The sequence below is a fragment of the Nesoenas mayeri genome (genome assembly GCF_963082525.1).
Source record: "Nesoenas mayeri genome assembly, chromosome: 1".
Lineage (NCBI taxonomy): Eukaryota > Metazoa > Chordata > Aves > Columbiformes > Columbidae > Nesoenas > Nesoenas mayeri.
The window spans coordinates 183,955,539-184,239,411 of record NC_137541.1 but is presented as its reverse complement, the minus strand read 5'-3'; the positions used below and the strand labels follow the sequence as shown (position 1 = coordinate 184,239,411).

The following is a 283,873-nucleotide window of genomic DNA, read 5'->3' as shown; positions in this document are numbered from 1 at the left end:
GTGGCCCTGCTTGGGCAGGGGGGTTGGACCAGATGACCTTTGGAGGTCCCTTCCAGCCTCAACCATTCTGTGATTCTTCCTTGAGGTGACCAGAGGGTTGTGCTGCCATTCAGAGGGACCACAACAACCTGGAGAAATGGGCTGACAGGGACATCATAGAGTTCAATGAGGAAAAGTGCAAAGTCCTGCACCTGGTAGGAACAACCCGAGGCACCAGTACATGCTGGGGGCCAACCAGCTGGAAAGCAGCTTGGCAGGAAAGATCCTGGTGGGCACCAGGTTAAACATGACTTAGCAACATGCCCTTACAGAAAAGAAAGTGAATGGGATCATGGGCTGCATTGGACAAAATGTGGACAGCAGGTTGAGGAAGGTGATCTGCATCTTTGGAGATTTCAAAAGCTGTCGGGACATGGTTCTGGGCAACAGGCTCTAGGTGGCCCTGCTTGGGCAGGGGGGTTGGACCAGATGACCTTTGGAGGTCCCTTCCAGCCTCAACCGCTCTGTGATTCTTCCTTGAGGTGATGTTGCTATACCAGTTGACACATACTATAACATTTCTGTAATCAAGTTTGTCAGCTCTTCAAACTTGAAATGATTATATATCTATCTATCTATCTATCTATATATATATATATTTATGTTTATATATGTATAAAAGGAGGAGGACATCATTTTAATATCTTTCAACAATGCCTTCATCAATGGTTCTTTTCCATGAAAGACTACTGAGATGAAAGTGCTTCTTGTGGAATTATATTTCTTATGTTCCTGGGGGAAGGAGGACATATTTAAAGAAATTCTTATCACTTCATCTAACTGCATGCAACAAACAACTTTTTTTGAAGTTTGCTGTGTTTAAGAATTTTAACAGTAAAAGCTGCTACCTCAAGCTTAATGTAGGCTTGTTTTAAAGTACAGAGAAGGCTATTTTCTTCAAAGCTGGTGTTTGAAATGGAAAACATTTTGGTAAATATAGGATATTCAAAACAGCTGCTAAATTCACCAAAGAATAAGAAAAGAGCCTGCTTTTATAGCTCAAGGTTGTTAATTTCTCATCTTAAACAGAGTAAGATGCATTTGTAATACTATGCAACGTAACTACACCTCTTATGATAAAAATCAGAAAACTTCTTGCTTTGTAACTGATGACACAGGGAAACTGTATAAAATAAGGGAGAAAGGGAGGTGTGAATAAAATATTATTACCGTCTGCTTATCAAAATGGAAAGTGAGCACTGTTTTCACCTGAGAAAAGGTTCTGCAGCTATAGCTCATAAGAGAAGCATGGGTAGAGGTAAGATGTGCCACAGAAACAGAATGTGAATTAACTTGTGTCCCATGTCATTTCAACATCGGGCAACAAACCCAGATGTTTCCCCAGATGTGTTCCCAGTCCCAGCTTTGCCCAGGGAACTGAGATGCAATACCTGTTTCTAAAAGTTGCACTAGAATGTAATTTTCAGTTAAGGTTTAGCAATATACTTACTAGTAGCAAATTCATTTTAGTAAGAGTGAATCATGCCTCCCAGTGAAATGGTTCAGGTATTTCCACTAATTGTTTGTACCCAAATGTTTTCTTAATCTTTGAATGTTATGATTTAGGCACCCTATATCTTTGAGTGCAAAACTTTGTATTGACTAATCCTGTGTGTTTACTGAGCCCATTTGAGATTATACCATGGCAGCAAGATACAAAGTCTGAACTAGACTTCATATGCACATCCACAAATCAATAGAACTAACACGGCATGTAACAGAGGTTACATATAGATCAGTTGTGCTGTTATTTTTATAATACTAGAAAACGTTTATGGTGCTTCAGGGGTAGATGAAGTCAGGTAGTACCATTTCAAGGAGCTTAAAATCCTAATTAGATACTATGAAGTTAGAAACACCTGTCAAGGATTGCCTGAAGAGGTCCCCTTCCATAAAAGAATCATGCCAGGAATGCAGTAACATACATGCTCTGCAAAGAGAAACTTTGTGATGCGCATTGGGTGCCTTAAATCCCAGCGAGAGCAGTTCTGCTCCTGGGCCGACAAAGAGCGTTCAGAGATGGCAGGACTTGCTATTCAGGTGCAGAAGTTCATGAGAATACACACTTGTTGGAGTATTCAGGCTGTTTTTTTTTTTCGGGGGGGATGCACTACTGTGCATACGGCTGTGTACAAAACAAAACAAAGAATAGAAGCAACCGGGTCCTAGTCATTTACGTGAATTTCTTGACCTTCCCTGAGTGAATTCTTAGATTATTTTTGCAGTATTCACTCATCTTCTTTGTCAGTTTGTGTTGGTGTTGCTTTGTACTCTGACAACTGATGAAGCTCATGGCTGAGATAACATCTCACAAAGGCCCACAAGCAAATCAGCAAAACACAGATTCTTATGTGTCCCTCAGAATCCAGGCTTTGAGGCCCAAGGATCCCTCAAGATACCTCATGTGTTAAGAGCCAATGTTGCTTTTGGAGAGCGGGTTAATGATTACCTCTTGCTGTAGTGAAGGCCCTGGTTGCATAAATATGTCCAGAAGTAATGCTGCAAAGGTATATGCAGGAAGCCTGCAACAGAAATTTGGAATAGATCTAAGTGCCTTTTCACTGTTCTTTCCCTTGCCTACTTCCACAATAAAATACTTTTCAGGTTATCAACACCTTGGACCTGGATTTCTAGAGAAAAGCTCAAAGGGTTAGGAAGGGCTCTCAGATGTACAGTGGCAGACCTTTGATTTTCTTGAGTGCTTCATGTAAACTCTCTGTTGGGACAGATCTTGGTGGCTTGAACATTGAAATTTTGTGTGTTGAGTATTTGCAAGAACAAAGAGTTGTTAGGACCTTCCTGAACTGCCTTGTATGAGAGGCCTTTTTTCCCTTTTTTTTCCCCCATCCAGATATTTTAGCTTTTCCTAGCCCCTTTTCCAGCCCTGTGTTGGACCTAAGGAAGCCCACCTGATGTGGCCACCAAGATGAGTCAGCAGAAGAGCTCTTTATCTCCCTACGTGGTCCAAACGTCTGACACTTCCAGGGAAGAGGAATAGCAGCTTAGACATTGGAATTTCCTTTGCTGCAGTCAAGAGAGGTGAGCTGGGGATTAGATAAGATTGAAAGAACATTCTTGTGGGGAGTCATCTGCTAAAACGCCAGAAATTCAGTGTGAAGAGAAGAGCATAAATAAAACTAAGGTCACTTTTCCCTAATTCCAGAACATGTCAAGAAAAGAATTTATACCTTTGTGTATATGTATTCAGGCTGCACTGTGCCGGCAATCTAACTCAAGATAATACAGGGAGAGCAAAAATAGAAGCCAAGTCACATCCATGAAAAACTCTGGCACGTTTAGCAGACAAGACAGTTCCTAGCTTCAAGAAACATGAAGACTTGAGTCATATTTTTTGCATGCACTCACTATATTGGCAAGCAGTACATGTGAAAATCCCCATTGTTGGGAAATCTAAATTCCCTTTTGCCTTAAAATATCTGTGCTCAGTATAAGATGGCTTATGACCTTTTCATAAGAGAAAAAAAGCATTATACTGAATAATGATTGTGGTAGTTCAGTGAGGGTTTTGTCTGGAAAAAGCGTAGCTCTAGGCCAAAGTAAACTCTGGCAAAATTGAGATAAGCTGGTGGAAGCGGCTTTTTTTCATCTAAGTTGGTAGCGTGCTCCAGACAAAGCCATCTTTTCCTGTATGTAGGATGGAAATAGTGCTTCCCACTTTGGGGGGATGTCAGGAGAACAAATCCGGGGAGTGTGAGGCAGCCGGGGCCATGTTCAGACAGCTTGTACCTGTCACAACTCCATCTCTCCATTGTCTGAGGAATCGAGTCTGAGCAGTGTGAATCACTCATGACTAATTTGAGTGTAGTAGTTATAACTCCTAAATTAAGCTCCCTGAGTAGGGGGTGTGAACACACCTTCAGATGTTACAGTAAAGGGAGAGACATCTAATTATCTTAAGAGTCTGTATTTTGCCAAAAATTTCTTTAGGAGAGGACTGGGCTGCTTATAGCCCATTTTCTTGCTTCTCATCTAATTCATCATCTTGTTTTAATCTGCTCTAAAGGCCCATTTTCCCACTAGTATTAAAAAAAGTGATACGCCAGCCATTTATTTGTTGCACGCTGACAATTCCCAAATTCTTGGAAACTTTGTCCATACATAAAAAGCAATGGTTAACATAACCCTATCAGCTAAACCCCTGATGGGAGACACATGTCATGCAGCAAGAGTTCTGCTGTTGCAGCTTGAATAATTGCCTCAAACGGAGTGAGCAGTAGTGACAGATGGGCTTTTTTTCCAGTATAACTCCATGTATTGCTGAAGTTTTTCTTTGCAGAGCCATGCTGGTCAGCATAAGGAAGCAAACTGAACTGCCTGGAGGCTTCTCAGTGGCATCGGCACACTGAAAGTTGGGGCTCCAGGGAGAGGAGCCAGAGCTGGACTAAATGGTGAGGGCAAATCCAAAATCCCCTGCATGTTCTGCATTTGCTGCTGCTGCTGTCCTGGTGGGGTGGCAAGAGTCAGTGACAGTCACTGGTGGGAAAGCACACCTCTCTGGCAGGGCTCTGGCAGAGCTCTACCTTAAAGATTTTGTCCCAGGTCACACAGAATGCCTGAATCAGGTGAACCACTTTTATCGGTGAGGAGAGGGAAGGGCTGGTATTTCCAGCTAACATAGCCACGCAAGCGGGAAGGAGCTTCTGGGCTAGTGAGTGTTAAAGTGTCAAAAACGTTTCTTGTAGCCGCATCACTGCTCGCTGCATTCAGGAGAGTTTTACTGAAATAGCTCCGTCCTCGCTAGACGTGCTTTGCAGGATGGCACCAGTACTGCTATTCCAGTACTGATAAAGCCATCCTGTCGTGCAGACAGCCTTAATGCTGCTGCTATTCACTGTCCTCTGTAGAAGGGCAATCATAATATTTCTGTTCCCTCACCCTTTATCTTCATCGTGAGAGCCAGAGATGTCAGATCCATCCTGGGGAAGCGGCTGGGTCCCTCAGGTTTGCCTGTCAATTCGGCTCTGCATCCGTCGCTCCACAATGAGCCTCCCACTGAGGGCGGCTGTGGGGGAAGGTAGACTGTGACCTTGTGTAGCAAGGAACGGCTTAGCCATACTTTTTTTTTAGTACCTTATTGTTGCTTTCAGGATTGCTCTGTAAGAAAGTAAGTTCCCTTTTAGGGCCATCTCTATTTCTGCCCTTTGTTTCTCTTCCTTCCTTATTTTCCTGTCTCTGAATGTAGTGACGCGCATGATTTATACCAGTGCAAATCCTATTGCGTTGACGTAGAAGAATCTGCAGCTGCTGGTGTTACCCTGACTGGTGAATTGCTCAATGGCTTGGACTCCTCCTAGAGCCTGGAGTCATTTTGCACTAGAGTAAGTAACTCTGCAGCGGCTGCTGCCCTGTTCCTCTCTCGGTCTCCATGATCTTGTTGTCATGTGGAGTCGTGCTCGCTTGCAGCCAGGCTCCACTTCTTTGTGTGCTCCAGAAAATATATCTAACATAGTTTTCTAGTTAGTTCAATGCCCTTCTTAGCCACACTGCTTTCATTTGGTCCTGGTTTCCTTATCCTCTGAGGACAGGAATAAGCATACGCCCTTATTTCTCAGCAAAATTACTTTGATCGTATACAAAGATGCTACTGGAGCAATAACTGAGCAGAGCTGTAAGGAGGATGGCACTTAGAGAAGAACAGGCAGGAGGAGTCAAAGCTGGCCTGCAGGAAGGCTGAAAACAACCCTGATTCAGGCGCAGCTGGTTTCCCTGCCAGTCAGCCCCCTGCCCACTCTGGGCTTCCCTTCCCTGTGCTGTACACACATTCCCAGTCGCGTCAGGTTAGGACACAGACAGCTTGCTCTGGAAATGTGGTTACACAAATCCAGGCATGCCATGGCTGCATTGCAAAACATGTATTCTGATCCCATGAAGAGCACTTTTAGATAACAGAGTAAATCAGTAATCAATAAAAATTCTATACACATTTTCTGTTCAGTATGTCTCATCAAGGCCTTTTCTTGTTGTTTTAATCAGGAGAACTTTAGCAAGGCTTTTTATTTTTGGTCTGTATGGGTTTGGAAAAGGTGCCTTCTTTCAGCAGCCTTTGTCTGCTTTCTCCCAATCTGTTGCCAAAACCCGTATTCCAGCAATATACAAAGTCCTGAAAGCAGTGCCCTGCACAGCACAATGTTTAGGCATTAAAAATTAACTTGAAAATGGCCTCATTGCAAACCAGTATTAATTGCACAATGAACCTGGAGGGTGCCATGGGGCAATGGTTGGTTGATGCCAGCCAGAGTCAGTAGTAAACAAGTGACAGCAGGACTGCCTTTTCCCCTTTCCCAAGTCAGAAAACTTGGGAAAGGCACCTGAAGTGTCAGGGGGTGCTGTTCCCCAGACTAGGGGTAACGTGTATTTGTCGAGTTGCTCTTAGCCTGATGTGTTGAAGGGGCCGCAAAAGTTAAAACACTCTCATTGGCTTATTCACATTGATGGCAGCATGTAAATCATGCCTTCTACCAGGATGTCAAGGGGACAGGATCTGGAATATACTTGTGCACTTATTATACCTTTTGCTCAGAGCATTGGTGGTTCTTGCTTAGGACATGATGCCTGAAGGTGGCTGAGGGCATCTCAAATTGCTCTGACTCTCCTTTTAACTACCAGCAGCCACCCCATGTTCTTTTAAATGCTATGAAGATGACATCTTTTTAAAAAATGTCCATATTGGGTGAAGCTGAAAATCTGCTCAGCCCAGCGTGCAGACTCCCAACACCACGTCCAATAGGAGCCATAAATGCAGCAGCCAAAAGTGCATTTGTAGGGAAGACCACAGCAGACAGCAGGCGTGTGATGGTGCTTTCCTGAATACCCTGTAATTACCCAGCCCTTGTGTAGTGCAAATCACGAAGCACTTCTCAGCACAAGACCTGAGATGTGAAGTGACAACCTCACCCAGGGAAGGAGCCTGTTGTTAATGGATTGTCCTGGAGGTGAGTGGTTTGAAACTCTGCAGGCTGAGGAGGAGCCTGGTTACCCCATGTTCTGGCCAAAAACTCCAAGTGCAGAGCCAAGCATAAATAAATAAATCGTGCGGGCAACACAGAAGAGGCATCACCACAGCGTTTCCACCTCAAAGCAGTAGTGGTCAGCTGTGACCCATGCAGCTTTCCAGAAAACATCGTTCACTCTGTGGTCCATTCCCAAGGGAGTATTTGGAAAAAGGTATTTAACAGGAGCAGAGAGAATAACTGTTTTGATCCCCATTCCTGGAAAACAGGCAAAGGCATAGAGCTCTCGTGCAGCAATTTCAGAGTCTTTGGAAAGACTCAAGAAATATTCATGTAACTGACTGAGAAGTCCACATTGGCACCAAGAAGGGTGTCCATCCTCATCCTCTTCCTCATGCTGGCAGTAGGCTTCATAAACTGTCATGAGCAATTCAGACCAGAAACACATTCAGCTGCAAAACACCAAGGAAAAAGTATGTTCAGCAGTTATGTTGGTTCTGAGGGAAGAAAAAGTGCCTTTTTTTTTTTTATTCTAGGCAGAGCCTAAAGCCCAGTGTGCACACCGCTCTTTTGTTGTTGAAGAAAAGACTACAGGATTTGGGAGAAGGGTAGAGTTTTCCTCTGAAACACAGAGGTGGAATTCATGGTGGCATGCATGTGTACTTTGGCATGATAACATATTTCCCCCTTTTTTATGAATATAAGTTTTTTGTTGTAGTATCTGCTTCCATGCTCGGTGAGGAGAGAGGCATCTGGGTTATAGTGTACTAGAAGAATGAAAGTGAAACAACTTTTGTGTTTGGATGGGGCCTGAGTGTCTGTCAGGAGCAGCAGTACAATCTGGGAACTGTTTTGTAGAGCTGCATGTTTCAGACTCATTCTACGCTGCAAATCTGTGGCACAAATAGCTTTTTTGATTTTTGGTAATTCCTTTTCTAATGCTTTTTGATGGAGCAAGGTCCTACAATTGAAGGCATTTTGCTTTTCAATCTATTGAGAAAGTAAAACATTCCTAATTCCTGTTCTGAGAAGCATCATTGTATGGCCACATCTTTCATGTCAAAAAGGAGCACGGGCAAGAGCAGATTTGCAGAGCGACTGTGGTAGGACACGTAATGCATCCATCTGTCTTGTAAGCCACATAAAACCATGTCTCCTTCATTGACAAGTACCTGATTTTTTCAATGTCTAAGTGAAAACAAACCAAAAACCATGCGAAAAAGAGCGACTTAAATGCAGATGCATTTGCATCCTTTTCGAGACATTCATTAGTTATAGCTATAAGCTTGTTAAAACTTGGAACCGAAACTTATTATCTTTTTTTTTTTCCCCCAGTGCAGTCTGAACATGGGCCGTGCAGGGCCAGGGAGGATTCAGCTCCATGGAGCGCCTTCTTTCCTGCAGCTGGGAAGGAGCTCATCTTGGTAATGAGTTTCTGGACCCAACATAGAGAAGGGTCCCCAGAGAACTGCCTGTACAATGGCGCTAAGCCTTCCTCCTGCGGTGCAGGCAGAGGCCAGCCTGGGAGTCAGCTGGAAGTCCGAGCCCTCCTGCCAGCTTCACAAGGGGATGACGAGGGACACCAGCAAGCAGGGACTTGCTCCTTCTCCAGCACTTGGCTACTATGTGAGGCTGCAGCGGTCAAATTGCTCCTGAGGGGCCACAGCAATATGCCCCACCACTCATAAAGGCATTATTCTAAATAATGTTTAATAGTCATAAATAGTATTGCATATAAATCTACGGTACCATTTGGATACATTGCTGTTGAAATCTGATTTCTAATGCCTTTAGTCATGTTAATGAAGAAGAAAAAACTATTTTTTGTAATTGCAGAAAACAAATAGCAATTCTGTCTGCTTTCAGACCCGTGAAAATAGCTACTAGCAACACTATTTGCATTTGCAAGAAGCATTCCTGTTTTTTTCCAGTATATTCTAATTATTTTTTCTAATCATGGTAACCCCTTCGTAAATATCCTACAGTGTGCTAGCATCATTTTAATCAGCAGGCTTTGGTGGAAGATGAAATATCCAAATTAAGTGGTAAATCTGAGTATCAAGTGTTCTGGGGAATAGGCTGGTTCGGGACAGGGTGACCTTCACAACCACTTTTTGAGATGAGCCCCATAAAAACATTTTTAAAAACCTCTGCAAATGAAATGAGCTCATGTAGCAGTTCACCGGAGAGGACAGACTCACATGAGATGAAACACAACTTAGTGGATGTTAATTCGCACCTATAAACTACTGTGCACAAAAGCAGCTGGGATTGAATTCCCTGTTCCTTTTTGGCCGTAAAATACAAGACAACAAATTTGCAGCAATAATGGCTTAATCACCCTTTGAGAAAGGCTCTCAGCAGTAACTGAGCAGGGGCAGGGAGAGAAGACCCAGGATTTCAGTTTAGCAGCAGCACCAAGAAGTCTGGCTACAGATGCCCAGAAAGGTGCTACTGATTCTGCTCTTGTCCCCACCAATATTATGGTAGTGCAAGAGCACGGCAGACCACACTTGTGCTTCAGCAACAAAATGGCATGTAATCAGTGAGTAATCTTGCTAAAACCTTGGTCTACTATTATTATTATTGTGCTTGCTTTCCGAGAAACCTGTTTTAAGCTTGCCAACCTCTCCGATGTGCATGCCCAGCAAACACACTCGATGTTAATCTTACGTAATGCATTCCTGGTAGTGCTTTGAGTCTTCACACCCGATTTTGCTTGGAAAAGAGCGGGACACTTGAGAGGGTCGAGTTGCAGCCTGCCCCAACCCTTTGCACAGTTCAGAGGAGTTGCGGTGCTGGGGTTCTTACCTCTGACATGTAGGTTGGCTCACCAGCTTCTCCTCCCTCCTGAAATCTGGCTCATCCTGGGCAGCAATCAGTCCTTTCCATTTTTCCTTGTTGAATTCCCTGTAACAGCTTCAGAGCTTAGATGCAAACACCTTTGTTCGAAATGCAAAATGACAGCAGCAGATGCCTTTGTAGACAACAAAAGGCTTGAAGAAGGGCAGAGTAAATAAACAGCAAAAATTAAATATATAATATTGTCACACAGAAAGGAGCTTTCTCTTCAGAACGAAGCAATTAACATGTACGGGCTCATTCTATCAGGCTGGGAGGAAGCAGGAGGCACGTTATTTAAACGAATTGCCATGTAGCCCATGATTATCATTAGGATTCATTCAAACCCAGGCATTCAGTAAAGCTTCTGCTCTGCGGCTGGCTCTGGGCTGTCTCTCTATCAGTACCTATTGTTTCATAATCTCACCATACTCAACTCCTTTTTTATCCCAACCAAGTCTGCCTTGTTTAATACCCACCCCAGTGACTAAGCCGAAGCGCGTTAACAATGCGTGGTTTCATTCGGCTCTTTTTCTCCTGTTAACTGAAAGAGAGATGTCTTCTCCCCTAATTGCAGAGGATCTCTTCAGCTTTGCGATTTCTGTATTGAAAGCTTGTTTAGGGGAAGGCGCAGGGTATACATCAATCTGAGAACTCACTGACAGAGCAGATAATTGCTCTCTCCCTCCAAACATGGCAGAGCCCTCCAAAGCAGCTCTGCATGGGCAAGTTTCCGCACGACAGACGGGAACCTCGCACAAGGCTCCGCAGCCACAGGCTCTCTTCCTCCGTCCCAGCCAGATGGTTTCCCCCTGCCAACAGCAGCCCTGCTCAGATGGGCTCTTTGGAACCAGATCTGGCCATTCCTGGCCACACTCTGCCCAAGCAGCCCCCACGTGGGATCTGCAGTCCAGGGGGACAGACAGGGACACACTGCCGAGGGCACAGTTGGCCCTTGCACGGGCACCACCATTGCATGATACCCAGATGGAGGAAGTCACTGTGGGGTGATTCCCCCTCTTCCTTGCAAGAAGATGGGGCTTGTCACAAATATTTCCAGGTTTTTAGTTTTTTTTCCTCCCTCTGCTGGGATTCAGAACAAAACTGACATCTTCTTGTTGTTTTGGGAGCATTGACCTGACTGATGGGGAATCTGCCTTCCCAAATGTGAAGGGCAACAGCCTGGTCATCTCCAAGCAGCCCCAAACCTTGCATGGCCACCCTGCCTGTGGCACCTCAGTGATGCTCCCTGCGTTCGCAGCATCCTGTGGCAGGTGAGTTGCAGCACCAGGAATCCCATCCTTGCCCAAGCCCCAGCATGTTCAAATCTTCCTCAGCACCTTCCCTCACCCTTTCTTCCCTTCCATGAATTTCTGTGCAGGCCAGCATGGGCTGACAACATCCAGCAGACAGGCCACTCCACCCCAGTGCATGAACACACAGACTCACCATTGCTCACCTGTCTCCTTTGCCAGGAACATGCTGCAAAACCATCCACCCCTCCTGCAGAAAGCAGGGCCCATCATGATAGAATGATAGAATCATAGAATAGTTTGGGTTGGAAGAGACCTCCTAAGCTCGTCTAGTCCAGTCCCCATCTTCCACATCTTCATCTCTGTGTCTCTCCTAGTGAAACCTCAAAATGGCATTTTCAGGAGGAAATTTGGAGCAACCATCGGGGTGGATTAAACCGACTGGAGCTGGGTCATGTTCTGCCTTTCTGCACGTTGTGCTTCAAAGATGCACTTTTCACAGGTCAAAACCTCTCCACCCACAACTGAAAGGACAGCACAGCACTAGGTATATCAAATACAAAATGTAACATAAACAAATACATATTTCATATATAATGTGTCTACATAAACAAAAATTACACAGATTAGATAAATCTGTATGTACATGTAGAGCATTTATATATGAAACATATTGATACTACATTGTAACAAACACAAATGCTTCTATACTATGTTTATATACTATGTATATTTATGTTTCTAAAGATACATTATAGCTATGCAATGTACTTAAGTCACTGCTTTTAGCTCAAATAAGAGTTTTTTAGAGTAACCTTTTCCCACATGTCCAAGAAGAGAAGCTTGTGCCCAGAGGTGGATGCTTGTGGTTCCCATATCACTGATGGGGATGGGTCTCAGAGGAGCTTTGACGTGGCAAGTGGGGAGACCTTTAGCAATTGCAGGCCCAGGGTTTTGCTTTAGATCACATCTTTAGATCACATCCTTTATGTGAGGGGAGAAGGTGCTTCCTCAGCTCAGCCCATTTGCTGGTGCCTGAAGCTGTCCCTCTGCAGATTAGGGTAACCTTGTGGTAGCTCAGATCTGACCAAGACAGGAGGGAGGGCCATGTCCAGGGGGACAAGGAGCTGTGCTCAGCACAATGAACCATCACCCAAAGCAGGCGTCTCTGCCCCAGGCCCTCCAGGGTGGGCTTGTCTGGGCTCTTGTCACTGGGCTCTTGCTGCTTCTGCTTTCCAAACATGAGGTGCCTTGATGCTGTGGCCCTAAGTCTGAACCATCTCCAAGCTTCAGCAGGAGCTTGGTCAGGATTTTGAGGTTCAAAACTCTGGGTTTAGTCTCAGGAGCCGTGGCCTGAGCTAACCACAACCACTAAATCTTTCTCCAGAGTAAGACTTTGGTGTGGTGTACCTCAAAAGGCACCTTCTACAGCAAAACAGCCGCTGGGTGCTATGGGACCCCAAAGGGACCTGGGATCATGTGCCATGTGTCATCTGCCCAGATACGCTCACCTGTGTTAAGTCAGCAAAAATGCTGAGTTGTGAGAATCAAAAATAAACCCGGGTACCTAAGAAGGCATTTTATCTTCAGTTTGAGTCACAAGAGGCAGCCAGCTGTGCTAACCTGTCCTAAGGCTCCTAGGGTTAATACAGGCAGATGAACTCCTAAATAGAGAATGAGAGAGGAAAATATAAGAACCAAAATACCAATGTTTTGCAATTTCTCTTTTCTGAAGCAAGCAGACATGCTAACAATGATATCTTAAGTCTGTACTCCATTCAGAAGGGAAAAGCCACAATCAAATACTAACAAAAGTGTCTTATCTTCACTGAATGTTGATTTGCCCACTCCTCATTTTTTCATCTTTATGCCTTGCTGGTTTTTAAGTTCATATTTTCTGACATTTCTATGTATAACTCAATTTCATAGCAGTTAATTCCCCAGGACATACAAATTGCCGAAGGGAAGCCCAAGAAATAAGTTCAGGGCATTCCTGAAGATGGACATTGCATGGCTAATGATTAACGATAATATGTATAATAAGGATAGTGATGGCTATGTTAAGAGTAACATGGCAAACAATAGTGTAAATATTCTTCACTTGGTCTTTTTGCTTTTTGTCTTGATACTTATTTTGCTTCTTGGAATGTCAATATTGAGAAGGAATTAACCAACACTGTAAATTACAAATCCATCAGTGCAAAAATATTGTGTTCCTGCAATTAGGATGTAAAAAAAGATACTAATAACTTACTACTTAGTTATTTTAAAAATATTTAAAGTTGCAAATAGGCATTAAATCAAATACTTCAGTGCTAATTGATTAATGCTAGCTTATCCAGGCTTGAAGAAAATTTTCTTCATCAGATGAAACCAGCACTAAGATGCAGCACAGCCAAAGCAGGGCCTGACTGTGGTTTCTGTGGCACAACTGATGCCACTGGAGTCCAGCTTTCAGCTTCCCAACTTACTTGCACAATCCTAGCTCCTGTAAGGGTTGAACCTGCCACTCCGTGCCCCAACGTTTTGCTTGGGGCTGGCTGGCTCTTGGTGTGAGATCCACAGCCCCACACGCTGCGGCGATGCTCCTGGTGCCTGCATAGACCCATTGGAGCTCACCTGGCCCGGCGTCTTGAGACCTGGCATGACGCAGCACACCAGCTCAGGGCATCCATGTTTCCCCTTCAGAACTGGGCTCTCCCCGTTGCCTCCCTTTGCAGTGGCCGCAGCAGTGCCTTTTGGGGACAGGCATGTGGCACCTCATAGCCAACACAGAATCATAGAATCATTTTAGTTGGAAGAGACCCTCAAGATCATCGAGTACAAGCATTAACCTAACCTAAACCATGTCTCTGAGCACCTCATCTAAACATCTTTTAAACACCTCCAGGGATGGTGACTCAAACACTTCCCTGGGCAGCCTGTTCCAATGCCTGACAACCCTTTCTGTAGAGAAGTTTTTCCTAATAGCCAATCTAAACCTCCCCTGGTACAACTTGAGGCCATTTCCTCTCATCCTATCACTTGTTACTTGGGAGAAGAGACCAACCCCCTCCATGCTCCAACCTCCTTTCAGGTAGTTGTAGACAGCGATCAGGTCTCCCCTCAGCCTCCTTTTCTCCAGGCTGAACAGCCCCAGCTCCCCCAGCTGCTCCTCATAAGACATGACACATCCTGGGTCACCAAGCTGGCCCAAAATTGGCTGTCCCAGAGGGGTCAGCCCTTGTCCTCAGCATTCTGGAGAGGACAGATGGCACCATAAATCCTTGGGGTGGAGAAACCCAGCTCTGGGCTCCAGGGTGCAATGTCCTATTACATCCAAGTAACTGTGAGTGGGAAGTGACTGGGGGGAGCAGGCACGAGAACAAGCAGGACAGCGTGGGGAGGTAGTTGCCACCCCACCATGAAACAGGTGTTTATAAGCATGAGCCAGGCAAGAGTTGCTCCAGGCTCCCTGTGACAGCAGAAGCTATGGAGACCCTCCTCCAGCTTAAACCAGACTCACCTCTTCAGTGCAAGCCTAATGGGGATATAAGGGGTTAAATCCCTGTGCCTTGCTCAGACAGAGTGTTATTTTTTTACAGCTCTGCTCTCTCCTCCTCCTTTCTACACCACAGCCTTAAGATCACACAGTTTTCTTTCATTTCAACTTGGGTTTATTCAAAAGAAATACAATTACTCTCTAGCCAATTTAAACAATTGTCAAATAACCTGCTGTGACCAGGCAGAAAGGAAAAATGTGGGGAAAAAATACCCTGCCCTCCTCTGCCAAGTCGCCTTCCAAAGAAGATTCTGCTCCTCCAGCTGATAACAGGTGTCAGGTTGCCTCAGGATCCCGTAGAGATTTTATAAGATGATCCATCAAGGAAACGCATTACACAACTCTGAGCTCATAGATTTATCTGGGCAGCTGCCACACACACGCATGCAGACATACAGCCCAGGCCACAGGCGGGATGGCTTTGCTGGAGACCTGGGGTGGCTTTCATGGTCCTCACCCCGCCTGCAGACCTGCACAGCTGGAGCCTCTGCCCAGACAGAGCTCCTGGCCCTCACAGAGATAAAACCCTGGGCGTCACTTCAGAAGAGGAGGTGGTGCTTTTTAGGGTAGCATCTGAGGAAAGCTGTTAATCCACAGCAGCTTGGAAGTTCTGGAGAAACCCGGAGACATTCTCAGCATATAAGAGATAGCATATAGTTCTCAGATTTTCTTCTTTTGAGGAGCAGGTATAAAGCTCAAAATGTGATAAAACCATGTTATTTTTGTATAACTTCATTTTTTGCCACCCGGAAGAGGCACAAAAATGCAACAACTTTTCACCCACGTTTTCCCCCAGGCACACTGATGTTTCCTGTGCAGCAGAAACAACCCTTGTGCTTCAGTGTCTTCCTTGTAAGCCCACCTAAAATCCAACATCGTCAGCAGTTTACCGTGTCCATCGCCAGGAGACACTCAGTGCACTGAAAGTCACGCTGTTGTGAAATCACTTTGGCACATAATTCAACAAGTGTTGCTGCTTACTTAACCTTTTCATCCTGCATTGCGCCAAAAGCCATGAATGCTTTTAAGACGGTGACTCGCATCCCTCAGCAATTTCCAAGGACACCGTCTTCTCTTTAAAATAATGAATACGTGATTCATGGCCAATAATTTCACCATTTATATGTGCTTCTTTGCTGGGCTGAGGATATTTTAAAAGTCTTTGGCCCCAGAGTATGTGCATTTGTGCTAAGAGGATGAAGGTGATGGGCACAGCCTGTACCACCCACGTGCGTTGCTCAGGCAGGCTGGTGTGTGGAGGCTAAAGGAGGCAATTTACCTTTAATCTTCCTACTTTCTCCCCAGTTAAAATCAATACCAAAAGCAGAGGGGATGCGCTTGTGATTTGGCTTAAATCTGCCTCTGATCTGGGTAAGCTGAGTCAAGATCAGGCATTTTTATGACATGGCGTGTGGTTTCTTATGCATAAATCTATCATTTCAAGGACAAGTTGGTGAAAGGAAGGTGAGGGAAAACAACATCAGATACCATCAGAGTGGTCAAAAAAACCCCTATGCCAGCCAAACTCACCATGAAGAAATCCAAATGCAACAAAACCAGCCACCAGTACCCTGAACCTGTTAAATCTAAAGATAAAAGATGATGCTTGGAAAGCAAATTTGGTTCTTTGTTCTCCCCTATGTTGTATCCCTGCTGCTCAAAAAGAGATTTGTAGGACCAGGACATGAGTTTTGCTGAATGTCATAATCAAAATACAGTAGGTGAGAATGGTGAGCATGTGGGAACTGCCAAGGTGACAAAGAAGGGGCCTGGTGCCACCAAGTGCAGGGCTGATCATGGAGCAGAGCAGACACTCTGCCTTTGGAGCAAATGTATAGTTAAAACTCATGGGGCAGTGTTTGAAAAGGGGTTGACATGACGTTACCCATTATTTTGACGAGTATGTAGAAGAGGAAAGGTGGCAACCAGCCTAGGTCTGATTTGTGGCCCCTCCCTCTCTAGCAGTAAGCATCTGCTGTGGGTCCTCTCCCAATTTTTGACTTCCCACAGGTGGCTTAAAAAGCCAATTCCTTGAGCTGTGACAGGGTTGGCACCTTGGGAAGTCACCGCTGTAACAGTCTGGTTCAGACATACACTTGTGACAGTTATCCAGGTTGCTGCTGATGTTTCCTATGCCCATCACCATGGCATCACTGTGACTGGTCTTTGCAGAGGTCTTCTGCCAATCTGCCGGTAATGAAACCTGGGCAGCAATTAAGGAGAGGTGATGAAAGGCATCTGCCCTCTAATTCATTGTTTCGCTTCTTGGCATCCTCTTGGGGAATGAACTGAAATGTAGACACTAAATAAATACTCACTATGAGGGATTCATTGCTGATTTTATGCTATAAGGAACTTTGAAAAATTACAGCTCCAAATAACATGTGTATATTGGTCAAATATATCTAAGACGTGAAGTTTTAACAGCTGCATTCATCCTCCTGAATTGCATTTCTACTAGATTTACAAAACGCATTCATATTTCATTCTCTCCCTACCAATATGGGTTTCTAATGATCTGCACAGAAATCTTATAATTTCTGCCTTAACTGTTAATTGTAACAATTAAATGTAAAGGGAAGGCGTAGACTGAGTGGCCTTCTTCCCTCCTCATAATCCACAAGGATTTCCCCTCCAGCTTCAGGACTCCAATGTATATTCCCAGTGCTTGATATTACTCAAAAATGTAACTGTAAATTTTAGCAAATCACCACGAGTACCTTTGTTCGGGACAAACCCTCAAACCTACCAGCTATCAAATAAGATATTTGCATCCAACTGCATCTCAGCCTTCCAAGCCTCTGTGGTAAGCAGAGATGTTTATTCTGGCACTTTCCCCACAGCAACCTACGAGGTTTCAGATATAGCAGCCATCAGTCAATGCAGGTTGAGCATATTTGGAGCAGAGAGACCCCCTGCAACTGCTGTCATGGCTGTAAGATTCAATTAAAAAGCACAGTTATCTTTTGTAGCCTGCAGCACTGTTATCTCTTCAAATACAAGGAAGCCCTATTCCTTTTACATTGATGGCAATGCCAGGGATTCACCAAGCACGCTCTATACAATATTTTTTTAAAAAATAAAATCTGTAGCACTGACATAATTATCTGAACTCTCACTTAATACCTGGCATGACAGGAACGAGCCGGTGCTGATTTTCTGCCCGGGAAGGAATTCCCCGCAGCCAGGAGGGTGGTTTTCGATTTCTTTTCCACTTGGTCTCTCTCTTGTTTTAGTCCCAACTTGCCGAGTGCTGACAAGGATGCGGTGCTGTGCAGAGTGGAGGGGGACAGCAGCCCAGCATTTCACAAAGCGAGCAGCACTCCTGACCAGGGATAAGAGGGAGCAGAGGGTGAGGGTCTTGCCCAGGGGCTCTCTGAAGGGGACCCATCCAGGAGTCCCTCCAAATGGTGGCCCCTGTCGCTACCGTTTTTCAAAGTTGACCAAGAAGTCTCACAGGGTTTTGGGGTTAACCACTGTTGTTTTTCCTCCCTGCTTGGTTTTACCTTGGCAGCAGAGGAACACCGAGTTACATGGCTGCAGGTTTGCTGGAGGACTTCTGGGAGGCCCTGGTGGTGTCTTGCTTAGTAGCTGGCTGTGGGCAGGAAAAATAGCCTGGCAAAATAAAATTTAAAAAATTAAAAAAAAAAACCAAAACCAAAAACAAACACAGACAAACAAACAAACAAAAAAAACAACAAAAAACCCAACCAACCAACCAAAAAACAGAAAACAAAACAATAAAACCCACCTCTTTCCCTTTTTCTCTTTTCCCCCTGGATCAGTTCTCTGACCTGGCTCACCACCAATCTGCCAACCGCCTGTACTGGTTTGTGGTGGGGACCCTCAGGGAAGCAGAACCAGCCCTTGCGGCTGGGCTGGTTGGGGAGATGCTCCCAAAAGGCAGCACCTCCCTCCCCACCTAAATAAATTGGGATAAAATACCAATTTCATCTAAATTTTAGTAGCCACACCAGGCTGGCTGACACCCAGTTCAACTCAGCCAGATTTTACATTGACTGTGTTGAATCATCATAAAACTATCTGTAACCAAATGCTTACAAAAAGCTCCCTCCTCTCTCAATTACTCCACACTCACATTTTTTATCTGCGTTATATTGTCATCATCATGCCTTAGCTTAGATAGAGCGTTGCCAACACTCATGCTGTTTGAGGTTGCACTTTAAATCCACTGCAGCTTGACAAGCAGTGAAGTATGAATTATAGCACTCATTAGTTTTCTTTTGTCCTTCTTTCCCCTCTTTTCTTTCCCTCTTTGTCCTCCTCTCCTCTCCTCTCCTCTCCTCTCCTCTCCTCTCCTCTCCTCTCCTCTCCTCTCCTCTCCTCTCCTCTCCTCTCCTCTCCTCTCCTCTCCTCTCCTCTCCTCTCTATCTTTTTTCCTTTCTTTTCTTTTTTCTTTCTTTTTTTCCCTTTCTTTTCCCTTGCCTTTCCCTCTTTTCTTTTGCATTGCCTTGCCTTGCCCTTCTGTCCTTTTTCTTGCCTTGCCCCTTGCCTTGCCCTTTTCCTTGCACTGATGAAGAAAAGCTGAGAAATCCCTGAAGACAAAGTAAAACTCAGGTCTGGCTTAGCTCCACACCTGGTGCTGGACACCAGCAGTTGGTGAGTCCACCAGCAGGTGGTTTGGTTGTCCCTGCCCTGGGATGAAAATCCATCAGTGCACGCCAGGTTCACGAACAGCAGCCAGCTGCAGTTGTGCTTCTGGGATGCAGCTGGACACCTCACGCCAAGCTTGGAGGTGATGGATCCTGATCGCCTCCGGCAGGGCCCCAACAAGTCCAGCGCAAAGCGTGGCATTGCTCCATCCTTGCCACTGAGCCGTGAGGCCTCGGTCACCTTGGCCAAATCCCATGGGGATGCACCTAGGTGCCCTTGTGCCAGCCAGTCCACGAGAGCAGGGCAAGGAGCTGAAGACACTTGCATTTCAGCAAGCTCACTCACAGCTGGTGAGATGCCATTGTAGCAAGTGGCTGTCGTCACCCGCTCTGCTGCTTGCAATAATAAAAAGAGACAATTTAGAGCTGTACAGCTCCAACTGGGAGCGTTTCCCAGCTCCTGGCTCCACATGTGCTTCTCAGCCATGCCCCGGCTTTGCACTGTGTCATGCAGAGCCTGAAGTGCCTCAACCTGTGTGACATTAAGGGCTCCTGTCTGCAGCTCTGCAGCCTCCTCACTGCTCCGTGTTTCCCCCCATGTTGCTGTGTTCTCTCTAGGCCCTAGGCAGTGGTTTTCCATTGTCAACTCATGTTGTTCTTGTCTTATTCTTATGGCCCTGTACCTGCAATCCTGTTACGACAGGCTCCTGTGAGAAGTGACGGTCATCAGCATGGAAATCCCCTTCCTTTCCCTCCTCTCTTTCTCCAGAAGCAGCTATTACCTCTGGAGTCAATGCACATCACCAGCTCCAGACCTCATGAATAAATCTTTTCACGGGTCCAAGTGTCTCAACATCCTCCACACAACATCCTGAGAGAGGCTGTGAGCAGCTGAGCACCAGCCAGCAGGAGAGCACCTGCAGAAAATGGTGCCCATCTTCCCATGGGACATGGTGTCACCAGCCCCTGACACTCCTGCGTTGGGATCACGCAGGGGTGAGCTTCAAGTGTGATGCAGAGCTGAGCAACCAGCATGCGAGGTCCCTGTGATAGCTGGTGGCCTGTGGGAAGAGGTCCATCCAGGCACAGCCTTGCTGGAGCACCCTCGCTGAACAAAGTCCAGGTCCATCAGAAAGGCAGAGAGCTGTGAGCAAAGACACTGTCTGTGTAGTTGATTCTTCCTTCATCCTACATTATCTTCCAATACTTGAAGTGGCATCAAAGATGAAAACGAATTCCTGTTTTTAACCAAAACAACTCACAAGGCTTCCTGTTTTGATTAACAGCTCCAGTCCAAAGGGAGGATGCCGGAATATAGAAAACAAGGCCACATTTTCCTGCCTCCTTCTTCTGTGACACCATTTCAGTGGTATTTTGCTGGGACAAGCGATGTCTAATGGGTTCCTGGTGCACGTATCATTAGAAAGCTGTTCAAATGGATGGATGCAGGATACCCGCTTTAAAAAGTGACAGTGTAAAAATAGCATTCCCTCACTTGACATACCTGATCAAGTAGAGCAGATCTCTACCTGTGTCCAGAAAACAGCCATTTACTTTCATGACCAAAGCCAACCCCCCTCTCTTTAAGCATGCACCCATATGCTTAGCCTTACACGTGTGTGGTGTCTGGTTTATTCAGTCAAAATAGCAACGCACATTGTTATTTTCAGGATTTGAGAAGCTATTGCCATGGGGACTGATGATCCAAATAGATCCTGAGATCAGATCACAGGAGGTTTTAAAATAAAATTGTGATTTCTGCCAATAATCATGTGAAACTGGCTTCATTGTGTAAGTATAGGGACTTGCCGTTTTGATGATTTCTTACAAACTGAAGAAGTTACTGAAACAAGAATATGATATGTTTTTCGTAAGAGCTTGGTATCAAATGTATAATTATTTGCAGGCTTTAAATATGTAGAACATTTCCTCAAATGAGCAGGAGATGGTGGCAAGAGCCAGCTGTACTTGGTACCAGGAGCATAAATACACATGAATTTTCTTCCATCAAGGCACACAAAGGGAAGTGTCCCTTGTTCCAAATTCACATAGCACCGTATCTGGGACTTTCTGATCTCTACGGCAAAACAAACTATTATATGCACATGTATAAACTTATACTGGAGTGGAAACTAAAACTTATTTCGCAGAACAGAAGTTATTAGAACCTGCCTCTACTTCTGCGTAATCTCTGCAGCAAACCGGTCTCAGGCTGTGCTATCAGCTCTTGCAAAGGAAGCAATGTCAGGGCAGGTTAATACTTGGATATGAGAGCACAAAAGAAAATCCGCCTTTCTAAGGATGCTGTAATCAGAGCTGCATTAACCAGGGATGGAGACAGCCTGCTCTGGGTGGGTGCGGGGAGGTGCTGGTTGCACAACATGTACACAGCGTGGAAATGCACATTGTATTGCTGGGACCGAGAGGAGTGGCGGGGACCAGAAGCCCCACCCAGATCCACCTCAGTAAATCTTTGCTGTGTCTGTCATAATTATTTGCATTAAATTTTCTTATACAAAAAGTTCTTAATCAGAGTTGGTGAAATCAGATCAAATCCAAGTGAAGGCTCCCGATAACCTTTAACAACGTGAGCATCAAATACTTTGGTGTCACTGCAATTCCACTTCGAGATAACTTCTGCTCAACTAATGCCTATATTCTGCAGTGCACGTGTAAATTCTGCAGCTCTCAGTGACTGTGTTTGGGAGAAAAATGTATTGCTAACACATGCCAAAATCTGAAATGGGGCATCGTGCTCTGTGATAGTAACATGCTGGCTATTCACATCCGTGGTAGCTAAATACATCTGGCTAATGTGGATTAAACCACCATTTCCCCATCCCTGCATGGATGTTAACACATGTCAGTTAATGTGTATCACTCAGTTCCTGTTCAAAAGGGCAGCGTCACAGCACCGTGGTGTTTAGGAAGCTGGCAGTACATTGGGCTTGGCATTATGACTTGGAGATGATGACGGTCACTCCAACCACAGAGCTCCAAACCTGCAGTTTGGTTACTTCAGAAGTGATCCTCCAGCACCACCACATTGGAGGCTACAAGAGAAAAGCCATCTTCTTCCCTTGTGTTGCTGGAGTACAAAGAGTTGTCTGATGTGCATCAAAACTCTCATTGCTTGGGGCTGTCAACACAAGGGAGTTTGTGAGCTCAAGCCTGACTCAGCAAACTACCAGTGCTCCAGAGATATTTTAATAAATGAGGCTGTCCTGTCTGGATTGCTTTTGGGAGGCCAACCAGAGCCCATCAGGTCTCCCCTGGTCCCGTTGTAGCCCTGAGCTGGGTATGTAGGCTGGTTTGCAGGACCTCCAAAGGAGCTTCAATACCTCTGGGCTGGATGGGCCATGGATGCACATCCTGTCAGCCAGCAGGAGTGGGCTGTGACAGCAGAGCTGCACACCTGCTGCCGAATCTCACCAACATCAGGCCTGGCCGACACACCCAGCTCTGCATTATCCATCTCGTGCAAACACTGTGACCACACCAAAATGCGCAGTACCATCACCCCGCTGCAAGTGATGCTGATGAGGTCTGACCACAGAGGACTGACCTACACTCACGTGCAGTCTTCAAGAAGAGGCCAGAGGCTTCATAGCAGGCGGATCCTCCTCATGCTAGAGCTTGCAGGCTGAAATATGTACTGTGGTTGATGACAGTTGTCCCCAGGGGCCCAATGGCCACCTCCCCATAGATGGAGAGCAGCAGCTTTCAGCTGGGCTCATGACTCTTGCAAGATGAAGTACAGGGGACTTTGAGTGTCTGACTCTGAGTCCCAGGGCTCCAAAGACAGGCTTTCCCTCGCCTGCTGTGATGCTCTCCACCTTGCTGCAGTCCCCACAGCTTGCACAAAGGCTTTGAGGACTCCTTTTGCTTAGAGGATGCATCAAGACAGGGTTCCCCCAGCAGTGTCATCACAGCCTGGCACTGCTGTGGCTGATGGGCCAGGACGGACACCTGGGAAGCCATGCACAGTCATACAGCTGGCACCAGGCTACCTGCATCTTGGCCCCAGGGTCCTAACTTATGGGCTTGCACCACTAAGGATATCACCCAGGAGGACTGATTCTCCCCTTTGTCATGACATGGAAGTAAACCTCTCCTGCTCCAGAGGGTGAGGAATGTGGTACCCCAGACCCTGTGACTGGCAAGGTTAAAGGAGATCTTTATTAGCCTTGTAGTTTCCTGAATAGGATGACATTATTTATCTGGTTGCAGACCACTTCTGCAGTTATCTCCCTCCCAGACATGCTTCCTTCTCATTGTCTTTGTGCTACCACATTCTGTGCATCCATAATGAAGAGAAGAAAAAAGCCTCCCAATTATGCCAATTAAATTATCCACTTTGAAATATAAATTAAGAGAGCCATCCTCCAGACAGGCACTCCCAGGTCCTCAGGGACCTTTCTGGTAAGCTGCATTCCTTTGCTGTCTCCTTCAGGCACAGCATAGTCTGTGTCAGGGGTTTCCTGGCCCTTTTTGGCTCTGGACCTGGGCTTCAACTGCTGCATCTCCAGGCTGCCTGTGGTGAAGGCTCTGGGACATGGAGCAGATCGCCTGAAGCTGTTCCCACCAGGAAAACCAGCAAGCCCATCAGGTTTTGCTGTTCATAGCACAGCCCAGCCCAGCCCAACCTCCTGAGCACTTACATCCCAAGGCAAAAGCCCAGAAGGCTGGTGAACCCATGGCTATGCAAACAGTATCTCAGCAGCTTTGCTTGGATCAAAGCTCTGGGCAGGATGATATTCTTGTTCCTGATCACCATCTGCCTTATATTTGGGAAAGCTGTCCAGGCCATGGTGTAAGTCTCTGCGACCCCTCTGGTTCTGTGGCAGCCTGGAGCTCAGACATCAGCAGAAAGCGATGTCTTCAGCTCCAGGTGGGTTCCCAGGCCCCGAGCACATCCCCCTCCTACCGAGGCTTGGGCTGCCTGGGCCCAGGGCCAGCTCTGACAGTGCAGCTGGCTGGCCTTGAATCAAAGAGCTGTTTGAGAACACGCTGTGAGGAGCCTCGGTGGGAACTCGCTCTCCTTATCTCAGGAACTGCTTTTAAGCAGGGCTTTTGCCCTTTAGTCTCTGCCTGAGCTACACTGCAGCTACGCCTGTACCTGGCCATATAACTCACCAGTCTGGACCCTGGTGTGACCCGGGACCCACCTCATCACTATGGTCTTGTCTGGTGATTGTGCTTTTGGCTGACCTCAGCTACCATCACCCAGCCAAGCTCTTCTTGCTTGGGTACTGTGGCAACAGGCCCTTGACCATGAAGCCCCTCCCCATGCCCACCTTGCTGTCACTCTCAACCCCAGCTCACCCTCTTGTGTGGTGCTGCCCAACAGCAGGAAACAGCAGAAGATGAGGAACTGGTGTGTACTTACAAAGGGGTTTCTTGTGAGAATAGTGGAGGAAGAAAGTGATGCTCTGTCCCAGGAGAAGCTTCCCCTAATTCTTCTCCCATTCAAAGTGTGGACAAAAATGCTGAGATAGCAACTTGGCTCATATTGAACACAGAGGACCTATGAATAACCAGAGGTTTTACAGTTCCTCCTTCACTAACAACATCCCCCAGATTCTGGAAACGCTAGCAGACCAGCCAGCTGCTCCCTCAGTGCTTCTGTTCCTGGTCTGCAGATAACGAGGCATTTATAAATCCCAACCCTGGGCTGTTCACTGGTTGTTCCAAGGCCAGCCTCACACCAGCTCCTTCACCAGCACTTCGTGTTGCCCCCAGAAGCGACTTCTCCCAGCAGCAAGGGCAGCTCTCTGGGACTGATCCTGGCACAGACGTACTGAGGAGGGTCCTCATTTCCCTGAGCACCTCACCAGCCCACACACCTCCTGGCAACCCAGTGGAGCCGTTTTTGCAAAGTGCCATTGGCTGTGCTGCCTATGGGTAGCAGGATATGGTGCACCACTGCAGAGAGGTATTTAAGACTGCCAGGTCCATTGAGACACTGTTGAAGGACTGAGAAAAGACATCAGAGAGCCAAATGTGATGACATACATACCCCCACTGTAGCCAGGACAGGGTTTCCTTGTGTGGACTATCCTAGCCTGTCACTGGAGTTTTCTGCCAAAAGAGCAGCTGTTTTCACCCCACACTGAAGTCTGACGCATGGCAAGCTGCCTCCAGGGTGGGTGACTGGAGAACCCAGACCCTGGCGTGAAAGGGGCCAAGCAGTAACAGGACAGCCTGGTGACACTCATAACCTACTGCTTTGAAACTGGAAGACCACACTGTAGCCTGAGAGTATTCAGGTGCCAAGTTCATAGTGATGTGGTTCACTGAGTACTCACTTTCTGCTGTAAATCTCAGGACTATTGTGGGTCTGATCAGAAGCCTGTCTTATTCAGCATTGCATGTCCAAAAGTCACCAGTAAATGGATGTTTTAAGAAAAGTATAAGAACAGGAAAAGAAGTGATGCTTTCCCCAGCACTTTCCCAACTTCCAACCATTTTCATGTTAGGAGTTTCCTGACCTGGGTATGTGGATCTTTGTACACAGAAACTTTCCATGGGCTTCTCTTTGATGGACCTAGATCATGTCTCCTTGAGTGCGTGTTACCTCTTAGCATTCACAGTATTTGATGTCAGCCTTTGACAAAGCTGGAGTCTTTACCAGGATTTACTTCACATTCATTACTAAGCCTTCGTTACCATGAGGTAAGAACATAATTCTTTTCCTATGAAGACCAATTTTTACTTCAGTGATAGGAGAGAACTGCAAATGTACATTAATAACTCACCAAAATGATACATGTATCTTAAGGGAAAATGGATGGCGAGGGCATTGTTTGTAGGGGACTTTGCCTCAGTTTACTTCATGCATTACTCATCCCTTTTTGTCAGAGAGCAACATCCGATGAGACGCTGGTTGCTGGAGAGCTATCCGTACAGTGGGAACAGCTGGAGACGATCGGAGCAGGGACCCCGGCTGTGCATATGTCTGAGCCTGTGCCAGTTATACTGCTTCTAACAGACACAAGAAAGCAAGGTGTGAAAGTTAATGCCTGCTGGAAGTTACAGAGCACACAAACAGTGGAAAATTTTGTAGGAAAAAGCTTTCTCTTGGTCTACCATGTCAACGGTAATACATAGTTAAAGCTGCCATGCAACCCAAGCCAGAGATGCCTAGGCATCCCATTTTGAGATGGGCAAGGAAGACACGAGACCCACAAGTGGTTTAGGATAACTTTATGGCTTAAGTGACAATCTTTGTACCTTTCTATAATGACAAGTTGCATGATTTTACAGCATGTTCTTGACAGATGGTTTGTAGCCAAGTCAGCAGCAGTGGTTTAAGATGATACCACCTCAACACCTGCCCCATTCCTCTGCTGGGGAGGCATCCACACCTCCTCCACCCCTCAGGTCTTGGCTTCAGCTGCTTGTGGCTGTGAACAGAGAGGCTGAGGAGCTGACACGTTTTATTTGCCTCTCCTGCCTCGCCTTCTAACATCTGCTAGCAGGGTGGGACTGACAGCAGGTAGCATCTTGAAGCACTGCATGTAAATCTCCGCAATCCTTCTTAGAGAGACTGCCAGCAAGAACATGGCTCAGGTTCTTTATATTTCTTTTACATACTGGTTTTCTTGCAGCTGTATTGACTGGTGGATATAGACAAAATCACTGACTGCAGAAGAACAAATGACTGCCTACCACAGGGTGAGTGGCCTCTGACTCTGGAGCTGCAGGTGGTTCCTGAGCTGACCACCTGTACTTCCTAAAATATGGCAATATCACCTGCTGGGTTCATTTTGTCTTGCTGAAGCCAACAGGTCATCCCAAAACCAAGCACGGCTCAATACTGTTCAGAAATGGGACACCTGAAGAGTTGTTATTGCCCCACATTTTGAAGTATGAAAGATCTCTCCCCCACATAGCTCCTTAAGCTATGAAGTTTATGTTGTTGTGGCACTGAAGGCACCCACAGACCTCGCTGGCTCTAACCAGACTGTTTTCCTCCCATTCTCTCTTCCCATCAGCCAGGAGCCCTATTTCAGCCCAGCCAGTACATGAGCCTGCACATCTGGGCCAGGGGTGCGGTGGAGCTGGAGACCAGCACTGCTGCAGCCTCGCTGGGGCAGGGGGCTGAAATGGAGAGCGGAGAGGCTGTGTGGGGTCAGTAAATTCCACTAATGGGTTCATGGCCCCAACATATATCTTGCAGGTCTTGACGTGATGTGAAGCTCATATAGTGAGGAAGAATGACCACAGTGAAACACATTGTTCATTCCGCTTTCAAAGCAGTGAAGTACTCATTCCTTATATTTCAGTATCGTCTGTTAATTAAAGTGCCAAAAAGTAGTATTTGCTTAACTACACTGAAATGTTTTCTCTCTGAGTACATGCAAGTTTAATTATGCAGTCAAGAGCTCCACCAAGAAACTTCCATGTTGCTCTATCTAAGAGGTGTTCAATTCCTGAGTGTCTACTAAGACTACAGAAATGCACTAATAGATACTCTGAAAGGCTTTTATATGGATAGAAAGAAATGGGAAAGAAAAGACATCACCACGATGGTATCTATAAATACTATCTAGTAGAATGGGTATAGATTTATGGATTGGTAAATTGAGTTTTCCCCGTATGGAGGCAATCCATTTTTTATTTGCAAGTTTTCCTTTTACCACACAGATTACAAGCTGAACAAACCTCTTTTGTTTGTGGTAATGGTGAGGAACTCCTCCAGAGGACAACTGCAACACCCCTGCCTGCAGGGATCACATCAGCATTGCTCTGATGTCCTAGCAGGCCAGAGTAAGCCACAGCTGGCAGCTACAGCCACCTTCCCTGGCAGGTAAAGCAAAGTTCTCAGCTACTGAATCTGCTTTAGCAGCTCCCTTGAAGACAGCTGGATGCAATCCTCCTTCAAAAATGCAAGTGCCAGAGCCTAGAAGCCATCTCTGACGTTAATGATCTTGACAAACGCTGGTCACATCAGTCTGCCATTTGGGCTTTGCCTGCTCCTGGCTCCTTCTTCTCTTCCACTGCTAGTAATAATGGTGCAGCACACCCAGACAAAGCCGTTGAGAAAAGACACAGAGGAAAGTGCATTGGGAGCCGAAAATACTTGGATACAACAGGGATGCAAATGCTACATTGATCCCTCAGATAACAACATTTGGCAAACAGCTGAACGACAGTGAAGAAGAACATTAGTCTTCCAGATTTTTATTCATCTCCACCAGGCTGCAAGCCTTGTTTTGCCAGAACTGTGAGTTACAAGTTACAGTCATTTGAACAACATAAAGAGGGGCTAGGGGAAGGCAATTAAAAAGCTGAGCTATCAATTAAAGGAAGTGACTCTGAAAGAGGTGTATGGAAAGCTTATATATAGCTATAAGGGCCTATTGCAGAACCTGATGCAGTATAAGGTGTGTTAGATATTAACATTATATGTTTTCATTATTTTGGGGCTTTGGTTTTCTTGGATACTTGTCCTCCAAAGAAATAATACTCTGCTTTATGGAAGGTGTTAGATCACTGCTTACCACTGCCTACAGTTACTTCACCCCCACACATCCTCTTTCTAGCCTGCAAATGCCAGGTGTGACTTTGCGGTGCTGTGTTTGACCCAACTTGCTGTGCCCATCTGACTCTCCATCTCGACCTGCACTAATGACCCAGGCGGGGGGATTGCTGTAGTTTTGACAATTTGGGTGCAACTTGTTAGTCTGGCAGAGACTATTTGCGCTCCACGTTGCAGCAGGCACACCGTCCCGGGGACGCACAGGGCTGCCACGCGCACGTGTGGCACGAAGGGCACGTTCGCAAAGTGCAGGATTTTCTTCCCAGGTAGGGCTCCCTTGTGTGGCATGGGAGCTGAAGGAGACTTGGGGCTTCCCAAAACATCTGGATTTGCTGGGTGCTTGTCGTGCAGCATATGCCAGGCACCATACAGGGATGTCAGCGCTGAGGGAGGTGCGGAGCGGCCCGCCGTGCACCCTTGGCTGGCAGAGCCACCCGAGGCCGGCTCTGCGGGTGAGCCACGCCAGCGAGGTCACCGCACAGCGCACTGCGGGGACAAACCAGCAGCTAACAAGGGCTCGGGGAGCTTCCTGGAGACCGGGGTGCCCTGTACCCACCGCAGCCCCATCAGGGTTGATCCGGACGGGGCATGTAAGGCCCTGGCGCCCCTCAGAAGCATGAGGCCGCACCGCTGCCAGGGCCTCCCGGCCGCCCTGGGCGTTTCCCGGAGCCCAAGAGGATTGAGCATCGAGCGGGAACTCCGCGGCGGAGCCGTGAGCCCGGCGGCGGCCCCGCCCGCCCAGCAGGGCGCGCTCCCGCCCGCTCCACGTGCGAGGCCACCGCCCCCCAGGACTACACCCCCCAGAATGCAGTGCGGCACCGGCGCCCCCGCCCCGTAGGGCTCCCTGCGCCGGTCACGCGGGGCGGGCGGGGCGAGGCGGCGGCGCCGCGATTGGCGGGGCCCGCCCGCCACGTCACGTGGGCTCGCGGCCGCTCTCCCCGTCACTCAGCAACGGCGCGCGCGCTCGGCCCCCCCTCTTCGCTCTTCTCCCCCCTCCCTCCCCGCCTCGCGCTCGTCACGGAGCGTCCCGCGTCCCCCCGCCCCCCTCTCCTCCCCCCGCGCCCGCCCCTCGCGCGAGCCGCCGGGAGCCGCCGCCGGAGCCGCCTCACAGGAGCCGCGAGCCGCCGCCGCCGGGAGCCGCCGCCGCCATGGCCGAGAACGCCGCCGCCGCCGCCGCGGGCCTGGAGAACCACCGCATCAAGAGCTTCAAGAACAAGGGCCGCGACGTGGAGGTAGGTGCGGGGTCCCCGGCCGGGCCCGGCCCCCGCCTCCGGCGGGCGAGAGGAGGGGCCGGGGCCTGGCCGCGCTCGTGTCGCCGCCGGCGGGCGGCGGGAAGGAGGCGGAGAGCCGTCGCCCGGGGCGGGCGGGCGGCGGCGGGGAAAACGCCCGCGGGGGATTTTTCTCCTCCGTCATGCGGGCGCGGCCGGCGGGGGGCGAAGGAGGCGGCGGCGGGGGGAAGGGTTGGCGCGGCCGGGCCAAGCGCAACCCCGGCGGGCGGGCCTCGCCGCGCCCCCTTCGCCGCCTCCTCGGCTTGCCGGGCTTCGGGAGAGCCCGCTGGGCCCCCGCGCCGACGGCGGTGCCCGGGCAGGGCCGGTAGGCGGGGGGATGCATCCCGCCCCCCCCCCGCGTCCCCTCCTCCCGCAGCGCTCCTCGCTCCCGGCCCAGCTGCCTCCCGTCCTGCCTCCTCCCCGGGCCCCCTCCCCCGTGCGCGGCGGGATCGGGGCTCGGGTGGGGTGGACAATGGTGTCGGCTGCCTTTTGTGCCAGCCCCTCGGGGCGGTGGTAACCCTTCCGCCGGGGCGAGGGGCTGCCCTGCCCGTCCTCCCGTGCCCCGCTGTGCCGCTGCCGCACACGGAGGCCTGTGCTGGTGGTAGGGGCCGCTCCCACACTCTGATCCGCCTTTTTACCGGGTACCGTGCTGGCCCATTTTGCTTCCTGTATTGCCTTAAATCAACCTTTTTTTTTTTTCTTTCTTTCTTTTTTTTTTTTTTTTTTTTTTTTCCTTAATACTTGTAGGCACAAAAGTAATCGTCTGCTGGGCGTCTCCAGCTAAATCGGGAAGGAGTGTGGTGCTTATTAAGGCTAATGGGGTATTAGTTTACTCTTCCCGAATTTGAGAGACCCTGGGTGGTTGAAAGCTTATTCTCTGGAGGTATTCCGAAGGTCTTCTGAATCTATGTGACATTACCGGGGACATCTTCAGTTCTAGTCACAACTGAAAAGGGAGGCAATCCCAGATCTTGTTTTTAAGTTTCTGTAATAGGAAAGGAGCGGGGAGGGAGTTGTTCTGGAATCAGACTAGTATTGAAATCGGATTAGGATGCGCTAGGGTGAAAACCTAGATAATGTGTCAGGTTACTTTGACTTCACCTGAGGGCATTTTCAATGCCTCTGTTGATTTTATCACTTAATTTTGTGGTCAGCAGGGCTTGATTTTTGGTCCTTTGAAAGCACATTTTATATCTTAGCAGAATCCACACCTCTGCTGCTATTGTCTGGGTGGAGACAATTTTATGCAGGTCAGGCTGAGCAGCAGCAGTGTCTTTAAGATGACATTCAGGGTGTAAACTTATCTTTATCTTATTTTTTGTTTAACTTGGTGACAGTGAATCTTTTTCACAGAAAATATTGTGTGTAAAGGGTATGGTAACTTCAACACTTCTGGCTAACCTTAGGAAATGTTAGAAAGTAACTAAAAATTGCCCATCCTTCTGTTTAGCATTCGCTTTTCAGGGGAAGGAGGAGGCGTGAGGGGTTTCTTTTTCCCCTTCTCATCCAGTGAGACTCTTCCTACTACTCCTCATTCATTTTGTCCTTGTCTCATCTCCCTGTCTTGATTACTGACTTTGCTGCTGCTTTCTCAGTCACTGGCCTGAATCCATCAAACCTCTAAACAGGGAAAGGTTAGGTATGTTTGTGCCTAGTGTGAACTGATCTACCATCCATACTTGCTTATATTATAGCATGCCCGAGATTAGGGGAATTAAATATCTTCCTCTACGGCGGGAAGAAGGGAATTGACTGCCTGAGCTTTACTGAAATTAGCTATACCAGACCAGCTAAGGTAGTTTAGCTCCTGAAGGGGATTAATTATTTTGGAATTGGGTATTTGCTGTTAGGGAGCAGTATATCCTCTAGGGTTATCTTCCAGTGTGCTGACTGGCTTCTTTTTGTGGCTGAGCCTGAGATTGTTTAGTAGATAGCTCCAACAATGTTAATGTGGTTAAAGGTTTCATCCATGCTTTTGAAAAGGGTTAAAATCTAAGAAGCATCTTTCTTTTAGGGGCAACAAACAGATGAAACACAGAAGTATGTACAAGTTGTATACACATAGCGATAGGCTAAAATGAAATTTAGATTCATTTAAAGGACTGTACAAGATTAGAAATGTGTCAGCGTCTTTCAAAATAGCCTAATTTGTGTTAAATGTCTGAAATTTTCTACCAGACCTCCTTTTTGCCTCTTTTCTGATCTGGTACTTATTTAAATAAGTTTGTGTTAGAAGTACCCTTCCAGGTAAGCTTTAACTTAACTCTCTAGAAGTAAAACAATATAAGTTCAGTTTATAGTGGAGAATGAAGGAGCACAGCAGTGTTGTATAATTGACATTACTTACTGTGCTTCTGTTGAAATACTGGTACACAGGCTGACCTGCTGATTGGACAAATTGTCTGTATTTAGTGAAAGTTACCGGTTCTCCACAAAATGTTTATTTTCTAAATCAAATATTCTACATAATTCCCAATGGTCAGCAATTAAATACAATTGTTTTGGTGCCTGTGCTACAGTAAGGAGTTTTTAATAGAGATTCTTCCTCCAGTTTTCTGTATTTAACTTTGGAAACCAGGAGGCATCAGTGCTATCATTGACATTGATCTACACATTTTGTCAAATTCCACCAAAGATAAAATAAATGGTTAGGATGATGGAGTAATAAATCATGGTCTAAGATATTCCTAAGATATGCTCTCAAGTTCAGTTTGAGAACAGTGGCATTTGAGTCACCTTCTGCCTGGAGACAGTCACTACCTTTAAACTCATCAGGTTTGAATACATTCTTTAGTAATCTTCCTTTGGCTTCTTATAAATACTGATGAGTTATTACTGATCCCCTCTGGGTACAGACTCTTCTGGCAGACCAAAATACTTACTTCTTTAATTTGTAGTTAACTCAGATTTTATTACTAGGTTTCTTATACCATGTAATTGTCTTTGCTTTTTGTTAATGCAGTTTTAAGGGAAAGAAAAGATAACTATTTTTGTTTTATGTTGAGACAGGTCTCAGTACCCCATGCAACTTCTCACTATGCTCCTTTTCTGATAGCAAAGAAAAGGATCTGTTGAGCAGAAGTCAAAGCTTCTGAATCCTTGACCTGCACATTTCATAGTTTCAGGTCTGGGTGGAAGTTTCTTACCTTTGTGTTGGCTTCCTCTGTTAGGGAGATAGGTTGTGTATATAGAACTGGAATTCTGATCTTGAGGTTGTTAATAATTCCAAAAAGTATTTAGCCCCCAAAAGGGATAATAGGAAAATCAAATGCCAGAAATGAAGCATTACTCAGGTAATACGAGTTTGTGTTCTTGTTTTTATTAGTGAGACTCTTCTATTTTTATAGGTACTGACATGTGATTAGCAGCAGACAGAGCTAACCTGAACCTGCAGAGCTGAATGAAAAGGAGCCAAGACACTAGTGGCTTCATTTGGACAAACGACTGCCAGAACAGTTTCTCTGCACAACCTTCTCAATTTTATATTCTCCAGAGATGTGAAAGGGCTTTTTAAATTGTCTCATATATGAAGAGAAGGTGTTCCTGTGTTGATCATAGGCATGTAGTCTTAAGTCTCAGTGGGTTTCTTCTAAGTGTATGGCACTGATTATTCCAATACAATTGAGTCTTTATAGGACAAGACTGAAAAGTTGCAGTCACTTAATTTGTGATAATCCTTGTAACTGCTGTATTTTTTTGTTTATGTTGACATCTAAGCTAGACTAGCTTTTAAAAAAGAAAGCCTAGTTTGAGCCTTCTGATTTTTCTGTTTACAGTTCTTCAGCTTCATTCTTTGCCTAGTAATATCCTTCTTAGACTTTTTTACTCGAACTTATTGGACTAGAAGTGTTACTTATTCTTTATTACAATAGCAGGCACCCATATGTTGGATCATTGTTCTGATGTTTAAGGTGACAAATCAAACAATCCAGCCCATTTCTTTTTGTCGGGATTAGTCAGCATCCCTGACTAAAACTGAGGAAAAATTCTTGATGAATGGAGATGTTATAATTTGTAGGGCTGTCTGCATGACTTACTGTTATTTTTGCATGTAATGCAGTGAGGCTATACGGTCATGTAATTAGCAAAATGCATACTGGTTCAATAATAAAGCTCCATGTGCACTCATTTAAAAAACAAAACAACAACAAAAAGCTAAACATCCTCCTCTCCCAACAAACACCACACACACAAAAAAACCCAAACACTACCACCACCAAAAAAAACCCCACAACCAAATACCAAACAAAGCCAAAACCCAAACCAACCAAACAAAAGGACAAAAGACCCAAACCAACAGGAACTAGTGAGGATTTAGTACATTATAGCCTAAATATCTTTCTGTAAAAGCACTTGAATGATGGGGATTAAAATTTCATTTTTGTATATTTGTCACATCCCTAATCATAAGTCAAGAATGCAAGTCCTTGAACTTACGTTGTTTAGGCCATAGGATTAACCTCCTGAAAATTTTTGAAGACTATTCACCAAAAGGAGATATAGCTATTCTGTCATCTTTCATCTACTCCTACTCTGTTTGATTTTAAGCTTCAGAAGTCCTGGCCACTCATGTCTTTTCCCCAGTTAGAGTTTTTTGGGGGCAACTGGATCAGCTTTTGCTCTGTATCACCTTTGGGTCCAGGGACTTTGAAGGATTCATTTACATTCTGTATCTTTATTCTGACCCCAGATGAGGCAGAAGAAGAAACTGCGCATAGCCCAGATCTCAATCATCAGCTCTGGCAGCTTCAGTGTATTTACCGTTGCTGCTTTGCTAACAGTGTGGATCTAGTTCTTGAGGATGCTTGAATTTATTCACGTTTTTCTGTCATGCTGCCATGGTTTTTTTTGCTAGCAGAAGAGTGTCATTCTGGGGAGGCCAAATCTGTAGTTTGTGGGCATCTGAGAAAGGTATAGGTTGTCTTAAAGCCATGTTCTGGTCAAAGGCTTATTGTAGTGGAGGTACCATAGCTGGGCAATGTTAAGAATGAGCAGATGTGATGCTACCGGCTCATTGCCTGATACTGACTGGTTTTTTTGCTGTACTCTCCTCAAACACTACGTGAAGCAAATAAGGCTTGTAGCAATCCCAGAAAGCCTTTTACTCCCAGATACTCTACAACAACTCGGTTTCTTTCAGGAGCAAATTTTTACAAATTGATCAGCTTTCTGCCTTTCACTTTGTTGGTACAGGAACTGATACTGGCAAAAGGAAGAGATGGGAGGGAATAGGGCTGGGACAGCTGATTTAGGTTGGTTTGAGATACTGTAGACCTGCTGTCTTAATAATCTCATGGACTCAGTGAATCTCAATAGTTTAAGTGAAAACACAGCTGTCAGGTAGCTTCCTGTTGAGAATTGGATTTAATAGAAGATCCAGCACTTTCACACAGAGTTTCTAAGCTCTGACTCCTGCAGCTTCTTATTGCACTCTCAGGCCAATATACTTTTGGGAGAATACAGGTGTGTGTTTGTACCTTGGAAAAAATAACATGGGTAAGAAGTAAGAGGTAGATGTGTGAAGCCTCCTTGGTTGCTATTGCTACAGAATTCTCCAAACTTTAGTTAATCTGCAAGTAGGTAGTACAATGCCGTTAAATGTTTTGGGCTCTTGGCAGAAAGCAAGCAACATTTAGCTCCACTTAAATATGCTGTCTTGTATTTTCCTTGCGAGGTCAAAAATCAATTGAATGTGTTGCATTTTAAAATGTTTAAAGACACAGATACCTTAGGAAGCCATAGTTTATTTCAGAAAACAATTTGGAGATGGCATCTCATGATGAACATAATCTTCATAAGCTGATTGGGATCGCTGCTTGCTGTATTGAGGCCCAATTATTGCTATTTGTTGTTGTGATATACCAAGCCCTAGCTAATCTTCCTGTAATTACAGAATCTGTTTTTCTTCATTCTTGTGTATTTGTAACGCCATAGCAGTTGCACTGATATCTCTAAAGCTGCTTCTATTAAGGGATTGATTTCTAACTTGTAAACTGTCAAAGTCTGGTCAAAGTTGGTAGCAGCATAACTGGCATACTAGTTTTGACAGCTCTTTAGCTATTTTCACATAAATCCTTTTAGGTTTTCATAATATTTCACAATTCCAGCACAAATCCAAGCAGCACATTTTGTCCTCTAAAACTGTGTTATCTGACAAGGCAGCGATTAGGAGGATGTACCAGCTACAAGTGAGTGATCAAATCTGTATTTATTGTGGGGTTGGAAGTGAAATTAGGCATCTAATTTATAAGGTTAGGCCAGAAGGAACAACAAACTGATTGAAGCTGATGGGGCATGTCATCAAGTAGTTAAGACAAATTTCCAAATGAACTGACATGAAATGAAAAAGAAATCTAAACCTCTATGTTTTCTAAGAATAGGATCTATCAGTTCCTTCCAAAATACCCAGCATTGTGGAACTCTGATACTGAATTTGTATTCCCGATTAATTCTGTAACAGTAGAATCTGTGGGCTTTGCTTCCCATTTCACAAAATTTGACATGGGTAGTCAAAAGAGCTAGTTTCTTCCAAGAAGTTAGTCCTGTGTCAGAGCTGGCGGTGCCTTGGAGTTAAGTAGTTTCAAAGCTTTTAGTATTTCCTTAATTTTCTGCTCCCTTGGCTTCCTCAGCCAAGCCCTTCATGTCTGGGGAAGACCAGCGCTGGCTCATAGAGGTCAGTGTGAAGGGGAGGAGGTACGCCTTGTCTTGTGATATTTAACTGTTGGATTATTATCTCTTCACAGTCAGGTTGACACCATTAAATCTATGGGGGAAGCTCCACATTGTTTCTTCTGGGTCAGCTGACACTCATCTCCTTTCTCAGGTCAAACAAATGTTACAGTGAGTTTTAAGCTTTATTTTGTGTGTATGTTTAATAAATACAGCAATTACAAAATAGGAACATATACTGTAAAAATAGCAGCAGAACAGGAGACAAAATTAATATCTTCCCCATTCAAAGACCTATTACTAAATTACTCTGTTCCCTATATTCTGTCATGTCTAACCAGCTAAGGATCTCTTCTTTTGTGTTTTTAACTTTGGTTATTTTCAGATACAGTAAGATGGACTTTGGAGGTAGTGATGGAATAGGTGATTTGCAAAATCGACTTGGAGAAATGGCTTCCTCATTTGTTAGCCCTGATAGAGATATTCAGGGTGTTTCAAAAAGGGGGACCCAATTTCAAAATGATGTAAGTAAAAAATCAGGTCTGTCTTTTTGAAACACCCTGTATTTTAGTGAGTGCTTGAGCATCATTGCAAACCTGCTGGTGTGGAACATAGTTAAAGCATGTTTGCAGGAGAAGAAGGTGGTCAGACAGGGTGCCCGAGCGAGTTCTGGCCAGGTTTTCAGAGATGCAGTAAGGGATTCCTGGCCAGGTGCAGTGTGAGATTTCAGGTTTGCAGTTCTCAGGATGCCCTGACCCTTTTGTTTTCCTAGTCAACTACAGCGCAAGTCAGAAAGTTGATGGAATTATGCAGAGAGACATTGTAGCTCTCACCCAGGTAAGCTAAGGTCACCCTAAGCAGCAGATATTGTCTTTGCGTGAAGCTTTTTGGCATCGGGGTTTCTTGCTGCTTTCCCTGCACACAACTGTTAGATGCAACGTCAGTGGTAGTGATTTCTCTGCACCAAAAACCTGACTTGCATCCAGATATAGAAGGCTTTCCACATCAAGAGAGAATCTTGAAATGAGAGAGCCCTGCTAGGAGTCAGCAGGATCCTGTTAACCACTGTTTGTCAGGCATGCAAGGAGAACGTAGGCTGGTAATGGGTAGTCTTCATAACACTGAATAAACAACAGCGAAGAACAACCTTCCAGACAAGAAGAGATGTTTAAGGAGCTCTGACATAGACAACCAAGATGATGGTGCTTTCGAGCATCAGGAGTCACCAGTTCAGAATCTGGCAGTACCCTCTCCTCATGCCCATTGCCAGTAGGGATATGGCCCACTATACCTCTGTGGGACCTGTGTTTTGGTGGGCTCTATAGCTGTGATGTTTGAAGGAGTTTTGTACTGGTTCTTGTTCATCAAAACCAGACTGCTTCTGGTGGTCTAAGTGACTTCTTAAGGCTAGCTGATACCCTTTCTATGGAAGGATGTATAAATTGGAATTTTTAGAAACTGAAGGTATCCTGAAGGAGAAAAAGTATGATACCCCAAATGTTCAAACAGCAGAAACATGGAATCGGGGCTTATATCATGTTAAAAAGTGAGGTAGAAGCACCTAGCTTTCAGGATACTAAAATTATTAAATCAGAATGGTTGCTGACAGGGTTCATAAGAGACTGTGGAATGTTATTGGAGTGTATTTTCTAATTCCTAATGCTCCATCTTCTTCCTGGGTTGTCAGCTGGGTTTGTTGTTTTATCCTGCATCTTGAGCAGAATCATCTCTTCATAGATTTAATTAGACAGCTAGAACATGTTTAATCTTTTTTTGCCTTTTGATTTTTATCTTTCAAACAATAGATTAAAAAAATCTGATTTCATTTGAGCCATGTAATATTATAAAAAAAAAAAACCACCTTGCTGTGGTTGAATTTAGACTAGCTCTGTAGGGACTTGATTTGTTGTTTTTTTCATGGCACCCTATGAATATATGCAAATTGCAATTATTGTTTCCTATTTTATAGATGGAATAATAGGACTTTTTTCTCTCTTCACAGGGAGGTGCTTATAAATACATCATAGAATCATAGAATAGTTGTCAGGTACTTTGATATTACAGTTGAAGACTTCACGTATCTGGAAAGGGAGTGTCTGTTCAAACATAGATTGCACAAGAAGGTATCTGGCTAGTATTTAGTCTAGAAGGTTTTATTTTTTTTTTTTTTTTTTTTTTTCTTCCTAGGGGAAACTAGTATAAATATTTGGCAAGCTTAAGAGTGTCTGGTCTTCTGTGGCATTTGCCCCAGAAGTCTGTGAGACCTTTTTGACCAAACACTTGATTTTGTAATTAGATTCTTGAAAGTGGTTATCTACTATTTTTATAAAAGTTTTTACATTTAAAAGAATTTATTTAAATCTTTATGCTGATCTAAAAATCAAAATTTTCATCTGATGTTTTCAGCTAGTTACCATGAATAATCATTTTAATTTTGCTCTGCTACTTTCTGGTTTTGTGTCCTGCACACAAGAAAAGACAGTATTTTTGCTATGAAGTATGGCATTAGAAGTCTGTGGTGCATTTGTTTTCTGCCAACATCTGTTAGAACAATCTGTACCTATACCTCTGAATTGGGGTATTCTAGACTATAAAAGAGGAAAGGGACTCCTGCTCTTTTGCAATGGCAATCAGCTGTTCTGCTTGAGTAGACAGGTTGGTGTACTTTCCTCCCTCGCTAAGGGAATGGGAGGGATGCTTGCTTAGAAATTCTAGAAGACAGAGGTGGTGTCATGTCTTAGAGAGACCTAGGAGTCAGGTGCTTTGCTTGTTTTCTCTCAAGGACAGGATAAACTTCTATTTCCAGGAGATTCTAAAGCATCTGCTACACTGTGCAATATGGGAAAATAACAAATATCTTTTTAGTGTTCACATAACTTAATAGAAATTTGTGTACTGGCAAAAGCAGATTCCTGTGACAAAACTGTAACAAGTTTCAAATACTTGTACCTATTTAGACTGTGTCAAGCCTTAATCTTCTAAGTTTTAAAAAAAGTGTGAATAGGAATTGTTTGACTGTCTAGGTTATCCACTGTTCTTGGTGCTTATTGGGCACATCACAGTGCCCAGATAGGCAGAGCTGGCATGATTGTAAAATTAAGTATGCTCTTCTGTTTTCAAAAAGTACAGGGGGAAAAAAAACAAAACAAAAGCACAACCAACCAAACAAAAACCAAACAAATAACTTGATAGAATTATCCTTCAGACCAGTAGTTTCTTTTGGGCTGTTGCATAAATGACCAAACTCCACAGTGAAGTTCTTCATGGTGGGCTCTTGTCAAAGTGGAGATAGCAGTGGCTGCATTGCCACAGCTCTTTGGAAGACTACATGGACAGGTTCCTTGCCCTGCTAGGACCACAGGACAAACCAAATATTTTGAATTAGTTGGTGATCCTTGCTGCCTGCCTGCTGGTCTGTGCAGACCAACTGTTGTGCAGTGATGAGTTAGCTTGGTGTGTTGTGGGATTACCTGGAGACTTCAGTTTGACTTCAGGTGAAGGCCATATAGCTGCATTGTGGTCTTTGGTCTGATGTCAGTAAAGGTGTGATTAATAGTGTTAAGATCTACATCTGAATGGAAATGCTGTACAACTTTTGACTAGGTATAATGTCCTTGATTCACACAAGAGCAGTAACTGGAAATCTACTAGATTGTATCATTCTTCCCCCAGCTGAGTTTTGATATTGAATAGAGATACCAGCTCTTCTTTTATTCTATATTAAAACAGCAGATAACACGTTGATTATATCCTGGACTGCTTTGTATCCTTCAGTATTGGTGCAATTTTTGTTGAATGCAGCCAACTAAATTGCTTCAGGTCCAGTCTCCTGAGGATTGTTTGATATGTCTGTACTTGTAAACTGGGTAATTGGTATACGGAAATTAAAACGTGTGCTCACATCTCACTTCTTAACTGGTAGTAGCTCAGTATGCAGGTTAAACAAATGCATAGAGGATATCAGGACCTAGAAGAATATGCTTACAAAAGAACTGGTATGAAATAAACTTAGCAATTGCTTTTCTGCCAATATATTTTGGGGCAATAGAAGTAGATAATGTGGATGGGCAGCTTTGTTTGCTTCCATAGGGCTTTCAGGTGAGTCAGCACCATCAGCAACAATAATTGGAGGCTTGTGGCTTTCCATATTGACACGCATGTCCAACTTTCGTGAGTCATTACCCATCACCAAGTAAAGGAATCACAGTGGATATCTCACGCATCCAGTTTGCTGAGACTAGCCAGGTTCACATAGATACTTGAGTTATCTTGCCACAGATTGGCTAGCAAAAAGCAGCTGGTATTCATTTTAGGGGCCCCAAACTGGGGATTAAAAAAAAAAAAAGCAAAAGCACAGCAGTTTGAGCTGCAAAAGAACTAGATATCCTTCAGTGGCCTTTCCTAACCCTGAGGAGCACAAGTCCCAGACAGATTACAGCATAAAATACAATAGCATAAATACTGCACTCTGCTCCTAATGTACCATTGCTGCATTAAAAATTACAAGCCAGAAGGAAACTTTATAGTATTAAGGTTCTGCAGCACACAGAGAATCTGAACTGAGTCCAGAATTACTTTCTCCAGAATTATAGAATGTTTCCATAAAAGAAGAGCAAACACCATTCAGGTCAACCAGTAATCAAATGAAATAAGACTCTTGGAGTCTCAGATCAGGGTACAGGCACATTCTAAGTGTATTTGGCTGCTTTGGTGGATCTACGATTCTGTGATCTGTTGCTTGTACTCTGGAATCCATGCCCCCTGCCTGCATTTCTAACTGTGTCAGCATAATTTAATATGGAGCTATGATAACAAAGCCAGAGGTGAAGTTGTTCTAACTTCGTAGTCTATATGACTGAAAAAAAAAATCACTGTTTTTCTTAGAAAGACAATTTGGAGCCTTATGGGAGTACTTGGTAATTAGGTAAATCTCAAACTTAGGTGTGGGGAAGGTCTGCCTAGAACATACACTAGAGGCAAAAAAAGGTTGAGTAATAATCCATGATGCTTGTGATGGAAGGAATAAACCTAGAAGGAAGGGTTAATTTTGGCTAAACATTTGGTTTAGTTTGGCATGGATGTCAAATCTTTTTGCACATTCAAAAGAAATAGAGGGGATCAACATGCACAGCATTGTTGATTTTAATTCTTTCAGTTGTGATTAAGTAGTTGCATTCAGACCATCATGATGCTGCCCCAGAATTTTGATTTAGTAATCCCAGAATTTTTCCTTCATGTATTGTGATTTGCTTGCAATTCTTAGACTAAGCTATACGCACTTTGAAAGTCTGAACAGGTAGAACATCAGTGTCATCTTCTATCAGTGTCCATTTGTCTCTTTATTTTTGGCTGAAGCCAGCTGTGCCAGAACAAGTAGAACAGTGTCATTGTTCTGAGCCTCAGCTTTATATATATTAACAAATTGTGTTCCTGTGCAAATATGGAATATTTAATTTCTACTGTTAACCGAAAATAGGCAGCTGACAACCTTAATCATCTCAACTATTGTATACAAAAAAGCACCTGAGGGGTTTTTTTTCTGCCCAAAACCAGCCCAGCTCCTGAGGCTTCTGCATTTTCATGTGCATTGCAGTATTCCATGCTCATTAAAAGGTGTCAGAGAAGGAATAAGGAAAAAAAGCTAGTAAGGCAATTTCTAGGGAAGAACAGTGTTTACTTTATCAATGCAAACACCTTCTCCTTTCATTGTATTGCACCCACACCTACATTGTATTTAAACTATACTCTAGAGCAGGGGTGTCACACTCATTTTCACTGGGGGCCACCTCAGCATCGCTGTTGCCTTCAAAGAGCCAAATGTCCTAAAATTACATTCGACTTTACATTTGGCCCTTTGAAGGCAGCCATGAGGCTGAGGTGGCCTCTGGTGAAAATGAGTGTGACACCCCTGCTCTAGCGTATGCTCATATGCAAGAGGGAAGTTATTAGTTAAATCCAATCCAGTTGTTGGAACTGGGCCAAATTTTTTCTTTCAGTTAGGCAGGTGGAAGGAGTCTGGAATTGACTTGCAAATGCCAAGCTCTTTGGGTACTGTATATGTTTAATCAAGCTACTTTGCTACCCCAGCTACGTATTCAGGGCAGCTCTTTCCTGTAAGCACATATCTTTGTTTCTATGAGTCCGGTTCCTGTAATGTTAAGAGGCAAGAGCAGAAATAAAGAATTTAAATGACCAGTTATCTTTTAAAGAAGTTTGTAGATACAGAGAAGTTAGAATCAGTCGGTGAATTTGTTATCTTTTCCACTTAATAGCTTGTTGTTGTTTAACACCAGTGGGCAACTAAGCACCACACAGCCACTCGCTTGTCCCCCTGCCATCCCCCACCATGGGATGGGGGGGAGAATCAGAAGAGTAAAAGCAAGAAAACTTGGGGGTTGAGATAATGACAGTTTAAAAGGTGAAGCAAAAGCTGTGCACACAAGAAAAGCAAAACAAGGAATTCATTCACCACTTCCCATGGGCAGGCAAGTCTTCAGCCATCTCCAAGAAGGCTGGGCTCCATCATGCATAACATTTACTTAGGAAGACAAACACCATCACTGCAAATGTCCCCCCCTTCCTCCTTCTTACCTCAGCTTTATATACTGAACATGGCATCATATGGTATGGAATGTTCCTTTGGTCAGTTGGGTCAGCTGTCCCAGCTATGTCCCTTCCCAACTTCTTGTGCACCCTCAGACAACTTGCTGGTAGGGTGGTGTGGGCAGCAAAAAAGGCCTTGACTTTGTGTCAGCATGGCTCAGCCAATCATTAAAACATCCCTGTATTATTGACACTGTTTCCAGTATAAATCCAAAACACTGCACTGTACTAGCTACTAGGAAGAAAATCAGCTCTGTCCCAGGCAAAACCAGCACAGGAGCTGAACTTTAAAAAGCAACTAAATGCACATCTTACCACAGTTCCTGGAAACGTGTCTTGTGTATCCACAGAATAGCCAAAACTGACCTTGTTGTGTGGTGTTTGTCTTGTCAAGATGAGCCTGGCTTTCCCACTTTGTGAACTGGCTGGAGACCAGTGTGTGCTGGTTGGCCTGCAGGAGAGCAGGGGCAGCCAACGAGCTGCTTGCAGGGCAGCTGTCAGGCCAGCTGTCCTGGCAATATTGGTGTGCTGGCTGGCATAAAAACATCTGTTTCTTGCCTCTCCATCTCTGGTGTTATCTGGACTTGCTCCTATTGCAGTGGAAGGGGTGTAAATGTGTTAATTAAAAGATGACACTTCAAGTATCCCACTTAATGAGATGGCTAGTCAGGGTGAGCACCACACTGAGCTCCAGATCTCATTGTTACAATGGTAGGTAGACTTTTTAGTCGTTAGATTATGGTTATACTTTAATCTTCCATCTGATACAGTTGGTGTAGCTAAAAATGGTTAAAATGTTTAAAACTATTGCAGCATTTGATTTTTTTTTCTGTGCAGAGAATGTACATTATTAAACACCTTGTACATGACACTTCGTTTTTAATTTCATTTAGAAAATCTTTATCCCAGCATAATAAAGGGAATGTAATGACTTGAGCTTCTCACTAGTTGTATCATTCACACATATAAATAGTTTTGGTTTTCTGATTTGTACTGTAACTGGGGATGAAGTAATCTTATTGAGTATCCAGAATTTCTTGTCTCTGAAAGTGATAGACTTAAGGGACTTTAAAGTGCTTATAATCAATTAAGATTGATTTTTAGATATTGAGTAGAAATTTCAAATTAACAGAAACCCTAAGACTAGTTCAGTTATTTCATTGTGAATGAGATCTAACCTGCATAAAGTAGTACCAGTATTTTAAATTGTTCTTTCATAAATAGGATTGTTTTGACTGCTTTGTCTCAGATAGGAGTTTGTCCTTTGGAATTAGCCTGAATTTTGTTCTTGTAGTCTTGTATAGCCGTGGTGGGGTTTGTTGGCTTCCTCTGATTTTGTTGTTGTTGTGTCTCCCTCAGGAAAAACTCTTTGCATTATGTATTGGCTACAGAGGGTTTTGAAAAATGTTATCTTGTTCTGGTGTATGTTAGACAGGTACAGCTGATTGATTTTTGGGATGCCTTGATTTTTTTTTTTTTTTTTTTCTTTTTAATTTCATTTTTTTTTAGTTTACAGAAGCTATATGAGTTGCCTTTCTGGCAGTTACATGTCTTACGCAGTTAAATGGTTTTTATGTTAAACAAAGGGTCAAGAAGCCAGAGAAGCTTGCTAGACTTTATTCTCTCCTTAGAATCTTAATGCTGTTCAAAAATTCCAAGTAATCTTTTTGTTCATTTGCCAGGAAGGTGTGCATGGGCTGTCTTAAGACATAAAGTGGTAGTGTTACAGCAGTGATGCTTGCTCTTTAACATGTAGTGAGCATCTCCTACACCTTTGTACAGGGTTTCTCAAACAATACTTGTGAAGTATGACATAGTTGAACCAGAGGGTCCCAAATGTTTAATTACATCAAAACAATTCTTTAATGTGCTGACAGTAAGGCTTACTGTTGATATCAGGAGTTTTATGTACAGTTTTTTGTTCTGTCATAAACCAAAGCATTTCTTCTCCACAGATGCCTTGAAATTGAGCTTTGAGTTTCTTGTCAGCTTCTTCTTGGGAGAGAGATACCAGCTGATAGCAGCTGAAACACTGGTCTGATGAGAAAAGCTGTATTCTGTGTCACTTCTGCTCACTGAGAGTGTCAAAGGCAGTTTTACAGGGCATTCTTTGAAACCTTATTTTGGACATTCACTTGAGGCTTGCTTTGTTTTCAAGGTCAAGTGTCTTTTTTGTCAGCTTAGCATTTTTGTGGTTTGTATCACCATGAAAGAAGGTTCCTTGCAGCCCTTGACATAACAGCCCTAATGTGTGTAGTGATTCTTTTTTTTTTTTTTTTTTTTTTAAATGGGCATATTAAATTAATTTCAGTTTTGATACTTTGAGGGAACCTAAGGATCCTTTTTCTTTCAGCTGGAAGGTGTTGTGGAGAGATATTGGCATGTAATGCTTTGTATCTGGCTTTGGAATAGTATTCAGAATTTCAAGGTAGAAGTGAGAACACTGATCTATCTAACAGGATCTGATAGATTTATTTTTTTTATTATTATTATTATTATTTGGTTTATTTTATTTATAACAACATGCAGAGGAACTTGACATTAGAAATACTGCTGAATACTTCTGACTTGTAATAAAACTTAAGGTACTTGGTGAATTACTGTGGTTATGTCAACCTGTCAAACACACTGGTAAGTATTCTTCACAGATGGGGAACTGGGGAGAAGAAATCTCTTGTTACAAAAGCTTTATGAACTTAAGTCTGACTTGAGTCATGTGTAACAATTGAGATGTAATGTTGTAGCACAACCTGGTAAGTGTTGTATTTTCTTGTTTCTCAATAGTACATGCTGACTGATAGTTATTCATTTTTACTTTCTGCACCTTGTGTGTGGTGCATTAGTACACTTGTGTTTAGGTGTGGCCTCACAGTTCAGATTTTGCAAGAATAAACTGTCATAATTTTCTGTGAATTGTAGGGTTTTCTTTATGCCAAGTTTTCCCTCTCTGAGATTTGGAGTCTGATTTTCTTAATTCAGTGAAACAGTTCAGATTTGTCTTGGGGAGGTAGTTTTGAGATGTGCTATTTCGGTGTGGTGTGAAGTTACTTGTTTGAGTATGTTAAGCTGAGAAGTGACCGTAGTCAGATGCTGTGCATGTCAAACACTCTATTAGATCCATCGGTAACATCTTGTTAGGCTTCAACTAGTGTAGCATATATAGACTTTGGCAGATGGTTGTCCTCCCAGCCTGAAAGCTGATAATGAATCTGTGGGGTTAAGTTGCAGAATAATTTTGTCTCTTCTCTCTGTTTCAGCTGACCTGTGTTAGCTGGGGAAAATGTTTAACCTTTCTACTACTGTATAAATCTCTTGTAAGCAAGCCTGTCAGTTCCCTGCATGCTGGGGCTTGCAGGTAGTATAAAAGTGTGGTATTCTGCTTACAGTGGTAATGCTTCCTTAAAGGGAGGCTTGCAGTGGTATTTAAGACTGCTTCCTTTATATACTGTTGGATTACAGTATGTTAACTTTTTCAAAGGCTGTAGGAAGGTCCTGATAACCTGTTGTATTTCTAAAATGCTTCATCAGAAACACAAGCTTTAAATAGCTACCTTTTAAGAAATGCCAAATCGGGACAAAAAATGACCTGGATCGCTTTAAGTCTGACTTTGGGGGAATAAAATTCGGGATTTGCCAAACCTCCCTGCCTGTCCCCACCCCCTGTCCCCGCAACAGATTAGATTAGAAATTGTGCCTATCAGTCTGCGGGTTTTAAAATAAAGCTTACAAAACCCCAGCAGGAGAGTCCAATATGTAGCATGGTGCTATACGTATACCTTGATTTTGTGCAATGTAATGAAGTTGAAGCATGTTTTTGATCTTAAGAGTGTGGTCTCTCTAGGCAAAGAGAACCAAATTGCAGAATTGCAGCAGTTTATTGTAGAGCAGTTCATCACTAGTGTAGCAGCTCTTGTGGTAAAGAGAAGATCATGATGGGTAACAGCCTGAATAAATCCCAGTTAAGTAGCAGGTGTAAAACTGAGAAATCAGGCCATTGTCAAGTGCATACATGTTTTGCATGTACAGTCTATAATTGCAACAATTTATATGTAGGAAGTGGATTCTGTGGTCTTAAATATATTGGTGTGCAGTGGTCATCTCATATCAGGGACATGGAAGTGGAATACGAGTATCATCAAGTTAGAAATGATGTCAGCATACATCTAGCTGAGGGCCCTGGTCATGATCCCACCATGGCAACCAAGTTTAACTGCCAGAATGTACCATAGGCTCTTTGAGAACTTCAATACCTATCCTTGTAGGAAGACTTCCAGTAGTCCTAACACTGTACTACTGATTCTTGGATGATCCTGGTGACCCCAACATGCTGACTTTTTAAAGATGTCATGCTGGCAGGAAGCTCTGCAAGACTGGGAGACCTTAATTCAGTGGAGGCCAGACGAAACTAAGCACTTCTGTGAAGCTGAGGCTAAGTGATATCCCCAGTTATCAACCTGCTTGCTCTGTGAATAGAGAAGCAGCTCTGGACTTAATGGTGACTGCTGCCTATTCTGTCTTTTAAAGGAGGAAGGAAGAAAAGCAGATGAACCAGATCTGCTTTGAAAGAGAAGCTACATATAAAAAGGGAAATACAGAAGAACAACTGAAAGGATAAAGCCTAGGTAGTATGGAGATTGCCTTAAGATGGGTATTAAAGCTCAGAAAATGTATGCCACTAGTCAGCAAAACATCCACGTATTTGATAACCTTTTTGAAGAATCTTTCTAAAGAGTGGTAGCTTTGTAAATGAGGAAAAGATGAGAGATTCTTGCACATTAAATGTAAAACCATTATGAAGTAGTCAAATATTTTGAAGAACAGTTTGATAAAAGCGAAAAACTAGTAAAAAAATATTGAGACAGAATTGCAATAGGGTAGGATCAGTGGGGCTGAAATAATGGAAGTATGAAACAAAGATAAAACCCTAACTGAGAAGCTGAGTGAATTATTTGCCTTTAGAAAGAAGCTTACAGTCTTCCCAGAAGAGCCTTTATGGATGGATGACTCTGAGAAACTGTCTTTAGTCGAAGCATTGTTAAAGGAGGTTTTAGAGTAAATTGATGAAATGAATAGTAATGCCTTGACTGGGATTGCGTTGTATTGGTCTTTTTGTAAACGAAAAATACTAAGCTGTTGAACACAACATATAATCTTTCTTAAATCTGCCTTGCTTCCAGAAGAATGGTAGTTGGCAAATGTTATGCTTGTCCCCTAAAAAGCTTCAGGTTTGGTCTGATTTTTTTGCTCAATAGAAAATACTCTAGAATATTATTCCATAGATAAATGAAAAAATTAATTGTAACCAGGAGCAAACTTAAGTAAATTGTGTCTTGCATCCATTAAATCACTGAGATTTCAAATCTGGCACATACAGTACTCGATTTTGGGGAGAAAATGCTAATAGACACTCAAGTTAACTAATTTCTCATGTATTTGGGTACCCCTTAACATTTAAGGTAAGTAGGAATAATATATTAGATTTTAGAGTGGAGTTGGGGGGGTTGTTTGTAGTGGGAAGTTCCATAAAGGACTTTTGGTGTCTAGCATGTTTGGAATGATCGAGAAAATGAGCTTTTATAGCAGAAATCTAAGACAGCTTTGCCTAACAACATTTTTCCATTGACATGGGAGTTATCATGGGGAAGAAGTGTTGAAAAACATTTTTAGGGTGTTTAGTGCCCTTAAATTTGATCCAGTTTTTAAGATAATTCAAATATGAAATTCTAATATAATGAGAAACTTGAATGACTGGTCTTGCTAGTTGCATGCAATGACTTCAGGTTCTTCAGTTTGTCCATTCCCCACCTACCCAATGTCCTCCCAATTCCCCAGCAGTCCAGTCCTGTCATACTGAGTGTTTACAGCAGGCTCAGATGTTCACAAGAATCAAATGGTTTTGCAAAATAACGAGGGGGAAGAAAAACATAGTTCTGTTAGATACTGTAGTGTGAGTGTCCTCTTACTGCAATGAGGACTTGTTTTATCTAAAGTAGTGTAGTTGATGCTTGTAGATGTTAAAATTAGAATTGTGTCTGTGTTTACTTGAGTGAGTTGGTTAATCAAGCAGTGGACAGGAAAACAAGCCTTACACCTTCCATGCTCTCAAATCAACTTAAGGTCATAAAATGAATACTGCTATGCAAACTGGTTGAGAACAGTGAAGTTAAAGTAGTGATCTGAGCACTGAAACTGCATCCTGTGTAGATTCATGGTGTGAAGTTTGCTCATTTTATTTACCTGTGTTTGAGCTTTAGCATGTTTGGTGTTTCTTTAGATGGCTGATGGGGAGTGCTGGTGTGTTCTGTGTACTGCTGGTCTTCACTAAGACTTTGTAGTTTAGGGAAGTTACTTGCCCAAATTCAAAAGGAACGTGATAGCAGCAGTGAAGGTCAGTAGCAAGGATAGGACACAGAACATATTTTGAAGGCTAATTTTAGTTAGCGTGGGTGATCTTTGTCGGCTGCCAGCAGTCATCCAGTCCTGATTTTCTCTCTATTGCGTTCTGATTGGTACATGTCTTTTCCATTGATTGTGAAATTAATGCAGGGAGATTGCCTTTACTAGGCTAAAATTGTTCTTTCTCAGGCTTGTGATCTCTTTCAGCTAAGAAGCACTGTAGGGGATGTATCTTGAGTTCCCAGTATCTTTAAGGAGCTGAGATGTTTATGGGCTGGTTTTCCTTTACAGTGTTCAGGCTATAGAACTTAAGTAGACTCAGTGTCACTGTACTTCATTTTCTTTTACCACAAGCCTTATCTGTCTTGTTTGCATTGAACTCAGTCATCTTCTGTCACTCATGGTTGACTTTGGCCAGATAACTGGCATAGGTTACGTGTTTAGGTTGTGAAAGTGATCGTATGTGAATATGAAACTGTCTAACCTATATTTGCTGCTTTTTTTGATGTGCACATGTAAGTACTTGAAGAGTCATTCCAGTGAGACTCCATGAGGAAGTCAATGTTTTCTGCCTTTGTGATACTTATTGTAGTTCATGACAAAGCTTTCTGTAAGATGTAGTCTTTAAAAATAAAATAAAATTAAAAAAAAAAAAAAAAAAAGAAAAGAAACCCAAAAAACCAACTCATGCATCTTGCTAAGAAAGGTTGAATTATAAATTATACACACTGGTTTCAGTATCTTTTTGATGAATAACTGCACTTTTGACCTAGAAACAATTGACTCTAAACCAAAACACTTCTTACTTTACATGCAAATATTTTCTATTTTTTATTTACAGACTATGAGAAGACACAGAAATGAAGTTACAATTGAGTTGCGGAAGGTGAGTCTGCTTTTGTTTGTCAACTGTGTTACTTTACTAATAGTGCTCTGATGTCCTAGGTAAATATTTTGCCATAAGCTTTGCTTCATGGCCCCAAACTTAGATAAAAAAATTTGTAGATTGCTAACTGCAGATTCTAATGTTAGTTTTACTCTCCAAGTCCTTAAGCTCAGTACAGCGGAACAGTACTGCTGTACTCCAGTGTATCACTTGCAAATAATCCATATTCAGCTTCTGTACCAGTTCCCATATCATTACAGTGAAGGTGTCATCAGTTTAAATGTTTAAAGTCTCCAAATGGTTAAAGGGAGAGCTTTAGGATTTAGAAAGCGTGTATGTTCATTTATTTTTTTTTTTTGGACATTACTGCTTCTGTGCTATAGAGGGGAGTTAATTTTAGGCTCAGATTTTGATTGTATTGGGTAAATGCCAATATAGCTGGGAAGAACATGATTGAGAGGTGATCTAGTTCAGTGCTCTGCCTAAACACAAGATGTGTTACACCCTCATCTTTCATAACACTGCCAACAGCCTTTCTAAGCACCTTGAAGGATTGATTGCTGCTGGAGGACGTTTTCACAAGCTAAACCACTCTTGGGATATGTGTATAAAGAGAAAGGGTGAACTTTTATCTGCTTTTGGGTACCTTCAATATATTTGAGGACTGATACTGGCCCCTTTAGCTTTATCCTGTTGAGACAAATTCAATTCTTGGCCCTTTCCTTCAACATTCTGTTTCCTAGATTTGACTTGTTGCTGCTCCTCAGATCCAAATTGCCTGTATCTTTCTGGAAGTGCAGATGTATGCAGGCCACAGCTGAGGTTTAAATGGGACAGTGAAAAACAATTTTTCACACAGTATTCTTATTTATATTGAGTATGTTGTTGACTTGCACTCAGTCTGTGATTTGTTACATTCTTTGGACACTTCTTCCTACAGTACTGCAAAGCAAAGATAGTTGTTTATGTTCTCTATTTGCATAGTTAAATAAATGCAGAAGTTTTAAACATGATTGCTTCTTGTCTTTTGAGTTGTCTCTGCTATTCCCAGACTTTCTTAACCTGAATTCCCATTCTGTTCCCCAGAATGCTTTAAGACTTCCCCACCTTGGTATCACCCATGTTTTCTAATAGTTTCATGAATGACTTGATGAAAGTGTGTGCTTTCAGTATTCTAGTTGTAGGACAATCTCCTTTGGGTCTCCCATGTGATGCATATCTCCAGTTTGCCAGTTGAACCAGTGACAGTCTGGGGCATACTTGGAGGTGCACACCCACCCAATTTCATCTAAATTTTCTTTTCAGTACTTGCAAACTGAGAGAGAAAATTAAAACCTTGCTAAAATCAAGGTGAAGTGTTTCTGAATGGAAGTTATTTTGATAAAAATTAGCCTGACTTGTTTTTGAGAAATTGTGTCTGCACTTATCCCTTGATTGTGTAGGAGCTATCAAAAATGTTGTGCTAGTATGTTCTTGGGATCCTTCAGTTCTTCTTGAAGAGACTTTTTTTTTCCCCCAGGTCTTATAGAAAACCTTCTGTATCTCATTACAATAACTATCTGTAAGATTTATCCTGAGACTATAAGAGTTAGTTGAGGAAACCTAATTGGACCCAGATGACTGGAAAAAAAAATCATAATAACATGAACATGGTGTGTCATCTAAAAATTGTTTAATGCCTTCATATTTTCCTAAGCAAAGAATCTAGCTGAAGATGTCTGAATGTGTTGTGTAGCTTAAGCTGGCTATGGCCTTACCAGTACTGGCAGATGACCAAGGTGTGGAGAAAGTGACTTTTACATACAGTGGCAGGTGCCAAGTGAAAAAGGAAATTAGCCAGTTTTTTATTAAAATGAGATTCAGGTAATTTTGGTTTCGAAGTTTATGTTGACATTATAACGGCCTTCTCTGTTCAGAACTAGTGTGTTGACTCAGTGTAAACTCGCTATGTAACTGAAATTTGCACTGGGAAGAATCATTCATAACACTTGGGCGGCCAATGCCTGCTAGCAAAGCAGTGCTGTAAAAGATGGCTTAGCTAATGCAGCATATCCACATACATCTCATTAAATTGAGACTGTATGCAAGCATTCCAGTGCAGACTTTGGAGAGAGCTTTGCAGTACAAAGTGAGAATTTTAATTTTAATTTAATTCTTATAATTGTTTTTTGTAACGGGTCACAGTTTCAAGGTCATTTTATTACAGAAGCATGGTGGGGAGCAAGTCATACACTTAAGGAAATGGATTGTTCTGTGTGCAAGGAGTCTTGTATGTGCCAGTAATACATGAGTGAAAATGAGGAAGAGGAAGCCTGTGAGCTGCTAGTGACTTTTCACTGAAAACTGCATGTGCGAAGATCAGTTACACATTTAGAGAAGCCTAAGCACTGGATGTATGTCAGACTGTAAATCAAGAGTGAACAGCAGCTGCAGAACATTTAAACGCAGGAAGTTGCATTCTTCTGGAGTGGTTGCTGAACATCTTTCACTGCAGGGAGCAGAAGAAATCTGCTTTACTAAGAGATTCAGCATGTGTCCGAATTGTTGGTTTGCAGCAGTTGAACTGGTGCTTGTGGGCAACTGGTTTGCTGTGGGAACTCTGTGGCAGATATGAGGCTGTTGCTTCTGGTAAAGAATTGGGACTGAAATCTAAAGGGATGTATTTTATTAAGCTCCAACAGTGGAAAGGATAAGCTGTAATATCATTGCTTCAGTCTTCATCTTCGTGGCTAACACTGCTACCCTAGCAAGAGTATACCAAACACGGGAAATGTTTGTGTTGGTGTGACTTTAGTAATCCACCAGTGCCTCTTCAAAACAAAGAGTCATCTTCCCTTTATTCCAGCTATCCAGATGCTGTGTGTGCACCTGGCTTTTGAAGAAACAGGAAAATTGAGCATATTCTTTATCTGTTCTGGTGAAACACTATATAGTAATGGGTTTGTCTTTTGAATATACCGTAATATAAATATTAAATGAATGGATCTGATAAAGTTGCTTACATATTTGTTTTGCAAGATGGAATAAATAAAAAACCTCACAGCTTTGAACAGTAGTAAACAACTTCTGCATGGATTAGTGTGAGGTGTTTATTCTTTTGAGATTACAGACATCAAGGTGCACTTGAAACACATTCTGTGTTTCAAAATGTATTATCTCTGTTCACTATCTTCACACCACACTGCAGCTCTTCTTCAGAAAGAAGCCTTACTTTTTTTCCTTTTTTTTTTTTTTTTTTCCTTTTCCCACTTTTCTTACTTTTTGATTAGGAATTGAGCTAACAAAGCTATCTATGACATAAAAGGATAGCAGTTATCTGGCAGAATCCTGGCTGAGGCAAGGCTTGGCACTGCGAGCCAGTCAGATGATGCTCCTGGTGGTCAGGTGCCCTTTTCTGATTCCATGTTGGCCTTGCTGAACACGTGTTTTACGCATTTTGGGAACAGACTTACTAAACTTCTGGAAAGATCGTCTCTGGCTATATTGTTAGTGCAGCAATGGGCCAAAGCACATTTCTCTTGCCAGACAGACAAGATAACGATGTCAGTTCTGGTCATGCAGGCTGTCTCAGGATTTAAAATGTAAGTTTCTTGGTATAGTGTCTTTGCAAAGTCTGATTTAGAATGTTTAACACTTAATTTTAGCATTACAGAAACCAAAAGGCTGATCTGTTAGCAACAGGGACTCTGGAATTAATTGGCTAACCTAGCTGATTAGTCTCACACTAAAGGTGAGTGGGGTGGGTGAGTAATGGTTAGGATTCAGTTTAAGGTTCCATACCTGACAAAGCCTGTAAGTCCATTGCTGTGAGAGCGCCTTTCATTCTTGGGCACTTGGCCTTTGGTGAGGAGGAAGCTTGAGCTGGGCAGCTTGTATGCTCTAAGAAAGGTGATCAATGCTATGGTCATTTAGTCAGATGCCACCCTTCAGAGGAGGCCTTAACACTCCTCAGCAGAAACAGGGGATCCTGTCCTCCTTTAAGGCCTGCTAACTAACTGGAATGCTAAAAACTTCCAGGATCTCTCACAAGGTTTATTTTTTACTTTCTTGGCAAACTCCACTGCCTCTGAGAGCTCATAGACATGAGCTCATGAAAGCTCTAATTGCCAATTAAGTTAGATGCAAGGCAAAGCAATTATTTGCTAAACAAGTGGTGGATTAAGGAGCAGTGGGCATATGTCTTTTTTACCTGTTTCTCTGGCATACTGTACTTGTTGTCCCTACTCTGATCTTTCTTAAATAAGATGGCTTATATCCACAATAGCACCTAAATAAAGTAGTGAGCCTTAAGGAAAGGAGTCTGTCTTTATCTTGCTGGGAGACCTAGGGTGGGAAAAATATTTTTCTGATTCCCAGGAAGTCTGAAAATGCAAAAAAAAAAAAAAAAAGTTAAAGAAGTCCACATTTTCATGTTCAAGACAGTAAAACCTGCTTTGTTTACGTGTTTTTTCCAGTTGAATGTGAAAGTGTAACCTTTCATTCACTGTAAAGTACGTTTTGTAGGTCTAAGTCCACCAAGTTCGAAGAAACAGCTATAATCACAGGGAGACTGAAGCACTATTAGTATTTTCTTCTGGAGGATTCTCTATCCAGTGTAAGTAGCACAAATTCTTAGGAAAGAGCTTGCGTCTACTCTGCCTTAACTGATTCCTCAAATTGAAAAAAAAGACCCTAGGAGGAAAATTATGTCCTCAATGTGTTCTTCTGGAGACTTGGTGGAAAAGGGCTATGAAGAAATTCCTTGGAGGATTGCTTGAATCCATTTTAGTAAGAGCTTGCTTTGGTTAACTTAACCAGCCTCAGCCTTTGCAATCTCTGCTTGGGGCCACATGCTGGTGTACGTGTACATGTCTACTTATTTTTAGTCAACCTGCTCATCTTCCAAGATGTGCACTGGCCCAACAGGAACATTGTGACTGCTGTCTGTTGTCACAAAAATGAGTTAGCAGAGCTCAAATGTAGAGAACTAGCCCTCGTCTTCCAACTGCATATCTGTAGCTGTGCTTTTTTATCTGAAGAACAGTCTTGGAATCACTTTGATTTGATTGCCTTTGGATGCAAGGGACATAGTTCACTGAGCATGTAGGATGTAATTTTGATATCCATGGATTGTAGGATCATCAGATTGACCTGTTCAGCCTTTTTACAGTTCGGGTTTATTTTTTTTAAATCTCCATAGGTGCTAATCAGTTCTAAGACAGTGAGTAGAGCCAACTAATAGTCCTTTCCCAACCATTAAAGAAATGGAATCTTCCCCAAGGTTCATATCCAAAAGCTGTTACTAAATTTACTCAGACTAGATAGGCCACCTGTGAAAACTTTGATTTGGAGGGTATTCAGTAGAGGTTTTCAGAGCATCCCTTTACCACGATGAGGTTGGAGTGGTAGGCATTTTCTTTTTCTTCATGACAGACTGTGGCAGGTGCTCTCGCTCCCCAAAACCAAAATTGGACATTACATGTAAGTGAAACCTAGAAGTTCAGCTCAATCTGTCGAAACCATGGTAGCTTAAAAGGGACATCTGGACAACCTGAATCTACCTCCATCACTGGCCTGATCCTTTAGTCTTTCCTAGGATGTAAGAGCAGATGAAAGAACTGCTGCTTTTCACCTGTGAATAAAGCTAATGCTGGATGGCACTTCAGTTCCTAATGTTGAGATGTTCTTTAAGTTCTACTCTTTGTCCTCAGAGGACTCAAACATAAATATCGTAACTTCATATCAAAAGAACTTCATCCTACTGGTTGCTGAGTTCCTAAGCCTCTCCCTGATCTGAAGCAGCATTTAATAATGGTGTTTGCTACCTGAAGGCAAAGATTTTGTGTATTTCTTTTCTCTTGTGATCTTGAATCTTCCCAACAGAGTTGAGACTCTTCACAGAGTTATCCCATGTGGCAAATGCTGAAAACCATGTATAAATTTATGCTTAACACCTTTGACCACTCCATTAGCATATCCTATTGGTCATGTGCTATAGTACTAAAGTGGAATGTTGCGCAGAGCTGATGAACATCCTTGTTGCTCACAAGGATTCTTCTTCTGTTAATCACGTTGTCTTTGAAACTTGTTTGCATTGATAGGAACTTTTTAAAATCCTGTGGCCATCTTCCAAGAAGGTAAGCAAGAAGTACCAGGATCTGCAGGGTTTGCATATTTACTGTTCAAGTAGCCTGACCTTCCCACTGTCAGTGAAGCAAACAATGGGTATCTGTCATCAAAAACTCTCAGCAGATCGTCATACTCATGGTATCATTCCTGTTGTTTCTAACCATTCAGCATTTTTGCCTGGCAAATGTGTCCACATACCTTTCGTTCATACTGAAACCTCTGTAGACAGTGTTCGTAGGATCTCTACCAGAATGTGGACGTGCTTATAACCAGCTGTTTGTGAACTTTCAGACTTGGTTGTACATATCATGCATGGTTCAAGCAGTGGTTGAGGATCTTCACTTTTGAAGGACAGCTTCTCAGTTTTGTTGGTGACAAGGTCTTAGCCTTCATCAGGGATTCCAGTCTGAGACCTCTCTCTTGGAAAGGGCTCTCTCACCATGCTTTGAACAGGATGGCTGTATCCAAGTGTGCTCATTTGGTTTCATTTTCACCACAGGAGCCTGCAGAAGAGGCCGGTGCTGTGATTTAGGCAAAAACTTTTTAGTTTGTCACAGTATGGTCATGCTAAGCTGCAAATCATATTCTGTTACCTCATGCAGGGGGGTGGGATTTGTCTGTCAAGTTACTGCATACAGTGGTTTAGCTGTCCAGGAATTGGATGCTTCTCCAAACAAACAGAACTGTTTCAAATAGCCTTAGGGCCACTTCTTAGGACCGGAAGGTTCTGTGAACATTTTGACTTTATAAGAAATGCTAATAAGGATAGCTTTTACCTAGTAAGAAAGTTTTAGTGCTTTTGAATTAGCGCTAGCTTCTCTGCTTCAGGCTGTTGTAAAAGCTCCTTTAGGTGTGTTTCTGACAGTTGTTTTTCAGCCCAACCATCTGCAAACAGTGAGTAGCTACAGGAACATTCTTGCTTGCTCATACTTTCCGGGGCTAAGGTCATTTTTTGTGGCACCACATGACTGACAACCTGAAAACGTTGTCTGCATTCACAGAAATTCTAGCATCAACTTGTGGTCAATTATGTCCTGTGAAGTTCAGCTGTATCTCCTAAGGAGGGTAAAATATCTTGGTATTAGAATACACTTGCTTACTCATATTTGTTTTGGTCAACATTAACATTAGGAAGCATCCTCCTAGGCATGCTCATGTTGCTAAAGGAATTGGATGGTTGTGTATACAGGTATAAAGGCTCTCTAAGGAGCTATTAACTTGCTTGCTGGAACAAGTGAGAACTGGGCTCTTGGTTGGCTCAGTTATGGTGTCTATTATGGCCATTGTTAACAACCAGCTACAATTAGAAGGCTTTTCAGTGTTGCTGTCTTATGGTGCTGAGATTTCTAATTAGTCTGATGCAGTTTTTCTCTTGCCAATGGGCCATGTCTCACAGTGGAATTTAAACCTAGATTATATATGTTTGGTGGCCAGACTTTGAAAGGTTGTTCCTTTGTTATGATCTTCACCGATCGGTGGCCTCCCAGTGGGATGGCTCTGTTCCTGATAGCGGCAGAACAGTTAGGTGGATCTCTGCTTTATTTTACCTCTCAGCATGCTGCTGCCATTAGGAAGGAGAACAGTCCTTCAGTATCTGTTCACCTGGGGATTCAAGGGACTCTCCTCCAGGGAAGTTGAATTTTTGTGAGGAATACTGCTTGGAGATACCCACTGCCTCAGTGTAGGTATGGACAGTTCCTTGAAGTAGAGAGGCAAGTTACTGTTTTCCTGCTGTTCTTCTGTAAATATGTGTTCATTTACAACTTGCCCTCCTTTCTTCTTTGTCCAAGTTCCTGAGAGATTTCTACCAAAAAAAGTGTTCATCACCAATTCTGTAGCCCCAAGCAGAGACAATTTGTACATGCCCCTCTAAATACTACTCAAGGGAATTATTTCAGCTAACAGTACTTGAGTGATTAACCATGAAGTGTGTATCAGATAATGGTTACAGGCAGGTAGTCTTTCTGAAGATCTTTGGGTGAAGTGGCATGAAATAATCCAGTGCTTTGTCCACTGGTATGCTCCAGACTTTCTGCCTCGTGTTTGTGGAAGGTGATTTTCTAGCTATTTGGCTGCAGAAGGCCATGCGGCTCATTCCTGTCATTCTGAGAGGATGCTGTTCGGTCACCTATAGTGGGACTCTTGCTTTGTTCCAGCTATATTCCAGCCACTGCCATCCTGGTATTTTGGGATGTTTGAGAGAGGATCTCAAGATATACCTTCATTCTTGCTCTCTGGAGTAACTGGATATAATAGCCCTTATGTTACACTCTAGTGGAGGCACAACCCTGACAAACCCTTATCACTCAGAATGATGTGATTGTGTATCTTGAAGAGAGGGATACACATTCAGTACCACAGTTGTTGCAGTCTGACTTTGCTTTTTGAATCCAAAAACTTGGAGATCTTTCAAGCTAGAAAATGCATGATATGGTTTCAACTGTTAATGGTTAATGTCTTTTGGGGATGAAAAGTATTGAGGGTGGAACATGCACGATAGATGCAGCCCACATCTATGTGAATATCTAATATTCTTATCCATTTTAATAATGTGATCTTCATTCCAAATGGATGCCATCTATTTAATTTCAACAAAACTGAGAAGGCTTTGGCCTTGTTTAAGTTTCCACATATGACAGCAGTGGAGTAATATCCCTTTAAATGGCTTTTGCTTATCCTCTGCATTTTGGACACACTTCAGTCAAAGCTCCCCAAAGTGCATCCATTCTGTGCAAACATAGGTTCTTTTGTGGGGAGCAACACAGAATGGTAGTGTACCAGTTTCTCTCACAGAATGGTTGGGATTGGAAGGGACCTCTGGAGATCATCTCGTCCAACCCACCAGCTAAAGCAGGTTCACCAAAGCAGGTTGCACAGGAATGTGTCCAGGTGGGTTTGAATGTCTCCAGAGAAGGAGACTCCACAACCTTTCTGAGCAGCCTGTTCTAGTGCTCTGACACCCTCGAAGTAAAGAAGTTTCTCTACATGTTTAGATGGAACCTCCTGTGCTTCAGCCTGTGGCCGTTTCCCCTCATCCTATTGTTGGGCACCACTGAAAGGAGTCTGGTCCCATCCTCTTGACACCCACTCTTGAGATATTTATAAACATCGACGAGATCCCTTCTCGGCCTTTTCCAGGCTGAACAGACCCAGCTCTCTGTCTTTCTTCATGATCTCATAGCCTGCCACTGGACTCCCTCCAGTAATTCCTTGTCCTTCTTGAACTGGGGAGCCCAGAACTGGACACAGTACTCCAGATGTGGCCTTACCAGGGCAGAGTAGAGGGGGAGGAGAACCTTGCTCAACCTGCTGGTCACACTTTTCCTAGTGCACCCCAGGATACTGTTGGCCTTCTTGGCCACAAGGGTACATTACTGACTCATGGTTGACCTGCTGTCCACCAATGTGCCCAGGTTCTTCTCTGCAGCACTGCTTTCCAGGAGGTCGACCCCTAATCTGTACTGGTACCTGGGGTTATTCCTCCCCAGGTGCAGGACCCTACGCTTGCCCTTGTTAAACTTCATTAGATTCTGCTCTGCCCAGTCCTCCAGCCTGTCCAGGTCTCGCTGAATGGCAGCACAGCCTTCTGGTGTGTCAGCCCTTCCTCCCAGTTTGGTATCATCAGCAAACTTGCTGAGGGTGCGCTCAGTCTCTTCATCCAGGTCATTGATGAACAGGTTGAACAGGACTGGACCCCGTACTGACCCCTGCGGAGCCCCACTAACTACAGGCCTCCAATCAGACTCTGCACCATTGATCACAACCCTCTGAGCTCTGCCATCCAGCCAGTTCATGTTCCATGTCATTGTGCACTTGTCCAACCCACACTTTCTAAGCTTACCTATGAGTATGTTGTGGGTGACATAATTCTCCCCAAATAAGGGGACAGTTCTGTAAGGTCAGAGGATTCGGTGGTGAGGGAATCTGCTAATACAATGATGTGAAACACCTAAATGGGAGAATCTGCTGTTTGGGCACATAAAAAGCTTTTTCTTTTTTTAATTACACAATAAATGTGAAAATATCAAATGAGATGTGACATTTCCTAACTAGAATTTTCTTTTCAGTAAATTCAATTAAAATAGTTTAGTAATAGTATGTTCTTAGTTAGTCAATAGTTTAGTTAATAGTAAGTTCTTGAGCAATCAATTTCATCATCTTTTGAATCGAAGAATCTGCAAGAGGCCAGCATCTAAAAGACTTTTCTACAAAAATTTAAAAGTAAAGATCACCTGTCCTAATTGCAAGATCTTGCAAAACACATAGTTGAGTGCTGCTGATACTGAAAAAATTGTTTGAGAAACAAATATCACCAACTGAATCTGTGAATAACAATTCTTACAAGAACCATATTTTTCAAAAACTCTGCAAATCTCTTTCCCTGACTTTTATGAGCATGAGATGTATAAAATTCAACCAAATACCTCAGGCAGAGCAGAGCAGAACTGGGAAAAACCTGCCTTGTACCACGGTAGTTTACTGATATTGACTTGGAAGGGTCAAGTTTCTTTGTCATTGATCTAATATGGATCATTTGACTTGGTCCAGCATACAGCTGGTGATGGTTCTGCACTAAGACCACAATTCCTTCAGGCTGCACCTTTTCAGTAGCCAGGGAACATCTGTGGGACCTGCCATCCTCCTAAATAAATATGTAAATTCCTGTATGTTCATGCATGTATTGACTTGCTCATGCCCATGAACTGTGGTGATACCTCTAGGTGGGAAGAGGAGGACAGTTGACTCAAGACAGGGCCTTCCTCTAGCTTCAGTCCCTTGTCCCGAGACTGGCTTGTTTTACCCTGGCAGCACAGCTGATCCTGGGGGAGCCATTCATCCGAGGTGGGCAGGAGGCCCTTCCTCCCTGAGGAGATGCGTGTAGTAGCCCTGCGCTGGAGAAAGCTGATCTGAGCATAGGCCTCTGGAAATTTGGTCCAGTCCTTGTAGTTGCCAAAGTATAGGCTACCGTTTAGATGAACAGTAGGAAAAGGAATTGTACTTGAGCAAAGCCAGATAGATTTGGTTTGAATGAAGTTTCCTCATTAGGGATGTTCCTTTTCCCGAGGTTCCCCACAGCAGAGACTCAGGCACGGATTCCAGAAAGTCTTCTAAAACAAATAATTTATTCACAAGGTACAGCGTAGAGCAGCTCGAGCTGGGGGGCCTCCTGAAGAGGGACCCTCAGCAGAACAAAAACTTGGATGATTATAGCCCTGCAATCCAAGCCTCCCCCACTGCCCGATGTGGCACTCCAGGCCAATTGCAAAATTAGAGTCTGGGGTCTCCCTGTTCTTCATTTTCATCAGGTGGGCTGTCAGTCAAAGGCCTGACCTGTACCTGCAGCTGAAGAAAAAGTTCTGGGCAAACTGAAACATTCTTCTGGTTTATCTTCTGTGTTAGACACAGTTCTGTTCCTTTACTTATCTCCAGGGATGCAGCTCCCCTCATCTTCTAGCCTGAAGACTCTGAGGCCTTTTTTATTTAATGAAGCAGAAAGTTTCAAAGGTTCACAGCTTGCAGAAATTACACAAAGCAAATTTTACCTATGCTAAGAGAATTCTATATAAGCACTTTCTAAACAAGTTCCACAAGAAGCAGTATACCAAATAATTCATTAAGCCAAGGCAGTCTATTCCCTAGCACTTCTTTGCTTAAAATGGCAGTGCCATGTACTGAGTGTGGAAAATCAAATATATTCTAGGACTTTATAGTGAAAGCATCCCCCAGTGTGTACCTGTCTGATGCAGTTTGTCTGCGCAACACTGTTTAACTGCCTGCTCATTTCCATCTTCCTTCTCTCCAAAACCACTTGACAACAAAATATGTTGTCCGTATGGACGTGCTCTGAGTATGCTGCCATTATTAATATATTGCTTGAGAGCCTTTCAAACTGAGGCTGGAAAAGTTGTTTTAAATTATTTTTAAAACGTCTACTTTTAAAATGTCTGAAAAATAAGCAGGTCCTAGAAGTTTTGGATGTCATGTTGCTCTTTTTTTCTAAAATAAAATATATATTTATATATTACAAGCAAGGCATGGTATAGTATGGTCTCTATAATCAGTACTGTTTGGTTGTCAGATAATTGTTTGAGACTGAAAAGCCTGGTTTTCCTTGTTAGTATATTTGTTTTAGGTGTTACAGCTATTTTTTACACATTTTTCAATGTTTTTCTTCATTAGAGATTAAAATCTGAATGTGCTTATTAAAAACAAAAACAAAACCACAAAAAGGTATTTAGCTATATATGTGCTGCATCATAATCTTAAATTGCCTGTTCGATCCTTGATTGTACCTCTAGACATATCAAGCAAAAGATAAAGTCTAAAATTTAGAAAACTTTGCTTCATGCGTTTGGAATAATAGCTTTAGTACATTTTAAATTTGTGAAAACACGCATCTGGTTACAGTTACAATTGATGATTTGATTACTTTTTAAATTAGGGCTTTAAGTGTTCAAATATTCTAATTAAGCAAGGTAGAAATGTTAAATGGGTACTCTACCACTGAGAAGGTAATTTTTTTCTTCAGTAGTTCCTTAAAGGAGCTAAGGCTAGAGGATGCTTTATTTTGAGTTAGAAATCAGGCTAACAGTGTAAATGGGAAATATTTATTACAAATGTCAATGTACATGGATTGTGCTACTTTACACACAAGATGAAAATACATGTAACCAGGGAACTTTGAAGTAGGTTTAGCTGAAAACTAATCTGACACTGGAAAATAATTTCTGTTATGTGTGGCTAAATGTTAATGTCTTGCAGATCTATGTGTATGGTAAATGTCTGTTACAAAATTGATCCCCAAACTATAAGTTTTAATTGATTCAAATGTCATGGGTTGTCATAGTTCTGTGATTAACAAGCTTATAGATTCTTACAGCTGAAATACTACAAATTCTATTTGCAGTTACAAATGTATTTTTAAAAATAGCAGCCTTGTCTTAACTTTTATTTTGAAAGGGGCCATTATATCATCACCCTGTAGTAATAAGCATTGTGTCTTTTTTGTCATTCTGTTACAGAACAAAAGAGACGAACATCTTTTGAAAAAAAGAAATGTTCCCCAAGAAGAAAGTTTAGAAGATTCTGATGTTGATGCTGACTTCAAAGCAGTAAGCTCCTTATTTTTAAAACTTTGATAGTGTCTCAAAACATTGTAAAGTAGAATTACGAACTGATACTCTGTTAAAATCAGTTTGGTTGTATTAAATGTTTAAAAATAATATAATTTAGCAACAAAATTACTAAAACTTTTTTTTTTCTTTTCAAGCAAAATGTAACGCTAGAAGCTATATTGCAGGTATGTTATGTTTAGCTATTTTTTTTTAATTAGAAGTGTGTATTTTGTGCATTTTTAGGTTTTATTTATTTTTTATTTATTTATTTATTTTTAGAACGCCACAAGTGACAACCCAGTGATCCAACTGAGTGCTGTCCAGGCTGCAAGGTAAAAATAAAGAATGGCACAGAGATATATTTCCCACACGTTTTTCATTATGAAAGTTACTTATTTACTTCTATGTTTAATTTCACAGAAAACTCCTATCCAGCGACAGAAATCCACCTATTGATGACTTAATAAAATCAGGAATTTTACCTATTCTGGTAAAATGCCTAGAAAGGGATGATAAGTAAGTATACTTTGAAAAATGTTTATCCTTACTGAAAATCTGCATCCAAAAAAACCCCCTCGTTATTTCAAATGAAACTGAGGATTCATAGCACCATATAATCTGACCCAGTTGACCACATTTCATGATGATAAACCATAAATTCTCCAGGAGTATTTATTCTGCCACAGAAATGTCAATGTAGTTTTTAGAGCTTGCATGAGCATATCCAGCTACTGGAGAAAACCCTACTAAATTTCTCATTGGTTTTGAATATTTTTAATAAACCTGTCTCAGACTTACTGCATGTATTTGTGTGAAGGCAGAGAATGTGGCTGGTTGTGAACAGGGCACTACTCTTTTCCAGAGCACACTTGTCATCTTTTTCATTAAGGTTATTAGCTTAAGTTTCTAGCTGCTTGCGTTCTCAATGCAAGGTGGGTTTCCTGCTGGCTCTGTGCTGCTCCCTCCTGTGATGGTACAACACAGCGAACATGCTCTCTCTCATGATTCTGTGCTTGAAAACAAGCTTCAGTAGAGGAGGTAGAGAACACGGAGCATGTACTTGTAAGAATTCAATGACATGTAAGAAAAATGCCGTATTCTACAATCTGTGAGCCCCTTATTCAGATAGATGGGAACTAACACATTTGAGGTAAATGTTTTAGCTTGTCTTTGGTATCAGGCAACCATACATATGTTTACAGCATTTCCATTTTCAAGGTGATTTCTGCAGCCACGAGGGCTATGAACTTAAGAATGCAAATTGGCATATTGAGTATAATTTGGTGGTTGCAAAACATCAAGCATGAGTAGCTTTTTTTTTTAGGTTGTTTAACAAAACAGTTGCCTAGAAGGCAGCTGGCAATAATGTTCAAATCAGGATAGGATTTAAAAATGGGTCATGAATGCCGGTTTGCTCTAGAAGTAGATGGTTCAGTGCTGTGAAGAATTATTTTAATTTGAATTTTCAGTCTAGTTTTTGGATGGTTTATGTATGTTAAATAAGCCTTTCAGAATTGAACCGAACTGAACATTTTCTGAAGCAATCCTTTTAATTGTGATTGCTATATAATATTTAGCAGAGGTAAATTCTGCAAAGACTTTGTATAGCAGATTGTTAAAGCTGCTGTTTATGTTATAAGGGAAAGCTTATAGCAAGAGGGAGAAAAGAAGGACCGACCTAGAACTAGAATTTTAATGCATTTGATCCTGGAATCTACAGGTTTATAGATAGCTGCTGACAGGTGCTATTTGTTTTTACAAATCCTTATTTACACATCTTGGGCCCTCCTATCTGTTTCTTATCCAATTTCATCCCCAATAAAACCTTACAATGCTTTGGAAGATAACGTACAAAAAAAAGCTTAAAGGAAGCAGATGTTATGGCTATATCCAAAACATAATTGATAGAGATCCAAAAAAGCATGCAAATGAAAAATAGTCACCTAACAGTAAATATTCTTTGCTCCTCCCAGAGGCTGACACCTTACTGTTATGCTAACCACCATAAGCTGTAAACTCTTTTATAGCTTCTAGAACTCTTAAGCTTGATCATGAGCTTGAGACCAGTTTTCATGCAAACTGTTTTACTAAACTGCTGTTGGCACAGGCAACACATGACAGGCATCTTGGAAGAGATGTTCCCCCAGCTTTCGTAATATTTGTGACTAATTTTATCTGCATTTAATAAGTCAGTTTTAATACAGGTATCATGCTGCCTTTTGATACTGATGCTTGATCTTTTCCCCTGTCTGAGATGGAGCAGAAAAATGTCTTTATCCCAGTATACCAGCTTACACTTGATATGGGATGTCATGTCAGAAGGGCCAAGTTTTTGTTAGTTATGGTCAGACATGGTTAATTTATTGAGAAGTCCTAATGGCAGCCAGAGAGCTGCACTTTCTTCACTAAATATGGATGGCATTTGGATCAGCTGAATGTGGAGAGGTCTGTGATACCCATTAGAGAGGCATAATTAAATTTTATGATGAGGAGTGCTAGAAATCTTTCATACAGGAGATAATTAGTTGACTAGAGCAGTGGTCAGCTTCACTGGTGGGTGTGTGCTTCAACAAGTATTACTGTTTTTATTTTTTTAGCTACTAATAGGAAGTCAGAATGATGGATGGTTTACAAAAGGTCATAGAATCTGGTATCTTTTCTTTTTTTCCCCTGACAGCTTTTTCCTCTGAAATGTCTAGGCTTAGTGGTTTTTTTAAAAAACTGCTTAAATGTAGAGCGTCTCAGAGTGGATACAGCTATTAATACTGAAATGAACCATAAAATAATCAGCAGATCATGTTTCAACTTATTACTGTATAATTATTTCATTACAGTCCTTCATTACAATTTGAAGCTGCATGGGCATTGACTAACATAGCATCAGGCACTTCTGCACAGACTCAAGCTGTTGTACAGTCTAGTAAGTATTACAATTTGGTTTTGGGGGGGTGGTTGATATTGTGGGTAAAAGCGAAGAAGGGATATTTGGATAACGAATGTTATCCAAACTATTAAAATAAGAAATGCATGGCTCTTGTATTTTTCAAAAAGTTTCTACATTGTTTTTAAACATTAATCTGTTTGTCACTAACAATTAATATTAAGGCTCCCAGACCTGATTTTCCTATAAAGAAGATAGAGAATGACAGATGATAGGAGTATGACAAAAAATGTTAGTCCTTTCTAATTCTTATTTCTGGAGTGTTGTACCGTTAATTTCCCTATGGCTAAAACTTATGTTAGGAAGTAATTCTTTTCTACCTCAAAAGTATGTTCATCAGTGTTGTTGAAGTTGTTAATAGGCTGCTCATTTAAATACAGATTTAAGAAAATTACCATTCTTTCCTTGACCATATGATTAATATCTCCTGTGCACACCATGTTTGTTGTGCTGCCTTTGTTTCTTGCATAACCAGCCAGTGAGATTTCCATTGTGAAAAGAGATAGGAAATAAACAGTAAAGTTAATTGAAGATAAATTATTCAAAATACTTTTTCAGGATTTTATATATAGATTTTTTTGTATCAGCACGCTTATCTTAAAACTATCACCTTTATGCTGAATACAACAGGAGACTATCTCTAAGCAAATATGTAATAAATTGTTTTGGCTTATTCATATTCACTATTTTTATATGGGAAAATGGTGACTTAGTTCTTTGATTTATTTTTTAAGTGTATGAACCTACCTTTCAAATAAAAATGCTGTTTTGTATGTTTTAATAGCTAATGAATTATGTCACTAATTGTTAGATTCTGTATATTTCAAATACTGGAGCAATAGAATAAGAATGCTAATACAAATGATCTTTGAATAAAAATCCAAAACCTTTAAAAAAAAATTGACATCTTGAATTTGTTTAAAAAAATCCTGATGTGATTTGGGCAACTCTGTTTTTAGATTGTTTTTCTGTTGTCTAAATAACTTTGAAAATCTATTTCTGAGTTTTTTCATGCCTCCCAGCTTGTTCATTAGTTAGTCATTATCTTCCTTTTTCAAGTTCCATAGTGTTATCATATTTGAATGAATGAATCTAATGAAAAGGATTCAAAGAGAAAATCTAGAAAAAAATCTTATAGGGAAAATTAAAAATTAGGATGAAAATATGTATAGCACAGCCAAAAGTGTTGCTGTTACCTGAAGAATTACTAGAAGTTCAGGCTGGGGTATCTCTCTCCCAAAAATCTGTTTAGCTCATGCTTGAAAAAAAAGAAAATATGATAAAATGACTTTAGAGAGGCAAAAAGCATTTTCCAAGTTTTACTCCAAAAGACAAAATGAAAGGAGTTTAGTCTAAAAGTGTCTCTGTTTTGGCTGGAAGATGAGTAAGGGAAAGCAGCCTCTCAGCGCTACTCCCTTCAGATAAGGGATGGTTTGAGGAAACAAAGCAATGGGCCCTTGCAGCTGTAGGAGAGGCTGGTGTGGCCTAAATACAAAAGAAGAAAATAAAAAAATACAAAAGATTGCCTCCTGCAATCAAGAGGGACAGATGGCCATTGGAAGGCCCAGCGAAAGAGGCGAAGTACTATACACACAGAATAGATGTTGGCAGGAGCCAGTGTGGAGCAGAAGTAATTCATTTTTTGAGACAAGGAGATAACCTGCACCTCGTGCTTTCTCCAACCGTCCTTCTGCCTGAGTGCTGATATGAAATAATTTCATTTGTACTTTTGAAAGCATACCAGGATTGCAATCTCATATAAACTACATACTTGACTCTCCTGTCTGAAATATGTTGAATACAGTGAAGTGTAATCTCAGTAATCGCTGAGAAGCAAGCTGGAATATTCCACTTGAGCCAATAGAAGTGGGATGATTGTTACAAGAACAGTGAGAGTGTTCTTAAGCAACGGTGTGTTGCCGTCACTCTCAACTTGTCAGTTGTAGGCAATTGCTGAATTACTCATCTAGGGTGGGGAAGGAATTTTAGGTTGTCTTTATTCTTCATTGCTCTCTATTTTCCAGGAAAATACATGAAGGATTTTTGGCTCATTATCACATGTTAAATTATCAACAGAACGTTGATTCACAGTTGCTCACAAATTGTCTTGCAATTTTTTTAAATTTCTAAAGCTATTTCTGAAGCTATTTTTATGAGAAAAACTACTCTTTCCTTCAACATTGTATAAATTGATCTATTTTACTTTGCTTAGAAAGGCTATAGCACGAGTATGATCATATATAGATTTAAAAAATTGCTGCAAGAATTACTGTCTTTCAGACAGTTGTCTGAAGGAAAGTAGTGCATGGGAATAGTAGAGGGATGGTTTCGTAGCTCTATTAAATGTATTGAATTTAGCAGAGACTGAGATCTAAAATCAGTACCACTTCCTTAATTTGGTATGTTGCCTGCGTTGTATAAGAGCAAATTAAAACGTGTCTTAGGAGTGGCAGATGGATCTAAATCTTCACTGCATGTGGAAACTAACTATAGCCACCTCTTGGAAAGGAGGCTGTTTTCTTAAAGTCAAGATTTGAAGCACGTTTGCATGAGTAGGCATGTCATTCTGTTAGGTATGTAGCATGGTCCTGGATAACTGGAAAATGTGAATTTCCAGGACACAAAACCCAGCACCTACATGCTTGAGGCTCTTGCATATCACTTTGAGGAATATGGGGAAACGTTTTTAATGTGGGGAGCATTGTTGTTTGAGTTTCTTGTTCTCAAATCTGTATTTCCCCTCTCTGGATAAATATAGAAATGTTTAACTGAGGGGTTTTTTATGCTCTTCATAATAGAAGCATGTATTAGGTATGGTAGAGAAAGTGTTTTGTATTAATCAATTGAAAGTATTGTGCATATACCATATTCTGGTAAAAACAAATCCAATTTTTGCATTCTGCAGATGCAGTACCCCTCTTCTTGAGACTACTTCATTCACCACACCAGAATGTTTGTGAGCAAGCTGTCTGGGCTCTCGGAAATATTATAGGTAACTCTTTTTGTTATAATGATCTGAATTCAGGGAGCGTTTCATTTTAGAATTTGACTTTTTGAACATTGGCATTATCATATGAGACTATGTTTCCTCTAAATTCTGTGGCTTAATATGATTTTTCATGTGGCTAGAATTATATATGTACGTCCTATTTTTTCTGAAGAAATAGTATCACTTCCTACACAAAATATTAACAGGATAAATTTTGTGTTTCATAAAATATACATACATATCTGCGCGTATGTATATTTAATTGAACACGACCTTTTAGTAGTAGATTATTGGTGAGGAAACATAGAATTTCAGTATCCCAACCTGCCATTGCATACATTTCAAGATTTTCCATTTTTAATGTAATTTCTTTTACAACAATTTTCATTTCTGTAGGTGATGGTCCTCAGTGTAGAGATTATGTCATATCACTGGGAGTTGTCAAACCTCTTCTGTCCTTCATCAATCCCTCCATTCCCATCACCTTCCTTCGGAACGTCACATGGGTCATTGTAAATCTCTGCAGGAATAAGGACCCCCCACCGCCTATGGAGACAGTTCAGGAGGTAAATAAAGAATTATGAGACAGATAATTTTTTATACTGTGGGCTAGAGGCCAAATGTTTTACATTGTCACACTATGAATTTATGCATGTTTTTTTGCCAGTATCTTGTGCCACTAACCAGTTGTTAAATGAAGTAATTTGACCAATTTGATACTTCTTACCAAGGTTGTAATGAAGGTATTTGTAACATCTGAAACTGAGTAAGACTGAAAAGCCATATATTTAAATGGACAAAACAAAACATTAATGCACTAGAAAGTGTTAACATACTCAACATTCCATTTTTTTTTCCAAAAAAGGCTAAGAACGTGATATAGAAGTATTCAAATATTGTTTTCAGTAAGAGAAAATGTAAGTAAGCTAGTGAATATAGTTTGTTTTGACTAGCTGTGAACATGCAATGTCAAGTCCTCAAGAAGAGAAGCATCTGAAAATCCTTTTACGCTGGTGAACAGAGCAAATGCAGTTTATAGAGTAGGCACAGCTAGTAAAGAGGTGCTATTTGACTAGAACTGTAGTTGTATGTTAAGTTCTTAATTTTAAGATAAATTGCAAAATGTAGATAGTTTTTGAAGCCATGTGAAGTATAATATTGTTTGCAACTAAACTTCAATGAAATTTTAAAAATGAAGCGAAGAATGGGGAAACTTCTACAAGTAATAATTACCAAATAAAAAGCCCTGTTCTAAGTAGTCTTCTCATAGCTCAGTTTTGTATTTTCTCCATACATGAATACAAAACCAAAATTCTACTTTAATCCAAGAGGGTTTCATATATTGATATTAAGCTAATGATTTTTATTATATTGTGTGGTAACAAAGCTTTCAAAATAACAAGGGGGATGTCTTATCCTAGTTGTTTGCTTGTTTTCCCTCAAAATATAGTCTGCTTTATGTATCTTTGAAGTACAGTACTGGCTTTTATTTTTACTAATTTTAAATATAATAGATACATTTTTATGTATACTTTGAGGGAATGACCAGCTGCTGGGAAGTGTGTGAACGCAGTGTGCTAAAGCATTCTCAAGCTAAGTTTTGTGGCTGCTGTACATGGAGTCATGATTGTACGGCCAATTTTATTCTACTGTAGTGACTGATTAACTTCTTTTCAGATTTTGCCAGCATTGTGTGTTCTCATTTACCACACAGATATAAACGTAAGTAATTTCTCAAGTTTTAGATATTTAGATTCTTTGTTTTCTCTGAAGAGAAAATACTTCAAGATTGTATTTAAGTGGCAACCTTAGTTTTGTGTGTCATTTCATGTATAATTAACTAGTAAATGCACAATTAAATACGAAGACTAATATAATTGTAGTCATTCAGAGCATGAAAAAGAAAGTGAAAACACCATTCCTGAAATATCTTTTAGAAAAGTTTTTTAAATCACATTTAAAAGCCACATTTTAAAAAAGTTCTCTTGTGGAATTGAGCACTTCACCATCAGCTTCACTTTAATTCTGCCCCACTTTATAGTTTTGCATAGATGACATATAATGCATGTGTAGAAAAAAAATATAATTCTACATATCAGTCCAATGAAAATTGTGATCATATGGGTAAATCTGAGTTTCATAACCTGTTGGGTGCTTGACTTTGCAACCTGTTTAATGAAGGAAATCACATACAAAAAGGTACTTAAACAGGAATAAATTATTGTTTTGTGGCACCTTTGACAACTTTTATTCATGTTTTTAATACTAAACTTTCAATACTTCTCACATTTCTGATCCATGGGCTTACATATGTTTTCTGAGTGAAGCCCTAGAGGAGTGGACTTACCTCCTGAAGCCTTATACTGGGACTTCAGGAGCAAAGATCCATGTAACCGAGGGATACTGAGCCGCTCTCCTCCCATCAGGACTTTGATGTCTTTACTCTTGCTCCCTGTAGTGATTCTCCAATTTAGGGAAGCAGGAATTGAACCCTTCTAGTGAGTGTGGGGATAGAGCAGAAGATTGTTGGAACTGTCTTTTGTTATTTCCACACTGTTGTAGTGGTGTTTCTGCTGCTTTTTTAATGGTGAAGTGGGCTTGGCTCCACAAAATATTTGCAAACAGTTTAATTTGGGATTTTGCCAGGGCTTTCCCAGTATAATATGAGTGGGAGACAGCACATGGTGACTTTCCAATTCGTAATTTGGACAAACTCGAATGGAAATTCATAGCAAACCCAAACATACTTCTAGCCTATAGGCTTTTTTTATTTCACGACAAATTTGCCATCTCTCACAAGCAATGACTGTGTGAGAGCTTTGTGAGGTAGATACAAGACTATGTGATGCCAGGTTTTGACTGATCTCAATTAGGGTGCCCATCTTTTTGATCTTGAGGGTCAGGTGCTAGTTTCGAGGTACCAGTCTGGTCCCAGCCCCTCCGTACTGGAGCAGCAAGCCTGTCTTTGGAGATGAGTCAGTGATGGAGGTAGGTCAGCCAGCAGTCTTGTGAGTGCTTCTGGCAGCTGCTGCTCTCGTCAACAGCGGGGCTGTGGGGCAGCAAGCTGGTGAGGTACCATTTCTCACTGCTTCTGCTGCGATACCATCTCCACTGCAGCACCTTCTGCTGTCCCTGTGGCAATGGCAGGTGAGGGCAGCAGCACGCTGGGCCAGGAGAGCCTTGAGTCTGTGCTGGCTGGTCCCTGGAGCTGGATGGAAGCAGCCTGTGAATCAGGACTTCGGTCCTTCATATGGTCCAGTGCTGTAGTATTTAGCTGTCTTAATAGCGAGAAATTTTAAATGGGTATCTTTGTTAGAAATAGAGTAGATACAGATAATTCAACAGATGATGTCCTCAGTGGCGTCCAGATGTCTCTCCCTGCAGTCCCTAATACCAACTCTAAGGGATGGAATATCCCTCTTTCTGCTGGCTTTGTTTCTGCTTCGGATACTACCTTTCAATGACTGTAACTTTCGTACCTTTCTGGTTTTGAGGGCTCTCAAATAATCCTTATTAAGTCATCAGTAGCTTTGTCTTCCTTTTCTTTAAGACACTAAGATGCATGATAGTAATTTCTCTGTGAATTTTCTCTTTGCTCGAACAGTTGCCACATTACAATAGTTGCTAGTCCTTTAGTTGGTTTGGTATAATAATTCATTTCCTTTGCTGTGGATTTCATTCTTAATATGAAGGCAAAAAACAACAGACATCCAGAACAGTTTGCAGTTTCTCTTGAGAACTGCATTATGGATCAAAAACTCTAAGGTGTAAGATACATGGATTGGAGACTGAGGGGACTCAGGTGTTCTGTAACCAAAAGACGGCACAACTGACAAATTGTAGCAGTGCTAGGAGGCTGGGTTGGTATTTTCTTTGGAACCTTACCAGCATAACTACTTAGCTGAGCTCATTGTCTATCTTTGAGATGCAAATCAAACCCAACAGTTTACCTTTGTGAGATGATGTATGCTGTCATTCTGTGCACCAAAATGTGGTATTTATTTAAAAAAAATGAGAGAAGGCATATATAAATTATTATTCTGGAACAAATGGCCCCAGTTTTCATAGTTGTATGTAATAATCTATCATTTTACTAATTAGGTCTCATCATAATGTTTGAGTTTTCCCTGTAACTAAATTGCATGCTCTTTTTTTTTACCCCAGACTTGTGGAATGTTTATCAATAATTTAAGACTCCATTGTATGGATTTTACTGCTCAGTGTGTAAACCACATTCTTTCCAATTTGTAGATTCTTGTGGACACTGTTTGGGCTTTGTCCTACTTGACAGACGGTGGAAATGAACAGATACAAATGGTGATTGATTCAGGAGTTGTACCTTTTCTAGTTCCCCTTCTGAGTCATCAGGAGGTTAAAGTTCAAGTAAGTCTGGTTCAGTTGCTATTGAACGGTTCTTCGTAAGCTGTTTTCTAAAAAATGTGCCTTAGAGTGTTTATTAGTGGAGTACTGATGTGGGTGTTCGTAGCTACATTTGTTGCAGGTAAAACTGAACAAAAGGTGTTACCTACACTGAGGAAAAAGCCATTATTAAAATGAAAGAAAAACTCTAACAAAACAGTTCTAATGTAGTTTTAAGTGAAGGTTAGACATTAACTTCCATTGTGTGATTATCGGGGTTGCCTTCCTTTTGTAGTCCAAAAATATTTAATGACAACAGATTTTACATTTTCCACAATTGAAGTTGTATGCACTCTTTTCTGTGGCTGCATACATGGTTGTGCATATTCTGTCTGAATAGCTCATGAAAATCAATTAATATTTTGGGACCTTTTGAATGTTAAAATATTTGCAGATGCTGAGTCCTTTTAGTGAAGTAAATTTCTAATTAGCTACAAAAGGTAGGATAACTGCACTTCATTGATTAATTTCAAAGACAAAGGGAAACTAAAAGTTAGTGTGTACTTGATTTTTCTAAACCAACCATTGCAATTGGGAGCATTTTTACTGATCTGTGCATTTGCCGTGCTTGTTTAGTCTGTGCTTTGTATGGGACTGGGCTGTCTTGAAATTTGTCAGACCAGTTAACTTGATGAAAAGGAGTCTTTCCATTATTCTGTCTCTTGTTAAAGCATTTACTAACCAATACATAGAGATACAGAGTCTGTTTCTGAAAGTCAACTGAGAATAAATAAGTAGTCATGGATTTTCTAATTCTGTAGTGGAGAGCTGAATGGAGAAGTAAGGAACCTTGGCAGACATAGTCAAAGCCTAGAAACAGATAATGTAATTGTAGCTCAGATCAGATACATGATTAATTAACTCCTCTATTGTTTTAATATTATTTTAATTCTTAATCTTTATGCTTTTTGAGGTGAGCTGCAGTGTGTCTGTTCAGTAAAATCCTGTACTGTGTGTTTCTGTTTTAATGAAACAGTACCCATTTTTAGGAAGGAGCTCAGAGGATAAAGTGCTAAAGTGTATTTTGCAAAGTGTTTTTATAAAGAAAAATCTTAAAATGATCTTTGTTTTAACATAAGTAACAGCAATGTCTTTAACATGCAATTTTTTTTCCTTCCCACTTTGGATATTCAGACAGCAGCACTGAGAGCAGTAGGCAACATAGTAACTGGTACTGATGAGCAGACACAAGTTGTTCTCAATTGTGATGTTTTGTCTTATTTCCCAAATCTCCTGACGCATCCAAAAGAGAAGATAAACAAGGTAAGAGCTCCTTTTGAATGCCAAGACTGGAATTATTTTTTTATAAGGGGACTCTTAGATGCTTTGAGTTTTGTTTGAGGTGCATGTTGTGAGGGGCAAATACAAGTAAAAGCCAAATACACATCCCTAAAAAAATGGAACTCACTATATTTTTTTCCTGAAGTACTTCATAATTGGCTGCTTGCCACATCTGGTTGTTTTTTACTTAAGATCAGAGCCTTTTTAAGATGTTCTGTATTGCCTTGCCAAGTATATCCCCCTTTGTAACCAGGAATTTATAGCTGCCATCAGATAGATGTTAGCTGTGCCAATGAACTCCTTGAAGGAGATAACAGCTGAGTAAAGTCTCAAGACTCAGAGTCCTGTCTGATCCTTGAGTGAGCTTTGGGAGCTCCACTTCATGTTTCAGGAAGAAAATGGGAGCTGGAGCTGTTTTTCCTTGTTTCAGCACAGAAAGATACTCCTGAGTGGCTAAGTCAAATATTGCAGGATAAGTCCTTTTTTATATGAGGTTTTAGCAGTTTTCCTGTTTTCTTTGCAAAACTGATCTCAAGTTTAAAATATGGCTGTGACTCCAGCAATGCAAAGCAGATCTAAGGTTTAAGTCTGTATTGATCCCAGTGTATGGAGACACTTCTTGTGCAAGTAATAATCTGGCCCTGTTAATTAATCATATTGATATTACATTGATCCCCTGTGCATTTGGCTTTCACAGTGCAATAAAAGTTTGTGCACTAGAAGTGCTATTGGGGAGGAAACCTGGAGGCTCTGTTTGGTGGTTGGTCATGATATGATTTTAGGTTGAGGTTGTTTGGTTTGGTTGGGGTTTTGATTTGTATCTGTTGACTGTTTTTAAGAGTGTTTTGCTTTTTGGATTTTTTTTTTTTCCCAATTGTAGGAAGCAGTTTGGTTCCTTTCCAATATCACAGCAGGAAACCAGCAACAAGTTCAGGCTGTAATAGATGCTGGGCTAATCCCTATGATCATACACCAGCTGGCTAAGGTCAGTCAAACTATCAGCTATGCAAGTTGTCATCCTCTTTTTATAAATCTGACATGAGGAGTCTGTGATTTTTAATAATAAGCTTGACAGATGTTTCCATGCTGATTTTAATGAGCTATTAATTTTATTTTTCAGGGGGACTTTGGAACACAAAAGGAAGCTGCTTGGGCAATTAGCAATTTGACAATAAGTGGGAGAAAAGATCAGGTATGTGTATTGGGATTTCAGCTGGCACTAAAACGTTGCACATGCAGCCATTTTTAAGAAGCACAACATTGAAAGCACGTTTTTTCATTATTTAGGTTGAATACCTTGTACAGCAAAATGTTATCCCACCATTCTGCAATCTCCTCTCAGTAAAGGATTCTCAAGTGGTACAGGTGGTGCTGGATGGTCTGAAAAACATCCTGATAATGGCTGGAGATGAGGCTAGCACAATAGCTGAAATTATAGAAGAGTGTGGAGGTAAGTGCTTATTTGGCTTTCATAAAAATTAATTTGGGGGATATTATTCTGTCTTCCTTTTGCTGCTTTTGATATTTACTACAGCATTTTTTTTACCATGGGCTATTTTAATAAGCAACTGAGACTTCTGTAATGAGACAAATGACTTTTTTTTTCTGTTTTGCTTGGTTTAGAGATGGTCATGTTAGAGCCCATCATTGAATGAGCTTTCTGTAGCTTAGGGATTTTTTTAGCTTGAAGTGAGAATTGTATTTCTTTTCATTTGATTACTGAGTGTACTTTGTTCTGTAGTAAAACACACAATTCTTGCTTTAATTCATTGCCTTGGAAGCCGTTGTTAGGATCATAATTTCATTACAGGCCAAAGTGGGATGAGGAGTCTTTTGGATATTGCAATCCAAGTTTTAACACATGCTAATTAATGCATTATAGTAAGATAGCAGTAAAAGGATGTTGAAGAACATACTACACTGGAAGTTTTTCCCTTGTATTATTCCATATCCAGTTTGAAAATGGGACTAGTGTTTTAAGCTGCTTTTGGTGTGAGGCTTTGTCGCTTTGTTGTTTTAAACTCGTATGCAGCACACAAATGTAGCCACTTCCTTTTGGTGATATACATAAAGCACAGTGGCTGAAACAAAAGCTATGTAGCAGACAGAGGTCTTTAAAAACTTAAATACAGAGAGTTTTATCTAAAAAGGGAGACAATTCCATTATCCTTTCTTCATAAAAAGGGATATTATATGACATGCAAAGGTTTACAAGCTACTTCTCTTTCCTCTTAGAGACAAAGATAGCTACTAATACATAATATATGCAAACTGAGCTACATCTTTTCTAGTATGTTTCAGTAGTGATGTTTCATTATTTTTCCTAGTTTTTCCAAAGTAGTCAATAAGTCCAGTTTAAACTTACAAAACTCTTCTCCATTTTCTTTTATTCAGGATTAGAGAAAATCGAAGCCTTGCAACAGCATGAGAATGAAGACATTTATAAGCTAGCATTTGAAATCATAGATCAGTATTTCTCTGGTGATGATGTAAGTATGCTAAATATTGCAGAGTATATGTGCTGTGCTGTTAGCTTAGTAAGTACTTCGTCATTGTTCCTCAGTTCCAATCATCATGAATATAGGTTACCTGGAAATTCGGTTTTCCTGCTCCTTTCTCAGTACAGCTTCCCTTAATTGAAAGCCTTGGAAGAGTTTCTCAATACCCAGAATTTTATTTAGCAACGTGAAGATAACTACTCTGGTTTTGACTAATAAATGGATTGACAGTGGCCTAATTTTGTCACACTGACACGTAAATTGACATGTAATTACTTGCGATTAGCATCTAAACAGTTCTCTGGCTCTCCTTTTTACTTTCTCATACATCAGACTTTGGGGGGAGGAGGGCTGGATCCTCACTTTCAGATAGATTGCTCTATTTCAGCTCTCTAATTGCTCCATCTGGATTCTGCATTGAAAAGAGTCATCAAAACTGTAACTGATTGATCTAGACCATCTGACATTTTCTTGCACCCTGATTAGGTATTTTGACCCTCTGGGTTCTAGCTCTTTCTGCTACTGGCTGCTTGTGAGAGTGCCTCAGAGGCACTTCAAGAAATTTGAAGACAAATGATAATTATATTTTCTAGGCCACCCAGGGTGTCTGTAGTTCTGCAGCTGAGCAGGATTATGTTTTCAGTTCTTCTCTTAAATTGAACTCAGCAGATTCCAGCTCTGACTTTAAGACTTTCAGTTCACGCGTTCGTCATGTGACTGTGAAGTTAAAGTCACCAGAAGTTAAGATATGTAAAGTTCCCTGTGCTTGTAATGATTCTGTGAGCAGTGTCAAATAGTCTCCGTAATGGCTCTGAGGCTTCCATAGCCAACTGAAGAGCACAGCTTAGTTGGTGCAGGGGGGAAAATCACCCTTTTGAGGTTAGTACTGCCTTCTGTGCATTTACTTTTTACATACACTAATGCAATTTATTCTTTGCCTGATATTCTGAATTTACCCCCTTTACTCAAGAGCAAAACTTTACTTCAGGTTATTGTTTATACTGCTGTATATGCTATTTATACTGTCCAAATGCAAGGTCCTGCATCTGAGTTGGGGCAACCCCAGTATAAGTACAGGCTGGGCGCTGAAAGGATTGAGAGCAGCCCTGTGAGAAGGATTTGGGGGTGCTAGGGGATGAAAAATTGGACATGAGCCAGCAATGTGTGCTCACAGCCCAGAAGGCAAATCTTATCTTGGGGAGCATCAAAAGCAGCGTGGCCAGCAGGTTGAGGGAGGTGATTCTGCCCCTCTGCTCTGCTTTGGTGAGACCCCACCTGGAGTCCTGTGTCCAGCTCAGCAGCCTCAGCACAGGAAAGACATGGACCTGTTGGAGAGGGGCCAGAGGAGGGACATGAAAATGATCAGAGGGCTGGAACAGCTCTGCTGTGAGGACAGGCTGAGAGAGCTGGGGTTGTTCAGCCTGGAGAAAAGAAGGCTCCAAGTAGACCTTATTGCAGCCTTTCAGTACTTAAAAGGGGCCTGTAACAAAGATGGGGACAGACTTTTTAGCAGGGCAGGGGTCATGACTTTAAACTGAAGAAGGGGAGATTCAGGCTGGACATGAGGAAAAAGTTTTTTACAAAGGGTGGTGAAACACTGTCCCAGGTTGCCCAGAGAGGTGGTAGATGCTCCATCCCTGGAGACATCCCAGGCCAGGCTGGACGGGGCTCTGAGCAACCTGATCTAGTTGAAGATGTCCCTGCTCATTGCAGGGGGTTGGACTAGATGAGCTTTGAATGTCCCTTCCAACCCAAAATGATTCTATGGTTCAGTTACCATGTTTTCTGGGGGGTTCTGAAACGTGACATTGTAGAAGTTATATGATGGGGAGATAAGAGTTAAAACAAAACTAGATGAATTTTCAGGCAGTAAATATAAGTAGGAAAATAACCCACGTTGTCTGAGAACTGGTGCAAAACCAAACACCCAGAAAAAAAAAATTGTCCTAAGAAGACAAGTGACTGGTTCCATTAGCCTGCTTGGCAGTGTTGAGATTGACTGCTCAGGAATATTCCTGCCTCCTGTCAGTTCAGGATCTTCTGTATTCTCACAAGGTGTTGCTGGCCACTAGATATCCCTTCACTGTTAATCCCATCTGCTCCTGTGCTGAGCCCTATCAAGTACACAGGCCTGTGCTTTAAGGACCAGCACTAATGCCTTCTTGGCTTTAGGTTACTGTGTTAAAAGCATGGGAATTTAGGTAGTGTTGCAGAAGGCTAATTTATCAACTCACAAACATTTCGCAAAGCATTCTGAAACCAGATTTGATCTTCATTTGGGCATGACGTGCCCCCACTCTTCCTCCTGAGGATTCTCGCTGTTACCAAAAGCCTTAATCTCTCCTTCCAATTTAGGTATTGTCACCTTTTGGGTGAGTCAGTTCTGACGTCCACACTGCTCCAAGGCTGGGTCTCGGAGAGCTGTTCGGACCCCAGGCACAAGGGCTCTTACCTGCTTCAGAATGACACAGGGTTTGAAACGAGGCATTTAGATCCAGCAGCCTGGTTTGCGGAGGTGGCGTGTTCAGGGAATAGGCGCAGCTGGTGGTTTGGAGGAGGATGAGGAGGGTTTGAATTTGTGCGTGTTGCTGCTACTGACTGTGTTATTTGCTGCTCCTAGAGGCAGTAAATACCCGAATTCTAACAGCTCTGGAGAAGCTGGGTGAAGATGGATACTGATGTCTTTCATTCTATATCTATAGAGTAATGAAGTACCTTTGGTTTAAAAAAAATTCAGATTGTGCTCATGAGAGCTATGTAAAACTGCTCTGAAATGACTAATTCTAAATCCTTCAGATTCTGGTAGGAGATACTGAGTACTCTTTTAAGCTTTATATAATTATTTCTATCAGCTGCCAATAAAAATTATTTTCACGTTGAAAAAGTGGGAGAAAGTACAAAACTAATTTTGGAATTCACAACTAGTGATTAGCCAACTCCAGAAGTACTAAAAATTGGCACCGAAATATTAAATCATACAGCTAAAATAGCAACTGCCTTGACCAAGCAGCAACCCAGTCTCTAACCATTTCAGTTTTCTTTTTCCCTGATGGTATTAGAGCAGAGTTGATGTGTTCTTCCTTTTAAATGTGTTTGAGGAATTGAACTGGGAAAACTGCAATTGCAATAACATTTTAAAAAAGAAGAAAAGACGAGCATTTGTGAATCTCTTCTACGTGTACTGAACCATGCAGGGAATTGGCCTCTCATGTATTTTTGTTGTTGTATTTTATAGATCGATGAAGATCCCAGTCTCATTCCTGAAGCCACTCAAGGAGGTACTTACAACTTCGACCCAACAGCCAACCTTCAAACGAAAGAATTTAATTTTTAAGTTCAGAAAAGTGCAGCTTCTCTGTCCCACACCAGTATGAAGCACCACCAGATGGCTACCAAGTGAAGAAACAAAAGGCTCCAAGACACACATGCCTCTTCGTTTTGATGCTTCTAAAGCAAGCCATGTATCGGTCACTTTGCAGTTGCCAAACGTCACTATCACATGGACTGTAAATGCATATGCATGATCTCTTAAACTGTTTCAGAATTCTTTTTAACAGTCCCAACTACCTTTTTTTGCCTTTTTCCTGGTGCCACATGCTGACAACCGCAATCTGCAGTTTTGTTAAGAATATTCCATAGTGGTGGCACATTGGCTTTCCACGGAAAAGTAGCTTCTTTGGAAAATGGTGCGCTGTGGATCAAGACACTTTGGTATGATGCGTACGTTTTGGAAGACTTTACAGGGGCCCAGTTTGCTCTGAGCCTCCATCATCGTCCTCCACAAACATATTTTCATATACTTTATGTGGAAGAATAGATTCAAACATACAAGCCAAATGAAATTCATTGGTGAAACTGAAATAAAAGTAACTTTAAAAAAACCACTTGGCAATTGATTAAACACTTAAGTTTAAAACAAACAGAAAAACTACTTCAGCTATCAGTAATTGATGTGTGTTCATTAACTGCCTCAGAAACCAGGGTTGGAGAATGAACTATAGATTTGGACTGGTAAAGCTTTTGCCATTATACCTAATTTTTGAGAACAGCGAGCCCTATTTGACCACTCACTTCAGCCTGTGTGTTCCTGCTGTTTTGAAGTAATCAAATGCTGTGCATGGTATTTTACCTGAGCTACAACCTGTTATGGACTTGAACTTCTGTTTAAGCTGAAAGCAAGAGTCCCAGACCGTAGAAAAAAAAAATGTCCAAAAAATGTATTAGTTAAAAAGAATCTTGCTTTCAACTTTCAGTAGTCAATATATTTTGTTTTAAATTGATAATTGGATATGGTTGATTTATATTGGGTTTAAACTGTGGAGCTTTCATGTTTACTGTAATTTAGTCTTAAACTATTTTTTACTTAGTAACCAGTGCTTATGATGATGTGGTTGGCAACAAACCAGCAACTACTTAGAAGCGTCATAAAAGCTTCATTCTTGGAGTATTGGAAGAGTAAGTCAGAAATTAGTCTCAAATCTTATTCACACGATTCTAAAAGATATGAACTGGTTGATGTGTGAGGCCGTATGGAAGCTGCCGTTATTCAGCATAAACCTGATGTGCAGCGCACATTAAATAACTTTACATAAAATATGTGAGGTCATTGCTTTTGGAAAATCGTCTGACCCAGTAATTTTCAAAGGGATTTTGGTCTTGCTGGGGTGAAGGTCGATACTTTTGGAATTCTGTAAGCTATCACACAAACTGGTTTTGTTGCTGTTGTTTACTGGGTGTAATTTCCCAATGCATTGATGTGAAGGGATAGAAAAATCTAAACTAATTTAGTTATTGGATGTGGGTTGTATTTACTGTGATGAAGATAAGGACAGATGCCATCAGAGCTTTGTGGATCAGCTGTTTTTCCACTGATGAACAACGCATAGCAGGTGTGCATTCATTAAATATATATCTGCCAAGGTGGAGCCACTTTAAAGAGTGAGTTGTCTTGTATCGCAACTGGATACAAGCGTATGTTTAAACTGCAAGATTTTTACTTGCTAGATAATCTGTTTTAATATAGTGGTTTGGCCTCTGATTATTTATAGGTTTTATAAATTTTAGAATCAATTTCTCTTTAAGGTGGCTCAGATTTTTCAACTCTAGTGCACATAAAATTGAGTTGAAGTTCATTGTGCCTTTTTTCTTTTCCCAAAAGTTGAGTTGAAGCTTCATATGGTAACTGCATCCTATTCACACACTATAGTCTAAAATCTTGAAACTGTGTGGTGTTCGCTAAAAAAAACTAAACAATAAAGCGTCAAAGTTAGGTAAGGTCACAAAGTTTTTGTGAAATTAGAGTTCCAGCAGATGTTATTGTGAACAAATATTTGCCCCCTTCTAATTCAATTTAGTCTCCCTATATGCCATATAGACTGACGGAAACCCTGGTCAGCCTGCACTCACTGTTATCCCAGAGATTCCATACAAATTGATACTGAAACAACGTTTTTCCACTACTGTGAAGATTTGATCCTTTTCTTGCACTCAATGCATTACGTTAAAAGTGAACATGGGAGAACTGGGTAAGGCAGGACAACGCATTTGCTCAGTTCTTCGTGTTGTGACCTTATCAGCTTTTGATTGGGATTGCACCATTTCATAGTTAATAAAGGAAACAAAGTATATTGCTGCACTTTTACGTTTTCAGAACAGTGTTTAAAATTGCATTGTTTTTATTATTTTTTTAAACTATCAGTTAAAATAGACTAAAACGTTCTTTCAAAGAGGCATCTAAATGTGTTCCTAATTTTGTATATGGGCTTAGGTTTTGTAACCAATAAAAAGCTGCTATCAAATACTATAAAAAAATTCAAGAACTTATTTTGAAGATTATGAAACTGCTTGGTCTTCACAGACTGACTTTGGGGTTTTTTGTCTTTGACAAGGTATTAGCAGAACTCCCCATCAAAGTTGGAAGTATGTTACAAGAATGAATAAAGTAAGCTAATGCAGTCATCTCTGAAACCTTGGATACTGTGCTGGTACGGAGTTTTCGGCTTTTTGAGGAGAAGTTTCCCAAACATGTTCTCTTGAACTGCTGGAGAGGTACCTGCGGCTCCGCCGCTCTGGGTTTGCCGTCCCTGCTCCCTGTCACCTGGGGGAGCCACCTGGGGAAGCCTCTTCTCTCTGTGGGTGGGTTGATGATGGAGATGAGCTTCCCACGCCTTAGTTTAATCTTTGCAGATGCTCTTCCATGGGGGATATAAAGGATAACGATCTCCAAATAACCCAACAGCTATTTCCAAAAGCAGTTTAATCTCTGGTTCCTTCAGCTTTTAGTTGACAAAACTCTTGAATCTTGTGGGGTTTTTGCAAGCTGTTAATTATCCAGCAGGTCCTACCTCTATGACTTGAAAGACACTACACTGGAATAAAGAACTCATTAGTTTAGGAGACATCTTAATTAGAAATAATAAAACCTAGAGAATATCTTAATGTCCTGATGCTTCTAAAAATATAAACACTTTCATTTTGTTTGGATGATCTGCTGAACAGTGAAATGACTAAGAAGATCCACTAACAGGCATATTTAAAAAAATAAAATCTCAGTAGACTGAATGATAGTTCAGGCCCATTTTGTTATTTTAGTCTGATCTATAATGTCCTCTGGATTCTGAGTGTGTTTCGAACTAACCTTTTCTACCAAGGCAGCCTAGTTACGTTGTGTTCCTTCTGTTTCATTGCGTAAAAAAGACTCCCTTTTGTGGCATAATTATGCTTCTATTCAGACATATGTAGGACAACAAATTATGCCAAGCCATTAGAAAGTACTTTTCAGAAAGAAAAGGAAGAAAATAGTAGAAAATGATGGGCTCCAATAGCAAAACCTTGGGAGATTTTGCTGCAGGGGTTTGTCACCATCCCTCTGTGGCAGCATCAGCAGAGTGAGCTGGAACCTTCTCAGATCTGCTTCAGGGTGCTCAGGAAAATTGCCTCATGGTAGGACATGGAGTTATGAACTAGAGCAGCTTCACACTTCCCTGATTCTAGTGTGTGTGTGTGTGTCTGACGTGTGCTGCAGAGATCTCCAGCTGCCGCTGCAGCACCACAAGCGGCTTCCTTGTCAAATACATTGGTGAGAAACCTTTCTTCAGCAGCACACAGGCTTATGAAGGAGTGTAGGGGTTGTTTTCTCTCCCAACCTTAGTTTTAAAAAAAAGTGTGTTAGGGACATTCCAGCCTTGTGCATCACACCTCAAAAGATTAAAACCATAATTCTTGTGTTTTTAAATGAAGGCTGGAGTCTTTACTGCTCTCTGCCTTCACCCATCAGCAGTAAAATAGGGTGAACGTCACCACACAACCTCAGTGGAAACATTTTGTGAAGCATTTAGATGGCCCGTGGGCAGGCTCTTCCCTGGACACAGTGCGGGAACTGCAGGAGGAGTTTTCAGATTGCTCAGTGTAGAGCCTAGGGACGCCTGAAGATGGGGAGGATGGATTAACTATCCTCTTTAAATGGAGTCCTGCAGGAGATGGTGGTGGTTGGATCTTCCTCATGTGCTGAAATGGAACATAAGGGAGGGAGCTGTTGTGCTTTAACCCCAGCTGGCAACTAAGCCCCACGCAGCCGCTCGCTCACTCCTCCACCTGCAATGCAATGGGGAAGAGAATTGGAAGGGTAAACGTGAGAAAACTCGTGGGTTCAGTTTAGTAGATAAAGACAGTTTAACAAGTAAAGCAAAAGCTGTGCACACAAGCAAAGCGAAACAAGGGATTCATTCACTGCTTCCCATGGGCCCACAGGTATTCAGCAATCTCCGGGAAAGCCTAATGGTTGCTTAGGAAGACAAACGCCATCACTCCAAACGTCCCCTGCCTTGCTCCTTCTTCCCCCAGCTTTATATACCGAGCATGACATCATATGGTATGGAATGTCCCACAGCTGTCCCAGCTGTGTCCCCTCCGAACTTCTTGTGCGCCCTCAGCCCACTCCCTGCTGGGTTGGTGTGAGGAGCAGAAGAGGCCTTGACTCTGTAAACATGGCTCAGCAGTAACTAAAACATCCCTGTGTTATCAACACTGTTCTCAGCACAAATCCAAAACAGAGCCCCATACTGGCTACTGTGAAGAAAATTAACTGTATCCCAGCCAAAACCAGCACAGGAGTTCATGTCTTCATCCTAATTATTCGCAAGCTGATCAGCTTTAGTTACTTCTCTCCTTTTTTTCTTTTGAACCCTGCCTCACGAAGCTAGATGATCCCCCATACAAATTCTCCGTACATTAAAATAGAGGATGAAATTAAAATACTTTGCCAGTGGCTTCAGCAAGTTCAGTTCCAGGTTTGTGCAAGGAGACACTTAAGGAAGCTGCACCTCCTGCTCTGGGATTAGACCCATCACTGTTCCTTTCTGTTTGATGTAGTTCACAGCTGTTTCCCCCTGCATTTCATACTTCTACATCCTGGTGGGGCTCCCTCAATTCTAGATTCTGCCTGCATTTTATAATATTGGAAATAAAGGATAAGATCTTCCTGTTTTGCCGTGCTGACCCTAGTTTACAGGAGAAGTGACTGCAGCAAAGTCTGTCCCTGGAATTACAAAGGAGGGTCTCTTGACATCATTTCTTTGGGAATGGTTTGTGCAGTCTTGGGTTTTGCTCTTTAGAGCATGGCAGCACATAAGAAAACTCAAGGAATGGAATGTGTGGAGGAGTCGTCTTGGGAATTGTCAAATTCTCCTGTTGAAATCAAAGACATCCAAACTCTTCCAAAAATGCATATAGCTTCCTCAAAAACATAGTCTTCCAGCCTTTGCATACCTTGATACCTGTCATTTTTCACATCACTGAGCTGTTGCCTTTACTGGTTTAGAACAAATATTAAAAATAAATTTTTTCCCAAAAAAATGAGAGTTTAAAAAACTACCTTTTTCTGCATGTTTGGAAGTGGGGAAATAAATTGAAAGGTTCAACTGCTGCTAAAACACATTCTGATGCCTGCATCTTGCATGGAAAAATTTCCGTCCAAAGGGCTCATTTGTGAACACTTACAAGGAGCTGGATGTGCAGACACTGAGTCGGACACCTAGTGATAATACTCACTTCCAGCTCTGCCTGTAATCTCAGTGTTTCAGGGCCCCATGCTGAAATGTTTAAGCCTTTGCTGAGAAAAAGGCACAGTCCAAGGGGAGTATTTAGCAAGGCAGCATCTTGTGTTTGTGCTGAGCTTTGCACAGCTATGGATAGCCTGGGATGTGATTTTAGGGGAGCTCAACCAGAGGTCTGAGCATGAAGTTTTAAAAATTGATGGGAAAGGAAGAAATCATCGCTTGCAGTGGTCACGGTTTTCTCTGTATTGAGTATTTTAGTCAATGTCTGAGCTCTTGGAATACTCCAGGAGTTTTACTGCCATAAGCAGTTGCCTATTAGCCTAGATTAAATAGAAGAAAGATTTGGCCCTTAAAGATGGGAGAGAAAATTTGAAAACATGACTCCTACAGGTTTAGAAATAGAAATCTATTAAACTTTTGTGATTCTTCTTGACATAACTTGGGGACTACTTCTCATGCTTCCAGCTGCAGGAATACTGCTACAAAGATTCCTCGGAACCCTTGAGTTCCTCAGTGTTTTGCTCTTACCCCAACCCCAATTATCTACTCAAAGAGAAATGCTGCAAGCATTAAAGTGTTAATGCTGAGGACTTGAGGGATCTTTTCTTCTCCTCTCTCACTTGGAAACTGTCAAAAGAAGAGGTTGCTAAACTGCATCAATGTTCCTTCCAAGCTAAGTTTGTGTGAGAGCTAAAAGTGGTGGCAGAGAGGCAAAAGCTGGGCAGGTTTCAGTGCCAGCTGCAGGCTCCATGCCCAGGGTTGGACATCCCAAGTCAGGCTTTTCCCCTCTGTTACACCTGAGAAGCTCAGTGTGTGTGTACCTTGCTCCTGGCTTACTTGGTGTGTAGTTGCTCGGAGCTGCGAAGCGGACGGCTGCATGGAGGCAGGATGGCTGCTTATCCCTGGGAACCAAACAACAGACTCCAGGCAGTTTGGTGTTTGAGGTTTTTGGTGCTGGTTTGCATCTTGGACAAGGTGACTACTGACCCTTTTGCAACATCAAACGTAGATGCATCACTGCATTAGGAGCTTAAGTTACGTCACCAGGCTTATGTCACCTCCTCCGCGTGACCCGGCTCCTCGGTTTCTGCTAAAAAACAGGGAATAAACTATTTTGCCTTTGCTGGGAGTAAAGGTGGCCACTTGGCAGCAATGGACTGTATATCGAAATCAAGCTTCCCTTTTTGTAATCTGTTGCCTGCTAATTAGCAGGTATTGGATCAGGGCATCTCATCCCCAGGGTGTCTTGGAAAGCATGGTCCCCATGCAGCAGCCTGGGCAGATTGGGGAAAACTCGCTCCTCCAAGGTACTTTATTTGAGTACATTTGGGGTTGTTTCTCATGCTCCCAGCAGGAGGAAGGTGAAGAAATCATTTTGGGAAGCTTCATCCAGTTGGGCTTTGGGTTTGAAGGTCACAGGCGAGGTTTGGAGCTTCCCCGAGACTCCTCAGCAGGGGATCTCTCCTCCTGGTGGCATCTCCATACACATTTGAGAGACCACCTGTCCTGGCAGCTTGCAGCTTCATGACAAATGCTCCCCCATGGGACAACAGCAGCTCGAGACACTTGCCAATGAAGTCCTTGGCCTTGAAGACCATGTGGTGCGTTGCCCCAGCACCAAGGACCTCCTGCCTTCTAAAGAGCCTGGAATTCTGTCTCAAGGTGCAGCAGCTTTCCTCCAGCTCTGCAGGGATTGCCGCGGTTACCAACGCAGCTTCTGGAGGACATCTTCACCTTTCCAGCATTGCCAGCGCTCTCTGAAAGCTTCTGGGTGATGAGGTCAGAACAAACTCCCACAAGAGCCATGTCCTAGCCTAGAGCTCACCTTCTACCTAACCTCAGAATTTAAAGCCCCCTCAAGTATAATGTCAGAGGGAAATGCTGAGGGGAGGCTTAACGTTTTAAATATATGGCAGGCAGAGCTGAACGGAATAGGCTGGTGTCCGTGCCCACCGGCAATGAGACACACAACCTTGATCTTCCACTCTGTTTACAGACATAAGGACAAGTCAGTGAAGTCCCATAGGAGGCAGCAGGGGAATGGCCAGCAGACGCAAAGCAGGGTGAAGCTACAGTGAGATTCCCACTGAGTGTTCCTGCAACTGACTCAGGTGAGCATTGTCCACACATCACAGAATCACACACAGAATCACAGAATGTTAGGGAATGACAAAATCTCCCAGAAAAATTACTGTAGCTTTAATTTTTTAATTTTTTTTTAATTTTTTAATTTCACTGCTTCTAAACCTTTAAAAATTATTATGAAACTTTTACTGGAGCACTGATGGTTCCTGTTTCTAGGAAGGTTTTTGTCCTGAAGCTGCAGTGCGGAGTGTGTCCTGCAGTATCAGGGGCAGCTTATGCCCCTGGACTGAATGTGCTGGGTTCAGTTGCTGAATACAGAGATTGTGCGGTGCTGGGAACACATGCTGCTGTGCCCCTAACTAGGTATGAATAAACCGAAATCTAGGCAGGACATGACAAAATCAAACAGTCTGACTTACTTACTGACTTCTTAATTTTCTCAACTCCATAGCTGATGCCTTTAATGAGACAGCCTGGTTTGGGTGTAGCTTTTGATTTCCATCTGAAACTTCCTGCACTGTCCCTGGTTTTTATGGTTTGGGGCTTTGCTTTGCATTTTGTTTGTTTGTTTGTTTGTTTTTTCCCCAGATGTATTATTTACATTGCTACTTTATCTTTTTTCCTTTTCAAAAGGCTGGCATGTCTTTTAGCACAGCGCTTTTACCAGCACCACAGGTATGACATGCAGTCTTGAAATTCACAGCACGTTCTCAGAAGTTCTTCCCTTGCACCCATTTTCTTTCCTGCAGCACATCACCTCCAAGAAAATGGCAAGAAGCTCCATTAAGTCCAAACCAAACTGAAATAATTTAATTAGGATTCATCTCTCATGAAGAAGACAGCAGAGACTGTGAGATGCTCCTGTGTGGGTGGAGAGCTGGTGACCATGAACCAGGTGGTTGGGGGACCGCGTCTCAGGGAATTGCTGGTGATGAAATCAAATGACAGGCAAAAGCAGGAGGAGCTGGGGCCAGCCCCACGCATGCAGGGAGCTGCAGCCTGCCAGAAACCCATCTGTGGCATTTTGAGCTTCTCCCTCTGGCCGAGGCCGTGATCTTCCCTGGAGAGTTGACACTCACGGCTACTGGGGTCTTCAGCTCTGCAAGGGGAGAGAAGAGCAAGGTCATTTGTTGCCTCTGCTGATGGTGCTGAGGGGATAGATGGCAATGTGACTTTTTTTATATGGGATGAAGACATCAGGCAGAAAATAACAACAAAAACATTGAGGATGTTTTCTTTACCAAAGACTGAGTGGCGTCGGATTAAAGTAAGTCACAAGTGCTTCTTCCCAGGGAGGAAATACAGGACAATAAAGGTCTCTCTAAGGGAGAAAGCCCAGGGGGAACCATGTGGCCAAACCAGTACCTCCTGCCAGGCCATGGTGCCCACATCACCCAAAGCCCTGGGGCTGCCTGCAGCCACCTCCACCAGGATATGTCCACTGACCTCCCACTTGTTCCCACGTGCTGTCTTTGAAGAGCTGCTTTTTTCTCAGGGGCATGGTGAACATTGTCCCCATCACTCCTGGGGCAGCTCTGAAGCCTCAGAATCACATTCCCGTGATTGCAGCCCAAAATCTGCTCTTCCTTGCTAAGCTTCCCTTGCTTTGCTGGTGATGGCCCCATCCCATCTTTTAGAAATGGGGCATCCTGGAGAACACTCAGTTATGTTTTCCCTCTGTATTGACCTTCCCCAGGAACAGGGGGAAGCTTCTTCTCCACTCCTGTGGAAGCTCAGCCCCGAGGAACGCTGTGCAGATACCTCACAACTGGTGCCATGCTGGACTCCCGCTCCAGCCCTGTACTGACCCGAAACTTGCGTCTCTGGAAATGCTGCCTGTGTGTTGCAGGATGGACTTGTAGCATTGGTCTTCATTTATGCTATTATCAGAGAGAAGGACTACTGTTAAGTGCTGTCAAAAGCCAGAAAATAATAAGGTGTAAAGTGCCCATCTTTATGAGCAGAACAGACCCTTGCCTGATCAGATGCCTCCAGAAAACGAAGGCCCAGCTCTGCTCTCAGCTGGTGGTGTTCTACCCAAGGAAATCTCCGGTTTGGTCTTTCCAAAGCCCTCTCCCTCCATTATCAAACCTCACATAGGCCCCTATGGCTTTGTCCTCTCGCTGCAGAAGCTGGTGGCTTCATAACCTTGCTGTGGTTTGGTTAAAAAGCAAATATTGCTCCTACGTCCAAGGCAAAGCAGAGCATTACCACAGAGCTGCCAATTGCCAAGTGGTTTTTGTTTGTGTAAGCAGTTGTGGCCTGTTGAAAAAAAACAACGTGTTGCCACATTCAAGTGTGGTTAGCCAGCACAGGCCAAAAAAGATTTACTACAAATCTGAGGCCTAAGGGAGGATTTCAGAACAGTCCATCAGCTCCGGGGAGATTGTTTCCCACAGCAGTTAGCACACAAGACGTTGACAGTGCAGGACTGATTTAAAGCATTAGAGCTTTGGAGGTGACAAGCATTGGATTGGGTTTATACCTCTGGTCTGACCACAGAGAGGCAGACAGGGCCGTGGGCAGAGGGGGACATGCTTTCCATGTCTGGGTTGGCATCACCTTTCTCAGCAGTTTAAAAAGGATTTATCCTTTTTTTCTTTTTTCCTTTTTGCGGTAATGTTGTACAAATGGCACTGTGTGAAGCACGAGGTGAGGGGATGATGCGCTCCTAGCCAAAGATGCATCGCTGGGACCCAAACACAGACACCAGCCTTCATCTGATGTTTTTAATGATATCCAGACAGCAAGCTTAGGGCTGCAACTCAAGCAAATGCTTCACAAAAAAATCAAGTATTGGGAAGTTTAGATGGAGTCCATTTAATTAACTCTTTGAGGGCTGTAATGTTTTGAACTGCAGTTTGTCATTTGTCTTAGCCATAATCACGTGGCTGGCTTTTAATACCATTTGGCAAGGAAGTGGTGTCACGCATGGTTTTACTCCTTGTTTTTTCTTGGTGAGTGGCTTATCTTCTTCATGGCTTATCTTTATAGGTGGTATTTCAGGGTTTCTTTAAGAGGAGGAAATTAATTTACAGCTGTTAGGTGTATTGAAGTGATAATTAAGATATTCCACTGCATTATACAGCCTTTTTCCTTGCAATCTTTTTTTTTCATGTTGTATTTGAAAAGAAAGCTCTTCTTAACTTTCTAAAAAAATTATTATTGACCTTTCTTCCCCCAGGTGATTCCCAGGTCCCTGGCTGCTGCCCAGAACTCTTCTCCCAGTGTTACAGCCGGTCACAGCTGCTGGTGGCCGTCTGTTCCCTCTTTAAATAGTTCAATGTAAACCGTTCCTGCCCTCACCCTGCAGCCCTGGGGTCACCTGGTTCCCCTCTGACCTCAGGCCCTTCAGAAAGACCGTGGTGAAACCCATCAGAGAAGCCCCATTAGTAACCATGGGGCAAATGTGATGTAGGTCCCTCCAGAAACAAAGAAACGGTGCCAAGAGCAGAAATCGGCTAATGCACAAGTAGAAACCATTTTGTGTCACTGACTGGCTGAAATATGGAAGTCGTGAAGAGACCGGGGAAAAGGTGAATTGTCCTTCTTGTAGTGGTGAAGGGGAAAATGTGACTCATTCTTCCTCTACCGGTTTTTAACATCGGTTGGTTGGGTTTGGGTTTTTTTTTTTCCAGCTCACTGTTTCCTTCTATCTGGGGGTGAATGAAAAACTCCTTGTCAGAAATGAAAAAATAAATCTGTGCTGGGTGCATAGTCATGAAAAGGGTTTGTTGAAGCTGGTTTAAAAAACCAGTCCCACAGAAAGTTTAGTACATCGGTGAGTAATTAGCTGTGTCCTTTCATAAACAGTGTGAAGGATGACCCAAGTGTCTTGGTGCTCTGGAAAGAGGCAGCAGGACCCAGAGGCAGCTCCCAGTGCAGTGATCCCTGGAAAGCAGAGAAGGGATGGGAGGTCCCAGGGCTGGAGGAGCTGATGGTCATGGGTAAGGAGGCTGCTCTGACAGTTCCATGCAAAGGCAGATACTCACCAGAATGGCTCTTCTCAGTGAAGTGGTGATTAATGCAAAATGATCACTTCCAGTTAAGTGACTGTAAAAGCTGATACACACCAGAACGCCTCTGAGGGTGTCAGCTTGTTGAACCTTCATCCTTAGAGATGTTCAAACCTGTAGCACCAGGCCTCAAGCTACCTGACTGAAGAAGGGTTTTGGATCAGGTGTCCCTTCCAAACCTTGGTATCCTATGAGCTGGCCACTTTCGCCAATACATTTAGCTCATAGCCACCAGATTCAAGATTGCAAAAGAGAAGACCACATCAGCAACCAAATACCGATTGAGTCAATTAAAGAGAGCTGATGAAGCTGTAGGAAGCTACTAGCAGAGTTCAAAGGTGGGATGCAAGTTATAACAAGGGTGGTTTGAGGGGGGAAAAACATCAGTGAAACTATACCCAAGCAATACTTTTCACAATCATGGAATGACTGGGCTTGGAAGGGACCTATGGAGATCATCTAGTCCAACGCACCTGCTAAAGCAGGTTCACCTAGAGCAGATCACACAGAAATGTGTCCAAGTGGGTCTTGAATGTCTCCAGAGAACGAGACTCCACAGCCTCTCTGGGCAGCCTGTTCCAGTGCTCTGGTACTCTCAAAATAAAGAAGTTTCTTCTCATATTCAGGTGGAACCTCCTGTGCTTCAGTCTGTGCCCCTCATCCTATTGTTGGGCACTACTAAATAAAGAGAGCCAAATAAATACCTGTTGCTGAAGAAAACCAAAAAGGAAATAAAACATCCTGCTGTTCTAAACATCTCCTTTTAACTTTGAGACAGCCAGCATCGGAGGGAGCAACTGGATGGACTTAGCATCCAGAAAAGCTGCTAAAAAAGGATCTTGACCAGCTAGTGTAGGGTCTGGGACCAATAACCCAAAGGATACTTCAAATTTGTGAGGAACCTGAAACAAGAGTGTTCTCAGGATTTTTATTTTGCCTGTTAGTAAGAGAGAAGCTGTGATATTTTAGAAATCGGCACAGAGGCTGTGACATCTATCACACACCCGGGAAGATGGAAACTGTCAGTTTGAGGGTGCCCTCCTGGCTGGAGTCCGTAAGTGCAGATGTTTAAGGGACTCATGTGGCAGAGGCTCTCCTGCAGGATTACCAAGAAAAAGAGGCAAGAAACTTCCCTCCCTGGAACTGACTTCTTCCTGCAATCTTCCACACTGCTTCCTTTGGCAGGCAGGAGTTCTGAGAGTGAAGCATTCAAGTGTTGTTGGGTGAGCATCCCGCACACGTTTGGTTAGAGCAGTGCAGGGCTCATTAGATTGACTTGTTTAAACGTGCTTTCCAATGCAGGAGAAAATAATTATAAATTGCTGTTTCAAACTTTTTGACCCAGCATGGTTTTGACAGTCTCTAACAAAGGCATAAATGAGCTGAGTAATGTGACCGAGCATCTAGAAAAGCCTTATTCGAGAAAACAAGGATGGTAAATCACACGGTGCCCCATGAGACAGGGTATTTTGCCAAATTACTGCTTCAGGGGAAGTGAGAACACTTTCAGTAACTGGGATGTTACTTCATCAGTTTCAGGCATTTAGGGTTCCCGCTGCCAAGAACAACCCCTTCTCCACCGCCTCCTACCTTGCTATTTAGATTTTTAATTGGTGGCATCTAGCAAAGGCTGGTGGTTACCTCTGTTTGCTGCCAGAGGAGCCTATTTTTTCTCTTTAAAAGGTTCAAAAAACACCCATGGTGGAATGGGAAGGCTTCAGTGCCATTTTTAACCACCAGCAGACAATCCTGTAGAGTCAAATGTACACATCGAGAGCCAACTAAGAGTAAATCATCATCAGGACTTCAGTCTATGTTGAGTTTAAAATATTGCTGATCCACCACCCTAATGTACAATACTTTATTTTGTACCACATGAGACGAAAGACCAAAATGCCAGTGAACTCAATAAGGAGAATGTTTTTTGGCATGGCAATGCAACACAGAGCCTTTTGCATTGTGCCTCTAGGACTGATGTTCAAAATGGCCAAAAGGCCCGCGAGAAGATGCAGCTTTTTCATGTACTGGCAACCAGGCTGCATAGATGACCTGAGTTTGTTCAGCTCTGTCTAGAGATGAGCACTTATGCTGTGTCACAGAAACTGCTCAGTCTGGTTCTGACAGATACTCCACATGCATTGGAGACAACTTGTGTGTGAGAAGCAAACAATGACCGTCACCAACAACGCAAAGGCAGATCAACCTGCTTGTGTTAACTGCAAAGATGCAAAGATGTAATTTTTATCCTCCTTACCATGCACACAGGTTTGTCATATAATTAATTATACAATTCAGTGCTGTTTAAGTATGCTCACAACCATGACCACTTAGGTCAGACCAACACTGCAGCACTATTTTATAGCATATAATAGTTCTTCTACAGTGACACAGCTAAAAAAAAAAGGTGACTTTTTCCACTGGAAAGGATTTATTTTATTGAGACCTTCCTGTAAATGTCAGATTATCTTTCTTCATGACTGTTTAAGCTCTCTATTCCAGCTGCTGCCCCCTATGAAGTGAGGCTAAGAACAGCACTAGTAAAAGCTGGGTGATAATTCCTTAACAACTGTAAAATGCTCTGGTATGAACAGAAGATTTTGCCACGTATTTCTCCTTGGTGTTTCTAGGTTGAGGAACTTCTTCCTTGAAAGCAGCTGACTTCTGCTGCTTGAAAATTTTGTGTCCTTTCTCATCACTTCCCTCACCACTTTCATTAATTTCATAATAAAGTAGGGACTGCTGTGAAATTTCTTAATTTAAACCCTGAATAACAGAACTCTGGGTACAGGAAGGTCTTAAGCACACGTTTTATAGGCCTTTCCAATGGCAGGTTGAGCATGATTGGACAAAAACCATCACTGCAACAAGGGACCTGGGCCCATCATGAGGTGCCAGGGGCCTTTCAGCTGCCCCGGATGCAGTGGAGAGCCCTTTGGTTACCAACCTGCCTATGCCCAGGGGCGCCCATAGTTACCAGCCATTGCCTGTCGAGTGGTCTCACCAGTTTCAAAAGTCTGCGAAACTGAGCTTCATGTTGGCTGGTAAGGCCACCATGAGGATATTTAGAGGTTGAGTGGTCATGCAGATGTGTTTCCAAGCATCTAAAGTCAGGTTTGATTTCTTTATATTTAAATATAATCCAAGGAAAATGAGGTACAGCTTTCATTAAATCAGTATTTGATAAATATAACGATTGAACAAGACCTAAACCAAGAAATACAGAAATTAATATATACACATCCAGTCCTGACTCACATCCATGGCTTGGAGATTATACCTGTAGATGCCTCATTAAAACCAATTAGCTGCTGGTTGTTCTAAGTCCTTTGCTTACACTGCTCCAGTTCAGCCATTCCCTTTTAGCAGCTGCTGATTTTCTAGTGGATGAATGTGTGATTCGAGCTGATTGAGAAGCACCATGGAGCATGTTCAAACACCCCCCTGTGGGCATCAGCCCATCAAGATAGCTGCATTGGGGCTGAGAGCCATGGTAAGAAAGTAATGCCCCGGTCTCTCGTGTGCATTTCTGGCGTAATTCATATTGCTCTGGCAAAAAGCGTCCCTGCTGAAGCACTGGACACATGTAAGGAGGATGAGCAGAGCCTAGTGACTGTGGGAAAAGCTGCAGCCAGTGATGAAAGTCCAAGAGACGGAGCAAAAAATGCTCCACGATGGAAGTTCTGCTCAGAGGTCTTCCTGGTGGCAAGAGGTCTCAGTGGTGAGTGGATGGGTGTTTTTCCGCGTGGCATGTGCCAAGTGCAGATCTGCTCAGTTTAGGGGGCATATGAGGCTGGGATCCTCTATGGCAAACCTGTGGGCAGCAATGAGTGGGAAAAGTCTGCCCGAGGTTCAGGTTTGCCCTGGGACTCGGGTTTGCTCTCAGGCTCAGGACCTCTGCTCCAGACCCCGCAGCAGCACTCCCAGGATGGCCAGGGCTTCCTGCAGGCCCTGCCCAGTGCAGGCACTGCACCCCCGCAGCACCCAGCGGTGCCCCACCAGCCGGCCCTGCCGCAGCCTCTCCCCTAGCTCGGCAGGAGCCAGCGCTCCCGGTACCTCCTGCTTGTTGGCCAGGAGGAGGACGGGGACACCAGCCATGCTGGGGTGGCTCAGCACTTCCTCCAGCGCCGCCACTGCTTCGGGCAGCCGGGCCGTGTCCGTGCTGTCAAACACAAAGATGAGGGCGTTGGTGTCCTCCAGGTAGTCAGGCCAGCTTGCCCGCAGGCTGCCTTGTCCACCGATGTCCCAGAGGGTGAAGGAGATGCCACAGGGCGTTTGCAGAGACTCCACGTTGAAGCCCACCGTTGGGCTAGTCTCCATAGCCCAGCTGCTCTTCAGTTTGTATAGAAGGGTGGATTTGCCAGCAAAGTCGAGCCCTAGCATGACAACTCGAGCATCACTTTTGTGATGGCCTTTGGAGATCAGCTTCCCCATCAAGATGCTGTCACAAGCGTGGGAAAAAAAAGTTGCAGCCAAAAAAATTAAGCAAGCGTATTTCCTCAATAATATTAGTTAAAAACAGTGCTCAGTTCTGCCTCTCCAAGAGACCACCTTAGGTTTGCTGAAGACACAGGCAGCTTGCTTTTGCTTCTCTTCGTAGCTAAAACAAGGTGAGGGTTATTATTTATGAGCTGTGGAGCAGCGCCAGGGAGTGCCGTTGGAAACAACTATTTCTATATCCCAGCTCCGCTGCCGCTAACTTCCATTCCCATTCACGACCTGAAGTGATCAGTGCAGAAAGGAGCCAACATCTTGCAGGAAGAGGCGGGGAGATGGTGGAGCAAGTTTCTTCCTCATTGCATACAGAAATAAATGAGCTTTTGTTCATTGGCTTCTCTAGGGGAAATCCACTCCTGCCAGGACAGAACAAGGAGGAACCCGGGTTTCAGATCAGAGTTGCTCTCGGAATTTGCTGAATCACAGCTCAAGGGTGTGGATTTAAACATGAGCAACAACTGACAGTTTTTTTGCCAGTCTTATGGTAGAAAGTATAAAACTGATCTCTGTAGCATCAGCTTTCACTACCTGTTAAGCAGATGGTAAAAGCAGCAATTTAAAATAATGCACACAAGCATGTTTTTTTAATGTCTCATTGAAATACGACCAGTCAGAGCGCTTTCCCTGGGGTGAAAAGCTATAAAATTCTTTACATCAAGGTATTTACTGAAGCAAAGACTGTTCTCTGTGGCTGAGGGGCTAAAAAAATATCTTAAAAGAAAGGAAAAATGTTTAGCAAGACAGCACCACTTGAACTTTACATGCTGGAGGCAAAAATGTGCTGCTGAAACAGCTCCCAGAGTCGCTTGTGCAAGAGCGGCTGTGGCAGCCAGGCAGGGGCCCCACAAAGCCGGTATTTACCTTCTTTATTGGTTGGGGTTTGCTCCCGAAAGGCTGTTCAAAGGCACACAGAACTGAAAGCAGCTGTAAATGTCACGTCGTGGCTTTAATGTGGACCTGATCTCCAGCCACCTTTGTTTGACGATGAAGAAGGAAATGTGATTCATGCTTCTCTGGGACCACGGGCGACTTCCACGTGTCTCTGGGAGTTGTGGTTTCCCCAGCTATGGTCTCCACATGATGCCTCCATGTCGCAAGTTGCCATCACTGGGGATGAAGTTCAGGGTGTGGAAGGGACTGTCTGGACAGTGACAAAGTCACTGGTGGCCAACCAGAAGCATATTTCTTACCCTGGGGGGAAGATGTGTCTGTTTCCCACCTTCTAAAGAAAGGAAAGATGAATGAAAAACAAAACAGAATGAGAAGTTCAGCCCAGACAGGCTGCGTGGAATTGCAAGGGGTCCTACAGGCTGTGTTTTGCAAGATATTTCTGTGACACGTGTCCCTCCCATAGTTAACCCACAGAGCTGGGTGGCACCAAGAGCCTCCATGAGCTTTGTGCAGCTTGTGTACAGATAAGGTGTGTTGCTAGGGCCAGGCTTTAGGTTAATTCAAAAGCTAAAGTTTATTTACAGCAGTTGCTGCAGAGTTATTAAATGGTATAAATGTACCAGCACGCATGCGATAAATCACGCAGTATAGGTTCATGTGTGATCTTTTCTGAAACCAGTCTATAAATGGAAAAAGGGCAGCAAGATCTCTAGCTGGAAATAAAAAAAGATAACTACTATGTGCAGCGGATCTTGATCCTTCAGGGAACTCTGTGCATGCTCTGCAGTGCATGTTGCTCCCCGAGGGTTACCCATTTGTATGAGTTCTTCTTTTTTAAAAAATAAGTTAAATTGTTTTCTGGCTACTTAACCTGCTTGTTCTCCATTTTGGGAAAACTTTCTTCCCCATATCGCGTTGTACTTTAAGATCAATGTAGTTGGTGTTTTTTGATCTATCAGTGGGTCAAGTGAATTGCCTCCATCTTTTCATGTTTCGCTTGCATTTGCTGCTGCTCATCTTATCTAAGGCTTGATAGGAGGCTGTGGTATGCAGCTGTTTCACCTGACCAGACATTTATAGCACTGAAATTTCTTTAAAGTAAACTAAAATATAGATACAGGAAGCAAGGGTGGAGATTCTACCATCTAATCAATAATCGAGTATTTGAAATATGACGTGATGGAGTCTTTATTGCATCATTCTCTGACATGTTACAGAAGTAGGCTGCTTCTGTAAAAAAAAGAAAAAGAAAAACAAAAAGCAAAGCATGCAACTAGGCTACAGGTTTACTGAAGATTGCTTTCAGGTTTTCTATGGCACAGAACAGAGTAATACATGGGCAAACAGAGGGAACTCTTTTTCCTTTCTCTTTACATTCTCATACCCTACGTATTGAACTGCAGCCTGTTTTCTTTCTTCCTGACAATCATTCCAAATATGGGGTACAAACTGTGCCTACAGAGTCTGTTCCACCCACAGCTATGTTATAAAAGCATTGTATTTCCAATAAATAATACATGGGAGCAATTGCAAGTCTGTTTAAGAATGAAAAAAAAGCAAGTAAAAGCAGATGAGATGAGCTCCGAGTGAGTCTATTGCCAGAGCAGAAAGGCCGTATGCTAAATAATTCAGAAATTGTGTTCAGAGATGAGGACAGCCCCTACCCCGGCTGTGTCTTACATGGGCAGTACAAATGTTTTTGCCTTGTGTTTCTTGTCTCCAAATTCACAGAAGCAAAGCCAGTGGCCACTAATTCCATTTATAATTTCATAGAATTTCAGTTCGTTCTTTTTTTTTGTTCTCTTTGCTAGGCATGCATTCACCTGTTGCCTAGATATTCATCACAAAGAGCAATAATCAGGACTAGTACTGCAGAACAGAATCCCCTCTCCTCCCCATGCCCTAAATATTCCAGTAACTGGAATTTTGTTCCAAACACTATATTCACTGTCAAAGCATTTTGCCCTCACTCCATGGGCCACAGAGGGGAGGAAGAAAGAGACTTTAAACTGAAAGAGGGTAGAATTCAATTGGACATAAGGAGGACTTTTTTTACAATAAGGGTGGTGAGACACTGCCACTGGTTACCCAGAAAAATTGTGGATGCCCCATTCCTGGAAGCATTCAAGGTGAGGCTGGATGGGGCTCTGAGAAACCTGGTCTAGTGGAAGGTGCCCCCTGCTCATGGCAGGGGGGTTGGAACTAGATGATTTTGTAAGGTCCCTTTCAACCCAAACCATTCTATGATTCTATTAATCTGATTCTGTGACCTGCAGTAGGACATGAGACACAGGCTTTGGAGAACAAACCAATAGCTGATGGTTCCACAGGGAGACCATGATAACTCAGGGTTAGACTGTGACACTGTTAGCATGGTTGTCAATATAGTCTTCATGGCAGTGGTACCATACACCAAAACAGGCTGAGCTCTGAAGCAGGTGTGTCTAATTCTATCCAATTCACTGGAAATCAGTGTTAATCACGTAGCAAAGGTGCAGCTGAGTCCACCAGAAATGCTGCTTGAGAAGGCAGTGCCTGTATTACACATTACCAAACTACCACAAGTATCCCCAAAAGCAAGGCAAAACTTCCAAGCAAGTTGCACCTTGATCATTCCCTTTTACTAGTGCAAAGCACTTTCCATTAGTGGCTTCACAGGCATTGCCCAGCCACTGCTGCTCTGCCCCTTCCATTAGACATGCAGTGGCCAAAGAGGTGATCAGAGGCATGTGAAAGCCTCAGCCCACCTCTTTTCTCAGGGAGGTGCCTGATGCTGGGGGCAATGAGGAGGCTCCCAGATCCTGCCCTGATGCCCTGCTGGGAGCCCTCACTGCACCCTGACAGCGAGGCAGATGTGGAGAAACACAGCACAGAGCAAAGACTTTGCCCTCATCCCTTAGCTGGCAAGTGTTGCAACAGCTAATGAGGAAAGGAAAGCTACCTACCTTCCCTTGATGTGTGAACTACTGCATCTTGTGTATATGACTGTAGAGCATTTTTCATAAATATTTTTACTCCAGTCTCTGAATTTATCATTTCCAAAGCTATTTACAACGTCACCAGGATGCATGTCCTCTCTGTGGGCTCATTTATTCAAGTGCTACCCAAATTCTTTTATTTTTTTCCACATAAAATCACAATGCTCTATACTCCTCTGTCTATACCACCAGAACTCTCATTCTGGGTCCTTCTTATGTCTTAAATTCACAGATCTCTTCCTCTTTGACTCTTGACATTTCAGATTTGTCTCCTCCTCAGGGCAATTCAAAGCTGAGCTGCTTTGGTTTCCTTACCTATCCTAACATGATCACTCCCTTTTCCAAGACTATTCATTAGCTCTTCCTCTTACGGTTGGTCTCTGTCCAAGTTTAGGTCATACATGAATCTATGCTACATACTGCATACATGCTGTTTTCACTGTAGAAACTAGTTAAAATACAGCTCTATCTTGAAATACCTTAATTTCAATTCTTCCATTGTTCTTAATGTTTCTAATTGAAAAGAAAAAAATAAAAAGAGAAAAAAATAGGTACACACAAAAATATAAAATTTCTGTGTGCCAAAAAGGCTTTTACTCCATTCTTTCACATATCCTAGTTGAATGTAAAACCTATGAAGCAATGACTATTATTTTTTTTACTATTCTTTCAGTTGCTATCAAGAGGAAGCTCAACAGAGGCTATCTAATGATGGTTAACCATATCACCCACCTGCACAATATATAATACAGGTAATACTTGTTACTTCTATGGGAAATAAAACTTACAGCTTGGAGGTGGCCTGATGCTCATCTCTCCATGTTAGTCTGGATGAAATTCTGGCTTTGCAATTTACAAATCCAGCTCCCCTTGCAGGGCCTTCCCTCGTTCCTGTTCCACAGGAGAAAAACGTGATTAAAATTACACTGTAAGTATGGACCTGAAAAATGCCCTTTGCACAACATGCCAAGTTCCAGATCAACAGTGGAGTCTCCCTCTCAGTGCTCCTCAGATTCAGGAGTTTTGGATGATCATTTTCTCTTAGTTTTTGTCTTCGTTTACATGGTCAGGATATTTTGAAACACCAAAGGAAATGTCTTGAAAAGATACTGGAAATTATCAACAAGAATGAAAGCTACAAACTGATCATTACTACCTTTCTGCCTGGAAAAACAGATGAACGCAAAGTTAAGTTGTGAAAATCCAGAAATTGCACTTTATCTAGCTGGCCACAGAGTGTCACTGTTATCCCACACATCCCTCGGTGGAAAGGGTCTCCAGGGGAATCGGCTCCTGCCAAATCGCAGACGTCAGAGCTCCCGCTTTCATCAGGGGACGACTTAGCACCCTGAGGCCTTTGGCACCCTTCTGCAGCAGAATCACTTTGAAACAGGTTTTGCTTAACAGCTGTGCATATTTTTGTATACTTGTTCTTTCACATCCATAGAAAGCTGATGGTGAAGAGCGCAGAACAGAGTTGGAATAAGATACCAGTTCCATGAAGGTGACATTTAGCTCCAGATTGTTTTCCTGTCAGATTTAGCTGGCATCGTATCCTAGGACTCTGCAGTTCGAATTAAAAGTTAATAAACTGATGGAAAAACTAACACTATATGAGGAGAAGAGAAACACTTTGAAGAGCTTTCTTCTTTTAATGTCCTTTGACAGGTCACCGACAGTTGCCACTGTGATTCTTCACTGTGGTCACTTACAGAGCTGCAGAAACAGAACACTCTTTAATCTACAACTGATAAGTTCATAAATTCTCCTAAACTAGGATTTATCTATGACTATGCACACCTTTTTAATCTCCAGTTTCAACAATATATACTTACGAATGAAACCACTGATTCAGGTTGCATTAGGGTTTGGCATGTAATTCCAAGCTATGTTATTGTTCATTTAGAATCCCAAATGTTGCCAGGTTGGTCACATGAGAAAAGCACTTCAGAGTCATCTGCTACTGTTATCAAAAGAGATGTAAACTGAGACAGTTTAAGAGAGGGATCAACATCTGAGTTAACTCACTGAAGTCAGCAACAAGTTACACACATTATCTGTCTTGAGCAGTCTGATGAGGAGCAGCTGAGGGAACTGGGGCTGTTTAGCCTGGAGAAAAGGAGGCTGAGGGGAGACCTGATCGCTGTCTACAACTACCTGAAAGGAGGCTGTAGCATGGAGGGTGTTGGTCCCTTCTCCCAAGTAACAAGTGACAGGATGAGAGGAAATGGCCTTAAGTTGCACCAGGGGAGGTATAGATTGGATACTGAGAAAAATTTATCCACAGAAAGGGTTGTCAGGCATTGGAACAGGCTGCCCAGGGAAGTGGTGGAGTCACCATTCCTGGAAGTGTTTAAAAGGTGGTTAGATGAAGTTCTCAGGGACATGGTTTAGTTCTAGAGTTAGGTTAGGTTATGGTTGAAGCTGATGATCCTGAGGGTCTCTTCCAACCAAAAGGATTCTATGATTCTATAATAATTCCTTTTATTCTACAAAACTTGTCTCTGAATATCATTGCTTTGCCTGGTTGGCCTATTTAATGCTTTCATAACATTTCCAGTCTGTTATAACTTTTCCAGGATGGATATAAGGTTTCAAATCCCTTTTCCTTCTAGAAAAAAAAATGATTGGGAGAGGTTCCTTCTTGTTATTGTTGGCTTTTATAAGAAGCCAAACTGAAATTAAAATAACTGAAACTAGATGTTCATGAGATTATAAAATTACCTTGTCTTCATCCAGAGCACTTTTTAGCTGTTTCAGCTGATTGTCAAGCTCAGACACACTATCAGCTGCCTGTAACTACTGCTTAAGGACTTATTGCACACTGTAAAAACTAATTAGTGATAAGTAACAACAAGAAACTTAAAGCACATGAATAAAAGACGTGACTGGGGGCTTGTGTTGCAGTACTTGACAAAACAACTGGGTGTCTGTATATCATAACTAAGCACATCGGTTTACAGTATTAAATAGGATCAAAGTTCTGTTTACAGAGTTCCACGTTCGCACCATTTCCTAGCAATGTCAAGAAAGGCAGCTGCTCTTGACAGATGATTCCTCTGTGGAACCACAAACACAAGCAGAAAAAAAAAAAAGTGTTGTGCGTGTTCCCTTCCGGCCGTTTTAGGGCTTCCCGTGGAGGCTCTGATGACACTTTTCCACATATCTTCTTATTTATGCCGCCTTCTTTTGTTGCTCCAGAATTTGTACAATCTATTCAGCAGTGCCTTCCTGATGCCAGCTAAAGTCACTCAACAGCACAGCAAGTGGGAACTTGCCATGGAAAATCTCTTTTGACCCTGGACCTACTGCTGTGCTGTCCTTGCCTTGTGTTCTAGGGCAGAATTTCTTCAGCATAACTGATTCCCTCTCAGAGCAACCCATCCACACTTGATTCCCAGGAACTGAAATAGTTTTTTTCTTGTCTTTTTAAAAAAAATTTATTCTTTAAACAGCTTTCTCCTAAATTGACCATCCCTAAAGATAGATTGATACTTCCAGTGGGCTCTACCCTACTGGTTTGTGTTTCAGATCGATCAGCTTCCCCCTCACTGCAAGCCCCAGCTGCCTTCTGACCCTGTGCACCATCAGGAAAAAAAATTAATTTTTAGAAAAATGGAAGTTATTTCCTGGTAACAACTTTGTGTAACAAAAGAGCTCTCTTGGGAGGGCTGGTCTCCAATCTTCCTTTTCCTGGATGCTCCCCCACAGCTCTGTCTTCTACTTGATCTGCAGTTATAAACACAGAGAGCTGTAAAGAGACACAATTATAGAATCACAGAATAGCAGGTCAAAAGGGACCTCAAGGATCATCTGGTCTAACCTTTCTTGGCAAAAGCACAGTCTAGACAAGGTGGCCTGGTACCCTGTCCAGCTGAATCTTAAAAATGTTCGACGTTGGGGAATCTACCACTTCCCTGGGGAGATTATCGTAATAGCTGATTGCAGTTATCCTGAAAAATTTCCCTCTTGCATCCAATCAGACTCTTCCCAGGAGTAACTTGTACCCATTGCCCTTCCTCTTTTCCATGTGACTCTTTGTAAAAAGAGAGTCTTCATCATCTTGGTAGCCACCCTTTAAATACTGGAACATGGATGGTGATGAGGTCTCCCTTAAGGCTGAACAAGCCCTGTTCTCTCAGCTTTTCCTCGTATGAAAGCTTCTCAGTCCTTTGATCGTCTTTGTGGCCCTTCTCTGTATCCTCTCTAGCCTGTATAGCAGGGACCAAAACCAAACACAGCATTCCAGGTGTGACCTGATGACGGCTAAAAAGAGTGCGATAATGACCTCTTTGTCTCTGCTGGTGATACAGGCACTAGCCTTATATATAACCAGCATCCTGCCACAGTCCTGTGAGATTCTATCTGATTGCGGCCAGGGCAGGAAGCCTGGTCTGGTGGCAACACCACGTTTTCACAAGTTGTCAGGGATTGGAAGTGACCTCGAAAGATCACCTAGTCCAATCCCCCTGCTGGAGCAGGAACACCCAGATGAAGTTACACAGGAAGGCGTCCAGGTGGGTTTTCAATGTCTCCAAAGGAGACTCCACAACCTCCCTGGGCAGCCTGTTCGTGTGTTCTGTCACTCACCATGAAGAAGTTTCTTCTCGAATTTAAATGAAACCTCTTGTGTTCCAGTTTATACCCATTGCTCCTTGTCCTATCGTTGGTTGTGACTGAGAAGAGCCTGGCTCCATCCTCGTGACACTCACCGTTTACATATTTATAAACATTAATGAGGTCACCCCTCAGTCTCCTCCAAGCTAAAGAAACCGAGCTCCCTCAGCCTTTCCTCATAAGGCAAACGTTCTGCTTCCTTAATCACCTTTGTGGCTTTTTCCCTCAACTTCACAGCAGTGAGGATGCAGCGGCAGAAAGGTGCCATCCAGCCATACCCGCCAGCCTGCCCATGCCGAGACCCTTCCAACCACAACCAGCCTGCGGAGCTGCTCGCTGGGCCCGGTCGACCATGGCGCCGCGCACCGTCCTGAGGCCTCACACGAGCCCCCGGGCCCGTTTGAGCGCCCTCGGGGCGACGGCTGCGGAGACGCCGGCTGAGGCGGGGAGGCTGTGCCGGAACAGCTGCCGCAAACGAAGTGTCGAGAGGGACTTGCTGAGCACCTCCCACCGCCCCTCCTGAGGAAACCGGGCTCTCGCCGCCGGGCGGGATAACGAGGGGTCACGTGGTCATATTCACAGTGCCCAATAGGAGGTGAGGAAAGGGGGCGAAGATCCGCCTACGGTCGGCCACGTGACGGCGCGCGCGAACGGTCAAGCGGGAGGCCTCCCTCCCCTCCCCGAGGCTTGGTGTCACGTGATGCGCTTCTCCCTCCCTCCGCCTCCTCCACCCCTCCCTCCGCGCTTGCGGCTGTCACGTGGGCGGGGCTGGCGCGCGCTGCGCACCCCTTCGGCTACTCGGCGCGCGGCGGGGCAGGCGCCGGGCGGCTGTAACGGTCCTAACGACTCTAACGGTTGTGACGACAGCGGCTCTGCCGGGGGGCACCTTGGAAGCAGCGGGAGCGCCCAGCCCGCCGGGCGGAGGGGCCGCAGGGAGCCTACCGGGGGATGTCGCAGAGGCCGGGTGAGGAGCGCTTGGCGGGACAGCGCGCGGGGCAAGATCGGTGCCCCGCAGCCTCCGGGCTGCGCATCCTCCCGACCCAGGCAGTTCTGTCGGGGCGCTGTGAGGGCTGCGGTGTGGCGGGGGCGGGGGCGGGAGCTGTCGGCGGTGGGGAGCGGCTGGACGGAGGTCACCGCGGAGGCCGCGGTGAGGATCTGTAAAACTGGTGCTAACCATCCGGATGGGGAAAGGGTTCTTCTCACGTTAGCAGGGCTTGGTTGTGGGGGCGTCATCCCAGTGACTTTCTCTTGGTCTGCCTGTGAATTTATCCCACAAAGCTTTGTCCAGCTCTCTGAAAGTCTCTCTTCCTGCTTGGCAGAGCTCACAATATTTTCATACAGTTGTGCGTGTCGTTTGTTGTTTTTGTGTTTTTTTTTTTTTTTTTTTTTTTTTTCTGATTCATGGTGTTTCAGTTCATTCTTCCCTTTGTTGTCAGCTTCCTGAAGGCTGAGATCTAGCTTACTGAAAAAGCAAGGCCCTTAATATTTTTTCCCTCCTCACTGGGCTTTATATAAACAATTAGTGTTTCTTCAGTTTTTAATACAGTTCTAAATTAACTATTAAAGGAGTATTTTTTAAAGAAACTTTCAGAGTTCTAGTTTAGACAGTTTAATTGACCTTTTGGAAAGCATGCTGTTGTCTACTGACAAAAGGTAAAATGGGCTTATAATTGTTTAAGCTAGGGATGGGGTCATGGGAAGAAGGTGCTAAACATCCTAAATGGAAATGTTTTTGGAGCACAAATTTTTTTAGGAAAAAGATTTAGTGATTCTTTGGAGCATTAAAATTAATGTTTTCCTCGGAATACTTGTCTCTGTATGCATTAGAATAAAATATAGAAGATTAGAAGATGTCCTGAGTGAATAGGTTCAGTAAATTGCAATAATTGCTCAGATTGATTGTGATTATAGTCTTGTTATGGTGGATGGATGACTGTCATCCTGCTCTAAGGGTTTTTTGCTGTATGGTTAAAGCAGTATCATGGTTAATAGTATTAATGTACATAATGCTTTTTGCTTGTTTATATCTCTTTCAGCTGAATACTCAAAGCAAATAGGAGGTCTGGTTGTCAGTTCTTAGATCAGCAGGTTTTTCTTTCCCTGTATTACTCATAAAAAACATCCAAAAATAAATTGTGCAGAGGTTTGAACACAGATTTTGTCATAGAAATCTTGTCTTATGTAAGGTCTAAGGAAAGTAAGTTAAGGCACATGATTTCAGGGAGTTCAATATATTTTTGTTGGCAGGAAGAAAGCTGCAATAAAATCACTTGGTTCACACATCTGATTAGTGTCAATAGTATGTATTGTTTCCCTGTTGTTTCTCAATACTGAACTATGACATTAGAAACCAAAAACTGTAGAAAACATGAGGGAGGTTAGCATGTCTAGAATTTTACTTTCTTGGTTGAGTTGTACTTAAAATTAAAAAAGGATCAAGTGTGACAGACCTTTCTTGTTGTTCTAAAGCCAAATATCCCAGCTTTTTTGTTATCACTGCTGTTTATAATTCCCGTAGACAATTAGAAGTGAAGGCCTGAGCCTGCAGTTTCTTTCTGTGCAAGAGTTAAGTCTACCGAGCTAGAACAAAGTGCAGCATTGGAGCCTGAGGAAAGAGTGATACAAACAGACAATTGTGTTCAAATAGTCTTTACAAATAAGGTCTTCAAGGAGTTAACTATAGTTTTTTGTTGCAACAACAATTGGTACTGTTTCCCGGTAGGATGTCATATTTGGCTATTGTTCTCTGCAGCACGGATTTGTTTAGCTGAATTATAAACTGTAAATTTTTATTTGAAATCATTTAACAAGACATTTTGTAGACATTTTTTCTTTTTTTTAAGATGGGGATAAATATTTGCCTCCATGTATTGCTGAGAATAAGCCTGCATGCTGCTTATTTAGAAAGCAAAATAGTGAGAAGCTGAATGCATAGGCAGCAGTTTAGCATAGAACTTTTGAAAGACTTTGGTCTCTGAAAGCATGTGGCTTTTTTGTGAGCAGATCTAGATTTTTTCACTGTTAGTGACTGCTGCAAATTCAATTTCTCTATATCACAATATGTAGCTGCTTCAGTTCCCGTCTCAACAAGTCATCCTTTCTTGCTTATTTTTAGCCTCACTGAAATTAAAACAATCATCTTTTGTTTCTGTTCCTGTTTGCATACAGTTATTGTTGGATAACTTCAAAGAGGTCAAAGCAATTAGAAGAGGTGATGCTGATATTATAGAAGCTCCCTCTGCTGGTTAGTTCTGCAGCAGAAATAGAGCTGCATGGTGTATAGTTGTTTATCACTGAATCATACAGCAGAAATGAAAAGATAGTTGAAAGCAGTGACATATGGTGTTTCTAAAAGTAACTGTCTACCAGAGCACCAAGTTTAAGCTTATAACTTTTATAGTCATAAAGTTTTTAATTGCAATTAACTTAAAATCTAGATGTTGAAATGTAAGTGACAGATACTCCTTAAAACTGCTGCTGCCATGTTGCATGAAGAATCTAAATAATAGCTTGAGAGCTAATATATTGAGACAGCTATTTGCATACAGATTAAAATAACTTCATTACTTCAGACTCCATCTGGTACATGTGCTACTACATTGCTCTTACAAACTTTCACTTAGGGTGCACTGGTTGCATAGTATGTAATGTAGCAGGGTCCAGTCTAGATGTGATTATCAGGAGAAATAAAAAATAACCTTAGCTCTCTTACTGATGCAGTACAGGAAGGGTGAGAGGACACTGTTTCTTTGTGGAGCTGCTTGCAACAACGTGACTGAAGTCCCCTACATCAGGCTTCTGTAGCAAGGATTTGCCCAGAAGAAAGTCTGTGCAAGCCTTTCCCCTCATAATCAGGCAAATGTTGCAAAAGGATGAAGTTTGAATGTGATTTGTGTGAGAGGTCAGTCACAATATTGCAGAGTGTCTACTGTTTTTAGAAAGCGTACAGTGTGTCGTAAAGGATGCTAAAATTAATTTGGTTTCTTTTTTGATAACACTGAGTTACTTTACTGACATCTCCCATTTACAGTACTATATATAAGTATGTATTCCCCAAATACTTCTTTTTCCACTATAGACCTTTTTTTCCCTCCTGTGACAACTAGAACTTTTATTGGAAAGCTAGGAAAGTGGCTAAGGTGGTTAAGGAATCCATCTTTTGAGAGGAAAAAGGTGATGCTTGTGCCTAGGTTGGCTATTTCTGCAGGGAATGGATAATAAGTAGTTGAAACAGCTTTCTATGCGCATTTATATCTAAGAAACAGTAGCCCATGTATAAACCCCAGAACTTTCAGGTTTGTATGTTGTGTCACTCATTTAGACAGGAGCATAAACAAAAGTAGCTGCTGTTGCTACTGTGAAAATGTTGCAGCTGAATGATGATAGGTACTCCAGCAAATGGCAGCATTTAAGGACAATACTTAGTATTTGTAGAGGATGGGGAGAAGTTGTATGTTTGAAGATAAACAATACACATCGTATAAAAGGCAACAGATATTTTCTGTTGTTTGGTTGGTTTTAAGGATTTTTGTTAACTTTTATTGGTTGCTAAACCTGAAGATAATTTGGGATTGTGATTTATTAAAGAAACTAGCCTGCCAGTGGCTGATGAGTTGTAATTAAAAACCTTTTAGGGATAACTATTGAAATTACTTTGTAGGATTGTAGTGACAATTCAAATTGGAAATATACAGCATTGTTTTAGATAAAGCAATGTTACGTCTGTCAAAAATTATAAGGTTCTTCATCTGTGAATGAAGTTAATTGCTCATGTCTAATCTGGAAAGTCCTGTGTGCTTGAAAGCTTTTCTTTTGTTTACTGCTATTAGTTTGTCTGACAAGATATCCAGTTGAGCTTTGAGGTATGGGAAATGCAGTGTAACTCACATAGGTTTTGTCAGAAATGAATGATTAACTGAGTCGTGCAATAGTGAAGAATAAGCCAAGAGGATTGAAGACCTAGTGCAAAGATCAGTAAGATCATAAAGTAGAACATTTAAAACTGGTTACCTTTAGAGTAGAAAGGGTTCTCAGAGTGCTGTAAAACTTGTTAACATTAATTTATCAGGACACGCTCCATCAAAATAACATTTGTCTGCATGTCTTATATTGACAGGATGTGTTGAAAAGAACTTCAGTGAAGAAAATATTTTTCCTAATGTCCAGTTTATGAGATGTTTGTGTCCTGCCATCGTATATTATATGGGCAAAGTAAATACATGAAGTTAGAAGGGACAATTATTTAGTCTGCTCAAAAAACCAAGTCATTGCTGTCTCCTTTTAATTGATTGACATTGTCATATGTTAAAAGATTTGCCAAAGTGAGGTAACCAATCTTAGCAGCTAACTAGCCTGAGTTTGTAACTGGACTAGAAATTAAGAAGGCTTAAATGCATTCAAATCTGTTTAGCTGTGTAGAATGTGATGTGGTCTTGGCATCAGGTAGACTTCAAAAGCTCTTCTACAAATACATCTGTTGTGAATGTGCCATCTGGAGACTTTGGGTGTTTTCGAGACCTGCTTCAAATATGAAAAGTAGAGTGAAGTCAGGCTCTTGGTGAGGGAGGTGTCTATAGAGCAGAGCTGGGTTTGTTGGAGCAAGGTTACAAAATCTGGTAAGGATACAAGTCTGGTTTTTGTTTGTGTTGGGTTTTTTTGTACATGTACTTCCACTGTGACCTAAGTGTTTCTCAGACTTTAAAAACAAAACAAAACAAAACAAAAAAACCCCCTTCTTCCAAAAAAACATCTATGCTGAACAACCTGTATTTTAGGATTAACTGCTCGTGTTGAATAGCTTTCTGAAGCCATGTCTTGGCTATCAGCACAGTTTTGAGAACGAAGCATCAGAAGCAAAGAGGCTGTCTTGTGTTCTCACTGTTGTTCATATCTGATACCCAGGCATCATCAAGAAGAAGCCTGACTTGAAAGCAACAGAGCAAAGAATAGGGGGATGGGATAGGGCTGGAGCAAACAAATGAAAAGAAAGAACTAAATGTTGATGAGAGGATGGCATCTGAATAGAGACTGCATTTCTTGCCCATTGAATAGTTCCTTAGCTGCATTTTTTTTTGTTAATGGTTTATTGCAATTTGTATCGTGTCACTGACATTCTGTGGAATTCTTCACCTAGTGCTTTTCAGATTTCACAAAACTCACTGATACCCTGAGCATGGATCATAGATTGTCAGTGACAGAATCCCTTCAGGGTATGAGTAATGTTACAGTTTTCATGTGTGGCATTGAAAGCCTAAATAAGCTCTGTAGGTTTCTGTTGACTGTCAGCTTTGTTCTTGAACTGGTGCAACTGCCCTGAGGAAACTGGGAAGAATAAGTATTGTGGAAGGATGGATTGTATACATGTGTTCATTGACAGGTGATGTCTATACCCAGTCATGTTTCCAGCTTTTGATGTGGTCCAGCTTGTTTCTAAGTAACAGACTATGACAGTTTCACTTAATCACATTCTTCCAATGTGTTTCACTGCTTAATTGTATGAATGCATGAGTTTATTTCATGCTTTTGTGCTCTCACAAATGGTTTTTGACCATAATAACAGCTTTTGATTAGGCAAGACATGGCAGATTTGGGTCATATGCAGAACAACCCTAGCTTTGGGTTTTTTGCAGGATTCACAGATACATCAACAGCTTGCTTACATGGCATGTATAGATTGTAAGACTACAAAGAAATTTCACAAGTGAAGATCTTATAAATGGGAATTTTGGTTGAAATCCCCTCTGAAAATTTCTTCAAAACTCCACTCTGTCACCAGTGGATATTTGCCAGATCACGAGCTTTAAATAGGTTTGCTTGTAGAACAGCAGATGTTCAGCTGTACTGAACTGCACAGTTTACTTAAATATCCTATTAAGAAAAGATCTGTTCTTCAAATGTCTTACCAGTGACTTTCTATTTGTTCACCTTAATACATGGAAGTGTGATTACGTATTTCATATAGAACAGAATGCTATACTTTCAGAGACACAACATGTACCTTTTATTTAAAGGAAATTATCTTATTGCCTGTTGGTGAAAATGCAAAATAGGCCTTTTAATATACTTTTGTTTTTATTACAGCAATGTCATCTTACTTGTAGAAACATCATGACACATAGCAGCATCATGGTGGATGTAGGAAAGTGGCCAATATTTACCTTACTGTCGCCTCAAGAAGTAGCATCTATTCGGAAAGCATGTGTATTTGGTACCTCAGCCAATGAAGCTATATATATAACGCACAATGATGAGGTAAGACTGTAATAAAGCAGAGCATATACTCTACAATTTTCTGGTTTTGGAGTCCACTGAATACTTGCAAATTAATAGGTTTTCAAAAGCATTGTGTGAAATTTGTATATTTCAAAACATATTGGGTTTAACTTGTAACTTTTTTTTTTTAGTCTTGTATGGGGACAATGTAGATGGAGTATTTAGAAAACTAACAAATGACAAAAGCCAGGATGGATTTCATGCACTTTTGAAGACAGACAGAATTCAAAAGAAGTTGTGGTAGCTTGAAATTAAGTGCAAGTGCTCCAGGTATGAAGATATAAAATGAGGTTATGGCTTGCTAAGTAATAATAAAGCAGAAGATTATCTGTGGATTTTAATTATTCAGAAACTCAATACAAATTAGCACTGTGCTACTGAAAGGAAGCAAGCTAGATGTTCCGGGATGTGGTAATGGGAGGGTTTCTTGTGAGACTGGGTAGAGCAGGATTTTTTTTCTCTAAGTCCTATCAAAGCTGCCTGTAGGATGAGCCTCCCAGCTGTAGCTATTTACAAACTTCTTTTAGAAAAAGGTGGTGTCTTCCACTTTCACAGTTTAATACTTTTTCTAGTACAGTTCCTGAAAATGAGAAGCCTGGCTTCCAGTCCTGCACAGATCTGAAGAATTCAGACTCATTAACTTCCAAAGTGTCCCCATACTGAATTTTGAGCTTATTAACTTCCACGAGGGAAGTCTTCAGCCCTTAAGAGTCCATGACAAAACTCTGTCCTGCCTTGATGAAGACGTGGATATTGCCACATCTGTGCATACCTGAGTATATATCACTTGAAATTACTTTTCCTCTGTTTTTCAGGTATTTGTTTTTGGACTGAATTGCAGCAATTGTTTGGGAACTGGAGATAATCAGAGCACAATAGTACCAAAGAAATTAGAAGCCTTGTGTGGAAAGAAGATTTCCAGTCTCAGTTATGGAAGTGGACCCCATGTTGTACTTTGCACTGAAGGTAGAAAATTAACATTTGGTATAGAAAAATAAGTTACAGATTTTAACAAGAGTGGATTAAGGTATAATGGTATTAAGTGGGCAACGCACACTAAGGGGTTCTCACTGGTCTTAAGTGGAACTGAATGTATTCTGTAATAGGTAAATTAAATATCTGTTACATTTCCATTATGTTGCAACTGTAGAGTTTTTCTCTATAATTTATGATGTGCTAAGCCTTATCTGTGCACTTTCATGTATTTCCATAATACATCTAGAGATTATACTGTGATATATGTATATAAAAGCTGTATACAAAGTGCATAGTTTGTTTTAGTATACAGATGATTCTTGTAATAGTTCCACAATTTGTTACTGTCCTTTCACTTTAATGTCAGTGTTTTCTACTTTCTTAGAATTCTGTCTATCTTCCTTGAAATTTTTGGCATTTTTTATCACAAACTTGAATATTTTTTCAGATGGTGAAGTGTATGCTTGGGGGCATAATGGTTACAGCCAGCTTGGGAATGGCACAACAAATCAGGGCATTACTCCTGTTCAAGTTTGCACAAATCTGTTAATAAAGAAAGTGGTGGAAGTAGCCTGTGGCTCTCATCATTCCATGGCGCTGTCATTTGATGGGGATGTAAGTTGAAACTTGTTCAAATTCCTTAATCTCCTTGAAATGAGTAGTGCAGATGACCTTGCAGTCTGAAGTTCTCTGTTTCTCTACAGTGTCGTTACAACATAACCTTTTCTCCCTGCTGCTTCAAAGTAGGGTGTCCTTTTTTAAGAGTGGACTTGAAAACAAGTTAAAAAAACCCACACCCACAAACCCCAATGAAAAGACCCCAACCACAAAAATTAGAATAAAAGGTTATTAAACTTTTGTGTCTTTTCATTTGTTGTATGTCTCACAAGGATGAGACCAGAAAGCTGTGATGCAGGTGAAATAATGATTTGTGAGGTGTAGAATCTAACATGGTTATTTGCTTGCAATCCTGTTATTAAGGGGTATATTGAGTTGTTTGTATTCATTGGTAGCCTTTAGTCTGTTTCTTGTAGTCTTCATGATTTCCTCACTGGTACTGTGAAGGAATGTTGCTCTGCACACCTCTAAATACCTTTGCGTGTAGCCAGTGAAAGAGTCTTTATGCTGTTTACATAACTTAAGGCTATGTGTCATGAGAAACGTGTACAATTAGTTTCCAGTTAGCTAGATTTGACCAGTGTATGTGTGTGTCTGATTTGAGTTGCATGTTACTGCATGGGATAAAGCCTCGTTTCAGCTCTGCTTTAACAAAATAAGAGTTCTAATTTTAAAACCTTTATAACAATGAAAATGGAAACCACAATTCTTTCCATTCTGGTAATCTGACCATGTTTGTTGATTGAGTATGAAGTCATAGTGCAACAGTAATACAAAGTAGCAAATCAGTATTTTGAGGGTAGGAAAGAGACATTGTGTTAATTTAGGTGAATTGTGTTGTATCTGAAAGGAGGGTGTACACTTAGGAAAGATGTTCCTGGCTAATCTATAAAATTTGGTTTACGCATGGAAGGCAAGGATGTTCATGTACTAGTCAAGCTAGCGGTACCAGCTGCTGTGTGTTAGCTGCCAGTGATGGCCATACTGTCTCTTGTAATAAATGTAGCATGCTTGAAACATCAATGAAAGAGGGAAAGAATGTTTGTATTTACCATGGAGTTGATATTTTCAGCTCACTCACCTTTGTGGCTAGTTAACGTGCTACAAATCCATCCGTAGTGTACCTTGCAGTAGCTTAGTCTGTTTGTGCTCTGAGGTTTTATCTTTACCAGAACTGATTATACTAAAAGCAGAGAAATATGTTGAGTAGGGTTTTATTTACAGAAAGATTTATCTGCAACAGCCATTGTGACTTAGATATATCTAGAGTTTCAGAGAGGCATTGAAATTGGAAGTATTAGTGGAAATACTTGGCATGATTTATTTGTACAGTTGGTTCATTGCAATTTTAATACAGTGCAAATTTAAAAAAATGATGGACTTAAAGGACTGCAGACATTTATGCTTCTCTGAGAGGGAAAACTGATTAGTTCTTTGGCATTTTGATCTGGCTTCTGAGATTTTCCACCTCAATTTTTCCATGTCATTGAAATAAAGGTATTTTATAGAGCATCTTCAGATATTATGTAGGATTCAAAGAACCAGCAAATACAAGTAACAAAAAGCAAAGGACGAATGCTTTCTTTTGTTCATATCAGACATGGTAAATAAGTTGTGTTGGTGAGAGGTTTTTTGTTCTTGTCTTTGGTATTTTTCTTTGGTTGATGTGGGGTACTTTTCGGATGTTGGGTTGTGGGTTTGTGGTTGTTTGGTTGGTTTGTTTGTGACAGGTTTTTGTTTCTAATGATTTGACTTTTGGTTTGGTGTCGCAGTAAGCAGACAGCTTCTGGCACCAAAGGGTGTGCAGACTTCACATTAGGGTATCTGTCAGTGTGCTTCTACTGGCTAGCGTGTCCATGGCTGGATATTTCTAAGAGGACAAAACTATTTAACTAGGTGAAGCATCATAGGATGAACAATCAGAAATAGTCTATAGGTGTGTATACATATAATAAAAATTGAAGGAACTGAAAATACAAAGCTATATTTTTTTTCGGTAGCAAACTACTTCCCTGTTTTCTGGACTTCTAGATGAAAGGAACCAATATTTTTATTTAATTATTATTAGTTTGCCACTAGCAAACTTTGAACTGGCAGAGATGGTGCTTTTTTGTTAAGGCCATTGTGTAAGAGAGTTCTGCTACTGTGAAACATAGGCTGACAAAACCATCTCCTTTCATAGCTCTTGAAAGATATAAAAGAGGTATGGTGAGAGTCCAGAAATAACCTGATTTAGAGTTCTATGAAGAGAACTAAAAAGCTGTAAATTGGGGAGTTTAGCCTAGGAAACAAGTGACATTTGGGCTTGCATTCCTTTTTCCAACATCATGGCAGTATTATATGAAGACAGTCCACTCACTGTGCTCTTTTGTCTTATAGTCTGACTATTTATATGGAAATATGTTTCTTTTGTTTCCTCTTGTAGTCAGATGCTCTGGTTCTGTAGCAAGAAGCTAAAAAAAGAAATATGTTCATATTTGCTACATCAGTCCTATTGCTGTTTATAAGGCTACTGAAAATAATTTTAAGTGTTTTAGCTCATTAAATAGGATAGTTTACCCAATACGATGCTGACTACAGTAAGATTATAATTTATTACTATTATCCAGACTTACACTGCAACTTTTTGCTTGTTTGTTTTTTATGGACAGCTGTACGCTTGGGGCTATAATAACTGTGGTCAAGTGGGATCTGGATCTACAGCAAACCAGCCAACTCCTCGTAGAGTTTCAAACTGTTTACAGGGTAAAATGGTAGTTGGCATTGCTTGTGGTCAGACCTCCTCCATGGCTGTAGTAAGCAATGGTGAGGTAAGCATTGCTGCATTCTCACATTCTCTCTCTCTCTCTCTGTTACCCAAATTTATGAGGCTAATGTCTGAACATGGCATGTTCAAATTATAGAATTATATTGATAACTTCTGTGAGACCATTTTAAGGAAAACTCTGCAATTAACTGGAGATACTGTCTTTGCTCTAAGCATTATTTCTTACGGCAAATGCTGTACTGGAACAGAATTTTTACTGAGTCTGCAGCTGCAAGAATTTGAACAGTTGTATTAAACATGTCTGTTTTCCTTTTTTCAGTAGATTGTTCAACATATGTCTCTAATTAGACTTTTTGAAAGCATGCACAATTAAATAGTTAATCTTTCTGCAGGAATACACTGGCTGATCCTGGTTCTTAAGCACATTGCTTAATTGCCAGCAAGAAAACCAAGCTTTTGAATGTTGTCCAAGTGTTGTGCAACTGTTCTGTTTCACATGTTTGTGGTGCTATCTTGCTTCTAGCTATGAACTGTAACCTCAATTGTACTACATTTCACCAAACTCGGAGTGTAGCCTTTCTTTGTGACTGCAGGGACTATAAAAGTCCCTGAGGTTGATTGAGATTTCATTGTACATACATTTGTCTTGATGTGTCCGCCATAACAAAACTAAAGGAAAAATTAGTTTAAACTAATCCTATAGCTAATCAGCTGATCACAACAACTAATTTATTGTTTTCTTTAAAGATAAAAAGAAAAAGTAATAAGGAGAATATAAGGTGTAGAAGTCAACTAAAATCTTGTGGCTATGGGAAATATTTAATGTATTGTTAAGTTTAGTGTGATATTCCTAGTAGTTCAAACACAAATATATTTTACTAAGCTTCTTTAAAAGGTAAGTGCAGGATTGAAAAGTGGAATAGAGTCAGTCATTGCAGTATATTTAATATCTTTCTGCCTTCTCTATATTAATCTTGAAACAGTGTACAGTTTTTTTAATAAGATGTACATTTTTTACTTGTGCTTGATGCTAAGTCATAAATGTTCTGTGCTTCTATAGGAGAGTGGTTTAATTTTATTTTCCTTTTGCAATCAGGTTTATGGCTGGGGTTACAATGGTAATGGTCAGCTAGGTCTTGGAAACAATGGCAATCAACTAACACCATGCAGAGTGGCTGCGTTACACGGTGTGTGCATACTCCAGGTATGTCTAACATGCAAATGAAAATGCAGTAATGCTGCTAGCATCTGCTAAAACTGTGTCTTTGGAATCTTATACCTGCTTCTAAATGTCACAATTCAAATACTGAATTTTTTTAGTTCCTATTTAGACATATAGGAAGTGCAAGTAAGCTGTAAAATACTTGCTTTTGTAAATGTTCTGAATTATTTAAAGTTAGCTAGTGTAACTGTAAGTAAAGTATGGTATGAATACAAATGGCATCTTTGTTACAAAGATGAATGAATGACATGCGCTAGGCAAAGACAAGAAATTAAGGGCAACAAGATGTTCAAATTAGAATCTACATTTATATTCTAATTAGCCCTTTGGAAGTAGCTCCATGAGGGCGGTGAAGCACTGGAACAGGTTGCCCAGAGAAGTTGTGGATGCTCCACCGCTGGAAGTGTTCAAGGCCAGGCTGGATGGGGCTTTGGGCAACCTGGTCTAGTGGAAGGTGTCTCTGCACATGGCAGGGAGCCTGGAACTAGATGGTCTTTAAGGTCCCTTCTAACCCAAACCGTTCTATGAATCTGTGATAAGTAAGGGGATAGGGAAAATGAGAGTCATGGGTGTGGGTTTGGTTGTTTGGTGGTTGGGTTTTTTGTTTGTTTTTGGCTAGGTTTGTTTGTTTCCAGCTGAAGAATAAAACTAAAAATTGGGATTTCCTGGGGTTTTAGTAAGGTTCTGTGGAGTTTCATGTCATAACTTGGGTTGAACGGTTGTTGGCTGTTGAACTGCAGCTCTTAAAATTTGTATAGTATTCCAAATATCAAATTCTGAAAGTATTTCAGAGTTGCAAGACACGGTGATGATCACTGTTCTTTGTGTGAAGAGTCTGCAACTGAAAGCAAGTAAAGGCTAGCGAGACTTTGCAAGAGTGCAGTAAATTATTTAGGAGTAACCAATGAACCAATAAAGCTGGGACTTCTCCAGTACCTAAAGTTAATGTATTTTGTGTTAGCTTTAAGCACTGAGAAATAACACATTGTAGTGCTAAATGAAGAATGCCTGAGGTATTTAACATCAGCTAGACTAAGGTAAAGTGTGCGATAATTTTATTTGTCATCTCTCTTTTTGTTTAGTAGTAATGCTTATACATTTACTTACAGATTGCCTGTGGCTATGCGCACACACTAGCACTAACAGATGAGGGTTTGCTCTATGCCTGGGGAGCTAACACTTACGGGCAGCTAGGAACTGGCAATAAAAGTAACCAGCTAAGCCCGGTGCAGATCATGATGGAAAAAGAAAGGTAATCTTGCTGAAGCTGTTTCTGGATATGTAAGTCTGAGCATGTGTTATGCAGTCTGTAGCACTGGAAGCATGCGTGTGTGGGGCTTGCTGGATTGTTTTCCTATTGCTAATGTAAAAAGCATAGGAAAGGATGGTAACTTACTGTTTAGTATAGACTCAGTGCTTTTTGTGATTTGTAATGATTACTGAAACTAAATATACTTCGTGCGTACCTGATACTGAAAGATAATGAATGACTGTGTTAGGCTATTCTAAATATGGTTCCTTTCATTAAAAATTTGGAGCTGGGAAATTGGTAAGCCAAGCTTTTAAGCTGTATTGAGGCCTACATTAAAAAAAAAGGGGGGGGAGGGGAAGTGACTTATAGAAGTGACACATGGGGAGTAAACAACTTTCTGAAGGGCTGACAATAGCCAACCATGTAAAAAGAACTCAATTTGCAAGGTTGCTAGAGCTAGGGACAGGTAATACCACTTTTATCAGTAGTACCACCTAATACTTTGTAGTTTCTTAGCTTCCTTGACTCATAAAAGAATAACCCTAACCCTTGTCCACCCTCTTTCAGCACCATTGTCATCCTTGTATTTGGGATGGCTGTTCACCTACAAACTTGGACCACAGTCCTGTTCTCTGGACCCATGTGTAGATTAATGGACCCATACCTGTAGATTAATGTACCTCTATTTGGAAACCTCAGTCTATAAATCCCTTAACCTGTAAATCTCTTAATTTATAATCTCCTCTTAACTAGGAAACACTTGTGCTTGTTTTTTTTCCTCCATTTCTGAACTGTCATTCAGGGAAGTCATTCCTTTTTCTTTTCCTGTTTCTCACACTTTAAATTAAAAGCTGCACAGTACTGAGATTATGTAAGAGCTTAAAAAAATGGTTGGAGGTAAAGAAAAAAGGGACCATCATAACAGAAACCACTGAAGTGAGGCTGGCTTATTTGTGAAGGAACTGACACTAATGAAGCAAAGTGAAATACCCTTTAAGAAAGGACTGGAAGAGAAATGTGTAAGTTTGCAAACAGATCGACTTAGTTTTCTTAGCGATTTATTTCTTCAGTGAACTAAGAGGAACTGTGCATTTAGAATTGTATGTGAACTCAAACATGGGATTATAATAAAACTGGCATTTGTTCAACGACTGAAGGAGGGAGAAAAATATAGAACTTCTGCTTGGAATCCAAGGGAGAGATAAGTCACTTGAACTTACGTATCTTGCTTGACTGGGCTCCCTTGGAAACAGTACTATAAGTGGGTGAGCTGTTATGTCCCATGAAGCATATTAATGCTGCTTTTCCTGGTCCTTTCATTTAGATAACTCTTTTGTCATTTATATGTGTTGCTGGTGGCATTTGATGCTATCTTGAAGAATAGTGCACATATAGCTTGTAAAGAACTTTTGGACTTTGTGTTAGCTTGGAGGAACAGTTATGAAGGCCAGCTTCTTGAATTTTGATGTTAAGTATGTGCTTAACATGTTATCCTGTACGTGTACTGTAAGTATACTGTACATGTACTATACAGATTATAGTGCATGTTTTATTATGCTTTTCTTAAGTATAGTATAGTTAATCTAAAAATGAGAATCTGTTCTGCTAAGGAAAGTTTGGGGAAGGACGTAGTTTAGGTGGATAGCTATGATGGACAATAAGTTGTCCCTAAAATAATTACTTTATGGTGTCTCATGTAAAGGTGCTGAAAGATTTCAGTGTTACATAGAGGTTCATAAGTTGATGATGGTGTAAAACAACAACCCAGTAGTTTTTTATCTGCCAGAAATTGTCGATAAATATACTGAAAGTGATTGTAGATTCTTTGTGTTTTACCTTGAAATAATTTTTGCACCTAAAATGTGGGCTTTGTGCTGAAAAAGCTTCTTGCCTAAAAAGCTGCCTCTTCATGGATATTATTCTGTAAAGGAATAGACATTTTGATACATATATTCTTGGACTGCTTGGAAAGATATTTATTTGTCCAAGTTGATCTGTTTCTGGCACAAAGGCGTGAAATCCTCTGCTGCATTTTTAACGTGGAGGAAAACCAGGAAAGCGTAGCCTTTATCTTGAACTAATGCTAGAAGTTCCCCCAGTTTTCACTTATCACGTGAACAGAGACACTGGAAATATCCTTGTGGTCCTTTTAATGGAAATGCGATTCTTCTCAATTCTTGTGATGTTTCAGATAGCAAGATAGGGATTGTGTGAGCAATGGGAGAACATAATATATAAGTGTGCATCAGCAGCTCTAATATTTAAGGAACTATGTGAGATGAGTGAAAATACTATATGGACTTTATTTTAAAAGCAACCATAACGCTTCACGAATGTGAAGTTAAGTGCATGTTTTCACCTCTCCTCAAATGAAGCACTGTCCATGTTCCATGCTGAATTTCAGTTTTGAGGGAAGGAGACTAACAGCAAAATAAGAAGTCAGAAATACAAGCAGCAGGTCAGACTTCTGTCTAAATACAAAAAACAGATTAAAGGGTTTCTAGAAGTTTTTCTTAATAAACAGTTAATTGAAAAATACATAGAATCCTAATATCAAAATAAGAGTTTTTATAACATCTGTTTGAATGAAGTCCTGAAAAATGCTCTGCTAGAATCTTAGTATAGCTTTGCTGCCTCTTCCCTAACTGGAAGCTTCAGAAGCTCCATAAGCATTTCTTCTTGAGAATAAGTGTCTGATATGTATTGGTTTTAAAGGAAAAAAAACCAAAACTTCAGTTTTCTTCATCCCTTTCCCATGGTTATGAAAGAAAAGGGGGAATGTCAACTGATGAGAATGACATGATTAAAGCAACATCTGATTACAATAAAAATGTACAAGCAATCTGAAAATGTCACTGCAGTTTTTAAATAGTGATACATTCAAACTATAGCATTCATTCAGGACAAAGAAAGAAATACAGGAGTGTAGATGCATAGTTTTGTTGGCTGTTATTTTGGTGAAGTATTTGGAAAGTCACTCGATTCCTTACCTGTAAGTATCTTACAAGGTTTTTTCTGGTTGCAGGGTTGTGGAGATTGCAGCCTGCCACTCTGCTCACACGTCGGCTGCCAAGACCCAAAGTGGCCAGGTGTACATGTGGGGCCAGTGCCGTGGGCAGTCAGTGATCCTTCCCCACCTCACGCACTTTGCCTGCACTGACGATGTGTTTGCTTGCTTTGCTACCCCCGCCGTTATGTGGCGTCTTCTATCAGTAGGTAAGAATAGGCTGCGATATGGCAGCCAGCACTATAATATCTGTCTACGTTTGTAGTGATTAGTACAGGTTACAACTTCTGTGACAGGATGGTTTCTGCTTTATGGAGAAGCTGCAATTAAAAGTAATTATTTTAGCTAGGTTTTTTTTTCTTTTGAAGAAAGCAGTCTACTTCAGTAGCCAAGGAACCAGAGCAGGGTTAACAAGATTGTTTGTTTGCCAGTATACAACTGTAGAGAAACCCTGTTTTACCACTGCACTGTGTATATTGTATATTTCTTATATTTGTATTGTTTGAGCTCCAGCTCAGGATTGGGAAGGACTCCTGGATCATTAAACATAACTTTTTTCTCTTAAAACTGTTTCTACTTGAAAGGCTGTTCATGATGCTTGTTACTTTGGTATCTACCAACTTAAAATTCTAAGTGTTGTCTCTAGCTTGCCCAATATGAATATGTAGGAGTGAATCTTTCTCATGCATTTCATGTTAAGAAAGTAAAGTAACAGAATTCCAAGTTTTGATTTTGTGAGATGATTTATCTCAGCTTGATTTAGTTTGGCTTTCCCTGAAGACAGGCAGCCTTGTAAATGATAGTCACTGTATAACAAGAGCAAAATATTATTGTTTTCTCTGTTGGAACTCTCTTATACTACCTGTGATTACACTTGGGGATGGAGTTTCTGTGTCCAGCAAATAAGCCCAAGGCTTTCTTCTTGATTATCTTTAATTCATATGCTTCTAATTCTTTTTTGACCCTAAATATGCTATAAAGTGCTTATCTTGCACTTTGTTGAAAACATGAAAGTGTTTTCATGTTCAAAACATGAAGATGTTTTCATCTTGAATCTGCTGCTTCAGTTCTCATGATCATTCTGCATGTCTTACTCTGTTTCCATATTGACAATAGATCTTAATTTTGTTAGTCCCTGTACAAAATTGGTTTTGTGGAGGGAATCACATCCTAAGGAACCTTTTTCCAGACTCAGATCTTTGCATGTGGTGTGTCTGAACCCAGCTTCTCCAGTTTAACTTGTCATTTAGCATGCTATCCCATTTATAGAGGTCCAGATTACAGCATTTCATCTATAGAGGAAAACTGAATAGTTTTACTGAAGAGAGAGTAGATTAGCTTGGAATGATCTGCTTCTGGGTAAATCCAAGTCTTGTTTTATCCTACTTCTCACTTTCTCCATTCTCTAGTCCTCTGGGTTATGTGTCAGTCTTGCCCTCTGTAGAGGTCTGATGGTTGTCCAGGTCTGTTGCCTTTTGCTAATGGTGAAGGCTGTTTAAATGACATCTCCCCAGTTTCATTACCTTTCAAGTTCCTGATTTTTTTTGTACTCCAAGTACTCCAAGACTGAGTATAACAAGGAATTTGAATTTTGTTCCTGTATTTTAATTTCTCTTGGCCTTTGGGCCTTCTTCTACTCTGTTGATAATCCTACTTACTGAATATTTGAATCAAAAGCATTAATCCTGGGGGCATTTTTAATTTCTGTTTTCCATATACATTTTTCCTTCCCCACCTTTTTTATTCATACAAGGTTAATGTCGTGGTTTAACATGAGCTAGCAATACAACCACGATAGCCACTCGCTCACTCCCTCCTCCACCCCCCTAATAGGGGAGAGAATCAAAAGGGAAGGGAGAAACTTGGATTGAGATAAACACAGTTTAATAATATAACAACATACTAATACACTACTAGTAAATATTTATATAAAAAATAGAAATAAAAGATACTCAAAGCAATTCCAAACTAACTCCATCCACAGCTGAGCAGCCAGTCCCAGCAAGCCACACCTGGTCCTAAAGCTGATCCCAGAGAGAGAAAAGAGAGGAAAAAGACAGAAAAGCCCAGAAGCCTCTACAAAATGGCAAAAGGTCTGGTGTCCCACACCAAAAACTCCCCCGGCTCCGACAAAAAGAGCGAAGACATGAAAGAAAGCAGAAGAGCCAACTGGAAGATCCCAACTCTCCTTAAATATGAGGCATGGTGCTAGTGGGATGGAATACTCTTATTGATCAGTCTGGATGTCAGTCAAGTTCTACCCCATTTCTGCCTCCTTTCCTGTATGCTTCACACCTGTGAGGAGAGCTCTCAGAGTGTCCTTTGCTCTCAGACCAGAGCAATTAAAAACATTAGCTCTGTGTTATCTCTTGTTCTCAAATTAAGTCCAAATAATGAGCATGCTAGCTATAAAAAAGAAAGGTTTCTAACTGCATGAAGAAAATTAACCCATTTTCGGTCAAACCAGCACAGTTAAACAAAAAACAACATCAACAAAAAAACACAAAAACCACAAAGCCAAAGAAAAAAAACACACAAACTCTTTTTTGTTTTTCTTAGTGAGAGCTAACTCTGCATAAAGGTTATTGTTCTACTTCCAGTTATGATGGCTGTGCCAAAAACATGAATCAGTCATTCAGGATTGGCTGTGGTGAAATACAAATCTGCAGCCTTTTTTGAGGAATGAGCTTTAGGTATTTGAAGTGAAAGTTGATCTACTGCATAGCTTAAGCTAAGCTGATGACCTAGAAAAAAAATCACATGAGCAGATGGAGGGGATTGGAGCATGGTTTAGTTAGCCCTGATGAGGTGCAGGTTCTGCAGATGATCCATGGAAATCAGAGGACTGTATGGTCTTTTGTAGCACAAACATGGCTTCTCTGTTACAGCAATTTGTTATAGCAGTATTTATTTTTAAATACAAAGTAATTTAGCTGTTCCTAATGGTGAAAAGTAATTTGTGGATGGTATATGGATGAACAATATGCAGTCTTGTGGGATACAGGAGACAGACCACATCCCATTATAGGACAAATCCACTTTTCCATCCTTTGCTGCTTAGAAGCCACGTGTTTTGAAACACGCCTTTAAGATGCATCAACAGAAGCTTCAAAGTGGCTTCTGTTAGTTTTTCTAAAACTTTAGGATTTTGCTTTACCACAAGCCTTCAACTTTGTGCTGCAACTCTCATATGATTTCTAGAGACACAGAATGGAACATCTAGGGGGACCAGTGCCGTAGGCCTTGCTATAAAGAACAGTGATATCTCAGCTTTAATCCACTTCCAAAATTGCTGAAGTCCTCTGTCCTTGGTTGTACCAAAAACATACTGTCATTCTTCTTCAACTGCTTTTGAATTTTCTTTTGTTGTAACTGACTAATAAACTGAATATGATGGTGTCAATGATAGTTCATGTTAGTGAGCCCCGTAAAAGACGTTAACACACAAGCTGCAGGCACAGACTATATCTGATCTGCCAGCACAAAAAAGTGGTCAACTGATGTCATGTTTTCTTACTATTTAGGCTCAGCTCACACCATCCCAGTGCAGCTGAAGTACTGTACACCCTGTCTCAAGTGAGTTGCAGGTGATGCTGTAGACTCCCGTTACCTTCAGTTTGCAGAGTTGCCCCAGCACTAGCAGTGGGCTGCCAGGAGGCTGGCAATTTCATGGGTGCTGCCCAGGTGGAGAACAAGAAAGGAAGTTCTCCAGGTACTTTCCTTGGTGCTGTGCTACCTCTGCATAATGAGCTGGAACAGGAACTGCTGGCCACTGCTGCCTGTAGCTGTTGTGGAGTAGTCCTTGCCAACAGGAAATGGTGTTGGATTAATTAATGCTTCCCATTTCACCGCTTAAGCCAATAGAATCCTGATACTGACCTATTTTCCTTGAAATGTTCTTAGTTGAGCTGCTAGCTTTCATTAGAGATGTGTATGTTCTGTTTAAGATGCTTAACGTGTTTGTTTTGTTCATTTAAAATTGTCTCTGTAGAGCATGAAGACTTTTTAACAGTAGCAGAATCTCTGAAGAAAGAGTTTGACAGCCCAGAAACCTCAGACCTAAAGTTTCGTGTGGATGGAAAGTACATCTATGTCCACAAAGCTGTTCTGAAAATCAGGTAGTGGTCACGTTTCACAGCTTTCATTTATACAGAATAACCTCTTTGTATTGCATCTAAGGGGGGTGGAAAGTAAGGGTTAGGGAGGGAACCCCTAAACCATCTAATATATCCATAATCACTTTAAATGAAGTGACTGTGAAAGGAGTTGAATCAAAACTCTTTCTTAAAATGGTTCATATTAAATTTTGTCTTAAAATGATCCATATTCAATTGTCACTAAGCCTATTTGTTGTTTCCAGGATAATAAATACTGTTAAGTTGATCTGATTGCAATGTATACAAAGATGTTCCTGTAGCTTAGATCAAATAAGAGTTTTAATGCATAAGTGTAACAATGCGTACAGTATTAGGAAACAAAATGTGGACCACTGGCTGTGATGGGGTGTATTTAAAGTATTTGTGAACATTGCAGAGCGTACCAAATACATATTTCGGGGGGAGGCTGTAATGTAATCTTCATGTGTTCATATAATAGTGTTCCAGATGATGTCTTTGTCTCTTAGGTGTGAACACTTCAGAACCATGTTCCAGTCATACTGGAATGAGGATATGAAGGAAGTGATAGAAATAGACCAGTTTTCTTATCCTGTGTATCGTGCCTTTCTTGAGTACTTGTATACAGACAGTGTTGACCTTCCGCCTGAAGATGCAATAGGTATTGCTTATGGTCCAATTATGTTAGAAAGCAGCATCTGGAAAAACTGAGGCAGGGGATGCAGAATAACTGTATTAATATAGGCTTCTAGTCCAGCCTATGATGCATTTTACTGGTGATTAGCTAAGCTGTCTTTAAAACATGGTTGTAGCAAACTTATTACAGAAAAAGTGATGCATATTTAGAAATAAACTATGAGCAGTATTTTCAAGCTTGGGAGAGGAACTATTTCTATGGGTTACAATACTTGCATATTTTACTAAATCGGATCAATTAGTGTTTAGAATTATATGAAAGAATTTCAGTAGATCTAATAGGGGGAACTTGGACAGCAGAGCAAAGAGCAAGCTGTAATTTAAGCACAGATTTTTATAGTAATAGCTTTTTGCTTGTGTTGTGGTGCTTGTTTGGCAACAGTTCCACTCTTGTAAGCAATTAGGTATGCAAATCAGTGGAACAGCCTGTGTATTTAGAGATTAACAGGAGGTAACAAAAGGCCTTTTTTCCTGTGTGAAGGTAAAATACATTTTTTCTGAATAGTGACCTACTTGCAAAAAGTATATTGCATACAGACTACAGATGCAACCTGTAACCCAGGAGCAAAAATTTGTTGAAAGAGCAGAGATCATTACACCTGACTAACACAATTGCATTTTATTGCAGGGCTTTTGGATTTGGCTACTTCATACTGTGAAAATAGACTGAAAAAATTGTGTCAACACATTATCAAGAGAGGAATTACTGTGGAAAATGCGTTTTCATTGCTCTCTGCTGCTGTCAGATATGATGCAGAGGTAAACTTCTAAGCTTCAATCTTTTAAATAGGTGGTTGCTTTCTGACTTAAACTGTGGTGAAAAGCAACTGGTTATATTTTTCGTGTAAACTCTCACTACCGGATAATACTGTTTGCCGTTTTAAGAATTTGAGAATATTGGACTGATGAAATCTGTATTTGCCATGAAAGAGGTATATTTTTTTTTTCATATGCCAGTGCTGGGAAGGTGAACCAGTACAGAGATATCTAAAGATGACTTAAGTCCCAGGCTGAGGCTCAGTATCTGTAAATGTTTGCATTGCTTAATTTCATGGTAAAGGTTATGACAGTGTGCCAAACTTCATGAGTTACTATTTCTGTGGGAAAAACTGTGACAAACAATTTCTGAGAATCAAAACACTAACTCTGAAACAAGGGAAGGGTTTAAATACAAAGCAAAACCCATAATATTATGAAAAACAGTGTTGTAAGCCTTAAGTTACTTACTTGTAAGGTTAGTGGCGTGTGTGATGTGATATGGTGATAAGTCTGACGATCAAGTGCATTTGGGTTTTTTTTGTTCGGCAGTGTGTTTTTTTTGTTGTCTGCTTTTTTTTGTTTTGTTTAGCTATAGTCAAATACACTTTTGTGGTGGGTTGACTGTGGCTGGATGCCGGGTGTCCAGCAAAGCTTCTCCATCACGCCCTTCCTTGGCTGGACAGGGGAGAGAAAATACAATGAAAGGCTCGTGGGTTGAGATAAGGACAGAAAGATCACTCACCAATACAGCTAAGGGCAAAACAGACTTCACTCAGGGAAATTAATTTATTGCCAATCAAATCATAGCAGGATAATGAGAAATAAACCCAAATCTTAAGAACACCTTCCCCCACCCTTCCCTTCTTGGGCTCAACTTCACTCCCAAATTCTCTACCTGCTCCCACATGCAGTGAAGGGGAACAGGGGGTGGAGGTTGTGGTCAGTTCATCACCATTGCTGGTGAACTCGGCCTTGGTCAGTGGTGGGTCTGTCTGGGAGCCGGCTGGCATTAGCTCTATTGGACACAGGGGAAGCTTCTAGTAGCTTCTTACAGAAGCCATCCCTGCAGACCCCCAACTACCTAAACCTTACCATGCAAACCTAATGCGACTTTTAGCCTTCATAGTATGCTAATGAAATGGCAAGATAAAAACTGCTGTATGAGCCTAATAAATTTTTAAGATGGAAAAATTGTGTGAAAAGTGGGAAAGGCTAGTGAAACTTCCCTGCTGCATTATGTCTGATTTCACTACTAGATCACTAACGTGCTGCTTCGTGAACTGAACAGAAGTATTTTTGGGCTTGCTTTGGCTCATTGTGTTCAGCATGGTACCTGTGCATCATGTTTGCCGCTTTGTGATTTGTTAAACTGGCTACTTAACCTTGTAAAGCAGTTTCGCTACTAAGTAACACAACTCTTTGCTTTTTCTTGTACTTAATATCCAGCAATTGGCATGCAGATGTCTTAACTTATTTCAGAGCCTTGTTCCATGTTGCTTGTTCGATATACCTTACCCACTGGGCTGCTTTAGTGTCTGCATTGTGGCTTCAGCTCTACTGTGAATAATGATTTATTTGGGAGTTAGTGGAAAATAGAAAGACTTACGTATTTTAGCCCTAGAAGATTTTTTGCAGGATGGGTCCTCAGTGTGTTATTTATTGCATTTGTGAAGGGTAGAAGAAATCCAGTTGCTATGCCTAGGTGGTACCTCATGAGCTAAATGAAATTAGAAATGAAGTTAGAGCTGTTGGCTTAAATGCAGTGCTACATCATGGAGATAATGGGTAACACCAAGGGTTTGGGTTTTAGTAAAGAGCATTATTTACATGCAGCAGTGCTGATGGGGGCTTGAAATAGCCTGGGTGATGTAGTTCATTGAAGGGACTGTGTGTCTGAAAGACAACAGTTAGAAGAACCTGCTTTACTATTTTAAAATACCACTGTGATATGAAACTCTCCTATACTTTCTTTTGGTGACTGACTGAAGTGGGTGTAATTAGGTCAGGTCTGGCTCCTTATTGTAGCTTTAAAAATAATCATTGGATGTACCTTTTGCCTTTATCCACTTCAGTCTATATTAAGTACAGTTTGCTGGGATTGCATCCATCTGCAAATGAAATGCAGCCTTTTCTTATACAGAATTTTAATTTTTCCAAAGTTAGTAACTAATACTACATTATTTCTATTTATTGTACACTTTTGTTGCATTGACTTAGAATATGGTTTTTTAAATAAAGCAGTGCAAAATATTTTAATATGTATGATGTAATTTTATTTTACATGCTAGTTCATTCTGTTACGTAAAAAAAAAAAAGTAAACCCCCAGTGTTCAGTTCTAATAAGTTTGTCTTTTTTCATTGCACAGATGCCACACAACTCAAGAGCTGAAGCTTCAGAATGCCTGGTTTTAGGCCAGGATATATTTTTATATTGTTGTGTTGAGAACACTCATTGGCACATAGTTGCTGTAGCTTTCCATGTTGACCTTAAGTGAAAACACGAACATGCGTCAGTCTTTCATACCTCATGTGGCTTAAAGAGCTCTGCAAATTTGTTATGCCTTATTGCAGCACCCAGTCTGCCGAGCAGCTAAGGAAGGGCATGTTCTCATGTATAAAGTACTAGTTATACAAATGTTTTGTGAGGGCTGCAGCATCTTCCTTGTAGCAACTTAGATCTACACTACGAAGAATAGATTTCCTTCTCAAAGCAGGAGCTGGAAACAAATAATCTGAGTGGGAAACATTCTCTGGTCAAGGTTATATTGACAACAACTGTCTCTTGTTTTTTTTTAAGTCATCCTTTCTCTCTGACATCATGTGGGTGCAATGATGGTTTATGTGAGGCTTTTCTAACCCTCATATGGAAGGCATTGCCAAGTAGACTCAAATATCCAGAGTTCACTATCTGCAAGAATTATTATGCTGTATTGTGCCACACTACTTCTTTTGAATCATTTGAGGAACATCTGTGAAATACTTTGTTCACACGAGTTTGTTTTTTCTACACAGAAAGGCTTTCTGCCTAAACTGTGCTTTAAAACTCCCCGCTTAGCACACGCTTGCATTGAGCCTGGTGACATGCAACTTCAAGGCTTTAGTTCAGCCCCTAACTAAGCAGGAAGTCAAGCAGCACTACATATAGATTTGAGTTTATGGTATGGAACAAAAGAGCTGGATTTCTATAATCCACGGTCTTGGTTATATATCATTACCCCAAGATCTCCTGTCTGTGTTGGGTTTTAGTAGCTGTCAGTGAATGCGGATGAAATGCCTTAAGTGGGAAACTTAAAATACAGATTGCTCAGAATAGCTGATTTTGTGACTGCATTTATATAATGAGAACTAAATTATGGCTCCTTTTCCCTTTGTAACAATGTTATATGGGTAGAATTATTATTTGCTGTTGTGTTTACATAGTGATGCTGTGTGGGGGAAAACATTGAGAGCCACTACATTAATGTGTTTATCTTAATCTCTGGAAATATAAAGTATATGCAGGCATTTCTGCCTGAGAGTATTTTTCTGTAATGGAAACAAAGATAATAAGACTTCTTTCTTTTTTTTTTTTCTTTTTTTTTTCCTGTTTAGGACTTAGAGGAATTCTGCTTTAAATTTTGTGTCAATCATTTGACAGAAGTGACACAAACTACAGCATTTTGGCAAATGGATGGTCCCCTCCTAAAGGAATTCATTGCTAGAGCCAGTAAATGTGGAGCCTTTAAGAACTGAAATGAGGCTGTAAGTTCTGGGGGTGTGTGTAGGGTTTCTTGCAGTTGTAGCAGGATGTTGTAATTGTACAGGTAAAAGCAAGTGCTACCTGGTCTCTTGTACCAGAAGATGTGAGAGGCCACACTGATAACAAATGTCTGTGCTCAGGAGTGAACTCTTGTAAAAATGTCAAGCAAAATATTTGCTTGCATTTCACAAACCTCGATGGTGGAACCACCTCAGGATTCCAGACAGAGGAACCACTGCAGTATGCAAAGGACACCAGCTGGTGTTAAGGACTTACCTTTTTTGCCTCAGAAATCTCCACTCCAGCACCACCTGTGTTCATATTTTCAATTTACTTTTTGGGGCTAGAGAATAGTCTGACCTTGAGCTACTGAATGATGTCAATTAAATCCTTAAATCCCTGGGATTATAGAGAAGCAAATGGCACGGATATCTCTTAACTGCATTTGCATGATTGTGAATGAATCTGCCATTTGCTGTATGTGATTAATCAAGTGTATTTGGTGCTTAGAAAAGCGTGCAAAAAACAATAAATTCTCAAAGCCTATGCAAGTGGCTTTGAAGAAATGGGTAACTAGCAAATCTAATTGGAAGTAAATCTTTGGGTATACCTTAATATAAACTGTAATGTGTACTTTATGTAATTTGTTCAAGCAATATTTATAGTGGTTGATGATGGAAAAGAAAATCCCTCTGTTGACTTCAGATTACACTGGTTCCCTTGGAGGGGAAGGGATACACTGTTCTGAAAGTGGGGGGTTTGCATTTAAGTGTTGTATAAATTCAAACTACACATAATAAAATTCACTTTTTTGTATTTTGTACCTGTTCACTAGCAAACTTCTTCAGACTTTGAAGAAAATTGCAAGCTTTCCATGTTACATACAGCATAGAAGTTGCTTTATTTAAAAAATACAAAATCAACAAAAACGCAGAAAACCCCCAGCCTGTGTATTACTGAATCCTGCTGATCTCACTGTGCTTGGCAAATACTTGTCATTTCAGTTTTAGAAAACTGCAGATTTAGTTGTAGGCACTAATTTAGAATCTAGTAATTACAATCTGTGGATCTGATTTTTTTCACTAAGCAGCCCATATAGGAGTGTAAACTTACAGCGGGTTATGTATGGTCATACATATTTCTAATAAACTTGTTTTGCATTACAAACTCTAGACTAAAGGTCAGGCTTGGTGGGGGCATGGAACAGAAGAGGATGGGACCTTTCCTCTGCCCTGAAGCTTGTCAGCAATTGATTGCTGCCATAGGGAAACAGATGTTGCCAGAGTTCTTATGCTTTTCCCATGACAGTGTTCCCCCTTGACAGATAAATCAGTGCTGTTATTAGGCAGGAGCAAGTGAAAATACCAGGATTTTGCTCTATTTGGCACAGCTCCTAGCTCTACCCCAAGAGCTAATATTTGGAACGTTGTTGTTCTGTGCTTGCTGATCTCCACTTTTATACAGAACAAGCTGAAGTTACAGATGTTTACTAGCGCTGGCACAAGTACCGCTGGTTTAACAGAATGGTGCTGCAGCCTGTCATGATGAGCCATGTTTGACGTGATCATCAGGACAATGGAGGCTCGGTGTGGTTACACCACAGTGTGACAGTGTAAGCCTTTCTCAGCCATGTGCCATGCAACAGCAGGCTAGTGAGTATGACTAAAGACACAGCTTTCTGAAAAACATTTTATTTTGTTAACTTAACCTTTTGTAGCTAAACAATGCTTTTCTGTATTTAAACATTTTTTAAGATAAAAACACATAGAAGTGTTATCCTTTCTTAATGGTGAAAGGAAGACAGTCCATTGTTTGATCCCTTTTCCATTGTACATGTTGTTTAGAGTATGATGCCCAACCATTTCTGGTCTGCCTGCAAACAGTGTTTCACTGCCACTACAGCAGAGCTCATTATACATTAAGCAATCAAGAATCATTTAATTATAAAAAACTCTTGTTTATAATTCAGAAGACTTCTTTGAGTGCAAGTTCTGCTGATTTATCTTCTTTGGAAAGCCAAAGCAGCAACATGATCTATCCAACATCATTGTCTAGATGCAGAGAGGGAAGCAGCTACCACCCACAGTCAAAGTGACTTTAACCAGCATGCTGTGGCAGCTGATATTCCCTTGTCTTCAAGAAAAGTGTCTTCATTGGAGGGTTTTGTCAAGCTTCAAAAAAAGCTACATTTGGTGTATAACACTTATTGGTCCATGGTAAAATTTACAGAAAGGGACAACTTAAAATTATTGCAACATTGAAGTATAAAAAAGGAAAACACGCAGTTCCGCCTTGTGTCCCTATCTTGGGGGAAGGGAGGGGAATTACTTAGACACTCACAGATGTGCTCTATAGTTCATATCATCAGAAAATCCTAAATACCGACACCATTACAGACAGACTTAGGGGTTATTCAGACATGGTACTAGATGTACTAGCAGTGTTCTCCTGGGGAGGAAGGACAACTTCTTTTAATTCCTGCAGTAGCTCAATCTTGTTATCCAGTCTTTTCCTGCTTTCCAGAAGCTCCCGGATTTTTTCCTCTGTTCCTATGATAAAAAAAAAAGAAGGGGATAAAAGCTTTTATTCATATGTAACTATTATTAATTTAAAATACATGTTATATATGCATTAACACTGCAGAGCCTAACAATGCTTAGTTTAACCTACAATAAAACCTTGGAAGACAGATTGGGACACAAGGGAAAAAAAAGGAAAAAGCCCTCTCTCTCCTTCTCTCCCCACAGTTTCATTGTAACTAACATGGTGTTCATTCCTTTCTGACTGGTTCATTTTAAGAGCTCCTCTTGGATCTGTTTTGGAGCCAACTTTGATGTGTGTTTTCATTATTGACCTTGAAATTAAAAGTAGGGTGATGGTATCAGGAAAAAAAATTCTGTGATACAGTAGGAACTGAGCTGCTGCAGTAGTGGGGAATCTGAAAGAGGACAACTTTTACATGAGAGTAAATCACATGGTTCAGTATGTGTAGTTGCCAATATAAAGAATTTCTCAAGTAAGTTGAGAAGAGGATGAAATAATTGATGCAGCTGTGGAAGAAATAAGAGTGATCCAAGGTTGTGTCACATGAGGAGTTATAAATGGGGATGTTCTAATGCTCTCAGATGAGGCACTGGTGGAACCTTGTGTTGGATAACTTTGCAATGCCAGTCACTCCCACTTCCAAAAGAGGAATTTAAATGTGATAAGAGGAGACTAAAGAGAGGAGCCTGGATTTTTCAGTCAAGTAAAGGTGGAATGGGGAAAACTGCAAACATCATCTTCACACACTGAACCTCAAAGCTAACTAATTAAACCCCATTTCGCTTTCCACGGGGATAAATTAAAGCCAAATTTAGAACAACGCTGTTAACTGTTAGAGAGTGAAATGGGAGCAAGAGACCTGCCTAGCTGAAAATCAGTTTTAACCTTGTTGCTTTCGATAGCTGAGACTGGAGTCCAAGCTCCAGTGTCTCCTTCCACACTGGTGGGCCCAAGAGACCGCTCCTGCCCATGTTTTCATTTCACTCTATGAACATTCTCAGCCTGTTTTTTAAAGCACCTTAGTTAAAAGCATCATCAGGTGCAGGCAAGTCTGCTCATGGCATTTAGTGCTCTTAACTGAAACACACAGCCAGTCTGAACAGTAGGTGTCAACCAGGAGCAGAGCTGTGGCGCAGACAAGCTGCAGAAGTGAGGCTGCGGAGAGGGAGGGAAATAACCTGCAGAGGCAGGAGCTGAGTGCAGCCTGCGGGAGAGGGGACAAGGATCAGGGACGCTACTCTGGGGCAGAGACCCTTCGGTCTTTTAAAGCTGCGGAACTGCCACTTCCCTCCCCTTCAGGTCAGCCAGCTGGATTGGACATACTGTATTTCTAAAGATTCAGGTAGCAATGGCTTTTATTCAGTTATGTATATAGTGTTGAGAAATCGTTTCTTGGAATTTTCATGTTAAATGGTCATTTTATCAAAATGCTCAGAACAATAACTTCAATGTCAAAAACCATCCCAACTGCTACTGCTCTGACAGCTTTTTTCACATACCTGAATGAATATTTGTCAGTATATTTTCAAACAGTCCACAGTCGAAGAGTGACATCACTGTCTCTTCATACTCTGGGGAAAGAGAAAATTTGGTTTAATATTACAGGGGAAAGGTTTACAGAACCCTCATATTAATGCAGAGCACTAATTAGAAGTAGTGCAAAAACAGTAATTATTTTATATCATACCGATTGCTTGAGGTTTTAAGATGTCTTCCTTCTCATCTGATCTATTTGAGAAAGAAGGATCAATCTGTCAATTCTACTTTGTTTGTTTTTCATACAGAAAATAGGAAAGGGGACCTATTGTAATTCCCTTTTTGGGTTTGCACCACATGAACAGTCCATTTAAACACAAGTGATATACTTAAGTTATATTTCATTCCATCGCATTAGGACTGTACGTGTAACAGCAGGGCTGACCGCACCGATTTCTCTTGACAGATCACGTGAGAGGCGGCACAGTGCCATCACTGTCCCATGTTAAAAACCAGCCCAGATTTACACTTCAATTTCATAACTGGGGCTTCCACTGAAACAAAACTTGAAATGCCTACAGAGCTTGCACGACCGTTAAGAGACCTGCTTAACGGTGAAGACCTCTGAACCCCTTATGTGTCCTGGACTTCACGACGGCTTCCAGCAGCTGCTGCCGTGTTACACACAAGCTGCTCCTCAGGAGGATTTAGCCGGGTGGGACATTTCACTTTCCACGCATGTGCTTCAGTTATTTTGCATAAATTAGAGATCTTTAGCCAAAGCTACTATTCATAACTTTGTAAACCTGGGAGGACAACAGGAGACAAAGGTTTGACATTTTCTTTTTTAACTGTGCTGTGGACAAAGCAACATCAGAGTGGAATCCTCCAAGAACAAAGTGCTTCATACAAGCTGATGTTTAAACCAATGAAAGCCCCAAATACACACTAACAGTTGACCATAAAGTTCTAACGAATAATCCAAAGATTTAAAATGTACATACTCAGGGATCTCTCCCTCAAAAGAGTTTTGTTATTTCCAGACAGCTGCTCACTCTGTGAAGCTGCAAGAACAACACAGACTTGCGATCCAAATAAAACCTTCTGGTTGTCTTCAGGACCTCTCCCTTCTTCAGTGCCCGGGAAAACAAGTCTGGCTGAACCCACCTATGCTTATGCCAATGAGTAAAAAGGTGGCTTCAAAAATTCAAACTTAGAAGGTCTTACTAGAGCATGCTGAGTTGGCAGCCTGCCAACTGACACATCTACTGTACGTCTACTGACACGGGTATACCATAAAATACTCACTGTTGACCTGCTGTGCAGCTGCAGAAATAAGTCAGGACTCAGTTATTTAGCACCACAGAAGCCTCCTCAGGAAAGTGACCCAGTGCCCCGTATTCTGATCAGCATTTCTGCTTGGGGACCGGAGTCCCCCAGGGGTCTCCGTACCTGTTTCTGAAGTGTTGTCATCCATCAGTTTTTCCTGCGCCAGGTGAAGTGTGTCCAGCATCTCTTCAAATATGTCATCCAGAAGCCCAGCTTGCTTGCATTTTCTAACAAAGTCTATTCGGACTGTTAAAACAAAAAAACCACACTCTTACCCAGAAGTGATCTGTAAAGTGGCCTATACTCACTTGCTTCAGAAACCATAATCAGACTTTGGCTCAAGTCCCCTTTCCAGTGTAAAATGCTTATGCAAAGCTCTGGCTCCTCCAGCTACTTACTCAGCCCTTTTCAGCAGGAACAGAAATGTGGTCAGGCAAACATAAGCATTACACTGGGTATGAAATTACCTAAGCTCTAGATTTGGCTTCATTCACCAAAAGCAAATATCTCCACAACTCCAAATGCATCGTTCCTAAACCCTCCTGATACTCCCTAATATAGGAAAGCAAGTGATTTGTCTTGCTTTTTTTTTCCTTCTAATTCTCCAGACTGAACAGGCTAAAGGATAAAAAAAAAAGTGCAAGGAGTGAATTGGGGAATCCAAGTATTGGATTTGGTAAGAGAACTAAGGCTACTTTTACTCCAAGTGATTCAGGCATTAAACTCATTTATTACAGCCCATTTTATATACCTCCTTTGTCAGATTTGAATTGCTAGGGAAATAACTACCTATATTTTAATTCATCTCAGAGCAGCAAGTCAGTGACAAGTTTCAGTAAGATCAATTCAATGGGCTGTTCAAAAGGAAAGAGCTATCAGACAGCTGACAGAAGTCTGCCAGTATTAAAAACAATGTTACTTTTTACTGAAGGAATTTGTGAGAAAAGAAATGTCATTTCACTTGCACTAGATGACCTACAAAGTATTCCAGGATTCTTTATTGGTAGTAAAAATTAGGGAAAAACACTAGGCAACCACCTACTGTTCCAATACCGTGTCCATATACCAAGCACAGCCATGGCAAGGTGAATAATCACAAAATCAGAGAATAGTTTGGGATGGAAGGGACATTCAAAGGTCATCTAGTCCAACCCCCTGCAATGAGCAGGGACATCTTCAACTAGATCAGGTTGCTCAGAGCCCCATCCAGCCTGGCCTGGCATGTGTCCAGGATGGGGCATCTACCACCTCTCTGGGCAACCTGGGCCAGTGTTTCACCACCCTCAGTGTAAGAAATTTCTTTGTCATGTCTAACCAGAAGCTCTCCTCCTTTAGTTTAAAACCATTACCCCTTCACCACTAATACCTTCTAAACTTCCAAGCAACAGCAGGACTTTCAGGGTAACATGAAAACTGCAAAACTGAAGGATGGGTCCAGTGGTTGATTTAACTGTTGTAGCACCATATGTATGCAGTAAAATCCTATATTGACTTAAGCACCCTGTGTACACCTAGGGCTCACAAGGTAAGACAAGCATGTCATGGCAGCAGTAACTGCAGCAGTGTTTCCTGAGCCCCATTTTCCCCCCACGAGCTGGAGCTCCTGCTCTAGGGGTGCTGAATTCCCCTCCCACTGCTGGGTCAGCGCTCAACCCCGCTCCTCGCAACACCTCCTGTGCTGAGCCCTGCCAGAACTGCTCCCCTTGCCTCCTTCTAGAGGCGCTCAGCGCAAGGAGATGGACATGAAGGACTGATTGCCTTTTAAATTTAACTATATTGATTGGGGGGGTGGGGTGAGGGGGTTAGGCAGAGGCATCCCTGTTTGCTGGAGACACACTGCTGAACTCAGCAGCCAGATAAAGCAAGGGTCTCATAGAAATCCTGGTGAATTTACCAGCTCAGGTCTTACAGCATCTTTCAGCCAAAGCAGAGATTCGTTCGCTGTACAACTATTAAAAGCTGCACAGTTATTCTGCAAATCAGACTTCTGCTCCCTTGCCAGAGCACGGAAAGTCACTCATGTCAGGAGAATAATAAAAATACATTTGCAGCACCACTGCTATCAACTGTTTCCAAGGTCTAAACTTCAATACAACAGATCACAGTATCTCCTAGTTGTTCTATAAAGTGAGTCGCACCTTTATGCCTGTTGTTTTTTCTTTCCAGTATTCGTAAACTGTCTTCTTCTGCTGTCTCTTCTGTGCTCTGTAAGAAAATCAAAACAAAGGATTTGAAAGGATTTGAGAGGAGGGGACATATTTTTCCTTTGGACAGGACACAGTCATTCTCTGCTGTTCCATGCCATACCACAGTACTACAAATTATTCTTATGCTCTGTCACAAAACTCCACCAGTGTAAAAATGCAATGCTTACACAATGGTAAGCAATTTATCCTGCAGTGATAACACCTTATTTGCAGTGTTTGTATTGATTTCTGAGATTGCTAGCACTGGAAAGCAGCAGAAACAGCACATTGCTGTGGGTAACACGTGACACAAATCTCAGCTATAGTACCATGAATTAAGTGGATTTCTAGCTGATAAATTCTTGGAAACAAATAACCTTCCCTTCTGAGAGTGCAAAAGCTGCAAAGGCCTCACATGGCCTCCCTTTCATCTCAAGACCTGGGAAAGGCTGAAGTTTTTCCCCAAGGAAAGCTGGATGCCAAATCCTCTAGGAAGCAGAAATCTGGACCCCTGCAAGAGCCCACGGGAGCTCCCATGCATACTTCCATGAAGCCAAAAGAATAGTTTCAAAACTTAAAATAAGCTGTTTTTACAGGTTTTGTAACAGCAGCCCCTAAAACAACTGCCCCTGCAACCAGAGGGACGCCCCGCTCGATAGCTCCCAAACCCTTGGAAATGCCATCTCCATCTCCAGAGCTGAGAACTGCCAGATCAGCAACGAAAACCAGACACATTTACTGAGTGCAGACTCCCAGACAAGGACGTGCTGGTTTAAAATGCCAAGTGACCCTCCAAAAGCAGCTTTTCCTGGAAACTGCGTCAAGCCCTAAGCAAATCTGAGGGCCGTAGTACTTCCAAAGAGAAGGAGCCCTCAAAGGGAAGCTCCTTCTGGTCACGTCAAGATCACAGCCTGGCTCAGCGGTTCCTGTCGCATTCGTGCCACGTTACCCGAGGGCAGCGCTGGCTCTGCCTGGAGCAGCTCCACATGGAAACAGTTTTGTTTTGACAGAATGACAAGATCAAAACAAGGCAGCTGTAAAGGAAAAGGTACTGCTTCTGTGAAGAAGTCTCTTTCTGAATCCACCATCAAAATGCTCCACTAAAGAAGAAGCCAGATGTGGGGTCCTCTTTCAGAACTACTCAAAGGCAGAATTACCATTTGTTCCGTGATGGTGGAAGACTTCAATGCATGTCTTCTCCTTTTACTAGCTGCACCTAGGAATCAAGAAACAACAAAGTGAGAAATGTGCCAATCTCAGACTGACGCTTTCGCATCACTGAAATTCTCTCTTTTCCCAAAAAGCTACGAAAGTGAGGCACTTTGGGTGGCAAGGCAGGAATACGCTTCAGCTTCCCTAAATACCTGAGGTTTCAGTGGAATTCACATTATTTCCATGTAAGAAAAGTTACAAGCCTGAGCCATTAGGAAGAAGTGCAAATCACTGTAGCATTACAATACCACTTCGCCTTTTAAACTCAGTATAAAGCAAATCCCAGCTTTTAACATAAGATTTTAGGTTGCAGCAGAGTGAACTGATTCTCCACGACAGCAGCACTACCTCTGGGTGGTAAAAACATCGGGCAAATTTATGAAAGACGACTGTTTGTTTTCAGTCAATCCTTGTTAATGTTGATACATGCTCAAATCTAAAACTACATAGAGAATTATTTTAGGTGCCCAAAGACACATAAATGGCATTATGGTTTTCATCAATAAAACGGCCTCCTAGAAAGCCTCCAAAAGCAATTTGACTTGTAAGTTTAATACTATTTATGCTACAAAGTATTTTTAGTGATGTGGTACGGGATCTCTGCAGAATCACCTGCTTTTGCTCTGTCCTTTCTATCAGCATGCACCAGCCACCCTCCAACATCACACCTGGCAGCTGCTGCAAACAGCTGCAGCATCACAAGCAGTGGAGGGTAAGTCTGGCAAGGAAGACACAACAGGAGCAGAAAAGGCCAGAGAAGAGTTCAACCACCCACCAAAACCAAGGCTTTTAGATGCAGTTCGGTTACTATGCCCCCTTCCCATTGAACTCTACATCCATTGGGCAGCACTTAGTAAGGTTTTTCCTACTAGAAATCACTCTATTAAGAGGAATGTTTACAAATATATAAAGGGTGAGTGTCACAAGGATGAAGCCAGGCTCTTCTCAGTGACAATCAACAGTAGGACAAGGGGTAATGGGTTCAAACTGGAACACAAGAGGTTCCACTTCAATTTGAGAAGAAACTTCTTCTCAGTGAGGGTGCCAGAGCACTGGAACAGGCTGCCCAGGGAGGTTGTGGAGTCTCGTACTCTGGAGACATTCAAAACCCGCCTGGACACCTTCCTGTGTAACCTCATCTGGGTGTTCCTGCTCCGGCAGGGGGACTGGACTGGATGATCTTTCGAGGTCCCTTCCAATCCCTGACATTCTGTGATTCTGTGAATGAGGAATTACTGTTGATACAGGAAGGCAGTTGAAAGACTGGAGTTTGGTTACTCTTCTCTGAGTGTCGTGCTGTACATTTTCATTTTTCATGCCCTGAAAGGATATAACTTCATCCAAAATAAAGCTGGGTGGCCTAATTTGCAGCAGTCTAGGAAATGCTGCTGCAGGCACCAAGCATTGCTTGTTGTCTCACATGACATCTTTGATCTGCAGTAGGATTTGCTCAAATTTTCCTGACACTTGCTTTAGGGATGCCTTATAAAACATAAGGAACATAGTCAAAAGAGCAGCCTGACTGTTCCTGATCCTCACAGTGTTCTCTTGTCTTCTACGTTTGTCAGGTGTTGGGCACACCCAACATTTCCAGTTAAGCAGAGGCTGGAGCCTGTTTTCAAGTCCAAACTGCCATCCCATTCCTGCTGTACAGAACTGCAAGGTGACCTCTTGCCTCCTAAGGCACCAGATCTTCTTCCAGTCACATAGCAGAACCCTGACATTTCAGCACAGGAACACTGACAGGAATCTTCCTTGACCCCATTTTCTCCAAGCTACTGGGGAAAACAAGCCTGGAGAGGCAGCCCTTTTGTACCAGCTCCTGCTCCCACATAGCCCAGTGCTGGCACAGCCTGCCCCAGGGGAACAGCTGAGCTACTTTGGATCCTGAGTCAAAACTCCACCATGGAGCGCTTCCATCCCAGCCTGCCGGCAAACACACTGAGCACGGGTGTCCCCTACTTGCCCACATGGCCCAGACAGAGCACTTGCTTCTTCAGCCACCCCACCAGCAGATAGCCCTGGCTGTTCTGAGCACCATACAGGTGTCTGAGAGCGGCTCAGAGGCTGGAGATGTCGGACTTGGAGAACCAAGTGTCATTTACCCAGCCCTCAGAGCTGATCCCCACCTCCTGGGGTACAGCTGCTCTCTGACAGGGGTGGGTGAAGCTCATTCAGGAGGCAGGGCAGACACTGCCAGCAGAATACAGTTACCTCTCATTAACAGAGGGTCTCCAGATTATGTGTCTCTGGAAGATCTCCTCTAGGAGAAAACTCTTCCCAGGGAACAGGCCATACATTGTATATGCAGCAGTTGAAGACCCTAAGAACTTCAACCTCATAAAATTTAAGCCTTTCTTATGAAGTAGGTGGTCTAGAGGGCTTGGCCTAACACCTGAATCTCATCTCATACTGGAAACGAAGCAATCCTGGCCTTGTCTAGTGCTCGGACAGGAGACCACCTGGGACCCTGGACAGACCCACAGACCAACAACCATGAGACTACAGAAATCGAATTAATTTTAAAAAGGGAGGGAATGTCAGGCCTCAGAACTATGGATAAGTAAAAAGCAAAACTACTAAGTGAAATAAGAAGCTGCATTGGGTTCTTGAACAACAGCAATATCAGGTGTTAAACAGACTGTATGTCTGGCTAAGAAGCTTCACACCCTGTGACAATCACCTAACCTGACCCTTGAGTGGCATCAGGGTGGAGACAGACTTCGTCAAGACAAGCCAAACTTCGCTAGACTTCAGCGGGAGCACACCACTCCTAGCATTACTGCTCTCAGTTTCATTGAGCTTAACTTCAAAGTGAAGGCCAGCCTAGGAGCCACTCCATTTTGAGGAGGATTGTACGCATTAGGTTAACAAAGTCGCAGCTTTAGTCGGTTAATTCAGCGAGATTCCTGACTACTTCTGAATCAGCAAGGACCAGGACTGCCCAAGAAAGCTGCATTTCCATAGCATAGGAAGCAATCCTTATATAGGGGTTGTATAAACCTTCTGTTACACTTAAAAAGCTCTTTGGGATCCTTCGGAATGAAAGGCCCTATTTAAAAAGCTACTGCGGTGAATACAGAAGATGGAAATGTGAACGTTTTGACATAACTGCAGATCAAAATCCCAAGGTGACCACTCCTGTAACAGCCCTCTCTTTGCTAATCAAGTGCAAGCTTGTGGATCACTTCTTAGCATGGCTCTCATCTCTCACACGGGCTTTACAATCTGCTTGGGCCTTCCTGCCTGCACACAGTCAGAGTAATTCCATCAAGGATCAGGTCCACAGTGTCAGTTTTGAGGGAGAGTCGGGGAAGATAAAATATAAACATTTCCCACTTCAAAAAGCCTTCATGATTTTTGTGCATATGCATGGATCTCAACCAAACCATGCATGCAAGACTAGAAATCCACCACTCAACATAAAGGTGGAGTAACGTTTATTTTGTTCAAATGAGTTACTGACTGTAGGATGCAAACTTTTAAAACAAAGGAAATCAATGAAGCCATTAAAGAAACTCACCATAGTGATTGGTCCTATTGCCTGGGTCATGTTTTGGGCAGAACACTCTAAAATTTAAGTTCAATTTTAAGAAAAAGAGAAGAAGTATTAATAAAAATGTAAACAATTATGTTGACTGATTTTAACAGGTATTTCCCCCTCTTTTCATTGAACATGAACTGAAAGATGCTTAAAAAAATTATCATTATTTTTGTTCAGCATTACCTACCTTGGAAATCACCTGCTGTACAGTCACACACACAGACAAGCTTGTATTCATACTGTTGGAGCCTCAGCAGACTCTGAACACTGAAGCTTTGATTTATCAGTTTAATTACCCCACTCCGGACTTGCTCACTGTTCTAAGCCTGAGTCAGACACATTCCACCTGGCGTGGAAATCGCTGTGGCCGAGTTACTCTTACTGAAACGCCTTATTAAAACAAGATCCGTGCTGTTAAGATGAAACACCACAGTACTAATATTGATCACAGCTCCTGCGATTCTGCCCCTTTGCCCTGTACCACTCAGGCCAGGTCCAGAACTTCCTCAGATGTATCTGCTCACCAGTCAACTTGAACTTACAAGCCCTGCACAATGTGCTGGCACAGCCACAGGGCCCCGCACCACCAGTTACTGGTCAGAGATCTCTGTGCCCCAAACCCTCCCCTGTCTGCTGCCCAGTGCTGCTGAGGTGGTCCCCAAATCCTGAGGAAGCAGGGGTCCCTGTTTGAGATCCAGCAGCTTAAAGCTGCTCAACCCATTCATGCCTTAAAATACTTCAATGGTATGCGAGATGGGATTATTTTCTCTGGTTCCAGGAGAGCAACACAAATTCCTTGGAAGAGGCAAAATGCCACAAATACAGCTGGAAATATTCCTTATTTTCTGGATATAATAATATGGAGAGAACATGAACCAGCTTCTATAACCTGCCTTTCTTACAGAAGGATCCCAAATAACTTTTTAAGCAAAATTGCCTTATCGAGAGCGTGGTTTAGCCCATTTCTTCATTACGAATCCATTTGCCAAGACTAATGCTCAAGTGTTTGGAAGCAATTTTTAAAGGGATCTGTGTTTGCTAGGACATTTTCTCATTATTGTCATTTGTTTATTTTAACAAAATACAAGCACTGACCTTAGAACCATAGTCTGCTTCCTTGATCAGCTACGCTTTTTTTGCATGAAACTCATTTTGACCCACAAAAACCCCCAAATTTATGCATGCCTAACAATTCAATCAGAAAGCTAGTAAGTACTGGAGGCACCTTACTTACATCTCTGAATTTGTAATATTAACCTTTAGAGGTTGCTTTTTCCCCTCTTCCTTTAATTCTATTATTTCTCAGTTAAAAACAACCTTCCTAAGTACAGGACCATCTTATAACGGACAATACCTTTTACTATTCAGGCCACTTTAGTTGGAAGCACTTCCCTAATGTAATTTTTGCAAGATGACAATACCATTTACACTTATTTCCTCACTTCTCCTCTTACTAGCCACTTCCATAGCTCTGTATGCCTTCTCTTTTTTGTTCTGCTCTACTTGTTTTGATAACCATTGCTCATCAGCACAACAATGGCAACTCAGAATTTAAAGTCTGTTTAATTGTGTTAATGCTAGCAGTGCACTTGAAGGTCTTTGGTGGGAATAAAAAGTTCTCTGCTCGCATAAGGAGGGAAAAATACCATAATTTGCCTAATGTGAACAGATCCAGAAGTGGTATAACCTGCTCTGTGCTCAGACCACATTTATTGAAGCTTGTGAACCAAAAGAAATTGAGAATTCGAGTGACATTAATAAAAATCTTGGTCCCTGAAGACTAGCTAGATGGTCAGTAAGGACTGATTTCCCCAGTTTTGGCCTAGTGATCTTTCAGCTGCGTTGCAGGCTTAAACACAGTGTAGATTCCTTCTGTGGTGTTTTCCTGTTAAACAAAAACATTTTCCCTATTGCTTGTGAACAGATGATTGAACACCACTTTGAAAGGGAAACATACTTCCTTGTCAAAAAAGCCTTTCAAAAACCCCCCCACAACTTTTAGGTCTTTCTTCCTGACACCACCACCAAAACCTTGACAATAATTAGTGAGATAATATTTGGTTAAATACCGGTATACTCCATTTACTTCATCTGTTTCTATTGTTGCATCATCGCAGAGCGCACAGAAGTAGTGATAACTCCTGCGACAGGCTCTTTCCTCGCATCCCACAGTGGCTCCTTTCTTGCGACAGAAGTTGCACACCTAGAGCAGAATGAGATTTAGCAAGTAAACATGACCGACAGCTGCTGAAAATCTTGCCACACAAAGCAAATACTCCCCTCTGTGGGAAAATAAAAATCTTTCATTGTGCATCACTTTTGTATCAGGAAAGTTTGTGTCTGCAAACTCCTACCCCGGCCATTACTTCAGCTGCCTTTTTGCTGTCTCACCTCTATTTTGTACTGCTGAATTTCGTAAAATGATGCAAAGAGTCATGTGAGAGCACTGGGCAACATCCCTCTCTCTCCTAAATCTTGCCCAAGTTATTTCAATATCTATTGGTAACAGTGCTTGTATTTATGTTTTCTAGGCTAACTTCATAGTGAAAAGAATTCCACTCAGGATGGAAGGAAGGAGGGCAGCTGAGGACAAAGCCAATAAGAAAACCTCACATAAATAACCTTCCTTCTGCTAAAACCAGAAGGTGTTTCCCTTTACACTTATGGATTGCACAATTTTGTTTCAGCCATGGGCTCAGTCCATTATCAAAGTCTCTTCGGAAACTTAGACTAAGGACTTAAAGGCCAGAAAAAACGACACATTTTAATACAGAATTAACTACATTTCACCAAACACAATGTCAAAACAATGTTTCTAATTCTAAATCTGTAATTTCCCTAGTCTTAGTAGATGCTTTCTGCATTTTTTTGAAGCATAAAACAGGCCAGACAACCTTCAGTACTATACGATAGGACTAAGTGCAGATTCAAAAAGAAACTCCTTACCAGCCGCTTTCCTCTCTTAAGTTCTTTCAATACTGATGTCACATCAAACCTTAGATCCAGATTATTTGGGTTATACTCTTCAGATTCCACAAACCCTGAGGAAAATAACTAAAGACAAAAGAGAAAATATTAAGAATTGATAGAAGGACCCAGTCACCAGTGTATTCCAGAGAAAAGAGAGGAAGAGTACATAAAATAATTTTGGCTGAGACCCTTAAAATCAGAACCTAATTCTGGCACTAAACCGTGACCCTGAGCACCACATCTACACATCTTTTAAACACCTCCAAGGATGGTGACTCTACCGCTTCCCTGGGCAGCCTGTTCCAATGCCTGACAACCCTACCCATGGATAAAGTTGTCCTAATATTAAATCTAAACCTCCCCTGGTACAACTTGAGGCCATTTCCTCTCATCCTGTCACTTGCTACCTGGGAGAAGAGACCAACACCCTCCATGCTCCAACCTCCTTTCAGGTAGTTGTAGACAGCGATCAGGTCTCCCCTCAGCCTCCTTTTCTCCAGGCTGAACAGCCCCAGCTCCCTCAGCTGCTCCTCATAAAATCATCTTTTCTTCTTATACTTGCCCTACCTAAGAAAGGCTGATTTTTCCCTGTTTTTTTAGTGTTTTGGGGTTTGTTTTTTTGTTTGTTTGTTTGTTTTTGTTTGTTTTGTTTTTTTAAGAGGTTTCTCCTACGTTGAAGAAGGAGCTGGGCTTAAACCCTTTTTCAGTCAAAAGAAGTTCCTCTGTCTATGTATTAACAGGAGATTTCTGAAGAGAAATAGGACAGTTCTGAAGGTAAACTAAGAAGAGATAACAAGGTGAGAAAATGAAGTTAGTAAGAAGTGCGAGTGAAGCAAGTCTGGAAGTCCAGGCTACTCAGAGTCAGGAGAAGCTCTTCGGCTGACAGACCTCCACACCTTGAACACCTTGTTATCTGCCCAGATGTTCAGCCTTACAGCTGGATGCACCATCTCTCTCTAATAAAATTTCTGTGCAGTCCAATGCTGCAAAGAAAAGAGTTGACCACATGAGAAACACAGGAGCACTGTATGAAGCCGGGGAGAAACCCAGAGAAGATGCATACACGCACATTTGGGCCACTGTAATTCCCACAAAAACACTGAGCCATGACAATAAGTGAGGAAGGGGAAGTTCTTTGCAACTTCTTTTTCTAATCATTACACACAGCTAATTCCAAACAAAAGTGAGCTACCCTTCTGTCAACTGGCAGGCACAGTCTGTCTGCTCAGAAGGGGATGGTTAACTATGAAAAAGCCAAATAGCACAGAGAAGCCCAAGGCAGAGAAATTAGTGAAGTTATTGCATAAAAAAAAAAAAACCCACAAAACAAAATGTTTCAACTTCAAAGCAACATTATAGCCCTAACAAACCCTGTTTCAAACACAACATCCAAGTAATACTTTAAAATAGGTATCAGATGTTTCTGCAACATTCTACAAAAAATAATAATTAAAAAATATCAGAAAAATAATATGTAAATAAATATAAAACCTGCAAGAGTAAGGCTGCTGGAACAGTGAAAGCCAGAAAGCTGTTCCAGTAGCAGACTCATCTGCTGCACTAAGCGACGCTCACTGAAGGGATAATATGGTGTCTGTAATTGATTCTGCAAACCAAGAACCAGCTCCACTAAGATCCCAGAACAAAGGGGATTTTGACAGCAAGTAGAGCAAATACGTTCTAGGATCACAGCATATTTAGAGCTTTTTCAGATATTTTTATATAATCAACTTCTGATATTTTTATTCCTTATTTTATATAAGGCACAGATTGGGAAGTGTTTTACCTTGATATATCAAGTGATGCAAATATTTTCCTGCAAAGGTTTAGTACACAACTGAGATGCCTGATCCAATTTAGTCTCTCAAGAAGAACCGCTCCTACTGCTAAACTGTAGGTGTGTCCAGAACCACTGATCAGGAACAGACGTGCATGAAAACACCACAAATCAACACATCCAGTTCTGGCTGAGTCCTGTTGCTTTTGATAGCTTTTCAATTTAATATAATTTGCTGGTTTGTGTAACTAACCTTTTAATTCAGACATCATTGCAAAGTCAAAAATAGACAAGCAGTAGAAACTTCCCCTTTAGTCCTTCTTCGCCATTTCACTTAGGTACTAACCAACTAAAATCCACTTACCAGACAATCCTGATGAGCTGCAACATTTCTCTCTTTGGCAATATACATTACAGAACCAGCCTCCCCTTCTGAACAAAACGCACATGTTCTTCTCACCATCTTCGCCATTATCCAGAAAAGACCTGGAGCAGGAAAACTGGGACAAAACACAAAGCAATTGATGCAACTAGCATACACCAAGCAGGACGAACAGAGGAAAGCAGAGCTTGCTAGCTCTTGCCCTCTAACTACTCCATCCCCTACCTTCCCTGAAGCTTGGTGCTGTGTTCCTCCAGCAACAACTATGAGTAGAAAAGGCAAAGCCCAGTCTTGGGACAGCACTGGGATGAAAAACAGCTCCCAAGAGCTCCAGCAGTAAAGAGCAGGAGAAAAACTGGTTTATTTCCTCTTGAAAAATCACTAACAAGTCATGGGAGGTGACACAAGAGTTTTCAAGCTTGGTTGGCAATATCTGCTCCAACAACAGCCCCAAGAGCAGGCCAGCACATTATATCCTAGGTGTGAAACCTGTTTTATTTGCAGAAGATCAGTTATCCATAGCAGTGCCTTCCTTAAGCTAGTTTTGCGCCATGTGAGTCTGCAAGTCAACCAAGGAGAGAAAAATTGCTGTCCCTAGACTTCTCCAGTACCTTCCAGGAGTTCACAGAAAATAAGGAAGAAACACTAATTCCTTACTGTGACAAGGATGTAACAAAGAAGGATGCAGAAGCTTGCAAGTAAAAGGTGGCAGAGGAGTCAGAAATGAGAGATTTGACCATTCTCTCTCCATGAGGTAGAACGCTAACATGAGTGACAGAATTTTCTCTGTACCCTGGGATTTGTCCCATGGACAAATGTTCTCTTTTTATTGACATATCCACTCAAGTCTTAATTGCTCTTTATACAGTCTCTCTTTTCCCCAGCAGCTGCAAAATTTTAAGGTCAGATACTTATTTTACAAAACAGTCTAAATGTTTCTGGATAAGTCTTCATCCACATCCCCCACCAGTAGTTTAGAGCATCATGCCACACATTAGTAGCAAAAGTTTTACTTTGTCTGTGGTTTCTGTGCAAGTCTGCCGCAGAAATCTTCAACAATTTCCCACTCTTACGGGGTGTGATACTCCAAACTGCCCTTTGGTGGAGATGTCACCTCTGACAGCACAAACTCCTGTAAGATAACAGTAAGAAAAATGTGGTTTTAAGAAACAAGAAGATTTGAAGTTAAATTATTCTGCTGAGAGAGAAGCAGTAAGGTTGAAGTACAAAACAGGCAAGAAGTCTCACAGTCCAGTAAATCTCACACAGTCTTTTGCAGCTTTCAACAGCCAACCTCTGTTTTCACTAGTCACCATTTCCCTTCCATAAAACAGAGGGGGTAGTCTCAAGTGAGAACACCACTAGAGTACAACTTTAGTTTCTGGTTTTTGGTTGGTTTTATGTTGATTGTCCCCCGCCCCACCTCTCTAGTCCTGCCACTGAGAACTGACTTAATCACAGGCAAGTCACTTCACCTCCACACACATCTAGGGTTTTTTTTTTCCCCCCATCCTTTTATCTCTTGTAAGCAAGAGATAGGTAGGGATTGATTTCCAGTATCTACCTATGCAATGACCATCACATCAGTCTCAGAACTTAAGCATTAAATAAATACGATAGAAACAAATAGAAATACATAAAAATAGAAATATTCAAAATAGAATAGAAAACAAAGACACAAAGAAATTAAGAAGCAGAGCAAGCTAGAGTTTAAATGGTTTAGAACTCTAGAAAAGTTCTCTACAGCAAGCTAATACCTGGAGCGGATGGAGGTACATAGGCCCTGCTCAGGCCCAGTCAGAGGATCCAGCTCCAGGGGCTTTGGGAATTTTGTGAGGAAAAGGCTAAAGGTGGAGTCTACAGTCCCTGGTATTCTTACAGGCTCCACAAGAAATGCTGGTGCTCCAGGAGAACAGAAGACACTCAGTCAAGATCAGCCCTGGGGTTACTCCAGCCCCTCTGCAGGACTCCTGAAGCGGTGGGAGGGCAGCTCTTGGCCATTCCTCATGGTCACAGCAGCCAGCCTGCCCCCACTGCCACCTTCAGCTCAGTGTCCTGTCCCCAGGGGAGCATTCCTACAGCCCTGTGCTCTTCTCTAGCTTTCTGCTACAGACTGCTGCCGGGGGGAGGACACTGAGCCAAATGGTGCAATGGATTGGGCTGGCTGCTCTCCAGCAAGAAGGAAGAGGTGCTAAGGGCACAGTTCCAGATCCACAGTTTAATTACTTTTTACCTAAACAATGCCTTGCTTTCACAGGTCTAAAGGCTGCTGCTCACGGGTTCCACTGACACCCCAGGACCTGCCTGAAGAGGCAAAAAGTTGTTGTTCCTTACTCAGCTCCCCCAGTAACACCTGTGACAACACAGATTTGTTATTCTTTCTGCCACTGTCTCTTCTTCAAATTGAAGAATCTGAAACTATTTAGTTGTCCCTTGTACAGAAGCTGCTCCGCATCTTTGATCAGCCCTGTCACTTCTCAATCTTGTCTCTGGTCCTGCCATGTTCCAAGAGGAGCAAACAACCTTCAGAAGGGTGGTCTACCATTTACAGTACAAAGTCACAATGGCATTCTGTATTTTTCTCTTTCTTTTTCTTAAATATTTCAGTCACATTTTGGACTGCTTCTGAGTACAGGCCTGATGCTTTCACAGAACTCTGCATTATAGTCCCCCAGATCTCTTTCCTAAGTGGTGTCAGTAAAGAGCACATCAGCATTACGATTGTTGCTCTGACATGCATCATTTTCCACTTATTTTAGATTTTCACCTGCTATTTTATAGCCAAATCATTCAGAGTCACAAAGTCCTTCTGCAGTTCCTCACTACCAGCTTTCACTGCCACAAAAACAGGCGTTGGGAACCTAAAGTGACTAATTCATCTCAGAGAGGTAGAACCCCTTCCACTGCCCCCCAGTACCGCCACAGCAAATTAAGCAGCAAAACAGAAGACAGAGGAGAAGTGAGAGAGGGAAAGAAACAGTCACGAGCGTCTGGCTGCTTCTCTGGTACTTGTGCCATTTCCTACAAGCAGGTTTGTTTGTTTCATTTTTCCAACAGTGACAAAATGGCAGAAATCGGGAAACGAAACAGAAAGTAAAAAAGAAGGAGAATATAGGAAGTGCACAGGGACTGCACCACTTCCAATTACACCTTGCTGAAACATTACTAGTTTGTCTAAGCATTTCCTCTCCTGAACCAACTCTGAAAACATCCTTACATGAAAATACACACATTTTACACAGGAGGCAACTGAGGCACAGAGCATCGCTCAGTGTATCTGTAGGAGAGTCAGGAGAGAAGTCTTCCAGTGTGCCACCTAAACTCACTGCCTGGGCTTCAGCTCTGCTCTCCTCTTCACCCCAGCATGGTGAAGGAGTTGATTTCTTGAAGCAGGGAGAAGGAAAGAAGGAAATCATGCATCTACTATCCTACACTCACTGCATCCTCCATTTGCACTTTGTGGGGAAAGACACACTGCTGGTCATATATTAGCCAAGAATGACCCGCACAAACACCCCTCTGTTCTTCACCAAGTCATCAGCAGCATAAACACATTCAGCCTTCACAAAACTTCCAAAACAAAAACAACAGAGAAATCCATCTGTCTTATCACCTTTCACTTGCTACAGAGGAAATATTTTTCAAGATCTAAAAAAAAAAAAAACCATTTTCTTTAGAAAGGTATATGTTATTACATGTGATCCAAGTGATGAGGGTAACTGGAGGGTTACTCTCCAGAGCTAAACTCTCACCTATTTGCAATGGCTGGGGTTGGAAGGGACCTTTGATGATCATCTAATCCAACCTCCCTGCCATGGGCAGGGGCATCTTTCACTAGACCAGGTTGCTCAGAGTCCCATCCAGCCTGGCCTTGAACACTCACAGGGATGGGGAATCCACAGCTTATCTGGGCAGCCTGTTCCCATATCTCACCACCCTCCTTGTGAAAAATGTCTTCCTTATGCCCAATCTAAACATAACCTCTTTCAGCTTAAAATCACTGCCCTTCATCCTTTCACTACAGGCCTTGGTAAAAAGTCTCAATTTCTTATAACCCCCCTTAAAGTTCTGGAAGGCTGCTAGAAGGTCTCCCCAGAGCCTTCTCTTCTCCAGGCTGTATAAGCCCAACTCTCTCAGCCTGTTTCCACAGCAGAGCTGTTCCAGCCCTCTGACCATTTTCGTGTCCTTCGTGTCTCCACCAATTTGGGCAGCTGGGTGCTGATGGGGCCTGCTGCAGCGATGCCTTCCCTCATGCCCTGGTGCTCTGAGGCCTGACAGGGTGAGCTGTCAACGGGCCGGGCCTGCCATGTGGCCTCCATAACAACGACCACCTCACTGAGGTAAAACTGGTGTCGCCCCAACAAGCCTGTTCTCCCGCGAGCTCCAGTCGGGGCCGTTCATCGACGCTCCGGGCGGGGGGGGGGAGTGCCAGGCACTGAGGGGGCGCCGAGCAGCGGGTGTCCCCACTTCCACCACCCATCTCCAACCCCTCGTTTCCGCACTGGGACTTACCGCGGGGTGGCGGAAACCATGCACCCCAGTCCTCACACACCGGCCCGCGACACCGGCCACCTACTCGTCAGCGAAACCTCCCTCTACAGCCGTGAGGAAGTGGGCGTGTCCAGCCGCGGCACCGAGCATGCTCAGTAGGCGCCCATCGCTGCTCCCTGCACCGTGTGGTGCACCTCCCCGGCGCTGATTGGCTGCGGCTCCGCCGTGAGGGGTAGTGCGGGTGGAGGCGCACCGCCCCTCCGCCGGTCACGTGATGAGGGAGCGGCGCTCGGCACATCCCCCGCGACTTCGGGCGCGACGGAGCCCGGGCCGGAGGTTCGATACCCGCGCCCGGCAATTCCGGTAGCCACCGTCAAGCAGCCATTTTCCCAGGGAATTCCCCAGGGGTTTCCCTGATTGAGACCACATCTGGAATATTGTGTCCAGTTCTGGGCCCCTCAGTTCCAGAAGGACAGGGAACTGCTGGAGAGGGTCCAGCGCAGGGCAACAAAGATGATTAAGGGAGTGGAGCATCTCCCTTATGAGGAAAGGCTGAGGGAGCTGGGTCTCTTTAGCCTGGAGAAGAGGAGACTGAGGGGTGACCTCATTAATGTTTATAAATATGTAAATATGTAAATATGTCACGAGGAGGGAGCCAGGCTCTTCTTGGTGACAACCAATGATAGGACAAGGGGCAATGGTTATAAACTGGAAAACAGGAGGTCCCACTTATGAGAATAAACTTCTTCTCAGTGAGGGTGCCAGAGCACTGGAACAGGCTGCCCAGGGAGGTTGTCGAGTCTCCTACTCTGGAGACATTCAAAACCTGCCTGGACACCTTCCTGTGTAACCTCATCTGGGTGTTCCTGCTCCGGCAGGGGGATTGGACTAAAGGATTTTTGAGGTCCCTTCCAATCCCTGACATTCTGCAATTCTGTGATTCTCCAAAGGGAAGCGGACATCCTGCATCCTCCCATCGCCCCCTGTTCATTTTTGCATGTCCCTTAATCAGGACAGGCAGGGCTGAGGGATGGCGGGTGAGGGACCTGATGTGATGAGGCTGTCATGATCAGTGCCCAGGGTGGGGCTGGCAGGGTGACAACTGACCAAGCAGCTGATTCAGGAAATGTGCAGAAAAAGCCAGGCAATGTCCGTCCTGCAGCCATCAGGCCCTGCATTTGGTCCTGCCTCCACGGCAGAGGAGGAGGTGGCTGCAGTGCACTGGCTTCAAGACCAGCCATGGGGTGTTCACCCAGTACAAGAAGGACCAGGCTGTTCAAGTGCCACTGGTCTGCGCTTTCCCTGGTCAGGAGATCAAAGACAGGCTTGTCCTGGGGCAGATGGAGATATTAGACCTCCTACCATGCCTCTTGCTGTCAGACTTTTTGCTGGTGCTTCCTTGCTTGTAAGCCTGATAGTTTGTATTGACCCTGGTCCCCTCTAGCTGCCCCTGTGAAGAGGTGAGGAGCGTGCACCAGGTCACTGCAAAGTGTCAGCAATACCAGGAGAAGCTCATGGCTCTGCAGGTCTCAACACAACACACACCATTGGGAGATTTCCTCTTCCTGCTTCACACAGGTGCAAAGTTTCTGCAACTCAAAGCTTAAGGCAAAATCATGGCAGTGAGACCAAGGTTTAGGCCCATGTGAAATTCCTTTATGTTGCATGGGATAATTAAACAAACCCTAGATTTCTACCCCCATATGGCTCACCAGCCACAACACAACATGCATGTCCTGGCCCATCAGGAGGCCACACCAAACACAACATGGAGCTTTTCAACCCTTTCCACCCTTTGCTGGATAGAACAGCTTTGGCTTTTCAGCGCTGCTGGCGTTATTCCAGCTGTTTTCCCAAATTCCTTTGTGCTAGCTTGGATGCAGCCCTTCAGAGATAAAGTCAGCTTCTCAGTCTGGGCTTGCAATTAGACTGTATCCATCACTCAGATGCTGCTACACAACACCTGAATCTATTATCTAGATGGTACTCAAACGAGTCAACTAGATACAAGCACTCTCACAAGTGCATAGGTCTTAAACTAGGAAAATTTTCCTAACACAAGACTGTTTCTTCAACACAGAAAAATAATTCTCTGTGGAGGAAACCCAAGTGCAAATCCCTTGTGATCTCTTCCAAATCCCTGCCCTACAGAGCCACGGAGTTCTGCTGAAATAGGTGGAGCTGGAAATTAGTGCTCAGTAATTCTTTGCCAAAAAAAATCAGTGTAATGTACTCCAGTCCAGTTTCTTTTATGCCTATGCCATGGGTGATCTTCAGCTGTCTTTGCATTTGTGTACTCACCTTGGGTGCTAATAATTATTTCCCTGTAGGTCAAGGAGCCCTTCTATGTCTTCACATTGCTGTCCCTCCATTGGGACAGTCCTGCTTACTATGTTGCTCACCATGAGCGTGTCAGCTATGTCCACACTCCATGGCTGGATGACACCATTTCACAGAAACAAGGTACTGCCCCGAAAAAGCCCAAATTGGTTTCAGAATTCCCCTCTGCTGGTCCTCCCTTGGTGTTGTAAAACCTACGTTGGCCTGCAGGTCAACAGAAACTCTGATTTTGGGGCATCTCCAGAGCTCTGCTTCATGTCTCAATGCAACTAATTTCCATCAGCCACTCTTCTCTCCTGATAACCCCTGACAGGCTGACAAGAAGTCCCAAATGTGTCATTCCAGAGGTGCTTTCCAGTGTTTCACCTCTTCTTCCATCAGTGCTTGTGCTTGGTGCTTTTACATGATAAAAATCACAGGTGACACACGGGGCTATATGCAGAAATACATTCTTCTCCTGAGTTGTGTACAGGCAAGCGGAGGAACCGATAGCTGAGCAGAGAGAAAGTTCAGATGAGCACTCTCACAATGTGTATTAAACTGGCACAGCCATTATTTGCAGAGGATACTTGCCAGCCACCTTCACCAGAACCCTCTCCAATAAAATTACAAAAGCAGGTGTAAAACATACCTTGTAAGGTAAGTGTGCAAAAGGATAGCTTGTGATTTCTGATTAGATTCATAAGCAGTGAAAGCATCAGACTGAGAAGGGACTAGAGCTGGGTTGCAACCACTGTATCTACTGTGTCCTCATGGAGGACGAGAATGCAGAAGCACCAGCCTGACGACAGACCTGATAGAGCAAGGCAAAAAGCCCCATCTCATACACATATCTACCGTAAAATCCATGCTGACAGTAGGCTCTCTAATAGTTGCAGACCACACAAAGCAAGGAAGTGCTTGAACTTTTGAAATTTCAGGTCTGTTTTCTACAGCAAGAAACAGCTTTTCCTCACCAGCCCACTACCGGAATTCCTACCACTGATCTGGGAAACATAATCAACAGCAGTAAAATGTATGGTTTCTTTCCCTCCCCTTTATGTTTTAATGACATTCCCATTTGTTTTTCCACATTCAAGTTGAGCTTAGAGACAGATATCACTTAGCTTAGAGACAAGAGTATCACTTGTTTATAAGGCTTACAACAGTGTTGGGTTATCGGTGGGTTTGCCACATGGTTCAGCATGTGTCTGGAGGTTTTAACATTGCACAACGTTATCCTAAGGCATATTTCCTCAGAGACAGATCTTCAATGAAGCAAGAAGCAACAGGGCTGAACGCTGACTGATGCTAACATGGTGGTGCTCCTCAGCAACAAAGGGGTGGAAGGGGAGGGATTAGAGCAAGAGCAGGTGGCTCTGACCCTTTGAAGGAAGACTGCACCAACATTTTGGGTAACCTGCTCTTCTGCATTTAGCCCTGAAGATGCATGACAAAACCACGCAGAAACCCGTGGCACAACGACTGGGACAAAAGCTGAGGAGGGGTTTGCTTGATGGCTATGTCAAGCTCTCAAACAGGGCCATGGGAGAGCAGAGCTGAGGTTTCACGGTGAGTAGGATGGTTCACAGGTCTGATATCTTTTTTTTATCCATTTTTGACAGGCTGTTCAGAAATTTGAGAATATCGTGTGTTGCAGCACAACCCCATGTTTTTTAAGCTTGAAGCATTCAAACCAAACTCAATAAACAGCTTAGGGCCACAGGTACCACGTTTGTCCACAGGTACACAGCAGAGATGCAACCCAATTAAAAGAGCACTAACCCTAAGCCGTGTGGACACAAGCCACCCGTTGTCTGTGGCCTCAGGGCCAAGAACTGTTTCCCGCTTTTCTTTCATTTTGCAGAATAGCTATAGGTTTAAAATCTCTACTCTGTGGCCATAGCAGTCTCTCACAGGCATGTTTCGTTCCCATAGACAATTGCCTAAATCATCACTAACTCTTGCAAATGGTGCTTCTCTCCACTCTGTAGAACAGGAAATCCAGTGACAAAAACGCTGCTAATGGATGAGCAAACACCAAAAGACAATTCTACATGATCTGCCATGCAAGGCCTCCCACAAATTCAGGAAGTGAAGGTGCACAGCAGGGCCAACTTTAAATCCACCTGTGATGGATGCACTTGACTCCCTGACCAAACTCATGGTAGTTTGGTTCAGTCTCCAAAGGAAGCAAAGGCTTTGGCCACAACCAGGTCAAAAACTTCTCTAGTTCCAACCTGTTCTCTGAAAACCCTCACAGTAACAAGGTGACATGGTGACAAACAATGCATATAAGCTTGGAAACTGGAACACATACCATACCATTAACACATGAACAGCAGGTGGTTCTTGCAAGACTCATTTATCAAGGAACAAAGAAAGATGTGGGCACAAAGAGTCTCATGCCTACCTTTTCCATCGCAGGTAATCTGACTACAAGCCAACCACTGTATTCCATAAGCATGGCAGCTGGAGGGAGCTGTCTTTGAGCTCTCCTGTAAGCAGCTGGCTGCACAGTGGTGATCTCCCCTGGAGCTGGGACACCTCTCATGGTTACTCCTTGAAGCTGAGAGACCCTTTACCAACTGCAGAGGTATCTTTGGTAGGTGACCGGTAACACGCATAACCTTGTATTGTAGCGCACTAGATTTTGTATTGGTGACTTTGATTCTGATTTGGTAATTTTGAATCACAATTATATCCTCTACAGTAACAGAGTGAACCTTGCCATTGAACTTTGTTAAGTCTTACTTCTACAACATTTTACTTCAGTAAAATTACTTTTGGTGGTGGTTTTTCAAGTGGTCTAAATCACCCATCTGCAACACCACCTTCTTTGCTCAAGAGTCCACCACATTTAAAAATCACATACCTGCACGTCCATCTGTTGCTCCATTTCAGTAATTTTTCTCCTGCAGCAGCAGGACTTGCCCAGCTCACTTTGCAGCACGAACACAGCTGTGCAAAACCATCCTGATTAATCTCACCTCTGTTCAAGACCATCTGTCCCACTGGATCCATCAGGGTTAGGTAGGCTTTAATAATTCTTAGCCCCCAAACAGGCAGACTTGCATTCATAATGAGTTTCAGAAACCCAAGTTTTGCTAACTCAGCATTGTGGAACTGCACAGAAAACATCAACTAACAATTGCACTGCATCAGCCATGTCTCTGCTGCAGATGACACAGAAGCACGAGTTCTTCCAGTGCATTGTGAACTTTGCTTGCAAACGAAAAGAGACGCAGGGAAAGACTAGGAGCACAGAAATTATCTCGGAAAAGTTTGATGCCTGTTCTTTTGAGAAACAGTTCTAACTCTGTAAACTACAAAAGTGACATTTAAATGTAAATTTAAAAAATGATCAGGTGACAGACATTTTATTTGAATGTAATTAGCACCACAGACTTAAGTGTACTGTTAGCTGTGTAGTAGTCCCTTGCAGCTTATAAATCTTCAGGTACACGACATGTTAACAGCAGGAAGGCTTTGCCTATAAGGTTTTTTTCCTGCACTTCTGAACTCCACACTGACAGGAAATCTCTGCCTCTGGCATGCTTCCAGGTTCATAACCATAATCCCACGTGAGTTCAGTTCCAGCTTTCACATGCCTAAGAAATAAAACACTCGGTCAGTTTGTTTGAACTAAGTGAATCAGTACTGTGCTTACAGTTTGCCACCAATGACTCACACGCAAACCCCAAAATCGTATGGGACAGGGAGCATAACACAGGCAGCTTGTTGGGAGAGAAACAAGAGATAAAAGGAGTGTCTGGCACACGCATGCTGCTTGGGCTGCCAGAGCTCTGGAGAGTGCAAATACCCATACCTAAGAGAAAAGAATTTATCAAGCAGTGCAATACAGCCAGAGTCTAAACAACCTGCTCTAACTTCAACGTCTATTCTGGGAAACAGGAAAAACAAAACAAAACAAAACAAACAGGAAAAAACACATAAGTGAATACAACTAAATGAGCACATAGACAGTTTTGTTATTTTTACTATGTATCACAGTATCACAGAATATTAGGGATTGGAAGGGACCTCAAAAGATCACCTAGTCCAATCCCCCTGCTGGAGCAGGAACGCCTAGGTGAGGTCGCACAGAACATGTCCAGGCGGGTTTTGAATGTCTCCAGAGAAGGAGACTCCACAACCCCCCTGGGCAGCCTGTTCCAGTGCTCTGGCACCCTCACTGAGAAGAAGTTTTTTCTCAAATTTAAGTCAAACCTCTTGTGTTCCAGTTTGAACCCATTACCCCTTGTCCTATCATTGTTTGCCAACGAGAAGAGCCTGGCTCCATCCTCGTGGCACTCACCCTTTATATATTTATAAACATTAATAAGGTCACCCCTCAGTCTCCTCCAGGCTAAAGAGACCCAGCTCCCTCAGCCTTTCCTCATAAGGGAGGTGCTCCACTCCCTTAATCATCTTTGTTGCCCTACGCTGGACCCTCTCCAGCAGTTCCCTGTCCTTCTTGAACTGAGGGGCCCAGAACTGGACACAATATTCCAGATGTGGTCTCACCAGGGTGGAGTAGAGGGGAAGGAGGACCTCTCTCCATCTACTAACCACCCCCCTTCTAATACACCCCAGGATGCCATTGGCCTTCCTGGCCACAAGGGCACAGTGCTGGCTCATGGTCATCCTGTTGTCCACCAGGACCCCCAGGTCCCTTTCCCCTACACTGCTCTCTAATATGTAATTTCCCAACCTATACTGGAACCTGGGGTAAAGTACATCACTGCTCCCAGCGGCTCTGGCTGTACACCAAAGACAAGGAACTTCTAAGGTAGTAAATTCAATGCCCAAAAGGAATGTCAAATTAAATACCTGAGACTAAGATGCTGAGGGGTGACTGAGGGAAAATACAATGAAATATGAGTATTACAAATAAGAGAGTAATTGTCTGATATTTTTCACTGAATATAAAACAAGGTACATCCAGGCAGCAAGCTGAGAACAAAGAAAACGAGGAATTTTCAATCAGCACATAAATGCAAAATGGGACATGTTGCCTTAGGATGTTCTAGAGGCCAGAAACACAAAATGGATAAAAACGTGACTGTGCAAGTTCATGGAAGACACACAATTAAGCTCGGTGGTCCAGATACAGTCCTTAATGTAGAAAAGTTGTTTAAAGGGTGGTTGCCAGAAAGCAAGAGGGCCAGCCAGGGGAACATTCCTTCCACAGTCTTCTTCCCTATGTGTTTTCTGCCAACCACTGTTACCACTCTCCACTGGCCTCAGCCTCCACTACACACTTCTTTACTTAGTACCTGAGCAAGCAAGACTCTAGCTAAAATAAAATGTTTTTTTCTGACATATTTCAAAAGATAGTCTTCACAGTTCTTGGAAGTGCTCCTCACAGCATGATCTGCAGCACCTGTGTCAGTATGGACCAGAGCTGCAAGGCTCCACAGAGGGTCAGTGTTCCCAGGGGTCAGTTTGTGTGGAACAAGTCCTCTCTGTTGTGAGTTCTCACCCTACACTCCTGCTGTCATGTGCATCAGCTGTCTTCATTCAAGCAATTAATCTCTCCCCTTCTGGGTTTAGCTGCCATCTTCTTGTGCCTCCGTGGCACCACTTCTCTGTACGTCCCCTTCTGTTATCCACTAAGGGAAGACTCACAACTTTCGCTTTCAGAGGAAGTTTTCACCTCTGAGCATCCTAGTGTTACCTCCCCAGGACACACTGGGCTATGCAAAGTGAGAAGGTCTGGAGCCAGCTTGTTTGGCCAACCAAGTGTCTCAGCCTTAAGACCCAGGAGTCCAATCCCACCCTATAGGATCCAGATCTGCTGGCCATTCCTTGAGACACAATGCTGGAATCAGTGAATCTTGGCTTTCAAAATTACTGTTCTGAGTTAAGCCTATTTTTCCATTGAAGAAAATTATCACTGAAAAGGATGCATCAAAATTAAGCTTCCCCACTTTACATTTCAGTGCAAAACTTAAGAAAAACTCATTAGTGATAATCAACAGCTGAATTTCTTCAGTCTTCAGTGCAAAATAAGAAGTCACCAGTAAGACAGTAGTTTTACAGTTTCATGATCTAAGCATCTGCCTTCCCGTGGGAATATAACAGAAGACTGTGGAGGAGGACTGTAAACACAATCAAGCAACTTGCACCCAGGGTAAAGAAAAACACATATATTATACTAATTATTACTTGATTTTGTGTGCTTGCCAAGTGGAACCTCTGTGTTTCGGTAATAAAGGCCTATGATTTACTGAGCGGCACCTTATGAAACGTGCTTGAGATTCCAGCCCTGCTGTGGAGAAGATCAAAGCACAGCATGGAAAACTGTGCCTGTGTGAATCCTCAAAATACAGGTGAAAACAGCAGGTTCGGAGATCCTCTAGCATGGACCGAGCTTCGCTGCTTTGGCAATCCCCAAGCTGGCAAGGTAACGGAAATGATTTTACTCTTTGCATTTCATCCAGGGTTTTGTGGTTATTCCTGCATCCTGCCTGTGCCAGCTTCACAAGCCACCTCTTAACATAATTATTTCCTAATAACTAAGCACTGCTTTTTCCTCCAGTGCTTGAATGAACAACATTAAACTTCCAAAAATATACCTGTTTGTGAAGAATGCCACCCACGGGAAGCTTCTGTTGTGAGTCTCTACAAACACGCTCTGTGCAAAGAGATTTGGGCAGCAGCTGTGCTGTAAAACAGAATATTTGAGTTAGAAAGAGTGAGGCACCTCATCGTCAGCTGACAAACCTATTTTGTGTCAGATATCTGTCACTAGTAAGGTAGTTTCTTCCTTCCCTTCCCCAGCCCACACAGATTCTCTATTACTCAATACCATGGCCACTTCTTTTTCCAGCAACTATACATCTCTGAAGTATTACTTCCATCATATTATGAAAGCACTTTTGTCTAAAACCACCAAGTTATTTTATCAAGCCCTCCTCTAGAATTTTATGGTGAGAATTCATCTTTGATTCAGGATGCACCACAAATAACCAGTATGTGACAGATGTATCTCCCTGTCAGCCAAGGGACCAGTACTATAGAACAAGCTATAAATTAAATGATTGTGTCTGTTGGGAAAGAGACACAAGATGTGAAAGTTAATTCAGGTGCATGTAGAAACATGGGTGGTCATGGATGCAGAAGAAAGGTTTCAGCAAGAGGCACTACTAATCTTACCACCATATTACCTCTGCAACGAATAATAGCTTAAATATATGCAAGGATATGCAAGACACCTATTCATGCCTATAAAGAGAAATAAGTTACTTGCAGAGTACATGCAGAAATGTTTATAAAAAATTCATCTTAGTTGGAGGTACTCTGTAATTCATCACTATTCCTTGTTAAGTCAAAATTCAGAGACTTATTTAGCAGGTATGTACACTGTATGACAGGCTACTTCATGAACCTGTGATTGAACAGTAATTTCCTAAATATCACAACACTTACCCTAAATCAGCATACGCCAGAATTTACAACGCTTTGGGAACAAAAAAATGAGGCTGAGACAAGGCTTGTGGTTTAAAAAAACATGCCATTTGCTCTGTGGGCCCCCAAAAAAGGCCATTCAGAAATTCAGGAGAAAGATGTCACTCATTAATTGGCACTATTTCACTCAGGAATCTAGTGGTGCCAAAAACTACAGCTAGTGGGTAGCATGCACCATCTTATGGAGGCACAAACAGCTGGTGTGGCCCATCCTGCTGTTGTCACTTCAGAGTGCAGACAGTGCCACACAATCTGCCTTGTCATGCACCCACCACATATATGGGTTATTTGCAAAAGCTGTCTAGCTTATGCAAATGCATAATTTATATATTTAAGCTAAAACAACTATGAGAACACATGCAACTTTTTACTTACATTAAGAAAACGACCCACATTTCCTTCTTTTGAGGCATCCAGTACATAAATATTTTCTTCATTAGCATTCTTTAGAAGTGTCCCGTCACCATCAGCCTCCTCACAAAATACATCTTGTTTTGGCTGCCTGCAATTTTCCTCTTTGCAGTCAGCTTTTGCTGGTACTTTTTTGGATGGCCTCACAATACATGTGTTATCCAGCACACCTGATGTGCCACAAGCAACACCCTGTGGGGACAGACTCTTTCTTTTGCATTCTGCACTGTCCGTGTCAGCAGGCTCTGTCTGTCCAATTTCCATTGGACGTTCTTCCTTCTGCTGCTGAGTGGATTCTGTCAACGGACACATAAGTTATTTTTCAATGCCAGTTAAAAGCCAAAGTCTTTCTTTTGTTTGGCCCTGAATTCTTATCCACCCACCCGTCTTTGTACTCCAAAATGTACGCAGCTCCCTTGCTATTTACAAGTCCATAACACATCTCCCCTTTTCCGTGCCTCTCAGCAATCTTCCCGCAAATGACTATGTCTCCTGCTGCGGTGCCTAAAGCACTTGGCTCAAGTCTCCTGTGAGCGATCTAGTCTCTCATTCTTCCCAAATCCCACTCCAAACTGATTTCTTCCACACAGCATTTGATCATCATTCTCCACCTTAATTCCTGAGAGAACCACAAACTGTAATTAAGACAGAAACAAGATGCACGTGCAAACAGCATCAGTTTCACGCTGCCTCTCCAGTCTGAAGACCTCCCACTCCCGCATGATATCCTGTTCAGTTTTTGTTGACTGGAACATGCATTGCGTGTGACACAAAAGATTTGCAAGACTGACTTTCCCACAATTGCACTGTATTTTAAAAGCTGCTGTCAGGACTGTTCATCATGGCCCATGATCGACTTTGCAGGCAAAAGATTGACCTGCACCAGTTAATACACTGTAACAGGCAAAGCAGCAATAATTTCCATACCGCTGAGCTCTCTTAAGACAGTCTGAGCATTACGCAGGCAACATCATTCTACTCTCAGAATAGGTTTGCCCACATCCAGAGATCACTTTCTACATTTTAAGTCTATCACCTGATGGGGCACAAGTGTACTAAGAGTGAAGTATTTATAGCTCTGCAAACCTACTTTCTTTTCCTTTCTTTGTTCCACTGGTTAGTTTTGTTTTGCTTGACTGATGAATCTGAGAACTATTATCTTCATCTGAGCTGGCATTGTGCACCAGTGTATCAATTTCCTTTAAACAGAATAAAAGATAATGAAAAGGCTGTGATGTATTGCTGCTGTATGCAACTCTGGGTCAACACAGGATAGCAAGTGGCTTTTAGGACTCTAGGACTGAAGTTTCAAAACTTCTGTAAAGCATGGCTATGGCTGAGTTTCAAAGGTTCACACATTTACTGCAATGCAACTTTTATCTTAATTTCAAGTTATGCTTCCAAATAACCTGGAAGGAGCTCCCCACTCAAGAAAGCATTTAGGTAAGTGCTTAAGTCCCAACAACTTCACCAGAATTCAAACGTTTGTGTTAATTTGCTAAGCCAAAACTCAAAAATGCTTTTTACACAGTTTCAATAAGATGAACAGAAGTGGCAAGATTTTCCTCTCTCACCACAAAAAGGCGATTTGTTATGGGAGCTCCAGAATGGACAGCACTACCAAATGGTAGCATCAAAATGCCACATGCATTTCTTAAGTGCAATGAAACCAATGAAACACACAAAGTTTACCCCGTTTTCCCTCCTTTGCACATACTTCCATGCAACACTTCACACTCAGGTCAGATTAAATCTCCCAACTGTGCCACTGCATGATAAAACTGTGTCTAACTCCTTAGATTTTCTTTTCTCCTTCCTATGTCATTCTCTAGGGAGACATCACAAAAGTATTATCACCCCAACCCCCTAACCTGGCAGTTATTTACAACTGGGGATGGAAAGGAGAATGATTTCTTAAAACTCTTGAGGCTGGAGTGTAAGTGAAGGGCGGAGAAGTTGTAAGAGTAGTTAGTGCTGATCTCTGGGAAAATGTTGAAGGACAGACAATGTCGGAGAAGGGACAGGGTATAGCTTCCAGCACACCAGCTTAGCTCACAGTATGACACAATCTCATGAGGAAAGATCATTAGAACAATTTAAATGCATAAGATGAAAAGGTTAAAATTAACATACATATTCAGCACAGTGAAAAATGAATCTATTAAACCCACTTATTATTATTACCATGTTTAGCTTGCGATCATGAAAAACAACAGTTCTAGTTCCAGGCCTTCTCGAGGTTCCAATACTTAAATTCCTTGGATGAACCCTGTACAGAAAGGTCAAAAGAAAATTATAAAAGACAAAAAACCCATAAGTAACTCTCACAATACACATTTCTCTAGGACCCTCTAGTTCATAAAGAACAGACTACACCAGGGCCTGCAGTCTGGCCTCAACCCAAGTTCTGTGACTATTTTGCCTTTAAGAACTGGGGACCTAGGTTAGGTTCTCAACAGTATTTGTAAGAAAACAGTTGTTCATACTTTCCTTGAGAGATCTGTAGTTGCTTTTATATCCTTTCCCAGTTCTCCTGCTGAGAATCAAATTTTCTATTGATTTACTATATTGGATAATCTCAAAATAGAGCACCTACAGACAGAATTTTGCTTTCTTCCTGCTACCAATTTCAATAGTTTTAACAGTGCAGCATTCAAACAGGAAAGCAAAGATGTTGCAGGGACTAAGGATAGAGAAGGAGACAGAGGGGGAGACAGTCAATGTATGGCAGATACAGAAAAGTCTCGCACAAAAAAACCTCACTCCTTCATGTCAGGAAAAGGTTGAGGAAGAATGGGAAGCAGTCTCTGGTATTTACATTTAAAACATCCAAAATCACATGGATTTGGATTACGTTAAAAGTGCAGCAGTAAACACCAGTTTCAAAACCAATCTTAATACCTGTACAACGTCTAGCAATAAGTAAAAGCTCTTATTCTTCAATATTTATATGTGTTTTCTTGCCACGAAAAACATCGTGGAACCTCTTTGGGCCACTGATAACGGCAATAAATGTTACTCTTTAAGACTTTCTTAAGATTTAAACCTCTTTGTAAATTCAAAAGCTGCAGCAGCCACAAGAATTTGTGACATTATTGCATGGTTACATTGTTTGTCCTTTTTAAGGCAATCTGTTTGAGTGAATGATGTGTCAAGCTTAGCACTGATGTCCTCCCAAAGGCTTCTCAGATCAGCTGGACTGTCATTGCTTAAGAGGCAGAGAACAAAGTATTTTTGTTTGCCATATTTTTTACACAGCCCACATGGGAAATGTGTTTATTCTCTGGAAAGGAAATTTACAAGATTTAAAGTAGTAGCACAGTAAACTCAACTTTAAAACTGTGCTTCCCTACAATTTTTAGTAACAGTAATTAGTAGAAGTAAAATCTAGCTGATTGCTGATAATTATGTAATTTACAAAATTAATTCATTAGTTTTCCAAGATATTGAAATGCAAGCAAGAATATACTGGCAGGTATTTAAAAAAGCTTCCACTTGCAATTTCATGGTGCTTCTCAAAGATTCACAATAATCTACTATGAAATAAGCAAGAATGTGCAATCATTTATGAGTAGTACAAAGGAAGTGTTTACAAAGTAGTGTGGCAGAGCAGGGAATAAAGTTTACGAAACCAGTTCCTGACTTCCTTCTGAAAAATACTACAGCACGCTATTGATGATGCCACACAGTCATTTTGCAATAATTTTGTTTTAGGAATCCTGATGGCCTATGAGGCTCTGACTGTAAAATGAAAATAGGACCAGAAGTTTTGCATCATTCACTACAAAAGTGAGGAGCTGTCAGGCTCCTAACAGGAAAGGTTAAGACGCCCAGCAGGAAAGGTTATGTTACAAAGAACAAGAAGTTAGAGACTAGGCCCAAAGGAGAGGACAGTTAGTGGCTCATTTGTTAGCAAAGCCTCCAGTGTCATCTTTAAATCATTTATCTCAAGTATCAAGTAGTTAACTCTTTCAAATTAGCATAATGATTAATGCCCTGAACAGATCAAGTACATGCAGGAAATGGCTTGGATTTCTATAAAATGTCAAGTAGTACATACAGTAAGTAAAATTAATAGAGAGGAAAAACTCTGTCCCACTAGAAGAAATAATCAAAAATTAACAAAAAAGTTGAGGAAAAAAAAAAGACACCCTCAGCTGAGGATATTCAGTTCTACTCTAAGTTTTACAAAGGACTTTCTAGAATTGCAGAATATTAGTTTTGTTATGTTTAAGTTTGCTTCGGTAAACTTACAGGGTTGTTTTATTTTCATTATCCACAGCCTGAGACAAAGGCTCGTGCTTCTCAAGAGCATCGTTTTTGCCAGTCTGTGCTACTTCAATCACAGAGTCCGAACAATCACTGTCAAGTTTTCTTCTTTTAGAAAAAAGGCCATGGCCTCTGCTCTTCACAGCACTCTTCTCTTGCAGCTCTTGACCAGCATCTCCCAATACCTGAAGTTCAGCTCTGCTCATCAATCTGCCTGGAAGAAAAAAAAAAAAGACTTTTGAAAAAATTGTTTGTTTGTTAAGATGGGTCACACTCACAATCACAGCTCAAACTTATACTAAAAAAAATACAAGAAAATTCAAGAAAGCAAAATATGAATGCATTTATACTAGCCCTGACACAAGGTGCACAGACCTGTGAGGGAAAAAACAACAGTCTGAGATAGGCTTTGCTCCAGAATGTTTTGTTTGTCTGATACCACCACGTTGCAGAGTTCTTCAAGATTTTTCTATCTGTTTGATCATCTTGCAAGTTAAGATTATATTGACTCATTTCTCTTCCAATCCCATATTTCCTTGTTTGGTTCTCAAAAAACTTCCAAGACACATGCCACAGGAGAGGGAGAATTATGCTACACATCTTCTACAGGTCACCTTCTGTTACCTGAATAAGTACAAATAAATGTCCCCTTGTCGATATCATCTAGGCAGCGGACGGCCCAGCCTTTCTTCTCGGTGTTGAACACTTGCAACCTGACTTGAATGCCATGCTGTACAACTCTGTTCTGACACATCATCTTGTCACACCTGCACAACACACTACACTCATAAATTCTGTCAAAAGGAAGCAAAACAAAACACAATATAAAAGAATGCATTACCAAAACAAAGTTGCTACCATTATTTTCCCTCCTGAGCATTAATAAGGCAGTTGACTGAAAAGATAAAGACTCTGGCTAAAACTCATTATACAGCACTGCTCTGAAGCTCATGACTTGCTTGATCACTGCTTCATCAATTTTAAGAGTCTGTCACTCAGATTTTGGAATAAGTAGACCAGAAAAAATATATTATACCTTTTTATTTCATAGGAGTAAATCACAAAGCAGCAGAAATGCCTACGAAGCACCTTATTCTATGCTGGAAAACATTTTAGCAAATACTACCTGGACCTCACTCTAGCTGTCTTGAGTTTCAGGATGCTACAAAATATTTTTAAAAGAATTCACAACTGTGCTTTCTTTTTCGTATTTGTTTCTGAATCCACTGGCAGCTTTAATTCTGCACATCAATGATAAACTAACATGACACAGCAACGAAGGACTGAAAAGGGCTCTGTAAGCCTGTGGGTTCAGCCCTTGGCTACTGCAGAAAGCTACCTTTGCACAACTCCTCTCTGAACACCTGAGGTTACTGGCACCTTCCCTACGCCACATATTAAACTATGGGAGCTGAATAAGAGAAAAAGCACACACTTGTAGCACTGGGATGGCTTTGGAGACACCTGGAAGAGCTGCACATCACCAAGCCTGGCAGCAGCAGCAGCTGGCTGATATTTCTGTAGGACTCTTAATGCCACAGAGCAAATGGGTGGTAAAAATACAGGGCAAAAACAAAGGCCGACCACTGCTTCCCACTTCTTTGGCTGATTTATCCTGTGATGGTCTTGTGATAGATCTTCCTTTGTGGCAGGTTTCCCTTTCCTCTCCCTCCTCTCCTTGGCATGCCTGAATGAACCAGCACATGGGCCAGATACGGCCTGAGCTCCTGGACTAATACTTTTGGGCTTCACACTCTTCTTGGATCTTGAACTAAGGAGTGAAAATTGTAGTATCTGCAGTACAAACGTGTTTTTTCGCCTCCTATTACTCAAGTCAAATTAATTATTTCTTATCACCGTGATCTGCCCTGGTGAGACCACATCTGGAATATCGTGTCCAGTTCTGGGCCCCTCAGTTCAAGAAGGACAGGGAACTGCTGGAGTCCAGCGCAGAGCAACAAAGATGATTAAGGGAGTAGAGCATCTCCCTCATGAGGAAAGGCTGAGGGAGCTGGGTCTCTTTAGCTTGGAGAAGAGGAGACTGAGGGTTGACCTTATTAATGTTTACAAATATATAAAGGGTGAATGTCACAAGGATGAAGCCAGGCTCTTCTCAGTGACAGCCAATGGTAGGACAAGGGGTAACGGGTTCAAACCGGAAAACAAGAGGTTCCACTTAAATTTGAGAAGAAACTTCTTCTCAGTGAGGATAACAGAGCACTGGAACAGGCTGCCCAGATGGGTTGTGGAGTCTCCTACTCTGGAGACATTCAAAACCCGCCTGGACACCTACCTGTGTAACCTCATCTGGGTGTTCCTGCTCCGGTGGGGGGGATTGGACTAGATGATCTTTCAAGGTTCCTTCATATCCCTAACATTCTGTGATCTGTCAGTAAAATTGTGAAAAAAGTAGGTTTCGGTAACCCAGAAATTGCAGTTGTTTTAGTCCTGTAGTACTTACACTAAAAGAGCACACAAATGAAATAACAGTTAATAGTACTGTTTTTCTTACCCACTAGGAACAGGTCCCTCCAATCTTTTGTAACTGTATCCATGGGATGTTTTACTACTTGCAGACAGAGAAATTTTATTACAGCCTCTCTCAGTTAGCTGTAGGCATGCACATTTTGACCTAAAAGATAACATTAAAACATCTCAGAATGTATTTGGGGCTGCATAAATCAAATATAAATCTAAATAATTTTAAATGTACTTGACTATACAGATACACAGAGTTTTATACATATCTATATTTTTTTCCTCTCACTTTTACTCCACAAGGCCACTTCAGGCACCCACCCCTCTCTTTGTCTCTTGCCTGGTTACGCCTGCTTTACATTAATCATGTTCTCTCCACCCCAATCGCATTCTTCTGTCAAGCTCTATAAAAAGGCACATGCAAACAGCTGAAGTATGACAGAAATTTATTATAAAAAGTACACTATCAAATGGCTTGAATGAATGAATGAAAATCAGCTGTGCTGGCACAGCCTCCCAGTCTGTCAGCCACTACCTTGTTACCTCTTTCCTACACTAGTCCCCAGGAAGTGAAGAATTTCGCACTACGGATTGTAGGACTCAGGCAATAATGCTGCTCTTCGCCATCTTACGAGATGACAACTCCAAAGACCCCTGGTGTTTGGGCAAACAGCAATGGACCAAATCCTGAACCCCAAAACAGCACACCAAAAGCATCTCAAGTCTCGGGGGAGTTCAATGCAAAGAAGCAGCAACCTATGCGCTTGCTGTTCTCCACTGCTCAGCTGAAACTAAATAATTACTGAAGCTTCACTATATGAGGCTGTGATTTCAAGCTTTTGTTGGGTCATGGACAATTATACTGTACACCAGCACATGCAACTACTCCAGCTATCAATAATATAAAATGAATTTGACACCAAATAACAGCTACAGGCAGAGATCAGGTCAAAGGCAAACACCCTTCAAGAAAGAGGACATTATCACCAAACTTGCATATGTTAACTGTGGCAAGCTCCCACAGTTATATGCAGCCCAGAGTTACTGGGCTTTAGAAAGAAGACAGTGATGAGCAACACCATTTGAACTGCTCAGAACATAAATGTGTTTCATGACTCCAAGATTTCACAGTTTCTGTTTACACAAGGGAAAGGATGGGATGTAGAAGTTGTGAACTGGGATGTTCCTTCCTCTGCCCTCAGTAACCTTCTAAGTCCCAAACGATGTGATCTCTTCAGGCTGTCCCACCCCATCTCCAGGACACCATCCCACAGCAGGAGCTGCAGCAGCAGTTGTCATGCAGGATCCTTCTCTGCCTGCCAGGAAAATGAGCCTTCCTCTGCTGGCACAAGACTCTCTCCTTTCCCCACTCCTTTCCCAAAGCTGAGAGATCTGCTTGCCAGCTCCACTTGGAGGAGAAGCACTGCCAATTTGGGAAGGGAAAGAAACACAATAATCCACCTGTTGAATGCTTCCACCCCTACAACAGAGGCTGGAGGTGTAGGAGCACTCAAGTTCTGGAGAAGACAAAGACACAATAGTGTCAGTCAACACAGAGCATGGCACATTACAAGTATCACAGATATTCCAGCAGTATTGGTCCTTCATTATTTAGCACTATTTGGTAGTGAGCACCTTCACACTTACACCAACACTTGCCTGGGATTGGATTTTTCTACCTACCTATCAACGCAGCCATCTGTGCAGTCACATGAATCAACAAACACGCTGGAGAAATTGTTGAGATAATATCCACGCGGCCACGATGCTCTCCGATATTTGAAATAAGGTAATCTTGCACGGTCAAGATCATTGCAGAAGGAAACGGGCACTGACTCAGCTCCATTGCTGATGTCAAAATCAAACACAAGAGGTTCAGGATTTACAGTGTTCCTGCCCAGCAGAACGTATGTGTTGAAGGAGAAGTGATCAACAAATAAGAAATTGCACTCTGTTTCAAACAGATAATTTTGCACATCTTGGAAGCTTCTCAAACTTCGGCCACAAGGAGCTTTATAATTCACATCCAGTGATTTCGAAAGGCAGTCTGCTTTTGCGTGGCGTCTTTGAAAGTCAAACAGGATTGGTATCTTAAGAGGATTTTCACCCTTGTAAGAGCCTACTGGTCTGCTGGCAAGACATGCACTAGAGCACTTGTGGTTCTGATACCCCCGGTTTAAAGGTATATCTTGAATTTTACTAGATGCTTCTTTACTCCCTGAACCTGTTTTTTCCATCTCTTCCTTTTTGCTATTTGGAATTTAAAAAAATAAAGAAAATAAAAAGAAAAAAGAGCAGAATCTTAGACAACCAGTAAAACGCTCAGTTTTTTAGTGGTTCAATATTACTAGTTGAAAGAAACAGCCAACTGATTCAAGTTCAGAGGTTTCATTGAATCACTGTTCACACTGTGTTACTATCCGAACATCGTATGAAGACACATTCAGTGGCATTAAAAAAAAAAAGGCAACAGCTTCTTCCCAGAAAGAACTTACATACTGAAACACAGAAAGGACATTAAAAAAAAAAAAAAGGAACAATATCTTCACGCCCATGTTGCAAATAAGTACCTGGGGCTAAATAGCTAAATATGGACAGACTAAGTCATGTTCATGACAATCTGCACAGTCTGGGAAAGCTTGAGAACTCAAAAATTGTTAAATCCTAACCCTGATAATCCTGGTAATACTCATGGATCTCTATTCACAAGCAAATGCCCTGGTTTATTCTGCAATGTTCTCACATGGTCAATTAGAAAAGTCTACTCAAAACCACAGGTTCTGCATGTAGGTCAAGTTAAAAATATTTTCACTTGTAAAACTGTCAGGATTCAAAACTGGGTTTAAAACTTGGAATTTAGAAATACAAGAGAGATTAAGATCTCTCTCACATGCACAAAAGTATACGTCAAATAAGGGACTGGAATAAACTATCACACACACTGACCTGTGAGAACCTTCTACAGCATTTGCAATGTTCTCATCTGTAAGAAGATGCTGCAATTTGGGTTTCATTTCCTGTGTGTCACCTCCATCAGACATATCACTTACTGAAAAAATGTGAATGCAATCAACAACTTCAACAATCCACATTTTGATTTATAATCAAACTTAATTACTAAAGGGATAAATGCCAAAATACATTAAAACAATGCATTGTTATGAACTATAGCTAACAAAGAGCATGCTAGCAAGTGCCCTACTAAAAAAAGAAGCTGCTTTTTATAGCTTATACAAAAGTCACGTTTGCATATAGGTGTGCAAGTGAGTGACTAGCTGACACACAACACACATGCCCACGCTTCCTCTCCTGCTCCTCCTCTCCCTCCCTCCTTCTCCTTTCCTTCCTCCAAAGGGCAAAAACTTGGGTGTGCACTGATGAACTTGAGGCAAAATGCCTTTTTCCACAGACCATCAAGTGATCCACATATTAAAATCTTCCATGTAGCTTTCAAAGGGCATGGAGAAAACATGCACATGAGGCACTAATCTGTATTTCTCTTCATTATTTGAGGTAAAAGGATACCAGCATATTACAGCTGGTGGAACCATGCACAAAATCACTCTGCTTGCAGCCAGCTCAGGTTCATCAGGGCTTATTGGTTCAAACCCTCTTGATACAAGCCATATGCACGTACACACAAACTACAAAACTACAAACCCAGCTGAGAGTCCATAGTCCAGTACCTGAGGACAGTAATAGTTACGTTTTTTATTCCTTGTAATGCTAACAGGCTTCTCAGATCTATTTTATGGATTTCAACAAAAGGAAACAAGCTCCTGGTGAAGTAAAACAAGACAAATTAAATCCACATACCAAATAAATATAATCAAGATGCACGTACCATTTGTCAAGTTTAAGAGATCACCTAGTTTAGCTTCATTCACCAGTGCCCAAGCCTGCCAGCATTCTATGCAAAAATCGAAAGAGAACAGATATGAAATGCAATTTAAGTAACGATAATAGGGACAATGATATTAGGGACTACTGAAAAGGAAAACAAAATGTAAGTCCTCCAGAGACACGTTTCCTCATTATGCTAGTCTAGAGCATTGTAAGACTCAGACTGTTATAAACCTTTTGCACCACAGTCCTTCATAGACACGTCTACGAATTACAATAAAATTACAGCTCATATTAGGGGTTGTGAATCTGCACTGAATATCCTCTGGCTTTTGAAAAGCTGCCAGAATGTTTCCAAACACACACAAACCAGCAGCTTCCAGTGGCAGTAATACAGGTAAAGACAATTTAGCATAAAGGTTTCTCTCTTTACTTTGTCATCAGACCAGTCATCTTCTGGCTAAGAAGGGCTAGGTCTTGTCAGACCAAATCAATGCTACTCCTAAATTGGTGGAAATGGCCTTTGGATAGTAAGAACACACAGGAGAGACCAGTTCTGTCTCAAACTCTTACCTCATGCGATAAAAATTACTAGGTGACAGACAAGTGTCAGCAAAATCCATGTTAATATTTTAGTTTTAAATCCTTACAGTACAAAGCATAGAAAAATTCAAAGTTAAAGATGTCAGATTGTGTCATCTGGGGGTCCAAGTTCAACTTTTAGATACACACTACTGTAATATTTTGTCATAAAAATCAAGGTGTGGGAACTCAAGTACACAAAAAATGGCGCTACCCATTTATAAAAAGCAGTACAATGTGGCTACACCAGTTAAAAAGCATCTTACGCTAGTATACATTTTCTTGCATAAAAGAGCAATAAGATCCATAGATTACATTTACACGGGTGATGCACAGAAGAAAAAAAAAGTATTTTTTCTGAATTAAATAAACCAGTAAAAAGAAACCTGTGTACATCTTCAGGCTTATCAGACTCCTGATTTTGATGTAGATAAAGGTAACTTAATTCCATGAAAACCAAGAACAATCTTAAATGCATTGCTGTCACATTTTTCTACTAATGTTTCAAGTTATAATGGTGTCTCCAACATGAAATAATACTTATAATCCCACGCCAAAACCATTCAGTTCACTGACATCAGCTTGAAAGGCTGAAACTTCTGATGATAAATGAAACACGATGCACTGCAGATATTTCATTACTTATCAAGAACAAACATTTCAGTTCCATATGCTTAAGAACCACACATTGTTTGAAAATGTATACAGGCAAAATGAGAAAATGACAAAATTCACCTGAAATTATTAGTCTTTTTTTAAAAAAGGAGGTATATTTTTTCAAGTGCCTAAAAATGCCAACTAATAAGTAATTTAAATTCAAAGGTATCTGAATTGTGGCAAATATCACACAGCCCTACACAAAGCAGGCCACAGGTCCTCTGCAGTCTAGCTTAACTGTTACAAAGATTTCAAACCTTGGTTTGTGGCAGTTCCATTCTTGATCTTTTCCTTTAGTGACAGTAGCACATTTTGCACCTGCTCAAATATGATGTCCACTCTTCTACCTCCCAGTTGTGTCCAGAACATTTTCAAATCACCTGAAATGCAAATTTCCATTTACAAGCCTGTACACCTCCCAAGAAGTCTAAAAGTACAAGTAGCTCCTCGTGGACTTCTCAAAGGCTCCCACTCATTTCATTGGGAGGCACTTCTGAAAAGCTGGCCAGGGCAGCTTTCTTCTTTTTCAGGCTTTCACATTCAGAAGCCTATTCCTAAACCCAGTCACGAAAGCGAAACAGAAATCAAGTGATGAATGGGAGTGGCTTCTGATGGTCCATGATGCTGCCTTCAAGTAATTTTTCCAGCATGTCTATAAAGGGTGCTGTGGGAGCCATTCTCCAAACACTAGCAAATTATTCCACTATAAATTAATTACCACTGAAACTCATAGAAGAGACACAGGAGAATATTTTCAACTGAATGAACTAACATATTATGAAACAAAAAGACAAGCTACACAAGTTGATTATCCTGTCCCATTAGTATTTTTGATATATTTTCTAGGGAAAAAAATGTTCAAAGTATTTTCAGATAAAAGCAGTTTGATAAATTTTGTTCAGCAGGTGATACCAGTTGCAATAATTCATACATCCCTTATATCATGCCTCATTCCTGCACTAGAGTTATGTATAAAGAACATTTTGTTTAAATAAATGTTTTTTAAGCTACTGCTTCAGAACCACTTCTCTTCCATCTTTGAGGTACTAAGCCCATTCATGAAAGCCCTTGTGAAAACATTAGCAGGTGCATCTTTGGCAGGGACTCTGAAAAGGGAACATGGTTCAAAGTGTCAACAGACAATGCCAAAAAAGACAACCTGCTCTCATGGTTAATGTTTCTCTTCTTCAATGATCAAGCATAAAAGAATAAGTAAATCTGTTTTCCTGCTCCATTTCTAGAGGTAGACTCCACTGTCACCACAGTAGGTTTACGTTCCTGTACAGCAAGTAAAAAAGTATTTCCTTAATTCTTTCGTTAGCAGAGAATGACTCCTGTTGCCTAAGATACCAGGAACTAAGTAATGCTCTAGTAGTATAGAGCCTATGGCTACTCTCAAAATTGTCACAACAGCAGTGAGGAAAGTAACAATCTTTTGTTACCACACCAGCTGCTTATGTCACCAGCAGCTAAGCGCATAATATTTAATACTAACAGGCAATGCTGAAAGTACTTTATCTTGTAAAACAACTAATTCAGCACTAAGTCTCAACATCATGTCATGAGCTTTTATATCCACAGAACTTTTAAAAAAATGTGAAAAGGTCGAAGTCCCATTACAAAGAATGCCCACGACACTTCTTGGAACCCCACAGTATTGCTCCAAGAGACATCTGCCCTGGGACATTCCCACCCTTTTGCTGTGCATGAAAGTATCACAACTTTAAAATACCAAGAAATATGTATATTTAATATGTGTTTAAAAATACACATTCAGAAATTCTAGTAAGAGGTTCCACCACTACAGATCAAAACTGCTGCCCTTATTTCTTACATGTTTTCAGATATTTCAATATATTTGCTAAGTCTCGATAGCACCGGTAGATAGATTACTTCAGAGGATGGGTGCGGGAACACAGTTTTTAATTTCTGGGTCATCAGTTATAATCTTGCCTAGGCCAAAAGGAAATCAAACATATACTATGTGTAGTGCTCAAACCACTCACCCACTCACCCTGCAAATCGCAGAATCACAGAATGTCAGGGATTGGAAATGACCTTAAAAGATCATCCAGTCCAATCCCCCTGCTGGAGCAGGAACACCCAGATAAGGCTACACAGGAAGGTGTCCAGGTGGGTTTTGAATGTCTCCAGAGAAGGAGACTCCACAACCTCCCTGGGCAGCCTGTTCCAGTGCTCTGGCACCCTCACTGAGAAGAAGTTTCTTCTCAAATTTAAGTGGAACCTCTTGTGTTCCAGTTTGAATCCATCGGTCCTTGTCCTACCATTGGCTGTCACCGAGAAGAGCCTGGCTCCATCCTCCTGACACTCACCCTTTATATATTTGTAAACATTAATAAATACTTCCCCAGTTCTTGTGCTGGAGTGCTCTGAAACCCCAGCAGCAAAAATCTGGTTTTGCAAAGATTGCATATGAAGTTTATAGTATAATTTTTCATTTCAAAAAAGACAGATGTCCACATCACTCATCTGCTCTCCAGTGTTAATGCTGCCATTGTCAAGCCCAGCCAGGTTGCATCTACCTCATCAGTGTTCAAAATTATCTCACCAGCTGATGACTCAGGGTGTGGATGGGCATCTGGTGGCAACAGCTCTAAACCTGGCTGAGGCCATCACCTCTGGAGAGATTTGCTTTTCCCTCTATAGGATCCTTTGGACCATATCTCTTTGTTCAGCATTGTGAAGGGGAATGATGCTGGAGCAAGAAACAAGCAGCCAAGACCAGGGCTACTTATGTCAGCTACTGGAAAAATAACTTGCGTATGTGTTTCCTATAAAGGATCCACAGTGCTGCCAACTAATATCTTACACATACACCATAAGAGGCAAAACTATTTTCTACTGGTTAGCATTTTCATACCAGAAGTGGTGCCAAATACATACTACCTTCTCCTTTCCCTCCATAAATCCAAATTATACTACCTTGTCCTGGTTTCGGCTGGGATACAGTTAATTTTCTTTCTAGTAGCTGGTATAGTGGTGTGTTTTGGATTTAGTATGAGAAGAATGTTGATAATACATGATGTTTTGGTTGTTGCTGGGTAGTCAAGGCCTTTTCGGTTTCCCCTGCTCTGCCAGATACACGAGAAGCTGGGACGGAGCAAAGCTAGGACAGCTGACCCAAGGGGCCAAATGGCTGTTCCCTACCATATGACATCATGCCCAGTGTATAAACTGGAGTTGGCTAGGGGGCAAATACCACTGATCAGGAACTGATGGGCTATTGACATCACAGGCAGCGACCAATTGCATTGTGCATCACTTGGTTTGCATACACCGCTATTATTGTTGTTATTAGTTTTTCTCCCTTTGCTGTGCTATGAAACCGTTCTTATCTCAACCCACGAGGTTTTTTTCCTTTCCTGTTCTCTCCTCCATCCCACTTGGTGGGGGTGGGGAGTAAGCGAGCAGCTGCGCAGTCCCCGTTGCTGGCTGGGGTTAAACCACAACATACCTTCAATCTTCTCCTCTCTGGAACTGGCAAGATTCTTCACTTCAAAGCAGTCACACTGCACTGCAAGAGGTACACAATGGACAAGTAAGTGAGAAATTAAAATGATCAAGTGAGAAATTAAAATGATTGTAGCTACTTAGCTTTTCAGCATTTATACAAGTAAATACTTCAGCAGGTATCAGTGGGAGCACTGCATGATAAAGCTTGGCAGTAGGAGTCATCCCACTTTCAAACATCCATCCACACCTTGTCAAGACCTAGCTGAAGAACCTTCAAATGAAATGGGCTGTGTGAGGCAATTTTGTTCTACATGGGTCATTTCTTATTATCCCTCAAGCATGGCACTGTCACTAAGTGACCCATGCTTTCCAGCATATTCAGCTGAGCCCACATAATTCCCACATCCTATTAGCTCACATTTTTTTCTTTTTAAATTAATGCTGCCAGTACAGCAAATAAACTGATTTGTTTAGGAAAAATAAAGGCTTTTCTAGGTTAAAAAAATTAATGAATCTGTTTCTCAACAGATGCAAGATACAGCAGGATGTCTCCACTGAAATAATATCAGGGAAAGGTAAGGCAGCATTCTTCAACCACATTGAAGATATCACATTTCTGACTATGATCACTGACACAGAGAGTATAAAACATACCTGACTTATAAGTCAGCTATTTAATTTTTTTTTATGCTATAACCGAAAAAAAATGTTTCCATTCATTTTGGCACGGAAATTTCATTTAGTTGACTGGGAAACGAGGCTAAGCAAAGAAAATGTTTCTCGCAAGATCTGCCTAACGACTGTTCAAAACGGGCTTTTTTTGTTGTTTCAAGGCTTACTTCTTTTCTGTTCCATCTTCTGGGGTGGCTGCATGGGGGCCTGTGACACTCATTGGGGTATCGCCAGCGCCGAGCCCAGCTCAGGTGGGCGAGCGGAGCGTTGATCTCGCTGTCCTCCCTCCAACGGGCAGGAGCCGAGCGGCCTGTCAGCCTGGGGGCTCCGTGACATCCCCGGCCCACATGGGCTGAACCTGCGGTGAGGCAAATCTGTGGTGAGGACAAACCTGTGGCGGGGCCAGCCTCTTGTGGGGGTGAGCCTAGTCACCCCGGGCCACTCGCCCACCCCCCGGGGCCTGTCCCCAGCACCGCCCCCCTCCTCTGGCCAACGTCCCTCAGCCCACCCGGGGGTGAGGAGAGAGAAGGGTTAAAGCGGCGCTGACAGGAGGACACGCCGCCGCGCTGGGACGCGGGAGTTACCCCGTGTTGCCTCCGACCCCGTTCCCAGGGTTGCAGGGAGCCGCTCCCCCCGCAAGCTGACGGGCCCCGCGCGGCTGCGCCTGCAGCACCCGCCGGTACCGGCCGCCGCCGCGGCGCAGGCAGGGACAGGCCCACTGGGGCTCTGCTGAGAGACGGCGCGGAGCCGCGGGCCGGACCCCGGCCAGTCGCCCTCCTCCTCGTTCGCCGCCACCCCCAAGCCCGCTCCCGCTCGGCGGTACCTGCGCCAGGCCGGGCTGAAACGCGCTCCCACTCAAGCGGGGACCCTCCGCCGGGAGCGCGCACTGCAGCAGCGCCCGTGTCCGCCAGGGGGCGCCGCCCCACCGGAGCGGCCTCACCCCCCGTAGGCCGTCACTGCGGGCACTGCGCGTGCGCGCTAGCGCCACACCGCCCCGCCCTCTGCCGGGTGGGTCGAGAGCGCATGCGCCGAGCCTATAGGCCCTCCCCCTCCCGTGAGGGGCAGGCGAGTCCCTGATGATTGGACGCCGAATCTCCTCGGTTACAGCTTTGCTAGTGCGCATGCGCAATGCGGGGCCAGGCCGGAAGCGCGAATGGCGGTGCACAGGAGGTGGGTCGCTCACGGACGGACGTGCACCTTTCTTTGTTGCTATTGGCTCCGGCGGGAGCGCCGGTGCGGGCGGTGCTTGGAGGGGAAGGCGCCATGTGGCGGCGGAGCAGCGGTGGGGGCAGAGCCGAGAGACAGGAGGTGTGTCGCCATCTTGGGGCGGGGCGAGCGGGAGGTGGGGCGTCCTGGGGGCGGGGCGGGGCGCTGCTGTAACCCCTTGGTGGGGTCCCCTAGCCTGAGATCCTGGGGGATGTGCTGCTTTTCTCAGTGGAGAGAGGCGGCTTGTTGTGTCCCGACCCCACGGGGGCTTCCCACAGCCCGGGTGCAGTCTGGGCCTTCACTAGGCCCCTGTGGGAAGGTGTCCTGGCAGCCAGCTGAGCTCAGCGGGACAGCAGGCACACGTGTGGGGAGCGGGGCAGAATAAAAGCAAGTTTCTGAAGGGTGTTTGGGCTTTAGATTCCAGTCCACCAAATTAAAATATTTGATGAGTGCATGAGTTGCTTGACTTCACTGCTGGCCCTTGCCATTTGAGTTTGCAGTTGCAGCTGTACCCTATGAAGTGCTAGATTATTACTGCTTTTTTTGATTCAAAGTGTCAAAGTACATCGCTCTTAAAATTTTTCTTTATGAATCTTTGCATTGTGGCTATATAAAGGGATTTTTCAGAGAGACAAAAGTTAACCTACTCTTAAAAATTGTGGAGGGTGTTTCGTCATCACCTTTTTGTCACTTCTTTTTTTTTTTTATCACCACTTTGAACTTAATTATTACAAGTATTTCCTTAGTGTGGGTGGGTGGATAGAAATTTCATTTGCCTCTGGGGGAATGCTATGTTTACATGACCAGATCAGACCCAGGATCCTCCAGAAGGTTTGGATTTCCAGTACCTGCTTTGTACTTATATAAAACCTTTAAAATGTTTACATAGGCACACCTGCATCTGTGCCTGTGTTTGAAGTTCAGTGATTAGCCTGTGAGTACTACCTACCTACACAGAGAGATGAGACAACTAACAATAACATCATTGGGAACAGAGTGGCTCAGCAGTACTAAGGTGCTGACAAATCTCCCAATAAAAATAGTGGGTTATGCTTTAAAAAGAGAGATTTCTGTCCTGTATGGTTTTTTTTGTTTATTTTAAAATTGATTACAAGCTTTTATTGCCCTTGGAGTATACTGCATTATAAGATTATGATTGCAGATTAATTAATTTTATTTTACTGAATTATTGATATATGTGCACGTGCAAGTGAATACTGACTGTTATGAAACAGTTGGGGCATTTCAAATTGTATATGGTGGATATACCAAATGCAGAGAAGATGGAGCCAAGCATCATAACGATTGTATTAATTAGAAGTTATCTTAAATAATTATTTTCTTATAAAGTTTTCCTTCTTTAAATGCCTCCTAAATGGCCTCTTGTGTTTGCCAGCATAATTAGAATCTATGTGGTAAGCATCAATCAGCAATCTGGAGATGGTATCTCATAAGCAATGAGTTGTTAAATAATCATATTTACAGTTGGATTGTATATGTCTGCTTGCCTGCTACGCTTAGGAAATGATTGGGGTTTTGTGATGATAAAGTTGTCATATGCTTCATGGTTATGAGCAGCTAATAAGCTCGAGCCTTTTTCCAGCGATAACTCATTGCAATGTAAGTATTAGGAATCTGACCGCGATGATGGTTTTACTTGGGAGGATTTGTCCTGGAGCATTGAGAGCGGCCCCGCTGCCCTGAGCGAGCTGCTGGAGCTCCAGGAAAGAGGGCAGGGAAGTGCCAATGCTGACCGTGGAGCCTAAATTGGAATTTAGGACCAATTAAAGTCAGACTTTTGCATTATTCACGTACATATAAATGTTTTTTATGTCAGCGTGACTGGAAATGCAGTTTTCTCTATTTTAGAAAGCGCTTGCAGAGGACGAGTAGTAAAGAGGTAGCACTGGTGCAATCTGTGTTATTCCCTATAAAGTGTTAGTAGCTCTCAGAAGCTTTTATTAGCAACTGGGAGTGATGGAAGAAGCTGGAAGAATATGACTGCGTGTCTTGGACAAAACAAATCAGTAATATAATTTGCTTGTTATTTGAAGCAAAAAGAATGGGAAATATGGCTTCCTTAAAACAAATATTAATGCCTCTGAGTCAGTTTTGCAACATACCTGAGTTTCCTTGTTTCTGCTTTTACCCAGAACTGTAGGATGGGCTTTCTGAAACACAGCAGCAAATTCTGCCAGTGAGACAGTAACCTCTGTTCTTCCCAAATTTGTTGAGTGGCAGGAGCTTGCAAGCGATGCTGACCTGACATCCCAGTAACCTACCTGCAGCGCTCCTCTGGCAGCAGTATAAGCTGCTTGAGGCTCTCCCACCAGCTTCTGCAGTCTAGACTTGGACTGACTGCACTGAGAGGTGAGGACAGCCCATTCCGCGTGCTGACGCGTCTGCTGGCACCTCAGTTCAGATGACAATGAAAGGGCTGACTGTCCTGGTGAACGGTGCTGTTGATTGAGTTGCTGAATGATGTGTTTGCGTTACATAGTTCTGGTCGTATTTGGATACTTCAGATGAACGATTGCATAGAGAGGCTGAACGCAAATGACTCCTTTGAGTGCGAGGAGATGAGGCTGGTTCGAAAGGAACTATTTCATCCAGTTCTCCAGGGATGTTTTTATCGTCTTGGATGGGGTGGGAATTTGGGTGTATCCCCCTGTGGCCCAATAGGCTTGTGTGAGGTACAGAGACATCATTCAGAGTACAGAAAACAGCAAAACACTCAAACCCACGGACTTTGGAAAACCATGAGCATTCAGAAAATGTTTTATAATTCTCATTTGCCTTTTTGTCCTTTTCTGACTGGATTTGCTCTTTGTTTTATTGACCCTTCTTAAAATATCATTATCTTCTTAAAGGATGAGTACTTTTACCTGCTCCTTTTCTGTCACATCCTCCCTGTTATCCTTCTCAGGGATTTAACTTGATCTTTTATAGATGAGTGCCTACACCTCATTATTTCAAAATGCAAGTTTAACATAATGTTTTATTACATTGATTGGTTTAAGTATAGTTTATAAATAGTCCCTTGTTTTTGACCCATCTCATTTGTCTTAACTAAGATAACAGACAGATCAAAGAACAGGTAATTTAAAACAGACCATGGCTGCTTTACAGAACTTGTTCAGTGCACCGTCCTTTGGTTTATCACCAAAGTTTTGCTGTAACCCATCATTATTTATGAAGATGCATGCTAATACTTATGCCCTGTAAGTATGTTGCTTGCTAATTGGACTTGTCACAGACTGTTTACAGGCCCTCAGTGCTGCGTATTGTAATTCTTTTGCTAGTATATATATGTTAGGTTTTAAGTATTAACAAGTTATTTGGATTCTAATTTTTCTAGCTGTTAAATCAAACAAAGGGGAGATTTGGGATGTCCAAGAAGCCACTCAGGCTGTAAAATTATTTGTTCTGCCTGTGATGTAAGCACGTTTGCATTCCTGGCAACTAAAAGTCAAACAAATTGTCTGTTTGAGAATGGAGCTTCTAAAATCGTACACTGTTATGGTCCTAAGGGAATCTTAAAACACAGACAGAGACTGGCCATGAAAAGGAAAGGAAAAATTTGTGTCACTGTTTAAACAATAGACTTCTTTCATGTGGAGGACCTCGATGTCTGTTAATTACCAACTGGCTTGAGGGTTTTGGAGTCTGGCCCAATATGCTGAAACTCTTAACCATCCAATAGCTGGCATATCCTTTAAGGTCTGCATTTGGAGACGGGTAATGTAGTGGATTTCTTCTTTATATACTCTTTATGTAGTAGAAACTTTATCATTTTTAGCTATATTTCTGTCTTACAGGCTCAGTGTTCATTGCCAACATAGATTCCAGACAGTTGCATGAACACAGAAAGAACTGGTTTAGATGTGCAATAATGCCGGAATAGGTTGAGCAGCATGTGTTGTCTTTTCTGTGCCACAGCCCCACCACAATACACTGATCAAGACCTAAAACTGTGTCCTCTAATTTTGGGTGACTTGGGTGAATTAACAAGATTTGAAAGCCCATGATTACAGTTGCACTTGAAAGGGCCTGAGATCTCTGGAAACTAGGCAGTAAATGTATATGATGAAAGGAACCTAAAATAAATAGATGCCTAAAACCTTTTCACCGTCATTTCTCCATGTGAACACAGCTATGTATTTATCTGAAATAAATTTTCACTGGTGTTTTCTGAAGTAAAGCTAGTGATTGTAAAGTATTCTGACCTTTTTGATAGGCTATGTTTGTGGGTTTACGTGCAGATTAAAGTCTCCGCACAAAGTATTTTCATTAAATGAATATGTAGCAGAACAAAATTTCCAACTAATCTTCAAGATTTAGTAAGTTTGCCACATTCACATTCTTAAGAGATGTTTTGTGGAGTCCTCCACAACGTCTTTTTGATTTGCCTTTTATTTTTTAAAACAAAGCATAGAGGAAGGTGTCCTTGTGATGCCAGCTGTTGTAAAGTTATCAGCCTGGTCTTGGTAGCAGCTGTACAAAGGCAAAGCAGTGAGTGCCTGGCATAGAATTGGACCTGACCTAATAAAAGCCATCAAAAGGAGACATATGGCTAAAACCTGAGGTCATTCTTGTGTATAGATGGAATGACTGATTTCAAATAAAACTGAAACTTCTAAGGTTTCAGATATACTAAAAGGAATTTGACTACAGCCATAGAAAACAGGGCAAATCCGTGTAGAGGCTCAACAACAGGGCTTTTAAAAAGAGTATTCTGGACTAAGTAGTCCTTAGTCGCAGCCTCTTCTGAGAAAACTAATTTAGCTGAAGAAAACCCTGTTTTTTTAGTTGATGGTTTTTCCTGATCCACCTCACTGTACTGCATCAGCAGTTTGGCCTAACTTTGTAGAGGTGTGGAAACTGGCAGTAAGGTGTGGAGAACAGGAGGAGCAAGGATGAGAAGCCTAGGGGCAAAATGAGCACCTGGAGATGGATGGATTGCTTTCTAATTTTATTGTCAGTGTCATTTATCTGAGTTTGAAGCGTGCAACTGCTTTTTTTAGTATGAGTGAAGTGCTGGTATGGGCAGAAAACTTATTGTGTCTTTATTGCACAGCAGAGCTGTCCTAAGCCCACTCTGCTTTCTCAGTCATGCTAAACCAAAAACCCCTCCTGCTTTTTACAGGTAGTGGAGATTAATGAGTTTATTCTGGAGGTGACTGAATTAACTTATTTAATATTTTTTCTGTAAAATTCTTGAATGACTGGAACCAAAGAAGCTGTATTAAAAATGTGTGAGATGCCCTTTCAGCAGCACTGGATAAGTGAAGTGAACTGTCGGCCCAAACCTTTGACCTTTGCAACCCTTTTTAATAAGAAATGTTATTTAAGTGGCTCTAATGTATGAATTTGACATTCCTTTCACAGAAGTAGATAGATATGCTGTTTGTTACAAAGTAGTAGCAATGCCAATGTAGATTGCATGCGGACTGACATCTTAAAGAAAAAAAGCTTTAGGTTGAGTGCTGAGCACTGCCAAATAGATTTTATGTGTATCTGCCAAAAAAATAAATGTCCACGAAATGTTGCTGGTTAGCTTGATTTAGTGTGCAGCTATGGTTTCTGTCAAGTTTGTGATGAACCAGTTGAGTTGTGCTTTGGTAGCGTAAGTTTTAAGTGAAGGATTAATTTTAAGATGAATTGATTTTGTTAATGAATTCATAGCGAGGTGCTACAACCCTTGCATTAGCAGATCAAGATGTGTGGTTGCAGCCTCGGTATAGGAATGAGAGAGAAGGGACAGGATTTGGGGTTTTTTTTTAGCTTTTTTTGCTACCACATATTGTGGAAATATTTTAAAATTGCATATCCTCTCCTCCAAAAAAGTGTTCAGAGTGAATGGATTTTTTTTTTCTTTTCTTCTTTTAGTGTCGTAGCCTGGATAGTCCATTTTAAAAATGACTGATAAAGGTAGTGCCAAAAAATTCACACAGGTTGCATTTAGTAAGTTCTAGTAACTTCTCAAAAAGCTGCATTTTTAAGGGAAGTAAGAGGGGTTTGATTTTTTTTCTAGCTGTTAAATTTTCACGGTGCCCAACAGGCTGCCATTCCTAGAACTGGCGCAGGGGAGGTGATGGCAGGCAAGGCAGAACTTTCCCTTTTTGGCAGTGATGTAATCTTAGAGCAACTTATTCAATTGTGAAACAGCATCTTTAAATTACTTTACAGCATGAGTTCAAAAACAATTTCTGGTATCTCAGTAATGTTTGTGCCTTGTGTTTCCTGTTGCAAGAGATGATAATTAAGATGACAGAAAGTGCTGCTGTATAACCAGACTTTGAAATGTATGGACAGTTGAGTGACAGCTGTTGGATTGGGTGATCTTTGTTAAAGACCTCATGCCAATCTAGCACAAAGGCACTTGTACAAATTTATACGTACAAATGTATTGCAGCAAAGAATACAGTTAACTTGCTCTTAAGTGTTGGAAGGAAGTTGTGTGGAGCTTTTACAGTCAGGGCACTGGAGATTGCTGAATATAGAGAGATTAAAATAATGTGGAAAGAGAATTCACTTCCAACATCTGAGTGATCCTAGCAACATGTAACATTTAGCTCTCTGTTAGGCCTTTTTTTCCATGTGTTGGTGGGGAGGCACTGCTGGATCAACTTTCCCTCCTCAGGGGTAGCTTTTAATGAACTCTCACTTTCTGCTGTTCACTGGCAGTCTAGCAGCTGTCTTTCACTTCTGCAAATCAGCTAAAGACTGCCAGTTCATGGTGGTCATTCACTAACTGTTGGGTTTGGTTATGGGAGAAGCTGCCAGCAATATTCAATTTGTTTGATGTTACAAGTAAGAGACTAAATTGAAATTTTTATGGTGAGGGCAGAATTGGAGGGTAGTTGTAGTCATCTGTTAAGGTCAATACCATGTATATCATGTAATCAATCTCTTGGGCAAGTGTGGGCTTGAGATTTTATTTTCTTTTTTTTTTTTGGTGGGTATTTTGTTTGTGGGTTTTTTGATTGTATTTTTTTTAATTGGTTAATGTATCTTAGCAAATGAGCTAAGTAAGGCTGAACCTTCTGAATACAAGGACCTTTGCTCCTGCTCCTCCTCATCAGCGGGCCATTGATAGCTCTTGTGTTTTATGTTACAATCCATGTTTAGGTGTGTAACTGTACTCCTCCGTTGCAAGCATCACACCCAGCCTTGGGCAAAATACAAAAGTGCTTTTGGTTAAAGGCAGTCTGAATGAAGGGAGGCTTGAATAAACTCTGAGGTCAGATTGGCTTGGTAGTTTTTAGCATATGCGCTGTTTGGAAAAGGTTTTTCCCTTCAGAAAAAAACCCAACACTAATGTGAGGAGATACATGTCCCTGCTATTCATCTGTGTTTCACCCTCTTTTGCCATGGAAGGGAAGATGTTGCCAGAGGATTTTCTGAGATACCCTCATGCTATTCTGGTTTCTTGGGTAGCAGTTAAATGCTGAGAAAACATGCACAGAGATGCTGCCCATTGTTTTTCTCCTCTCGCTGAACTCTCTCTGCCCTGTAAACTGTGGATTTCCTCATGGCGGTTCATAAGATCATGGGAGGAGGTGGCTGGAGAAGTAGGTGACATTCCAGTCTCTGAGAGTGGAAAACATGGAGGACTAAGCAAATCTTCAGTTTTGCGTGATGTGATGTGTGCTGTTACATCACTAATGTATTTCTGACATCGTTTACAAGAGTCCCTCTCAAAGCTGGGGGTGGAGAAGAGTGCGAACATGTGGCTATCTGGAATGTGCAGAGCCAAATACTGAGAGTCCCATCTTGATTTAGAAGTGGTTCAAGGGCAGCAGGAATACGTAATTTTTTTAAAGACAATTAAACTCTTCAGATTTTCTTTAGGATCTAAGGCTAATGAGAAATTCTAAAAATACCAGGAACAAAAAGAACAGTGACATACGTTTGATGGCTGCACTAAAGTTGTCAACAACAATGCAGAAAAGACAGAACTGTTAATGTACCTCTGCAGTGAGAACGAAGCTGAATATCACAAATAACCATATAACAGCGAACAAATCCATCATATTGCAAAGTAAATAAAGACTGAAAGAACACTTTTGAAAATCTGAGTTACAAATTTTTGGAGACTAAGGATATATATTTTTTTTTAATGGCAAATGTAAAACTATCCAAAATCTTAAGTGTGTAACAAGTGCTATTCAATATGATTAATAGAAAACAAGTATTATAAAATATCTAGTATATCAGTTAGATAAAGGGTTTGATCTCATCTAAGAAACTGACTTCTGAAAATGTTATACTCCATGAAGAAATATTGAATTAAGGTTAAATTTTCTGATGTTCAATCACTGGATATTTGTTTGGAAAAAAAACACAAAACCAAACAAAAGCCAAATGAAAACACAGTTGGAAGAAAATGCAGTATCCTTCCTGATGGTTTTATCTGGACCATGTAGAGTAGAAAAATGACAAATGATGGCATGGTGTCATATATTTGATTGAATTAAAGAGCATGTTAGCTGACTCTTTTGAAAGATGGAGTCAAACCTTCAGGAAATTAATCACCATGGAAGAAGGCTGGATGCACTTTAAGGATGAGGAACATTATCCTAAAAAACAGCGCTGTAAGGTGTCAGGGCTCATGGGCAGCAGACAAGATACTCCCTGTAGATAAGTGGCAGCCAAGAGCTGATAGTGGTTGAATACACTGAACGCAGGAGATTTCCTTCCCAGTATTATTTACCTCACTTCTGGAATATATTAATAATAGAGTTTGATGGATTCACTTCAAGACACATGTTTAAATCAAAGCCAGTACTGGCTCTAGGTGTTGGAAGGACATATCTATGAACTTAATGAGGATAGTGACATTGAAGTAAATTCTGAGTTTGTTAAAGTGAATTGATCATGTACCTATCCTTGAACAAAATGGGCAGCTTCAAAGAGGGTACATTTGCAAACAGAAGCAGTAAGTAAAAAAAGAATATTAACTTGCATAAAGTGAAAAAATATTTTAAGTGTTAACTAGTTAACTATTGCACTCGCTTATTGATTGACTTCATAGATTCTCCAAAACGTGAAATTAATGTCAAGATCCAAAATCTTTTAAAAAAACTTCTCTTGTTCAAGAAGCTGTTGAGCTATGTCAGACAGTAATTGATGCTTTGTGAGAACCAGAGTAGATCTTTACAATTTTAAAATCCATTTGTTTGTAGTAACAACATTCATTTCTTGAGAAGAGGAAAAGATGAGTTTCAAACTTCCCCCCCTCCCCCCCAATAAAGCTATTTTGTAAGTCTATAGCAAGCATTGGACCTCTCTGCAATTTATGTGTGAATTGTCACAGATCCTTATTATATGTTACTTTTAGACTTCCTAACTGTGTAATCTACATTCTTTTTTAAATAGAAAAATGTAAAAATAGGTATTGTGGTGGTTGGGTTAAATGACAAGGTTAGGTTTACGTCCTTAGTTACTTGGCTAATATGCAGCTGTTTGGATACAAGTCTTTGCGTACTGAAATCTTTCAATGGAAATTCTTATGCTCGTGAAAGCAATTTCATCCCGTGATGACAGCTACTAGAGTCTGTCTTGCTGTGGTCATGGAAAGTTAAACTGGAATGATTCTTAGTCGGTGACCTTCGCACAGGATCTTGCCTGCTCTCAGAAAACAAGCTGTTTCTTTTCCCTCGTACTTGGGTGGAAACTCCAAAATTGGCAGTAATGCCAGGCATAGTTATATGTCCTTATGAGCACGGATGTTTTGAAATAAATGTTTTATGGAGTTTTGTATTTCAATTCCGCTACCAGGCCTATGGCTCTGATGCCTTGGGTTTAGGAACCTCTGCTTCATTCAGTAGATAGAAAATTTTGTCTCCTTGTGATGTTAGTCTTGGACATGACATTGAGGAAAGTCATGAGAGAGAAATGAGGCCTTGAATGCATATTTGATATTAGAAAATGTGTTCTGCCAGTGTTCAGACTTGGATAGTTTCTGACTATGATACAAGCTGTTTGTTTGTTTTTGCAAAGATATTGGGTAACTTCTTATGTCTGGGCTGATACAGCTTGACACTCCTTTTTCATTTGTGAGGGAGTACACCTTACTAATTTTCAGTGTTAATCATGACTTTTTTTTAATTGGAGAGTAGCAGTCTTTTACCGTTTCAAAGTGTAGATTTTGGTGGCAGATAAAGTGATTTTGTGAATGCACACTGCAAAAACTCACATAGTGGAGAAAAATTATCAGTTGCTTCCACAGTAAGAGAGCAGATTTATAAACTACCATTAGCATGAGAAAACAGTCATTTCTTGAACTGTTTCCAGAGGGCATGGCCATGTTTGTAAGTATAGATCTGTATGCTGTGTAATAAAAGAACTGCCAGATTTCATTGAGAGATGTGTAGAAGAGTGGTGTTTGCTAAGAACATTTTCATCAGTATATGTAACCCAATACAACCTATATATCTAGAACGTGCTGTTTATGTCACATGGTAAGTTATTTTCTTCCAAGTATCCAGTGGTCTTCACTGTTGAGGCTACCCAGGAGAAGAACTGGATCAAAGCACACCCAGGTGCTTCAGCTGCAACACCTCCAAAACAGAGACTGTGCTGAAGACAAGAACACTGCTGCATGTTGGTCCTTGCTCAGGACAGGCTTCCCATGCTAAAAAACGCCAGCCTACAATGGGCTTGCTGGTTTATTAATTAAAGCTAGAGGAACTTGGCCCTCAATTGGATACTTTGTGTGGTTGTGACATAATAATTAATTTGTGATGTCAGTTGTTGGGCAACACAGATAGGGAGAACAGCGAATGGCTTTTTAGTAGGGTGGGAATGTTCACGATTAGGTTTTCTCCAGTGAGGAGTAACAGTATCGAACTTCACAGGATACCATGCCAGTTAATTAGTTCAATATAGTCAACTTTTGGCGAGGATGGACTGCATAGCTCTTTAGAGAGGCACAGGAGGCTCCATCCTGGGACCAGAAGAATATGTGACTAGAGTCTGTGATAGGGGGATTCGTGGAAACAGGGACCATTTGTCACCTAACAGGTAGGATGATCCCCTTGTAGTCATGTTATGATCCGTATTGCGAGACAGAAATTGCAAGCATCCAGTGTTGCATGACTGACCGTGTATCTGTCACATGAAGACAAATGTATTTGCAGTATGACAAGTGATGAATATGCTTAATTGTTTGTCAGGAGGAATGACTTTGGGGTGCTTTTGAAGACAATATCTCCGTGTGCAACTTGAGCTTAATGAATTCTCAAGGTTCCCTATCCTGATCCAATATTTTAAACTAATATTCTTGCAGGACAAAAACTGGTAAAGAGCAAAATGTGAAAAGACCTGGGTTCTCTTTCTTCAGGGGGAAGAGTGTTGACGGCTGGAGATTTTCTTGTGTGACTTTGAGCAAGCCAGTTTAGAGCAACACTTGCTTAAAAGTAATAGCCACTAATTGTAACAGCCAATAATTGTAACAATGCTTAGGTTTCATTGTTTGACGCTGGAAAAAACTGTAATTCCTCATCTGAAAGTAGCAGTTTAAGCACTTTTAGCCTAATATTATTCTAGTTTTGATTCAACTGTTCTGATTTATTAAGATTCTTAACTTGCATTGAGCAGAGACTCAAGTTTGTTCTGTCTGTGGGTATGGTTTCTGGAGACGTACATCCCACAAACTGCAAGATTGCTGTCCCAGTCTACAAGAAAAGGCCACAGCAAGCTGGGTACTGCTTAGGATGTTTGTTTGGGTTCCATCACTAGTGTCAAAGCACCTTATGATCTTGAATGCATTCATTTTCTTGTGGGGAGACGAAATGGCCATTCCAAGATCACGTAGAAATGTATGACACAAATAGGAACTGACTCTCGGTTTTTTTTTTTTGGTCTGGATTAATTTCTTTACCAGTACAACACCCTGCCTCTGTATGGGACTTCCTGGTAGTAATGGTTGCTCTTACCTGGGGCAATCACTTGAAAAAATAATTATGGCTCTATGGTTAAATTGTGGCCTTTGCTGCCCTGAAGAAGTAACTAACTGGAATGCAGTAAATTGTTGATGGTGCTGATTTCTCTTTTGATCTAGAGAAAACAGTACTCTCTGAGCTCTCTTGGCTGCTCAGTCATGAGAGTCACGAACAATCTGGAGCAATCTGTTGTATCCAAGTATTTCAGATATGATTTCAAAGTCCACCAAGAGGAATAGTTGCTCTTTTAGGATCTTTAAAGCGAATGGGTGTGGAGCCATTTGTAGCTGATTAGCATAGTGATTTTGGGTAATGCTTCAGGAAACCTCTAAGGTGCTAATTACCAGAAGCAGAGTGGAGTGGTCCTTCTTCTGGTATTATCATTATTTTTCTACTTTGCACTTGGTGTCAGCTGCTCTTGGAGATGGGATTTGATTGAGCCTTGTCTGATCTGGAATGACGGTTCCTATCTACTGACATTCTTTCAACAGTACATTTTAGAGTGCACATCTCTGGGTGTTTGTTTGGTGCCAACTCAGTTTCCTCATGCCGAAGTGGGTGTTACAGTGAGTGCCTCGCAGGAGTGTTTAACTTGTGTTTCAGATTAAGCTTGATTTTGTTTGTTTGCAAGTTGTCTTGAGAGCATCTGATGACAAATGACATAGGAATGGTCAATAGAGAAGTCATCTTAATCCCAAACTGCCTCCCACCTTGTCAGAAACAGAGCCACATACTGTTTATAAAGAAATTATGCTTATCAAAAGTCAGTTGATCTGCCTGGTATTTTCATTACACATCACCAATAGTGCGAGGAATGTGCACTAATACAGCTTTCAGCTTTAAGCACTATTAGGAAGTTTAAAGTTCTGGTTAGGGATGCTCTGTTGTCTTTCACTCCCAGGGAACGTTGTAGGGAACATAGATGGGGTTTTTTGCATACATGAATGTGTTGGAATGGGATGTCTTAACATGCAGGACCACATGCTGTCCTAACTTGTGCCTAACATTAAGAAAATCGCTTACTGAAGTTATGTGGAAACCAGCAACTAAATTCAGTAATTGCAAGGAGACTAAACACTATTAATGTTGTTTGAATATTTCAGAAATGGGAGATGGCAGATAAATTCTCTTATCCACACGAAAGAATTTTGCAGTCTAATGAAGAAAAATGCCAGCAGTGATGCAAGGACTGTCTTCCAGCATACTAGACAGAAAGGGCTTATTTGGCTGTGTATAAGTTCTGTTTGTTGCTACTGTAAATAACTTTTATTTTAGTGTGCTGTGATGCTAACTGTAAGATTGGGCCTCTCATGTACATGTGTGATGAGATGTTAAATTTTAAATCTTCAGCAAAGCTCTTTTTCTTGTTCCTTCTGAAATGAGCTTTCCTTTTCACATTTAGATTCTGTAAATGGACCTTAAACAAAAAACCATGCCCACTGAAGTAATTGACTATACAGAGCTGAGACAGAAGCAGTTTGGAGAGGTGAAGACTTTAATTATATTACAAATACCTGCTCAGCTCTTCAGGGAGTTACTGATTTTAGAGGACTACTTTATGTTTGCATATGTGAACAGGTAAAAAGCACGGTGCCGTCATGAGTTCCTTGTCCCTCCACTCATAAAAGTGGGAGTGCAGTTGTGATTCTTAATGATGTTTTATGTTGGAACACAGTAGATAAGGAATGCAATTAACATAAGTGACTCTTTAGAGCAGGCATAAAATTTTAATCTGTTTTATTTTTCATCTTTTAGACTTTAGTTACCTCCTATTTGGATTCCTTTTTGGGGTGAGAATGTGCAGGGAAAGGGATTCATTTTAGCTGACTTTCTTGAAGAATGGAGTTGATGGATGCCTTTAAAATGAATGAAAGTCTAAACATGCTTGTCTGTATATAAAGTATTTAATACATAAAAGATTCTGGTAGAAAGACCGGTGTCAGTGAATGATTGCTGGAGTGACATATGCATGAATAACATCTTCGGTAAATAATAATAATATTATATATATATAAAATATATATTAAAAATATATAATAATAAATAATATATTCCTGAGCAGTTTATTAGAGTTAGAGCAGATCTTAAAAAAAAAAAAAAAAAAAAAATTAAATTGCCTTAGCAACTGCTTATATTTGCATAAATCAGGAAGGGAAAGGCAGTATGTGCTTAAAAGCACTAGAGGGAGCCTGGAGGAGGAAGAGAGGAAAACCATTTAAGACATCTTTGCATTTTTAGGAACAGCTTATACAAAGCATCCATTTAAACCCTCCCGCCTACTTCAGCTAAAACGCAGCTACAGGTCGGCCGCTGCCTCTGGCTGCTCCCTGACCCCCCACGCGTCAATAAAGAAATCTCAATTTCCTAGTCCTGAGAGAGGCCAGAAGCTTTTTAAATGCCCGCCCGCCCGCCCGCCCCTCTATAGACCATACACCCTTTTTTAAAATTATTTGTGTTTGGATGGGCAGCCAAAGGTTAATTTACCTTTCAGTGCTGGTGGCCTTTTTTAGAGGGAATCTGTGTATAGGATAAGTTCTGAGTTAGTCTTCCTCCAAGATTATATGGGGGTGGGGTGTGTTTGTATTGGGGGTCGATTAGATGGGTTTTAATGGTGCTAATTCGGAGTGGCCACGTTTCTCTTGCAGCAGATATGAGGAAAATTAGTATCTGTAAGCTTGCAGATTAACATACAAACACAAAGTTACTGTAAAGTCTCTCTCTTATGAGGTTTTAGAAGTGTCTTTGGGCACACTTTTTATATTGCTTTGTCTTAAAGCTAAATGCTTGGAGTTAAAGTGTAACAGCTTTATGATGTAGATGATATAATTTGTTTTTAGTTCCCTCCCACCCTGATAAATTGCCGTAATATTGATATCTTGGGATCTGTAAGAGTAGGACAAAATCCTGTGATGGCGGGGTGGGGAGGGGTAGTTCTTTAGTTTTCAGGTTTTGGAGGGTGGGGGAATAATTTTAGAATCCTAAAGTTTATCTTCTTGTAAAGTTCCTCTTCCAGTATTACACAACTAAACCTGTCACTGTGGAGAAGAATTTTGATGGCCTGGTGCCTTCTAATTGAACAGTTATGGGGGAAAAGAAGGAAATCTTTTGTTGTTACTCTCTGAGACTGCTTAGGGCTTTGGAATGCTGGAAGTCAACTCGGAGGAGGTAGACAGAATGGTAGTGGGTGATTAAATGAGCAGAATTAATATACATGTACTGTGTGTTTATCATCCGCCCCTGTAATTTATTGCTACCACACTCATTGTTCAAGCTCCCTAATTTCTCTTTTCCACTTCAGAAAATAAATGGAAAGGGCAGGAATAATGGACTGGGGTTTCCTTCCTTTGGTCTTTATTAGATGGTGTGATATTAAGTTATGAAAACAAGGAGAAACATTTCTCTAAAAGTACTCTAACCATGCTTTAGCCTGAGGACTCTACTCGCTTTAAAGGAAACAAATATAATGGAATTTAAGTGTGTGGAGGCTGGAGTTCTTTAGCAGTGCACAGAGATTTTTTTTTCAGTATACTTTGAAGCTATAAAGAATTGTTGGATGTTCATAATTACATCATTCCAGATTTGAGATGGCTACAAATTATGAATTGAAGCAAACACTTCTTTTGAATTATTTAATAACCTCTTGGTAACAAAAAATATAACAGGTAGGAGCACTAAGTAATTACGCCTTAATTCATGTTGGATGCTGCAGGGCTTTTTCCTGTCATCTGAGAATTAACTGCACAGAAGATGAAACAGAGTATTGCAAAAAGCAGAGGGTTTTTGGGTTTTGTTTTCCCTGCCCCTTTAGCTACTCTGTTTTGCGATGTTTCTCCTGCTGCAATGCAGGGATGGGGGTGGACATGTGTCTTGCTCTCCTGGTGTCTAGAGGGCTCCTATTAAAGTCCAGAAGTATTTCCTCAGGTAGAATATTGGCAGAGTTGAACTAAAAACTGAGTGCAAATTCAGTTTACTCCTCAGAAACAGGAAAATGGTCATATTTAGTCCAAACCAGAGGATAGTGATTTTTCTAGATAAAGTTCTTACACTTTCAGAGTGCTGCTTACTGAGAATGTGCTGTGAATGCAACTCTGTGATATGCAGATTATCCAGTGGGGCCCCTTAATGTGCAACTACATCAGCTTTTTTGTGATTATTTCATCTTTTTATGGTGATTATTCAACTGCAGGGTAGCACCCACCAATACTGAACTCTGTGGGATGACAGAAGGGTGTCTTTTTACCTGTTGAAGTAGAGGTGGATGCACTACAGAAAGGATATAATTTCCCTTGGGAGAGGAGAAAAAGGAGTTGGTCTCTTAGAAGTGCAAATTAATGACATAATATGCTTGATTTTTGTGTTGCCTTAGAAAAAGCCGATATCTTCAGAAGTAGCCCAAGGGCAGGGTTTTTATCATTTGACTTTCACTATGACGTTTACCCAATGGCCATGATATCTGATAAAAAAGAAACGGCCAACCCCAGAGTGGGTGTGAGGTGCCAGGGTGCTGTGGGGTGCAGCACCCCTTCCCTCTCCCCGCTGAGCTGGGGCAGAGCGAGGCGCCTGTAAAATGGTTCCTGGCACTGGATTTCCCCCCTCCTAAGTCCTTCATGTCACAAAATGTCACCCTGTGCTGCTTGCCCATGTGCCTGCTAAGCTCATGGAGAAAGATGCTGCTTCAGAGGCAGCTTGTCGTGCTCCGTGCTTGGTGTCCACAGCGTCCCTCGCTGAGCTCTCTCTGGTGGTGACCTGGAGAGGAAACTTGGCCTGGGTGTCCAATGTGGAACCTTTAGTTCTGTGCTGGAGGAATATCTCACCACAGTTTTGGAGCAGATAGTGGAGCAGCACTAGTACCTGTTCCCAGCCCTGTTCAGGGCAGCCTGAAAACACAGGACTGAGGTATCTTGATGATCTGTTAGGTAAAACGTAAGCATAGACGGCGGCATGCTTTACAGATAAGTCTAGAGCACAAATTTGCTGATCTGAGGTCGGCTCAGCACCTCCTGTGCAAACGCAGGAGCAAATATGGGGAGAATGAGGGAGCAGGGGGAATGGGGAGCGACCAAAGCCTGGCAGGCTGCTGGTTCTTGGCTCTTTGAAGTGAGGATTTGGGGTACTCCTGTTTGCCTTAGTTAGGAGCTGAGATCACTGGCAAAGGGTGTTAGCCCTTTAAAGGTGGCTGGTTTAGCTGTATTGCTCAGAAATGAGGTTTCTCGTGGGTTTTTTTTTTTTGTTGCTTTTAAAGCAGGGCTGTGAATAGCTACTGCAAGTGAGCCTTAAGTTAAGATCTGATGCAACTGTAGTGCTGGTATGCGGCAGGGCCTGAGATCAGCTCCCCAGGCAAACATTGTAATATACAGAATTATTGATAATAATGTGGGACTTCGGTTGGGCTTTGCCGTAAGGAAGAGGGGGGGTGGGAGGTGAAATCTCCCCCCGAGCTGGTGAGCTCTGCATAAATGCATGCTGGGCTTTCATCCTCGCTGGGGCTTGTCTGAGATTTGGGTGAAGATGAGACTGAAATCCCACTCCGCAGTGCCCGTGGTGGCTGGTGAAGCATCCTCCTTTCCCTGCTCTCATCGCCTGTTAGACAGCCGGGGGAGGGAGGGGGTGGGGGAGAAGGCCACTTGCCATTCCCTTTGGGAATATGTGGCGCTTGATGAGCAATAGCTGCCAAGAGAGAAAAGTGAAGCATTAAAAATTCCTGTAATTGCATTTTGCTGTATTTCTATGCCTGATAATAGCTGGTAGTACTTGTTTCAAAATATTTTAATGCTGTGATTTCTGCCTCCCCCCTTTCCCCCCCCGCCATCACATTAGCCTTTGAAAAAAATATGTTAGGCTAATGCATTTCTTCAGTGGGATTTAAATTTTACTTAGAGTATACTGCAGATTTCCCCTCCCCCCCCGCCCCCCCGCCCCATTATTACTGTGGAAAAGTATTCAGATCTTCATGTTATGTAGTCGGGCAGGAAGCAGCTTAACTTCAGCTTCTCCGGGCAGGACGCTGCTGAAAGATGTGGTGCGTGAGCATGTTGATTTTATGGTTATCTTGTAACAGCAGCCCGCTGTTGGGCTCCCTTATTTGCATTCTCAGCAGGACGGCAAGGTGAATAATTTAATTCCAGCAGCCTCCGCCACGTGATGGTGCGAGGAGCCATCAGCGATGCCTCCCCAGCACCAACAGACTTCGGAGGGGAATGGAAACTTACTGAAGTGATACGAAATCCTCACATCTCCTCCCTTAACCCCAGAGAAATCTCTCGGCGGAGCGATCGCTTCTTTCTTCGCCTCTCCACGCGTTCCTCTGACGTGGAGTTTTGGGGGTGTGTGAGCCTGCGAGCCAGGCGAGCGAGGGGAGTGGGAAAACGGGGAGGGCGGCGGGGGGCGGAATGCACACCCATGCACGGAGCTAGTTGGAGCAGGAGCGACGAGGAGCCGGAGCGAGGCCGGGAGTCCGGCCGCAGGCAGCGGGGAGTGGAAATTTACAGCTGCTTGTGAGCGCCTGTGCGTGTTCCAGCGATCCTTTATGCATTTCTCACGCTTTTCCAGAGGCTGGCAGTCGCTGGGCAGAAGAGCGGGAGGCTGAGTCGCGGGAGGCCGAGTCCAGGGATCCCTCATCTCTGCCACATGTCGATTATCGTCGCGGGGGGAAAATAAAGCGGAATTAAATGGAAGATAACTGAAGGCGGCTGTTGGCAGCGTGGGCTGCGGGAAGGCGGCAGAGCTGTCTTCAGCACCTGGCCATGGGGCTGCGCCGGGCTGCGTAGGAGCCCCCGCCTTCCGTACACAGTAAGTGTCAGCCGAGATGATGTCCGCCGAGTAACAGAAAGTTAAGCAATTTAGTAAAACTTTTGCTTTTTTTATTTTCTAGCGAGCATCATCCTTTTCGTAATAAGCCGCTTGTCTGCTTCTTCTCGATAGTTACGCTGTTAGCTTTTTATAGCTTTGTAAACTGTGTTACCAGGAGTGGCTTTTTAGAGCAGGCGACCCTAAACAATACTCCTCCTGTTACATAAGGCGCTGGCTCCGCAACTGAGCGCTCCGTGTCCATGGAATATCTCTGGGAATGGCTTTATTTACAGTGCGGTTTCCAAAAATAAAATATCTGCAATATATCATTGCTCTTGCTCCTCTCCGCTGACTGCCTGCAGCTGCAGACTGGCTCTTGAGATGTGGAGGAATGAGAGCGTGGCTGCTTGCATAAGGCAGAAGGTAATGGTGAGAGATTAAAGGAAGATGAGTGTGTGTGAACTGCCACAAGAAACGTATGTAAATTAAACATCTCGTTATCTACAGTCGCTAGGTCTCGTCAAACTGAAATGCTAATTCTGTGTAATGGGCTATTCCTGAAGTGGTTATCAGGTAGAACTTTCATTGAGCTTAAGGGAAGTTTGGGTTTTTTTTCTTAGCAAAGGCTCTTTCTTGGGCTAATAGTAGTAGTAAAGTGAAATTACTGCTATAGCAAATTATTTTGTTGTCTTTTGAAGCTATTGAAAGTAACATAGCAGGCTTGCTAAGGATATGGTCAAGTGAATGCTGTGTGGAGGGGTAACTTTCAGTAATATTGACAAAATGCAAAAATAGTATTCACATTCCTTGCTAATGGGTTTAGAGGAAGTCCTATCCCTTCTTGGCTTCTATCTATGTTATTTATATTACCAATTTCCATTATTTCTATAATTACGATTACTACTAGAAATGGAAATTTAACTTGGTTTCCCTTTTACTTAAGTAAATGAAAAGCTGTTAAAGGGCTGTTACCTTGGAATTGTGTGTACTTCAGAGACATCTTTCTGCATGACTGAACTTGTGGGAACTTTGCTATGGACTACAGTTAGGCATGGAATTGAATTCTTAATTTTTTTAGGTTTGAAAGACCTTTATGGAAATAAGAACCCCAGATATTCTTGATTGATCGATCCTGCATATTTAATGGCTGTAAAATCTGCTGGTTTCCTGTCTTTCTAGTTTTATTCGACATAGGTAACCTACTACTTCTATTTAGTTTATTAGCATGAATGGAAGTATCTCTGTATCACAGGTAATCCTGTAGCACCATACTCACACCTGCATCAATCACCTCTGTATCACAGGTAACCCCGTAGTTCATGCAGATGCTGCTTCTGCATGGGTTTAGAATCTGAATGTTACCTGGCATTGCAGTGTGCATATATTTTTTATCATAAATATTTTATAATGACAGATGTGATAGCACAGGACTTGTTGCAATAAAAGGACAGTAGGCAGTGAAGTCAAACACTGAAGAAGTTCCTAACTTTAATTCTGGCATTTATCTGTGCCAGTGTAGTCTGTACTCTGTACCCCACTCAAGACACTTAGATTAACTTCCAGTCTTGTTTTGTATCATCACACATTTATAGCCCCTTTCCCATCATCGCTACCTCATTCTGGGTTTGGCTGGTGAACTCCCGACCTATAGTGGCTGCTCCAGCAGCCTAGTCTCTGTACACACCTCTTCCACCTTCTTCTTCCCCTCTTGTGCTGGAACAGCTCTTTGTAAGGCTGTGGGGAGAACTGGACTGAAAACCTGTGTGAGCTTTTATTTCCCCACCAGCCTATTTTTGTTAACCTGGGTCAGTTCCCTGACCTGGCTCACCATGTGGCCCTACGAACAGCTGTACCACTCCAACAGAGGCTGTAGAGATGGGAATAGGTGTGGAGCAGGGTGGCACTGTCACGGGACAAAGTGTTTATCAAACTGTGTCCTCTGTGACCAGAGAGCTGTTCGATGTTTCATTTTATCCCATGTGTTTGCTGAGAGACATATATGCTTTTCATTTTGTATTGAATGAACATTCAAGCACTCAATTTAGAACAGAATTACTAATTTCTTCGAGTGCTTCTATTCCTTGGATTTGACTTCTCCAGGTGATCAGATGACTTCCATTCCCTGGTTTGAGTATGTGACTCTGTAATTGCAACAACTTTCCCAAATATTGCGGAAGGCGGCAATGAGGGAATAAGGCATCACTTTTATTATGAAGGCAAAATCATGAAGAAAGCGTGCTCGTTCAGGCCCAAAATATATGAGCCGTAGGCAAACTGAGGTAAATGGAAAATAAAGTTCTTTTTTTCATCAAAGAAGCTCTCACCCAGTATGAGTTAATCATAGAATCATTTTGGTTGGAAAAGACCCTCAAGGTCATTGAGTCCAACCGTTGACCTAACATTGTCACTAAACCCATGTCCCTAAGAATGTAATTCATGCATCTTTTAAACACCTCCAGGGATGGTGACTCAACCACTTCCCCGGGCAGCCTGTTCCAATGCCTGACAACCCTTTCCATGAAGAATTTTTTCCGGATATCCAATCTAAACCTCCCCTGGCTCAACTTGAGGCGATTTTCATAAAATCTTTCAATTCTGATCAATAAGTAGGTGAAAGTTAGGAAATAAGACAAGACAGATATCTGATATTTGAAAGGAAGGAAATCTTTTCACTCATTAATTTTTAAAGACCAAATGGCTTATCTGGAGGAACATCTGCGAAGAGTGCATGGATGGGCTGACGTGCCCTCATTGTCACCTTTCTGGGCAGGAGGAAGCGTTTGTGACTGAGCTGCTGAACTGAGTCACTTCATAGTGGGATGGGTCGGTGAGCAGAGTGATGTTACCATCTGTATTCTTCCTTCATCGTTGGGCTGTTGTCTTCTGAGACAGTATATGACTAAGAGCAAAAAAACTGGGGAGAGTGCTTATAAACAGAACCAGATTTCTTAGTGCATCTTGTGTTCTTTAATACAACTATAAAGTACACTATTTTTTTTTTTTATTAGTGCATTCCTTTTATGAGCAGATAACTTGATGGAAGAGATACTTTGAAGACTGATAAAGCACTGGCTTTGGTGTTGAGTGATCTACCTTTCATTCCTGACAAAACCACTGTTTGGTTGGGTTTTTTTTAATGTTGGCCTTGGGTCGGTCTTCTAATCTTTCTGTGCTTCAGCTTCTCCCTTTGCAGAGACGGCAGAGTAACAGCAGGTATATAGGGTTTTTTTGAGGTGTGCTTTCCATCTTGGTTAAATGTTTGCAGAGTTGGAGGCCTCCGAGGGAAGGCATGCCCTGAGTATGAAGGGATGTTGTATTGCTTTTGACAGGCTACTGAATACCCTAAAACTCAACGTCTCGTAAACCTTATCTACTTCTGGATTCAACTTGCTGCTTTAGTCTGTGTGATATATATTTCTTTTTCGTTTTTTGAGTTGAACAGAAACAGCCAAACATTTGGAAAGTGGCGCTTTAAAATTGCCTTTTGGTGTTTCTGTTACTTACCTAAAATAAAACCATTTTTTTTTCTCCCAAACAAACGTGGAGTCATATTACCCGAGAAGGTGTTTTTGTGAAAGTGTGGCTCGTAAAATGCGCTGGACTCTCCAGCTCTGGTGGCTGAAACATCCCATTCTCACTGATGGCAACAGCAGGCTTTGGAAAACATTGTTCCTGCTGCAGCGGTGCCGGGGTGTTCACCCCACGACTGGGAGAGACAACCCCCGAGGCCAGGAGCTGGTCTGGTGAGATACAGCTGTTACTTCCTTGGTCTCATAAGCTCCTCACAAGAGCACTAGTGAAACAAAATCATCACAACTAAATGTTTTAAAAGTTGGCTCATCCCCCGTTAAGAATTCAGGAGCGTCCACGATGCGTTTCTGATGTTATAAAAACATATGCTGTTGAATAACCATTAGTTTTCTAAGAAAGTAGGAAAGAAAGGGGCTCATTGAGCCCTGTCCCTTCCTGCCAGACAGCAGTGTCAAAACTTTATGAACAGATGCTCTGTAGTGAGCCTGCTAGAGGAGGTAATTTAAAAATGTTAAAGCTCCAACAGTGAGAAACCTTCATATTTTCAGGTTAAGTTTATTCATTGGCAGTTTATAGCCACTCAGTTCTGCGTAAATAAAGTGTTATTGTTATTTGAGCTGAAATAACTTCTTGGGCTTCCCTGTATTTTTCTTCTAAGCTTACCAAGGCAAATACTTTTAGCTTCCTGTTTTTCTGGCCATCTGAGGGTCCTTCTCTGCACCCCCTCCAATTTCTGTTGGTTTTACTTGACTGCAGGTGTTTAGGATTGTTTACAATGTTCCGTATGAAATTCTGTCAAGACTTTGTACGAAGACATGCACTACTTTCTTAATTAATCACAGATTTGTGTCTGTCTTTCTCTTGTCAGTAAAATACCAGTGTAGTCACGGGGCACCTGTCTTTGTGATGTCTCATGGTGACTCCTCAGCTTGAAACAGACATTCATAGACTCAGAATAGTTTGGGTTGGAAGGGACCTTCAGAGGTCATCTAGTCCAACCCCTTGCAGTGAACAGGGACATCTTCAACTAGATCAGGTTGCTCAGAGCCCCATCCAGCCTGGCCTTGAATACCTCCAGGGATGGGGCATCTACCACCTCTCTGTCTCTTCTCCAGCATTATCTGATACTTGTTACTCTTAATTTTTATGCTGTTTTTATTATCTCAGTCCTTGAGCCCATCTACTTTCTCATGTAGTGATATTCCAGTCCTTTTCTGTGTTGATAGTATCTTCCTGTTCTGAGTCACTGCAGTTTTTGGGTAGGCTCTTAATTCTCATGCCTCACTAAATAAGATCCCATCTCCAAATTGCTCTTGCCTTCTCAGATAATCAGGCATCCTGTACATGGTAATTTTCCTTCAACTAGTTTATTTTCAATTACATTCAACTGAGTGTATTTCCATGTCAGATGCATGGATTCTGCAGTGTTTTCTCTGCCTAAAAATGTAATTATAAGGGATTGCAGTATGAGCTACTGTTGGTAAGCCTGTGTTGCATTCTTGTCAGTTGTCATTCATCTTTGTATTTCAGTTATTTTTAGACTGATTTCTTGAGGAAACGAAGCTTATGTGGTCATGCTGTCCATCTCTCATCCTACTTGTCTTTGCATGGTAACTTCTGAACGTACTGGCCAATTTCAAGCAACCTTGACAGAAGGCTAGATGCCTGAAAAAACACAAGAGTTCCAAAAAATGAACTGAAAATAGGTGATGAAAGGAATAGGGAATTAAACCAAATTAGTGCCTCTACCGAAGAGAAGACTTTCCAAGTAAAGCTTGGTCAGTGGAGAGCTGATCTAAGGAGGAATATGAGCAGAAATGCCCCAGCTGTGTTAAGAGCTTTAGCAAAGCTTATGCTTCCTTTGAAGCTAGAGAATCCAATCATGAGGAGCAAAGCTGGAGCTGTTTTGCCATGTGGAATAACCTTAAACAGACACGCTGCATTTCAGAAAAGAAGTGTTTTCATCCAAGGTAGGGTAGGTTTATCAGATTGCTGAAGCCATCCTTTCATCTTCCCTTTCAGAAGTCTCCAGACAAGGAAGAGCAAAGGGGTAGCTAATTTAATTTTTAAATTGAAATACTGATGAGCACCTTATGGAATACCCAGCCATAGAACTAAGGAGTACAACTCCCAAATCTCAGCGAAGTGACTTTGCCCCCATTTGCTTCTGCCTGTAATTGAGAAGCATGTGCCCCCTGGGAGATTCCTGCATTGAGAAGCAAAAGGGGCCATAATCTGCAGCTGCCAGTGTGTATTTTCTGAAGTGATGGATCATCTTTTGCCAGATGCTGATGGGTTAAAAAGTGTGTCCTGAAAGGGGGTAAATCAAAAAACATTATTTAATGCCTGTCTGGGGCTCTTCCCCTTTTTCTCTCTGTCTCCCTCCACTTGCATACAGGAGATGCTTTGCTTTGTATGTAAGACTGATAAATGAAGTGAAGCAAAGACCTGAATGTGTTCAGCCGAGGGATGAGATAAACCATCTCTTGAGTCCCTTCCTGCTGTATTATTGGTGATTTTGCTGTTGTGATCAGGACATTGGTAGGGTATGAAGTGAAGAGAAATGCTATTTTATCACTGAGCTGTGGTGACTTGATGGTGAGACTGGAACTATACAGTGGAAAAGCACTAGCCTGGCTTTTGGAGTTTTATGGCAAAATTAGTGATTATTTAAATACAGACACCATACTATAGACAGCTATGTAAGTTACCTGTTTGCAGGAAAGTATGTTTATAGTCAACATTTCAGTTAGAAATGTGGACTTTTTTTTTTTTTAAATCTCAGAACCTCTAGCTCATGAGCATTTCAATTTAAAAATTAAATTAGCTACCCTTTTGCTCTTCCTTGTCTGGAGACTTCTAAAAGGGAAGATGAAAGGATGGCTTCAGCAATCTGATAAATCTACCCTACCTTGGATGAAAACACTTCTTTTCTGAAATGCAGCATGTCTGTTAAGCTCCTGCTCTCAGACTTTCTCTTTTGCATTTTCACATTCTCATGCCATGTCTTCACGGATAATAAAAACATATAGAATCAAGTCCTTCTGGAAGTCTGTTGTGAATTACTAATCTTCTAATTGCGATATGTGTGGGATTATGGGGTGCTTGGCACTTGCTAGCAGCATTTAAAATTAATTTATTGTATAATACTGGCATTCCAGTATTTTCCAGTGCTTGTATGTCGCTGGACGTACCCAAATGAGTTAGTTGTTCGTATACCCCATCTTCAGTCTTGCAGGTTGTCAGGTGGAGGTGACTCTACTCTGTTGCTGCTCGGATGGTGCTGGCAGACCTTGCGGTTGTGAGCTCCATGGGAGCAGAACTCTGCAGTTGAGAGCTCAGCCAAGGAGTGAAGGTTATGTAGCCAAAACTGCAGAAATAAAAATGAGTTTGAACTGAATTGTGAAGAACTTGAAAATGACAGTCTGAAAGAGGTGAGCTTTCAGATGTTCAACATGAAAATAGTCCTGTAAAACTCACCTACCTAGGAACAAATAAGAAGCTATACACAAATTCACTTATTCTGGGCACTCTGGGCATAAAGGAATTTTTGGTTGAAATAAGACATTTAAAAATATTTTCTGCATGTCTACAAACTGTTCTTGTAAAGATGATAATCTGCAAAAATATTTGAAATGTTTTTAATAAGACATTAGGACAGAGTCTGTATAGCTTTTTTTTTTTTTTAAGGTGCTCGTCTGTGGTTGGAATTTTGTACTTTCATGTGATTGAGGTGTTTTTTTTTTTTGTCACTCTTTTGTTATTATACAAACTGGAATGCAGTCCAGAATGATACTGGGCTTTCCCTGGAAGGTGGTGCTGCCTTAACCAGAGCATATTCCCATCTATAGACTCATAGAATCCTTTTGGTTGGAAGAGACCCTCGAGATCATCAAGTCCAGCCATTAACCTAGCATTGGCACTAAACCATGTCCCTAAGAACTTCATCTATACATCTTTTAAACACCTAGTCTGGTTCATTAACTTCATTAGATCTTTGTATCAGACCCTCAGCAAAACCCATGGGAATTCACAACTTAATGCTATGTAGAAACTAAGCTACCTGGTTTGTTTCATGTATAAATACAGCGATGTGGTGTTTGCACTTCTAACCATACAGAGGAAGAATGTTTTAAATTAAACAAAACCACTTTTGTTAAAATACTCAGTCTTTCATTTAAATGTCATGAAAACATTTGTGTCCATATTTGGGCCTGATCCTTCATTCCTTATTTAATTCAGGCAATGTTTTACACAAGTGAGATCTGACCCACAGGTTCTTGAAGTCTACAGACTTAAACTGCTGCTTCTTGAGAAGATTTGGGCTGAAAAAGAGAAGCAGCTGAAGAAGAAGGAGCGATGGTGGAGAAGCTGGGACCTTATCTTGCAGTGCTCTAAACAAGAGACACTTCATATGCTGGCGTCTACAGTTAGTTATCTGCAGCAAGATGAAGCTGGTGAATTTTGGCAGAAACCCCTGTCAGAAATGTAGTGGAAGCTGCCAGATATGGAGTGTCCAACAACCCTTGGACATAGGCACAGTTTTGCTGGAGCGCTGGCCTGTAGGTCGGGGCTTTAGGGAGCATCCAGCTCCTGCAGAGGTGCTGAGTAGTTGCTTTCCACATGGTAACAGTGGCTTGTGAATCCTTGATGAACTTGCAATAACTGTATGTGAGAAATTTTACTGCTTTACTGAGTAGCTGAAGCAAAATATAGTGCCTGAGGCATATCCTTTTCTTGTTCATGATGTCTTTGTGTGTTTTTATTGCATTTTCTCATAAACCTTAAAAGCTATTTTTGTTTCTTGTTTGATTTAAGGCAGTCCTATCCTGAAGGAAGAAATCCAGGTGAAGAAAAACCATGCCTTTGTTTAGTAAATCGCACAAAAATCCTGCTGAGATTGTGAAAATTCTGAAAGAAAACATGGCCATATTGGAAAAACAAGACAAAAAGACAGACAAGGTATGAGGTAAAGCTGCAGAAGACCAATAAGGCTTTTATGCTGGGGAAACAGTAGAACAGAGGGACTAAAACTGTGTTTGCTTACTGCCCTGATTCTGCAAGCACTTGCACATGTGAGTAGCTTTGTGTTTGAATGGTTCTGCTGAAATCGGAGGCCTTTTGCATAAAGTACAACAGATCTGGGGGTCAAACAGAAAATGTTGAGATTTAGGAGCCTCAGCCAAAACAAAGGGTGACCTACTGCTTCAAATAGTAATACATCTAGTGAAACAGTTTAGAAGGCTATTTGAAAACTATTATACAATTAATTGTTTTAGCAGGATATCAGATGAGACTGCCAATTAATGTTTAGGTGCCTACAGAGCTAAACTTACTTCTGATGAACATTGTTTGTATAAAACAGCAAACCTATATGTATTCTACTGTATATAAAAAAGATGTCTATCCATCCTTTCCAATCTTCTGGGTGCTAGCATTTCCTAAATGGGCTATGCTACTTGTATTCTAACTATAGTGCTACGTTTTTCCTAATTCTGTTGCTCTCCTCTAACGCTGTGACACAGACCTGAGTTACCTTCCCCACTTTTCCAGTGATTCATTGAGAAGATGCACCCCAGCATACAAAATGCTCCCAATTGGGAATTTGTGCTTATATAAAATGTATTTTTTTTTTAATCTGAGATTCTGGCCCTCTATATTATTACTGTAGTAGAAGTACATGAAGAAGTATGTGATTTTAATAACAAAACTAAACTATTTTAGCTTAATGTCAGTGGAAACAGAAATATCTGATAAGTGACATCAAGACAGTTTTTGTGAAGCTGCTGTTTGTGAAGCTGCATGTTTGTACTTCTCCGACCTTGTGCAGAAGTCTATATTAGAACGAACCCAACCCGAAAGGTAGGCATGGAGGCCTTTGTGCCTTTAGTGAAATCCTCTTGAAATTTTTTGGTTCAAAGCAAGTAGCTCAGAGTACGTTAATTATGTAAGATCAGTCACACAGCTTTCAGGGAGGCCTCTAGTACTTGCTGTCTCATGCTGAAATACCTTCAGTTAACTGCAAAACACTGAGAGGATTTGACTCTGAACTAAAACTTAAGTAACTAAATAAACCAACAGAATGTGTCGTCCCCTACTGAATTCATCCTTCAGAGCCTGATTAAAGAAGACATTCAAAGCAGAAGCTCTAGACTTGGGTTGCTTTTTGATTTACTTTGCAGCATGAGTCCTCTGGGTTGTGGTTTTCAGGATTTTTGGCTTTGAGCTGGTTTGGTTTTTTGGGTGTCAGTGACAAAGGCAGAGAAATTCAGACTTCTTAGAAAATCAAGAACTCAATGCAAATTTTGCATAAAAGTCAAAACAGCTGGTGTGTGTGTTCCTCACAAAGCAAAAGATATGGGAACGTTCTCCTGGCATATTAGGGTGGAAATAGCTTGTGAATTTAATGTCAAAGCTTATTTTACAGGAGGAGGTTTGTTTTTGGTATTTTCTGCTGTAGTTCATTGCTGTGGGATGTAGTCTGTGCCTGAGGTGAATGTGGCTGATTGGATGAGGGAAGGAAAGGGGGACAAGGCAGCCACTTCAGCAGCAAGGCAGCAAGTGAAGAAAGCAGGCTTTTTTGGGTGGTATTTACACATCTGCTTTACGTGGCTTGTTGACTCAGGACTTAGCGATGTGACACAGAGGAAGCACATAGGGCCTTTCTCCCTTCAGAAGGGAAGATGTGAGACTGCCCAGTAACTCTGCCTTTCATCGAAAGTGTTGCACTGCGCTGTCCTGAAATAAATACCCATTAAAGAAAGTAGCCGGATTCATTCTCCTGAGTTTAGGGAAATAAATCATAAGGAATATCTTTAGTACTGTGACAATGATAAACTTTTAAAAATGGCAGGAAAGATAACTCTTGCAAAAACAATTGCCCCATCACATCTCGTACTATCCATAGAGGTTTGTGGGCTTAGTTAAAACCCTTTCTAAGTGTTGTTTACATTTGAATTGAAGAAGAAAAAATGATGGGGAGACTTTCAAAGGTACATAGATTTTTCAATACTTACTCATTAGTAATACTTACAAATAACATTATGTATTTTCATGAGTATGATTAGATAAATTAAACTGAAAACAAAAGCAAAGAAAACAAAGCACAGTGCTGCACTCTGTGCTCTTCAACACCTGGCAAGGTTTTAAAATTTGCCTCGAGTTTGATTTCCAAAGGGAGATGAAATGTGTCACACTTTCATAAAAGGGCCCAGAGGTCTGGCTCCTGCAAGAGCCACAGGCACTAGATATTCCAGAGCTGATTTTAGACCTTTTGGGCCTATGAATGCAGAAGTTTCGTGATGAGGGCTCTCAGATTTTTGAGATTTCTGGCTCCTTGCCATATTCCGTATGAACTGGAGAAGTACCATTTTGCCTCACCATATAACTGAAGTTTCCAGGACTTCTGAGGTTCCCAGGACTTCTGGGGTACAATTCCATAGCACCCCTGATTTTGGTCACGTGCAGAATAGCTTCCAACTAGGACTTGCCTTGGATGCTTAAACAAGATTTATCCTGTGACGATTGAGCTGTTATTGTATCACAGCCAGTGTGTTATGTGGGCTGAGACAGCTAAAAGCTGCTAATGCAGCCGGAATTGGCAGAGAAGTGTGGCAAAGCCTAAATTAACTGCAGGGCTAGCAGAGAACCTCCTCATTTCCTTTCTCAGTTGAGAAATCGTAAGTATGGGGTGAAGATGCCTTGGGCAGCTGGGGCGAGGGGGGGCGCTGCGAAGTTGGACAGGGAGAGGGTTGATGCTTCTAATACAACTTAGTGCAACTTTCTTCAGGAACCATCTGTGCCTCGGACAGGCTGTTTTTAGATAATGCAGAAATGATAATTCCTACCAAGCTATGCGGTAGGGAGGTAATTGGAGCTTTGCAGCAGATCAGTCAAGACTTTCTGAGTAACAGGAGGAGCGGGGAGGACACAACTTGATAGATGGGATGCAGAGAAGACACTTGTAGGTATAAAGGCAATTATACATATTTCCTGAGACACATTTCCATGCACACACATAGTATACGGAAGTTTGCACTCTTTCTTAATGATGCTTTTTGTTAGTTGTAGAATCAGATCCATTCAGACTTTGACTAAATTCTGTTGACTGTGCTAGCACCTGCCTTAGATAAGGATTGAATTTGACCCTATTAATATGTGCGGTAATGCCATAATGCTTTTTAAACATTTTCAGTTGAAAAGTAGGCTAAGTTTTAATGTTTGGTTCATACTTTTATTTTATGGATGGGTTGTTTTGTTTGTTTGCAGTTTTCTTAGCTACATTCTTGTGGGATTGATAGACCACTAGTTAAGAAGTGCCACCACACGTGGCTCCTCTTCCTCTGAATTGCTCTTTCTAATACCTTGTTTTTGAATTTTTTAAAATACTGTGTATTTTAAATAAGATATTGCAGCACTGGCAAATCAAATGTAATAATTGGGGGATTAACTATGGTAAGACTGAGCTGGAAAAATGGACTAAATCCTTCTTTATCAAGCATCCTTCTCCCTTCCAACATCTGAAATAAATAAGGTTTTCTTGTGAAATGTAGAATTGCTGATATCCTGTTCAGGTTTTGATGTGTTGAAGAACAATTAATTATGCTTTATTACAGAATTCTATAAATATCACAAAAAGTTAATCTCAGTCAGGTAGACCAAACTGTGCTTGGATTTAGTGAGAAATACCTGTTCTGGAATTAACTAGAAAAGCAGGGAAGTATTTAAATAACTATGAAATTAAGCCTTTAGAGCTTAGACTCTCATCCTTCTTTCTGGCACGAACTCCTGTAGTGTTGGGAGGATACATGTAAACAGGGAGCAGGAGGGGAGAAACCGTGATATCAGGTGGACAGAACTGTTGAACGTGAGGACAAATGGACAGCATGTGACACGCTGATCACACTGCTTCATTGATTACTGACCTGCTGCCATGTCTTTTGTTGATGGATGTTGTAAAAGAACATGAATAGCAAGGATACCTGAACTATCTCACAAAACTGGGGTGATATCTTGGCTTCTTAGAGTCTCCTGTTCAGCCACCGAGCCCGGTCAGCACAAAGCAGGGCAGGTGGCATCCAGCATGTGACTGAAGGATGTACTTGAGCACATCACTGCAAAACACACACCTCTGGGCGCGGCATCTGTGACTCAGTGCCATCTGTGGCGCATACAGGTTTGGTAACATTTTCTGAACCCGTTCTGCAACAAAAGCCTTCAAAATGTCACAGGCTTTTAATGTAGAACAGCAAATGGGTCTGGGGTCAGTTGAAACCTGGCCTAATCTTTGTGCCTGGCCTAGATGGGCTGAAAGATTTGTAGTTTCTGGCATAGCTGGTCCAAGACTGGGGTTTGTTGTGGAAGCTGAGCCCAAGTGAGTTAGAGCTGGTTCAGGGCACTGTGCTGAGTGTTTCATGGCAGAACTGCAGGCTGCAACGCCCTTAGTCAATGCTCAGAAACATAGTGAAGCTGGTTGTAAAATAACCTGAAGTGTCTAGCATCTTCTCCTTTCACTTAAATATATTTAATGAGGCTGCTTGTTTAGGTAGGTCACTGTAATCTGTCCTCTGTTTCTTCTCCGTGTACTGTTCAGAAGGATCGGGAGAGCAGCCTTTAAATAAAGCTACAGTTAAAAGACTTTCAGATTTCCAGAACAAATATTTATATTGATAAATCCTGATTTTTTACATGGCAACAGTGAAACCGCTATCGGCTCCTGTTCACCTTGCTCGCCCCTGTGCTAATAAAGCGGCCGGGGACCGGTGTGTGAGATGAGGTGCGTGCAAAGGACGTGATGTGAATTTGCGTAGAACAGTTGCCTGACTACTGGGAAGGCAAATGCCCCTGGATGCGATTCTGCAGCTGCCAAAGTCAGTTGCAAAATTGCCTTCGACTTCATTGCTGCACATTGAAACGGAGTGAGATAAGAAGGGCTTGGCACCACTTCCTTCTCGCTCTGCATGTCCTGGTGTTTTTGGGAGCGTTTCATGTTTCAACTTCCCTGTTTTGCTAAAGCCTATTGCTGCTCTAGAGAGGGGAGAAGCTCCAGATACTATCAGGTTCTGGTTTAAAAACTGTCTCTTCTGTTTGCTCTTTTTTTTTTTTTTTAAAAAAAAATATTTTTAAGGACTTTACAACCTGTAGTTCTGTCTTATGTTCAGGATTAACAGTGGGAAAGGAATTTATGTCCAGGTGAGGCAAGCCTGTCACTTCCATTTGATCATAAGACCTTTTAAAAGGTGCTTCCCTGATGTGCCTCCTTGGCCAAATTGCCTTTGCCAGGTTCCTTGAGTACTAGGCCATAATATTTTGCTAAATTACAGAGTTCATTCTTCCTGGTCCTAAATGTTTGCAATTTATTCCTATATATCCATTTAGCATGAAATTGTACCAAGAATAAGTCAGCTGGGATGATCCTGAAGCTATGTAAATGTTGGATTCAGATTCTACTCATGGCTTATCTTGGGAGTCCTTACAGTTGCACATAGAGAGAGTTGTGTTGGCACTCTGCTTTTAGGAGAAAAACATCGTTTGAATCACACAGTGCAAATATATTTGAGCAGGACTGTAAGCTAAAACAAGACAAAGCCAAACCAAGGAGCCTTATGGTTTTGATTGCAGTGTATAGCCTGGAATACTGGCAGTTCACTGAATCACACATTGGAGTATTTAACATCACACTGGCAGGCGTCTGTGTGTGTTACTGTCTGCTGCTGTGCAAGATAGGAACAGTTTAGAAAGATATTTTTGCCCTGGAAATATACTAGGTACACAAACAGAAGCTGTATGATCCTATTCATCTTATTCTTGTGAGCAACTGAGGATTTCCTTATGGCTATACAGATGCCAGTGTCAGGCATCCTGTATTTTGCTTATGTATGTTTGGTATCTGAGTTTGGAAAGGTGGAAGAAGTTCATGCAATCTGTTTTTTCTTCACTGTTATGGTTGCTCATAAATGTTATATTAAGTTCCCGGATAAATAAAATTGAGAATAAGTCCTTCTGACCTGTAACATGTGTCCATATATGTGAAACCTCTAACCTGTTGGTGAAACAGAGGTAAAATAGAGACAACCCACTGAAAGCCTGAAAAAGTTGCAGTTCAGGTGTAAGAGCTCTGACTGTTGATTATTCAAGGCCTGATACTTTTCCCCTTTTGTTCTTTTGTTGTTTTTGGTTTTTTACATCTTTCTTGCAGAGGATTAAAAAGGTGCAATGAATCTACATTGCACAACAGGAGATCCATCTCTCTGTCCCTCTGGCAAGCATATTACGTCTGAATCACGAGTACTTAATATTGGCACTTGTAAGATAAATGTGAAATTGCTCTGAGTAGCTGAGAAAAGGGGAAGGGTAAGGTTCATAAGTAGAGGTAACTTTTATTAAGCCAGTTGGAATAGATAGAAATTTAAGTTGCTGAAGTTGGGGATTCTTGGTAAAGGATCTTATGGTGTGCTAATCAGGTTTTTAAAAAACTGTCTTTATGAAGTTTTGATTTCTGAACCAGAAGATCTGCTTTGTTTGTTTTGCTGTATCACACACAAGCAGTGTTGGAGCTAAACCAGTTTATCCTTGGAGTATGGAAAGTCCCAACTCTTGTAATATGGAAATAAAAATCCTGCTTTCTGCATAAATAACAGATAAGACCTTTGTTTTAGCCTTCCATGCTACTTTTAAAAATCTCTCTGGAAGATTTTAGAAGAGAAATTTTAAGTCTTGGAGGATTTATTTGTAATCCTTTAATGAGGAAAAAAAAAAAAACCCAAACAAAAAAACCCCACAAAACAAACTTCTTATTGAACTGTCTTGTATAATTGCAGAATATAGGGAAAAAATGAACTGTTTGACAGCATTCCTCAATAATGCTAAATTACTGCCCTAAGGACCTTGTCATGTTCTTTGGCCCTCCTGTAGAGATCAGTCAAAAAAATGGATAAAACTCAGAATTTGTCTTCTAGACTGCACAGAGCAAGTTAAACTGAAGAGCTCAATATATAGGCACTGTGGGCAAGGAAGATCAACACTGGAGTATGGAAATATTTCAGTAGTAGTGAAATAGTAGTGTTATCCATTCTTTAATAAAGAGTGGACTGTTGCAACAAAATCAACTGGTCTTCACATGTGTGTTATGTTGTGGAGAGAAGAGTCTTGAGGTCTTTCAGGGAAAATTTTTTAAAAATAGAGTTTCAGGAAACAATGTCTTCGTAAGCTCCTTTCTTTGTGTTATGATCGCATTAAGTCAACAATGACAGGACTTTCATCTATGAGGAAAATAAGCTTGAGACCAAGTATCTTCAACTCATAAAGTTTCCATCTCTTGTTGTTGAAGCTGTTGGTAGGTTTGGAGAGACACATGAACACTGACAAACTCCCAACTTTATAAGCAGGGGTCATCGAGTATGTTCGTAATTTAACTTAAAAACATTATATGTGCTTATCTATGCTGTCAGTTCTCAAGCTTCAAGCCTATTGTATGTCATTGAGTCCAGTAAGGTTAGCAAAGTGATACAAGAATTGTTAGACTTCCACATGTACACAAAATGTTATGTTTCCAAATGGACCCAGAAACTTCTTGTCAGTTGCTGGTCACTATAAACTATGCTCTGTGGAGAAAGATTTATTTCTTGTTGGAAAAAACTTGTTAGTCCATTGTTGGGCCAAAGTAGAGAAGAAATGCTATCACTGAAAAAATCCTGGCTTCGCTGCCTGGATCGGTGCGGGTTGTGCTCTCCTTCAGCCCCCTTACACAGCTATTGCAAATCAACTTGTCATTCATTTGTGAGTTACCCATGTACCCACCTTGAATTTTAGTATTCTGTGGTGAAATTGGATCCTCCCAAGTTTGAATGTTGTGAACTGAGGTGCCTGTAGACTAGAAGACGGTGAGTTGCTTTAGGAGGTCAAGATTCTGATATCTGTACAGTGACAGCAATGCAAACGTTAAATAAATGCATGTGGTAGGAATCAGCTTGCAGTTCATTTTGTGCTTTGTTGTCCCTGTCTGCAACTTTTGTTGTCCGAAGTTCAGCCTATCTCACTTTTGACATTTGTATATAATATATGTAAGCTGTTCAGTTTAGGATTCTGTGTTCAGTTATCTCCTCTCCCTCTTTTTTCCTTCTGCTCATCACCGACTTCTCTAAATATAACAACACATATTCAGTCATGATATAAAGGACTCATAGGTAGAGGACAGAAGGAAAATCTTCTGGAAATAAGATTGTGCTTAAATGCAAGAACGAGACGAATGGCTTAAAGTGCTTAGATATTTCATGAGACTGTTTTGCTCTATAACTTCTGCTGAAGTGAGAGTTGCAGCATTCTGCTATTGTTGCTGTTGCCACTGGTGGAGAACAAGCAGTAGTATGGAGGTCATAATATATTTTGGAGCTTTTAGCAAATCTCTGGGTTTTTTTAATCACAAAATTCTATTTGCCACATTGTTGGGGAAAGGGTGTGCTGCAGAGGGTTTTGTTGGGTTTTGCAAATTTTCCTAAAGAGAGTCAGGACTGGTCTGGCTTCTTACAACAAGCCGTTCTGCAGCTATATTTCTGTCATCTTGTATTTTTCACATGTTCAAGGTAATGTATTTGCTTTGTTATTTGTTTTGGACAGATCTCAGGTCTTTGGATCTTGGAATGTCTTTTTTTTTTTCACCTCTCTTCTGAGTCTTGAGCAAGCTTCTATCCCAGAAATGGTGCTTATATACTTAAGGTATTATTCTAAAAATGCTGTAAGATTAAGTGGAAATGTCAAAGTGGAAGCTAGAAGTGGCTGTTAATTTAAGAATCTGTGTTCAGGATTATTCTCCAGATAGATGATGAGGAGTAGACACAGAAGAGCAGTCCTTAGATTTGACCAGGAATAGCTTTTGATGGTGGGTTGAATGTCAAACCACAGACTATCCAGAGGAAATGAAGGGGGAGGAAGTTAAACACTAAACGTAAATTGCATGTAGAAGAGCCAAGAAGATGAGCAGATGGGATGGCAGATGATTAGAGAAATACAACTATTGTGCCCAGTTGTGCCTGTCAACACCGGGGTGTTCTGTGGTTTCTTTTTCTCCTGCAGTGCTTTACTTTTTGGCCTCTTTTTTGATAATTAAACCTAACGCTGAGTGTTGCAGACATTTTTCTACATATCACAAAGGACTACATATACTTGAAAGGGAATGTATTTTTTTTAACCACAGAATGTCAGAGATATTCACACCCTGCCCAGCAGAATGTATGGCTTTTTCCTTTGATATGAAAATATTTGCACAGCTCTTATAAAGATTTAGAGCTTTAGTTTCCAAGATAGCACCCCTGTTGTTAATCCCATCTGGACTCTGTGGGATATCTCTGGTGACATACCACTAACATTGAGGTAAAAATAGGCTCTTTTGCTGAGCAACAGTAAAGAACAACAAGACTTCTGCTGTGGTCAAAGTTATCACATAGCCATATTCATTTACATGCTGCTCATGCTGCCCTATCTCATGTAGCAGAAAACTGACAGTAGGTACAAACAGATTGGGGGAGAACATCTATGCTGCACAAAATCAATGCTTGAATCTTCCAGGTAGATGCAATGTGAAGGTGGCTTTTTGGTTGTTGTTTGGTTTTGTAGTGTTGGGTTGGTTTTTTTTGTTCATTGGGCTTTGATTGTTTGTTTTTAATTTCTAGGCTTTTTCTAGGATTTTTATTTACTAATCTGCAATTTAAATCAGTGTTAAAGTGTTGGGAGATCAGCAGTTGAGGGATGTCTCTCTGCAGCACTGTGGAGTTATTTTATACAGATTGATGGGGTGGTATTTCAAAGCATGACATTTTTCCTTTCAGATATGTGGGAGATGTATTGAAATTATCGATCTGGCTTTGAACATCCATTAATATCCACTTAGCTTTTACAAATGACTCTTGCGTTTTCTATGTGTCTCTTGATAATTTATTTTTTCCCCTCCCTGCTAAACTAACAAAATACTCATTTCAAATAAATGTTTTGCAATATAGGCGTGAAATGCTGTCCTATCTTCAGCATCTTTAACTATGTTGCCTGGCACTTTCCTGCCATTCTCAGATTTGCTTTCAAACCTCTCCCTTGCTTCCTTCCCACTCCCTGCCAAAAAATCCAACCAGCCTTTCTGTGGGTGTTGCGTGTGTTAAATATACCCTGACCCAGAAAGAGTCATTGCCTCCATAGCCCTATGGCTAGAGCAGGTGGGATTTAAAGCACACACACACACATACATGAAAAAAATAACACTTTTGCTCCATGAGTCTTTATTTATACAAAGTGGAGCAAACCTGGGAGAAGAGGGTGAGCCAGAGCTGCCATGCTGTGGCCAGTAGTCATTTCCCGTGGGAAGTGGGATGGTGTCGTTCACATCTGATTTAAACCTGCTGACTGCTACGAACGCCAAACTGTTACCTGTTTATACACGTTGCTCTTTCATTTTCTGGTCAGGATATTTTGTAAGGTAATTCCTGATTTGTCCTCTACATTAGGTGCCTGAAACATGGCACGAAATTAGTATACATTAGGTGGGAGTAAGAGATGAAAGACTGATTTTAGTTTGCTTGGTGGCAAGGAGCTTTCCTAAAACAGTTAGTTTAATTTAATTAATTTCCCAACCTGAGACTGGCATGCCTGGGTGCTCAGTAGGCAAATCCCTTGCAGGAGACGCTGGCCAAAACCACACATGATGAGGAGAAACAGGTGATGGCAATGCAAAGCTGGTAGGGGTACAAGGATTTATTTGGGTTACCAGTAGGGGAATCAGGACGGTCCATCAGTGAGCAGTTGGTGGGGAAGCAGCACAGCAGCCACTCTGCCAACAGGAGAAGCCAGCCAGTTCGGTACCTCTGTCTGGCACCTCTTGCCCCACATGTGCTGATGGACCTCACTGGAGAGGATGTGGGGAGAGATGGTCCAAGTGCTGCTGCTTCTGTGGGGCAGCACCTGCCTCCAAAGCCTTAAAGGATCTTGCTAGTGCTGGTTGGTAATTGCACTCCTGCCCCTGGTCTGTTAATTAAGACACACTGTCTTTAAATTGCATATATCTGTGTGTATGTGTAGGACCTGCAGGATCCAGGGTGGATGCTCCAGGCTCAGTGATTACATGAAATTATTTAACCATTTTACAATAGATAATGATCATTGTAAGCACGATTAGAAGCTTTTGTTTTGAACTGCTTGTCTTTTAAAATAAAATGCAATTTTTTTTTCTTTTTTTTTTCAAACAAAACCCGCATCTGCTGGCAAATAGGCATCAGAGGAAGTGTCAAAATCTCTGCAAGCAATGAAAGAAATTCTGTGTGGGACCACAGACAAGGAGCCGCCTACAGAAGTCGTGGCTCAGCTGGCTCAAGAGCTATACAACAGTGGCCTTCTAGTGACACTTATTGCCAACCTCCAGTTGATAGATTTTGAGGTGGGTCAGCATCCATAAACCTTTCCGTCTCCTTGGTCTCAGTGTTGTCAGTGAGTATAGCTGTATTTTTCTGAGGTCTAAATAATTTTATTGCATTGAGACTGTTTTTTGCATGCTGAAGAAAGTAGCAGCTGTAGATTAATCAGTGTCCTGATAGATGTGCCTATATACTGGAAGCAAATGCAATGCATCTGATTTATTTTGGGGGGGATTTTCTGAAAACAAAAACAAGGAAAAAAAATATTGCCATGTGTATCCAAGCAAGATAGGAAATAATGCTGAGAACACTGTGACCAGCCTCGTAAGCTGCAGTGACTAACCTCTTACTTTGGGATAGTGCAAGTAGAGCCAAACGCCATCTCTGAAGAGTGTTTCCAGGAGTCCAGGCATGGGGAAGGAAAATAATTGGAAGCATGAGAAAATGTTGTGTGAAGAAAACTGAAAAAATTGAGATGGTATAGTTGAGAGGAAAGGAGTCGAAAAAGGTGTTAAAAACTGACAGCAAGTAGCAAGGCAAATTGGGTTGCTCCCACTTAATTATTTAGATTAAAAAAAAAAAGAAAGGAATATATCTTTTTGCCAGGAGAAGGAGTAATATTTATTCATTATCTAGTCCATGGAAGTCCTTGACAGTTTTGTTGTTAAAGCCAAGAACTTAGCAGATAACTACTAAGATAACTGAACTTGCTTATAAATAAGGACAAGAAGAGTTATGGTAGAAAATCTTGCAGTAATTTGGGATAAATATAAACCCTTTTAATTGACCTTTGCCTGGCAGGGACAGGCAAGAAGCTTTGTTGCTGGCAGGTCATTATAGCGTTCTTGTGGTCCATGGTTCAGATGGGATAGTGGTTCCCGGGGGCTGCTTTTGTGAGTCCTCTGATTTTTATGGCTCCCGGGTGCTGGTGAATCATCACAAGTGCCTGAGCATCACAGAGCAGTGAGAAATCCCCAGGAACCAAGCTCCGCTACTGCGGTCTGAACCTGACAGGTAGGACAGGGCAGCCACTGAATTTAAAAATCAGGTCCCCAGGAGATCATCTGATGCTCTCAGAGTCACCTCTTGTGGGATTTAGTTTCTGTGGAAGATTTCTCCTCTTACTGAAATTACTTGTTTTTACTTTTCTTTCAATTTTGTAGATGGTGGGAGGTGTATGTTTAGTTTTGCCCCATCTTCCCTGTATACCCAGTAAATCGAGGATCCAAGGGACAGATAGATTTATTTATTGATTATTCCTTTTTGAAAATGTTGCTAGTGGAGTCCTCCCGCTCTTCCTCAGGTCTTGAGTTCAGGAGTTTTATTTTTTTTATGCTAGAATTTCTTCAGATCCTTTCATTTGTCATCTCCCTGCCACCTCTGGTTGTTGTTAAATGTCTTAAATACACACAAAAAAACCCCCAACAACCCAAACTCCTTTAAAAATATTTATTTATTTTTAAGAAAAAAGGAGGTGGTGGGAAGATATTGTTAGCAAATACGCCATGTAAGGGAAGCTACTGCGTTATTTTATTTGCCTGGCAGTCTATATTGCTTTTGTCAGACAAAAAAATTATGTCTGGACATATCAAATGTAGCCTTCAAATGCAAGCACTGAATAAAATACCAAATGGGTTGCTGAATTACTATTATTACAAACAGTTCTAATAATTTTATTGCAAAATAGAATTTTCCATGATAAAATTTTTTCAGTCATTTAGCAAAACTGCTATGCATACTCTCAGTGCAGATGAAATGTCATTGAAGACGACGACAGAGGAGCATTTGTTGCTCTGTGTTCATATTCTCACTGAGATTTTCAGTTCCTTAACTTTTCTGCTTCCGTTTTGTTATATTGGTGGCCACAGCTGGCATTTACGTTTCTCTTTTGAACAAGCAATTTCACCACTTTATAATATACGAATTAATTTTTTGATCCATATGCAATGGTAGAAAGAAAAATTCTAAGTCACTTGTAAATGTGATTTTTGAAGGGAATCAGAGAATCACAGAATGTGCTGAGTTGGAAGGGACCCACAAGGATCATCGAGTCCAACTCCTGTCCCTGCACAGGACAACCCTACAGTTCACACCATGTGTCTGAGGGTATTATCCAGTCTCTTCTTGAACACTGTCAAGCTTGGGGCTGTGACACCTCCCTGGGGAGCCTGTTCCAGTGCTCCACCACCCTCTGGGGGAAGAACCTTTTCCTAATGTCCAACCTGAACCTCCCCTGGCACATTTTCCTGCCACTCCCTTGGGTTCTGTTACTGGTCACCAGAGAGAAGAGATCAGCGCTTGCCCAGTTTTGCACAGTTGCAGTTCCTTTTTGAAGATGTGTTTTCAAAGACTTCGTGAAACCTGATGGTTATTTAGAAGAGTGAGACCAGAGCTAATGCCTCTACCCAGGAAAAGACAGAAGCAGAGACTCGAGTCCTTTCTCGTGTGCATTTCATCTGCCTGTACCTTACAGCACATGTGGCTGGGGTGGGCATGTGTGTAGGTGGAGACTGTCATGTCCTTGCACATGTTCATCACTCATTTATAGGAAACACAGGTGTATTGCTTCTGCCACTCATGATACAATACATAATTTTGCTGATGGTACTGTTTATGAAGCAATAAAGCTGGGTTTGAGCAGGAACCCAGAATCGAGGTCAGGCTGGATTTTTTGAACCTTAAAATACAAAATTTATTGTTTGGACTAGATGATCTTTCGAGGTCCCTTCCAGTCCCTAACATTCTGTGAATCTGTGGACTTTGAAGAGCTAAGGGAAGTGTGCACAGAGAAAAAGTTAATTAAAAGATGCTATGTTACTAAGTGCATGTAAGCCTAAAGGTTCACAAACCGTAAAGCCACTCAGGGAGGCAATTAATAGCCACAAGCCCAGGAATGGTGACGTTAGAAACTTTCCCTTATTTTATCTTGAAACGGAAGCTAAATGATAGTATAGGTGTTGTGCAATTTGTTATTTATATAATGGCATCCTTGGCACTTTTTTTGTTCTTATCTAACTGCTTTCTCTCCGTGCTGCCTTACCTTGTGCTTCAGTGGCCATATGTATTTCATTGTAAGGTAAAATCAAATTGCAGATCCAAGTAACAGTAATGCAAAAGCATTCCGACAATTTTTAGAGATGTCTGGTAGTGAGGGAAGTCTGCCTTGGTTCCCTCCTATCTGGCTTCATTCATTCCAGGAGAACCCAAAGAGACCAGTTTCTCTGGCTTTTACCATCGCTGGTCTCTAGAAAATGTTGATATAATTACATATATATATATATATATATATATATATGTATTCTCTGCTGTTTGCTATAATGCTGTAGTGCACCTCATATTAAGTAACTCATGTAAAATTTGGCATGGCAGAGAGGATCATGGAATTTTTTGGCCATTTTCACCTTACCCTTTCAACAGCTCTTCTCCATCTGCACTGGTTTTGTCTTGGAGTAACTGCTGAAGCTGCTGAAGATCACAGGATTCCAGACATATGTTATGGGTGTTGTAAAGACAGGGGAGAATGGGATGACTTTATAAAGCATTAGCCTAGTGAAAAAAATGTCTAAGGGTCAAAAGTGTTGCAAACAAAGGCAGATGGACTGGCCTGCTCTGATTTGATTCTCCTGTTTAATTCCCCGAGTCCCCGAGTATCCAAGCCAGCTGGGTTGGAACGAGTAGGAAAGCAGAATATTTTGTGTTTCTCAGCGGTGATTTATTTGTAGAGGTGAAACTAGGGAATTTCCCTCCGTGTGAAACTATCTGCTCCTTGGCTTCAAACATTCAATAAGTTCCCTGCCAAGGAATGTTTGTCCTCTGAAGACAGATCGATGAGCATGTACAGATTGTAAGTAACCTTTTGCTTTAGCTTGCCCTGTGCATAGTGACCCACTGTTGACTCAATGCCTTGGTTACTGGTCATTGGGGCAGCGGTCTCCCCCCTCCATTAATTTCACACATCAGCTTGTCTCCTGTGGCCAGGGGAGAAAGTGGTGGAGGAGGAAGAGGACATCTAATGCAAGATGTACTGGCAAACACTGTGGCTGAGTAGAACATAATTTGGAAAGACCTTCTGAAAAGTTGTTTGCACAGGGAAACGTTTGAAGACAAAGTGTGCAGATGCATGTATACAGGAGAAAATTAGGACAAAATGAAGGATCTTAGTTGTGACAGAGACGTGTGTGACCCAGCCTTTTTTATGAGTAGTAGTTATTTCATTCTTCATAGCGAAATAATGGGTGCAGTTTTAAATTTTAACCCAATTTCCAAAAATGCAATCAGACTTGACATTGATTGCATTTGAATAATGAAAAGCTTTAACTTAGTAAGTCTAGGCTGTGGGGTGGTGTACTTGGTACTAGCGTGACAGCTTAAATTTGGAGGCTGCTGGAGCAATAGTACACGCTGCAAAAACCTGTTTGCCTCAGGGTAGTGGCTTGCTTTTTTTGGTACTGTAATGTTGCTATTTACATAGCCAGGGACTTGTTTGACAGAACAAGGGGGATGCACATCTTCATTTCAAAAAAGAAAAGTGTAAATTGGGGGATCAGTAGCCTTCAGAGCCACCTGAGGGAGGAAGCCTTCTCGTGGTGTTGAAGACAACAGCAAGTATGAGGTGGTGGGACTGTGGAGGGCTCAAAAAAAAGAGACTGACTTGTTTTGATTTCTATTGCATTTCCACTTTAAATAGAGATTATCATAAATGGTCTTTTGTTCATGTTTTTCCTGTTGAAGATCTATTTTGCTTTTTTTAACAGGGCAAAAAGGATGTTTCCCAGATATTTAACAACATCTTGAGAAGACAAATTGGCACACGCAGCCCTACTGTGGAATACATTAGTGCCCATCCACATATCCTATTCATGCTTCTAAAAGGGTGGGTGCTTTAATTTGATTTTTATTAAAGAGCGTTGCCTGGAACAGGCTGGCAATGCAGTTCATCTGCTTCCTCACTTTTGGGTGTTTTTGTTGTCGTTTGGTTTGGTTGGTTGGTTTTTGTGTGTTTGTTTTTAATACGAGGGATTTTCAGATTTTGTTCCAGATTTCTTATTTTGTTTCTTTTGTACTGACTTTCTTTCAACTTAACTGCATACTTTTCAATGACTGGATTATTTTAATTGGCCGTTATTTCTTCACCAAATTTCATGTTGGAGTAATTATGTGTGATTGTTTTTGACTGCTCCCCACACGATGTGTACTTCAGTTCTTGCCGTAAACTCTTGTGTAGTGTTGTTGACAACTGCTGAGCTTCATTTAGAGCTTTTTGCATTGCAGGAGTGACTTACAGCACTGTCTGTAAATAAGTGGAGTCAAATGCTGGACCCACCATGTGGTAAAACAGGGAGAAGGAAAAATGCCTAAAAAGAATAGTTGTGTCTGTGCAGCAGACTTCTCCGATGCTTGTAACCACATGTGAATTTCAACTTCAAATTAATTCAGTGATGAACTACACAACTTTCAGCTTTTTGTGTGTGTGTGTCTTTTAACCTTTGAGGGAGTCAGTGCTCAGCTATAAGCTGGTGGTTCCCAAGGTAAGCTGGCTAAGGATGGGGAGCAGACTGCTGTGTGGAGAGGACATCAGCTGGAGTTGCATTCAGGAGTGCACAAGTGTTGGCCTAAAACTCTTGAGGTTTCTTATCTCCTTTGCCTTTGACCAAAAGCACTTTCCATTCAGTGACAAGCTTTGCCTTTCCAGCACCTTGAAGTCTACTGCTTTCTGCTCATTTTCCTGTGATTTTCCAAACCACACAAGCCAAAGAAGGCAAAGCTTTAGGATTTTGTTTATTTTTCCCGAAGAAAATGAGAATATATGTGTTTTGGATTAAAGAAATGATGCAGAAACAAGTGCATGTATTGGCTGATCAGGATGAAACAATGTGGACACCTATAGTTGTATGGTCACACTAGTAACAACCATTCAAAAACATGACATAAGCCTTTTAAACTAATGGTACTTAAGAGAATTATATATATATTAATATTTATATATATACTGTCTTGCTTTTGAGGTTGAAGATTTGCGATTTTGCCATTTGTTCCACAACCAGAGTTAGGAAAATACTCAAACACCATCTAAGATTCGTGTAGGACAAGGCGGGAACACCAAGGATAAACTTCCCCTCACCCTCCCTCTTCTCCCAGGGGTGGACCTGAGCCAGGAAAGGGATTTGCATGGGAGTCTTCCAAAATAGTTATTTCCTTCAAAATTGGCCACATTCCAGCACAGCTGAGTAGTTGGGGGGGAGGAAGTAACCAAGAGAACTGGTCAAAACTAGGGATTTCAGGAACTTTGAGCTTGCGGTTGGCCGTGGTGGCCAAAGCTCTTGGTTGCTGTGACAGGAGGAGGCCTGGACCTGCTGCCGTCCTCGCGGGCAGGCTGGTGGGGGGCCCAGCTGGGCAGCCGGGCTGAGCCAGGTCTTAGTCTTACAAGTATGGCAATTTGTTGTGATTTAGCTTTAATTTTGAAACTCTTGACTTGTTTTGTGTTACTAAATGCCAGCTTCCTCAGAGAGGAAACGAGTAAGCTAGTTAAATGCATTTTGGTTTTGTTTGTTCATTAAAATTCACCATTTATATGAACCTCGAACTGGTTGTTTCAGAACAGTGATGATAATTCTCTCAGTTGTCGCTAAGTTGTGCAACTGTTTTCAATTTCAAATATAGATACAATCATTTTCTTCCCTCATCTCTGTCTTTGCTTTGGTGATCTCGCCCTCACTTTTTCACTCAATTTGGTTTTGCATGTTGCGCATGCATCGTTACCATATGTCTGGGTTTTATTTAAAGCTAAAAAACAGTTTTGGGTGATGTCCTAGATATTCTTTGGCATCTGTAACAACCAGGGATATTAAGATGATAGTAAAGATTTTATGTTATGCATACGTACTGCTGACAGACATTTTACTGTAGGCGATCAGAACCACTGGATATATTCAAATGTCATTGTTTAGGTGCTTTTTTGGAGATTGCTGCTGCATGCAGCAGCGTGTCTGTGTTAGCTGGTCCTCAGGCTCCTTGTTCTGGATTTCTTGGCTATCTCTCCACAGCACTGCACTGTATCAGCACTGCCATTTCTGGAGTTTCTCGTTAGAAAGTTCTGTTGAATTCATCAGCAGCAGTCTAGAAGACAGTCCTATCCAACCCTGACAGTGTCTGAGCAGCTGCCACAGAACAGCATAATGATGTCAAACGCAATACTGTCTTACCTGCCTATGTCCTGCTGCCAGGGCTGTTTAAAAATGATAACTTAAAATACGTGCCCAAAGCAAGGGTAGGGCCCCGAACGTGCGGCTTTCTGTGTGCGGGCAGCACGCGGTGCTGGTGTGCCATCAGCACACTTCATGTGTTAGACACCACCACTTGAAAACGTGACTTGAAGATGAAGTTAAATGAAATATATAAAAATCTGCTTAAAGGAAAGTGGATTTATCTGGCTTGTATATGGCATTATTTGAAGAGGAAAAAAAAAAAAAAGATCAGCTATGGCTATAAAACAAACAGCCTGGGATTATTGTGAAGACTCGTCATTGTTTTACTTGTATTGGATGCAAAATTCTCAACAAAAGGTTGCTTTTTCATTGCATAATGTGAGTGGGAAGGATCCTGAATCAGAGCTCCCGCCCAGTGTTTCCTGCCTAATCCTCCTGTGGCACTGCCAGCTTGAGATAACTGTTCTTACCTTTTAGGCTTCGCTTTACTTGTTGACTACTTCCTTCCAGCTTCCCAGCTTCAGAAAAACATAGAACACATAGTTCACTACTTTTTTTTTTTTTACTTTTTTTTTTCTTTCTTTTTTTTAAATTTTTTTTTAATAAGTTGACTTTCCTGCTGCATGAGGACTTGCTTTAATAGTATCTTATTTTCTCTGTGTGCAGGCTTTGTGAATGAATAGGATTTCAGATTAATACAATGTTTGGTGCGTATTATAGAGTACTGGTTATGTTTGGGCCATTTTTTTCTCCTGTGTCAGCATATTGCATTAGCCTACAAATAACTTTGGTCCTTTGTAATTGAAAATATTTTCCCTCTAGTACTATGACTGTAGAGGACTTGAAGTGGCACTTGCATTGTTTCTTCCAAGTGACAAATTTATAAGCTCCTTTGTGAATATATTTCTTGCCACATGCTGTCTAATGTACTCAGCCACTGCCTCAATCTGTTTTGTGATGATCTCTTCATATCACAGTGCAGTCATAGTTTTAATGGTATATTGGCTAAAGTTGCAGAATTCCCCTTGAATTTATCCAAGGATAAATTCCGTATCCAAGGATAAACTCAAGCTATAGGAGTTTTAGTGTAAAATCAGATCAGAATATAGCTGTTTGTCAAGACCTTGTGTTTCCCAGGCTCAGTGCCTTCCTATATCCTGCCTGTGATCCTTACCTTGTGCCATCTTCCACACTAGCCACACAAGTATGATTCCCTTTGTGCTGAAATGCATCTCTGTTCTCAGTCTTGCCTCTTTCAGCCTCTACAATAAGTATTTAAAAATATTTCAAGTCCATTATTTCCATTTCTGGTTGTCCTTGGTAGCCACTATGTGGAAGTTTCTTTAGGTTGTAAGCTCATCCAAACAAAGGCGTACTCTATACTTCTTTTTCTGCTGCAGGAGCACATTAGCATAGAGCGCTAATTGCTCATTAGAAGTAATTTTGAACCACATCTTTATCATTCGTGCTTAGTAGCTTTGCCTGCAAGTGTGGGTGAGGAGAGCGTACCAGTTATGACCAGGCAGCCTGTAAACTTCTTCAGGCATATTTCAGGAGCCAAACCCAACTTCCCTCGCTTATGTGAACAGCCAAAAGTCCATAACCCACCTCCAGATAATGGGGTATTTGACTAAGAATGATTCTGTTGATATTTGTGTTTTAAAAAGTTATTGTGCTGGAAACAATGTAATTTGCTCTTATTCCAACCAAAATATTCTGTAGCCAACTATTTAATATTTTCCTGGCTGTGCTCCTAGGAGCAACTCCGCCTCTTTTTGCTTGAAAATTAGTATTCCTGTTAATGACATTGAGGAGAGGCACGCCTCAGCGGAAAACATCAGCGAATCTCCATTGTCTAGAGGGTTATAAATTCACATTTGCAAATGTTTCCCAAAAGGAAACAAATAAGGGCTTGAGTGCCTGCATTTCCTTGAGGGTGGTAAGTTTTATTTGCCTGTTTGGAATAGTAGTTCGTTTTTCATTAAGACAGCTATTGTTGACATCAGGTTGAAGTATGCCGCTCTGGTATGCTCGCAAAACACTACCATTCTTTTAAATTGCAAGCTGGTGGTAAATTTGAGGGCCCACTCACTTATAGCACAGATGGCGTTTTGTGTTTTTCTTTTTTTTTTTTTGCCTAGTGATAAGAATGAATTGTGCAAAAGAAAAATGATGCTGATAAACTCTGATTGATAATACACAGTTCTGATATAGTATGACCGGCTTATTGAAACAGAGCGTGCTTTCTGTCCCCCAGGACTTCACCACTTTCACATGACTGAAGATTGCTGGAAGAAGTTCATTTTAAGTCCTTCTTGACTGTTGGATTTCTTTTTTTTTTTTTCTTAATTGTGTTTCTAACAGTTTTGTTTCAGATTAATTTCAGCTTTAAAGTAATCAAGACCTTATAGAAATAGAAGATGATCTGAATCTCCTCCTCCCCTTCTCCCTTTCCAGGATGGAGCAGCGTGCTGGCTCCTGGCTATTGCAGTGCTTGTGCTGTAACAGGATCGTAACTTGACGAACAGATACTTGTCTCCTGAACAAAGTCATAGCCTATGCAGAGGGGGGATTGAGCAGAATTCCTCCTAAACTGCAACAAAGATCTTCACACCTGCAGAAAGCTTAATCCTGTGTAGACTTGCTGCATCAACTCCCTATCTTCCTCAGTAGACATTAATATTCTAGAACGACATTCTCTAGAAGGAGAGTAGGAGGTGATGGATGGTCATGAGTTGTTACATTTTTCTTGGATAAACTGGGGAGCTCAGAATTAAATCTGAAAAGGGAGGTTGTTATATTGTATGGACTTTGCTTTCTCATCGATCCAAAAGGGAGCTTTGTGGAAACATTACATGCTCCCCACGGCCTTTTGGCAGAGAGGAGGTGCAGTGCACGTTCACACCAGGATGTGTTTTGGCTTGGGAAGACAAAGGTTTGCAATGGAAAGCACTGGCAGCTTTATGTGCGTCTGCTCCTTAGCTTTGTGTCGTGTCCCCACTGGCACGCATCCTCCCTGTGCTACAACGTTCCTCATTGCTAGAAAAGTGCCTTCTTATCTTTGTTCTTCTAGGCTTGATCTTCTCTGTTTCTTTTTATTCTTCAGGTATGAATCCCCAAATATTGCCTTACGCTGTGGAATTATGCTGAGAGAGTGTATCCGGCATGAACCCTTGGCCAAAATCATACTTTTTTCGGAACAGTTCAGAGACTTTTTTAAATATGTGGAAATGTCAACATTTGATATAGCTTCTGATGCCTTCGCTACATTCAAGGTAAATTATTCAGTGCCTGCATCACAGTGTTGTGTCAAAAATGTCACTCCATCAGTAGTTGCCACTGAATGTTTTGTTGCCTTTAAACTGGTGACTTTTTTATTGTTCACTAAAGGATATAATTAATCTTTGGTCTGTTTGTAACAGGATTCACAACAGTGATCAAGTCTGCAAAGAATCTTTAATTCAATACAAATTTACATTTCACAGATGTTCTTCATCTTGATAACTCAAGGTCTTTTATGCAGCCTTTTAAAACTCAAATTAATCATGTACTATGTACAGCTCTTGTAAAATGCATAACATTTTTTTTCTCCCTACCTTCCCTTGGAGACAAAACCACTACCCATCATAACCACAACCTGTAAATAAAAAGAATCATTTAAAATTCACTTTAAAAAATCCTTTCATTTTTGCTGACCATTCTGAGTTTGGCAGTCAATTTCAGACTAACGCCATGCCCACTGATTATTTTCCAGCTTATTTGTATGCTTACTTTTGTGACCCATAGTTCAGTGTAAGGGCCATACTGCTGTAAGTAGGAGAAAGCACTGCATAGACTCTGTATAGAGTCTGAGTTGTATTAAAAATGAAGTTGGGCGAAGCTTGCCAAGTTTCTTGGAGTTTGTGACCATTGTCTTTCCTGCAAGGTGTTAATACAGTCTCTGAGCAAAATTTGGTGCCTATGAGTTTTATGTGCAGAGAAGATTAATTTAGTTCTGTAAAATAATTTAAGAAATACAGAGAAAATTATTTTCAGGTAAAGACTCTTCTAAATATAGATGTAACTCCCTTTTTTTCTTTTTTCCCTTCTGTCATCGGGTTCCTTGCTGTCATAGAAACAAGTTGTTAATTCTTTCTTCTCAAAGCTAATTAGAAACATGATTAGATAGACCTTAGGAATAACTGTAAGGAATGTTAGAATTCAGTTCAGCAATTCAATGCATACTTAAATCTGGCTTCTTTTTTTACTACTCTACTGAATGGGGTTAAGATTTGCATGATGGAAATAACATTTCATTTGTCAGTAATGAGCAGGATTGCCAGTTCAAACACTCTTTAATCAATAGCAGCATCTTCCACTTATTTTAAGTTGTGGTGTAAATGTGATGAAAGTGAAAGTAGCACAGAAACACAGACAAGTGAAAGTACAGTGTAGGACTGTATAAAAATGCTACGTAACTGAGATATTGAAATCTTCTGTCTCTGGCATTTTACCCTGTGCTCGGAAGAATATTTATCTCTGCTCAGAAAAAGTGCTCCTGGACTTTGTTCCCAGCTTGACAGAACAGATTTACATCTTTTCTCCAGGCCCTGCTTTGAGCACGACAGCAGATTGTGTTGGTGGTGATGGACAGTCTTCACCTCAACCAGGAGGCAGGATGGGGACGAGAGTCAGTTAAGTTGGGGCAAGGACCACAGTCTGCTGCAAAACCTCCCCCAAAAAACCAGATTGATGTTGTTCACAGATCTACATCTGTGTAACTGACTTCTAACCCCTGTGAACCAAGTGTATTTTTAGCAGGATTTAAAAATAGGATTCCACATCCTCATGTGCACTGGAAAGAGAGGAGTGTGAGGACAGTTCATCCTCACACATAGGTCAGAAATCACCTTTTAAAATGCTTGGGGAAAAATCTAGGAACTGTATTTTTTCTTTTAAAATTCCCTCTTAGCACCTGATACATGGTCAGGTCTGGAAATAAACCAGCTGCTCATCTCATCTCTCATTTGTCTGTTACTCTGCATAGCTGGAACAGCAAGAACTGATGTGGAAGTCATTGAATCATGAAATATGGAGCTACCTAATTTCTAATACCATAGAAATAAGTGCTCTGATTTCTCGCTGGCTTGGTTACTGAACTCATGTTTTCGATTCTGTCGCCCCTGTGTTATGTTTGTAGTATTGCCACCAGGGTGTCTGGTTCAGAGCTGAAAACCTTGGATAGCCTATGCACCAGAGGAGTGCTCAATTAAATGTGCATCAAAGTCTGAGGATATTTATAGTAGGGAAGTATTGGAATTTTTGATGATCTGGAGATGTACCTCTTAATTAAATGCAGCCAGGTGTACTGCAGAGAGGAAACAGAGCTGTTAAAAATGCAGAGGAAGATGACGTGTATTTAGAGATATAGTTAGCTGTGGCGGGTACAAGCAACGGCTGGAAAGAGTGGTGATTGAATACTGTTGCTCTGTGCTCTCTCGTGATTTTCTATGAAAAGCTCATTTTGGATTATATTCCATTTGTGCCCCCTATTGAAAAATGTTGTACTTGTCTCCTGAGTACCCTGTGTAAAACTCATGAATCACGTTTGTTGCACTCAGCCATTTAAACCGCTGTCACTGCAGTCCTGCTAAATAAAGGAATGTATTAAAAACACGTACTGGATTTTATAGCACTCTGCTTTCCTCTTATAATTGATGGTAAAAATAAATTAAAGGATTAGTATGTAAAGGATTTCTTTTATTTGCGATGCTGTAGAAGACGTGTTTGTGCATCTGCTTCAACTGCTCATCAGCTTCAGTCTCTGATAGGGTTGGGAAACCAAGGAAAAAAATTATGAAAAAGATAGCAGAAGCTGATTCAGTGGAAAAATACCGACTTGAATGGACTTCATCAGGCATTCTTTGTGATCAATTTTATGTTTTAAAAGAGGCAATAAGATAAAAATTAAACTTAAATGCCTCAAACTGGCCATTTCATAACTATTCATCCAGTAAAGAGACTTGATTTCCTCTGGAGCTGAACATTTGCATCTCTGTCACTGCGCACCAGCGTTCCCATTCTATGGGAGAGGTTGCTTGAATTTAAATTTGAATTAGTTGACCTTTTAGCATGGGAGGCATCCTGTCCAGCTGACTAAAAGGTCCGCTACTGCTTGTTGTCAGCCCACCGTGGGCAGAAGAAGAGCTGCAGAAGGGATTCATCCCACCTACCCGAGGACCCTTTCTGGTGATGGAGTGGCTGTGAAGGGAGCCTGCATGGCTGGCTTAGGTTGATGCCTAACTTTTAGGCTTTAAATAAAGAAATGTATGTACAGAGTGGTTGAATTTGAGTCTGTCTTGTGTTCATTGGAGATGAGCCATATCAGTTGATCAAACTTAGCACAATTTTCCAGCTGTGGTGTAGCATGTAGATCAGTTTTGGCTTTGGGACCATAGCTGATTCCCCCATAAAGGCTTAATTTACTTTCTTCCTTTCCCATGCCCCATTTTATTGTAAGTACTGTGCACGATGGCCTTAAGAAAAGGTGGGAGTGAAAAGGAATATAAAGACCAAGTGTTTGAATAGTTTTATATTGATTCTGTGAGCATTCACTGAATTCCCCTTGAAATCCTAATAAAAGCACAATACAGCTTTGTTTTTTAAATGCTTTCTGTCTATAGAAATCACATTGTAAATACCTTCTAAAACATGACCTGGTAAAAAAAATACACTAAAATACATTTGAGAAGCAACGAACAATATAATGAGCACAGTCTCTCAGGTAACCTTTTTCTGTTCTTCCCCAGGACCTGTTAACGCGACACAAATTGCTGGTAGCCGAATTTCTGGAACAGAATTATGATGCAGTAAGTGTAAAAGATAGAACAATTTTTAAGAAAATCTGTTCATACTTAGCTGGAAGAAGTGAGCTTTCAATAGCAGAGGGCTTCATGCTCTGCATAAAATAGTCACATAGGACTGCAAAGCATTGCTTTTAGTAAAGCAGAATCCTTGCGTGGTGTTTGAAATACAGGTACCCCCCCTGCACACACACAGGGGTATGCGCCAAGGTTTCAGGAGCATTCATAGTTTAAAAGCAAGTTTTATTCCTCTCTGCATGCATCGCATCTCCTCATATGTGAATGGAACTGTCAACTTTGTATGTAAATAGATCATGGGGAAAAAGGTGTGCACATTTTTGAAGAGTTTTGTGATATTCCAGCACTGCTAGGGCCATACCAGTGTGATATATAATACTCTGAGACAGAGGAGAAAAGGTGCTGGAAGACGTTTTAGCATTACTGGAAGTTACATGTACCTGACAGGGGGACTAAGGTGCAAGTATTCTTCTTACCATCCTAAAACAATCAGTCCCTTGGTTTCCTGCCATTTTTCACTTTGAAATTTTGGCTCAGTTTTGAACTAAATGTGGGTCAGAAAAATTCCATTAGAATCAACTAAAGTTGGGCTGATATGGATCATGGATTTAGTCTACAGGTTGTGTTCTCATGTTACCTGAAATATTCTTTATTTAATTGGCCAAAGTGAAAAGGCTAAAGGCTATTTATTTCATTCTAGAGTTACCAAGAAGGTTAAATAAAGATAAGATTTATTATTGCTGAGTCACGAATGGAGCTTAACTGGAGCAAAATTAGTGTCTCTGCTAATCTTTTAGTACTGAAGCACTGGCATTGGAAGAGTCCCTGTTCTACCTTTGTTTAACAATTAAAATTTTAAGTATAATTTGTGGAAGTGAGCATTTTTAAAAATGATTCTTGGACAGCAGTGTTGGGTTTTTTTGCTTGTTTGTTAGATGGTTTGAAATATCAGAGCCCTCTCACTCAGTCTTCTTGACCACAAGATTCCCTTGGCCTGATCCCACAAAAGCCTGCATGTGCTTGGCGCCCAGTGGCCCTTGTTGGGTTTTAACAAGTGAAGGTGCTGAAGGCAGGTGGCACCTCACCGAAGGAGCTTTTGGCGTACGTCAGTATGGGATGCACTGTCACCAGTTTGGGGTATTGCATTGAATCACAAAGCAAATCATGACCATGACATGAGTGAGTGGACATTACGTGTGGGACCCACGTGTCCTGCCCTCTTGTAAGAGAAAGCTCTAAAGGCACTGGCTTTACTTCTGTCCTAGTTGGCTCGCACCAGCTCCTGATACATCCAAGCCATATGTGGTATCTCTCTCTGCAGTATTTGGAAGAGGAGTGTTCCTGGGCGTTAATTCACTGTGTGGTAACCAGCCAGGAAAAAAGGCGATGAGAGCTGGAGCTGGCATTGCAGTGAGATGTTTGAGGGTGGCACTGCTGCAGCCTCTGCTGCTCCTCTGGGGTGGGAAGGACCAGGAGGAGGAAGGATGGACGTGAATCAGATACATTTGTGTTTTCTTGTTACTCTAGATCTTTGAGGATTACGAAAAACTCCTTCATTCTGAGAATTACGTAACAAAGAGACAATCTTTGAAGGTAAAGTTTCTCAGCGCTTTCCTTCTAAATTTGAACTCCATGTTATGCGCAATATGAAGATGCATGTATGGCAACAGAGCAGCCACATACTTTCTAAAAAAAATAAATAAGTGCTTGGGGATGCTGCTCCTACAGTGCACAAGAGTTCACTGTGAATTTTCTTTCGTGGATCTCTGATGAAGCATCGGGCCATTTCTGGGGAACAAGCACTATCATTTTTTTTTCTGACCTCAGGTTTGTACTTTGGTTCAGAACGTAGGTTAACCTGAACTTGAGAGTAACACGATGGTCTGTCTGGTGCTGCTTGCTGCTACAGCACCAAGTGTGACGTGACCTGCAGATAGGACCAGAGAGGTGTGTTAATGTAACATCCACATGAAATGAAGGCATCTTTGTGGGACAGCTGTGCTACACTTGCTTCTGTCCTGGCTGGCTCACGCCAGCTCCTATTCCCCATATGTGGGATCCCTCTCTGTCGTATTTACAAGATGAGCATTACTGGGCACTAAGTAATTCACTGCATGATAACAAGTCTTGTTTCTTGTTTTCTTTTTTAAAGTAGTGACATTGAAACCTCTTTGGCAAGCATCAAAATACATTGGTGCTTTCTTTGCATTCAAAAATAATGTGGTAAACTGAAAAACCTGCGTTATTTTGTAATTGTTTCTATAGCTGCTGGGCGAATTGATTCTGGACCGACACAACTTTGCCATCATGACAAAATACATCAGCAAACCAGAAAATCTCAAGCTGATGATGAACTTGCTGCGAGATAAAAGCCCCAACATTCAGTTTGAAGCATTCCACGTGTTCAAGGTTAGTATGAGCTGTAGAGATGTCAGACTTCTCCTCATAAAAGGGTTTCTCAAGGTGAGCAAGAGAAAGCCTGGAAAAAAAAAAGAAAAGGCTGATGGTTGGGATTTACAGTCACTTCCAGTGTCCAGTGTTGAGAATATCTTAATTGAAAACCTTCCTATCACTCAGCCTCTGATTTCTGTTCGTCTTTCTTCAGTTGAGATCTAAAGCAGCATCACTTCGGTTTGTGCTGTGCGTAGTCACTCAAGTAGCTATGACGTTGATGCTACAGGTAATAAAATCTTAGCTTTTAGGTTGTATCCTCAGTACCTTCCCTCAACTCTTAGGTCATTTTCCCATGTGATTCTGGATAGAGATTAAATAAAAAGTCTTAACATTCCACATTAAGACTAGAAGTAGATGGTCTTAGCGCTGTGCATCAAGTGTGAGCACAATTTGGTTTTAAAGGTATTAGAAAGATTTGTTAAATCTGAGCTTGAAATGAGTTTAATCCTTCCGTCCTTTGCAGTGATCATTAATGCAGTCTTAAACAATTAGCAAACCCAACCAGTGTCTCTTTTTTCGTGATGATTAATACATGAAAAGTTTACAGTTTTCCTATAAAATTGGATTGTTATTATGCAAAACTACTTTTAATTGTGAATGAACGCATTAATTTCAGACTATGTAAATAGAGTTGTTAATGATTTTCAGAAAAGGAATACTAAGCCTGTGAGGATATCCTTCCCCAGGATAGTTAAGGAAGATACCAGGTCACAGCAAAAGGCATGCTATTGCGAAAAAGGTGACATCACCCTCCACAAATTCAGGTTGACTTGTTGAGTTTTGTGCTTCTGCCATTTCTGATTTGAAAAAAAAAAGCTTTCAGATCTTCAGTGCAGAGGCTTAGAGGATGTGCAACCTCTCCGCAGAGCTTTTCATTTCCAAAAAAAAAAGCTTCAAGGAGGATTAAAAAAAATCATTTCCCTGAAATAAGCAGCTTGGTAAGCTATTCTCTTGCTGACTTCCTCTATAGTTAGCTGAACCACTGTAACTTCTACTCCCCCTTCTTATCAGGAGGTATGTGGCTCCAAGACAAGAGAGCAGTCAGGCTCCAAACACTTGCAGCCTTTGCGATGTCTATGGAGGGAAGGGATCTCAGAGGACTGCGCTTTCTTAGCCACTCTCTGAATAAATGCCAAGCTTTTATGTATGAAACATTTGTTGCTGCTCCTGAATTAATGATAGGCATGGCCTAGGCCTTGGGAACAGCTGATTTTGCTTATTTTAAGAGACATTTGAAAGAATTTGGAATAACTTGAAAGGATTCCAGTGTGCAACCACGTCACACGTTGCTGTTGCTCCCATTCAGCCTTCCCATTCCTCTCTTCCTTTCCTTTTCCAGTATGTTGCATCCCATTTGCAGTTAGAGTGGAGATATTGTAGGCACAGCCTTGCTTGAGCATTTGCAATCGCAACCATGTGGACGTAACGCTGGGGCCTTTGGGTACCCAGCAAAAAAGAACATGTGGTGGTAATGTCATATCTGTCCAGTTCAAGGAGCCAGACTCTGTCCTCTGTCTGTACCAAACTCCCTGAGATTATATTGTTGTTTTCACATGTGCAGGGTAGGTATAGGGTATGTTATAGAAATTTACATGGTGACTTAGCTTTGTAGAATGGGTTAGAGAAGAGTGTTTACTTCTGATTTCACTTTTTAAATTGAATTCTAACTTCTTGAGAACTACTCAAGGAAATCTTAAAATATTTAAGAGAATGAGGGAAAACACTACTGCCTTGTTGTGGCCTGTTCTGCAATGCCCCTGTGTCTTGTTTCTGGGTTAGGGTCCCTCAGCCCAGTTCTCTTGTCATCTGTAATAATTCCGTGCTAATGTAACTGGGAGAGGAATCTTGTCCTCAGCTTTTAATCTCATAAATTTTAGACTGTGCCTGCATTTTTAAATTGTGCTTGCAAAATACCTGTGCGGTCCTGGTTGAAATTACAGTAGGCTAAGGACAGTAATTTGAAATCAAAGGTCTGCTGAGAAGCAGATAGTTGCTGCTCTGTCTGAGCTGCCAAAAGATTTGGGTTTAAATTACCTGATTTAGATGTTTCACCAGTTAGACACATTTGAAATGAAAAAGTGCTTGTTTTGTAAGCGTTCAGATTCCAACACTCCCGTGCCCCAACTGACCCAAAAAAAGGCATGTGACTCTCACCTCCCTGAGGCAATTTCTAGCTGTTGAAGATTCAAAACTGTAAGACAGAGATGAAAATGATGAACACCTCTAGTGCAAAAATACTTTGCAGGAACATTTTGTGGCTGAAAACGTCAGTACCCCTTCAAGCTCTAAGAACATTTCACTCATCCAGCGTGCTTTGGGTGAGAAACTGAAGACAGAGAGCCCACCTGCAGTGGGCTTCCATTCTCCATTGAGGAGATGCTTGGTCTTCCTCCTAGCTTCAGCTCCTTCTCTTCCTTTTGCTTGAGCAAATGGAGCTTCTGCCTTGCAGCACCATCCTAAAGGCCTGTAGCTGCTTTGTAAAGCTGGAGATCCCAGACAATGCATACATAAGGATTAGCCAGTATTTAATCATTAGAAAAGGCTGGCACACCTCACCTCTTCCCTCCTGCTCCATAAATAATCCAATGTGATCACCTAGAGCTGTAAGCTTCCAGGGTCACTGGTTCTTCTCTGCACTGATTTTAGTGGAGAGGTCTCAGTCTTGAGTGTGCACACTTTGGGGACCAAATGTTGGGACGGGCTCTCCAGCTCCTGTGGCAGATTTGTGAGTTATTAGTGGAGGCTGCTTTGAGTTTGCGAAAGCTTTCAGACATACGTGAACACGGTTAAGATATTCCTTTAACCCTCGGCATTTAGAAATAAAGGCTAATAACGAGCTCTCTTGGCTTTCACATAAACACTGAGATTATTTTGAGGAAAACACTCTGTAGCAGTGAATTGGGATTATGCAACTTTCTTGTTCTGAAGCAGACATTTAGCAAGATATATTTTACTGCTTAAATCTAAAAATATAATGGGTACACTGTGTTTTGTGACCTTAGTTTCATTTTTCCATGCTCTTTCGTGCACATTACATAGCAACCTCCTGCAGCTTGCTCTGCAAACGGTCTCGCATAATTGGACCATACTGACAGTTTCCTCTTGGTATGAAGCTGAAACCACATTTGTGGGGATGTGTCCTCTCTGTTTCTTAGGTGGAGAGTTTAAAGGGCAAAACGTGTTGTGTGAAGCATTGTACTATAAGCAACATGAAGCATAAGGCACTTCTGTGTGCAGTTTCCTGGCACAGTAAGGTTCTGCATGACCCCAGAGTAAGTCTTAAAATACCCAGTCCAGGGTATCCAGCCTCTGTAATAGCTTTTGCCCTGCTGTAGTCACAGAGGGTGGTGATGCCTCATTATTAATTGCAAGGAAACAAGGTCAGGTTCTCTAATGAAGTGATTTTGGTGTTTGTTTGAAGAAATCTCAACATTTCCACTCTGGACAACTTTTGAAGCTTCAGAGCTGATTTTCTTTCCAGGCCTTTTGCAGATATTCACAAAACGGAACTGTGCTGAAGCAGCTATTTTTAGTCTTGGAATTTTGACATGAGTACTGTCTTTATTTTGATCTCTGTCTTCTCTCATATATCTGACTTAAGTGCTCTAGAACATGCAACCTTTCCTAATAAAACCATGGGTGAAACGAGATTTTCTGTGGAGTGTTTTAGCTTCAGTTGAACTTCATTATAGTAGAAATGTTCCAGATAACATGAATAACGATTTCTGTTTTCAGGGATTTGTCTCCTTCTCTATGACAATACAGAGTTCTGAATGAAGGGGGCTCTTTTAAAAGTAAAGTCTCATGGTGGTCCTAATCCTGGCCTTTGTGAAGCTGATTAGTTGATATGGCAGAATTGATTCTGTTTGCTTAGCTGAAGTATTGAATAACATTTCAGGAATTTTCTGGTCCTTTAACCTTCTCTCTTTACGAGTCCCTGTTGACACTGAGCAAGACTGGCAGTCAAGATGATCTTTGTTTGAATGCTTGATTTGCAAGGGGAAGATTATAAATAATCAAGCAGGAAGATAAACAGGATGTGATGTTTTCTATTAAGCCAAGTTCTTTAATTTTTTGCTATGGTAATGCCAGTTGTAGGACCAATATAAAATGCTGGTGTTTACTAGGTTTACCACTAAAACGTTCCAGTTCTGTTTCCAGGCCAGATAACTCTTACAAGAAGAATGATTTAGATTTACTCATTTGAGAGTCAGCCTTCAGCTATCTTTATAAGGAGGCCTAATATTAAATGGTGGAAGATGTTCAGCACTTCAAGGCCAGGCCTTCTTTAATGGATCGCATTTGCACTGTGATCAGATTATTTCTGAAAATGTGGGTGCTGCCGCTGTGCTTGATGGTTTTCTTCTCTTGTTCACAAAGGGGGAACTGAAATCCAAAATTAAAAGCTTTCAATGAAGATCTGTAACGGTTACTTTCCTCATCCCTATCTGTAGGATTAGGTACTGCTATTCTCAAAGGAAACTTGTCCAGGCTACTTAGGACTTAACTGTGGCCCAAATCCTGAAGTATCCAGCCTCTATCAGTGTGATGACCTGCTGTAGGTCAGCACGTGGGGAGATGCATCGTGGGGCTGCTCGAGCCGAGAGCATCAACTGCCACAGTCTCAGCCTGAGCAAAACGTTTGTACACATGATTTGTGTTCCTTAGATAAGGCACAGACTGGAAACTGTAAAAGTACATTTGATGGTGATTTACATCCCCAAACCCTTAATTTCTCATACAGGGCATCAATGCATGAATAGCAGCATCTCAAAATTATTTGCAAGGGGAGGCATATTGCTTTGAGATGCTGCAGGCAGTGACAGAGCAATCAGCTATTAACAGTCCATCAAGTGTAGTGACAGCTTGGGCTGTCGGACCCACTGACTGACAGACATCTCCCTGGTAAGATGTTGCACTTGAGTGCTTGGACCATCATGCAGGAAAGCTGTTATTTCAGAGGGGCTGCTCTGAAGGGATCCTTGTGAGTTGGGGCTACTCCTGAGAAGTTTTAGGTAGCAAGGAGGCATAAAAAGAAATCATTTGAGATTTTAGCTCAGGGTGATGAGAGGAAGGCAATATGGAGGCCTGTGCAAAGAGAGTGTGAATAATTGTGTATATTATACTGTCACAGGGACCATGGGCCTGGCCAGTAAACCAAGAAAAACTTTGTAAAAGACTTTGGGCCTGGGCTGAGAGAAAAGTGCTTTAGGCCCCTCATCATCTTTCTAGCTGCTGCTGCACTCCCTCCAGTAATTCCTTGTCCTTCTTAAACTGGGGAGCCCAGTACTGGACACAGTACTGCAGATGTGGCCTCACGAGGGCAAAGTAGAGGGGGAGGAGAACCTCCCTGGACCTGCTGGTCACATTTTTCTTAATGCACCTCAGGATACCATTGGCCTTCTTGGCCACAAGGGCACGTTGTTGACTCATGGTCAACCTGTTCTTGACCAGAAGTCCCAGGTCCTTCTCTGCAGCACTGCTTTCCAGCAGGTCCACCCCTAATCTGTAGTGGTGCCTGGGGTTATTCCTTCCCAAGTGCAAGACCCTACACTTTCCCTTGTTAAACTTCATTAGGTTCTTCTCTGCCCAGTCCTCCAGCCTGTCCAGGTCTCGCTGAATGGCAGCACGGCCTTCTGGTGTGTCAGCCTTTCCTCCCAGTTTGGTATCATCAGCAAACTTGCTGAGGGTGCGCTCAGTCTCTTCGTTCACATCATTGATGAACAGGTTGAACAGGACTGAACTTAACACTGACCCTTGGGGAACCCCACTAACTACAGGCCTCCAACCAGACTCTGCACCATTGATCACAACCCTCTGAGCTCTGCCATCCAGCCAGTTCACCCAGCATGGGGGAGGTCGTAGCTCTTTCCCCAGGGCAGAGGGAAAAGTACCTTGAAACAGGGACTCCTAGGAGTGATCTGAGGAGGAGGGATCCAGAGGAGACAAAAGGGTGGGGATTAGGGCTCTTTGGCCTCAGAATTACAAGGTTTAAGAGTAGATGCTTTGCCTCACCTTTATGGAATTAAAAAAACAGTCTTACCTCCCTGTCCGGGCAGAAGTACTTATTGTGGCACTGTTGATGTGTGCAGAACCCCGTGCCTTCCACACATTCCTCACACGTGGTGTTTTCCACAGCACTTATATAAAACCCCCTAGTTGGGGGATACAAAACCTGGTGCTGGGTCCAGTCTGAATCTTCTCCCAGGCTTTACTGGGTGTTGTTTCTGGGGGCAAGGGCCTGTAACTCAGCCCCCCAGGACAGTGTGTGCATGTTCCTCATCACATCACACAGCACCTGCGTGTGTGGCTGGACATGACCCAGGTTCTCACGTGGGCACAATCTCAGCAGACATAAATGAACCTGCACGGAGCCCCAAGTCTGGAGGCAGTGGCTGTGGGGCTGGGCAAAAGGTGGTGCCGGCTGTGCTGGGCCTGACAACATGCCATTCTGTCCAGTCAGCAGATGTTTGTTTTCATTCTAGTTTGGACAGGCTTGAAGGAAAACTGGACATTTTCCAGTTCTGTCCATCCTTAATTTCTTCTCATTGGGCAGAGAATAACTCAAGTTATATATGTTGTTGCACAAGCGCTTGGGCGGTGTTTTGTTGACCAGCCATGGTAACCTCGGTGTGAGCCAGATGTGGGAGCTCCTCCCGGGGTGGCCAGGGGTGTGCTGCACCCCTGTTCCCCCCACCCCATCTGTCCCCCATGGCTGATGTCCACAGAACCCCCATCTCTGTGGCATCCTGAGGTCCCTGGGAAGAGCTTGTCACCACTGGCCTTTACAACCAGCCTAAGTTTCCTGTCATCAGCCAGCGCGTAAGGCAGAGAAAATGTTAAACAGCATTGTGGCATAGGGGATCGTGTTCAGAGCTGGAGAACTCTGCGGCTTTAAGTTTTACAGGAGGAAAAAGCACCACATGGCTAGGTTAATCCATAAAAACTACTATTTGAGAAGACCAGTAAGCCCACGGTGCTGGTCTTCTCAAACGTCGTCTCCATGCGTGGCCACCCTCCTCTGCTCGGCGAGGGCAGCGCAGGCGCTGGGAGCACCACAGCGTTCCTGCTCCTGCTGCTGGAAATTTCCACGCTCCCGTGAATGGATTAGGCAGAGGGAAGTGGAGCCTCTGACTTATTTTTCCAAACCAAAACAAAGCTGGCAAGTCTAATTTTAGGCCTGGCTTAGTATGGAAATGATATCAATAGTGACACAAAGCTTTTCCGTTCTCCTGATAATTAATTTCTGTGTATTTAAGTCTTGCATGTGGAAGAGGCTGAGAATTGATAGTTCGCTCTCAACAGCTGGGTTTACAATCAAATGCTTTATCAACAAAGAGCAAAATTAAAGGGAAGCGATACCATATGCAGGCATAACTTTGCTTCAGCTTGCTGTTGAACCAACGTGTTTGTAACTCCTCTCTCTGCATTGGGACAAGGTGTGTGGTGGAAGAGCAGCTGCCTGGCAGCCTTCAGGTGACTTCTTAAAAAATAATTTAGGGTGATATTGTGACTGATGTGTCTCTCTCTCTCTCTCTCTGTGTCTCACTGTGCCTCGTTTTGTTTGCGTGTTAGGTTTTTGTGGCCAGTCCAAACAAAACACAGCCTATTGTGGAGATCCTCTTGAAAAACCAACCCAAGCTAATTGAGTTTCTGAGTAACTTCCAGAAGGAGAGGACGGATGATGAGCAATTCACTGATGAGAAGAACTACCTGATTAAGCAAATCCGAGACTTGAAAAAGCCAACAGCATGAAGAACTACTCTTGTTTTCCACTGTAGGTGTTAATCTCATTTGTTAAGTTTCTCTGTGTCCCTTAAATACCACAATAGTGCTTGAGAAGGCACAGCAAGTGCCTGGGTTTTATTTTGTCTTTGTTCCTAGATGTCAAGAGTAGAGGGGTTTTACATGAAAACTAAAAATAAATAAACAAGACAAAAAACCCACACCACCACAAAAATCTAGAATAATATATTCTTTTTAATCAAGACTAATTATTTATGTCAATTTAGAATCTCTCTGTAATAGAAGCTGGTTTGAGTGCTCAAGAAGAATGAACCTCTTTGCTTCACTTTATCAGCAAACTCAAGCTGTTGGTGTGTGCACAGAGTTGGTCTCCGGGGGACTGTAATGTTGCTCCTTTGCACCTGTAATTGTGACTTTGTTCTAGCGCCGCTCACACACAAGACTGTGAAAGAGTACATTTGTCTCTGGAGTTAGCTGCACTTACGAATCAAATTTTTTAGTCAAAGCAGTGAGAGATGAAAAAGCAGTATACATTTTTGCTTTTTATTTTGTTTTCTTTCGTCTTTAAGCTTCTTTTTCCCCTAGATCAGAGGTTTTCTATTCAGTGCTAGGAAATGGATGAAGACATCAGCCAGATGAGCTGTTGCTGTCTGCCTCTGCCTTGGGGTAGAACACAGGCTGTTCCCACCAGCTCCCAAGCAGACTGATGAGGAACAGCCCCAGGTACACAGTGCCCACATACTCCTCAATGGGGAGAATGCAGGACCAACCCCCCTCCATCAAGGCCTATGCTATATCGCTAACAAAGTGATCCTGCACCTACTAAAATCAGCAAGAAATCTGTCCCCAGTTTCAGTGGGAGTGACACTGGGTGGTGGCTGAATCGTGCCAAGAGCTGAGCCCCGGTGCAGGAGGAGCGTCCTCAGCATCTTCCCATCTGGATTTAAATCCCTCCTGTGCGAGGAGGGGTTGAGCCAAGTTCAGTAAGGGGATGCTGGAATGTCTGAGTAGCCTGGGGTCCCAGAGTCTGCAGGTCCACTCAAAGCTGACAGTGTTTATTGAGCACCTAAACCAAGTGTGGGAGCCCATTTAGCAGCCTCAGGCACCAAAGGTTACTTGCACTCTGGCATTTTCTATCCTTTGGGTTGGAAGGGACCTTCAGAGCTCGTCTAGTCCAATCCCCTGCAGTGAGCAGGGACATCTTCAACTAGATCAGGTTGCTCAGAGCCCCATCCAGCCTGGCCTGGGATGTCTCCAGGGATGGGGCATCTACCACCTCTGTGAGCAACCTGGGCCAGCGTTTCACCACCCTGAGTGTAAGAATTTTCTTCCTTGTTCAAAAAAATTTCTTCCTTGTTGGTCCCGATGTGAATTCAGGTTCTGTGTTTAAGGGGAATCATTGCACTGTTAATGTTTTAAGTTTAATAAGCTCTGTAGTCCAAACAGTGTTTCCCAAGTGTGTTCAAAGAGTTCTTGGGGTCTCTCGTTTTCTAGTGGGAAATGAAAATGTTATTCTGATGCTTTATTAGGAAGTGAAGTTTGAGAGCAGGGAGAGGAAATTTCTTGAATTTTCTGAACAGCCGAAGTTCTGAGTTTTCCCGTTTGTTGTAAGACAGTTATGTAGCTAAAACTCTAGCTAATGCTTCAGTTAAAAAGGTGACAGTGAATTGTAAAAACAGAACAAGACTTTTTTCCTTCATAGAACTGTTGTATATTGGAGTGAGTGATACTTTAACTTATGTGTTTTAGAAAAGGGATGAAACAGAACAGATTGTGGACTCTTGGTTTTTTTTAAATGTCAGATACACACAACAAATGTACATCTTAGTTGCCTGGAATTAAAAAAAAATAAATATATATATATATATATTTACAAGCTATTAAAGGCATGACTACTGATCACCTTTTATTCTATCTCTGTTTTTTGGGGTATTTTTTTGCTTGCCTTTCTGGATACATAGCCAGACTCTGTGCACTGCTCAATTCTTTCACTCCTTTGCCCGGCTGTGTCAGCAGATGGAGCGGGAGAGAGAGACGAGCGCTGTCTTTTGAGCTGACATGCTCTGCCAGCATCGCGGCTGCGGTTTGGCTTACAGCCCAATTGCCACCTTTGCTCCCAGCCCCTGGGGAGCACTCAGTGTCTGCAGGAGCGTGTGGGTCGATAAAGGACCATCTCCAGAACCGTGGTCTGCAGAGCTGGTCATTTAAGTCTGATCCTCAGAGACTCGGAGCCTGAAAGCGAAGGGCGCTTGGCTGTGCGCGGAGCTGCTGGGGTGGGGCTGTCTCCAGGACTGGATTAACACGGAGATTAACACGTGGCCATTGCCTCAGCCTCTGGAGTCACATCAGAACATGGGGCTTCCAGCCCATGCTTGGAAAAAGTGTCTAAGGGTGTGTGGCTGGGGAGGGGCTGCCCCGGACATCGGGAGTGTCACCCATGCGGACGTGCCCAGTACGTCAGTGCTGTGGCTGCTCTGGTCTGGACACACAAGTGCCATTGAAGACATGAAACCCGGGGTGTAACAGGAGGAGTGAGGTAACACCCACACCCCCCGGTGTTTGCGTGGGCAGAGCTGTGGGAGGCCAACAGGGAGCAGAGTGCCGGGCCCCATCCCAGCATGGGCAGCCTTTTCCAGCGCCAGCAGCCCTCCAGCAGGACCTTGTGAAAAAGGGATGTGTGTGACATGTGTCTGCAAGAGCGGGAAAAACAAGTGGTTTTACAGTAAAATGATGTGCCAGGCCCCTTGCAGCTTGTCCTACAAGAAGCCAGTCCTGAAGTAAAAATTGCCAACGCACCTCAAAATAACTGAGTCTTCCCGAAGCTGAGCTTGCTTAGCTATCTGAAAGAAGAAAAAGCAAAATAAATGGTGCAGATGAAATTAAGCACCATAATAATAGTTCACAGCAGGTGGGGACACATCCCTAATTAAGTGAAAATGAGGTCTTTTCTAATGCAACTTTCAAGTAACAATAGAACTTCCAATTTCCTTTGATGCATTCAATCAAGGTGATTCTTCTCCCTAAGCAACAGCTCCCACCAGGAGCTTACACTTTCTCTGAAATGAATATGTGGGGGTAGCTGTGTGATTGCAGGACACAGTTAATCAGAGTAAGGACAGGGAAGATGAGTGTAGTCTGGAGAGAGAAAGGAGATGGAGGATGCTTGGGCTGCAACCTCTCTACTCCAATCCCCACCCGGCACTGAGGGAGGTTTGGCTCATACGAGTGAATCTCTGCCAACATGCGATGTACGATCCTGCACATAAACCCTTGCTTGATACAGCAGACTGCCAGGAATCTTTGAACCGTAAGCCTCTGTTCTGGGATTTGGGCAGCTTGTGCTACTCAGAAAGATCTGATTAAAAGCAGCCATGGCCTCCCCTGTCTGTAATGGCATGTACACCAGCAGGTGTGAACTGGGGGAGGATGCAGGACTCTGGCCTTCAAGAAATGTGGGTCTTAAAACCGCTTGAGCCTCTTAATCTGCACGCTGCAGGGACAAGATGAGATGAGAAGGAAAGAATGACTTAGACCTTGTAATCTAATGATAAAAGCACTCACATGAGGGAGAGGAGGTCTGGATCACATTTGTTCTCTAGTGTGTGCTCCACTCTATTAAATTGGAGCAGGGCTAAGAGAACCCAGGCCTCTTTCCAAAGAGTGCAGTGGTGTTTGGTCAGTAGAGAGGCTTTTTCTCTGGGCCAACAAATGCTTCATTTTTCTGTCTGAAGCAGAAGCACTTCAGCGTTTTGGCTGGAAGCACCTTTCTGCAGAATGTCTTTTGCCTGACAGTGCGGGCTGTTCTGAGGCAGGGGGGATGTGGGTTTTGGTCTCTGTGATAGGAAAGGGAACTGTACCTTCTTGTCTAAGCACTCTTGCATAAGAATAGAGGTTTCCATGGCCTTCCACCATTTTTGGACTTGCATTTTGGCACGTACCACTTTCCCTGTGCGGCTCTAACTCCTGCGCACAGTTGGTGCCGGGCATGCTCCATGGGACGAGGCTGAGGGAAAACCCAGGACAAGGTGAGTTTTGGCTGCATGGTTCAGCATCTCCAGGGCTGTGACTTGGCCCCACTCCCCTGCAAGCCCCGGGGAGAGGCAGGTGATGAGCCCAGCCCTCCCGACTCACTGTCCTGCTCCACAGAGCCTGTCTTGTGCTGGCCCCTCATTCCAGGAGTGTGACAGGAGCAAAAACGATCGAACAAGCAACCCCTTTGCTGTGGCATTGGTTGTAAGTGGCTTTGCAAAACCACAGTAACAATGACTTTTTCCACCTCAGGCTGTGTGACACGCAGCACGAGCGGCAGGCGCAGGGGCAAAGCTGTGCCCAGGGCTCAGCACCAGCTCGGCTCTGGCCAAGCCCTGGCTGTCCCCAGCTGTCACAGCAGGGAGGGGGCTCCCCCAAAACCCACACCTATCTGGTTTAGTATTGACTGGGATGCTGGGGACCAGGGGGTGTCCCAGCACATCCTGTGAGACAGCCTTCTGCCTTGCATCATGCAGCTGAGCACTGTAGTTTACCATTGCTATGGGAGCTCTGTAGCTGTTTTTCGTCACAGTATAGCACCAGCAGCAGCTGGGAGAGCTTTGCTACCGAGCTTTATTCCCAGGAAAGCACAGCACTGCCCTTGTTGTCTCTGAGACTTAAGGCATCTGCAGCATATGAGGAATGGCTCATTCCTCAGCCTCCTCCTGCCCTTGGTGTGCCTGATTTGCTTCCTGCTAGTGCTGCTCGTAGGGGCGATGAGCCTCTTCCCCACGTGCAGATTTGGGAAGGAAGCCCCATTGTCCCATGGCCAAACGTGTGACCTACCTGCTTCAACTGTCACCTCATGCCAGCGGGCACCTCCAGCACGTTGGCCTGCTACAAGTAGTCAGGCAACAAGCACCTGACCACGAAGGTGACAGGCACAAAAAAGTCCTTCGGCTGCACAACAGGCACCAGCCCAGCCACAGCACCAGAGCACAGCTCTCCGTAGTTACAGAAACAAAACCCACCCAACTCCCCAGCACAGCTCTCCTGGGGGGAGCTACCAGTCTGCTGATGAATGGACTTACTTCTTCTAAGGGCGCTGACAGGACGGGAACATCTCTTTGGGACCATGAAAGTGCCTTGCTCAACTCTTATGGACAGAGGCCCTTTATTTCCAAATTGCCGAGTACGTTACCTCCCCTAACACCCAGCTTTGGCAATGCCCTTCCGTTCGCCTGTGGAACAGCTGGCTTGACAAGGGCTCGGAGTAGATTTAAAAATACCGTTCTCAAAGCGGAGCCCGCTGCATCTGTTCAGAGCCCTGTGCAAACACGCAGTGCGGGTGAGCTCCTCGGCAGGCGGCACACCCAGGCACAGCCCTGCCCCGCAGCTACCGGCGAGCAAACAAACCCGCCATTTGCTCTGGCAGATGCTCAGATGCCCAACAGGCTCCGTAGGACAAGAGGGAGCCGGCCGGGAGCAGGTCTCATGACCTCTCATGGGGAAAGCGGAGAAAGGCACCTCCTCCCCATTTTAAAGCTGGGTGTGGGGGAAAAATGATACTCACAGATGGACTCGCCTTGTCAAGGGCAGAGCCACAATTAGCTCGTGGGATAGAGCAGGTTCTCACTATGGGCTGACAGCAACGGCTCATCCTTCCTGTCAAAGGCTCAAGGGAAGGGGACATTGGGGACAGACCTACTGGCAGGCAAGAGAGCAACATGTCCCAGGGGGCAGCAGGTGTTGCTGAGGGAAGAGAGTCATATGCTCATTCCAACAAAAGACCCAGCCCGCCTGCTAATAAATACCACCTCCAGCCATGCAGCTGGGCTCCTCTGCTGCTGCTGCTTTTTGCCTTTGCTAGATAAATCTGTCTTGCCCCAAAATGGGAATGAAAGACCAGCAGCAGGTGAATGTACAGGCATTCCTACTATTTTAAATACATCTTGCAGGTATTTCTGAAAGGATATTGAGGAGTGGGAAAATGTTGCATGACGTGTCCTTAAGGCTTGGTTCTTGCAAAAGTTATTGTTCAAACGCTTTGTGGTTTCTCCAGGCTTCAACAACCCCTTATTTATTTCTACAAGTTAGAGATTTAGCTGCCCTGGGGGAAAATTTCCTGGCAAAGTAGTGAGGTGACCTCACTAGAGCCAAAGTAAAGAGAGTTGAGCAATGAAGGCGAAGGAGGAGAAAAATACAGGCAGACTGCAAGGGTTTTGTTTGTGTTAATACACCTCTAGTTGTAGCCACTAACATGTTGTAGAAGTACCACCTACATTGAAGCTGGAACAGACCCTATTGTTTCAACAGTGGTGGGAATGCACAGTGGTCCTGTAGCTTCAGGAAGACCAGCTGGTGCTGAGGCAGAGCCTGGCTCCTCAGAAAAACAATGTGGAAAATTTCAGGTACAAAGAGAAGACCCCATGAAGTTCAGAAGATACATGTCACTCTGCAAAGTAACCCAGGGATGAAGCTCAGAGCTTTCCTCTGCATGTCCTGGAACAGGCTGCCCAGGGAAGTGGTGGAGTCACCATCCCTGGAGGTGTTTAAAAGGTCTAAAGACGAGGTGCTTAGGGACATGGTTTAGTGCTAAGAATTAGGTTAGGTTATGGTCTGAGGGTTTTTTCCAGCTGAAATGATTCTATGAATCTGTGTACTGTTGGGAGGCGAGCAGTGCCCTTTACTGCCCTTTACTTTAGGGCAACGAAGATGATTAAGGGAGTGGAGCACCTCCCTTATGAGGAAAGGCTGAGGGAGCTGGGTCTCTTTAGTTTGGAGAAGAGGAGACTGAGGGGTGACCTTATTAATGTTTATAAATATATAAAGGGTGAGTGTCATGAGGATGGAACCAGGCTCTTCTCAGTGACAGCCAATGATAGGACAAGGGGTAATGGGATCAAGCTGGAACACAAGAGGTTCCACTTAAATTTGAGAAAAAACTTCTTCTCAGTGAGGGTGCCAGAGCACTGGAACAGGCTGCCCAGGGAGGTTGTGGAGTCTCCTTCTCTGGAGACATTCAAAACCCGCCTGGACATGTTCCTGTGCGACCTCACCTCGGCGTTCCTGCTCCAGCAGGGTGATTGGACTAGATGATCTTTTGAGGTCCCTTCCAATCTCAAACATACTGTGATACTGTGATACTTAACAACAGTCACGCCAGCCTCAAGTTTTTCCTCTTCCAATTTATCATTTTCTAGCTGCTTCAAGTGTCCTGACACGGCCCACGAGCACCAGCACACCTTTGCCTCTCGCAGGCTGCAGCAGGAGGACTATCGGACGCCTGCCGCAGTGTTTATAGTACTGACAACCCCCCCCGCGGCAGCCTCACGGACACTCGCTCCCCGCGGCCCAGCCCGGAGCAGCCGCGGCGGCGGCGGGTCCGTCCCGCAGCGGGGCCGCTCGCCCTAGACCGGCCGGCAGCGCCCCCTGGCGGCCGCGCTCGCTACCGCACCCCGCGGCCCTGTGATTCCCGCCGCTGAGGGGCGGGAGCGCGTTTATTTTTGCCGCAGATGAAGTAAAATAGCCCCAGTTTAGGGCTAGGGAACTAAGCTGTGTGGGTTTCTCTGGCTGGTACTCGTTAAGCCAGCCACAGAAGCAGCACGGCGGCTCTCTGCCCGTTCCCTCCCTGCACCAAGGGCTTCGCGGTGCTGCCCTGCACCTTCTAACGCGGGGCTGTGGGATCAGCCTCTGACAGCGCATCAGCACTCCGAGGTTCAACCGAGGGATTGAAGGTGATGACCCCTGTAGGAAACAATTCTTTTGCAAATATAATAGGCCCAGGCAGGATCTCTCAGCAAAGCATATTTTAATAACGATTTTGCAAGACTGGGTGTTCTACCTAAAGGCAGGCACACCTAATAGAGCAAAAAGCCTCTGCTTATATCTCCCCAAAATCCCAGCTGCAATTTCCCTCCCGTTCCCTATTGGTTGGGTTCATTAGGATTTACAGACTATCCCAACAGCACACAATACGCTTCCCCTTATCAATCTATTTAAGATGTGTATTCCTGGTACTTTGGCTACACTTTCCCCTAAATTAACTTATCAATACAGGGATGGGTATGTATACAGGTGTCAGTACATATTCGAGGAAGAGACTGTGTATTACATTAAGAATTCATAGTCAGATGTCTCTCGGTCCTCCCCCCCTGCTGGGGTCAGGTGCCAGGTCCTCAGTTATGTAAAAACAACCGTTCCTCGTTAAATGTTCCTTACAACTCCTATCTTGGCCTTACTTGTATCCATCACATTACCAGGAGGTGGGTTCTAGTGGAAAATGCCTTGTGCTACCAGCCCCTTTCCACTTCAAAGAGGGAACAAAACTGTAAAACACCGAGCACCATATTCTGCCCAATATCTGAAAATGCTGAAGAGCTGGCGTTGCCTGTGTGTACACATACAGCATACAGAACTGGCCTATTTGCAGAGAGCTATGTCTGGGAAAACAGATGGATCCCAAGGAAGATCAAAAAGTGACAGCCAGCTTGCTCGACAGCTGGCTTAATACGAGCCAGCAGTGTGCCCAGGTGGCCAAGAAGGCCAACAGCATCCTGGCTTATATCAGGAATAGCGTGGCCAGTTGGACTAGGGCACTGATCATCCCCGTGTACTTGGCCCTGGTGAGGCTGCACCTCAAATATTGTGTTGAGTTTTGGACCCCTCACTACAAGAAAGACATTGAGGTGCTGGAGAGAGTTCAGAGAAGGGCAACGAAGCTGGTGAGGGGCCTGGAGCACAAGTCTGATGAGGAGCGGCTGAGGAAACTGGGGCTGTTTAGCCTGGAGAAAAGGAGGCTGAGGGGAGACCTGATCACTGTCTACAACTACCTGAAAGGAGGTTGTAGCATGGAGGGTGTTGGTCTCTTCTCCCAAGTAGCAAGTGATAGGACAAGAGGAAATGGGCTCAAGTTGCACCAGGGGAGGTTTAGATTGGATATTGGGAAAAATTTCTTCACAGAAAGGGTTGTCAGGCATTGGAACAGGCTGCCCAGGGAAGTGGTTGAATTACCATCCCTGAAGGTGTTTAGAAGATGTGTAGATGAAGTTCTTAAGGACATGATTTAGTGCCAGAGTTAGGTTAACAGTTGTACTCAACGATCTTGAGGGTCTCTTCCAACCAAAATTATTCTATGATTCTGTAAATGTTTGACAACAATTCTCTGCCATTACCTTTCTGGACAGAGTGGAATTCAGCTCTGCGCTTGTGGCACTGTGACCATCTTCATTAAATGGTAATCCAGATCTATCAGAACCTGGCACACATCGTCTACCTTCTTTGCTTTTCTAGTCTCCAAGCAATGGCATGTAGTGGATCTAACAAATTAAAGTCAAACACATTTTTGAAGTCTGGTTTGCAGGCAGGAAAAGCCCCAATGCACTCCAGCAGGTAACAGGCCTTGTGGCTCTGTGCCCAGGCTAGAGCTTGGTGGGTGTAAACCCTCTGAAGGGTCAGGCCTTCAGCATCACCTGTGTCAGCTCACAAAATGCTTCCTGAGGCAGTCCTTACCCTCCCTAGGACAAGGTAATTAATACTCATTAACGCTTGCAGGGCCGAGGGAGGGGATCCCAGCCCTTGCCCTGGGCTGGTAGGGGGCACAGTCTCACCTTGAGAGCATTTCTTCAGTCAGAGGAGAAGGGGTGATGCTGCTCAGCAAGCAGCTGGGACTGCAGGAGCAAGGACTGCACCGGGCAGGTAAAGGGTGTGAGCATCTCAAAGCACTCTGTAATGTTTCTAATAACTCAAAGCACTTGAAAATGTACTTCAGTACTTTACTGTCCGATTCATTTATTAGCAGAAAACATGTTTTGCTGTAAGGCAGACAATTAACAGAGAATTTCTGTAATTGTCAGTCAAGAGGCCAAATCATTACTACTAGTTAATGCCTACTATTAAAATAACTGCTGTGAAATGAAGAGACAAAAAAATGCATATGGGAATTTGATAAAATATACAAAATATATAACTTTTACATTTCTTGATTTTAAATACATTGCTCTTTTTAATGAAAAACAAACATCCTAGTGTTCATTTGCAAAATAAGCACTGCAGGAGACGTCCAGTCTTTGGTGGCTCTCCCTGGTAAGCAGATGACATGCACCGCAGCACCTACAGAGTCCACAGGCTGACAGAGAAACCCCATTCACATAGTTCCTACTGACCAGGATAAGGACCCTACTGTGTAATCTCACTAAAAATTAAAGAAATAGGGTTATACTGATAATCAGAGCCTATAGAAGTTTGTGAGCCTCTGGAGGAATCTGTAGAAATATGGCAAGACAGGAATAAAGCCGGACTTCCAAGCCTTCAGCCTGATGAGCAGTTCCAAGTTTCATGCCAAGTTTTGTACAAAAATCTTCTTTTTAAAAACCAATAAAAAGGTAGAATCTTAACTCCTCACGAAGTACAGGTTACCAGCAGCATTCACTGCAGGGCAGTTATTTAATGTGTGTGATATTTGACTTGTATCTTGATTTACCTTTCCCTGTACTCAAGCCATCTATGGCATTTCCAGGGACATTTCAGTGTCAGCTGTTCCTATGAAGACATAGACTTCCTTACCAATTTTGATACCAGCTGACTCATCACTGTAAAACTTGAAGGGGCCTTAAACCTGCCCGTTGTTTTTTTTTCCCCTGGTCCTAACTCAAGTAGCAGAACATTTCCAATAGATTATAGAAACATGAAGGTTTCAGTGGGTGGGGTTGGGTGGACTTTTTAACCTGGACAGTGTTGTTCTGATCTGCAGAAAAAGCCAGGAGTAATGATTCTAACACAAGATGCTTACAAGAAGCTGGGGGTGGGGGGACGGAAGTATGCCAAAGTAAAATATTTATGATTTAAAACCAGATTATAATCTTGTTTATGAAACACCAACATTTGATTTTAACCTCATATGGAAGTTACAAACAATGAAACTATTAAATCCTTGATGAGAGGAAAAAAACCCTGTCTTTCTGTGGCTTGTACAGCATCCAAACCAACAACTTAATTCCCAGCCTCCAGACTCTCAATCTGACAGGAAAGGCATAGGGCTCTTGCAGCTGGATCTGCTGGCAAATTCATGACCCGGGTTCCTCTGCACTGGATTACAAGACCTGGTGAAGTGGTTTCCTCATGAGCTACTGTGAAAAAGGACTCTTGAGGTGTGATGCAAAAATGGATTTCACCATCCTTCCCTTGGTTGACAAACAGGATCAGACTTTTCTCCTTCGCTCACTACATGGTCCTGGGAAATGAAGCCATGTGTACCTTGCCTGGCAAGACAGCAGCGAGGCAGGAGGTCTGCCAGCTGCCTTGTGACATTTCTGCTGCTAACGCTGCACTCACCGCCCTCAAACAGCAGCCCTAGAGCAGCCTTCAGTCTAACCAGGCTCAGAGAAACAGCAGCTTCTCCAGCTCCAGGGAGAGCACATTGTCATGGTGGTAAGAGGATATGAGCATTCCCAGTTCCGAAGTCCAGGTACTCAAGAACAACGTTACACTATGAGCCATGGAGAATCACAGCTCCTTGCTGCAGCTCCAGGCATCAAGGGCTGTACCTTAAGTTACAGGACCAGTAGCTAAACTGGGTGAGAATGGACTCCCTATAATTAATGCCACATTAAGGATGCTTTGCACGCTATCCGATCACAGCTTTACTATCTAGTTGCAACCTTTTCCAAAGCCTGAAAGAAGCAAACAGAACCTACAGCAGCATCTTAAAACATTATTCCTTTCCCAGGACCTTAAGGAGGGCAGCAAAGGCAAGATGAATAAAATAACTGGGAAAAGGCCATTTATGTATCCTACCAGTGGCAGCAGAAAAATGTCTGAGGTGTTTGCACTTGAGAGCTGAGCAGAGGAGTTGAACAGAAAGTCTTGGAACATCTGCTAAACCAAACAGCTAGAGGTCATATTCAAAGCAGCAAACAGATGGCAGTAAGGAGAGTGATCTCTCAAAAGATGTTGGGTACAACTCCCTGTTCTGGTTACCCGTTACCTACCCAGCACCCCCCCAAAACTAGCAACAATGTCAGACTGCAGTTTCACTGGCTGATTTAAAGTCACCCTTGCTCCACATGCAAGAGATTGGCACCTGAAAAGATTCGGGCTATTCCACTGGTAAAGATCATCCTATCTAAGAAACAACAGGACAGCTGGCACTTTATTAACTTCTGTAGTCCCAGAAGCCTGTTAGTGAAGATTAACAAAACCTAAATGCTGTCAGTCTTCACAGAGTATGTAGGGGCCAGTGCGATGCATACAGCCAAATTCTTTCAGGCCTGCATCCAGAAGCTGAGAAAAAACAAAGCTAATTTTTGTCTACATCAGTTCAGATGGGCTGCACTTGAGGAAGCACACAGAGCTGCAATGCAAGTACCACTGTATAGAACAAACCTGCTATGGCAGAGGGAAGAGGGTATGTATGAGAGGAGAGACAAGCTTGATCTCCAAACCACTTACCTGGCAACCACTGCCATCCCAATGGCTTTGTTTCCTTTATACAAGCAGCCTGAGAAGCAAAAGCCACTTTCAGAAACGACAATTGCTGGTGATTATTTACCATTTCCTAAAAGATTCCCTTGATAATTGTAATTGAAGAATAGGCTTATTTCTGCATTCTGCTAGCCCAGAACTTAGAAATCCATTCCCTCAATCCATATACCAAGCAAAAAAAGATACCATTTTGTTATTACTCCGATCTACCAGTAATAAGCTTCCAGTAATAACCTTCCAGTATTTTTTGCAATGTGTTAGCCACCCAGTTACTTTCACAGAAAATACAAGCAGCATTTTTTCGTCAGGAACTTCTAAATTAAAAAGACCGTCAGCAAATTCTTTAAAACATTAAAGACATAATAAATAAACTTATTCTAAAAATCACTCTCCAAACAATAAATAAAACTCTTCCTTATTTGAAAGTGCAAACAGGCTGCATTATAAAAAGTACAGATCAAGACTGAAGAAGTGCTTAATTATTCAATAGTGACCAAGACACAGTTTCTTGCTTTGGTGCTGCTGGTCATCTAGTGATTTTGTTTTCTGGACCCCATCTAAAGAAAAAAACATGTGTGAAACATTAATACTATAGTAAGAATAGTCTAAATACTTAACACATACAGTCACACTGGAATAATGCTGGGTTAGGGTGGGGGAGCTTGTTTTCTTCCCCATACAGAGTAACATGCAATAACCATGGTAAAAGAAACGTACTAAGGAAAAATAGCAACTTAAAACAGTTCAGTGTTGAAAATGCAAGCACAAACATTCTTAGAAGAATGACCCCTGTTAAAGTTTATCAAACACAGTACCCCAGGATGAATCTTCCTCCAGCTGGGTCTAAAAACCATTACCAGAGAGAGGGACAAACAAGCCCTAACATTTTGCAGTGATTACTAATGACATAAACACTACTCTGAGCCCTTCCCTCCCCGCTTTTCCCTCCACTCATACAGAAATAGCTAATGAGGAGACTTTTCCACTACTCTAGCTCACTGCATGTTAGGAATTAACATGTAGTATAAGGCTATTCATGTGCTACAAAAAACACCCTCAGTCTTTTTTACGATCCTAGCATGGAGCTCACTGCTTTGAGTAACTGCCAACTCCCTATCTTTATGCTCCATATCTTCAGGCTTGAGGCATAAAAATTATTTAGCTTCTTTTTTCACATTATTTTTCTCTCTGGATGAGGAACATCTCAAGGACTGGTAGCTGACAGTAGATGCTAATGGTGGGACCCTTTTGTAGCACATAAAGGCTTAAACACGACTCATCTAAACTCTGATTTCAGATGACAGCTCCCTTGCTACAGGGGTGCAGGTCGAGAGGATTTTATGGTCTTTATATTATATACACAAAAATAAACGTTGATTGAAAAGCACTGGCAGAGATTCTACATCATAAAAGAACCACCGAAATGTTCTACAGAACATATTCAAATGACTCAAAGGAGTCCAATTTCTCTCGAAAAAGAATGGCATTCTTTATAGAACACATTATAAAGAGTCTTTATATAACAAAATTGAAAACATGATAAAGTAGTCTGGAATGATCTATATGCAAACCAGCACACTGTCGGCCTTGAGAATAGCACTGCTAGATTTTGTAATGTGTGCACCAATGCCAAGCATTTGTTAAAACAAGCTTGTTTTTGACTTACCATTAGTTCATCTATTCAAAAATCTCACAGTTTTCATAGCGGAATTTAACCATTGAAATCAAGATTAATTAAGACTAATCGATCCTACAGATATCTAGGTTTGTTTAAAAAGTGATCTCAGTCATAAAATTAATTGATGAAAATATACTTACTTTCCCTGGCTGTGGGGTCACGGAACTCAAGGGCACTAGCGTGCAATGGATTTAGTTGCCACTGGTAAAAGAAGAAGAAAATGTTCACTTATAACGGAAGACAGACAATCAAAGGGAGAAAGAAAAAGTACCCTGCAGTCCTTCACTGCCAGGCATGCCTGGGGGTGAGGCAGCAAATGAAAGGCTCCCCCTCCAACACACGCTTGCTTTGAGGATTAAACATTATTAAGGGATGCGCAGCCATTTAGTCCCTTGAGAAGGGGAAATGAACCTCTCAAGCTGACAGCACTGCAGTTTGTCATGGCAAGCACCCTGAGTGCAGGAGGTGCTGGAAGGGCCGACAAAATCACAGCGTGATGTCCCACATCAGCTGCTGTGCTGTGACAGGGAGGCTTGGAGAGAACTTCAGAGTGTGGAGAGACCACCTCAAACAACAGCAAGGCGTTAGAGGGAAATCTTAAGGCAGTTACAGAAAAGAGACACTTGGCCCCACTATCTGGCACAGCACTTCTTCTCAGTGTCGTGATAGAGCAACCTCTCAGTTACACTCACTTGACTTAAACAGCACAAGAAAACACCCTTCTGTGCTGGCTGCAGATGACTGCTCACTCCACCCTACCCCAATGATACCCAGAATTTTTAGAATATAGTACATTTAGACACTTACTGTAAATTTGCTTACACCTTCAAGTTCACCAAACTTCATATAGGATATGTCTGCTTTTTTTTTCCCAGCATCAACATCTCCTGCATAGATCTGCTTGATACCAGCACCTTTAATTAAAGGGACACATTCATCACATGGACATTTCGTCACAAATATCATGCTTCTCTCATCTGGCTTTATTTCTCGACACCTACAAGCAGTCAGAAAACAGAATTTCAGAGCTTTTATCTTGCTTTGAATGGTGACAAACTTGATACTTCACAAGAGCAAGCAAAGTGCTGTGTTATATACTCTTAGAAGCAACTTATTCCTAATCAAGTGCACGAATACATGGCAATATCTGGTTTGGCTTTACTATCTGTGAATAAAACACCCATCCCACCTCTCCACACACCACTGTCAAAAGCCTCAACAATTGCCACACTTTTGTATTTCAGGTTATAGCATGGTCCTAGCAGGAAGCACAGGCAGTGGCTTGTATCTGAAGGACGGGTGGCATGCATTGGAGTGAATATCCTTTAAAAACCAAGTTAACGAGAAGTTTGAAGTCCAGGAGTTGACTGTCTGTGCACATCTAAGTTCTGCATCATAGGCATAAACTAGACTGTGATTGCAATCCACACTTCATCATATTGACATCATCCATTTGTCATGGAATTGTTTCTGAACCATCTCATTCTTCTCTGTGGTAAAAATAAACCCATTACCTGAATGTCAAGGCATTCTGCTCCGCATGTATAATGTATCTGAACTTTCTGATTTCCCGATCTTTTTGTTTATCGTCCATGTGTGGAAAATCGGCATATTCAGATCCAGCAGGAAAGGCGTTGTAACCACAGCCTACAAAACACATTGCTCCTGTTCCATCACAGCTTCTCTGCAACAGTAACCAAAGCATCGAATTTGGAGACATTTAAACTGAGTACCAAGTCAAAGTGTTATGCAATGTATACTTTCACATCATCAGTTCATGCAAAGTTACAGCTGTTAAAAGAGAGCTCAGCTCTTGCTGACTGCTCCATGTCTGTACACAGCTTTTCCAGTATGCCCCACAGGAGCCACGTGGGCAAACGGCAACACCCTGCACCAGGCATTAGAGGCTTTCCTTTTAGCATGCAATACTGACAGCAAGAACAAAAAAGCCTGAAGGATTCAGTCCTTAAGCCCTTCTGCAATGTACAAAATTAAAGATAGCTGGAGCTAGTCCCTCATGTGCCAAAGACTGTTTCACATGTCTCTGAACAGAGCCAGTGACCAGTGAGCTGATCAAGTAGCAACTGGTGATTGAAAGCAGAACAAGAATCAAAATGGCAAGAGGTAACTGATGACTGAAGTGTGAAAAACAAATGAAGAGTATGTTGTAGCTGCATGAAGAATGAGGCTTCCTGGGACTGCTAATGTACATAATCAGAGACATAAAGAAATAAAAACTTTGTTTGGATGTAAACAAGGATAACAATAACATTTGTAGAGAAATATCACTTCGATCCAAAACGGAACGTGATAACACCAGTACAGCGTTTCAACTGCAACAAAAATCCTCAACAGATTGTCAGGCTGTGATTGCACTGAGAACTCTCCAAAAAAGAGCTGCAAAGAGCGGCCAAGCAGAGGAGGGCCGATGCAGAGTAGGCACAAGCTGCCTGAGCAACAGCTGGGGCAAAACTTTGTAGCCACAACACCTGGAATGACTGACAATGACCAGGGAAGCAAGCAGCCTGAAAAGCCAGGCAGGGACACTGTGGCAGTTAGTAAACTCACTTATACTTCCACTTCATCCTGACACCACAACAATGAACCAGTCATTAACTTGGTTAACCACAGAGTGAGAAGTGCAGCCTTTCTATAGCACTGTGCATGTGTAGGAAAAATGCACATGTATAAGCAAAATAACGAGCTCAAAGCCAACAGAAGTGTGTGAACCATGAGTGCAAGAAAAAGTAACTTTTTCAATACTTACCGATTTTTCTTCTGCCCAAATAATAGCTCCAACTCCCGTTTTATGATCCTCTAAAATACATAACATTTTAGCAGTAAATAACAAATAAAGCACTTCTAAGCTACCTGTACATTAACATATGACATACTAGAGTAAGGAATAACACTCCTTGCTGCTTCATGGACAGGAGGAAGGAAATGCAGAAAGATTCAGAGCTTCCAAGTCACGTCACAGAATCACAGAATGTCAGGGATTGGAAGGGACCTCGAAAGATCATCCAGTCCAATCCCCCTGCCGGAGCAGGAACACCCAGATGAGGTTACACAGGAAGGTGTCCAGGCGGGTCTTGAATGCCTCCAGCGAAGGAGACTCCACAACCCCCCTGGGCAGCCTGTTCCAGTGTCTGTTACCCTCACTGAGAAGAAGTTTCTTCTCAAATTTAAGTGGAACCTTTTGTGTTCCAGTTTGTACCCATTACCCCTTGTCCTACCATTGGTTGTCACTGAGAAGAGCCTGGCTCCATCCTCGTGACACTCACCCTTTATATATCTGTAAACATTAATGAGGTCACCCCTCAGTCTCCTCCAAGCTAAAGAGACCCAGCTCCCTCACCCTTTCAGCCTGCTGCAAAAGCTGAGCGTGCTTTAACGGCAAAGCCAGCCACTCTAAGACTTGTCTACATACATCTGTTCACAAATGCTAAGAAGCAACCAATACATATATCAGATAATAAAATGCGTGCCAAGAATATATGTGGACAGGTTCACTGACATAAGATGGCAAACTGATCAAAACATTTGTCTTGTTTACTAGTTAATTTAATTATTAATACTTAATTTCTGCCATTCTTAAGTTTATGGTTCTGTGGTCTGAATTCCTATCAAAATTAGTTGTATTTTATAACTAATTCAGAGACAAAATGTTAGCAAGTGGATTTTGGGGGGTGTTTTCTGTCACCACCATGGGACTGTCCCCATTATGTGACTTGGAAGATTTTTATGGAAGCTTGAAATCTTCCCCAGTAGCTGTTGATGAGAGTCTTAACCAGTTAAAACAGAGCATTATCAAGGAGAAAAAAAATGTTTCAGGCTTCCAATGATTAATATTGTAGAAAATGCTGTTTCAATTAACCATTTCCATCATCCTTAGTATCACTACCACATACCCACTCAAAGAGGGTCCTTCCTGCAAAGGATATGTTTTGTGAGCGCTGACTTTATTTATATTCTGTGTATTTATTAGTCATCGATGTATATTAAGCCAGCTTATAAAACATCCTATAATCGAAATATGTGTGTACGTGCTGTTATTTCTTTTTATTTCATTACAGGACTAAAGTGGAATAAAAGTTTGCTCAAAAACCAGACCTGAGTCCAGGCTGAACAGCACAGATAAAACTGGATTTTGTTGCCCCACAAATAAGTACTCAAGATGGGTCATTCTGTCTTGCTCTGTACAACACTAGTTGTACATAATGCTCACAACTGTTTCCACAAAATTTCTAAATTACTTCTAAAAATGAAATGTAATCTCATCTACAACTTCTGGTGACCAAATTTGCAGAGGGTAGCCCCCAAAAAAACATCAAACCAAGACCAAAAAAGGTACAGGTTCTACAATATGAAGACCCACCTTCACAAATGACAAAGTCTGTATAATTCAAAAGGCACATTCAGCACCTGACTTGATAGGTTGGTTTTATGTGTGCATATTGGGGAATTAGTTTTGTTTTAAGCTGTAAATATGTACTACTTATTTGTTTACAAGGGTTTTTAAAAAAACAACTATCCTGTCTAGATGAATAAACCATCACTAAGGAGTACCATCAAGTTTTAAGTCTTCATATTCTGTAACATCTGGATGAACTTACCACTGCATTATTACCCAGCCAGAATAAAGTAGCTAACAGAAGTCATCTGTATCAAAACAGAGTCAATAACTGCCCTTCCACCCTGAAAGCCTGTACATCACAACTCCAGCATCTTTGCAAAGAAAACCCATATCAGATATATAATTACTTTTAGTTATAAGATTGGAACTAGGAATCTTAATATAACCATACTTAATGCCTAATGGAAGGATATAATTTCACTGCTCTTTTCTGCAGAAGTGTAGGTAACATCTGCAATATATTGTAGGTAATAGTTACAATATTTGCACTTATTTGATAACAATTTGATAACATCTTGGAAAATCTCAGTTAAAAAAAAAAATAGCCTCAGAGCAGCCTGAAGAATTTAAATGTCATTGTATTCTATTTTCAGATAGGTGTTGGACATGTTGTCAGGGCAGGCTTTGCTAGCACTGTGTGTGAAATACCTGCCCTGATTTTCTCTTGGAAAGCTCAGTGTTTTCACATGCAACACTATGTACCCCTGTGAATTTTCTATTACTACTGCTGCTACTGTTTCACAGATGTAGGAATGGAATTCAGCAGAAATGGAATTCAAGAACGTATTTGGAGAAAGTAAGACTGAAATCAGGAACTTGCTCTACTTGTGACGCCCGTTCTTCCTTCATTACTGGAACAACTCACCTGTCCGGTACTCAAGTAGTCTGGCTTGTATCATACAGTGCCTTGCAATTTCTTGGGGCAAACCCTGATGGTCTGTTTCATTTGTTCGCCGTGATTCACTGTTGTAAAATCCAAAGCATCCAAAGACGGGGACGCTGGCAGCGACTGTTGCCAAGACCAAGACAAGATCTTTCATATTTTGCCTAAGGTTGCTGAAGTATGGATTTTCACAGAGGTTCTCCAGTCCTATTGTCATCAATATTTGCTTGTGCATTTCTTCACTTGAAATTAGGAATAAACTTTCATACTCTTTTATTCTCTCTTGTCTACACACAGTATAAAAGTCAGTATTCAAGTCAGGCTGAGATTTTGCTATTTTTTGAATAAAATCAAATTTGGTGGAAGTTTCTTCAACAAATTGCATCATATAGCACACCAAGGGCTGAAGCAACACACACACACGAGCACGACTGTTTGACTTCAGTCTTTCTACCGCTTTGGCATCTAGCTTTGCATCATCAGTAGTCATGGGATTGGATGCCTCGTTCTGCAAGCTGATTTCAGGATCTGCAGGCCAGTAAGAAATCCTGTTCACCCCAGCTGGAAGAGAAGACAATGCAGCAAAAGGAACCATGCAAGCACAGTGGAACATAAACCTAATTTTCAAAACATTATTGCCTAACACTGTTTTTACTCCTTTAAGGCTGTGAGTGCTGTTTCACTGGCACCTGGACAACAAAAATGCTAACATGTACAAGTATCAAGAGCTTATCAGACTTGATAATCAGACTATAGACCAAATTTGTCATTTCCTAAGTTCCAAGATCCTTGTGGCAGCCTAATTTTGCATCTCACTTACAACAGATACAATAACACCACACAAAAAAGCCCTGATAGAAGTTGGTGCTGAGATTAAAAACTAATACTTGCAGAAGGGCTGTACCAGCAGATCCCATTTCAGGAGGTGAATAACCTGCCTTGTCTTCATCTCCCTTGGGAAATGGAAACCCTAAAGTACTCCCTGTGATTTCTGCATAACGAACCAGCCTCCCTCTGGTGCTACTGACAAGCTATGGGAGGACAAGGAAAAATGTAGCAATCTAGGCTTTGTCATCAGGCTTAGGGTTGCCATGGCAACCTGCAACAGGTATGTCAGAATCTCAGCAGTGCATCACACCCAAGAGACGAGCACCACCAATAATAATAGTTGCACAGAGAAATAGTGTCTCAGTAGCAAACCTGAGTTTCTTGATCATCAGCTCCAGGAAATGCACATTGAATACTGTTGTCAGCCTTTTTGGAAAATGTCAGTGAAAATATCAGAGCAAACAGGCTTTCTGATACCACCAGTCACAAGTATAACATTTACTCCTACTCTACTACAGTCATTGCTTACCATTTACAATCATTTTTAAACAAGTCGAACACGGTTTTCGAGAAAAATAAAGATCACAGTTTTTAAGCCTTGATCCGTGTTTTATGAGTGCAATCTGTCCTGCATGCAAGTCTGTGCTGGAACAATGAAGACCAACAATCTTCATGTTTTTCACCACAACTAGACCACTCTTCTTCACCTATAGAAAAATGCATTAATATTATTATTATTTTACTTTTTTCCAACATCAAGTGACTTGTCACAAATTCCTGATTTTTCTGGTCATTATTTTCCCATAACAAAATCCAGAAGCAGCATAGAAAATCATGTCAATTATAGCTGAAAATCCCTGTGAATCATCCAGCATCTGTACATGCTCATGAGTTTAATTTCTGTCTTAAACTTGACCATCCTGGGAGCCTATAGCTTCTCTAGCTTTATTTCTGTCTCTTCATTTACAGAAACGAATCCTCTGTGGAAAAAGTCTACGTACCACAAACAAGAGCCTTTACATCTGGATTCACATGTAGTGTGAGGAAACTGGATGCAGGCTAGTTTGATGAAGCTGGTGAAACAGATCCCGTTATGCAATCCAGCTTCTACCAGAACACTGTTGCCTTAGATACGTACATTGTTCCACTTCTTTGTGGTTACAGAAGTGAGGCTGTACTATAGCCCTGCATTTAACCCAAGAGCCATTCCTAACTGAATTACTAAATTTGAAACTGCTTTTGAAGTCTTTATGGTGCTGTCCCTCTTTCAGGTCTAGTCTGGGACATACCCAGCTCTGAAAATTAGGCCTGATTGTCACTCAAATTATATTCCTATCTTTTTGTCCTGGCTGACACATGTGCTATGGATCTTAGCACATGAGCATGCTCTGCACAAAGTAGTAATCACTCTAAAGAGCACAGTAAGAACTCTGACCATGAAATGAAACATCCTGTTCCAGGACACTCTGAAAATGCCCTTCTGCTTTGAAGTGTAACTGGCAGCTATTTACGAGACCCATTCTCAAGGACGGTTTCTTTTCATTGTCACTAAGGTAGTTGTCTACAAGTTCTTCATCAGCAAATGTTTGAAGTAGTTTTGCACACCTCCACTGTATAAGAGAACTCTTTTACAATCATGAACATCGACACTGTAAAGAATATCTCTACACCATCAACCACACTGGTTTTAAATTTATAGTTGGTATATACTATGAACTGCATGGTATACACCAGTTCTTCTTTCTTATGCTCTTTGAAATACCCATGAGCATTTTTTACTGTTTCACCTGTTGGGGGGTATACCTTGCTTTTCAATGGTTTTTAAAGATAGCAAGTTGTTTAATCTTTTTGCTATTTTTCTCCCACCAGTGGATTTCTTTCTGCTTCTAAGAAATATTTGAAAAACTTCCACCTCCCACCCCCCGACTATCTGTCATGTAAGAGCAGTTAGATTAAATTCACTGCAGGAGCTATTAGTATATGTTCAGAAAGACCAATTAATGGTAAATGTAGACATTTTACCTGTGATTTTTTCTGTTGCTCATCTGAGGGAAAGAGCTCCATCCAGAGACTGAACAAAGTAAAAAGATTGACCTTAGAAAGTCTTGGCATTTGACCTGTCATTAGAAGAAAAAAAAGAAATATTAAATAATACTTATAAAGCAACCCCATATTGATGAAAAATATCTTCCAAGTCTTCTACATCACAGCTGCTACAGAACCTGTTACATCAACCACTTTGTTATTACAGCAGCTAAATCCACACTGTCCTCTTCAGGGTAGTAGCTGTCAACTCAGGATGCTCACATCTGGATGCAGAGATCAGATCTGTGCAACAAGAGAAAGTGAAGAAACTTTCACTGAAATTCAGCGAGTTATTTCTACTCAGAGGCAAACAGCAGAAATCACAGATCAGATCCCACATGACTTAATGTGCTCCAATGATTCACAGATGCTTACAGAAATTTGAGACACAGCTTGTGATTCAGCTTCGGGCTCACCACAGAAGAGAGCAAAAACATCTAGTATGCATCATGGTCTTACACTGATACCCACAGCAGGAGTGGATGAGCCATTGTGAAACCTCCCAGTTACATCAGTTAGGTTGGATTTTTACAAAAATTTAAACTTATTGCTCGGGCTGTCCTGACTAAATGACCAAAGAGGTAGCAAAGAACCCTTTCTTGGACCAACCACCTCATGCTGTGTTGTGCTTCTACTCAGAATCTGGGCATTGCCCTGTGAGACCCAGAGCTCAGCACTACTGAGTGTCCCACAATCGAAAAAGGAAGAAGTGCTGCACTCCTCACCGATGCTTGCACCATTCCAGATGTGAAATCATCTTGCCTCACACCTGGCAAGAAGTTGATTAAGTCTTCAAAACATTTCTGGTCCCTATTTCAGGGATGCTTACAGAGAGCTGCAATGAACACATATTCCTCTGCAGGTCTCTCATGCACTGTCTGACAACAGCATTATTTCTGGTTTTATCCCTTCCTTCAAATGTTTAAGTTTTTGCAAAGGAGGAAAAGGCAGAGGCAGAAATAGAGAAAAAACATTTCTTTAAGTAAGATCGCTTCAGTAGGGAAAAGGGTTAGTTTAATGACACATCTGTGAACTCAGACAATTAGGTCAGGACATAGACATATGCAATCCATGACTGGAGCAACATTTTCAGACAGTATTTTAGCAGCTTTATTCACACAGAAGTGAGAGTAAATTTATTAGTGCTTTCGGAAAGCAACTCTAGACCCCTCAGCAGCACCACCCAATGTCACACTGCCCACTGCTCCTTAGGTTGCCCAGCTACACTCCCCACTGCGCACATCCGCTGCAAGGGGCACCTGGTTGGCACCACCAGACACATGTTACATGTTCTCATTACTGTCCCTGTTCACTCCTGTTGTAGCACACACATGTACAGTTTCCAAATGGCAAGCTAAAATAAAAAGTGCAATTTATACCAACTCACACATAACACCATCATGTTTTCTAAAATGGGTTACAATTTGGCATACAGAGCAGATTTAAAACAGAATACACTAGAAACAAGTTTGAATTACTTTTTTTTCTTGGACCTAATCTCAGCAAACTGAAGAATCTACTGGTTCACAACCCTGTTGTGAATTGACATTAATTTATAATGAGAAGCAGGAGAATATTATGATGAAAAATGAAGGACCTGTGGTCACAGTTATCATATCTATGTATCCACGTTTTTATTCACTTATGTAATTCAATGTCCCCTTAAGATCAACAGAGAATACTAACTGAAGTGGTCTGGAAAAAAAGGCAGAAGACATCTTACAGAATTAAAAGCAACTACAGAAGGCTGGGGAAGAAAAGGAATCAGGCTCTTTGCTACTGAGACCAAAACCATATATGAAAGGAGCACTCTTCAGGCATATCAAGTCCTCACAGCTTCCCTGCTTTACACAGCTTCCCTACTTCACATAAAGGTATGAATTCATTCCTCCAGGTTATGGATCTTGCTCCAGCGAGGCACAACATGCTCCAGGGAAAGAATACTGTGAAATCCAGTGGCAAAAACCCTGCTGCTCCCACACCTGCAAGCAAAAAGGAGCAGGGCACTATGCATCCGGACGGGGCTGAGATACAGGATTATGCCACAGTTGCAATGTTGGAGTCCCCGGGTCAAAGTCTGAAAGGCTTAAAATGTCATCTTACAAGTACAAAACTAACACTGTGCTTTGACATCATCAAGAAGGAGGAAATCAGTGGCATCGATGTCCGGGGAAAGGAAACAAGAAACCCTTTTCAGAGTTCATCTTCTTTGCTTGCTTGGAAGCAGGATTTTCATACAGCTAAGGAAGAAACAAACCCCATTTACCCATCAAGGAGGCCCGGCAGCCCAGTTGTGGTCCTCAGTCTGAGAGCTATATATACAGCCCAGGGGTGATCTGTATGTACAGCCCACTCCCCGGGGACCGCAGTGACAGGATACAAAAAATCAATCAAAAGCCACTTAATTTGGGCATCCTCAGCCTTGGGAGAAAGTTGCTCTCTAGTAAATTTGTACAAGGGCCCTGTTATAGGGGTTAGTATAAGCCCCTCAGAAGGCAGGCACTTCTATGCACATTTAATACACAAGAAGTATACATGGTACAGAACTGGAAGAAGAAATCATTTTGACAGGGGAGGGAAATGCAAAATGCAAACATATGTTACCAAAAAGCCTTATGAACAAGAGCACAAGCAAACAGGGGGGTGGCGAGGGAGATACTTTATGACATTGTCTGTCAGGGGCAGGATCGCTATGAAACAGCATTGAAGGGGAAGACAGGAGCTCTCCCAACAGCCCCGGGGAAGCCTCACAAGCGTCCCGAGGACAAATCGGACAGTCCGGTCATTTCGTTAAAGGCCCCGCAGCACCCGCGAAGGCCGGTCAGCACCCTTCCCCCCCATCCCTCCCCGCCGGCCGCTACCGCCCGTTCCGCACCGCTCCCTCGTAGCGGGGCAGGCCCGGCCTGGCCCCCCGCCGCCAAGTCCCCACACGGCGGGCGCGGAGCAGTACTCACCGGCCATGCTGTCCGTCTGCGTGCTCGCCGCGCTCATCCGCGGCGCCCCTGCCGCCACCGCCTCCTCCGCGCCGTGCATGGGTGCCGGTCCCGGTGCGGGCGCCGCCCGCTGCCCCCCGTCCGCCCCCTCCCGTCCCAGCCCGGCCCGCCCCCATGGCCGTCTCGCTCCTCCCTCAGGGCGTCGGCACGGTGGGGGCGTCCGCATGGCAACCGCCGTGACTGGCGGGCGCCCAGGCCAATAGGAAGCGGGAGCGAAGGGAAAGGGTGGGGCTTGTGAGGAGGCGGGCCGGCGGCCGTTGGCCAGCGGAGTTCTCAGTAGCGGGGCTTTAACGTTGGAGTTTTGGGGGTCTTGGTGGGGTTGTCGCGCTGGTTCCTGCCCGCTGGGTGCGGCCTCAGGGGGAGCATCAGCCCCGTGCACCGCGGGCCTGGCCCTCGCCCTCATCCCCAGCCTGGTCCTTGGCGGCCTCCCGAGGAAACCTCAAGCCCGCGGGCAGAAAAGGGACCCGAGGGACATCCAGGGTCGCTGGGCCTGGCCGGGCCGGACCAGGCCAGCATCTGCTCCCCAGCACAGGTGTTGCTTCTACAGCCTGCTTGCCAGACAGGGGGTTTGCAGGGTGAGGTGTTCTGTTTGTTGGGGTCATCTCTCTTGCCCCCTGATAAATGTTCTGCTAGTTCAGCTACCTTGGCTAAGTGTGTGAAAAATCGTGTTCCTTTCTTCCATTCCTGCAGCATGACTGTTCTTCAAGTGAGATGTTACCCCAGAAAAACCCGCCTTTACTGCTTGTTTCCTCTGGGGAATAAGGGGAGCTTCCGCAGGTGTCCTTTTGTTGATAGGAACTGTCACTTTCCAGTGCAGATCTATTACATGGCAATTACCTCCATGTAGGAAAATTAGCAAGGCCATGTCTATGAAAATGGACCTTTTTAAAATCTCTCAACATATGTGCTGTGACTGCTGTGCTCTCTCTGCTGATGGCCACCAGTACTGATACCAAGCTCTTTGCGTATGAATCAATGTTCATGCTCTGGAAGACTTGTTCTGGGGTTGCTGCTTCGACTATTTAAGGCCATGGTGAGAAGAAAGGCTGGAAAAGAGCAGAAAAGGGGCTGGGGTTGTTTGGTGGGTTTTTCTGTTTCTTTGTTACTGGAGGTTTTTTGTTTTGTTTGCCTTTTTTTTTTTTTTAAATTTTAGTTTGTTTGTGGGGTTTTTTTGTTTGTTTTTTAAACAATCTTTGCCTTGATTTGAGTCAATAATTAATGGTGTATTTACCTCTTGGATATCAAGGCATTTGGCTTCTGAAAGATAAGCTAGTTAGATCAGTGGGATTTGACTGCCTCTGTTCCTAGGCTAACAGGTTAATGGGCGTTAAATTAGAATATACCCAGACTTGGTATTTAGTATCTTCTAGGAAGAGAATGACTTGTAATTAACTGGATAATTCTTACTGATTAGAAAAGGGCTGTAGTGTGCAGTAGCTTCAAGATTTTGAAACTTAATACAAGGGAGTTACTTCATCCACAAACTGGGTACATTTATAAAAAAACAGTGAATGGTTCATGAAGGAAATGTAATACATTTCCTTTCCTTCTGAAAGTGGCTGAGGTATCAGCTGGAAGTACATAAAGTTCCAAGAGGGCTGTGGACTGAGTCTGGTGTAAAGAAAAAGAAGAACAGCATCAGCTATATGTTGCAGTCATTAAAAATAAATGCCCAAATCGTTTTCCAGGAAATAAATCTCAAAGGGCAAACTTTCAGAAGGAGCCCAGTGCCCACAGAAGGACACTCAAACTGTTTGCCTTGTTTTTGCTGGTCGAATCTCTTGACAATGCTGTGGAGAGCTGAAGAAAAGACAAGGTACCAGCAGGCAAATCTGCACAGCTGAGGTGATGTTAACATCCCCTAATTAGTTTGCTACTTGGGTCTCCCCTTCCTTTTCTCTGGTGTGAGACTATTTTCCTGGAGCGATGCTTGTGGGATTCAAGGGCAGAAGGGTTTTTTTCCTCCCTGGGAACTCTGTTAAAAATAATGGTGGTTCAGAGAAAGATTGGGAACTGCAGCTGAAGTTGCGCTTGTGATGTTTTCAGGAATGTTAAATGAGGATGCATTTTGATGGAGCTCCGGGAGCAGCTAGGCCTCACTGCAGGGACAGGATCACCCTGTCTCAGAAGAGCTTGCCCCAAAGTTTGGACTCTTTGCCAGGGAAACAGTGCAACAAAAGTATGCCTGTGAAAGTCATCTCCCCTGAAAGTTATGGTTGTAGGTGTTTGTGTAAGTGCCATGTTTAACATATTTTAATTTCTTTGTACCTAGCTCAGAGGTAGTTTAATTGTATGTGGAATCTTACCCTCTGAAAAGAATTCAATATTTGTGTATTGCTATGAAAGTGCGAGAGAAGCAGGAAAAAGCCCAAGACTGACATACCACTTCCTGCATATGCAAAATTAATTGTTTGTCTGCTGCCTCATCCCCCTGCTCCTGGGAACTGGGGTGAAAGTGTGATGTCTGGGTCGTGTTGGCTCTCCAAACACCTGTGGTTAGCTGGGAAACAATTCTGGCTATCTCATGTAGTGGCAAAGAATACAGTTTTAGAGTTCAGTGGTGTTTACTCTGGCAGGAGATTGAAGCTCCCTGCCTGGATGGGTCAGCCAAACTGGAAGGGGGTTGCAGACAGTTATTTTCTACAAGAGATGGCTCAGCTGCAAATGATGCAGCTGGAACAAGAACCAGAGCCTCTGCTACTGTTCTCTACTTACTAGTGTTACAAAGGATTTGAGGCTTGTGCTCTGGCAGTTTATTCAGCTTTCACCATAGGTGTCTAGAGGGATCAGCCATCATTAATAAGCTCTGCTAGGCCTCATAAATCTGCCTGGTCTGTATAAACCAAGGCATCTACCTATGACCTATGGGTGTTTTGACCATAGCCTCTGTGGTGGAGTGTTTAATGACTCTGTCACTTTTTCTCAGTATCTGGGTATGTAGAAGCTTCTCTGTGGCTAATTTTTTTTTGGAGATAAATCCATAAATTTCTGTCACTTAAAAAAAATTCAGAGCCAGTGGCTGTAAACATCCTATCTTGAAGAGTTTCAGGAGTGAGTCTTAGACCATCTAGACTAAAAGGACTAAAAATTACTAAAAGGATTCATGAGGATATGACCTGAATAAATACAGAATCTTTTGTGAATCTCCAAGTCAGAACACGCCTAGAAACTGGGTGATAGCATGGATTAGGTTATGAATTGCTTCTCTCTGAGCATCCTTTCGTTTCCCAAATGGCCTAAAATGGATTCCTTTGTTGTGCAAGTTACTGATTATTGCATGACTATCCAAGATGAATGTTTTTCTGATTTGGAAAAATTCCTTTCTAGAACCCATCCTTATGAACGGCTACAAAATTATGTGTGCGTTTTCACTTACCGATCTCCCAAATGTGTCTGGATCATCGCCAAAAGCAGAAGAGAGACATTTTGTGTTAAAATAGATCTGCAGCAAGCTAAATCTGGTGGGTAACACCTTTCGGTATGATCATCTCCTGGTATCCCCAAAACAAACCAATGCTTACAAGAAGTCTCCCTGCTCTGTTAAATTTCGTGGTGGTTTTTCCACTGTGTTGGAGAAACAGCTTATCTCACCAGTAGCTTGTTGATTCAGGCCACAGCTTTTTGACTTGTGTGCTTAAGGGCTTCCATTCACAGCTGGGCATGGAGGTGGAGCTTTCTGAGCTCAACAAGCCCAAACTAAGTGGAAATCACAGCAACAGTGGCCTCGAAGTTGCAATTAGCTCATTGTGCTAACTGCCTTCTTCATAAGTAGCATTCTTCATAAGACAGGAAGAAGTGTAATTTGCAGATATACGCTGTTCTATGCTGTTTTTCCATCTAATTCTTATCTTGAACTTAAAAGCTCTCAGTGTACTGGGACTAAAGTATTTGCTGCTCCTGTTTGCTTCCTATCAAAAGCTGCAGCTAAAAGCTGGAAGGCAGCTGGTAACAGCATCTCCGTGGAGTGTGAGGAGGACACTTATTCACTTCAGGGCCAAGAGAGACCATATGATTCCCTAAAAATCTATCTACATGCGAATGGCACTAACCCTAGTGCAGAAAGCATCCCTGCCCAGGGACTAAATGTGCTTCTTTTGACAAGATGACAATGGAGAAGAGCACAATAGAGGAACACAATGAGGAAGACAGGTTCTTAGCCTCACTGTCCCTTTTAGATATAATTCAAGGTATTCAGCATTTCCAGTTAACCAGCATGTTAGCCTGTGAGCTGCCATTGGAGTATGTCACTCTACAGGTTGGCAAGAGTTTTTGGATGGGCCTTTTTTGCTTGAATCAGACCTACTGGAAAACCTACTGCTTCTGTCAACAGCTGCAGTTTGTTCCTGCACCTGTGTTGTACAAACCAAATTAATTCAAGTGACTGATTGCTTAGCACCCCTCTCCTTCCACCGTCTCCTTTACTTGGTGAACCCATTTGCTGCAATTTCTCATTCCAAGTGCCCGGAAGGCTCTCATCTCTGATATATTCCAGCTTGATCCCATTACCCCTTGTCCTATCATTGTTTGCCACTGAGAAGAGCCTGGCTCTGTCCTCGTGGCACTCACCCTTTATATATTTATAAGCATTAATAAGGTCACCCCTCAGTCTCCTCTTCTCCAAACTAAAGAGACCCAGCTCCCTCAGCCTTTCCTCATAAGGGAGGTGCTCCACTCCCTTAATCATCTTTGTTGCCCTATGCTGGACCCTCTCCAGCAGTTCCCTGTCCTTCTTGAACTGAGGGGCCCAGACCCAGACCTGGTAGATGAGACAAAGCCCATTCCTAATGCTCACTCTGCCAAAATGTCCTGTGGAAGTTGTTAGGTCAAATTGTCAAATCGCTTGTGTTCTCAGACCTCTGAAGTGTTTTCATTTGTGAAGGCACCTGTGATCCTTCAGTGCTACAAAGCTGTGTGATTGTCTTGGCTCATGAGCTTAAGGATTGTATCCTCTTGAGTAATTTAACAGCCCTTCAATATAGAAGTGCTTGCAGTGTTTGCTGGGCTTTTCTGGTGCTTCTTGTGTCATCATCAGTACGGTTCTACACCCTCATCTTGATGGTATATCTGAACTGAGAATCTCTTTCCTCATCCCTGCCTCTTTTGGGGTTGATATGCTGAGAAAATGTGTTCTTACATCGCAGTTACCTGCTTTGCAGTGTCTTTCTGCACCTGTGCACTACAGGTTTTAGATCCTGACACGTGGTTTGCTGCACTGCCATTCACCTGGACTTTACACCTACCCCAAAGTCTTAGCTGGAGTATAATGATATACAGCGACGCCAATCATCTGTTTCAAAACTAGTAAGAAGAGCTTACTGTGCTAAATTCCTGGGGTTTTGGATCTTTATTCATCTCTAGCAGTTCCACTCTGACCCTTGGTTTTCCCTCTGGATTTGAAAAAAAAAAAAACAAACCTCCTCATAGAAAGCTTTACCAGTGAGCTACTAAACATCACAGTAACAGCTAGGCTCATCAGTTCATATAGGAGTTCACAGTATCACAATATGTTTGGGTTTGGAAGGGACCTCAAAAGATCATCTAGTCCAATCCCCCTGCTGGAGCAGGAACGCCTAGGTGAGGTCGCACAGGAACATGTCCAGGCGGGTTTTGAAGGTTTTGAATGTCTCCAGAGAAGGAGACTCCACAACCCCCCTGGGCAGTCTGTTCCAGTGCTCTGGCACCCTCACTGAGAAGAAGTTTTTTCTCAAATTTAAGTGGAACCTCTTGTGTTCCAGCTTGATCCCATTACCCTTTGTCCTATCGTTGTTTGCCACCAAGAAGAGCCTGGCTCTGTCCTCGTGGCACTCACCCTTTATATATTTATAAGCATTAATAGGGTCACCCCTCAGTCTCCTCTTCTCCAAACTAAAGAGACCCAGCTCCCTCAGCCTTTCCTCATAAGGGAGGTGCTCCACTCCCTTAATCATCTTTGTTGCCCTACGCTGGACCCTCTCCAGCAGTTCCCTGTCCTTCTGGAACTGAGGGGCCCAGAACTGGACACAATATTCCACATGTGGTCTCACCAGGGTGGAGTAGAGGGGAAGGAGAACCTCTCTTGATCTACTAACCACCCCCCTTGTAATACACCCCAGGATGCCATTGGCCTTCCTGGCCACAAGGGCACAGTGCTGGCTCATGGTCATCCTGTTGTCCACCAGGACCCCCAGGTCCCTTTCCCCTGCACTGCTCTCTAATATGTAATTTCCCAACCTATACTGGAACCTGGGGTTGTTCCTGCCCAGATGCAGGACTCTACACTTTCCCTTGTTAAATTTAATCAGGTTATTCCCCGTCCAGCTATCCAGCCTGTCCAGGTCTCTGGATGGCAGCACAGCCTTCTGGCGTGTCAGCCACTCCTCCCAGCTTGGTGTCATCAGCAAACTTGCTGACAGTGCACTCTATTCCCTCGTCTAAATCATTAATGAATATATTGAATAATACTAGCCCCAGTACTGACCCCTGAGGCACTCCACTAGATACTGGCCTCCAACTAGACTCCGCACCATTGACAACCACTCTCTGGCTTCTCTCCTTAAGCCAGTTTGTAACCCACCTCACTACTCTATTGTCTAGACCACACCTCCTCAACTTAGCTGTGAGGATGCTGTGGGAGACTGTGTCAAAGGCTTTCCTGAAGTCAAGGTAGACCACATCCACAGCTCTACCATCATCCATCCACCTTGTTACATTCTCATAAAAGGCTATGAGGTTGGTCAAGCATGACTTACCCTTGGAAAAGCCATGCTAACTGCCCCTAATAACCCTCTTATCCTTGATGTGCCTTGAGATGGCACCAAAGATAAGCTGTTCCATTACTTTCCCAGGGACAGAGGTGAGGCTGACCGGTCTATAATTATCCGGGTCCTCCTTCTTGCCCTTTTTGAAGACTGGAGTGACATTTGCTTTCCTCCAATCCTCAGGCACCTCTCCTGTTTCCCAAGACTTGGCAAAGATGATGGAGAGCGGTCCAGCAATGACTTCAGCCAGCTCCCTCAGCACCTGCGGATGCATCCCATCTGGACCCATGGATTTATGGATGTCCAGACTATTTAATTGCTCCCTAACCCAGTCCTTATCGACTAAAGCAAACTCCTCCTGGCTTCATCCAGGATCTCAGGGGTACAGGACTCCCCAGGACAGCTTCCAGCAGAGTAGACAGAGACAAAGAAGGCATTCAGTAATTCTGCCTTCTCTGTATCTTCTGCCACCAGGGCACCCACCCCATTCATCAGTGGGCCTACGTTGCCTCTGGTATTAGTTTTATCTGGTATGTATTTGAAAAAGTTTCTTTTTTTGCACTGTGCAAATACAAGCCTCTCTTTTTATCTCTGCAAGCCACGTTTAAGGAGTTTCTACCAGTGATATGTTTTTTGACAGGTCACTAGAAGAAAGCTGTTGTGCTGCTGTTAGGCAAAGCCAGATACATCCTTCAGCCTCATCAGTCTGTTAAGTATGAATAAATATGTTAATAATAACTGAAATGACATCAAGCAAACCAACTACAAGGAATTAATTATGTTAATTAAAACAAGAGAGGAAAATAAATCAATTTGTAAGCAAGATGGCAATTTCTTCCTTCCAGTGCATTGCATTAAGAAGGAGTTGCGAGTAATTTTTGGAGGATAGGCTTTCACCTAGGGACAAGGGCATCTGCTGTGTGTCAGCTCTGCCACAGCTCAATGCTCCAGTGGAATGTAAATCTGGGAGCTCTGATGCTCCAGACCTACAGAGTCAGGTTTGCTGGTGCTCTGTTCTCCACAGTTGTCACATTTCACCTCTGTGATCGATGCGCTCAACTCCTTGACCAAACTCATGGGAGTTTGGTTCAGTATCCCAAAGGCAGAACAGACCTTGGCCATAACTGCACTGAGAGCTCTAGTTCCAACCTGTTCTCTAAAAGCCCTCCCAGGAACAGGGTGACATAGTGAGCACTGAAGCATATGGGTTTGGAAACTGTAACACCGACCATGCAATTAACACATGAATAGCAGGTGGTTCTACCAAGACTCATTTATCAAGGAACAAAGCTGTGGGTACAAGGAATCTCATGCCTACCTTTTTCATCACAGGTAATTTGGCTGTGAGCCAACCACTGTATTCTGTCAGTGTGGCAGCCTGAGGGAACTGCCTTTGAGCTCTCCTGTAAGCAGCTGGCTGCACAGTGGTGATCTCTCCTGGAGCTGGGACACCTCTCATGGTTACTCCTTGAGGCTGAGAGACCCTTTACCAACTACAGATCTTTGGTAAGTGACCGGTATCACACGTAACCTTGTATTATAGCACATTAGTTTTCGAGTTCATAACTTTGAATCATGATTATGTCCTCTGCAGTAAGTATTATCTTTATAATAGTGTGAACCTTGCCATTGAACTTTGTTAAGTCTTGCTTTTACAACATCCTACTTCAATAAAACCACTTTTGCTGATACCTTTCGTGATGGTTCATTAACTGATCTAATTCCTACCTGCAATGAACTCGGATGTGTCTGCTTTCCCGTGAAGCCATCCCAGTGCCTGGTTTGTATCTCTGTTGGAACCTGTAGAGGGTAGATGTTGCTGTATAGTGAGGGTGTCTTTATTTAGGCACAGTAAAGACATAGTGTTGCTCTGGTATCAGAAGGGCGATTGGTTTTGGCTCATATGAAGGTTTTGAAAGATCAGGGGGGTGAGAGGCTAATCCTGTGTCCATGCCCTTGCACAGGTTATCTGGGGTAGCTGCTGGTGTAGATGCCCAGAATTTATATGTTCAACAGCTGAGTAATGAATTGTTTCACTGAGCCATGTTAACCGACTGCATTTTATACCTGTATCATCCATTTAATTCACAGTGCTGTGTAAGGTTCCTTCAGATAGCTGCATGTGCATACACACATTTTTGCAGATAAAACAGTAATACAAGAATTAGTTGACATACTGCCACTGTGCTTTGAATCTACCATGTCAATTAACACAAATTAACTTCTTAATTGCCGACAAACACTTGATGGTCTCCTATACATCAAGATGTCAAGACAGGGTTTTATGTTACAAACTATGGCTCAGGAAAAGATAAAAATTCATCCTTTAGAAGTGGCTGGGATAAATGGCAAACATTTTCCGCATGTTTAAATTCTTTTAAGAAACTGTTTGTATAACTCTGATACAGAGAACAACCCAGATATCACACAAACAAAACCTGTATAAATGAACTTAGAACAGCTGGCAGAGTGCTTGCTTTCTAAAGTAGCAAGCTAAAGTGCGCACAGTGGAGAGGTAAATATTTAGAGCTTATGGTGGCAGGAGAGTGATTTGTGACAGCTGAGATGCTGTGCAGGGAAACCTGCTCAGAGCAGGAGCCCCTCTGAGAACTCAGCCCTGGAGATGTTACCATGGGAAGGTGATGGGTTTTCAGCCGCCCTCGCAGGGTGTGAGCCGGGACATGTTGGCTGTGCCTGGGTTGCAGTAGAAGAGCAATCTTTCAGGTGGCTGTAAGAAGAGTGCTTCACTATTTTCTCAGTATCCACCTACATATGGTCTTACATGGTCTTTGCAGGTAGCTGCAGTGGTGGTACTGGCATGCTGGTTGTTGCTGGACACCCAGGATCCAGGCTTTAAGTACAGGGTCTGGTGTTGAGCATGGCTGTATGTAACAGGGCATAAAGCTTGGACATCCTCCTGCCTGCTCTCCTACAAGAGGTCACCCAGCCTGGTTTCTGCACTTTGACCATGCTGCAAGTGGAGACCAAGAATGATAGCACGGAGGTGGGAGATCTGGGCCTGAGGGCTCAGCTCCTGGGAATGCTTTTGGCCCACAGTATTTCAGTTTCTGAAATATTTGTCTTACCATGAGAAGGTGAGGCACTTCTCTTGCGGCTTGTCCTCCTGGGCAAGCTGGAGGGAGGGTAAAGAGGAGGGAGGTGAACCAGGGACCTCATCTAAATGCTTGGGCTTTAAGTCTCTGTGCCAGACTTTGTCTTTAGCACTCACTGCCTTTTTCATTGCTTTGAAAAAAACAAGATGAGGAACTGTGCAAAAGTCAGTTTGATGGCAATGAAGACAGGATCTGTCAGCTCCACAAAGTGGAGGCAGCAGAAACGGCTGCGCAAACCCTCCATCTCCTGTTGTGGAAATTGTAGGCCTGAGTCCTTCCCTTGTGAGGCGAGAGTGAAGCGGCTGGCTGTGCTGGCAGCACATGGAACCAGGGGTAACTGGGTTATGAATGGCTGCTTCCATGCCAGTCACCAAAAGCAGCCAGTGGTGCCTCTTTCTTCCCCCTAACAGGGCCAGGTTCGTGCTGACAGCCTGGAAGCAATTGCTTTTGCAGTCACCTACAGATACTTGGAGTCCAACGCTCACCTGGTTATACTTTCTAGTAAACAGCAACCACTAAGACACAGCAGACGTGTTTTGTGAGGTGGTGAGCATCCCTTCACTGTGGTAGGGTTCCTCCTGAATGGTCCTAAGTGCTAGTGGGGTCCTTTGGATGCTCAGCAACCACTTGGAGTTTGCTCCAGTGGCTTCAATGTGAGCACTTGGGCACTCCACACCACCCTGTGGGTCTGTGACCCAAATTCATTCACAGTCCAGCTCCCCTGAGCTCAGGCATGGGATATTGTTCCCGGTCATGTGTGTGAAAAAACTCGTGATTCTGTGACTGTCCCAAAGGCTGTTGCCCAGCACAATGCTGGCACCGTGTCTGCTTTTCCAGTCTGCAAGCCAACAGAGTCAATTTCTTCTAAGGCTGTCTTTTTGGATAGCAGTTAAAATACAGTGATGTGTGCAGTCAAATAGTCTGGCTTGGATTTTTCTCCCTTTCTGTAACAGAGATTACTTGTCAATTTTTCTTATTGTTGTGTTTCCTTCAGCAGTTCTGTACCATGTTTTGGTGACAAGGAGGCAATAATTCAATTTTGTTTCCCTATTTAGAAATAAATCCAGTATTCCTAGAGCCCAGACTAAAATGGAATGCATTTGACGTTTTCACATGGAAAGATATCCTGGAGACAGATTGCTTCTCACACACACATGCACTTTACAAAGCCAGAAGTGTCTGAAAAAAAGGAAAAAAAAAAAAGAAAATTGAGACTTTGGCTGTTACGAACTCCTGACAAGATCTGTTGTTTCTCACTAACATCTGCAAAAGACCAAATCAGTTAGCGAGGAGAAAACATGTAAGGAGGGAATAGAGCATATGAGGATGAAACGGGGCAGCCTGCTCTCCTGCCCTGACCGAGCACGGTCCATCTCTCGTGCTGTGGTCAGCACACAGCCTTGCTCCAGAGGAGCAGGATGCTGGGGAGATGTGGGTGGGATAAGACACAGATATGGCTTGTCCAGGAGGCTCTGCTGAAGTCTGTTGGAGTGAAGCTCTGAGAAGAGGTGATGCCTACAAGCTTCAAATAACTTCCGGGGCTGGGAATGCAGCCTGACTCGGCGTCAACGGAATTGAACCTCTGGATTAAGAAAATGTTCCCTGTGCTGTGCTCAGCTGGTGGAGGAGAGGGGGAAACTCAGCCTCTGTCCAGGTTCCTCTTCTGTAGTTGTGGACATCCTCTTCTTTCACAGCTTGTCTTTAGGAGGTATTTGCACAGCACAGACAAAGAGCAGAACTAAATTCAGATTAGGGAACTGATTTCCATGTTAAGATGGGCAAAATTTGTTGCATGGGAGCTATGTAATTGTTGGGTTTATGCTTCCCTTCATAATCAGTTTAGCAGAACAGCAGAATCAGCATGGCAGAAACAGAAACCAGGCCACTTTTTTTGCTGCTCAAAGTCTTCCTGGAATTGCTTTGCAACCTCTGCAGAGCTTCAGAGCACAGAAACATTGCAGAGTCCTGCAGTGTGTGGGTACCCTGATACAACAGCAGGCAGGGACTGAAGCTTGTGAAGCTGCCATGGGCTTCACGACACTCCCTGAGCAGGAATGTAAACATTTATAGTCATCTGACACGAAAGCCGAGTTTCTGAAAGCATTGACGGAGGTGTCTTGCTTCTACTGGGGCTGGGTGTGAGGGCGCCTGGGATCCCACCCTCCCTTGTGTTCTGTCATGCTGTTCCTTGTCATGTAGGATACCTTAAACAAGTTCTGAAAACAAAACAACATCAAAAAACCAAAACCCCCAAAAGTTGTATTTATCCTTTTGCTGCTTTTTATCTCCTGGTCTGGCCAGGGTGGCTGTCATCTGTGACACAGCAATTGCACCAGCCTCCTGCAGAGGGATCCGAGGGCCTCGTCTAGCAGCCGTATTCTGGTGGTGATTCTCCTTCCATTCCAGGTAAGTACACCCTCTCACCTTACCTGCGTTTATGCCTCTCTGTACTGCTTTCAGTGATTTCCAGATGATGCCTCTCAGGCTGTGCTGAATTTGGGCTCCTTGTCGCTAACTGCAGCAGCATTGACAAATCACGAGGTTTAGGACACTGTTGTAGTACATTATATCTGACTTATACCCAGCTCTGGCTTTGGTTTGGAGAATTTTCAATAAGCATCACAAGAAAGGTGAGTTCTTAGGGAGAGATTTTGAAGGCTGATGATTAGCTTTGGGGGCATTTAAGGGGAGACCTTTCTCCAACCATGGAAGTGGGCTGGGGCACCAACACTGTAGTGTGGGGTCTCCCTCTACCCGCCTGCAGCAAATGTGGGTATGGAAATAGGCACCATGGGGTGCTTGGCAGCAGGGTCAGCCTCTGGATAAGCAGAGAAGAATGATTGGCAAGGAGAGTCAAAGCTGTGAATTGCCCGAAGCTGAAGAATTACTTGGTTTAAAGCTGACAGATCTGTGTCATGTCTTGTGATTTTATTTTTTATTTTGATTTTTGTTTACTTTTATTTAGTGTTTCTATTTGAAGTCCTCAGTCCCCACCAACTTTGCTGGGGATTGAGCACAACTTTTCCCTGCCTCCACACCTGCCAGGGTTGCCAGGTTTCTTGGTTGGAATCTATAATCTTCTTCACTGCACTTTAGGGTGCTCAGTTCTATCCCGCTTACCTGAAGTGCATCTATTGATTTTTGACTCCCTGACAATGGTGTTATAAATGACCTATTGCATTTAAGTGTGTGAGAAATTGGTTAAGGACTGCTCATGTTTTGGCTGTGCTCAGGTGAAATTTCCTTACTCTCAGAAGATTCCTCAGAGGGTTTGTGGAGTCTCAGAGCATCATCCCTAAAACTGCACTATGCCCTATAATTTATTGATATATCTCAATGTATTGGCATTAAAGTGGTAACCCAGAGCTACATGGTGTCTGGGAGTCAGGACAACTGTCCCTGTGAGGCCAAACAGCCCTTCTCTGGACCAAGGGGACTGGTGAACTCAGCTGTGCTGGCCAGGAAGGGAAGGGGAGCGAGGGCCTCCGAATGAGCCTCAGGCACTTCAGGAGGCTCCAGCTGCCCCTTGCAGCACAAGACGCGAGGTGAGACCTCCCCATGAACCAGCTGGCGGCTGGGATGTGAAGATGCAGCCTGTGCTGGATGCCGACCTTGTGGTTATGTCCCCAGCTGCAGCCAGGGGACATGCCAAGGCTCAAGGGTGGCTATGGGGTGGGATAGGGAGTGTTTGTCCACTGGCAGCTCCTGGAGTGTCATCTGTTTATTTTCCTTCTTCTTTTCAGAAAGAAAAGTGGATCCAAGAAGTCAAAATACGTGACACTGAGAGTTAAACCAGATATCATAGGTCAGGGAGGCCAGTCTGCTCCCAGTAAGAGTCCCAACTCCTTCTGTGTCCCTTAGCGCTCCAAACTGAGACCCTCTGGTGACAGGAAGAAGTGGGAACTCTGGCCTGAGACTGAGTAGGAGTCCATTACA

At 42.3% G+C, this 283,873-nt stretch overlaps 7 protein-coding genes across 21 annotated transcripts; 3 read left to right on the top strand and 4 right to left on the bottom strand.

Moving 5' to 3' along the window:
* Positions 1–29,748: 29,748 nt before the first annotated feature.
* On the top strand, positions 29,749–84,574 carry KPNA3 (karyopherin subunit alpha 3). Its single transcript, XM_080356329.1, has 17 exons — positions 29,749–30,034; positions 50,580–50,624; positions 63,755–63,844; positions 64,003–64,032; positions 64,127–64,179; positions 64,268–64,363; positions 66,682–66,767; positions 69,694–69,780; positions 70,174–70,343; positions 71,455–71,499; positions 74,029–74,160; positions 75,331–75,459; positions 76,358–76,462; positions 76,598–76,669; positions 76,765–76,927; positions 77,872–77,966; positions 81,211–84,574. The coding sequence occupies exons 1-17, from the start codon at positions 29,951–29,953 to the stop codon at positions 81,307–81,309; spliced, it is 1,581 nt and encodes a 526-aa protein (XP_080212455.1). The 5' UTR covers positions 29,749–29,950; the 3' UTR covers positions 81,310–84,574.
* A 12,443-nt stretch (positions 84,575–97,017) lies between these two features.
* On the bottom strand, positions 97,018–97,563 carry ARL11 (ARF like GTPase 11; the record flags this gene model as incomplete). The annotated part of the gene is made up of 1 exon (XM_080364127.1): positions 97,018–97,563. The coding sequence occupies one exon, from the start codon at positions 97,561–97,563 to the stop codon at positions 97,018–97,020; it is 546 nt and encodes a 181-aa protein (XP_080220253.1).
* Positions 97,564–106,791: 9,228 nt separating this feature from the next.
* Positions 106,792–133,333, top strand: RCBTB1 (RCC1 and BTB domain containing protein 1). Of its 4 annotated transcripts, XM_080360425.1 has the most exons (12): positions 106,792–107,076; positions 113,193–113,363; positions 114,200–114,350; positions 114,808–114,974; positions 117,629–117,787; positions 118,841–118,948; positions 120,076–120,218; positions 123,244–123,434; positions 127,217–127,343; positions 127,850–128,001; positions 128,665–128,795; positions 132,387–133,333. In XM_080360425.1, the coding sequence occupies exons 1-12, from the start codon at positions 106,813–106,815 to the stop codon at positions 132,525–132,527; spliced, it is 1,905 nt and encodes a 634-aa protein (XP_080216551.1). In that variant the 5' UTR covers positions 106,792–106,812; the 3' UTR covers positions 132,528–133,333. The 4 variants fall into 4 exon arrangements, 3 of the variants coding, with proteins under 3 accessions (XP_080216551.1, XP_080216552.1, XP_080216553.1); XR_013923400.1 differs by lacking the exon at positions 127,850–128,001 and having other exon boundaries at positions 132,387–132,514; XM_080360426.1 differs by lacking the exons at positions 128,665–128,795; positions 132,387–133,333 and having other exon boundaries at positions 127,822–127,923.
* Positions 133,334–134,258: 925 nt separating this feature from the next.
* PHF11 (PHD finger protein 11) lies at positions 134,259–159,777 on the bottom strand. 3 transcript variants are annotated; one of them, XM_080353409.1, is made up of 11 exons: positions 159,640–159,777; positions 150,968–151,086; positions 149,937–150,072; positions 147,772–147,879; positions 146,895–147,028; positions 144,805–144,851; positions 141,227–141,285; positions 140,022–140,088; positions 138,007–138,129; positions 136,578–136,649; positions 134,259–135,083 (listed from the first exon to the last, which is right to left on the bottom strand). In XM_080353409.1, the coding sequence occupies exons 3-11, from the start codon at positions 150,042–150,044 to the stop codon at positions 134,944–134,946; spliced, it is 858 nt and encodes a 285-aa protein (XP_080209535.1). In that variant the 5' UTR covers positions 150,045–150,072; positions 150,968–151,086; positions 159,640–159,777; the 3' UTR covers positions 134,259–134,943. The 3 variants fall into 3 exon arrangements, with proteins under 3 accessions (XP_080209535.1, XP_080209534.1, XP_080209536.1); XM_080353408.1 differs by lacking the exon at positions 159,640–159,777 and adding an exon at positions 154,467–154,540; XM_080353410.1 differs by lacking the exons at positions 134,259–135,083; positions 136,578–136,649; positions 159,640–159,777 and adding exons at positions 136,772–137,618; positions 154,467–154,540.
* A 240-nt stretch (positions 159,778–160,017) lies between these two features.
* SETDB2 (SET domain bifurcated histone lysine methyltransferase 2) lies at positions 160,018–181,564 on the bottom strand. Of its 4 annotated transcripts, none has more exons than XM_080363887.1 (15): positions 181,447–181,564; positions 180,791–180,981; positions 179,953–180,012; positions 176,735–176,857; positions 175,240–175,305; positions 174,342–174,444; positions 173,079–173,645; positions 171,430–171,549; positions 169,542–169,711; positions 168,903–169,131; positions 166,833–166,917; positions 165,739–165,847; positions 164,613–164,944; positions 163,346–163,434; positions 160,018–160,375 (listed from the first exon to the last, which is right to left on the bottom strand). In XM_080363887.1, the coding sequence occupies exons 2-15, from the start codon at positions 180,822–180,824 to the stop codon at positions 160,258–160,260; spliced, it is 2,205 nt and encodes a 734-aa protein (XP_080220013.1). In that variant the 5' UTR covers positions 180,825–180,981; positions 181,447–181,564; the 3' UTR covers positions 160,018–160,257. The 4 variants fall into 4 exon arrangements, with proteins under 4 accessions (XP_080220013.1, XP_080220014.1, XP_080220015.1 ...); XM_080363888.1 differs by having other exon boundaries at positions 169,542–169,684; XM_080363889.1 differs by lacking the exons at positions 174,342–174,444; positions 179,953–180,012; positions 180,791–180,981; positions 181,447–181,564 and having other exon boundaries at positions 176,735–176,760.
* A 205-nt stretch (positions 181,565–181,769) lies between these two features.
* CAB39L (calcium binding protein 39 like) lies at positions 181,770–245,545 on the top strand. Of its 4 annotated transcripts, none has more exons than XM_080363272.1 (10): positions 181,770–181,793; positions 200,327–200,566; positions 208,916–209,059; positions 220,347–220,511; positions 225,243–225,361; positions 230,800–230,968; positions 234,482–234,541; positions 236,081–236,146; positions 236,819–236,962; positions 244,583–245,545. In XM_080363272.1, exons 3-10 carry the CDS (start codon positions 208,958–208,960, stop codon positions 244,760–244,762), a joined length of 1,005 nt encoding a protein of 334 aa, XP_080219398.1. In that variant the 5' UTR covers positions 181,770–181,793; positions 200,327–200,566; positions 208,916–208,957; the 3' UTR covers positions 244,763–245,545. The 4 variants fall into 4 exon arrangements, with proteins under 4 accessions (XP_080219398.1, XP_080219397.1, XP_080219399.1 ...); XM_080363271.1 differs by lacking the exon at positions 181,770–181,793 and adding an exon at positions 181,801–181,931; XM_080363273.1 differs by lacking the exons at positions 181,770–181,793; positions 200,327–200,566 and adding an exon at positions 217,712–217,810 and having other exon boundaries at positions 208,951–209,059.
* An 8,962-nt stretch (positions 245,546–254,507) lies between these two features.
* CDADC1 (cytidine and dCMP deaminase domain containing 1) lies at positions 254,508–270,147 on the bottom strand (the record flags this gene model as incomplete). 4 transcript variants are annotated; one of them, XR_013923573.1, is made up of 10 exons in its annotated part: positions 254,508–254,628; positions 256,517–257,760; positions 259,022–259,082; positions 259,689–259,878; positions 260,396–260,565; positions 261,649–261,698; positions 264,164–264,742; positions 265,539–265,716; positions 267,032–267,126; positions 270,049–270,147. XR_013923573.1 is itself a non-coding variant. In XM_080363268.1 (9 exons), the coding sequence occupies 9 exons, from the start codon at positions 270,125–270,127 to the stop codon at positions 257,687–257,689; spliced, it is 1,476 nt and encodes a 491-aa protein (XP_080219394.1). In that variant the 3' UTR covers positions 254,588–257,686. The 4 variants fall into 4 exon arrangements, 2 of the variants coding, with proteins under 2 accessions (XP_080219394.1, XP_080219395.1); XM_080363268.1 differs by having other exon boundaries at positions 254,588–257,760; XM_080363269.1 differs by lacking the exon at positions 270,049–270,147 and having other exon boundaries at positions 254,588–257,760; positions 267,032–267,133.
* Between the last annotated feature and the right edge of the window lie 13,726 nt (positions 270,148–283,873).

Coding starts and splice junctions, on each gene's coding strand:
- RCBTB1 (XM_080360425.1), top strand. CDS start 106,813: ATGCGCTTCTCCCTCCCTCCGCCTCCTCCACCCCTCCCTCCGCGCTTG. Junction 114,975..117,628: donor CGCTGTCATTTGATGGGGAT/GTAAGTTGAAAC, acceptor TTTTATGGACAG/CTGTACGCTTGGGGCTATAA. Junction 118,949..120,075: donor ACGGTGTGTGCATACTCCAG/GTATGTCTAACA, acceptor ATTTACTTACAG/ATTGCCTGTGGCTATGCGCA.
- KPNA3 (XM_080356329.1), top strand. CDS start 29,951: ATGGCCGAGAACGCCGCCGCCGCCGCCGCGGGCCTGGAGAACCACCGC. Junction 64,180..64,267: donor AGTGCTGTCCAGGCTGCAAG/GTAAAAATAAAG, acceptor TTAATTTCACAG/AAAACTCCTATCCAGCGACA. Junction 76,670..76,764: donor TAAGTGGGAGAAAAGATCAG/GTATGTGTATTG, acceptor TTCATTATTTAG/GTTGAATACCTTGTACAGCA.
- CAB39L (XM_080363272.1), top strand. CDS start 208,958: ATGCCTTTGTTTAGTAAATCGCACAAAAATCCTGCTGAGATTGTGAAA. Junction 220,512..225,242: donor TCCAGTTGATAGATTTTGAG/GTGGGTCAGCAT, acceptor TTTTTTTAACAG/GGCAAAAAGGATGTTTCCCA. Junction 236,963..244,582: donor AAGCATTCCACGTGTTCAAG/GTTAGTATGAGC, acceptor TTTGCGTGTTAG/GTTTTTGTGGCCAGTCCAAA.
- SETDB2 (XM_080363887.1), bottom strand. CDS start 180,824: ATGCAGCCACCCCAGAAGATGGAACAGAAAAGAA. Junction 180,013..180,790: donor GAAGATGGAACAGAAAAGAA/GTAAGCCTTGAA, acceptor TACCTCTTGCAG/TGCAGTGTGACTGCTTTGAA. Junction 175,306..176,734: donor TGGAACTGCCACAAACCAAG/GTTTGAAATCTT, acceptor ATTTTTGCATAG/AATGCTGGCAGGCTTGGGCA.
- PHF11 (XM_080353409.1), bottom strand. CDS start 150,044: ATGGCGAAGATGGTGAGAAGAACATGTGCGTTTTGTTCAGAAGGGGAG. Junction 147,880..149,936: donor CAGCTCATCAGGATTGTCTG/GTAAGTGGATTT, acceptor TTTTGTCTTTAG/TTATTTTCCTCAGGGTTTGT. Junction 136,650..138,006: donor TGACAACACTTCAGAAACAG/GTACGGAGACCC, acceptor CTCTTTCCCCAG/AGTATGAAGAGACAGTGATG.